This window comes from Corvus hawaiiensis, chromosome 3 (assembly GCF_020740725.1).
Source record: "Corvus hawaiiensis isolate bCorHaw1 chromosome 3, bCorHaw1.pri.cur, whole genome shotgun sequence".
NCBI lineage: Eukaryota > Metazoa > Chordata > Aves > Passeriformes > Corvidae > Corvus > Corvus hawaiiensis.
Genome location: NC_063215.1, coordinates 3,041,160 through 3,326,738, shown reverse-complemented (window position 1 = coordinate 3,326,738; position 285,579 = coordinate 3,041,160). Strand labels below are relative to the sequence as shown.

General features: G+C 48.9%; 3 protein-coding genes and 3 long non-coding RNA genes across 6 annotated transcripts in view; 2 read left to right on the top strand and 4 right to left on the bottom strand.

Annotated features, from left to right (window-relative positions):
- MTMR9 (myotubularin related protein 9) overlaps positions 1-12,031 on the bottom strand; it is a 20,726-nt gene extending 8,695 nt beyond the window's left edge. Inside the window, exons 1-6 of the mRNA XM_048297521.1 lie at positions 11,367-12,031; positions 8,945-9,053; positions 8,493-8,618; positions 3,277-3,450; positions 1,435-1,652; positions 349-510 (exon numbers count right to left, since the gene is read on the bottom strand). Coding sequence (XP_048153478.1) covers positions 349-510; positions 1,435-1,652; positions 3,277-3,450; positions 8,493-8,618; positions 8,945-9,053; positions 11,367-11,551 — 974 coding nt within the window. The 5' untranslated portion in view covers positions 11,552-12,031. The remainder of the gene's footprint in view (positions 1-348; positions 511-1,434; positions 1,653-3,276; positions 3,451-8,492; positions 8,619-8,944; positions 9,054-11,366) is intronic.
- A 23,594-nt stretch (positions 12,032-35,625) lies between these two features.
- LOC125323022 (small basic protein 1-like) lies at positions 35,626-36,223 on the bottom strand. The gene is made up of 2 exons (XM_048297542.1): positions 36,166-36,223; positions 35,626-35,756 (listed from the first exon to the last, which is right to left on the bottom strand). Exons 1-2 carry the CDS (start codon positions 36,221-36,223, stop codon positions 35,626-35,628), a joined length of 189 nt encoding a protein of 62 aa, XP_048153499.1.
- Positions 36,224-74,775: 38,552 nt separating this feature from the next.
- Positions 74,776-250,849, top strand: XKR6 (XK related 6; the record flags this gene model as incomplete). Its single annotated transcript, XM_048298497.1, has 3 exons — positions 74,776-75,470; positions 222,234-222,430; positions 241,393-250,849. Coding segments are annotated over 3 exons (1,857 nt in total), but the record flags the coding sequence as incomplete, so codon positions are not given.
- Positions 119,856-123,337, top strand: LOC125323032. Its single transcript, XR_007202339.1, has 3 exons — positions 119,856-120,720; positions 120,977-121,092; positions 123,088-123,337. It is a non-coding gene; the product is annotated as an uncharacterized LOC125323032 (long non-coding RNA).
- On the bottom strand, positions 137,113-158,460 carry LOC125323035. Its single transcript, XR_007202342.1, has 3 exons — positions 158,449-158,460; positions 142,901-142,906; positions 137,113-137,192 (listed from the first exon to the last, which is right to left on the bottom strand). It is a non-coding gene; the product is annotated as an uncharacterized LOC125323035 (long non-coding RNA).
- Positions 190,415-203,879, bottom strand: LOC125323034. Its single transcript, XR_007202341.1, has 3 exons — positions 203,869-203,879; positions 201,639-201,643; positions 190,415-190,546 (listed from the first exon to the last, which is right to left on the bottom strand). It is a non-coding gene; the product is annotated as an uncharacterized LOC125323034 (long non-coding RNA).
- Positions 250,850-285,579: the final 34,730 nt, after the last annotated feature.

Below are 285,579 nucleotides of genomic sequence, written 5' to 3'. Positions count from 1 at the left end.
TTAAAGAAAGAAAACAACAACTCTGTGTCCCCTTTTCCAGGCCATCAAACACCATTTCAGATGGGCCCATTTTAACCCAAACCTTTAATAAAACTCTCTAAATTAGCTTGGCTGCAACAGACACAGAAATATACCTTAACCACACGATCCAAAACCTTTCCTTAGCTGAGGTTTCCTCCCTCTTCCTGATTTATTGGAGGAACATTCCTTCACCACGAGGAAACAGAATCTTCCATGGGTACAAGTGAACCAGATCACGGCAGGCAGTTATTGATGCTGCCAGAGGTATTTAATGAGCAATCTGCAACCAGTGAATGAGCAACCCAAGACTTTCTGCAGGAGATTTACCTGTCAATGCACTGAGCAGCCAAACAAGCTGCAGTCAGCAGCTCCTTGATGTGAGTGAGCCAGTTGGAAGCTTCCAGTTTACTGAGCCAGCGGTCCATGTTGTGTGACTGGTCATTGCAAGCTTCCACCAGCTTGATGAAGCTCTCCTGCAGGATATTAAACCTTTGGGGAAAGGAAAATATTGTTGAAAGCTCAAGGAGTAGCATAGGAACGAGGACATGGATTATTTAGGGTTTGTATATTGTGCTTATTCATTCTCCTCTCTCTGATGCTGTAAATAATCAGCAACAAAATTAAGTTCACATAAAATCTTTAGAAGCAAAACTAAACACTTCAAGTATTTGCCAGGAAATTCCTTATTGAACTCCTCAAGAGCTGGCCCACAGCTCCAGTAATATTACTGCATGTCTGTGCAGAAGGATTCCCCAAAATTAAGGCTTAAGGGAGGTTGAACAAGGCAAGACTTTTAGTCTGTTTGATTCAGTAACTTGTCTGCAAATGACTGAAGCATATTAGATGTCCAATGAAAAGTACTGGACCACAGAATCATGGAATGATTTGCGTTGGAAAGGACTTTAAAGCTCATCCCGTTCCACCCCCTGCCATGGGCAGGGACACCTTCCACTATCCCAGGTTGCTCCAAGCCCTGTCCAACCTGGCCCTGAGCACTTCCAGGGATGAGGCAGCCACAGCTTCTCTGGCCAAATCCTCTGGACAAGAGGAGTGTGACAACCACAGAACAAATCCTCCCCTGCAGAAGTTTTCTGGCAAGGTACCTGCTCCTTCCTGTGCAAAGGGGAACACAGGAAGGCTGGAGTGTGGCTAAAGATGCTCAGGAAAAGGAACAGCACGGGGATGATGCCTGATGGCTGACACCTGCAGCAGGTTGCCCAGAACAAGGAACCAAACCAAAAATCCCCTTATCATCCACATACCCTGGTTTTGCCATAGAAGGAACACAACCCTGTTGCCAGGAAGCAGAATACACAACTCTTCTTAAAAGAGAAAGGACTTTGTGGAGGTATCACTGCTCTGCCAGTGCGACCCGACACAGCCCAGCTCAGGGGAGAGCCTGATTTCACCCACCTCTCAATATATTTGTGAATTCTCCTCCACTGGGGGTAGTGGACTTCTTGTTCAAAGCCCCCTCCCTTGGCCCTGGCCTGCTGGGCAACATTCAAAGGCCGGGTGTCGATGACGAAGCCGCGCCTGCCCGAGCGGAGCGTGGCGTTAATCAGCTTCTCGTCCTCCTTGCAGCGCCGCCCGTTGGTGCCCGTCAGGGGCTGGCTGCTCCTCAGCATCGCCTGGGGAGACACAAAACCATCAGTGAGGCACTGGAAGTGGAGAGAATTCTGACTGAAAGGCACCATGCACTTGAGCATCAAGCCTTGCCCTGAATACTTCGGTTGCTTTAAGTTCGATCCCTCGCAAGGACTGAAGGTATTTAAAAATGAACCAGAAATCCTTGAATCCAGCAATCATTTGGCTGGGCAAGTTTTAAATTCCAGGCATCATCTTAGAGGCTGTATCCCTTCAGTTATGCCTCAAGTACCATCTCTGTGAACTACCGAGCTGCCTTCCTGCTGATGGCTCCTTCATAAACCCTGGAAGTGTTATAAATCCCTGGAAGTGTTCAAGGCCTGGTTTGATGGGGCCATGAGCAGCCTGATCCAGTAAGAGGCATCCCTGCCCACTGCAGGGAATTGGAACTAGATGGCCTCTAAGGATACTTCCAACCAAAACCATCCAGTGATTCTATGAAACCAACTCTTTCAGGATTGTCATTTTCAAAGTCCCTTCCCAACTCTGTTCTTAAAACGCTTGAATTGTTCGTGAGTTAAAGGTGACATTTTTAACCCATGGATGGATTAATAAACCTCAAGTCCACAGACTGATGAGCTGAGATTTCTCTTTAGTAAATGCCTTTCAATTCAGAAGCACCCGAGCAGCTCAAATCGTAACTAAAATGTGAGGGCAGCCAGTCAGCAACCCCAGCTACAGCTGAGAACTCAGAGGCAGGAGGGCAATGAGAGTGACAGCTTTACTGTCACAACTCCAACACTCCGAGCCAAATACTGTTGTACTCCTCACACCTGAAACATGCACAGTTTGGAGAGATAATTGAGGAAAAATCTTCCTTTGATGGTTTTCTGTTGAGCTGAGAAAAAGCAAAAAGCACAACCGATATGGAGTAGGTGATTGGCTGCTTCTAAAGCAAAGCAAAGAAAACCCCAAGGTACTTCTGAGTCAGACTACACAGTTCAAATTCAAGGCTTACGAATCTTGGTCACAGGAGAAGGCATTAAAGCATTTGAGGAGACTGTATCAAGTTTAAAAGCTGCAGGTTGGCCATCCCAGCACCCTCAGAACTGGTTACATCGGCAAGAGACACAATTACCCAACAGTCTCATACAGTGCATTTCTTAATTACAACGTATCAGTCACTCCATTAGATTCTGGCTTGTCAGGAAGTCTGTGCAAGACCAAGACTTTGTTACTCCTGAACCGAGTTACCCTGCCAGGCTCAGAGAACAGATTGCCCTGCTCCTCCCTGCACAGTCACACAGCAGAAGCAGCGCTGGCTCTGCTGTCACCACGGCTGTGACGAGGACCCATTGCTCACAGACAGGACAATGTGGCTCCTGCCATCCTTTCCATGAAAACTCTTGGCAGGCACAGCCAGTCAGGGTGCCAGCAGTGGCTTTACAGGCCCCATCTTGCTCTTAGTGCTGTAAGCAAGCTCCTGCCATGACATTCCCAAACAAGCAGATTAAGGGCTATTTCTAGGATGGAGATTACTCACTCCATCACCCAGACCCAGCTTCACTGAGGAAGTTGGAAAATAAACCAGGAGCTCTGTTAATTCCAGAGCATAAAACAGATTCCCACACCTCCTTCAAGCACAACCACCCCTCAAGCCCAGCTCACCATCCCATTTTTCTTGTGGTAGTAGCTCAGCACTGGGAAGCGGCCGCCGTGGCGGAACAGGGCAACTTTGCGGAGCGCTTCGTCATCGATGCATTTGGGGACAATGACAACTGGAGGGTAGGAGGGACACACAGAGAATTCCTTGTTGACACAGCTCAGACGCCATTCATTGGTCTGAAAAACACCAGAACACAGCTTTGTCAGAAAACTTGTTGTATGGGAGAGGTAACAGGGAAGAAAGACTTCCATGCACAGGATAAAGCACACACGGAGTCACATTTGTGATCTGTTCCATTTGCACCACAAATTGTCCTTTAAGCATCCATTTACAGGGCTGTTGACCCATTAAGTTTTCCAGCACATCCCTTGCTGCTCCCTGCAATCATCTCCTTGCAGCAGCTCCCAGAAGCTCATTCCTCAGAGTGCAGATGAAGCTTGTAAGCAATGGAACAGTGATCAGGTGCCTCTGGGTCTTGAACAACAGTTCCCCCTCTGGTTTATCCACATCCTCAAACTGCACAAAATAAGCCCACGTGGGCAGAAATGGGTGATTGTGGCTTTAAATTATTTCACAGGCACAGCAGACAGCAAGGGGAAACCCCACAGAGAAATGTATTCTCACAACAAGTTCGTTTAGGTACAGGGAATATGGGCCCAACCTTCCACCTGTACTGAAAGAAGAGTTCACAAGACAAAGATGGCCCAGGAAGGCAAGAATTTCCACCAACTCCAGATGCTGAAGCTGCTTTGAGGTTAAAATTTCAATTTAAACATCTCCAGCTTGGTTCTTTTCTGTGGGCTCAGCTGCAGCTCTTGCTCCAAAAGCACCTTCTGGAAGCAGCCAAGCACCGAGAGCTCGTCATGACCTCCTGCTACGTAACTTCTCCAGCTTCCAACAGCCAAAGCCTTGGGAAAGAAGGGCTGAATGTGACACCTCACAGGCACTTGGCATGAGAATTCCAGCTACCTGATACCCAGGGTCACACACAAGCCTTGGCTCCAGCTCAGGGAAAAAGGTCAACGTGGAGATTCTGCAGCAGGGAGAGACCCCAGAGAGATCCATCAAACCTCTGCTCATCTGAGTTCAAACAAAGTTTGAGGCAGACAAAAAGGCAGAGGGATAAGGCAGGTAGGACAAAGTGAGAGAAGAGCACAGCAGCCAAATTAGGCTGTGACAAAACACATAAAACCTACATCAGCTCAAGTCTGTTGGTTGAATTTGCATGAATTGCACATCTCTGATCAGAATTCCTTTCTTCCAGATCCTTACTATATCTTGCCACACTCCTGATTGCTACCTGCTTATATAAATCCACCTGACTGGCTCACTGGTCCAGTGGAAAACTGGGATCAATTCAGGAATGTTTTCTGGCAATGAAGCCTTTCCATCAGCTGAACAAGGTGATCTGACTCACAACACTGTTTCATCAGCAGCAGCTCCAAGGCATGGGATGTGTGGCCTAGGAGACAGGAAAACTGTCCTTTTTGGTGGCAGCCTAAGAAAGATGCTGGGAAAAAATAAATACCAGCATCAATAGCAGCAATTGCTGCCTTTGTGCATGAACTCAGCTGGACAGTTTTGCACCATCCCTGCCACAACCTTATTTCATTATTCATTAGCCTCCAAACAGCTCCTCTGAACAGCTCCATTTTATAAAAAGCAGAGCTTGTCCCAGATGCCAAGTCAAATTGCCTCTGGCCATCGTGTTATGAACAGAGATGAAAGGTTCTGGGTCACAAAAGGGATGTGGCTGGTCACAGCTCCAGCTTTTAATGCACCAACAATGGGATTTTAATAGGACTTTTGGGGTGTCTATGTTAATTTACATAAGATGTTGTGCAATTTGATTACCATGAAAAAATATGCATGGATCTGGAATACCAAACTGATAAAAGCCTCACTGCCACACATGATGTGGAGAAGGCAAAACCAGAACTCTGTGGAATGTTTGAGACTGGCTGTCACAGGCACCACGGGTATGGAAAGGAATGGAAGAGCAGCACCTGATTCATCTCCCACTGTGGTAATTCAACCCTGCCCACAACCTGCTCTCCTCCCCGTTTACACCAGAGACAGATGATCCCATTATGTCAGCCCGGTGTCATTTCCATGGGAAGGAGGAGGAGCCTGGCAGCACTTGGCACCATTTGTCTTCCCTCCAACAGCTCCTGCTGCAGAGATCCTGTTAACCTCTGCAGTGAGAGCTCCAGACTGCCCCAATCAACTCTCTTCAGCTTAGGCCTGGCTGGAATTTGGAAGCAAAAAGGGCCACAGGTAATTGGAAGAGGGAGGCAGCAGCAGAGGAAGCAGAAGGACTGCAGGGAAAGGGATGAAGGGGGACCTCACCTTCAGCTATCACCAGGTAATTGTGCTGTGTGAAACTCAGGGAGTGCAAAGTGAACCTTGAATCCTCCCAGCAAGACACCTGAGCTTCTAGGAATCAAAAAAAGCTAAGGATAGAAGCAGCAAAAGGATGAGGGCTGAGCAGAAAGGGAGAGAACTCCAAAGAACAAAGAAAGGAGTGATTCTTAAACCCAGGACAGGATCAACTCTTAGATTTCTACTTTTCTTGTCCTGATACTAGTTTATGGAGATATTGATTCCCAAATGCCCAAGCTATCCTTCCTCCTAAAACTTGTAATTGCCAGGAGATTGTTTGTTGTTTTCCACAAAACATTGGGACACAAGTCAAGCTCTGCCAACAGGCCTCAAAAAAAAGTCAAGAACCCAGCGTGGACCTTGGGAGATCCTGCAAAGCAGCAATGCCAGAGGCCATTCCCAAGGAACAAGCCCTGCTGGGATCAGATTGGGCATGGACAAGCAACAGAACAGATGTAAAAGTTGATGCTTGTCTGGAAAGAGCAAAATATGGTTCACAAGTACCACTGTAACCTGAGCCCAAACACAGAAAGTTCTGCTTTTTAAAAGAAGCTCCAATACAAAGATGAAGCACAACTGAATTGTTCAGAACCCTGAGATCTTTCCTGCTAAAAAGGGGAAGAAAACAGAGAAAAAGGGGGAGGGGGAAGGAAAGAAAAGAGAGAAAAAGACAGGGGGAGAAAAAGGGGGGAAAGAAAAAAAGGCGGGGGAAAGAAAAAGAGAAAAAGCGGGGAAAGAAAAAAGGCGGGGCAAAGAAAACAAGAGAAAAAGGGGGGAAAGACAAAAAGGCGGGAAAAAGAGAAAAAAGGGGGAAAGAAAAAAGGCGGGGGAAAGAAAACAAGAGAAAAAGGGGGGAAAGAAAACAAGAGAAAAAGGGGGGAAAGAAAACATGAAAGAAAAAGGAATAAAGGGGGAAAGAAAAGGAGAATGAAGTAAGTGATTTTCTTGGCAACAAAATACCTTTTTGTTAATTATACTGCCAGTGTACAAACTTCTCACGGCCTCTCCACTTCATTTTAGGATAATGAATTTCCAGAGTTAGTTTGCAGTGTCCTGCAGTTGTGGAATTTGGCAGAAGAGAAACCTCTTGGCTCTCCTCTGACTGCTCAGAGAAAATATGAACCCCCTGCATATACTCTGAATTCCACTCAGCCCCTCACTGTGCAGTGAAGAATACAAATTACATATTATATTATCTAAATATTTAATGTATTGACGAACTTTTAAAAATAAATATTAACTTTTACACTTCACTTTGCCATTAGAGAGTGTGTCCATGTCTGAAAACAACTCTCCTGTAGCAGATAAATGTGGAATTAACACAGTACTAGAGCTGTAGGGTGGGTGAAATCCAGTTTTTGACTTGTTACCCTGTTGGGGAGGGTACAGATCCAGATGGATGATTTAGCAGAGGCAGGAACCTTTGGAATTCTACTCATTTGACTTCTGGGAGAAAGATTTAAATCAGCCATTTCCTTGTTCCAGCCTGTCACACAAGGCAGTGTCATCACAGAACAAGACTTATTTGGTCAACAAGACATTTATCTGTTGTTCAGCAGATGTAAATCATTGGAAGCTGGCTTTTGACACCATTTTGTTCAAAATGTGAGGTTTTGGGTGAAAAGCCAAGAATAAATCAACAGCTGCCAGATGTGGAGATTTTAAAGGAATGAATGATTGCCCTGGGAACGTGGTGCTAAAAGGCAATGAGGTTTTTAAATGTAATTCTTACAAAGGAGAGTATGTTCAGAAAGGCAAGAGATTGACAAATGCAGTCTTAAATCCCTGAAAAATAAGGAAGAAAGCAGCACATCAATGGATCCATGTGCTGGATATGATAACAGACAGTTGGTCTGTCTCTGGAAGACAGAGGAAGATAAGACACATGAGAGTGCTTTAATCATGAGACAGAAATAGCAAGGCCTCTGAACCTCTTTAATTTTCTGGTGATTTCATCAACTGAATTTGGTCAAGCTGATCACATTATTCAGTTATTGCTCATAGCCAGGAAGTGATACAGGCTGCAGACAAGCTGGGCTGCAGATAAAAGCAAATTAAAACAAAAAAAAAAATCAATGTTCTTGGATGCTGCACTAATGGCTGTGGGCTCAGAAACCTGAGCTGATGGAGCAAGAGCACAGAGTGGATGTGAAACAAAGGCCTGGAACACAGAGATGCAAATCTAAGGAATTATTAAACCAGGTTCCTGCACCCAAGACAGTTCCCACTCTACCAAATCCAGCCATCCTAAAAGGAAATTTGAAGAAGAGACACAACAGGCAATGCCACAAGAATTGCTACCCTTCAGGTACCAAAACAATATCAATGTACGCAAGAGCACCTGGAGAAAGAGGACTGGAAGTTTCCTGCTTTTTGAACCACCTCAATATTTCCCCAGCATCAACTAAAGGAAAAAGTGCTTCAAACTGGGCATCTTCATTGTCATCCTCCTAAAGAGCAATTTTTTAAAACCAATGTCATTTCAAAGAAGGGTTTGACAAAGATTCATCTCACTCCACTCCAGATCAAAGTTAAGTACAACAAAGCCAGGCCAAAGGATTTCAATTTGTTCTTCCAATTAGAGAACCATCCCCAAAGGCCAAAAACATTTCCTACCTTTGTGATTTCCTGAGAAAGGCCTCAAACCCCCACTAGTACAAGGTGAAACAGCAAACAAAGGTCTGATGTTACAGAGGGAATATTTCAACAAGGCTCACTTCTCACCCAGGCACCAGATGGATTTTTAACCATCCAGGATTTCCAGTCCAGCCACTGCTGGGTGAAAGAGTTCACAGAATATCTGAGTGCCTGGGCAAATCCCTCAAATCCCACTCACCATTGAACTGAGGAGCTCAAACTCTTGTTCCAGCAGAAAAGAGGACCATCCATCTTCCAGGACCTCAAACATGGGCCGGTAGAAGAACGGATACATGAGGGTGACTGAATCCAGGGTGGAAAGCGCCTGTGTGGGCAAGAGAAATCATGGAATCACAGGTGGGAGTTGGAAGGGACCTTAAAGTTCATCCCATTCCACCCCCTGCCATGGGCAGGGACACCTTCCACTATCCCAGGGTGCTCCAAGCCCCGTCCAACCTGGCCTTGGACACTTCCAGGGATGGGGAGTCCAAAACCTCTGGTAAATACCCCACAACCCCATGTGAAATATTCCAGATTCTCCTTTGCCTTCCAAAACATGAATGAAAACCTTCCTAACTGGAAAAAAAAAAGCTGTGAAGGCTGAGGTGAGCTCAAGACCTGCAGGTTTTCTGACTGATGGTAACTCCTCACCTCGATGGAGCTGGCGATGTTCAGACACTCCTCCATCCCTGGGATGTCCAGCTGGATAATCCTCAGATCTTTGCATTTTATGATGATGGTGCCCAAGGAGCCCACGAACCTACAGCAAGACAGGAAGTGAGTCCCATAAAAACAGGATCCTCTAAGGCAAGAGAAGTGCCACAGCTCTTTCTACAAGGCAAAATCCCATTAGTGGCAGTTTGCCTGCAGCAGCACCTTACAAGAAAATAAAGAAACAAACCCGTTAAATCATAAATCACATTATTAAAACTCATTATTTGCCATTTGCAAGTTTGGTTTTATGTCCATTTATTCCATCCTTTGGCTGTGGCAGGGAGTGGAGGTATTACATGACAAATATTACACCAGTGGGAGGGTGGGGAGGCCCTGGCACAGGGTGCCCAGAGAAGCTTTGGCTGCTCCAGCCTTGGAAGTGCTCAAGGCCAGGTTGGACGTGGCTTGGAGCACTCTGGGATAGTGGAAGGTGTCCCTACTCATGGAATGAGATGAGCTTTAAGGTCCCTTCCAACCCAAACCCTTCTGGGATTTATGATTTAACAGGAAAGTTTGGTGTCTGACACCTGCAGCACCACGATTTGCTCTGGAGACCTCAGGGCAGTGAAGGTCTTATCCCCCAGAAAAGTCTCTGTTCACAAAGCAGCTCAGAGCCCTCATCAGCCATATTTCAGTCACTTAAAGAGCTACAAAAGTTCAAGGAGCAGAGTTTGATCCTCTGATACTTAGGGAAAACACCACTTTGTATAAAAAACCTTCATAGAATTAAATGGGACAAGAGATTTTCTGCACCTGGCACAACGTTGTGCACTAAGAACCTGAAGCAGCACCAAACTGGATCTTCCTAAAATCTACATTGATTTGGGGGTCTTGTTATCCTCTCCAGCGTGGAGAAATTCCTGTTATCCCTTTACATGCCAAGTTTCACTGCAGTTACACTCACACAAAACAACTTTCAGGGTCTGCTCTGGCAAATAAGGGCTGAGAGTATCTGCACACAGAGTAAAGCTGTTGTAAATCACATCCTGAGCCAGCAGTGCACTACTCCCTCCTCAGAGCTCCATGTTCCTTGATTATTTGGGATTAACTTACACCAGAACTGCTGCTAAACTCATTAAAAAATTTAAAACAGAAAGAAAGGCTTGTAAATATTAATTTTCAAAATGGGGTTATGGCTGGTTTAGTACAAGGAGTAACAGGGGTGAGGCCAAACCACTCTGAGGACTGAGCATGGGAAGAAATTCCCTGGGGTTTCCACCCCTCTGCTCCTTTCCTCTCTCAGAAACACTCAGGGAAATCAGGAACAAACTTAATCAGCACCCAGCAACTCCCCCATTCCAGACTCTACTTTTTTTAATTTCTGCTGCCTGAATGTTCCAGTCTTGCTGGCAGAAAGGGATTCTGTTCTACCAGATTTCCTTAGCAGGCATTAAAAACAGAGGAAGGATTTTGTAATTAATACAAAAATGAAGTATTACCAACAAGCTGAAAAAAGGACCAAGGAGAGGGAGCAGAAGACAATGACCAGGTGAGGTGGGGCAGACCTTGATGAGGGACAATGGTACAGGTAAGGCACAAATGAGGGGGAAAAGGATAAATCTCTGAAGTCTCTGTAATAAAAAGGGGATGGGCAAGAAAAAATATGGAGCTCTGCAGCTAGGACTCAGCTTTACCACAAAAAGCACATTGTTACAGGGTTATTGATCCCATAAGCAGCTGCAGAAGGGAGGGACGATGCTGTCAAGCAGCAGGAGACTGATTTGGAGCTGAGCAAGTCCAGAGACCACTTGTGCCAGCAGTTTTGGTGGGTGACACAAAGCAAACCCCTGCAGCAGTGCTCTGATTTCCATCTCTCTGCACAGCAGGAAGCTGCACCGTTTATAAAGGGCTGCAGGGGCAGATGAACCCACTGAACAACGAACACAGAACAAAAGGGGTGAAAAGGCTCTGACTCTGTGGCAAAAATTCAACCTTTGAGATGTAACATCAAACACGAACATCCAAACAAAAGCAGAACCCTGCCCTGGGCGCTGAGAGAATCACTGAGGTTGGAAAAGGATCAGTGAGTCCGAGCTGTGCCCGACCCCACCTTGTCCCCAGCCCAGAGCTCTGAGTGCCACCTCCAGTCCTTCCCTGGACACCTCCAGGGGTAGGCACTCCAAACCTCCCTGGCATTCCGATGCTTCATCGCCCTTTCTGTGCAGAAATTCCTCCTGATGCCCAACCCGAGCCTCCCGTGGCACAGCTTAAGGCAACGTCCATGCCCAGAGCATCCTTCCTGCTCCCCACGCCTGGATTTGGGACAGCTGAGGTGCCTGCCAGCCAGCCTTTCCAACCGCTTCCCAACCCCGAGGCAAGGCATTAGGGATGGGCAGGCAGGGAGAAAGGGGAGCATCACCTTTTCTCGATAGAGTCGATGTTGGAGTGCAGCAGCCACAGCTCCTCGGCGTTGTCGTGCCGCCGGGACGAGAAGATGAGGTGGTGGCCGGTCAGACACAGCGTCCCCTCCACGGCCGGGTGGAACGGGCGGTGCAGCGCCACGTTATCGGCTCGGGGGGTCTTGATCAGCTCGGCGAACTCCATGCTGGAGGGGAAGGCGGGGGAAACCCACTGCGAAAAATCTCACTGGGAAAAACTCACTGGGAAAAACTCACTGGGAAAAACTCACTGGGAAAAACGGGGGGGAGCCTCGGGAACAGCGGCAGGGCCGGGGTGGGAAAGCCGGGGAGGGTCTGTGCGGTCCCACCCGGGCAGGCGGGGACATAACCTGGGGGTGGCGGCGGCTCTCTGGGCACGGAGAGCGATGCGGCCAGCGGGAGAGACCCTCACAGGGCCCCCCCTTCTCCCTCAGGGCCCGACCGGGGCTGTGGGGAGGAGGCTGCAGAGGGGAGCGGATGGGGCGGCTCGAGGAGACCCTCGGTGCTGACAGGGGGAGGGTCAGGGCGGTGGGGGAACCCCAGGACCCCCGGGCCCCTCAAGATTCCCGGGATTCCCAGGAGCCGCCGGCGGAGCGGGATGGGCCGGAAGCGCCTCCCGGGAGCCTCTCGGGTCACGTGACGGGAATCGGAGCCAATCCGCGGCCGCCATCCTCAGGGAGCCGGGGAAGTGGTTAAATGGTCCGGCGTGCGGCATGGCCCCGCCATAAACGTTCCGGGGCTGTTAAGGGTAATGGGCGGGGCTAGAGGCGGGGCCCGCGGAAGGGGGCGGGGCCTGGAGGGGAGCCAATGGGAAAGGGACCTGCGGGGGGCGGGGCCTGGAGGGGAGCCAATGGGAAAGGGACCCGCGGGGGCGGGGCTTGAGGGGGCGGGGCCTGGGCGGGGCTCCCGTAAAGGGGCGGGACTGGATCGGGCTGGGATCGGGAATGGAGCGGGAAGGGAAGGGGCAGGGGGAATGGAGTGGGCTGGGATTGGGAACGGAGCGGGAAGGGAACGGGCAGGGACTGAGAATGGAGCAGGCAGGGATCGGGAGTGGAGCGGGCAGGAATCGGGAATGGAGCGGGAATGGGAACGGACAGGGGGAATGGAGTGGGCGGGGATTGGGAACGGAGCGGGAAGGGAACGGACAGGGATTGGGAATGGAGCGGGAGTGAGAATAGAGAGGGAATGGAGCGGGTAGAGAGAGGGAATGGAGCGGGAATGGGAACGGACGGGGGGAATAGAGTGGGCGGGGATTGGGAAGGGAGCGGACGGGGGAATGGGGCGGCCACGGATTGAGAACAGAGCGGGGACGCAGCGGGCAGGGACTGAGAATGGAGCGGGCAGGGATCGGGAGTGGAGCAGGCAGGGATCGGGAGTGGAGCGGAGCGGGCAGGGATCGGGAGTGGAGCGGGCAGGGATCGGGAGTGGAGCGGGAGCGGGCAGGGATCGGGATCGGGAATGGAGCGGGAGCGGGCAGGGATCGGGAATGGAGCGGGAGCTGGCAGGGATCGGGAATGGAGCGGGAGCGGGCAGGGTGTCCAAGCCGCAGCCCCGGGGCGGGCAGGGAGCTGGGCTGAGGTCGGTCGTCACCGAGGCCATGGGCAGCCGCAGTTTGGGTCCAAACCCGCGGGAATTGAGCCCTGCTGACCCCAGCCCAGCGCCGTCCTGCTCCTGCAAAAAATGGGGGAAAGTCCAAAAAATTCAGCCTGGCCTCACCGCACGTGAAATCCCGCTCAGGTTCTTCTCCAAAGCCACCCAGCTGTGGCACTGCCAACATCCCACAGCCGGTGGTGAGGCTGCAGGGTCAGGGGTGCATAAGCTCGAGTGCTTTTCCATGGTTTATTCCTGTAAATACATCTCTGTCAGGAAGGCCAGAGAGCTTGGGCACTACTAAAACCCAAACCTTGCCACTAAATCTATTAGCAGAGGTGAGAGCAGGGATGTGGATCCCTGGAAGTGTCCAAGGCCAGGCTGGACAGGGCTTGGAGCAACCTGGGATAATGGAAGGTGTCCCTGCCCATGGCAGGGGGTGGGATGGGATGGGCTTTAAGGTCCCTTCCAACCGAAATTATCCTGTGATTCCAAACGAGATTCAAGGCTGGTGATGCTGAAATCCAGCATTTACCCCGAGAGTATCTGTGAGAGTGAGAAGGGCTGTCCACAAACCCCTGTGCTCCCAGGAAAAGTTCTAGGGAGTGGGAAGAAGATGAAGGACTCTCCAGATTTTCAGGGGAAAAAAAATAAAAAATCCAGATTTTTCCTGAAGAGGGGCTGTGGTGTCTGCACTGGGCACTGCTGCTCCCCCAGAGGGGTTGCTGGAAGGGAGGGTGGATCCAGCCCCTGATCCAGATCTCACAGATCTCGCTCACCCGGAGAGGCTCCGACTCCTCAGCCTCCACTGCTTTATCTCTGGAGAAGAACAAAGCCAGAGCGTGCAAATCGGGTCATCAGGCATTCCTGGGGCTCCCTCTGCAGGGGATGGATGGCTGCTGGTGCCGTCCTGCCCGGGATTCCTTCAGGTTCGAGGTTGTTGAGCCCCTGCCTGATGGAATCAGCCTGGCACTGTCCGTGCGGATGTCAGCGGGCAGGGATGGGTGACAGCCTGTTCTGGGCAATTACCCCTGAGAGGGATTGCGGAGGTGTTTGGGTTTGGCGACCTGAATTTTTATCCTCGCCCCTGGTGCTGAGTTCAGCCGGAGTTTGTCCAGTTTGTTGCCCGTGTGTCTCGTTAACGCTGCAGGTTTGGTGATTCCGGTGTCTGGGAATGATCTGAAATTCTAATTAGTGACATTTTAATCTCGTAGATAGGTGCAAAGATTCATAATAAGGACGATTAATTCTCCTCTTATGGGGGTTTGCACTGATCCACATCATCAAAGGGAAAAGAGGGGTCTCTCCCAGGGCTGGATTTGCTGAGGTTTGGGAGTCCTGGGTGAAACTTAAAACACAAACACGTCTCTGTTGCTGCCCTCAGTGCTGCCATGGGCTGGGAGCAGCACAGGACTCACCCCCTCTGCATTTTCCTGCAGGGACTGGGAAGCCTTTGGTGGGAACCCAGAGCTAAACACACATTCCCATCTCCAGGGCACGAGCAGGGCTGTGAAAGGGCTGCTCGCCTGGGCAGCTGCTCCTGCCCGAGGAGGAAAAGCTGTCTCCCTGTTCCTTCCCATGCTCAGCAGTGGGAACTCCTCAGGGAGGGCCGGTGCTTTGGGGAGCTCCTTCTCTCCTGGGGTCTCCTGGGGTCGCTGGCACAGGGTGCCCAGAGCAGCTGTGGCTGCCCCTGGATCCCTGGAAGTGTCCAAGGCCAGGTTGGACGGGGCCTGGAGCAGCCTGGGATAGTGGAAGGTGTCCCTGCCCACCCAGACCATTCCCTGATTCTGTGATTCCACACAGCTCCCTTGGAATGAACTTTATGGGTGTTAACCCCCCTGAGCCTCACAGGAGGCACTGCCTGGGCTCTCACGTGTTCACCTCTCCCATCCCCACGGCCCCACAGCCCCCCACCCTCGTGAAGCACCCTCAGACCCCACAGACTGAGGCACAGCTGCTCTGTGGGGTGGCCTCCATCCCCCTGGAGGTGCTGTGGGGACTGGTATTTGTTAAAGGGTATTTGCAGCACAGCCATGGAATCAGAGAATAGAAGCACAGAAGGGTTTGGGTTGGAAAAGCCCTCGGAGATCATCCAGTCCAACCATCCCCCAGCACTGCCACGGCCACCATTGACCCATGTCCCCAAGTGCCACATCCACACGGCTTTTAAATCCCTCCAGGGATGGGGACTCCACTGTTTTCCTGGGCTGTGACAGTGACTGATCACTCTTTTGGTGAAAAAATTGCTCCTCAACCTCCCCTGGTGTGTCTTGATAGTTTGGGTGGGAAGGGACCTTAAAGCTCATCCAGTGCCACCCCCTGCCATGGGCAGGGACACCTCCCACTAGCCCAGGCTGCTCCAAGCCCCATCCAACCTGGCCTTGGACACTTCCAGGGATCCAGGGGCAGCCACAGCTGGAGTGGGTGCCGAACAAGAGGAGGCTGGGACTGGGATGGGATTAATTCCCTGCCTTTTTCTGTCCTCGTGCCTTGTGCTTTAGGAAAAATAAGGTTTGTACTCAAAAGACTTTGGTTTGAACGTTACCTCTCCTGGAGGAACCCCCAAACGCGGCAGGGAGACCCGTCCTGCCTTGTTTTTAGCCCTGTGAAATAAGGAGCGGCAACGCTTGGAGCTGCTCCCTGTGCTGTGACACTGCCTGGCACAGCTCAGCTCTGATACCGGTCGGCAAACAGTGCCCCAGCCTCGGGAACAATGGGAGGTGTACGGAACGCCGGGAAGGGAACAACTCACCTCTTGTGCAATGAAACAACCCTGCCTGGCCAGCCTTATCTCTGTGTCCTGCACAAATCATCCTGTCCTGCATTCCCAACCCCACAGCTGCCACTCCCCACTCAAGGGCAAAGATCCCAACCCACGGGCTGGGCCGTGAGCACCAACAATTTTAGGATAATCTCGTGGCTGGGGGTACAGACTTGCCCCGAGTGAGGGAGAGAAGGCTGGAGCACAATTGGGATGATAAGGAGCAGCTGAGGGAGCTGGGAAAGGGGCTCGGCCTGGAGAAAAGGAGGCTCAGAGGGGACCTTGTGGCTCTGCACAACTCCCTGACAGGAGGGGACAGCCGGGGGGGGGAGTTTGGATCTTCTCCCAAGTAAAAACAATGAGGGGAAACAGCCTCAAGTTGTTCCAGGGGAGGTTTAGATTGGATATTAGGGAAAATTTCTTCACTGAAAGGGTTGTCCAGCCTTGGAACAGGGCAGTGCTGGAGTCCCCAACCCTGGAGGGGTTTCAAAGCCATGTGGGTGTGGCACTGGGGACATGGGTCAGTGGTGGCCTTGGCAGTGCTGCAGGGGCGCTTGGACTCACTGATCTCAGAGGGCTTTTCTAACCTAAATATTCTATGATCCACAGGTTGTAGAGGTATTTGTGAGGATGGACTTGGGTTGTGATAACAGATAACGGGTCAAGGAAGGCTCTCCAGCTGCCTGCAGCAGGTGGCTCCAGGCACCATCTGCTTTTCCTTGCTCTGACAAAGCCTCCTAAGAAACTCCACGAGCGGGAGAAGCACAGACAGAAAGTGTCCAAGCAGAAGGAAAAGCAGAGCTAAACCAGTGCCCTCAGCCAAAGGCCCAGGGATTGCTCCTGCCAGAGCCCTAAATGCCCGGCCATCTGCTCCCCTCTGCCCTGGAATGTGGCCTGGAGAGCTTTGCCAAGAAGCTTGTCTGCCCTCAGCAGGAGCCAGGGCTCTTCCCATGTCTTCCTCTCCTGCCTGGAGAGCAGGATCATGAACTGTCTGGGTCTGTTCCTGAAAACCCCCGAGGCACGGGGCAGGCCCTGGGGAGCAGATGTTCCTCTCCCTGCTCTGGAGCCACCTTTGAGACCACATGTCCTGAATCTGGAGCGATTCCCATGATTTTGGGCTTTCCAGAGAGCAAGTTCCCCTCCACCACGTGTGCACTGACACCAGCAGGGTTTTGCCTGTGGAATCCAAGCAGTAATGGGCTGCAGGACAGCAGATCACCCTCCATATGCTGCAGCCCCGTGACCATTTGCCTCTTGGACAAGCACTGGTGTTTTTTAGGGCTCTCTCTGGGCTTGTTTTCACTCCTGTGATCCCATTATCCCAACACCCCGCCGCTTCACACTGTGATATTTTCCCAGGAAGAGCAGCAAGCACAAGGTAAAGGAGGTTTGGGGCTGAGAATCACCTGTGGGTGCAGTGACCACATGCACAGGGATAAATCCAAAGCAGCCACGAGGCCAGCTGGCAGGGCCAAGCTATACAGGGGATAGGGAGATCTCCTGGCTTCCCAAAAAAGGGATCCACAGTGGGCAGCTTGCTGGGCACCTGAGCTCCTGAGCCCTGCCTTGGAGCCAGTTTGCCCAGACCAAAAGTCTGCCAGGGGCTGGGGGAAATTTTATGTCTGAGCCTGGTCCTGACATTGCTTCATTCCCTGGTGTGGATGTAGCCAGGGGTCTGGAGGAGAAAGAGGCAGAGAGAAAAACCCTTCCATGAAGAAGCAGACAAATCATCCTATTTATACTAAATTTGCTAAAATAGCAGGGAAGGCAGCTGGGGCTGATTTAGATGTCGTTTTCCATTTTATATCCACGGGAATGTCTGAGCTCACAGTGTGTCCTGGGAGCTGCCATCCACAGTTCCTCACTAAACCCCACCAGCAGGGTCCATCCTCCTGGCAGCTGGAAGGAGGGAGCCTGCAGGTGTGGGAGAGCTTCCCAGCCAGCATTCCTGACACCCCAGCACGGCCAGATCGGGGATTTGGCAAGCAGAGAGTGAGTGGGCAGTCTGAAGTGAGGCTGCAGGAGGCAGGAGGGTGGAGGATGAGGCAGACAGACAGATGGACCCCACACTGCACACACGAGTGTTCCTCAGGGCTGAGATTCCATCACAAACTATTTTTAGCAGATTTTGGGTTTTTTCCCCCCAGGGAATAACGAGTTTCTGGTGAAACTTTTTCGTTTTGCTGTTAGAAATCATGGGACAACTCATAATGCTCCCCAGGAAAAGGACTTGGAGGTGCTGGTGGGTGAGAGCTGGACACCTGGAGAAGAGAAGGATCCAAAGAGACCTCAGAGCCCCTTCCAGTGCCTAAAGGAGCTCCAGGAGAGCTGGAGAGGGACTTGGGACAAGGCATGGAGGGACAGGACACAGGGAATGGCTTCCCACTGCCAAAGGGCAGGGATAGATGGGATATTGGGAAGGAATTGTTGGCTGTGAGGGTGAGGAGGCCCTGGCCCAGGGTGCCCAGAGAAGCTGTGGCTGCCCCTGGGTCCCTGGAAGTGTCCAAGGCCAGGCTGGACAGGGCTTGGAGCACCCTGGGCTAGTGGGAGGTGTCCCTGCCCATGGCAGAGGGGTGGAATGAGATGAGGTTTCTCTCTCCACCCAAACCATTCTGGAATTCTAAATTTAACATTTTTCTGTAAAGCTTTTTGTCTTTTTTTTTTTTTTCCCTTTTTTTTTTTTTTTTTTCCCCTTTTTCCCTTTATGAAAATCCTTTCTTGCCGTGGAAATCTCCAGGCGCTCAGCAGGGACAAAGCTCCAGGTCTCTGTGCTCCTGGAGTACACAGAGTACACAGCCTGGTGCCAGGCTTCTTGGGAATCATTCTGAGTGAGTGAGAACAATTGCTCAGGTACAGACAGTCCCCAAAACCCTCCCTGTATCAGGACCTGAGTGTGAAGGGTGGGATATCTGATAGATCATCTCTGCTTGGCTGTTTCACATTTCCATGGGGAAAATTCCAACCTTTTCACAGACTCAACAAATACTGAATTCTGAGGAAACGCTCAGGCCACTGCACAGGGGTCTGATAAATATTCAATGTATTGATGTGCCATGGTCTGATTTTTTAGGTGGGTGGTTTTGAGGGATTGTCTCTGGGCATGATTTAACATTCAGGGGCTCTGAGACCCCTGGAGGGAGAAAAAAAGAAAGAAAGATAATTTGGTGACAGAGGAGGGAGAATTCTGTGGTTACAAAGGATTTCCATTGGACAGGAGTTTGACATAAGGGGCATTAATGAAATTATCTTCACCTGCACTTGCGTTTAAGTTGAAAGATAATTAAACAGGTATTTATACAGTGACTACAGGTTGCAGTAGAGACAATCATGATTTCTCTGCAGACTACCAGGAGCCGTTGTTATCAGCCTCCCATGGCAGAGTGTTGGAACTGGATGATCATCGAGGTCCTTTCCAACCCAAACCATTCCATGTGTCTCTGATCCTGTCATTCAAGAACAGGGTTGTTCTGCCACCCGTTTCTGAAAGGGAAATGGGAATAATGTGAGGTGATAAATTGTTTATGAGCTGATTCTTTCTTATCACTCTTTAGAAGCTGTGGTGCTTTGCAAACATCATTTGGGCTGCTTTTTCCTGACACTTGGCTCAGGTTCTCTCTGTCCTGGGAGCTGCATATGCTGGGGTAAGTCTTTACAACTCCAAGACTGGGTTCTTGGGGTCTGACCCAGTTTGGGAAATTGCCAGATCATTCCAGAGAAAGCTGAATCCTGAATTGCCTCTTGAAGAGCATAAATCAATACATCTTCAAAACCAAACCCTCCTGGACTTGATAGAGCTTAGAAAATTTTGTTTGAGTGGGCAGGGAGACTTGAACTTCATAGAATCACAGAATGGCTTGGGTTGGAAGGGACCCTAAAGCTCATCTGGTTCCACCCCCTGCCATGGGCAGGGACACCTTCCACTATCTCAGGCTGCTCCAAGCCCGTCCAGCCTGGCCTCACCACCAGGGAAAACGGTTTTAAATGGAGCTGGAACGACCCTCTGGTGTTGTGAGTTCAGCAGTGACAGCTGAGGTTGTGCTGAGTATTTAAGATCAAGTACGAACAGGCTGAGTTAGGATTTGTTAGGCTGAGTCTCCGGAGAAGCTTGAGGTATGAACCATTGTTATTGGGGGGAAAAAGGGTTCTCAGTGTGGGAGTAAATGTCCTCTCTGTTGGATGCAGAGAAGTGAAAATCTTTTCTTCCAGAATCCAATTAACAATCCCAGTTAATAAAGAACAAGTGGCCAGAGTACCAGTGACGAAGAGATGAGAGCCAGGACAGCCCAGCAGAGTCAGAGCTGCTCCCACCAGCTGCAGTGCCTTTTGTTCCACTGCCTGTTGCAGGCACTGGGATAAATTTAGAGCTGTGACTTGTCATTCTGGAAATCAAACAGGACACGGAGAAAGCGAGAGCTGGAAAAACATCCAGCTGTGCTGGAACTCAGCAGCAGTGCTGGAAAGTCTCTTTAACTGTGAGATCAGAGACAAAGAAGAGCTGCTGTTGCAGTCCTGTGGCTTTTTTTTAATGGAATCACAGAATCATTAAGGTTAAAAAAGCCCTTTAAGATCATCGAGTCCAAACATTGACCCAGCCCCACATGTTCACCACCAAACCCAGTGCCCAGGTGGCCTCCCAGTGTCTGAAGGGAGCCTACAGGGAACAGGGAGAGGGACAATTTACAGGTGCCTGGAGTGACAGGGCAAGAGGGAATGGCATCAAACTGAAAGCAAGTGGGTTTGGATTGGAAGTTAGGAAAAATTCTTCCCTGTGAGGAAGGTGAGGCCCTGGCACAGGGTGCCCAGAGAAGCTGGGGCTGCCCCTGGATCCCTGGGAGTGTCCAAGGCCAGGTTTGGACAGGGCTTGGAGCAACGTGAGACAGTGGAAGGTGTCCCTGCCCATGGCAGGGGGTTGGACTAGATGTTCTGTAAGGTCCCTTCCAACCCAAACCATCCTATAAATCGATTCTCTGATTCTATAAAGAAACTTTACTTACTAGAAGTGAGATTCAATAATAATAGAAGTGGTGATGTCTTCATTGCCTGGAGATTTTCAGCTCATGACTGGATATTCCTCACCAGGGAAAATTTTCACCACAAACCCAACTCCACGGCTTCCAAAGTGCAGGAGTTCTGATCCTATTTATTCCTCTTTCGTCCTGGAACCCTGAGAGCTGCTGCGATCTGGAGCTGCCCTGAGGAGCGCCCACACTCCAGTTTAAACCGTGCCATGTTCCCAAAGGGTTGGCACAGCCCCAGCAGCTGCTGTGCCCCAGGACAGCCAGCAGGTTCACCAAATCTCAGGTGCAAGTTCAGGATTTGCCACAGACCAAGGACCACTCCCAATGGACATTTTGGGTAGAATCCCACTGTTTTGGAAGCTGGGAGCAGTTTAATCCCATGGGGATGGCCAAAGCTGGCCGTGCTTGTGCCATCTTCCTGCTGCACAGCACAGGGCTCACCTGACAGACATGCCAAGGACTCGGCTTCAAATTTTTAGCTGGAAAGAGGCAGAGGAGAGTGAAGAGATCCCAGTTCCTTTGCTGTTTCCCTGTCTGAGCCATTCACCCCCTTGTCTTTCCCTCTTCTGGGTTGAACAAACTGAGATCAGTGGGAAAGGGAGGTCCCTGGGGCACCACAACTGCAAGGTGATGAACAAGGGAAAATAATCCCAGATTTGCATCAGGATGATGGACTATACTTTTATTGTTGCCATATTTGAAAATATTTCGTGTGCTGGTGCAGGGTTCAGTTTGTGTGGATGGCACAAGGAGCACGGGGGTCACTGTGTGCACCAGGGAAGGAAATGAGCCTGATGAAAACATCTGTGCAAAGCCCCAGATCTGCCTGGGGACAAATGGTTCTAGAATTTCTGGGATTAAAAAGAAAAACGAAATTACATCAAGGCTGGATCACATCCCATTCACAAATACAGTCAAAATTTTTGTGAAGGAACATGTAAGATCCTTCTTCTCCTCTGCTGGATTTTCTCCAGCTCTGCTCTTTCTCCCGTGGTGCAAAGGGCTCCAGCATCTCCCAGCACTGGGTTTTTTTGGGTGTTCCTAAGATGATTCAGACTCATCCTTCCTGCTCCTTGTGCCTTAACTCAGAGGAGGAGATTTTAGTTTTTGGTTTTGCATCCAGAAGAGAAGAATCCAGAAGAGATGAGACAACACCAGCAACGAATGGTGGTGTTTGTTTGAATTAGAACGTGAATAGCTGGAATGAGGGATTCCCTGGTGAACATTTATAGGAACAAACATATTCAATATCTACAAAATAAACTCTGCATCTTGAAAAAACCCACCCAGTTTCTTATAAAAACAAAAAAAAAACCCCAAAAAACGCAACACTCCTATAAGGGTAATGATTTATTTTCCTTCAGAATTCCAGTAAATGGAATTATTCCTTCTAAAAGGCTATGAATGGTCAACAGCAGAAATGAGCAGCGTTATTTCCCTGCAGTGGTCATGGAAAACAGGAAAATATAAAGTGGAAAGCGAAAGGAAAAAGCAGAGAATGAAGAAGAGAGCTAAGAGGGTGTGAGCATGTAGTTACCACAACTGGATATGGACAATAGCTGGATGGAGGCATGAAAAAGAGAGAAACAATGGAGAAATCTGGAAAGGGTCTAAAGGAGTGACAGGGAGGACACTTTCTCCAGGGTCATCTTCAGCAATTTGACCATACAGAGCTTCTGGCCAGTGGAGTTTGTATTCAAGGATGTCCCAACAAGAAGGCTCTGGAGGTGGCAATTCCTAATTTTGTTCTTCCAGGTCTCTCCATGCTCCCCAGCTCCCCAGCTGCTGTGTTACCTGGGTGGGCAGGGAGGAAAACAAGGGAAAAGCAGAACAGCGTAGAAAACAGAATCATGGAATCACCGTGGTTGGAAAATCCCTCAAAATCACCGACTCCAGTTGTTCCTCAGCGCTGCCAAGCCCACCACGAAACCACGTCCACAACTGCCACATCCACATGTTTTCTGAACACTTCCAGGGGTGGTGATTCCCCCATTTCCTTGGGCAGCCCATTCCAATGCCTGACCGCCCTTTCAGTGAAGGCATTTTTCCTAATATTCAATCTGATGCCTGAAGGGCCAGGGGAGCCCTTGCTGTGCAGGGAGCACGGAACAATGCTCATGAAACAACAAAGACAGAGACATTTGTGCCTGGAGATGGACTCAGGCCATCTCCAAAGGGCTGTTGTTTGCTCTGCAGGCTGTGCAGTGTCACCCTGACCCGCTGGTCCCTCTCACAAAGGCACCTGGCAGCCAGGCCCGTGCTCCGTGGCCACGTGGGGGCCGTTCCCGCTGCCCAGATCCGGCTGTTGGGCACGGCCGTGCTCCAGCAGCGCCAGCTGGGGCTGCCCACAGCACAGCTGCTCCCAGGGCAGCAGGAATTCTGTCTGGGATCGTTTCTGATAAGCTCTGGGTGCTGTCTGCAAGGCACGGACACAATGGACACGATGGGGTATCAGATCCATGATGGGAATGGTTTTATGGAGTATCCAACCCTGACTGGAGCTCTGGCACTGAGGATCCTCAAGAGCCTCTCCCAGCTGGGATTCTCTACAACATTTTCATCATATTCATTTTTCTGGGTGCTTTGTCTCAATTTTGAGTTTGTTTCTTTTTTTCCAGTATTGATCACGGCCTAGAGGAAATGAAGGAAAAAGTGGTTTATGAGCAGGAGTTCATAAATTTCCAGTTACCATGGCGATGGTAGAAGGACATCTTGGAAGGCTCCAAGTTCCAAGTCCCGAACTATCCAGGGTCTCCACTAAAAATTGTGTAATGGAATAAAGCTGCTCCCTACTGAATCTGCAAATAGGCTGAAAGGGACTGCTCTGTTCTGGAGAGCACTGGGGATTGGGTTTTCTTTTTTGGAAGAGACAGGAAGAGTTGGTGGAGAAGCTGGAATAAGCAATGCAGGGATTCTGCAGAAGTGTGGGGCTGCAGTGGGCACCAAGGTGCACACACTGGGACCATGTCATCCTGCTCTCTTCTGGAAAAGGCAGGAATTATTCTTTCTATAAAAATAACCCCCAGGTTTATCACATGTCAGGCACTTCAGTTAATTCATTTATTGCTCTGAATAAGAATTCCAGGTGGTGCTGTTTGCTGCTGAGGGCACCAGGCTTCAAGGGGAGGTGGAAAAGTTGGAGAGAGCTCAGGGCTGAGACAGTTAGAGGCCCAAGAAATTGTGATCTGTAACAAAAGTCTGGAAGAATTGAGATTGTGATCACAGAACCACTGAATGGTTTAGGTTGGAAGGGATCTTAAAGACCATCCTGTTCTAACCCCTGCCATGGGACACCACCGACTATCCCAGGGTGCTTCAAACCCTGTCCAGCCTGGCCTTGGACACTTCCAGGGATCCAGGGGCAGCCACAGCTTCTCTGGGCAACCTGTGCCAGGGCCTCCCCACCCTCACAGCCAATCTCTAAAGTCTGATCTCTAATCTCTAATCTCTCCCTATTCTCTTTCAGTTTAAGCCATTCCCTGTGTCCTGTCCCTCCATCCCTTGTCCCAAGTCCCTCTCCAACTCTCCTGGAGCACCTTTAGGCCCTGGAAGGGGCTCTGAGGTCTCCCTGGATCCTTCTCTTCTCCAGGTGAACACCCCCAGCTCTCCCAGCCTGGCTCCAGAGCAGAGGGGCTGCAGCCCTCAGAGCACCTTTGTGGCATCCCTGGACACGGGGGTTCCAGGCATTTTTGATAACACACAGCATCCCCACAGCTGCAGCTTTGCTGGCAGCTGAAGAGTTCCATGCCCCACTCCCTGGCCCTGATGTCAGTGGTCACACCCTGCTGACATCCACAATATGAAACCCTCTCCCACTCCAAGCGGGGTGACCAGGTCCCAGTCCCACTGGAAACCAGGCCTGTCACATGGAGACACAGGAGGTGCAGTGGGAAATGTGTTTGCAGATGTGTAAAGTGGCCTCGGAAAAAAAACAAGGCCAGGGTTGTGCTAAAAATTTACCAACTGTGCCAGGACAGTTGATTTGTTAAGAAGTCACTCACAGAAGGGTAAAACACGACATGGAATCACAGGATCACAGAATCATCTGGGTTTGGAAAAGACCTCTAACTAAGATCACCGAGTCCAACCATTCCCCAGCACTGCCAAGGCCACCACTGACCCACATCCCCAAGTGCCACATCCACACGGCTTTGAAACCCCCCAGGGATGGGCGCTCCAGCACTGCCCTGGGCAGCTGTGCCAGGGCTGGACAACCCTTTCCATGAAGAAATTGTTCCTGTTATCCAATCTATACCTCCCCTGATGTGACTTGAGGCCATTTCCTCTCATCCTGTCCCTGTTCCCTGGGAGCAGAACCCGACTCCCCCGGCTGCCCCCTCCTGTCAGGGAGTTGTGCAGAGCCACAAGGTCCCCCCTGAGCCTCCTTTGCTCCAGGCTGAGCCCCTTTCCCAGCTCCCTCAGCCTCTCCTGGGGCTCCAGCCCCTTCTCCAGCTCTGTTGCTGTCTGTGGAGCAGGTCCTGGTCCAGCCAGGTGTCCTCAGTGTGACAGTGACAGACAGCTGATGCTGAGAAGGGTGGAAGAGCACAGCCACACACAGCAACACTTCTTTGGAAACCCACCCAACTCCAGCAGTCTGATGTTTGGGGTTGCTGAGTTGGATTTGGATGGATATCATTGTGCTGAATGCCCCTCAATGGATTTTATGGATTTCATGGAAGCACAGAACAATGCTGGGTGGGAGGCAGCTCTGGAGGTGGCCTGGTCCAGCCTGCCCAGCTGCTCAGAGCAATCTTCAAAGTCAGATTGGCTGCCCCAGTGACCTTCTGAAGACATTTGCAACTCCCTGTTCCACAGTATCTATGGAACCATGGAATCATTAAGGTTGGAAAAGCCCTCTGAGATCATCGAGTCCAACCATTCCCCCACCACTGAGCCATGTCCCCAGGTGCCACATCCACACAGCTTTTAAATCCCTCCAGGAACGGTGACTCCATCACCTCCCTCACCACCATTTCAGCAAACAAATCTTTCCTAATATCCCATCTAATCCCCCCCTGGTGCAACTTGAGGCTGTTTCCTCTCACGCTGTCAGTGGCACAGGGAGTTGCACCACTGTGGGCAGTGGGAAAGAAGAATTCCTTTGTTCAGTGAGTCAGACTCCCGAGTGTCACCTGCTTCCCTGGTTATGGGAAGGGAAAACCAGACTTCTCTCTTTTGTAGGGCACTTCTTTAGCAGTGCTGTCACACATTCCCACATACTCATCTCCCCCTGCAGTGGAAGTTCCCGGTCTAATTACTGCCTTGCTGCCTGGGAACGAGTCCCCAGCTCTCACCATCCTCCCTGACATCCTTTGTACCCCTTTTCCTGCTCTGCATGTGCACAGACAGGGACACCAGCACAGTTTGCAGCATGAAGTACCCTCAAAACTATCACAAAACCACCCCAATTTCTATCAGCACCCATTTCCAAAAACCCAAGCACTCAGTTTTCCTGCTTCTGGACACTGGGGTTGTTTTTTTTTCTGAGTGCTCTTTGGGAATATATAATTCCTGGACAGTGAAAATCAGTTTGCCATCACTGAGCCAGTCTCGTTTGCCGCTCAGTACTGAGATCCTTCTGCCTCCAGACTCCTTGCAGTCAGTTTTCATTTGCCTGCTCTGAATAACCTTCTGTTGGCACCAGAGCACTCCTGGCAGCCAGGATCAGGCCATGTCCACCCCGGAATTTAAACACACTCGAGGCCCCAGAGCTGTCTGGAGGGTTTGTGAGGAAGAGGGGCTGATCAAAGTGTCTGCAAGTGGTCAGCTCTTCCTGGGAAAAGGCTCTCAGCTCCAGGGCTCTGGCCCTTCAGAGGGGTGAGAGGGGACAGCAGAACAGGCTGCAGGGAATGTGGTGTTAGCTGAATTTACCAGAGGGATTTGCAGTCGTGGTTCCCAAGAGGGTGACACATGGACACCGGGTCCTCTCAGCGTGTCCAGCCCATGTGGGGACAGCTCCAGACAACGGAGACAGAGCTGTCAGTGCATCCTGGCCACATCCCAGCCCTGTTGCATCCCTGCCAAAGGTTGGGAAAGGCCTGTGATACTGATCTCGTTCCCTGCGAGGTCCCTCTGCCCCAGCACATCGGTTCCATCTGCTCCCCGTCCGCTCCTGTCACACTCCGTGGTTTTCCTTTGAATCGGGGCTGATACCAGGTCTGGTATCATGCAAAAGGGTGGAGGGGTCGGTGGCTGTGCCAAGCAGTGACCCATGAGGGCAGCAGGACCTCCCCCAGACCCTCTTCTCTGCCCTATAAATCCGAGGATCCCCAGCCTCGCCACTCACGGCGCCCAGCTCCGGCTCCCTCTGACCCTCCAGCTCCAGCCTCGCTGAGATCCCAGCTCAGCTCCAGCCATGAGGTTCCTCTACCTTGTCTTCGCTGTCTTCCTCCTGGTCTCCCTGGCTGCCCCAGGTAAGAGGGTGGATTGTGTGGGAATGTGAGCTGGATGAGGGGGAAAAGCGGGGTGAGGAGGGTCAGTGTGCACCACAGGCACTTTGAGCAAACGTGGGCCCTCCTGGCTTTGGAGCTGTGACTTTGTTGCCCACATAAACGTCCCTAATCCTTCGGCTGTGCATCTGTGTTTCCTCCCAAGCCAAACACCTCTATGGCTCTATGATCCCATGACTCTATGGCTTTAGGATTCTCTGATTTCATGACTATGATTTCGGGATTCTATTATGTCAGGATTCTATGATTCTGTGGCATGACTTGGCTACCCCAGGTTGTTTTATATGGGGATACTTTTATACAAATGAGTCTTTACCAAAAAAAAAAAATCACTTTAAAGTAATGTAAGAGGCACTTTTAGGATGTTTTGGATGTTTTTGACACCTAAGTTAAGGTGAGCTGGGCCCTGGTGTAATTATTTCAGTCATGAAGTACCAAGCGACTGCTGGATGTCCTTTTCAGAGACACCAGCTTTCTGGAAGTTTCCTCTACTTGATGCCACCTTTTGTGCCAAACCAGTTCTGGCAACACCTTCAGGGTCAAGCTCCCTCACCTTTTTGATGTGCAGTGCTCAGACATCCCTTCTGTTCTGGGTGTCACCTCCCTTTCCGATGGCTGAAAGGGAGATTTGGGGCTCAGAAAGGTTCCAAATCCAATATCCCTTCACTCTGGACATTATTTCCCAGCTATTTCAGGCCAGCAGCTTCTCACGCTGGTGCCTGGCACTCAGTGAAGTCTTGCCCTGAGGAACATCTTTATGAGCTTTGCTTTTGGGGTGGTTTGAGATGCTCTCCCATCTTTCCCAAAGTGCTACAGGGTCATCCAGTGGCCCCCTAGGGAGAGAGGTGCACAAGGAGCTGCTCTGTGCCCTTCAAGGTCCCTTCCAGCTTTGGGTCTGGGCTTAGGGAGGAGTGTTGGACACGTGGGGGGACAGAGCAGGACCTCCCTATGAGCAGGGCCTGATCCTGCTGACCACTGCAACTGGGAGGGGGTGGGAGGGTATGGAAATGGGGATGGGGAAATGGGGAACAGAGGTGGGGAAATGGGGAAATGGGGAATGGGGAACAGGGAAATGGGGAAATGGGGATGGGGAAATGGGGAAATGGGGAAATGGGGAAATGGGGAAATGAGGAACAGAGATGGGGAAATGGGGAAATGGGGAACAGAGAAATGGGGAAATGGGAAAATAGGGATGGAGAAATGGGGAACAGAGACGGGGAAATGGGGAACGGGGAAATGGGGAACAGGGAAATGGGGAAATGGGAAAATGGGGATGGGGAAATGGGGAACAGGGATGGGTAAATGGGGAACAGAGGTGGGGAAATGGGGAAATGGGGAAATGGGGAACAGAGATGGGAAAGTGGGGAAATGGGGATGGGGAAATGGGGATGGGGAAATGGGGAACAGAGATGGGGAAATGGGGAACAGAAATGAGGAAATGGGGAAATGGAAAACAGAGATGGGGAAATGGGGAAATGGGGAACAGAGATGGGGAAATGGGGAAATGGGGAACAGAGATGGGGAAAAGAGGAAATGGGGAAATGGGGAAATGGAGAACAGAGATGGGGAAATGGGGAAATGGGGAACAGAGATGGGGAAATGGGGAAATGGGGAACAGAGATGGGGAAATGGGAAACATAGATGGGGAAAAGAGGAAATGGGGAAATGGGGAACAGAGATGGGGAAATGGGGAACAGAAATGAGGAACAACCACTCTCCCTCTGCTCTTCCAGGCTGTGGGAAGGTAATGAAGACCTGTGCTCCGTTGGGGTACTGCTCCCCAAAGTGTCGTGTGACGGACATGAAATACACCTCTGCTGACTGCAAGTACTCGTGCTGCGTCCCACCCACCTGGAAGGGGAAATAGGAGCTGGAAAGGAAACATCTGGGGAAGAGGAGGCACCACGGTGGCCTTGGGAGCAGATTCCCAGCTGTCTGATCCAGCTGCCATCCCCTCCTCTTAAAAAATAAAACAAAACAAAAAAGGAGATGTCTTTTGTTGTGTGCTCGTGATCCTGTTTAAAGCATTAGGACAGGCTCCCCAAGCCCAGCCCCAAAGGCCTGTTGGCATCACCTCTCGTTGTTCTTTTTCACAGATTTCATAATCAAAGTGTTAAAGAGATGGAGTTTTCCCCTCTGTTTCCCACAGGGAATTCTGGCAGCGCTGGGTGGCAAAGGAACAACACCCTCCCAGGTGTCCCTTTCCCCACTGAGCCTCACAGCAAATGCCATGGGTGGGAGGGAGCCTGGTTCAGTCCTGGGGCTCAAAAAAATCAGTGCTCAGTGGAGATCCTGGCAGAAGGGCTGTTACCACAGCTGGGGAATGAGAGGGAAGGATGGGGGCAGGGTCCCACACTCCCTTCAGCATCCTCCTCCTTTAGAAGGGGAAAAAAGAGCCACAGGGTTGGAAAAACCCAAGAATTGTAAGGAAACATGATGAAATAAAGCAGGGATTGGTGAAAGAGGAAAATGCAGATAGAGGGACCTAAAAGGGAGCATGGAGACACCACCCAGTGATGACCAGAAGGTGCTCAGAGAGCTCCTGAAAATGGGATTAACCCACACTGGCCACAGGGCAGATTCCACCTCCTTGTCCTCCGGGAAATACATGGAGTAAAGCCAAGACCATTTCCCAGCACCTCTGCTGGCTTTGGATGGGGAATGGATACTGGGAAAGGTGAAGAGAAACACAGAACCAAGGTCTCTGCAGCAGGTGAAGAAAGGGGCTGAAAGCTGACAGTTTGGGTTTCCCACGTGGTCGTTCCTAAGAAGGGCACAATTTGGGGAATGGAGCACATGTCTGGCAGCAGCAGCTCTGACCTCCCGGCGATCCTGCTGTTGTCACAATCCCTTCTCACCAACTCTGGAGGAATTTTAGAATTGTAGAATTAGGGCACTGTTCAAAATCTCTTTTAGGATGTTCTCTAGGCCATTGATCCGGGACTGGGTTTGGTGTGTTTGAGCCCACGTGTTTGAATGAATTTTGTGTCTTGCTACCCTGAAGTCATGGCAGAAATTTTGGCAGAGGGACCTTCCTCAGTCATCACCTGTGTTTCCCTTCTAATACATTTTCTTTGACCACTGACTTAAAAAAAAAAATTGTAAAAAAAAATTAAAAAATCCTTAAGGTTTGGGGTTCACAGGGGTCCAAATAAATCTGGGAAAGAAACTATATTTTCCGGTGGGAAAGCAGAAATACCCTCATATTTATAGACTTCAGTAGAATCACAGAATTGTTAAGGTTGGAAAAGCCTCTCTGAGATCATCGAGTCCAACCCTTCCCCAGCACTGCCAAGGCCACCACTGACCCATGTCCCCCAGCACCACATCCACATGGCTTTCAAATCCCTCCAGGGATGGGGACTCCAGCACTGCCCTGGGCAGCTGTGCCAGGGCTGGACAACCCTTTCCATGAAGAAATTGTTGCCAATATCCAATTTAAACCTCCCTTGGCACAGCTTGAGGCTGTTCCCTCTCATCCTGTCCCTTTTCCCTGGGAGCAGAGCCCGACCCCCCGACCCCCCCTTTGTCTTTCCTATCTGGCATAAACAGAGTAACTTGAGAAACGACCACAAAATCACAGAATATCCTGAGCTGGAAGGGACCCACAAGTGTCACCCAGTCCAAGTCCTGGCCCTGCACAGGACACCCCCAAAAATCCCACCAGGTGCCTGAGATGTGATGAATATCAGTTAAAACAGCCCCAAAAATTGCAGCTCCAAAAGAAAGGGTGTTCTGCTGAATCCTGCTTCTGGAAGCTGCAGGTCCTGGCACTGGGTGCCCAGAGAAGCTGTGGCTGCCCCTGGATCCCTGGAAGTGTCCAAGGCCAGGTTGTACTGGGCTTGGAGCAACCTGGGCTAGTGGGAGGTGTCCCTGCCCACGGCAGGGGGTGGCACTGGATGATCTTTAAGGTCCCTTCCAACCCAAACCATTCTGGGATTCCATGACAATTGATTGGATCCTGGTTGTAAGATTCTTTCCCCCCTGTTTTCCTCTCTGTCTTATTTTCAGCGAAATAAGATTTCAACAGAAACATTTTTAAAGGAACAAGCCAAGCAGAGAAGCAAAAAAACCCAACTCTCTTTCCCCATAAATGTGGAGTTCCCATCTTGCCTGGTGCTATGCAGTTTAAAGATGTGCCTTTCCTTGTAGTGACAGTCAGTGCATCTGCCCTGGGAAAGAGAGGAACGCCAGGCAGGAGGGGAACGTCTGGCCCAGTGACTCCTGTTAATGTGCCCATCTGCTTCCCTGTCACTGCCACCCACACACAGCCACACACAGGGAGCAGGGCAGAGCCTGCATTGCCTCTTTTTAAACACTGGGACCTTCCTGATGAGTGCAGTTTGTGTAAACAGCAAAGAAATGGCCCAGCAGGGCTTTTTCCAGTTGCTCCTCCCTTGGTGAGACGGAGGCTGGAGGCTCAGCAGATCCCAGGTTTCGCTCTCTGAGTGGTTGCACAGTGCCTCCAGCTCTTCCCTCTCCTCTCCCAGGGATATTCACTGTCGTGGGAACAGCACATGGGAAAATAAAATAAAAAAAATTAAAAGGAGAGACCCAAAATGTCTGGCTGGAATTCCCAAGGTTTATCAAGCAGCTCAGTGTGATGGTGCTGCTCCCTGTTCTCTCTCGCTCCTGCACTCCCAATGTCTGCAATCAAATAACCAACGTGGAGCCATCCACTTGACATTGAAAATGACTTGAATTTTCCCTCACAACATCCACCTGCACTGGATTTCACCAGACAGGGAGTCACAGCCCCAAACTAGCCAGGTCCTTCCTCAGTCCTCACCTTTATTACCCTCAATAATGAATTAACAACAAATTTTGCCATCTTTCCATCCCATCCCATCCCATCCCATCCCATCCCATCCCATCCCATCCCATCCCATCCCATCCCATCCCATCCCATCCCCTTTCCAGATATTTTTATGACCAAATTTCCTGCTGTAGCCCCACCAGTGACTCCCCTCAATGCTCTTCTCAACCCCCTCTCCTGCATCTCAGCCCCAAAGTGCTGGGCCTTGTCCTTTGGTTTTAGGGCAGGATTTTCCCGGTTTTCTCCCTTGTTGTTCCATTTAAAACTGGTTCAATCCTGGCTTGCAATCCCACAGGACACTTTAAGATTTGTTTCTCCTATAAAACTGGCACCTCCCATCTTTGCACAGCAAAACTTTCTTGAGCAATAGACCATGGAATGATGGAATGTTTTGGGTTGGAAGGAACTTAAGGATGATCCAGTGCCACCCCCAGCCACACCTTCCACTATCCCAGGTTGCTCCAAGTCCTATCCAACCTGGCCTTGGACACTTCCAGGGATCCAGGGGCAGCCACAGCTTCTCTGGGCACCCTGTGCCAGGGCCTCCCCACCCTCACAGCCAACAATTCCTTCCCAATATCCCATCCATCCCTGCCCTCTGGCAGTGGGAAGCCATTCCCTGTGTCCTGTCCCTCCATCCCTTGTCCCAAGTCCCTCTCCAGCTCTCCTGGAGCCCCTTTAGGCTCTGGAAGGGGCTCTGAGGTCTCCCTGGATCCTTTTCTTCTCCAGGCCACAGAGGTCACGCGGTGCAGTCAGAAGTGGCTGTTTGATCCTTGAATTCCCTTCAGACTTTTTTTGAGGGGAAAGATGTGGGTGCTGGTGATTTGTTGCTGCTTTTTTCTCTCTTCCACTGCATTTACATTTAAGATGAGCCCCTTGATGAGTCCCCACAAAGGAGGTTTCAGCATCAAGGCCTCCCTTTTTTCTTGCCAGGTGAGCACAGATGTAAATGTTTCATTCAGCTCCTGTGGAGTGGCCTGCTCTTTAATTAACTTTATTTCCCTGACCACGCTCTTTGTCAGGCTTCACGTTCCTGATGTGTTTGGAAAAAGAAAAGAAGACTTGAAGAGGCTTCCTCACGTTTTGCAAGCTCTTCCTGCAATTCTCTGCTGAGCTGCCCTATTGTGTTCATACTTTGTCAGGCCCAGTTTATTATCTTTTCTATTTTCCATGTGTGGACACGATTTCAGCTTTTCCTTTCCAACAACCTCCCTCATCCCACTCTTCTGCTGTGACCTTTTCCTTTTGCTCTTTCTCAGGGCTCTTTTTTTAATACCTGTCATACATTTTCCCCGAGTCTCCCTCTTAGTGGCCTTAAATATCTCTTCAGGTGCTTGCAAAGAATCTCTTTGCAAGCATTTAACTCTTTTAGCTGCACCCTTGGTCTCCTTTTCAACAATTCCCCCATTTTTATATCCCTTCCTGATTGAAATTGAGTGCAGAAGCAGTGGCCTTTCCATCCCCTCTGGCCTCTGTGAAGGTCTGGAGTGTGAGTTCTGTGGGATCTGAGTTGCAGGGGCTCTCCCAGGGGATGACTTTGAACCAAGCCCAGTGACTGATGTTTTCTACCTGTGAAGTATAAGAAACCCCTATAATCCAGTAATTCATTGGTATAACATAGAGATATTCAACTATTTCTCCTATAAAAGGTCCTTCCCAGGATATAAATCTGCTCCTTGGCATAGTTAGAATTTATAGTATCGTGGAATCATAGAATAGTTTGGGTTGTAAGTGACATTTATAGCTCATCTCATCCCACCCCCTGCCATGGGCAGGGACAACTTCCACTACCCCAGGTTGCTCCAAACCCCATTCTGGAGTTCATTCTTTTACACATGGCTTTTCTTTTCGCTCTCCTCTCACAGTTCCCAAGGAAAAAAATAAGAAAAAAACAGCAAAGGAGGGGGATTTTTTTGTTGTTGTTCAATGTTTCGCTCTGCAATTTTTATCCTTTAACCAAACTTTCAGCCTTGTGTGCCTGTGAAGTGTCACCAGCTCAGGGCTGGTTTAGGAGAATTTCCTGGTTTTCATGTCCTCTTGTCTGGGCTCAGGTGGATCTTGACAAAGTTTGTGGCTCTTGATGGGCCATCCTGTGTCAAATGTGATTTTTGTGTGCTCCCAGCCCTCAGCCTCTGTAAATTGAGTGTTAACCCCCTCACTCTCAGCATCTCACCCACTTTGGGAAGAGACTCATTCCTCTTGTCTATATCCTAAGAAATCCCACAGCCTTACCAGGTTTCCTGTATCCCTGGTCAGGGTTTAAACTGATAAAGTGTTTCAGGTTATCAGATTTCACGTTTATCCTCAGGATAAAAGTTTTATCCTTTTTTATTTTTTTTTTTTTTTCTGTTATTCTTTTATTTCTGTCTGCCCCAAATTTTCCAGGGACACTCATTCAGACCAGCGTGGTCACAAAACCCATGGAACACCTCATGTTGAGTGTTCAGACACACCAGCAGCCCCCGCGTGTCCTGGAAAATGGGAGTTTTGGACAAATATATAAATTATCCTGAGGAAGAAATTACTTTTACCTCCAGCTCCATGTGCCAAGATCTCTGCTGGACACAGAGGATGCTGCTGAGGAGAGGAGACACAGCCCTTCCTCCTGCAGAAACTGGGAGACATCCCACAAGAGGGAGAGGTCTGTACCCCCTCCCTTCTCTTGCAGCACCCTCCCGTCCCACAAACACCAGTGCAAAGCCTTTTCCTGCGTTTGCAAGGCCCCAGGGCTGGAAAGTTCCTTTGTTTCCTGGAGGGTTTCAGAGAAACAGAGCTGATTTCTGCCCTGTGACCCTTTAGGACACAAATATCTCAGCCTCCAGTATTGCTGGAGTGTTTGTGGGGTGTTCTGAGCCACCCCACACCGGATCAGCCCATGTCCCCTGCAGAACACCTGGAGTGATTGGGTTATCCCACAGCGGAGGGAGTAGGGAAGGGACACTGAAGAAATCCTCATCTGCTCTCCTGTTACTGGTGACCCCCATGGAATAACCTGGTCACAGACTCTGCCGAGAAGGCACTTGGTGAGGGTGTCCAGGACAACCACGGGACCCCAAAGCCTCAGTGGCTGCACTGGTTGCTCTGTGGGCACCCCAGGAATGGGATTTTGGGGTGCAAGGGGAAGGTGGTGCTGTTTGCCTCCTGTTTCTACCTCTCCGTGGGACTGAGAACCCCAGTGCAGAGGCTGAACGGGACTCCTGGGGCTGATGGTGTCCCCTACAAACAAACTGGGGTTCAACTTGTGGAGGAGGGTGGCACTGGATTATGCAATGAGCCCTCTCCCAGCCTTTGCCACCCCTCTGCTTTGAAAATCCCAAAGCCTTTGCTTTTTCCGGGTGGCATTGTGGTGTCAGGAGTCTGGGGCTGCCAGGAGCAGCTGGGGCTGTCAGGGCTGTGTCGTGACCGCTCTCCAGGGAGCTCTGGCTGCCAACCTCCCCCGGCTGTCCCCTCCCGGGAGGCGAATGAACCTCACAGCACACAGAAATCATCTTCATCTGCCCATCTTTACTTCAAGGCGCTGCGCAGCGCCTCGGCCACACCCTGGGAGCAGCGCCGGCAGCTCCACGGCGAGCGCTGCTCTTCCTCCAGGGCCGGACTCCTCCAGGGTCATTTCCCCTTTTTGGGAGAGGGGATGCAGCAGTGCAGCTCCTCGCAGTAGGGGCTGAAGGACCACTCATCGGTTTCGCCGCACGCGTGGGCGCAGTACCCGTCACAAAAACCCTTGGGCTGCCCGTGCCCTGCCGCGGGAGGAGACAGAGAGGGGTTAGAGAGAAAATCCTGGGTACGTGGGAAGGCAGAGCCCCAGGAATTGTCTCCTTGCTGGCTCCGGGGTGGTACAGACGCTCTGGGTATCTTTGGGGCTAGACCCGCATAGGACTGGACGCGTTTTCTGTCCCCACTGAGCTGGGGGACAACTGGGCACTTACAAACCATCCCCCCACGCACTGGATCCCTCTGCATGAGCGTGAGAGATGGGATTTGCAGTGTGGAATTCCTCCCATCCCAAACCCATTGTGCCTGCTAGGCTGGGCAAATCACCAGGGACCTGATCCCCTGGGATGAACCCCCTCCCTCCCCCCGAGGCACAGAGGCTGGAGGGGACACAGGTGGCCCCGCTTTGTCCCCCTCCACACGTTCCTGTCTTACCTCGGGTGGCCAGGGAGAACAGCAGGAGCACAGCAAAGACCACGCAGAGCACCCTCATGGCTGGAGGCCAGGGGGGATCTTGGCACACCGAGAGAAAAGCGTGTCCGAGGTGTCCGAGGGCGGAGGTTTTATAGAGGGACTCCGGCCACGAGCGGCACGGCCAGAGGAGAACCTGGGGCAAAACCATCTCCAAAGGGCTGTTGTTTGCTCTGCAGGCTGTGCAGTGTCACCCTGACCCGCTGGTCCCTCTCACAAAGGCACCTGGCAGCCAGGCCCGTGCTCCGTGGGCACGTGGGGGCCGTTCCCGCTGCCCAGATCCGGCTGTTGGGCACGGCCGTGCTCCAGCAGCGCCAGCTGGGGCTGCCCACAGCACAGCTGCTCCCAGGGCAGCAGGAATTCCATCTGGGATCGTTTCTGATAAGCTCTGGGTGCTGTCTGCAAGGCACGGACACAATGGACACGATGGGGTATCAGATCCATGATGGGAATGGTTTAATGGAGTATCCAACCCTGACCGGAGCTCTGGCACTGGGGATCAAAGAGCCATGGAACAGAATCCCAGAATGGTTTGGGTTGGAAGGGATCTTAAAGCTCTTCCAGATCCACCCCCTGCCCTGGGCAGGGACACCTTTCATGATCCCAAGTTGCTCCAAGCCCTGTCCATCCTGGCCTTGGACAATTCCAGGGATCCAGGGGCAGCCACAGCTTCTCTGGGCACCCTGTGCCAGGGCCTCACCACTCTCACAGCCAGGAATTCCTTCCCAATATCCCATCTAAATCTTCCCTCCTTCAGCTTTAGGACATTTCCCCTTGTCCTGTCCCCCAGGCCTTTGTCCCAAGTCCCTCTCCAGCTCTCCTGGAGCCCCTTTAGGCCCTGGAAGGGGCTCTGAGCTCTCCCTGGATCCTTCTCTTCTCCAGGTGAACACCCCCAGCTCTCCCAGCCTGGCTCCAGAGCAGAGGGGCTCCAGCTCTGTGATCAGTTTTGTGGGTCTCCTCGAGACTCAGTCCAACAGGTCCACATCCTTCTCCTTGAATCAAAGAATCATTAAGGTGGGAAAAACTTCTGAGATCCTTGAGTGCAGTTGTTAACCTGGCACCTCTGTGTTCACCACTAAACCATGACCCCTTGTGTCATACCCACATCCCTTTGGGACACTTCCAGGGATGGGGACACCACCACTGCCCTGGGCAGTTGTGCCAGGGCCTGATCACTTTTTCAGAGAAGAAACTTCCCCTAATATCCAAACTAAACCTCCCTGGGCACAGCTTGAGGCCATTTCCTCTCAACCTGTCCCTGTTCCCTGGGAGCAGAGCCCGACTTCCCCTGGCTGCCCCCTCTTGTCAGGGAGTTGTGCAGAGCCACAAGGTCCCCCCTGAGCCTCCTTTGCTCCAGGCTGAGCCCCTTTCCCAGCTCCCTCAGCCTCTCCTGGTGCTCCAGCCCCTTCCCCAGCTCCGTTCCCTTCCCTGGACATGCTCCAGCCCCTCAAGGTCTCTCCTGTCAGGAGGGTCCCAGAGCTGCTCCCAGCACTGGAGGTGCCCCAGCAGAGCCAGCACAGGGGACAGGCACTGCTCTTGTCCTGCTTGGTGACCCCAGAGCTGGCACAGCCCAGGTGCCACTGGCCCCTTGCCCACCTGGGCACACCTGGCTCATGCCCAGCCGCTGTCACCAGCACCCCCAGGGCCTTTTCCAGCTTTCCAGTGGCTGTTCCCCAGCCTGTGGAGCTGCAGGGGTTGGTGTGACCACATGCAGGACCCAGCAGTTGGCCTTGTTAAACCTCACACCAATCAGCCCCTTCATCCAGTCTGTCCACATCCCTCTGCACAGCCTTCCCGCCTTCCAGCAGATCTTGATCTGCAAATTTCAGAGTATCCCCTCACCCAGATCATTGCTGCCAATATTAAACAGGGCTGGTCCCAGGGCTGGAGGCAGCTCTGCAGGCAGGGTCTCACCTGAGCAGGGCAGAGGAGCAGAATCCCCCCCTCCCCTGATGCCCATGGGAGGGTTCTGGGCTGGGTCATGTCCAGCTCTCACTCCCCCAGCACCCCCAATTCCTTCTCCCAGGGCTGCTCCATCTGCTCATCCCCAGCCTGAATTGGTCCTGGAGGCTGCCCCAACCCATGGGCAGGACCCTGCACTTGGCCTGATTTTCATCCCTTTGATTTGGCCCAAGCCCATTTGGGTCTTTTGCCTGAAATCTTTCCAAAAGGACCATGTTCCCAATTAAAAGGGATGTAGGCAAATATGTAAATGAAGCTCAGGAAATGAATTGCCACACCACATCTGATCAGAAGTCTGTTGTGGTTCCAGTGCTATCCTGCCTAATAATTTTCATGGTTGTCTGGCAAGAATGCTTCAAAAATTCCCAAATTAGATGTTGAAAAGGACTGCAAAGCATTAGGGGACAGGATTAGCATTCCAGTGGATCTCCTCATGCTAAAAGCATAATGAAAAAACATAATTAAGTAACAGGGAAAGCTACCTTGTCTATACAGACAAGGATAATGAGCAGGAGAACACAGAACAAGGAGTTTCTGGCTGTGGGCAGTTCTGCAGGGATCATTTGTGTGGCAGTAGATCACAGGCAGGCACCGAAGAGCCGAGTCAGGGTGTTGGGAAAGCAGCACCAATTGTCCTGCAAGTGCAAACAAAGGCTGAGCCCGGCAAACACAGCCTGTACCCACAGCACAGCCCTTGGGAAGCGCTTCCATCCAGCTGTGGGCTCCACGCTCCAGGGAAGCAGGGAAGCGGCTCAGGGGGGCTCAGAAAACGGCTCGAGGTCACCAAGCAGGGCCAGGGCAGTGCCCGTCCCCTGTGCTGGCTCTGCTGGGGCACCTCCAGTGCTGGGGCAGCTCTGGGACCCTCCTGACAGGAGAGACCTGGAGTGGCTGGAGCGTGTCCAGAGAAGGGAACAGAGCTGGGGAAGGGGCTGGAGCAGCAGGAGAGGCTGAGGGAGCTGGGAAAGGGGTTCAGCCTGGAGCAAAGGAGGCTCAGGGGGGACCTTGTGGCTCTGCACAAGTCCCTGACAAGAGGGGGCAGCTGGGGGTGGGTCGGGCTCTGCTCCCAGGGAACAGGGACAGGATGACAGGAAACGGCCTCAGGCTGGGCCAGGGAGGTTTAGTTTGGATATTAGGAACAATTCATCCACCCAAGTGTGGTCAGGCACTGGAAATGGCTGCCCAGGGTATCCCCATCCCTGGAGGGATTTAAAAGCCCTGTGGATGTGGCACTTGGGAACATGGCTCAGTGGTGGCCTTGGCAGTGCTGGGGGAATGCTTGGACTCGATCTTAGAGGTCTTTTCCCACCTAAATGGTTCTGTGATTCCGTGATGAAGATGTGACCTGCCAGAAAAAAAAAAAAAAAAGAATCAAGTGGAATAGTGATGATCAGGAAAGAGAAGACACGGAAAACATGGCAGCCCTCAAATCCGGAAAAGGGGATCCATTGGATGAGGAATGGTCTGCCCTTGGTGGCCAGGATGAGAAGTCAGTGACGTGAACTTTGGCTAATTCCTCAAGGAGATTTTACACCTTTTTAAATTTGCACCTGCTACATTAATTTATAAATTGCTTTTCCAATACATTTGTCCCTCCAGTGCATTTTTACTTCTTGCATTTCTTGTTCAAGTTCCACATTTCAGCTGTGCTCAGTGTGAAAGAGGACTTCTTTTTTTACCTTTATGATAAATACATGATTTACCTTCATATCCCACCTATTCTTGGGTTAGGGAAATTGAAAAAACTGTAGCTCTGTCCTCCTTCGGCCTCTAAAATGTTTGCAGCTTGTCATACACCTCCATTGAGTGTTTCTACCCTGAGCTGATGAGTTCCAGTATATTTAATTTTATGAAAACAAGTCCCCAGCTTTGCCAGCTTTCTTTAACTTCTTCTTTCCCTACCAAGGGCTGCCAGGGATGGGGAGATGAGCAGTGCACATCCCACGGGCTGATGCAGGACTCCCAAACCTCGTTCCTAACTGGCTTTAGGTAACTCAGACCCACCATCTGCACAGAGATTATAGATTTTTCCAAATTCTCACTGACGCAGCCTTTGTCATTTTGCTGCCCTGTTGTGTTGTAAGATTGATCTGCTGCCCTCTGAGGATTCGGGTTAGATGATATTGGGTAATTCTGCAGCAGCTTCTTGTCCCTTCAGCCTCTCTCTCTCCCTGGCTGTTTATCAAGTTATTAAACAGCCCAGTGAGCTGGGGTTGGAAAAGCTCCCTCGCAGAGCTCGGCTCTTGTTTGAACCCCCAGGACTGTCTGGAGGGTCTGTGGGGACGAGGGGATGATCAAAGTGTCTCCTCCAGGCTCCCTGAAGCTGCCAGCCCCAGAGCTCCCACCCATCCATCCATCTGAGGGGACAACCAAAGGCACCTCCCTAAATTTATCAGGGAGATTTTGCAGACACAGTTCAGAGGTGGGAACAGGGATCCTTTCCAGGCCATCAGTCCCACATGGTGATCAGCCTGGACAATGCAGGGAGAGTTATCAGTGCATCGAGGCCCTGTTGCATCCCTCTGCATCCCTGCCAGAGGCTGGGAAAGGCCTGGAATTCTCTGATACCGATCTTGTTCTCCCCTCCTCACTGCACCCGCAGATCTCCATCAGGTCCCTCTGACCCACAGCCCCGTCCTAAGGGCTCAGATATCGACATCCGCTATTCCTTTGTGTTCCCATCAGCGCTGGGGTCCTATCTGATGTTGGGCAACCGCATCTGGGGCAGGCAGGAGGTGGCTGCCAGCACACTTGGGGAGTTCTTGTGCCATCGCTGCACGCCCAGCCCCGAACAGCACGACTTGGATGAATTCCCGTGTGTCCCCAGCATCCTCTGCTCCGCAGGGAAATTCTCTATAAAAACCCAGCAGCTCCAGCCTGCCTGCACATCACCTCCTCCCTCCGAGGTCTGCGGCTTTCCTCTCTCCAGCCTTGCTGAGATCCCAGCTCAACTCCAGCCATGAAGTTCCTCTACCTGGTCTTCACTCTTTTCCTCCTCTTCTCCCTGGCCACTCCAGGTAAGATGGGAAATGGGGTGGGATGAGCTTTATGCTCGTTGGGATTCTTTTGAAATAACTTTAGCTCAGTTCTTACCCTCTGAGATGGCTGCTATAACCTGGGCAGGTATTTCAATGACTTCTTTCAAGGGACAATAATATGAGAACTACCTCGTTTGTGTAGGAATAATTGTAGGATTTTGTATAGGAATAATTGAGGTTAAAACTTTAGTGTCCAGTTTGGGAGAGAGCCCAGGACAGACAATTCTAAACAAGAGTCTGGATGTGGTCACTTCTCCTGGGGATTTGGAGAGTTTCATAGTGCTGGGGGGGAGTTTTCTGGCAGCTCAGTGTCTGTCAAAGCTCAGTCCCGGGTGTGTTTAATGGCTTAAGCTGAAAAAGGGTAGATTTAGTCTGGATATGAGGAAGAAATTCTCCCCTGTGAGGGTGGGGAGGCCCTGGCCCAGGTTGCCCAGAGAAGCTGTGGCTGCCCCTGGATCCCTGAAATGTCCAAGGCCAGGCTGGATGGGGCTTGGATCAACCTGGGATCAGGGAAGGTGTCCCTGCCCGTGGCAGGGGGATGAGAACAAGGTGATTTTTAAGGTCTCTTCCAACCTAAACCATTCATTGATTCCATGATTCTGTGTTTGGTTTACTGATGTGACACAGCTGTTGCTGCTATTCTCTTCTTCTGAGACTCTAAAGCTCTCTGGTCCCTCTCCAGGAATCAAGAGGGGTTTTGGGGCTGAGGTCTCCCAAAGGGGCATTAGAAACCCCCCTCAGATATCAATTCTCACCCACCTGGGGCAAGTCTTTCCCTTGGTCCACTTTTACCCTTTTAATGGTGAATATTTGGTGCCAGGCTGTTGTGTGGCCAATTTTAAGACCTTGGCAGCATCCTTGATGTGGCTTTTGCTGCTTTGCTCTGAGAACACTGATCCTTTCAGGAGTGGGACAAAGGAGGGAAACACCCATGGGCACAGTGGAACATCTTTATGAGCTTTGCTTTTGGGTTGTCTCTCAGGAGGGAAATGGATCTGCTTCCCTTGGGAGCATCTTTTCCAAAGATGAGGGGAGGGAGGTGCACAAGGAGCTGCTCTGTGCCCTTCAAGGTCCCTTCCAGCTTTGGGGCTGGGCTTAGGGAGGAGTGTTGGACACGTGGGGGGACGGAGCAGGACCTCCCTATGAGCAAGGCCTGATCCTGCTGACCACTGCAATTGGGAGGGGGTGGGAGGGTATGGAAATGGGGAATGGGGAAATGGGGAACAGAGGTGGGGAAATGGGGAAATGGGGAAATAGGGAACGGGGAAATGGGGATGGGGAAATGGGGAACAGAGGTGGAGAAATGGGGAAATGAGGAACAGAGATGGGAAAATGGGGAAATGGGGAACAGAGATGGGGAAATGGGGAACAGAGATGGGGAAAAGAGGAAATGGGGAAATGGGGAAATGGGGAACAGAAATGGGGAAATGGGGAACAGGGATGGGGAAAAGAGGAAATGGGGAAATGGGGAAATGGGGAACAGAAATGGGGAAATGGGGAACAGAGATGGGGAAATGGGGAACAGAAATGAGGAACAACCACTCTCCCTCTGCTCTTCCAGGCTGTGGGAAGGTAATGAAGACCTGTGCTCCGTTGGGGTACTGCTCCCCAAAGTGTCGTGTGACGGACATGAAATACACCTCTGCTGACTGCAAGTACTCGTGCTGTGTCCCACCCACCTGGAAGGGGAAATAGGAGCTGGAAAGGAAACATCTGGGGAAGAGGAGGCACCACGGTGGCCTTGGGAGCAGATTCCCAGCTGTCTGACCCAGCTGCCATCCCCTCCTCTTAAAAAATAAAACAAAGAAAAAAAAGGAGATGTAACTATGGCGTGTGTGGTGTGGTCACTGGTGTCCCCATGGCCCCATTAAAGCGTTCAAACAGGTTCCCCAAGCCCAGCCCAAAAGCTCAGCAGCACCAAAAAAAGCCTAAACATCCACTGACAATGAGCTGCAAAACTTCAGGGGTCTGACGGGGTGGGGATTTGGGAATAAGGTGCTATTTTTCCTCATGACTTTGCCATGGCCCTTAACACAGCCCTGTGGAGACAGGAGAGAATCTTTCAGCTCCTTGCTGCTTTTTCAGGTCAGAGGTTATCTGCAGATGTCTTTAAAAATGTGTGTGGCTCAGCCATGTGTCCTCCAAGCATAAGACAGCCCCCTTCCCATGAAAAGTTCAGCAAGTGGGAAACAGAGAAGCAACAAGGCCCTCACAGATCCCATGCAATGGATTGGGCAGGGAGAGATCCCTCAGCAATTGCCATCATGGGCAACCACAGACTCCACGGGGGGAAATGAATATAATTTATGAAAATCAAAGTCAGGGGAGGGAAATGAGGAAGGAAAAAAACCTTAAAATTCCTTCCTCCCTGCCCAATGCTTCTCCCCAATCTGGGTGTCGCTCCCGAATTCTCTCCCTCCTCCCCTCAGCAGGGGAAATGGAGGCTGTGGTCAGTTGTCTCTGCTGCTCCTCCTTCCTCAGGGGTTGGACTCCTCACCCTCTTCCCCTGCTCCAGTGAGGGTCCTTTCTGTGGGGTCAGTCCCTCAGGAACAGGCTGCTCCATGTGAATCCCCCATGGAGTCACAAGTCCTTCCAGGACCCTGCTCCAGCATAGGCTCCTCTCTCCACAGGTACACAGGTCCTGCCAGGACCCTGCTCCAGCATAGGCTCCTCTCTCCACAGGTACACAGGTCCTGCCAGGACCCTGCTCCAGTGTGGATTTCCCATGGGGTCACAGCCTCCTGCAGGCGTCCCTCTGCTCCAGTGTGGGGTCTCCAGGGGCTGCAGGTGGATCTCTGCTCCCCCATGGGCTGCAGGGGCACAGCTGCTTCTCCCTGGGCTGGGAATCCCAGCTCTGGTGCCTGGAGCAGCTCCTGCCCCTCCTCCTGCACTGAGCCTGGAGCAGGGCTGTTCTCACATATTCTCACTCCTCTATCCAGATGCTGTTTTGCATTTTTCCCCCTCTTTTCTTACTTCTGTTATCCCAGAGGTGCTGCCACTGTCGCTGATGGGCTCAGCCTTATCCAGTGGCAGGTCTATCCTGAAGCAAATTGGAATTTGTAGAGGAGTCAGGGACCAGAAGAGCCATAGGGACTGAGGGATCATTTCCCATCTAGAGAAAGGACAGCTAGAGGGGTGCATTGGGAAAATTTGGGGCAGTTTAATCCTCTGCTTTATCTTCTCCTCTACTTCTCTAAGCAATGGTTGCACTCAGTGCAGAGAGAGAGAACAACTGCAAATCCACAGGGCTTGGGATCTGTTCAGCATCTCAGAGCTGTGATATCCAGCTGGAGGTGGAAGGAACCCCTTGTTCCCAGTCCCTTCACATGGACACCCTTGGAGCAGGAGCTTTTCCAGCTTTTGCTCCCCAGGGCAGGCAGCCCCAGCCTGCTGTCAGGCCATTCCAGAGGGAACAGCATCGTGCAGTGCCAACATTGTTCAGGCTCAAACATTCATTCCTTGCCAGGAACACAACCTGCAGTGTCTCTGCTTGGGTTCAGCCTCTTTTTGGACTGGAGGTGCTGAAGGAATTTCTTTGCTTCTCCGCAAGGGAGAGGGAAATGTGGGAAGGAACACATCAGTCACGATCTGACATAAATGTAAGTGCCAGGACTTCTTTTTCCTCTGCCAGTAACCTGCTCTACTGAAAAGTATCCTCACCCTGTCCTGTCCTGTCCCTGTCCCTGCCCATGGCAGGGGCTTGGAAATAGATGATCTTTAAGGTCCCTTCCAACCCAAACCATTCTGTGATTCCGTGACTCTTCCCAGCCTGTGGGAAGGACACTTTGGGTGGGCAGTAGAGGCCTGAGCCTCTCTGGCCGTTCCTGCCCTTGGCATTTTGCTATGTTCTGTTAATTTATGTGTAATGTTTACCTTCAGGCAGCCAGAGTATTCTTTTGATAGGAAAGACATTTCAGCTCGGTAACAACTTGCATGTCCATTGCCACAGCATGGGACTCTGGCAGAGGGTCTGGATCTTGACAGGCAGCTGGGAATGCCCAGGGTGGGATTGGCTGGGGTAGGACCAGTCCTCTCAGGCTTCTGTTTTGAAAGGGCTCTCAAACTCATTGTTTTAACCAATCACCACAAACATTCCTGCAAGCCAGCACCAGGTCCCCTGAACAGGGGGACAGTCCCAATTGCTGCGTTAAAAGTTTTGGCAGCCAGACTGAGAGGAGCCAGCTCCCACGGGAGGGATGCCTGCACAGGGCACACGAGAGGCCTTCAAAGAGCCAAATGGGCACAGAGTGGACGTCTCATTGTCAGATGGCCACTGGGTTGGAGTGACATAAGGTCCCATTAAGCCGCAAACAATGTGTCCTTGGACACCAGCAAAGTCACGCTCCTCTTAACGCTGTCCTCTCTGTCAGGAAATGTCTATAAATATCAGGGTCTCCAGCCTTTCTCTTAGCAAGATCTCCCTGCAAGGCTGCATCCCAGAGCTGCTGCAATCCTGGTGGATATCCAGCCATGAGGGTCATCTACGTTGTCTTTGCTGTTTTCCTAATGGCCTTGATGGCCACCCCAGGTAAGGTGGAAAATTGTGTGGAGCAGAAATGAGAGGTAAGAGTGAGCCACAAAGGAATTAAGGTGAAAGTGTTCCAGGAAGTGTCCAAGGCCAGGCTGGATGGGACTTGGAGCAACCTGGGAAAGTGGGAGGCATCCCTGCCCATGGCAAGGGGGTGGCACTGGATGATCTTTAAGGTCCCTTCCAAATCAAACCATTCTGGGATTGTATGAAAAAAAATTTCCCAGGGAAGTTGGTGTGGATGGTGGGTCCTGCATGGAGAATTATGGAGGGCTTGGCTCACGAGACTTTCGGAGCAGAGTTCAGCTTCGGAATCACCCCATCCTAAGACATCCAACACCTGGGGATCTCCATGGGAACTGGGTCCCATCATGGTCACTGGACCACGCTGATGACCATGAGGAGTTAGTCAATGTAGATGTAGATCTTTCCTTCTTTCCACAGCCAAGAGCCAGCCCAAGAGGAGCTGCAGAGGGCACTGCTCCAGGACCTGTGGCAAAGGGGAGAGGGAGGAGTACACGGAGGACTGTGGCAGGATGCACTGCTGCCTGACACACAGGAAAAGGAAGTAGAGAGGAGGATGGAAAGTGATGTTTGCAGTGGTTTCTTCTTGTTTGGAAGAAACTTCGTTTCTTCTTTGTTTTGTTCTTTTTTTGTTTTTTTGTTTTGTTGTTTTGTTTTTTTTTTTCTTGATGGAAATGGATTTTGGTCCTTTCAATAAAAAAGACCAGCTCTCACCCTGACATGTGCTGTGTGGTTCGTTGTCTTCTGAACAGTTGGGTGCAGAGGTCCAGGAAAAATCTGGTCAGTCTTGCCAGAGAGGTCCTTATCCATGGAGATGATGTGGTCAAATGCAAATACTGCCAGTTGAAGCCATTCCCCCTGTGTCCTGTCCCTCCATGCCTTGCCCCAAGTCCCTCTCCAGCTCTCCTGGAGCCCCTTTAGGCACTGGAAGGGGCTCTGAGGTCTCTCAGGAGCCTTCTCTTCTCCAGGTGAACACCCCCAGCTCTCCCAGCCTGGCTCCAGAGCAGAGGGGCTCCAGTCCTCACTCCCCGAACTGCCAATAATTTGGAAATGACCATGGCTGTGTGAGCAGCTCCATGTGGTGCCACAGGAACACTTGGAAGGCACAGGGTCCTTGGGATTGAGCTGCTGGAGGGTGAAGCAGGAGGGGAGAGGCACAATCTGTCACATCTCAGATACAGATTGGGCTCAGCCAGGGTTAGGGCAGCCTAAAATCTGCACTGTGGCTTCTGAATCTTCAAATTGCCACCAGTAATTAAGTTTTGTCCCTTTATGTGCCATTCAGCCCTGTTTTGGAGTTGGCCTGATGGGGTAAACAGCCCATGGCATCCATGCTGAGTGACAAGGAGTCTTCCCAAGAACACAACATGGGGAAAATGCCCTCCAGCTGCTCCTTCTCAGCTGAGGCAGCATCTCTGGGCATCACTGGGGACATGTGAAGGAGAAAAATCTGGTGAACATGGAAGTGATCCCTGACCCACTGGTGAGAGCAGAGCTGCAGCTGGCACAGGGTGCCCAGAGAAGCTGTGGCTGTTCCTGGATCCCTGGCAGTGTCCAAGGCCAGGTTGGACAGGGCTCAGAGCAACTTGAGATAGTGGAAGGTGTCCCTGCCATGGCAGGGGGTGGAACTGGATGATCCTTAAGGTGCCTTCCAACCCAAAAAATTCTGTGATTCTGTGATCTCGGGCTCTTCTTTGCTCACCATTTCCTTGGAAAAGAAAGCATAAAAGAACCCAGATCAGCTTCATGGCTTGCTGATCTCAGCTCCCATTTGTCACTGTGACCTTCCTCCTAATGTCTGCAGGAGGAGCAGTTGGAAATCCCTGCTGGAGGGACTGTGCTGCCACTACACCTCAGTCCTGGGGGAGACTGGGTGGGTTTCCTGGAGAGGAGCTCACCATGGCTCAGGGAATTGTCTTCTGCAGATTTTTAAGGCCAGTTTTTCCTTCCATTCCCATCAACATCCTCAGCTGTGTCTGACTCCAGTGTCAGGGTGACTCCAATGTCACCCCCAACAGCACCTGCAAGTTGTCCTAAGCCCAAAGGAAAGGGCTCCCCTGCCTCTCTTTGAGAGGGTGGAAACAATGCTTCGCTCAGTTTTAATGCACAGCAAAGGGGAAGGATTTAAAAACTCAAATTAAAAAATGGATCACCACAGTTTTATCTGAGAAAAACAGAGACTACACTGTGGGTAGTGACAATTTCATCTTTTAGGGAGGTTGGGGTGGACAGGGATGAACGGAGCCTATTGAAGATCTAACTTGGTGCAGGTGTCAGTCCAAGTGCCAGGTGGGGACAACAGCAAAGGTGATCACCAGTAAGGAACAGGGATGGTGGAGGGATGGGGGGTTACTCACACACCAGTGATAGTCTGGACACGGCCAGGTAATGCCAGCTGGCCTCAGGCCCAGCAAACAGGCCCTGGCACTGTTTAATGGACTGGAATAGACATCTCCAGTGTGTCCAAGGCCATGGGAACAGAGACTTCATTCTCTAGGACTGGTGGGGGAACAGAGCTGAGGGTGTTGGTTTGTATTTGTAGTTTGGTATCTGTAGTTTTCCACAGGCTGCAAATATAATGTGGAGAGAAGGGCAAACTGATAAAAGGGATGCTTGGAAAAGAATGGGATTTATATTTGTTCCCATCTTCCACTTCCAAGGTCTGGAGAGTTGCACGAGATGGGTGCATGAAGGGAAACCTCATTTCCAGTCCTGACGAGCTCCTGCAATGAAAACTGAGGCAGAGTAAAATCTTTGGGAAGGAAGATGGGAATCTTGTGAGGGTGGGGAGGCCCTGGCACAGGTTCACAGAGAAGCTGGGGCTGCCTCATGATCCCTGGAAGTGTCCAAGGCCAGGCTGGACAGGGCTTGGAGCAACCTGGGATAGTGGAAGGTGTCCCTGCCCACGGCAGGGGGTGGAACGAGATGGTTTTTAAGGTCTATTCCAACCCAACCACTCTGTGACTCCGTGATTTCTTGAGGGGATGCACTGGAATTTTGTGGGTGGGTGACCAGTGTCCCTCTCACACAGCAAAGGCACCAGGAGACAGAACTCATCCCACCATCTCATTGTGTCCTCTGCAGGGAAGAACAATTTGGGAATAGAGATCACAGAGAGCTGAGAGCCCAGGCCAGTGTATTACTGGCTCCTACCCTTCCCCCTGGAGCTCCCAATCCAAACACGCCCTCCCACAGAAGCTGCTCCAGGCACCATGGATAGCGAGGAATGCCACGGGAACAGCCCAGGATGCCAGCGAGAAGGCAACTTGGGTGATGTACAACCAAAAGAAAACCCAGATTCCTTCTCCAGGCAGGAACCAGCACCAGGAAAATCCCGGCAGCACGGCTGGAAAGGCGGCTTTTAGCAGCTCTCTGCAGCTCCAGAGCCCCGTGTCCCACGGGCTGCGCCAGCCGCCGGGTCAGTGCTCAAGGTGAAACGCGTGCTCGTGGTCAGAGCCCAGGAGAAGATTTAGGGAAGGCTGCCATCTCTTGGATAACTGCAAAATGACGGCACCTGCCTGGGAAATGCTGCTCACGCACCCGAGGGATGCCGGCTCCAGCCTTGCCCGTGGAGAAGTGCAGGCTGAAGTTATTCCCGCTCTGCTCGTGCCCCCCGCAGGCCGATCCACGTCTTTATTTAGGGCAAACTGGGATCAGATCTGGGAATGAGCTGATTTTCCGTCTGGCTTTCCGTGCCCTTCGGCGGTGGCTGCCTCTGCGAGGCCGGGGCTGCACATCCGGAGAGTTTTATTTGACCCACCTTCAACCTGGCTGCCTCAGGTCCTGCAGGGCACACACTGTGGAACAGGCGCCTCTAGACTTGGGACAGCCTTTCTGGGGTCTCTTTGCCCATCCCTGCTGCACTCAGGTGATTCCAGGGGCTCCTTTCAGCTTTCCACAGGAACCCTTTTGGTATTTGCAGTGGCCACACCTGCTCTGCCAAGCCCGGAGGTGCAAACCCTGCCCTCCTCTGGTTCCCTGTCCCCAGGGTCCCCTCCACCGCCCTCTCTCCCAGATCCAGCTGCATCCCAGCACCTGCCTGCCTGGTGGCCCACTTTCCTGCAGATTAAACATTTGTCTAATGGCCATAAGCTGCTTAAACATGTCTTGGGCAAAGCCCCTTTGTGAGTATCCCGAGAATAAATGGCTTCCAGCTGGGACCACTGCTATGCCCCCACTCCAAAGCATTTCTTAAGGCTGCCTCCTCTGTTTTCCTTCCCTTTTGTGCCTCCAGTCTGCTCATCTCCTTTCCAGGAGTGAGGACTTTACCCCATCGTGGACAAAGGGAAATGGCCTGTGTTACATGGCCAAAGAAAATCCCCAGTCCTGCTTCCCTGTTCTGCCCTGCTCCATCTCTCCAGGGTATCCCAAAGCACACCCCTCCCTCCAATCCCATGCGTGTTCACCCAGCCAGCCAACACCACAATGTTTAGGATTTGCCAATGCCTGAGTGTGCAGCACTTTCTAATTAGCCTGACAAAAGCCAAATAAAATCAGAGCCAACACATCCAGTGCTTCCAGGGTTTTCCACCCCCACATGCCTGTCAGCTCTGCATGTCCACTGTTTGTCCTCCCTGCCACCTCTGACCAAGCTGTGACCTTTAACCTAGAGCTAAAAAAGCATGAAATACAAATAAAGTGACTGTCCTAAAGCTGTTTTTATTTTTGGCAGGCAGGGGAAGAGGATCAAGCTGACCAAGACTGGGAATATTTGCTCCAAACAGTAAGAATTGTGATTTTTTTTTTTCAAAAGGAACTTTTTATCAGTTTTTGCCTCCTGAGGATGTATGACATAGACCCCTCTGCTGCATCCCTGTTTTCTTATTTAAAAACAAATGCTGACTCTAAAATCCCAGTAATCTTCCCATGCTCTGAACACCCAGCACATAAATAACAGAAAGGACCCAAGCACTTGGAACAAGGCAAGGAATTCCAGCAACACCCTGTGCCCTAAAATCAAGGGGGATTCATCCAGGGCTTATGCTGCTAGAGGAGGTGATGCTAAGCTGGGGCTCCTAAGCCATGGCTCCTTGGATATTAGAGAAGGAAAGAGTGTGGGGGAGGTGGCTGGGATGGAGAAATAGGGAAAGGCTTAGCAATGCCAGGTTTTAGAGTATCTTGGGGGCTGGTGACTGTGATTCCCCTTGGGAAAGAGTGCTCTGGTAGGAGGGAAGGACTCGTGGGCTGCATGGAAAGGTGAAAGAGGCAAAGTGATGCTATTGCCCCAAAAAATGTTCTGCTTTTCAGCTGCAATGTGGGGTCCCCCCCTGGTGTTGGGAACCCCAAAGTTTTGGGGGCCAGTCCTTCAGCTCTCAGCATCCACGGTGCTGCAAGGGCTGGGAGAGAGCAGGAAAGGTCCTTGGGAAGCAGCACAGTGGCACAAGGGAGAAGTGGAGGAGGGAAGGGAAGCGGGATGGCCGCAAGGGTGGGAGGGATGTGGACAGGAGGAGTTCCAGGAGCAGAACACGAGCAGAGGATGGGAAGGGAATGGTTACATTGACCAAGGTGATGTGGTGGTTTCACCAGTACCCCTGGATTTGGCACAGGGAAGGGCTGGGGAGGCTCTGGAGCTGTGGCTTGAAGAGGGGAAAAATGGATGGAGGAATTGTGTCAGGGAATAAAGGCAATTGGTGCAGTGCCTGTATGACCAAGAGGATTTAGAGACAGTCCTGGGAGACCACCTGGTCTGGTCTGGGTGTCACTGGAAGGGAAAAGTCACACCCCACAGGTCTTGGGGCCACTCCCAGCCCAACAGGTGGCCAAACAGCCCTTCTGGAATCCTTGGAAGGGCTCTTGCAGCATTTTCACCTTGAGCTTGTCTTGGATCACCCACCAGTCACACACCCAGCTCCTGCTATTCCCCTGGAGAGTGGATTCAGGCCTTCAGTCCTTATATGTGATTAATGACCCCAGGGATAATTACTGTGTAGGACCAGAGCACCTCAGAGCACCCAGGCTCTCTCCAGAGATTTACAAACCTCTCAAGAGATTTACAATTTAAACACGGTCTCGTGCATGCCCCAAAGCCAAGACAGAGTGGCTAGTTGGGCTGGATCTGCTATTAAACTTTCTCAGTCTTCAAAACAGGATGATCCCTCCAGATGGTCCATTGGGAATGGTCCCTTATCCATGTTAACTCCTGAGTTTCCCAGGTTATTCCAGCCAGTGTTCCACCTGAGCTGAAGCAAGCAGTTCAGCAGTAGGGGTGATTTTCTGTGCCCCAAATTATTTCATTCCCAGTTGTAGCCATACCGCCAGGGATTTTAATTCCAGTAGGGTGGGGTCAGTGGCCACATGGCCACAAGGACCAGGAGCAGAGCAAAGATCTTCACCAGCAGTATCAGCTCATAAAATATGAGGCAGAATTGTAACTCATGCAAAGATAAGAATCCTCTTTTTCGCTTTAAAAGTGAAAATGCTGGAACTGAGTAATTACTCCAGGCCTGGCTATCCAGTCAGAAAGCATCAGGCATTTCTGAGCAGTGCTGGATGAGGGACCGACGGGGCTGGCTGGCATTTCATCCCAGCTTCCTTTCACTTGAGCAATCCGCTCCGGAGACTCTTGCTTTAGTCACTTTTACGGCTCCTTGCACTCAAGGCTGCAGCAGCATGTGCTGGAAGAGATGCTAAATGTTATTTTGTGGCATTGTTTTCCCTAAAAGTAATGTTTTTTCCTTCTCCCTGAATAGGTCTTTCTTCTGATACCTGGTGCATTTTCACTGAGAAATGCAACCTCTGGCCAAATTGTACTCAGAATCCCTGAGTTTCTTCTTGTCTTTCAACTTCCTCTGAAGTTTAAAGGGGTGAACTCATCATCTTCCCTCTTCTGCTGGGTCTCAGATGGCGTCAACCCTTGAAATTACCTTCCTTGCCTTTTGCCATCAGAGGGACCTGGGCAGGATGGAGAGGTGGGTCCATTTGAACCTCACCAAGTTCAACAAGGCCAACTGCAAGGTCCTACACTTTGGTCTGGGCAATCCCAAGCACAAGAACAGGCTGGGAGGAGAATGGGACTTCTGGGAAGAAGGACTTGGGGGTGCTGCTGGATGAGACCTGGACATGACACAGCCATGATCATGTCCTGGGCTGATCCAATAGCGTGGGCAGCAGGGGAGAGAGGGTTCTTCCCCTCTGCCCCTCTCTGGTGAGACTCCACCTGCAGAGCTGCCTCCAGATCTGGGGTCCAACAGCAGAAGGACATGGAGCTGCTGCAGAGAGTCCAGAGGAGGCCCCGGAGATGCTCCAAGGCTGGAGCTCCTCTGCTCTGGAGGCGGGCTGGGAGAGCTGGGGGTGTTCACCTGGAGAAGGCTCCAAGGAGAGACCTTTACAGAGACTAAAGGGGCCCCAGGAGAGCTGGAGAGGGACTTGGGACAAGGGATGGAGGGACAGGACAAGGGAGAAGGGCTTCCCAGTGCCAGAGGGCAGGGATAGATGGGATATTGGGAGGGAATTGTTGGCTGTGAGGGTGGTGAGGCCCTGGCACAGGGTGCCCAGAGAAGCTGTGGCTGCCCCTGGATCCCTGGAATTGTCCAAGGCCAGGTTGGATGGGGCTTGGAGCAACCTGGCATAGTGGAAGGTGTCCCTGCCCATGGCAGGGGGTGGAACTGGATGATGTTTAAGGTCGCTTCCAGCCCAAACCATTGTGGGATTCCAAGATTATTTGTATATTTTCCCAAACATACCTGAGATCTTTGCCCAGAGAAGCCAAAGGATGCGTTGGACATTTCATGGGTGATCCTCACCTGTGCTCCAGGGTGCCAGAACACCCTGAGGAGCTGCACAAGTTTATCTTGTTTCAGGAAAGAAAACGGTCAAAAATTCAAAAATGTCTTGTAAAGACAACAGAAGAGTTTGAGGATACTCAAACGAAAAAAGAGGAGGAAACAACAGACCCGAAATTCTCTTTCCATTTTTCCCTGCCCTGTATAATACAAGTCACTGGATGTCACTCGGTGAAGATGAAGTTCAATGGAGGAGCAGGAATTCAGAGGTCCCTCCGTTATGTAAAGCCAATTTATGGACTTCACTGCCAAAGAAGGTCACGGAGTCAACTGCTGTGACTGGATAATTGCATGACCATGAACATTTGCAGCTCTGCATGCGAAGATCCTGTAATAAAGGTAATCAAATCTCATGCTCCAGCGCATAAGTGGATCTTCGGCAGCAGCCGGGGAAGAGCTTTTCCACCCGCACACCCAGAACTGTGCAGTCACTTTGGAGCCCAATGGAGGCAACCTCGGGAGCCTCAGGTTTTGGCCATCGCCAGAGGCAGGAAGGAGGGTTTGATGAGCTGGTGGTCTAAGTGGGAATGGCAATTCCTGTGCAGGAGCTGGGGAGATCACGGAAGGGGCCGGGTGTGATTGGTGTGCTACAGCGAGTCACTGCGCACTAGGAAATCCACGGCTCAGGAGATCGCCCCCAACAGCAAACCCTGGCCTGGAAAAGCACCACAGGGCACTTATGCAATCGAGTCTGAAATACCCTGGGAGACTGCAGGTGACACTTTGCCCAGTTCAGGAGTGAGGAGTGATGAAGGAGTCCTCAGAGATGCCCAGAGATGGTGTGGAGTCCCCATCCCTGGAAGTGTTCCAGGCCAGGTTGGACAGGGGTTGGAGCAACTTGGTCTATGAAAGGTGTCCCTTCCCACGGCAGGGGGGTGGAATGAGATGGTTTTTCAGGTCCTTCCAACCCAAACCATTCTGTGATTCTATAATTCCATCCTCAGCAAACACTGAAACACTGACCTCCATCCCATGACGAGCTGTTGGTTTCCATGTCAATGAAAAGTCCAGCCACAGTGCTATCACTGCTTGTGGTATCCTGTGCAGGGCCAGGAGTTGGATTTAATGGTCCTTGTGGGTCCCTTCCAGCTCAGGATATTCTATGATTCTACTGCAAACCAGAGAGGAAACATAACACTCTGGTGGGTGCATTTATGGGGGTCAAGGATTGGGATCTACATGTATTTATGTGGATAAATCAGGGAAATCAGATGCGACTGTGCAGTCCCACCCTAGCTAAGATTTCCAACATATGCAAGAGAAAAAGATAAAATTGCAATTAGAATCCTAGAATGGGTTGGGTTGGAAGGACCTTAAAGATCATCTTCTTCCAACCCCCTGCCATGGGCAGGGACACCTTCCACTAGCCCAGGGTGATCCAAGCCCTGTCCAGCCTGGCCTTGGACACTTCCAGGGATCCAGGGGCAGCCACAGCTTCTCTGGGCACCCTGTGCCAGGGCCTCCCCACTCTCACAGAGAACAATTTTTTTTTTTTTTTTAATATTTGGAGGGAAGAAGAAGGCACAGAAAAGATCCATCTTGGAGAAAAGGGCATCCAGCTATAATGCAAAAACTGCTCAGACAAAAATGCCCAATGTGGGGATGTGGGGGACCCCAAATTAGTGCCCTTCAAACCTAAACATCCAAGCAGCTGCATCTTTGATTACAGGGCCCAAGCTCTGCATCAGGAGGCTGTGAAAGCTGTGATTTCTGCGGGTCAGCACAGGCTGGAGCAGAAATGGATGTTTCCCAGCAAGCAGAGAGCTGTGAAATATCCTATTGAAAGCCAGCGCCGGGGATCCGCTCCCATCTGATCCACCGCAATTTCGCACAGTGGTGGAGGTTTTCACACGTAGCAATAAAGAGTGATTTTGGGAGGCAAATAGCTGAAAGAGCAGAAGCACCTGGAAATGAAGGTATCACCTCTGGTCATGATTGCAGCTCCCTGACATCGGGAGCCAGCACCGGCACAGGATTTCCCAGCGGGGCCCAGCTGCCAGACTGTTACTCTGCCTTCACACTGTCAAACGCACCCGGATCCGCAATTCCCCGAGCTCTGGGGGAAAGGACGCAGGGATCCGTGGAAAACAGGCTTTGCTGCAGTGCTGTGAGAGCCATCGATCATCTCTGTCCACAAAGCCAACACAGCCCACTCGGGGAGAGTGTTTTGGGGCCACATCCAGGCTCTGAAAAAAGGAGACTTCCGGGGAAATAGGTGCAGAGGAGGCCACAAAGATGATCTGAGGGCTGCAGCACCTCTCCTAGGAAAACAGGAGGAAAAAGCAGGGGTTGTTCAGTCTGGAAAAGGAGACGTTATTGTGACCTTCCAGTAATTAAAGGGAACTTACAAAAAAAGAGGGAGAGGGACTTTTGGCAAGGGCATGGAGTGATAGGACTAGTGGAGAGGCTTCAAACTGACAGACAGAAGAGTTAGGAAGAAACTGTTCGCCAAGAGGGTGGTGAGGCCCTGGCAAAGGGCGCCCAGAGAAGCTGTGGCTGCCCCTGGATCCCTGGAAGTGTCCAAGGCCAGGCTGGACAGGGCTTGGAGCAGCCTGGGCTAGTGGGAGGTGTCCCTGTCCATGGCAGGGAGTGGGAATGGGATGATCTTTAAGGCCCGCTCTATCCCAAACCATTCCATGATTCTGTTTCCCAGCAGTGATGACCCCAAAGGAGTTTGTGGCACAACTCACCTGTTGAGACCCGAGCTGTGATAGAGGGCTTTAGATGGGAAACTCAGCGATTAATACATCCCCATCTGGCAGGAAAAATCCAAGGAGTGGATTGACTGAGAAGCCAATGCACAGCCTGGATGGATGAATGAACAACAGAGATAGAAAATACGTTGAAAATGCTGAGATCCCTCCTAAAGTTGGATGGCTCTCATGGCTTCAACCCTCAGGTGAGTTCCAGCTCCCAAGTCACCCTCTACCATCACCCTCATTAAGCAATTCAAGGTAGACTTGACGGCTCAGGAGGAAGCTGTGAGGTCCTTCCGCACACATTTTCCCTTGCAAAAACAGTGTCAGCTTGTGTGTCCTATGGTGACAGGGGTGTCTCCTTGCACTGCCCTCTCTGTACCTAGGAAGTTGTCCTTTGCAGGGGAAGATCCTGATTCAGCAAAACGTTACACCCAAAATCAACCTGAAGGCCACCTGTGCTCCTTGAAACAAGTGGCACTGAGAGCTGGTTTGAATATTCTGCCACACAGACATGTCTCAGGATTGAGACACGATAAGGGATAAGGATTTAAATGTTTTGTTTAACCAAGAAGTGATAAAAGAGCTGCTGCCAAGGAGGTGGAAGCAGCAGCGTATATGATATGAGCAATCCAAGGGTGTTGGATTCCCTGTGAGAAACTTGGAGCAAGGAACGGGCTGTGTGCTTGTCCCTGGAGTGTCACCAGACTACCCCAGCTCCTGAAAACAGGGGTTTGCTGCCTCTCACCCTGCTGGCCTGACCACCTGCCATCAAATTCTCCAGGCAGCTGGTAGCTGCAGCCACACTGAGGAGGGGAACTTGCTCACGGGACTGGAACCGGTGGCTTCTCCCTGGAATGTTAATTAATGAACAGCCACGCTCCAGGCGTGCTGCATCCTCACAGCACCTGGTGCAGCAGTGACTTGAAAAAGTAATGAGTGCCATTCTCCTGGAGAGATTTCTTGGGGGGATTTCTGACCTGTCCTAAGCAGGATCAGCAGGATCATAGAATCCTAGAATGGCTTGGATTGGAATGGATTTAAAAGCTTATCTAGTCTGACCCGCTGCCACGGGCAGGGACACCTTCCACCATCCCAGGTTGCTCCAAGCCCTGTCCAACCTGGCCTTGGACACTTCCAAGGATCCAGGGGCAGCCACAGCTTCTCTGGGCACCCTGTGCCAGGGCCTCCCCACCCTCACAGCCAACAATTCCTTCCTGATCTCTAAACTAAACCTCTCCTAATTTAAAACCATTCCCTCTGCCATTCCCAGGACTGTTCTTCTTGTTCAGGTCTATGAATTAAGTCTCTATTGAATCACAGAATCATGGAATGTTTTCTTTTGGAGGGGGCCTTAAAGAACATCCAGTTCCAACCCCTCGCCATGGGCAGGAACACCTTCCACTAAATCAGGTCACTTGGATCCCTACCCAGCCAGGTATTGAACATCTCCAGGGATGGGGAGTCCACAGCCTCTCTGGGCAACAAGACAGGGATGAAAACATCTCAGAGGAATGGGAATTCTTTCCTCTCTCAAGGTGAAATATCACAGGAGCTGCAGAGCTACTAGTCAAGGCTGCACAATCTCTGCTGGAGGTGGAAGGACAATTAAGAACTTTTTGGGTCAAGGTTGGTCTCATTCAACAGGCCCAGTTTTGCAGTCTTCACCTGGACAGTTGTCCCATTGCAAGTACAGTGATCTGTAAGATTTGGATCAAGAGTTATTGTTTGCTGCTGTTTCAGCTTCTTTTTCCTTTTTTTTTTTAAATCGCCTTTCCATTCTGCCCTAAAAATGCCAGAGCTTGTTATCCTCTCCGAGACTCAACCTGAGCATTTGTGCCACACACTCCCTCGTGCCCCTTCTGATCAGCATAACCAGCAGAGAACTGAGTCCCTCACACTTCTCCTTGCTGTCTTCCAGTTTTGCTTGACCTCCATGGGATTCCCTCTGTCCTGCAGTGCCCATTCCCTGATCAGAGCACGAGGTGGGTTTCTCTGGTTCTGGCTAGGCTTCCCATGGGAGATGCCACAAGGAGCACTTTGTGACACTTCCCAAAGACCAAACTCACCATTCCTGGCTCTCTGGCAACCCAAGCAGCAAGACTCGAAGTGCCACCTAATCAAAACATCTGTCTCTGAGCACGGCTCTTTTCACTCTGTCTGGTCTGGGTTGCCTTTCACTAATTTCACTCCTCTAAAAGTTAAATTTCTGTTCAGTCAGCAGAAAAAAGATGGGCACCTCCAGACCAGAGTGTGGTTCCTCCTGTCCCACAGTACATGCCTAAAACAGGGAGAGGAATTACCTTCCAGTTGTTCTGACATCCCCTCCAAATCCTCCAGAGAAACTCTGAGTGATCAGCTTGAACAAGAAAGATGTCCAACTTCTAGATGGCTAAAACAAGGAGAGATGAATTCCCACACCTGGCTTCGTGTTTAGGAACCTCACAGGGAAGAACAATTCTTCCACTGCTTTATTAAGCAATCTTCAAGCTTATTTATCTCTTCCTTCCAGTCTCTTTAAATGCCACTGAAGTTGCTGTCATCACAAATCAGAGTCACCAGAACTGCCTTTCAAAGCAAAACTCCAAACTGAGAAGAAAAGACATCGCTATGAAGCAAACCCCGACGGGTTGTGTATTGCAGGGACAGGAGCATGGGGGCTGCTCCAGCCTCTCCTCACCGTGGGCCAACTGGTCCTGTGCATCCTCCCAGGGAGCAGGGTGCCCCAGGAGCATTACAGCAGATGGACTGCTTCAAATTTTTGGGCTTCAGGAGGAATTTCTTTACAAAAAAGGTTGTTAAAAATTGGGACAGGCTGCCCAGGGAGGTGGTGGAGTCACCTTCCCTGGAGGTGTTCAAGGAACAGCTGAAAGTGACACTGAATGCTCTGGTTCAGTTGACAAGGTGGTCAAAGGTTGGATTTGATGATCTTTGAGGTCTTTCCCAACTTGCATGATCTTGTGAAATCAAGGATTCACCTCATATTTTCTCCCCACTGCTGGCCATTAGCAAGGTCCTATAAGAAAAGTAACATCAGGGAAAACACTTAGTTATCCTTAGTAATTCCACTTTCCATCATTTTCACCCCAAAGGACAACTTGAATTCATTGCCTCAAACGGGCTTTTCTTCCTAGTTCATATTCCGGAACAAACCAGCAGTTGTTTCCTATTCCCAGCCCTCGAGTCCTCCAGGATTTTACAGGCTGTGCAGGAGATGTCCCAAGTCCCTCTGGAGAGGTTTGTCACTGTCCAGCCTCGGCAGCCACGTGTCCCAGAGCTCATCACGCCCCAGCAGTTCTCATGCAGTGACTTCTTCCCAAGCTCTGGCATCAGTGGGGATCAACTGGTGCTCCCCAGTGGCGGCTGATCAGCTGCTAAATGGAGATTTGCTCCAGGAGAAATGTGCACCAACCCCAGGGTGATGCTGCAGGATGTGGTTTGAGTCCCCAGTGATTCCAGGCTGGACAGCGAGATTTGGGAATGGTGATTTATAAAAGAGCTGGAAGAAGCGAAGCAGAAAAGAGCTGAGGGAATAAAAGGGGTTTTTATGTTTTTCTGGTTTCTTGAGGAAACAAGTCTGGGGAGATCACACCCTCAGAGTTCTCATCTCTGATTTTCTGTGTCTTTATCATTCCTACCTGATCCAACAACTTCTTCATCCCTCCAACAGTTTCTACTAGACCCCAAGGAGACAAAAGACATCCTATCAATGTCTTCTCCCAGGTAAAGCTGCAGATGACAAGCACAGCTGCCAAAGAAGGTAATTTTTAAAGCCACTCCTTGTTCAAACATTGTTGATTTCACTTTACTTGGGGATGGGCTTTGAGGACGAGGCTTTGAGCAAACTCGGCTGGAGGAAGGTGTCCCTGCTCATGGAACCAGATGATCTTTAAGGTCCCTTCCAACCCAAACCATTCTGTGATTCTATAATTTGTTTGGATTCTTTTTTTTTTTTCCCAATGAGTGTTTTTGTTTGATTAAAACCAAGCTGCATCCCCAATATACATCTATACATTTTAATTATCATCATACAACATTGCTCTGCTCATGGGTTCTGTGTAATGAACTTAATGACATTCCCAAAGTATTTGCCATGTGCTGGTTAATTGCAACTCTTAACCAGGAAAAGAGGACTTGGGAAAGGGTGAGAGAATGGACACATTCATACCTGAAAAAGCTATTTGAAAATAAGCTTCAATGGCTATTCAGGTTTTTGAGCAGAAAACTCACTCTGTAAGTGCCACAGTTGAACACAATAAAATTGAAATTCATTTTCAGCATCAAAGAAACACTGCTATAAATCCTACTGTGAACTCAAAGGTAGCAATGCCAGGTGTCTGGGTAGCAGGGATGCTCAGAGGGCTTTCCAGATGTCTCTATCAAGAGCATCCCTGGGAGAAGGACTTGGGGGTGCTAATGAGAGGCTGGACATGCTCTGGCCCTGAAACCCCTGTGCTGGGCTGATCCCACAGCGTGGGCAGCAGGAGAGGGGGGGATTCTGCCCCTCTGCCCCACTCAGGTGAGACCCCACCTGGGTTTCCAGCACAGGAAGGACATGGATTGGAGTGAGTTCAGAGAAAGCCACCAGAATGACCAGAGGATGGGGCATCTCTTCTAAGAGGAAAGGTTGAGGGAGTACGGATTGTTCAGCCTGCAAAAGAGAAGGCTTTGGGGTGACCTAATTGTGGCCTTCCAGTGCCTAAAAGGAGCCAACAGGAAAGTTGGAGAAACACCATTTACAAGGGCCTGGAGTAAGAGGACAGGGTTTCACGCTGACAGAGAGTAGGGTTAGAATGGATATTGGGAAGAAACTGTGAGGGTGGGGAGGCCCTGGCACAGGGTGCCCAGAGAAGCTGTGGCTGCCCCTGGATCCTTGGAAGTGTCCAAGGCCAAGTTGGACAGGGCTTGGAGCAACCTGGGCTAGTGGGAGGTGTCCCTGTCCATGGCAGGGGGTTGGAATGAGGTGGTTTTCAAGGTCTGTTCCAACCCAACCCATTCTATGATTCCATGGTTCTATGAACTCACGTTGTATCATGAACAACCCATGAAAAAACTTTGTTGTCCTTGGTAGCACGGTCCAGGCTTGGTCTTTGCTGCTTTACCCTGGATTTGGAGTAGGGTTTTCTTCTCCTAAGGTCAACAACAGGTGCTTCTCCCCAGAGCAGGAAACAAAGTCCAGTTTCTTTCCTGAAGCAGAATTCCCTTCTCCACAGGCACTTGAGGAGCAGCTCTGCCAACACAGCGACCAACTCTCCTTGGCAAAGGTAAATCTCCCCCACCAGTGCATCGCTGCTGTCTGAAGGTGGCCTGACAAATCCATTGACATGACATAAGGAGAGATTTAGGAGAGGTTTGGGAGCATAATAAATGAATCCCCCATCGAGGCGACTCTACGTTCCTTGGATCTAGCAAGCAATCACAATAAGCCCTTTGGATTACTTGAGACAAATGCCTGTCTGCACAACAAATCACCGCAGATTGCTTATGACAGCCAAATGAGACATCCTTTCAGAACATCACCAGCAACTCTCACAGCTCTGGAGCACATTATACAGCAGGAGTTAAGAAATCTTAAGAAACCACATCACCTCTTTTGGGTCTTCTTTCACAGGATAAGGACAAGTGACTTCTAACCTGCTCTTCCAGGCCAGCTTGGCCAAATTGTTTGCTACAAGGCATTAGAGCTTTTGTGTTGTCTTTGACATTCCAGGTTACTAAAGGATTATATCCATAGACTGTGGTAATCCCTGAATATTTAGAAAATACACACACGGCTCTCCAAACACCAGACATCTGCCCCGTGGCACTGCACATCTGCCATTCCCGTGGATTTTTGAACAATTTCCTTTGATGAGCAGGTTTATTCCAATGGAAATCGACAAATGAGAATGGCTCCCATTCCCTCTCCACGGCTGTGCCGAGCCTGCAGTTTTGTAGCTTAACATTTTTATCCAAGACAAAACATGCAGTCAGGCTCTTTGGACATCACACAAACACACATAAATGTTGAAAGATAAATAGGTTGGATGCACACATGCACACACACACACACTCTCTCTCACTGAAATCTCTGCTAAAAATCTGCCGCTGAAACGAATACATATTTTTTAAATCAACATTTTTTAGAGACACTGACTGCATCTTCAGAGCAGAGAACACATTATTTTGTAGGCGTTTTCAGCAGCATAATACCAACCCCTATTTTTAACTATTGACTAATTACCAGTAGATCTTAATTACATGGTGTGTGGAGGCACTAATAAGTTTACAAATCTGCCAACAACATTAAACACATATGTCTTTGCAAGCATTAGCCTCTCCCTCTTATTTTTTAAAACCTTTTCTCTTTCCCCCCCCTCTAATTTGGCAGCAGAAGATCCTGGAAAAGGCTGTAATTGTGGCTGATTAGAAGGCGAGCATCTAAACACCCTTGTGGAAAAAAGAATGGCTCAAAGCACGAGGAGGAATGAAAAGAGAAGCCAGCAGAGCCTGGAGAATTTGGATTTTCAGCAGGGTGAGAGAAGGGTTGCCTTTGGAGGCGTTAACTTTTGTCTTCTCTGCAAGATTCGTGGAGCCATGTGCAGGTTTATTTAATAACTTTGTTTAGGAAACAGTGGCTTGGAGCAATCTGGTCTATAGGAGGTGTCCCTGCCCATAGCACGGAGTTGGAATGAGATGATCTTCAAGGTCCTTTCCAACCAAACCATTTTGTGATTCTATGATACAATCTTTGAGAAGAAGGATGGTGTTATTTTATACATTTAGGTTTAATATTCTTAAGCAAAATGTAACTCGACAGGAGCTGCCCCTGTGTTCTGCTTTGCTGGGTTATGGCACAGTGCAGCCAAATCCATCCCAGAGGGATTTTCTGACAGGGTTTGTCCCTCCGTTCAAGAATTTTGACAGAGTTTTTGCATGCTCAGCTCCTCAGAAATGTTTTACACAGCAACTGACTCCAACATTGACCAAAACACCTTTCAGACCCAGACCCCACAAAGCTGCCCACCCCTGCAGGCTCTTTCAACAGCCTTGAGGGGAGCGAAGTTTGAGACTTGGGATGCTCCTCTTGTGCAGGGTCTGTCACAGGGGCAGAGGGCTGTAGGTCTGCAATGCTCCCATTAAATCCACTTCTGGCTGAAGTTTGCCCAGTTCCAGAGAGAGGATGCATGGAGATCCAGGAGGCAAAGAGGTCACTGCAGTCAACTGACCCTCTGGAAGCCACAAACTTCCATCGTCTCCTTAAAACTTGGTCAAGAGGGAATGGTTTTAAACTGCCAGAGGGCAGGGATGGATGGGATATTGGGAAGGAGTTCTTCCCTGTGAGGGTGGGGAGGCCCTCGCTCAGGGTGCCCAGAGAAGCTGTGGCTGCCCCTGGATCCCTGGAAGTGTCCAAGGCCAGGCTGGACAGGGCTTGGATCAACCTGGGATGGTGGAAGGTGTCCCTGCCCATGGCAGGGGTGGAAGGGGATGATCTTTATGTTCCCATCCAACCCAAATCATTCTGGGATTTTATGGTTGAACTCAAGTGCTCTCAACTACAGAACTGAACATGTAAAAGTCTGATGGCAAAGACTTCCACGTGTTCTTCCATCAGTTGAGTTTCTGACAAAAAGGAGCATCACCCTAAAATCACCCTCAGCAGAAGCCTCTGCACACCCAACAGAACTTACCCCAAGAGGTGATCACTTGCAGAAGGTTTGATGTTGCTTTAGAAGCTATTTAGAGGCTATTCAAAATATCAAAGTGTTATTAGAAAAAAATAAATTACAGTGGAATTGTATAGGCTGATTTTTAATAAAAATAATTCCAGTAATTTGACAAGAAGCAAAATTAATCTTCTCTTTCCAAGTGCAAGTACAACCAAAGGGTGAAGAATGTCCACATTCTTGGAATAAACACTGGGGATGCTTTTAGTCTGTGTCCACGCTGCTGCTGATCTCCCGAATGATTTGCCATGGAATCACTGGATAAACTTGAGTTTTATGACTCCATAAATGAGAGCAGGTGTCTCCTTTGCACATCCATATTTCTAAATGCAGAAGGGTATTTCTGTCTGGGATGATTCAGTGTTTATATTTACACGGTGGAGGAGAGGAGATTATTGTCATTTGCATTGATGAAGGAGGTAGTTGTCACCTTCCAGTTTTTCCATATTGAATCTTTGTTAGCAAATAACATGTCTTGAGTAAAATGAGAGCAGGAGATAATTTAAATGGGCACCACACTTAGCCCTGGCAATGAAATTACAAAAGTGAATCAACATGAAAGCAGAATAAATTTTTTTTTCTCAACAATTTAGGTAATTATGGACAAGGCAGGCATCAGTTTTCCCTGCAAAGAAACATAACCAGTTACTCTGGTGTCTTAGGGCAAAACTTCAGTTCGTTAATTAACAGATTCAGAAATATTGTGTGCGATGGCAGATGGAAGAAATGATAAGAGCACTTGGCAAAGCTGGAAATGCTGGTGATTGCACAGATCAGAAAGCACAGAGTGTGCCTGAACCAGGACTTCAGAATAGCCAGACTTAATTCTGAGATGCTGTCTGAAACAGCCACGTGATAATTTTTGCCATAGAGATGAGAGACTTTCAGCATCCATTTCAAGCTGGGCAAATCTAATCCGAGTTATTAAATGACCTGTGCAAAGCCAAATTAATCAAAAGCATTTAAAAACAGAGAAGGGGAATTGGTGATGCTTTTAATATGGTGGGAGAATAAAAGGAAGAAAGAAATAGAGTGTTTGTTATCCTACAAAAAAATAGTTTTGCTCCATTATGGAATAAAGGGTGTTTATGCCCCATCTCCTTACACTTAATGCCAAGTGGCAGAGGCAGGTGAATGGATCTCCCTAAAACAGGTAAAAATTCCATGTTGCTGCCTGAAACCAGAGCTCCAAAAGGAGCTGAGTCAGGAGAGGACAAAGTCATGGGATGGGAAGATCCCTGGCAGGGGATTGGAATTAGACGATTTTTAAGGTTCCTTCCAACCCAAACCATTCTGGGACTCTATGTTCCTGCTCAGGACCAAAGTGGTACAAATGGTGGTTGAAGTGGAGCCAAGGCGGGGGGAGAAGATTTACTGAGTGCAAAAGGACACAAAAATGAGAATCCCATGTGGTTCATGGGGAGAAGAGAAGGGCTGCAAAGGTGTCACCAACACAGAATTAAAGAATATCCAGAGATGGAAGGAACGCACGAGGTTCATAAAAATCCAACTCCTGGCCCTGCACAGGACAGCTCCAAGGTTCATGCCATAAACAATAGGAATAAAATGGAAATTCTGTCCTCAGGATGGAAAAGGAGAAGAAAAGCATGGAGACCTGGTGTGCACAGAGCTTTAGGTCCATGGAAGATCTCAGAAGGTCAGTAGGGAATCAGGGGAAGGTGATTTCTCTGCAGTACCTTGTCTAGAGGAAGGACCAAGAAGAGAAGAAGGAAAGACACCGAGATGTAGCAGCCCACATTGGAAAGAGGCAATGCTTGGGCCAATGCTTCAGCCAGAGGGAGATGCAAGAAGCTGCAGTCACCAGTCACCTTTTCCTTGACTTTCTTCTGGGGGGAATGTTCGGATTTGTGCACCATCCTGTCTTTATTTGGTTTGATATAAATGGCCATGCATTTAATTAATAATTCTGCCATTTAATTGGCAATTCTGTGGTGACAGTGTTAAATACAAGGAAATATTCTGTTATATTCATAGGTTTGGGGGAGGTTGACAGCATCATGAGACCCCACTTGAGGTGCTGCATCCAGCTCTGGGGCCTCCAACATAAGAAGGACATGGACCTGTTGGACTAAGTCCAAAGGATGCCCCGGAGATGCTCCAAGGGCTGGAGCCCCTCTGCTCTGGAGCTAGGCTGGGAGAGCTGGGGGTGTTCACCTGGAGAAGAGAAGGATCCAGGGAGACCTCAGAGCCCCTTCCAGAGCCTAAAGGGGCTCCATGAGAGCTGGAGAGGGACTTGGGACAAGGCATGGAGGGACAGGACAAGGGAGAATGGCTTTAAATTGTCAGAGGGCAGGGTTAGATGGGATATTGGGAGGAAATTCTTTCCTGTGAGGGTGGTGAGGCCCTGGCACAGGGTGCCCAGAGAAGCTGTGGCTGCCTCATCCCTGGAAGTGTCCAAGGCCAGGTTGGACAGGGCTTGGAGCAACCTGGGATAGTGGAAGGTGTCCCTGCCCATCACCGGGGGTAGAACAAGATGAACTTTAAGGTCCCTTCCCACCCAAACCACTCTGGGATTCAATGATTATCGGTTATAAAAAGTAAGCATCAGGAACTGTGGGAAGGGGAATCATTTTACAGGGAACATACCTTACCTTAGTTAAGCCCAGTTCCACTTCTTCCCACAGTTCATGGCTCTACATTGGCTTTTCCAATGACCCAGAAGAACAGAAAAACTGGATGTTACACACACTTCCCACTGGCACAGGGGCCAACCTTCACATTGTTTGGAAGTGGAAGCATTGCCTGATAAGTTTATTTCTCACTGAGCTCTGAAGAGCAGCATGGCACACTGACAACAGCAGCCAGCTACTCTATGAGATACATCCCTACCCTTCAGAGCCAATTAAATCACTGGAATCCCATGGGGGGAAGTAGGAAATGCTGTGTAGTCGCTTTTCCTAAATCCCAGCTTGGAAAAGCACTGAGCAAGTCCATCAAACTGGAGGCCTGAGCTGTTAATGCTTTTCCAAGGGGAGAAACACAGTTCCCTGCACTGCTCACCACCTTCTCTGGCTGATGAAGTCATGTTGCTCCTTCCTGCTGGGTAACCAGTTCCTCGAGGAGCGGGACTGAGGGGATTATCCCATGTTTGGTTTAATGGGAAAGCTGCAAGCACTTCCAGAAAAGGCAGGCAGAATGGAAATCTTGCAGTCACCCTCTCCTGCCCAGCCCCAGTCCCCGGGTGGCCCCAGAACCACACATCCGACGTCACCGGTTCAGCCGATGCCATCGAAAAGGTGTCCCACGAAGGCATTTTTGGGGAAGCAGAGAGAGCAGACAGGTTCCCTTTGATGCACAGTAATAAATGAAAACAGCTGCAGCTCTCAGGAGATTAAAGGAAGCCTGAGGAGAGCTGAATAAACCCTGCCACCACAGGTAAGATCTCGATAACAGGAACGATGAAGTTCGCTAATGCACACATCTCAAGACCATACAAATTGTTAAATTTGTCAGGAGGTGTAAAGTGATTTAAATGTAACATTTCTGTCCAATAAACACAAGTTTGGGATTCATGTAATTCCATATTTAGTGGGGAATTGTTATTCAGTTTTTATCATGCAACACCTGAGGACCTGAACATGTTTCAGGGACTTGTAAGGACCTTGAAGGTGAAGCACCTGGTCCAGCTGTGAGAACAAACCACGTTCAGTTGTTTAAAGGCCAGGCTGGATGAGGCTCTGAACAACCTGGTCTAGTGGGAGATTCCCAACCCATGGCAGGGAGTGGATCAAGATGGTCTTTAAGGTCCCTTCCAACCCAAAGCATTCTGTGATTCCATGATTTTATGATCAGTAAGGACTAACACTATTGACAGTCACTGGTAACACTTAACAGTCAATTGCATTTCTAAAATGAAAACTCAAAAATGAAGCCCTCATAGAGAAGGGATGGAACTGCAAAGCTTCACCAAACATTCCTCACCCTCTCTTAGGGGCAGCTCTTATGATGGCTGTGAACTGGCTTTTCAATACAGAACATCTGGAACATTCTGCACCTTTCCTAGAGAGTCCAGTGTCACAAAGCGGAGGGTGAGAGCTGGACATGCCCTGGCCATGTTCTCTCACAGCCCAGAAACTCCCCATACCCTGGGCTGATCCCCCAGCATGGGCAGCAGAGGACGGGGGGATTCTGCTCCTGTGCCCCAGTCAGGTGAGACCCCACCTGCAGAGCTGCCTCCAGATCTGGGGTGCAACAGCAGAAGGACGTGGAGCTGCTGGAGAGAGTCCAGAGGAGGCCCTGGAGATGCTCCAAGGGCTGGAGCCCCTCTGCTCTGGAGATGGGATGGGAGAGCTGGGGGTGTTCACCTGGAGAAGAGAAGGATCCAGGGAGACCTCAGAGCCCCTTCCAGAGCCTAAAGGGGCTCCAGAAGAGCTGGAGAGGGACTTGGGACAAGGGATGGAGGGACAGGACAGGGGGGAATGGTTTTAAACTGCCAGAGAGCAGGGATGGATGGGATATTGGGAAGGAATTCTCCCCTGTGAGGGTGGTGAGGCCCTGGCACAGGGTGCCCAGAGAAGCTGTGGCTGTCCCTGGATCCCTGGAAGTGTCCAAGGCCAGGTTGGACAGGGCTTGGAGCAACCTGGGCTAGTGGAAGATGTCCCTGCCCATGGCAGGGGGTTGGAGCTGGATGATCTTTAAGAGATCACTTCCAACCCAAACCATTCCGTGATTCCACGATTCTACGACGGTGCTGCCAGAGGGAGACAAGTGGCAGCAAAAGCAGCATCCTGTTGATCCCTCCCGGTATATACACATAGCATTCAAAAAGATTAATAGAAATTAACAAAGTTAATCAACAGAAGGACTGGCCTAAGTGGGACTTCTAAGTCAAGCTCACACAATAACTACTGAGTTTACCAACACATCCAACTTTTCCTCCTGTGGAGACACGAACATCGTGGCAACGGAAGCTGGAGCTTTTTCTGCCTCATGCATGAATAACAAAGCCACCTGCTATATTCCAGCAGTGGATGCTTTATTGTTAGTGATGATGCATGAGGCAGAAATAATGCAGTTTGATTTTTAGAGACAATACCAAGTTGAGCTTGCAAGGCTGTCAGCCCACACTCGTTTGACTTGGGAACTGAGCAAACAACATGGAAGTAATTGATGGAAACTAATGACACAATAAGATGTCATTTTTTTCTGACCTACTTTGCTTAAAGTAAATCTCCATTAATTGTAATTATCTGTACTCCACGTACACCAAACACTCAGCTGGATCCATCCCCCCAGTTATTTAAATGAGGTAGTTCCAGATTTACACAACTCTGATTCTGGCTTACATACCTCTCTATATTTAGTGTTTGTTCCCCTGATCTGAATAAATGCCTGGAAGATGGAAGACCACACAGCTCAATTAGGGTATTGATCAGGATGAAAAAAGCCTTTAACCAAGCAGCACAAGGAGGTTGTGATCCCATGCTGGGGTGCTGCTGGAGGACCGAACACGCCTCCCTTTCCCGGCACCTCCCTGGTGCTCCTGGGGAACAGAAGGAAAATGAAACCCAAGGCAGAGACAGATCAGCTCTGAGTGGTGAGAGGGAAAAACCCTGGCTATACTTGTTTTATAAATACTTGCAGATCTCAGGGTCACCCAGAGTTTACCCAGACCTCCGGACACAAGCGCCTCTAGCGTGATGGAAGCGTGGGATGCTGCTGAGAGCTGAGAAAAGCTTTCTCCTCTCAAAAATGTGAGTTGAAGGATCTCAACATGGGTGTGATTGACACTCACAACTTCCAAAAAATCCCTAAAAATACAGAGTGTTGGCTAATAAAAGAAACAGGCTCTGAGTAATGACTTCTGGCTCTCTGTGAGGGCCAGGACTACAAGGAAACAGGAGCTCTTGTGGACTGAAGGGGCAAAGCATCACCCCCATGTCCTTGGCCAAAGCAACCCCACAGCAGTGGCTGTGGAAAACAGGGGAATCAGGGGGCTGTGGGGAGATATGGGACATGGGTACATCTCTGCTGTGTGCTAAGTGAGGGAGCAGGAGCTGGAGAACATCATGGGATAATCAGGAATTAAGATGTAAGTGGTGGAGATATCACTTCTGGCCACCCACGGAGTCATGTAGCCATGACTCATCCCCTGGTGCAGGAAGGAACGTAGCGTACCGTGCATCAAAATGGACAGGATCTTTCCAAGGGGAGATGAGCCGGGATGGAAGACCTTTAAAGGGCTTTCATCCCAGCTGTTTATGGCTCCACACTGGCATGCCTTTTCCTTGAGAAAATCAGGAAGTTTTGTGTTAAATAAGTTACTTTTTAATTTCAGTCTCTGATACTCCTACTGGAAAGATCTTCCGATTTCCAGGCTAAAAATATTCATGGCCAGTTCCTACTCATTTGCTTTTCCACCGCTGCCCTTCAGTGTCCCAACGCCTTTGCCCAAATTTACTTTCCAGGATATATTTATAGGCAGGAAAACATATTCCTTCTCCAGCCTCATTTTTTAGCTAAACAAGCCAAATTCTTTCAGTCCACAGGAGAAAGACAGACTGTTCTGAGCTCTGATCAACACCTGGCTCTTCCCTGTAGCTGGAATTCACCCTTCTTGGGCACAGGTGGTCACAACTGCACCGAGGAGTTCGGGGGCAGTGCCAGCAGGGTATTGTCATCGTGTCATCCTTTGCTCAAGCAGCTGCTTCTCTCACTCCGTGTGCCAACGCTGAAATCCTCAACTGCTGCCTTCTCCCACCAGAATGTCTCATCAAACAAGTTTGGGTTGGTTTTCTATCAAAACAGATGACTCGTCTGCCCCCTTATTGGTTCACCTACACTTCTATTTAAGTAATAAGACCAAATAGTTTGTTTACTTCTCTGTTGTTTTGGTTTTTGGGGTTTTTTTTTAATCTCTTTCTAATCATATGTAGCAAATCTGCTACACAGAAAAGTTTGAAGGAATGAGGGATGCTTCCATTTATATCTCCTCATTCTGCAAATCAGAAGTCGAAGCTTAATCTGGGTGCTTCTCACCCAAAAATATGGGTCCCAGAGACCTCATTTGTTACTGCTGTGAGAATTATCATCCATATTTAGGTCTGAAAGTATCTATCAGGAGAGGGATTTGATGTTATATATATATATATATATTTATACACGTCTTATGCACATGAAGTAATTTTGGTCGAAGGCTGGTTTTGCTCTTATTTATTTCCATATTCTGGCAATAGCTGAAGTTGGCAGAAAATAAGGGAATATCTGCAATATTTGAATTCGTTATGATTGGGATCTGAGGGATCCTGTTGTCTCTAATGTATAATAATATATCCACTATATACTATTACAAATAGTACCAGTTTTCTCCCTTTGGAGAACTTTGTACCAGGGTTTCACTCCCACTGGCTTAAATTTTCCCACATCCAGGTGTGCATCATGCCCAAAGGATCATGCCCAAAGCTTTGCTTTCTGCTCCCTTTCTTCTGTTTCCTCTGCTATAGGAGGATCCAAACATTTCAAAACCAGCAGCGTTTTTCAGACTCCACAGAACTTTCCAGCTCTTCTGACATCACCCAGAAACACCAAATACACCTTTCCCAGACAGCCTGTTTAATACATGAAAGCCCTCCCACTTTTTCTTCTAGATTTAATTAATTTTTCCTTCTTGCAAAAGTTTTTTACCTGCACTTCATCTGCATTTTTCTACCTTCTTGGAGTTGTTTCCTTTTTTTCCTTTTTGAAATTTAGACTCTGCAAAGCAGCAACTTTTGCAGCCAGTTCTAGAGTCCTGACACTCTCAGCCCGGATATTTTGACACAGTTTAAAGGAAAAAAAAAGGGAAAAATGGTAGAATTCAAACTCCCACAGAAAGAGGTAGAAGCAGCTGCTGGAGAAGGAGCATCTGGAAGGAGCTTTCTTATTAAAAAGGGGGAAAAAACACATGGAAAAGAAGAGAGATTGTAACCTACAGAGGACAGCACAAGGCAGCTCAGAAAAGATGGGTATGATGAATGAACAGACATGTAACATGGAATTGGTGGGAAAGGACCTGGAATTTGGCTTTCCCACTTTGCCAGTGGGTCCCTCAGTGAAACAGCTGCCTGGGGTGCAGCTCAGCTCCAGGCAGATCCCAAAAACAGAGCTGGGAGCTGCTTCCTCAGCCTGGCAGAGGTTTCTCCAGCACAGAGCTGAGCCTTGGAGAGTCTGCCTGACTCCATGAGTACAGGGTGGGCAAAGTGTCCCCCAAAGTGGGTAAGGGAATGACAAAGAGCAGAGGAGGGGATGTAGAATCCCAGTGTTAGAAGGAAAAGGACAGGAAGACACCGAGATGGGGGATTTGAGAAAGCAACAAGATGGTGTGAGGTCGGGGTGCCAAGGTGTGCTTGGAGAACGCTGTTATCAACAGAGAATGAATCCCAGAAAGGTTTGGGTTGGAAGGGACCTTAAAACTCATCCAGTTCTACCCCCTGACATGGGCACGGACACTTTCCACTATCCCAGGCTGTTCCAAGCCCTATCCAACCTGACTTTGAACATTTCCAGGGATGGGGAAGCCACAGCTTCTCTGTTCCAGTGCTCCACCACCCTTTGAGTACAGGAGAGGGATTTGTGGGATGGGGTGGGACAGAAGCCTCCCTTCCTCAGCACAGCCATGGAAAGGGAAAAGGCCAAAAGAAACCCAGAGGAGGTCCCGGATCTGCCAGGGACCAGGGAGCTGCTGGAGGTGGGAAGGGGGAAAGCAGCCTGGCTGAGGGTGAACTGAGTGGAGTGGTGATCCTGGGATTTGAGGGTGAGCAGGTGACAGGGACAGGGCAGTTGACACCGGACTGTGGAGCTGATTTGGGAGCAGGATGGGGTCAGCACAAGGGGGTCCAGCTGAGGATGGTCTGGGGAATGCTGGTGTCAGCACTTGGGGGTTGGGGGAAGAAGCACAATGGAATTTTTTGAGTGTCCAGAGGACGGCCAGGAAGAGGGTGAAGGGTCTCAGGGGCCATATGAGGAGTGAGTGATGTCACTGGGTTTGCTCAGCTGGAGGGGACTGAGGTCAGACCTCGTTGGGGGCTGCAGCTTCCTCACAAGGGGCAGCTCCGATCTCTGCTCCCTGTGACCAGGGACAGGACCCAGGGAACGGCTGGAGCTGTGTCAGGGAGGTGTAGGTAGGATATCAGGAACAGGTTCTTCCCGCAGGGGTGGTAGGGCACTGAACAGGCTCCCCAGGGAATGGGCACTGCCCCAGGGCTGCCAGAGCTCCAGGAGCATTTGGACAACGCTCTCAGGGATGCACAGGGTGGGATTGTTGGGGTGTCTGTGCAGGGCCAGGAGATGGATTTGTAGCTCCTTTGCAAACCAGAATATTCTATAATTCAGTGTAGATTTCGTGATTTAAACATGGTTAAAGAGACAGAACACTTCTGCTATGCGGAAAGGCTGAGAGAACTGGGGTTGTTCAGCCTGGGTAAGAGAAGCCTGGGGAGATCTTAGGGCTTAAGTCTTAAGTGGCTGCAGAGGAGGGTCAGGTTGGACAGCAGGAAGAATTTCTTCACAGAAGGGTGATTAGACATTGGAACAGGCTGTCCACAGAGGTTGTGGAGTCACCATCCCTGGAGGTGTCCAAGGAACGACCGGACGTGGAAGTCAGTGCTCTGGTCTGGTTGACAAGGTGGTGTTTGCTCATAGGCTGGACTCAATGACTTCAGAAGAGTTTTTCAACCTAATTGACTTTGTGGTTCTGTGGAATGGCCTCAAGTTATACCAGGGGAGATTTAGATTGGATATGAGGAAAAAAATTCTTCATGGAAAGGGTGGTCAGGCAATGGAACAGGCTGCCCAAGACAACCCGATGGTGGAATCCCCATCCCTGAAGGTCTTCAAAACATGTGTAGGTGTAAACTTGGGGATACAATTTAGGGGGGATCATAGCAGTGCTGGGTTAACAGTTGGACTCGGTGATGCCAGAGGTCTTTTCCAAACTAATTCTGTGATTCTGTAAAGGGGCTCCAAGAAAGCTGGAGAGGGACTTTGGACAAGTGTATGGAGTGACAGGTCAGGGGGAATGGCTTTAAGTTGAAAAGAGGACAAAGCTAGACGAGACTTTAGGAAGAAATTCTTCCCTGTGAAGGTGTTCAGATCTGTGAGGGCACAGGTTGTCCAGAGAATCACAGAATAAGCTGAGTTGAAAGGAACCCACAAGGATCATCTAGCCCAGCTCCTGGCCCTGCACAGGACCATCCCCATCAATCCCACCCTGTGCCTGAGAGCATTGTCCAACCGCTTCTTGAGCTCTGTCAGGTTTGGTGCTGTGTCCATTCCCTGAGCTCTTCCAGTGCTCAACCATCCTCTGGGGAAAGAAGAACCTTTCCCCAATATCCAACCTAACCCTCCCCTGACACAACTCCAGGCCATTCCCTCGGCTCCTGTCCCGGGTCACCACAGAGCAGAGCCCGGCGCCTGCCCCTCCTCTTCCCCTCACGAAGAAGTTGCAGACCGCGCTGAGGTCCCCCCTTAGCCTCCCCTTCTCCAGGCCTCATCCCTGCGAGTTCCCCGGGCCAGGTCGGACGGGGCTGGGAGCATCCCGCTCCGGTGCAAGGTGTCCCTACCCGCGGCGGGGGCTGTGGAAGGCGCCGCTCCCTCCCGCCCGCCCCGGCCCCGCCGCGCTCCCGCCGCCGGTCGCTGTCGCCGCCAGGCGGCCCCGGCCCGTCCCGCGCGCCGCGGAAGCGCCGCCCCCGGAAGCGGCGGGCGGGGGGAGCGGGCACGGGGGGGGCAGAGCGAGCGAGCGCCCGGCGAACGGGCCGGGGACGCGGCGGCGGCGGCAGCAAGATGGCGGCCAAGTCGGATGGCGGCGGCGGCGGCGGCGGCGGCGGCGGCGGCGGCGGCGGCGGCGGCAGCGGCGGCGGCAGCGGCTTCGCCCAGCTGCACAACCTGGACGAGGCGGCGGCGGCCACGGGCGGCGGCGTCGGGGCAGCGGCGGCCGAGGTGGCGGAGGAGCCGGGCGCAAGCAGCTCCTTGCACATCTGCCACTGCTGCAACACGTCGTCTTGCTACTGGGGCTGCCGGAGCGCCTGCCTGCGGAACCTCTTCGGGCGGGCCGCCGCCACCGCCGCCGCCGAGCCGCTGGCCCCGCGCCCCCCCGCCGCCGCCGCCGAGGGGCCGCCGGAGGGCGGCGAGGCGGCCGAGCGGCCGTGGCTGGACTGCCTGTGGATCGTGCTGGCGCTGCTGGTGCTGCTGGGGGACGTGGGCACGGACCTGTGGCTGGCGCTGCACCACTACGGCCGGCGGGACTACTTGTGGTGCGGCCTCACCCTGGCCTTCGTGCTGCTGCCCTCGGTGCTGGTGCAGATCCTGAGCTTCCGCTGGTTCGTGCAGGACTACACGGGCGGCGGGCTGGGCGCCGTGCAGGGGCTCAGCAGCCGCGGGCCGCCCATGATGGGGGGGACCGCGGGCCGGCGCGGGGGACCCGCCGCCGGGGTAGGAGGAGCCGGCGGCACCGTCACCCCCGGGGCGCAGCGCCTCTGCAGGATCTCCGTCTGGGTCTGGCAGTCCGTCATCCACCTGCTGCAGATGGGGCAGGTCTGGAGGTAAGGGGCGGCCGGGGAATCCGCCGGGCCCCCGGCGGGGCGGGCGGGCGGCGCGCTGGGTCGGGGACCGCGGCCGCGGAGGGGCGGGAGCGGCGGCTGCGAGCGCTCGGTGCGAGGGGGACGCGGGGCAGCATCATCCCCTGGTCCAAGGGGGATGTGGGGCAGTGTCACCTCCTGGCTTGAGATGGACGGGGGACAGTGTCACCTCCTGGTTTGAGAGGGACGGGGGCAGTGTCGCCTCGTGGTCCAAGGTGGACGTGGGTCAGTGTCCCCTGTGGTCCGGGGTGGTCAGTGTCCGCTGGCCGAGGAGGGGCAGGTGTGGGTGGTTGTCAGCACCTGGTTTGAGGTGGATGTGGGTCGCTGTCAGCTCGTGGTCCAAGATGTGCATGGGTCAGTGTCACCTCCTGGTTTGAAATGGGTCACTGTGCCCTGGATGAGGTGGGGAGCTCTCAGCTTGTGGAACAAGGCGGACGTGGGTCAGTGTCACCTCGTGGTTCAAGGTGGACGTGGGTCAGTGTCACCTTATGGTTCAAGGTGGACGTGGATCAGTGTCACCTCCTGGTTTGAGGTGGATCAGTGTCATCTCATGGTTTAATGTTGGTCAGGGTCACCTCATGGTTTGAGGTGGGTCAGTGTCCCCTGGAAAAGGTGGGGCAGATGGGGGCCAGTGTCACCTCGATGGGCTGAGGTGAGTCACTGTCCCCTAGCTGAGGTGGACCAGATGGCCATTGCTGTTACCTCGCGGTTTGAGGCAGACGTGGGGCAGTGTCACTTCATGGCTTGAGGTGGATCGCTCTCCCCTGGGTGAGGTGGGACTGATGGGGGTCAGTGTCACCTCGTAGTCTGAGGTGGTCATAGTCAGTGTGGTGCCCCCCACATTGAGAAGAAGGGGGGATTTGGGGGTTACTCCAACTTTGGGTGAGGAGAGACCCAGAGGGAGGAGAGATTCCCACAAAATGAGCCTGGGGGGCTGAGGTGGGGGACGTGGGGGTCGTTGTCACCTCATGATCTGGGGTGGACCTTTGCCAGTGCTCCCCACGGTGGAGGAGGTGTCAAGGCCCTCTGTGTGCTGAGGGGACATTTGAGAGGAAGAGAAGTTACCCCAAAATGTGTCTGTGGGGCTGAGGTGGGAGGAGTGGGGTTGGTTGGTCCAAGCAAGACACGGGATGGTGCTCCCCACGTGGAGATTTGGGGTCACTCCTTCTTCACTGAGAAGAGCCCCAAAGGGAGCAGAGATGTCCCCCTCAAATGAGCGTGTGGGGCTGGGGAGAGGGGAATAGGGCTGCTGTCACCTCATAGCTTGGAGGGGACACGGTTCTGTGCCCCTCATGGTGTGGGATGGAATGGATTCTAGCTCTGTGGGAATGTAAATGGTGCCGCTCAGGGATGGGGTGGGCTCTTGCTGCTCCACAGATATGGGGCAGGATGGGCAGGGGATCATGGAGCTGCTCTTCCCTTCAGGACAGGCCCGGGGCTGGGGGTGACCCTCGCAGTGGCTGCACTGCAGAGGGAGGTCCTGTGGCCCTGGGGGGGACTCACCCCACCGCCCCCCTCCTGGAGCCAGGGGGCAGCCAGGAAAAGACCCCATGGAATATGCAGGGGCTGCTCCGGAGAGGGTCTGTGGGGGGATGGCCCCGTGGCTGCCAAGCGCTGGGACGTGCTGTTTCCAGAGGGTTGACGTCCTGGCATGGATCCCGTCGGGGTGAGGGGGTGAGGGTCTCATCCATCCCCGAGAGCCTCTCCCCAGCCAGCGGAGCAGGAGCGGGAGCTGCCGGCTCGCTGACTCCCCCCATATCGAAGGAGCGGGTGGTGGGAATGGAAAAACGCAGCGTGATGCCTCGGCTGTGGCTTTGGAGAAAGGAGAAACCTCCTCGGTGGGGACGGCGGCGATGGGGCTGCCGGTGTGAGGCTGAAGGTCAGGGATAAGGGACCATTCCCTGCCAGAGGGAGAGGTCCTGGGGTGGAGGAGACGCTGGCCGGAGGACGGGTCTGAGAAGTGACCTCGAGCTCGGCAGGAGTAAAAAAGCATCCTCCAGCGCGAGCTGGAAATTACGTTATCCTCCCCAAAAAGAGAGGTGGGAGGAGGCAGGGAGGGATTCTCCAGGATGAAAGCCTGTGGATGCAAACACTGCCACAGAGATGTCGGGCTTACGGAAAGAGGTGGTGTAAGGACAGCTGTAAAGACCCGGTGTGGCCCAGCATCCTCTAAGTTGGGGCGCGGGTTGGTAGCGTGGAAGGGGTGTGAGATTTGGGGTGGGGGCAGAGGGACGACTCTGGGTGGTGTCATGGGGCAGTGGATGCACCCCCTCCACCCCATGGATGGGTCAGGCTGTAGGGAAGAGGCTCCACATGGGGGTCGGTTGGCATTTGTAGCTTTTAAAATAATCCTTAGGGATCAAAGATTTTTATTTTCCCAATTTTTTTTTGAAGAAGCCGCGGGGGTGGAGGGGAGGGGATCTGCGTGGGAAGGGTGCGTGAGATGTGTACGTAGGAAATAAGCCCATGCAATCGTGCAGTGCAACAGCAAATACATATTTCTTCTGCATCTTCAATGTCATTTGTGCAGCGTTCAAAACGCATTTGTTCTCAACTTCTGCTTGGGGGTTTATTCTATTTTTATGGGTTTTTTACAGCTGAGATTTGGGCTGGGGGGTGGCGGGAGGGGGATGTCTGCGGGTGGTGCGTGCGAGGATGATGAATTGGCCCGCGACCCTTTCTGCTGCTTCCCCTGGTACTCCCAACTGCTGATCCCATCAGCAAAAGCAGTTCTCAATGCAGATGCTCCTCTGGCAAGTTGAATTTTTCCTTTCTTGGAGCCAGGCAGAAGAAATGATGGTGTTTTAGCTGTGCACAAACACCCCATGCCATGGCACACTCGAGTGAGCACGTGGGGAGGGGGATGCCAAAGTGATGCTGGCTGGGACAGAGGGGGTGCATGTGGGGTGCTGATTTTTGGGTAATAGGAAGAAGCAAAGCTCCAGTTGCCCTGACTTTTCCCTGCTATGCTAATGCAGAGGAAAACATTTTCTTCTGAGGTTGTACAGGGCTGGGAATGCCAAAGGGGACTGACAAGGAGAGCTGCAGCCCGGATCACGTTAGGTGAAATCAGGGAGCTTTCTCTCCTGTTGATCTCTAATCCCACCAGCGCTCAGCTCCTGCTCTTTAAGGCATGCTGGACAGCGGGGAGCCAACTCCCAATACCTGAGCAGAGCCAGAATTAACTTCCTGGGATCTGTGGAGCAGCCTCCACGAGGGTGTCTTTTTGCATTCCCACTACAGCTACTGCCAGCACCATTAAAATTAATCTCGGATGCGGTGATGGGACTAATACTGGAGCGCGCTGCTTTGGCCACCTTTGCCTGCGGCGCAGTCGCTGCTTGCTGGGGAGACGTTTAGACATGGGGATGGAGGAGGAAAACCTAGGACAGTGTAAGTTCAGTGCCTAATGCTCCGAGCCTGCTTTCTTGCAGGATCATGGATCCGCGCTGCCGGTGCATGGAGCGTAATCGGGATCGTACCTTACGTAGGGGATGTCGTGGGTGTTGCTCAGCAGCTGGGAGTGAATTTGTGGAGAATTGGAGGGGGCAGGTTGGAGTAGTACAGGAATTCTCATCCTGAATACGTTAGGTAAATCTGCGTTTGGATTTTGAGGGTTGACACAATTCCTATGGCGGCTTCTTCTCGTAAATACTGGGAAGACTCGCCAATAAGATGGTGAATAAATAGCATTTTATGGCAGAAATATAAATATACATCGGGATCCTATTTTAGCAAGGCTGTGTCTTCATTTTGTCAGGATTGTGGGAGAAGGAGCTTGTTTTGGAGCAGTCTGGATGGGGGCTTTGTCTGCTGTTTGTGTCGTATTCAGAGGGTGGATCGTGACCAGGCAGGAGAGCTGAGGGGGCAGTGCGAGTGTTGAGCGGGGGCTTAGTGATATTCCTGGGGTTTTTGTGGTTTTTTTTAGTTCAGCTGGGATCTGAAGGATGTGTTAATACTGTCTGTCTATAGTGGCTGTTGGAAAAATAGTAAAAACATATGCGTGTGTGTATGCATATACATATCTTTTGAATTCTTGCTGGAAGTAATCTGATCTCAAACAGATTCGAGTAGTCTGATCTCCAATGCCATTCCCACCAATAAAACTCAGCTCCTGGGGTTTTTACCTTCAAAAATCTACAATATTCACCTTTCCTCTCAAATCTTAGCTTGTCTTGAAGACTTGAACAGTTCATCCAGACTATCCAAAAAGTGAAGGATGCCAGTTGGGGCACGTTATGGTCATTATAGAGGTGCTGCAGTGCAAGCTGCCAAGGGCTGTTCCTTGAGGAGGGATGCTGTGGTTTTGCTGCAAACAGGATGAAGTCAGGGCTGTTGCTTTTGCTGGAGCTGTTCAGCCGCGTAAATTTGGGAGAAGTCGTTTTGGTATCTCGAGTAGTTGCACAGGTTGTATGAGTGACAGGAGTGAACTTCCCTGTCTGATGTACCTTTCCATAACCTCTGCTGGAAGTGGGTTACTGGGTCACGAATGCTGCCCTGGAATACGGGGTTTAGAGTGGAAAGTCCGATCCCTTGCGTTGCGCCGTGCTATTAAAGCAAACATTATTGGATTCCATTGGATTAACGGGATGTGGAGCTGAGCTGAGCTGAATGCTGACCAGCTGGAAGTCTCTCTGTGTCTGTTAAACTGTCAGTGACGGTGAGTTTTGGGACATGAATGTGCTCTGTTTATGGAGTTTGTTATTAAGACAGATTTAAATACAGATCTAGGAGAAAAACATTCTGTACAAGAAACCCCAGCAAAACACAACAACCCTTGTCACTGTTGTGACATTAAAAATTGTCTTGTGTGTGTACATGGTGAGAAATTCCTAACATTTAGGCAGAGAGTTGGCATCTTTTTTATTAGTGGAAAGACCAAATCTGTGAGCTGTTCATCTTTGGAGGTGGAAGGATGAATCAATGGGTTTAAATGGAATATATGGCATTTAATGACTTTGCGTTGAGTGGGTTCAGGCTCTCCTAAAATACTTTGTCTGGGATGAACTTTGTGAGTTAGAGACGCATTATTTTGGGTAGTTTAGAAATACAGGCAGCTATGACTCTGAGGTTCTCTGCCCAAATCCCTCAAAGCGGGAGCCATCTGCTTGTCAAACAGCAGATGAACAAGAAGCCGCTGACCTAATGCTGCCTCCTTGTCTTGGTTTGGGATGTTCAGCTCTGTAGAGCCTTTCGGTAAATTTACTGCCTTCCCTGGCACGCTGGACTATTTTTTTCAGCTTTTTCTGGTTAGCTTGTCTGGCAGCTGAGTTTTTCCTTTTAGCCAAGTTTTAACAGCTTGCTTTTATAGTATGGGGTTTTGTCAGCTTTTGACAAGTTGGCAGAAGGAAGACATTCTGGAATAGATGATAAATATGTTCTCCCTACAAGAGCAGGTCTGGGGTATAACTTTTTATATTTTTTTTCCAGTGAGGTTGTTCTCCCTTCCAAAAAACCTTACCCATTCCGCCCCCATTTCTACAGGATCTCCGTAAGGAAGTGCTGGGCTATGGGTGTAGAGGTCCAACGACATCTACAGAGCAAGTAGGTTGTGAGAGAGTGGAAATAATATTAGTAATCATAATAATGAGGGGAAAAAGGGCTTTATCCTTTGAGTGGGGTCTCCATGGGTGGCACGTGGTGGTGATGCTCCGTGTCTTGTTGAGTGGTTCCCACTAGAGGGGGTCCAACCACAGATGTTGGAGCGGATCTGCTGGGCCAGCCTTGGGAGGGCAGAGATTTCTCCAAAGCTTTCCTTGGGAGAAACGATGTCCTGCCCTGACCTGCTGGGAACTCCCCTTCCCATTCGACCCGGCGTTTCTGCAGAGACAGCATGGCTTGGGCAGGTGGGAGAGTGGGATTTGGAGGAGAAACTGGAGTTCAGTTTGCTCTTGGAGCTGTTGAGAAAGAGCCATGTGGTGTCATGTGGCCAGGCAGTGACAGCAGCTCATCACCCCCCTGCCCTGGTTTTTGGGGAGGAGGAAAGGGAAGCAGAACTACTTGGGTGACCTGACTTAGTTCTTACTGGAACCAGCACAGAGTTTCCATGGATTTCAGGGTGAAGACACCATTGCAAGGTATTCTTGGGACAGCATCTCCAGGAGTCCAAAAACTGAAAGGGATCCCAACTGCTTTGAAGTTGGGTTGCAGGCTGCTTTTCTAAATGTTCCCACCCATGTGGTCTTTGACCACAACATCCCTTTTCAGTTGTTCAAGCTGAACTCCAGGAAAAACAGCCGGTTTGGGTTTTTTCCCACTCTCCCTATGGCTTTATCTCTAATGCCAGTGGCAACCTGGCAGTGCCTTTCCTGGTGGAGGGGAGGCAGGGTGCCAAGGGAAGGAGGAAAGATGGCTCACCATTTTTTGTGTATTAAAATTCCAGGCTCTGTATTTTCCACCTTTCCAGACACTTCCATTTCGCTCTCAGCTGCACTGAGCCAGCTTTATTCCTTGCAGTGGTTCTCCTCTCCGAACAAATGTAGGTTATTCAGGGAGCATTTCTTTTAATGAAAAGGATGGAGGGAGAAGTGATGGTGATAAAGCATCTCTTTGGAGGAGAGCTGCTTGTGCTGCCTTGAGACTGCAAGGAGCAGAAATGGGACGTCAAACGTGTAATTTTGCTTGGGGAACGAAGGTGAGCCTGTGGAGAAGTCTGGATCCCTCACACAGCTTCACTCTCTACTCATTTTGCTTTATTTCCCTTGAATCCTGACTTGATTTTTAGCACCTGACTGTAGTGAAAATCAGCAGTAGCACAAGGCAGTGTTTTAACACCTGGAAGCTTTTAGGCAGGAGGAATTGTGAGTCGGAGTAAGGCTTTGCTAGAGAGAAAATTAAATTGTAATTAAAGGCGTAAGCAAAGAACATGTGCCAAATATTGTCACTTCATTGACCCACCTTCTTCTGATGTGCTGGGATTCAGAATGACAGCCAAGTCTACTGTGATGCTTTAGGGCACTGAGATGCTTTTCCAAACAGGATCCCAAGAAAATGGGGAAAGATCTTTCCAGGGGAGGAGGATATTTAGAAAATCCTCTAACCTAGCAACAGTCTGATGGAGGGAGGAACACCTTGCGTTTTTAGCTCTGTGGAGCAGAACTGCTTGATATTTGCAGGGCAGAACATTAGGCACATCCCATATCCTTGGGCTGCAGTGTCAAGGATGCTCCCAAAATCTTCTGGATTGTGGGACTGAGCATTTGGCTGTGTCCCGGGAGCAGCCCGTTGCATCTCTCCATAGATGGATTTTTACTTCTATATTTTTTTGCCATTCTCTCCACTTGGGATTCACATTTCCTACCACCCTGTATTCCAGTTTCAGCCTGTGTTTGGTTATATGGAACTGCTGTAGCAGAGGAACCATGTTTACAGTGGAGGAGTCTCAGGAGTTGCTATTTGTCCATCCCTGGATGCATTTCACCAATGGACTTCTGTTATTTCAGTATAAATGGGTGTTTTATTCCTTACTTCCATGTCTTGAACTACAAACAAAATCAAATCTTGGCCACGCAACAAAAAAATAGAGCGAAAGGCCATCTCAAATGTGTCCCCAAAACTATAATGGGACCTGAAGACTGTGCTGCTCCTCATGTCTCCTTTCTTTGGAAATCTGTGAGAGCTCAGGTTCGCCTATGAAATATTCACAGTCTGTCCTTAAGTGACTTCAGCTGCACAGAAGATCTTTTGCAGAATTGGCAGCTTTGTTGAAACCTTCTGCCTTCAAGCCCAGAGCCTTTACTGTGACCTCCTCTTCCTCTGCTCCACTCTGAGTTGGTTTTCCTGCAGCAGGATTTTGGCATCCTGAAGCAATATACCTGTATTATCATAGAACTGAATCACATCACAGAATGGTTTGGGTTGGAAGGGACATTAAAGGCCATCCCATTCCAGCCCCTGCCATGGGCAGGGACACCTTCCACTAGCCCAGGTTGATCCAAGCCCTGTCTAACCTGGCCTTGGACACTTCCAGGGATGCAGGGGCAGCCACAGCTTCTCTGGGCACCCTGTGCCAGATCCTCCCCACCCTCACAGGGAAGAATTTCTTCCCAATACTTAACCTAAATCTCTCCTCTTGGTTTAAAACCTGTCCTGTTTGTCCAAACACTATCTGTCCATGTAAAAAGTCACTCTCCCTCTTTTTTATACACTCTCTTTAAGTACTCCCCTTTGTAGAGGATGGGTTGAGGGAATAGACATCTTCTCCCTGTCCCAAAACCCCGTGGGAAGTAGGACTAAGACAGGAATCTATCCTAAATGCTGCCTCAGTGCTCTGTAGATGGTCTGTGAATGGGCACTAGGAAAACTAAGCCTGTTGTGAACAGGTTTAAATGGACACTGCAGAGGGCTGAAATCTCTGTCAGCTGCTGAGCTACATCACCTTTTCTACCTTCACAGGTCTGCTTGATGTGGGAGAAGTTTCCCATAAAACCCCCACCACTTTGGCAGAACTCTTATTAAAAACTCCTCAGGAGCCACGATGCAAAAGGCTCTGGCAGCTGGAGCTGCCTTTATCACTTTCCTAATTAAACCTGTGGGAAGAACCCAAACCCTAGTGAGGGAGGATCATGTCCAGCTGCCAGAACCTCCCTCAGCTCAGGGGGCTCCATGGGGTTTTCTGTAGGGGAAGGGAGCAGGATCATGTTTTGCTTCTCTGATGGACACCGGACTTCACAACTCTCCACAAAAATCCAGGAGAGATGAGCTTCTTTCAGTGGGGTGGCTCAAGATAATCTCCTAAAGCAGGGACATGTCAAGTGTCCCTGTGAGTTTAAAGAGTTCCAGTCTCTGCGAAAATCACAATTCTCCCATTTTCTCATGTTAAAAAAGATCAGTTTAACTCCCCATACTTGGATCCCCCACACAGGCAGCCCTGGATGACAGGACTGGCAGGAATACATTCCCTGATCTACCAAACACAGAAGACAGCAGTAAAGCACCAGGAGTGGTTTTGAGTTTGGGATTGGAATTCATCCCAGTTATGTCTAAGCGAGGGAAAAAAGAGCAACGGAGGCCGATGTTGTTGAAGTAAAAATTGTAGAGTGGTATAAGCAGAAGGCATTTAAATAATGTAAACAGTCTGGCATGGGAGGAAGGATGGGAGGCATTCCAGAAACAAAAGGAAAATAGTTTTAAAACATGGCTAAAAATACAGCAACTCTTGAATTCCAGAGATTATCTCAATTAGCACTTTTTCAATATATCTTTACAACAGAATTGTAGGAGTTCACAAAAGATAATGGAGGCTATGAGATACAGAGAAGTGATATTAATTTGTTTAATTAAAAGGATGAAGGGCTCCCTAAAATAAGATTCACTTATCTTCTGTCACAGGGAAGAGCGAGGTTATATTGGGAAAACTGCAGCTCATGGCACTGTAGTGTGGAGAAGGCATGGAGAGAGCCAGGGCTGGGAGGAAAAGCCCCTTCTTCAGCCTCAGCAGTTCCTTGCTCAGTGACTTTCAACAGCAAATCCCTTCCCATGGGATTTATGTGCTATTAGAGCAAAATGGGATGATTTTACATTTCCAAGAGGATTTTGTTTGATGTTCAGAGAGCAGGAATTGGACGTTTTCGTCCAACAGAAAATCAAATACTCAGACATCAGAGCTTTGAGGGGCAGGCAAACATGGTTTAAACTGGGAATCTGTGTGTGTGGAGCTGTGCATGGATGTCCTCTGGCTCCAGAGGTGTGTGGCATATGTCAGAATTTATGTGCAGCCTCAGCATTGCATGCCCATCCCTTGGAATGGGGGAGAAGCATGCATGGATATCCAGCTGGAAGTGTAAGGGGAGACCATAGGGGCCAGGGAGGAGAGAAGACCCTCATGCAGATAGAAATTAAATTAACCCCCCTGGATGTATATTAATATGTTAAGTAGCACTAAGCTCTGTATCCCAGCTCAGCAATATTTCGAGGCACATTATTGCTTTAATGGAGGGATAAAATAGAACCTGCAATTACAGTAATTTTTTCTAATTGAATATTTTGCTTTATTCTTTCCCTTTCAAAGCATGACTGTAAGTACCAGCCTTCATAAAGCTTTGGAAATATTTATACTTTCCCTCTCTGGCAATGGGTGTAAATATGCTTTTTCTTGGGCAGGCTGTTTGGGTCCCTCGTGGATGAGCAGCAGAACAGCTCTGGAGAGAGGTGGGCAATGTACCTTCCCCTGCTCCTTTTAATCATACAGTCCTGGGATGGTTTGGGTTGGAAGGGATCCTAAGGATCATCTCATCCCACCCCCTGCCATGGGCAGGGACACCTTCCACTATCCCAGGCTGCTCCAAGTCCCATCCAGCCTGGCCTTAGACACTTCCAGGGATCCAGGGGCAGCCACAGCTTCTCTGGGCAACCTGGGCCAGGGCCTCACCACCCTAATTTATTCCTAATACACAATCTAACCCTACTCTCTTTCAGTTTAAAGCTGGGAAACACTTGTTTCCCATCAGTGGAAAGGGGGGAATATGATGTTACAGTCTCAGTGCTTTCTGTCATTCTACATGGGCTTGATGTGAATGTCAGGTGTCTTTTTGATTAATTTCTTGTCCGTGCAGGGGTAGTGGAGAAGTGGACAACAGTTGTTGTTCCCAGGCCATGTTCTGTGGAAGCAGATGAGATCCTCCACCTAAACTGACTTTGGGGAGGAGGACAGGTAAAGCTCCTTCAGGATCCTGCTGGAGCAAGATGTAGATGGCAGGTAGAGGCAAAAGCTGAAGGGCAGAGTCCCTGCCCAAAACCAGCCAGGTGAGGCGGCAGTGCTGACAACAGGGACACCAGGGGATTAAACTCGAAACGCTGATGGTATAATTGGGTGTCAGTTGAGTTTTTTGAAGTAGCCATTTTCAGTGGCAGCTCTTCAAACCGAAGTTCCTCCCTCCAGCTCAAGCCTCAAGCAGGCAGCAAAATGCAGCTAAATTAACATAATAATTGTGCTGTGCATTCCGTGTGCTGAATCTCGGGGTTTTAAGAGGGAGATTTGCTGATACTCCCTCCATGTGATGGGATGCTATCAGTTGGAGGCTGTTGCAGTAGCTGTCTCCTCGTCTAAAGGGGACTTTTGATCCAATAAACTGCTTATCTCGTGTAGTTGTCCTTTCATCTAGCGTGGGTGGTGTGTGACGGCTGATGGAAGGCGCAGTATTGTGGCTCATTTATGAATATTAATTAGAAATGGAAATAATTTGGAACAGTGTGCACCGACGACTCTCCGAGCACCGCCAGCTGCAGAAATCCATCAGTTCCTCCCTCGTGGAAGACTCAGGAATGCAGGGAAGGCGCTCACGTTGGGGTGTGAAGTCACCACACAGAGTCTGTCACGCCGACACGTCGGCGATGCAGCGAGAGGTTGTCTCGGGGCTTTATTCCCAGCGTTCGTTACAGCTGGGCTGGGGAAGGAACGGTTTCCTTGGGAAAAGCTGCAGCAGTGCCTTGCCAAGTCATGTGCATCCGACCCGGAGCCGGAGCTGGAGGTTGAGGCTGTGCCTGGGCACGTGGCTGTGCCGAAAGGCAGCGCGATAAGGCTTCGGCGCCCTTGTTCTAGTGAAGGACATGCTTTGCTCCTGAATGCTTAATCTCACCTTAGTCCTTGTCACTCCAGGCCCGTTGTCACACGCTGACGTAAATGCATCGTGCCACTGACGCCGGGAAAGGCTCCAGCCCCCAATGTGATGCAGCTTTCTTTGGGATGATACCAGAGCCCTTCAGAGAATCTCAGAACAGTTTGGGCTGGAAGGGACCTTAAAGATCGTCTCGTTCCAACCCCTTGCCATGGACAGGGACACGTTTCCTCTTTTGTGGTTCCATCTCAAAATCCAGCCATGTGTGCTGATCAAGGATAGAGCCCTCTTCATCTCATTTGCCCAGAACTCATCCTCAGGGGCCACGTCTCCTCTTGGGAGCTTGATAGTGGCAGGGTTTGTCCTCTGGCCCTGAGATGGGCTGGCACAGCGTGGCTGTTTGTGTCATGTTAAGCTTTCTTGGCTTTTGGGAGAGGGTGGTTGCCTCCAGGATGCCAGCTGGGAATGGTTCTGGTGGTGCTGCTGGAGGTGAGGGCTTGTAGGTCCCAGGGATGATCCCCTGTGGTGGTTGAGCCTTGAAGGAAACAGCCTATTAGACAAGGAGAGCCCGGAAGGATGCAACACATCACAAGGAAAATATTCCCTTTACTTAGGTTAATTTTTATTTTCTTATGAGAGTATGGGCTTGTTTTTCCAAACTAATGAAGGTGTATCCGGCCTATCAGAGTCTCCAGCAAAATCCACTTCTAGCTTTTGGACATGGCCATCAAGTTTACCTGTTTGGGACTAAATTTATTTTATGACTCCTGTGTGTGCACCAGGAGTGGAGCCCAGATCTCTTCATTGGATTAGATTGTCTTTATCACCTTTGGGAGAGTTACATTCAGGGGGCCACTTTAGAATTGATGCTTAGGGGTGAATCCCAGGTGAAGAGAACGGAGAAATGCCAAGACATGTCGCAAATCATGGAATGACAGAGTGCTTTGGGTTGGAAGGGACCTTAAAGCTCATCCAGTTCCAATCTCCTGCCATGGGCAGTGACACCTTCCACTATCCCAGGTTGCTCCAAGCCCCATCCCGCCTGGGTTTGAACACTTCCAGGGAATTCAGCTGAGTCCCAAACACTCGTGTCCTTGTGGACTCATCCTGCTCAGATGCTGGTGGAGGAGGACGTGGTTTGTTGCTCCTGCAGTTTTCCAGAGTGCTTTGCTCTGCAGGGAGACCCAGTGGGGTTAAACTGGGATCATCCTTGGGAGCTCAAATGTGCAGCGAGCCAAAAACGTGCACTTCTGGGGTCACCCATCATAGCCCAGACCCATCCCAAGTCTAATTTGTGGGTTAATTTATTTTTAAAGTGAGCCAAGTAATTAACTGCTTTCCTTTAAAACTCCTCGGAGCCCTTCAAACCAGTGCTTTAAAAATGGGCTGATTATTCCGCTTTCTTCAAAGCACGGGGTATTAGGAAAAGTCAGCTCCTGCAGGCACGATCCTCTGGCAGCCCAAGGCACTCCAGGGGTGCTGTGCCATGTCACACACACTCAGTGTCACAAATCACTCGCCTGTGAGTGTCACTTGCTCTAAGTGGGGCATGACGGCTGTCACAGGGCCGGCTCCGCCATCCGCACCTTCCCTTTGGAATTTGTTCCCTTCCCCCGGCGTGGCTGGGGTTGGGTTCTTTGAACCAGCACAGGCTTTGCTTTTCAATCGTGAGCTTTAGATCTGGGATAATAAAACATCAAAGTAAACCAGATTGTTGTGGATAGAGGAAAAAAAAGAAAAAAATCAGGACACTCAGTAGGACTTCGGGGAGTAATAAATTTGTTCTATATTTAATCTCGTATTTATCGCAGTGTCAGTATGAGACCACTTCATTTTACTACTTTAACTGTAGCTAAGAATAACTGAATCCTTGAAATATTGAGAAAGTGGCTAGTACCTGGTGGTAGCTGATGGGATCCAGCTTTAATAGTTACTGATTGGCTTCAAAAAGCTCCCAGTAATATCACATCGGAGCTACTGTATGTTGGAAGTTCAAATCCTATCAGTTATTTAAGATTAGAAGTAATTGCAGATTTGCAGCTTAATCATCCCTCAGTAGGTGAAGCCAGCCAGGACTTCAGGTATCATTTATAATTTTGCAAAAAATTAATGGTTGATCTGCCTTGGTTTTATTGTGGGAAAATCTTGGCATCCCTAAATTCAGATATTCTCCAGCATTTCCTTGGCTTGCTGTAAAATTAGTGTGGCTTCTCTGATGGGGATGCAAAGCCCTGTTTAAAATCTGTTTGTTAGGCAGTGAACACAAGGGACAAATGACCCCTGTAGGGTTGGTCTTAGTGCTTGGTCCTTTCTCATAGTGCCCCATGTCTCAGAAAGTGCTGAAAAACCCCACATATCCTCATAGGAAAAGAAAAATTGTCCCTAAGTAAGGGGAATATCTTCCATCCAGAAATTCAGGAGAGCAAAAAATCAGATTAAACACTGCTCTTGAGTACTAAAACTCTGCCTGGGTAACCTGACATTTACCTGTGCTTCAGCAGTGCTTCAAAACAGCACCTTTAATGATGCTTTATTACCATTTTCGTTCTTAGTCTTTGTTTTACTGCTCTGGAGTTTAATAATCCCATTTATCAAAACATTTGGGGTTTTGCTGTTTCTTTTCCCCCTGGTATGGCTTGTTGCACAATTAGAGCTTCGTTGAAGGCTCTCATTATTTTTCTTGGTTGTGATCAAGCTCTGCCTGCAACGAACCACTGAATTTTCTGTTTGAGCGCACAGATCTCCCTGTAATTCCCTGCTGCTCCTTTCACCAGGCACCGGCTCTTTGCCATTCCTGGGAAGTGACCAATTTTTTAGCACTGAGGGCAAATTAGTTCTAGCTCTTTTATTTTTCTTGTTGATATTTAGGTGTGTTCTCAGAGGGAAAAAAATGACAATTTTTCCAATTTCCTGCAGTTGTCAGAAGCTGAGTAACTGCAGCAGGGAGTTTGAATTCAGGGGTTAAGTTGAATTTCTGGTGACTTTGGCAACTTCTTTGCCTGGGACTGGATTATTTCCCCCTTTTTTTCAGGGGATTAGGGGATTTATTTGTGAAGCAGCACTCCTAACAAAGGTGTCTGAGACACTGGGAAGGTCACATCTTCATTTACTTCGAATGAATTCCTTCTGCCATCCTGAAGCTGTGTTTTGGGGGAAATAGTGAGGAAATCACACTTTTATTTTGGAATATTTATTTTGGAATAATTCTGCTGAAGAATTTTAAGTAGGAATTGATGAATGAGGATGTACTCATTGAAAAATCGCTATTTAGAGCCGATTCCCACATGGAATACCAGTGGGATTATCTGGAACAGAAAGCTCTTTGAGGTCCTGACTGCTTGAGGAGCCAGGCTGGGATCGAGGAATTGTGCCTGGTTGGAACCCAGTGCTGGCTCCTTGTGTGCTGCTGTGGGGGCTCATAAAAGACCACAGCCCTAATTAGGAATGAAAATGCACATAGTTATGATTTGTAATTTCCCTTCCAACCCAAACCATTCCATGATTCCATGGTCTTTAGACTGGATATTTTGCCTAGCACTGTTCCTTACGGTCAGCGAAAGGGTCCTTGTCTTGCTCCCACTTTCCACTGGCTATAGTGTTAATTAGTTGTATGAATTAACTGAGGACTAAGCTTCATTAGGCTGCCATTATCAGTGCATTTGTATTCTTCCTGTCCTAAACCCTCAGTGAGAACATCTGTTAGTCACTCAGAATAGAAGTCTGCATTCTTAGGAGCAATTTTGCCATCATAAAACTGGAGATTTTTACCGATCAGACACCTTTAAAGATACTTAATTCTCTTCCAGTCCCTTTTCCAAGAGGAAAGCTTTCAGTAGGACACTAAATCTGTGTTAACTCTAAGTGCAAGTTTGTGTTCATGTTTGTGAGGCAGGTGGGACTCTCTGATATCTGTCAAGAGCTTTGAGGTGAGGAGTGTCCCATCCTCTCTTGGCATTGCCTCTCATCTGTTTTCTGCTCTTTACCCAGTTTCCTTCTGTGGGAGTGTGTTCAACTTTTCATAGAATTCTTGGGTAATGGAATCATTTAGGTTGGAAAAGACCTTCAAGACCATCAAGTCCAAGCTGTGACCAATCCCCACCTTGTCACCCAGTCCAGAGCACTGAGTGCCACGTCCAGTCCTTCCTTGGACACCTCCAGGGATAGGGACTCCACCACCTCCTTGGGCAGCCCATTAAAATGCCTGACCATCCCTTTAGGGAAGAAATTCTTCCTGATGTCCAGCCTGAACCTCCCCTGGTGCAGCTTGAGGCCATTTCCTTTTGTCCTGCCACTTGTTATGTGGGAGAAGAAACCAACCCCCACCTGTCCACAACCTCCTGTCAGGTAGTTCAGGTTTCAGAGTTTCCTTTGATCCACGCTGATTTTCTTGGATCGCCTAAGAAAGTTGATACCTGTCCCCGGCTGACTCTCCCTGCCCTTCAAGCATCATCTGCTGGGGTTACCTCAGAAAGTTTCGAGTTTTGGAGCTTGGGTACCTTTGGCTTTTTAATAAAAGACAAGGTTTGTAATAGAAATGCAACTTAAAAGCCTCACAAACTAAAACTGGTTTTACTGAAAGTGCTGTTACTGGATTTCAGAAAAGCTTCTTCACAGGAGCAGGGAATGACCAAGAAAATTCACCATCCCAGGCATAAAATTTGCTCTCACATCCTTTGCCCAATGATTCCAGCGATAACACTGAAATTATTTGTCCATTAAAGGATATTTATTACACTTCCTAACCGTAGGAATAGAATTAGAAGAAGGAATTCCTGCTTTAAATGAGGCTGTTTACCCACTTCTGTGGTGTAGCCGTTACTTTCCCCCATGCACTTTCCCATTCAGCCACAGCAGCGAAGTGTCGGATCCATCTGAAACCTCTGGATTCAGTCAGCAGAGTCAGCTTTTGTCAGTTTATGATCTCACGCTCTTTTTTCCCCCCTACAGGAGTTCTGTTACCTGATAAAGTTGTCTTTCTTTGGGTCAAACCAGTGGGATTATCTAAATGAGGCTGTTTGCTCCGCCGTCCTTCCTGACCCGGCTCTGCTCTGCCTTTGATGGGAGCCCTTCCTGGGGTGTCCTGCAGTTGTTCCATCGTGCCTTTGGTGAATTAAAGAAGTAACTCCATGTCCTGAACGGTTCAGGATGAGAGGGATAACCAGCTTTTGTGCACAGCTCCCTGTGATCCGTAATAACTGCTGGAATTGAAGGAACCACAAAGCAGCAGCAATGTTTGGTGTTTTTAAAGTAGTTCTGATTTAAGCATAAAATACCTTTTTTTTTTTTTTTTTGTACTCTACCAGTTACTGAAAACAGTTCACAATGCTTGAAAGCCTTTCTGGCAGTATAGGAAAGTACCTTCAGAGATCTCAGGCCAAAGCACCGTGCAGCTCATTATCTTCTTTCTGATGGTGAACAGAAAAGAGCACAGCTGGCCCAGGAAAAGGTGTTGGATCCGGGCAGGTACATCCTGATTTTCCTCCAGATTTTTGTGCCATCATCCAGAATTTGTGGCTTTAAAAGTTCCTGAGCAGGAGGTGGTGTGTGTTTAATATCCCATGATGGATTCTTTAGTCCTGTGAGGGGTTTTGGAGCTCGGCAAAATTTTCTTTAGCGTTTTTGTTTTTTTAATTTTGCTTTGCTTGGTGTCTCCTTGCTGTTTTTGTTAGGGAGATTCCCACATAAGGATCTTCTAGTGGGAGGTTCCCTGTTTGTGTCGGGGGGTTGGATCTGGATGATTTTCAAGGTCCCTTTCAACCCAAACCATTCTGTGATGCTGTGAATTCTGAGGGCTTGAAACTGTTTTCCTGCAAGTACTAAGAGTGGGACAATTACAGCTGTTTTATTTGGGGCTTTTTTCTTGTTTGTTTGTTTTGTTTTCATGCAGATTCCTCTGTGGAATAGGGATTACGTGAGATTTACACATAGTAAGTTACCCTGAAGAACTGAAACCAGTGGGGTGATGTTCTGCCCCTTGCAGAGAGAGAAAAAGCTGTGCAACAAAAACCTTTCCATAGATTAGTTATGGATACTCTTATTTTTAAGTGAAGCAAGGTACTGAATATTCCAGAGTCAGTTTTCCAGCTCCAGTGTGGTGTCAGTGTTGAAAGTTGGATTCAAAGATATTTTTATTGGGTAATTACCTTTTGTGTGTATTGGACTTTGGGAATATGTATAGAGAAAATACTCTTGTGTGTCAGAATTTTTAGTGTGAATGTGTTATTCTCAGTCACAGGGTGTTTTAGGGAGAAGGATTTTATAGAATCATAGGATCCTGGGATGGTTTGGGTTGGAGAGGACCTTAAAGCTCCTCTAGTTCCAACCCCCTGCCATGGGCAGGGACACCTTTCTGGAAGGTAAAACTGCATTTTAAAAATGCCTGTGCTCTCTACAGCCAGTGCACAGAGAGCTGAGCACCTGTGAAGAGGAGGGAATCCCAAGGAAAGCAGGACCCCCCTCAGATCAAATCCCATGTCCCACATGGGATGCTCATGCTGATGAACAGAGCTGATTTTACACCAGGAACAGCTTCAGCAGCAAAGTTCCTCTCTGAGATGAGTCATTAGCTGTGGTTTCTCTCCTTTTTCTCATCTTTTACCAGCTGGAGTGACTCCCCACAGGCTCTGGGGAGAATTGGACCCCACAGATTTCTCTGCAGCAGGTTGTGATTCCAGCTCTGAGATGTACAGCGCGATTTGAAGAAAAATCCTGGAAGGGGGCAAGCACTGAGAGGGGAGAGTGGGCGTTGCAATGAGATAAGTTGGCTAAATATTTCCTGGGAGGGTAGCAAGGGGTGTAATAATGACTGATCTCAGAGGAGATGGTTTAAAAAGAACAGCTCGTGTCTGATTTCAGCCTCTGGATAATGTGGTTTGGCTCATGGCAGTGCAGGAGAGGCTCAGCGAGAAGGTGAAGAGCTGGTGGATGAATTGAGGAATATTATCATTGCTTCAACAAGAGGCAGCATGAAATCTTGTGTGAAGTTCTCCTGAGTGTGTAAGAGCAGGAGCCAGAAGGAAAAAGCAGCTGAATTCAAGATCATGAGAGTTTTTTGTGATTCTGCATTGTGGGAAGGAAAATTCCAAGTAGCTGCAACCTGTTCATGTCATGCAGTTAATGGCATTTCCCATTACATTAAAAATGGATCTTTAGGATTGTTCACAGAGGTTACTCAGTGCATAAAACTTGGATGTCTCCTCATGCAATCCCAGAATGGTTTGGGTTGGAGGGGATCTTAAAGCTCATCCCATCCCACCCCCTGCCATGGGCAGGGACCCCTTCCACTATCCCAGGTTGCTCCAAGCCCTGTCCAATCTGGCCTTGGACACTTCCAGGGATCCAGGGGCAGCCCCAGCTTCTCTGGGCACCCTGTGCCAGGGCCTCCCCACCCTGACAGGGAAGACTTTTTTCCTATCATCTAACTTAAATCTCCCCTCTTCTAGTTTAAAACCATTCTTGTATCTCACCTGAAAAGTGAAACCATGAGCTGCAGATGCCTTCCCAGCCCTTTGGAGCACACCCTGTGCTGCTAATCCACCTCCTTTGCCTGAGCACTGAGCAGATCCCAGGGAGACTTTCCATCTCCAGCAGGATTGCAGGCCACAGACCTGGCGTTCTCCGGGATGTGAGCAGAGTGTAATATTGATTGGAATGCTTACTGTAGTTATTTATTGCCTTCATTAGCAGGGAAGAGATGAGAGACTATCACAGTGTATTAAGTTGTCCCAGAGACACCTGGATAGTAAATTATAAATAAACAGTCAACAGTGGAGTAGAACTGGTGGAAAGCTGGGATGGTCAATGTAAGGATCTACCAGCCAGGCTTTTTAAATCACTAATGTGCAGATTCAGTGTGGTTATTGCTTCCTGTGGCTGGTAATGCTGTTTTAAGGGACTTAAGTGACTGGAGACGTGGTTTGACTGAGCTGATGGAGGTCTGTCTTGAGATGTCTCTTCTCTTTTGCACAGCCCTGAGACTTTGGATAGGTGTTTCATCAGAGATGAACCCCCAAAACACCTATTTTGCTGTAAACATACATTTTGAAGGAAGGAAAGATTGAACTAAAATGATAATATCCCTGGATTGATGATTGGTTGGACAGACATTCCTTTACCTAAGGGAGTTCACATTCCCAGTTGGGCACTGGCTCTATTTTTTGGGAGTAATTTTGGGGTGGAAAGTTCAACACCCAGGGTTGTAGGAGCAATCCCAGGCTTATATTAATCCCCAACTCCCTGTGTTTGTGCATACATAATACCTGAGTGTGACAAACACTGGTTAAGACCTTGCGCACCTAATAATGACATTTCTTGGCGTTTCCTCCTCGATTTGGGAAGAATCCTCTTTATGTTGGAGGCACGGGGAGTTCAGAGCATCGTAGGTTTTATCTTCCATCCCGCTGGATGAGGGACGGAGCTGAGGATTTCTTCCTGCTGGAGATTGCTAGTGGCGTGAAGCACTTCAGGCAGCCTGAAAAGCCTGAGTGTTTCCTGCAGAAGAGTGTTGTGTTCTCCTGGTGCCAAATGGGTCAAAATCTCTGCCGTGGTGGTGGCAAACTGTGGAGCTGGCAGGGGAAGGAATAAATCAGGGAACATTCTGGGGAGATGATCGTTAACCAGCATTCATGTGTAAAACGGCGTCTAGACATTCAAACACTGCTAATAGCCTTTGATTAACCATTTTTGTTTTGTTCTTGCTCAGTGTGTTAATCACTGTGATTAAAATGCTTAGCCACCATGGAGCTAGGCGTTGGATAAATTAGGAAGTAAGCAAATCCAAACAGATGGGGCAGGGAAAATTAGTGTCTCTGGCAGGGCCAGCGTTAGACAAGGCAGGGCTAAGGAAGATTTAGGGGGAGACCCTAAATAATCTGAGGGAAACAAATCTGCCTCTGCAGTGGGCCTGCCAGATCTCCCCACCTTCCTGCTCCTGTAAAGCTTTGCCTCCTCAAAGCTTTTGCCTTTTTCCTCTGCCTCTGGAACCCACCGCTGTCCTCACCTGGCCTGGCAGGTCCCAGGATGCCACAGCCAGGTTTGGAATCCACTCTCTCCTTTGCACAAGGACGTCCCAACATCTTTGTGGGGTGGGTCCTGTGTCCCCTGCTGCAAATCCCTGCAGGCAGGACCTGGGGAGAGGGATCAGCCACTTAATTCTGGCTCAAGAACGGCCCACTTTCTACTTATTAGGGATTTTTTCCTTTTTTCACAGCAATAGCAAAAGAATGTTGGTGATGTTTAACCCCTCCACCACCAAACGTGTGTGAGCACCATCTTTCAGTGGGACAATGACTAATTTAAACTGCTGGGCTTAGGGTTAAGTCCTTGTCTGCTGCAGATTTTCAAGGAAGAATGAGGGCTGGAAAGGGTGGGAAAGGCACCTTGCACTGCTTGTAAGATCAGAAGCCTTGTTAGGTGTCGAGATGCATCAAAATCAGCACCCAGTCATGTCAGCTCTAAAGAGAAATCACAGATAAAACAGGTGAGCACAGGGGTTTCTCTGGTAGGCTTGGACAAAGCTGAAATTACCTGAAGCAGGGATCATCCGTGGAGGTGATGGGGAGACCACACTCACAGCCCTCTCTGTTCTTCCTTCCCCTTAATCTTGTTTTCTGTGTAACTTGTTTTTTGGTGGAGCTGTGAAAAAAAATTAAATGGGTAGTTTTGGTGACAGCAGGTTTTGGCCTATTATGTGCTAGGATCTGTAGCTAGGATTTCCAATTTCCCTTCTAATCAAAAGGCTTCCTAAACCTTTCAGAAGTGCTCTCCTGGGATGACTGCACTCACAGAAAGGCAAAGTGCTTTGTTTCTGCTGGTGTCAGTCTCTTCAAAGGTACCTGAAACACAGCACAGCCACCAGCCCAGTCCTGCTCCTCTCAGAGCATCTCAGGGCTGGGGATATCCAGTGCACGGCCCTTCCTTTTCCAAATGCTCCAGCCCTGAGTTCGTGGTGATCCTGGGATAGTACGGTGTGAAAAGTTGGGAAGTCTTGGAGTTTCCTCACTTGTGAGGAATGCTGAATTTAATCTGAACCAGTGTTCGATCAGTGCCTGTGTGGGACTTCTCAGGTTAAGTTGAATTTTGTTCTTGTACTTTTGTTGTGCCCAGACGGATTTTTACTCATAATCACAAAATCACGAAGTGGACAGAGTCCCTGGCAGAAATCACATGTTTAATAATCTCTGAGGGTACATTCCTGGCTCCTGGTACTCATTTAACACCCCAAGCAATACTAAAACTCCTTTAAAAGTCAGTTCTCTGTTTGTTTGGGGGGTTTTTTGTCTGTTTGTTTGAGTTTTTTGCTTGTTTCTGCTTTTGTTTTAATTTCCTGGATTCAGTGCTTTCCCTCCTGTCCTTATAAGATCATCCAAGGGAGGTTTAGGTTGGATATTAGGAAAAGGTTCCTCCCCCAGAAGGTGGTTGGGCATGGAACAGGCTCCCCAGGGAATGGCCACAGCTCAAGAAATGTTGGGACAACACTCTCAGCCTCAGGGTGGGATTGTTGGGGTGTCTGTGCAAGGCCAGGAGTTGGACTCTGTGATCCTGATGGGTCCCTTCCAACTCAGCATATTTTATTATTCTACCTCTTTTTAAATATTTCTGATTTCCTTCAGGACTAATCACAACAGTTTTCAAGCCTCATAAAAAACTTCGTTGCCTGTGCCTCCTTCTTTACTTTCTTGCTTTCATCTCCTTTTTTTTCCCCCCTCGGGTCATATGCCTATATGCAGGAAAGCACAGATAGAGCTAAATAAAAATGTCTTTTATACCTGAAATATATAAGAAGCCCTCAGACTCAACACTGTGTCTAAATATACCTAAAAACGTTGGGCTTATTCAGCGCTCCTCTAAGGCGATTGAGACATGTGAGTCTCCAGCTGAGTGTGTTAAGCTCTGCAGTGACCACACTTCCAAATATTTTATTTGCAGCGTGTTAAGGTTTTTTCAGCAAGTGCTCTATTGTTATTGCCAGGAAAATGCTGACATATATTTTATGTAGCACATCAGATGGGATCCAGACTCGCTTTGCAGAGCTGAGTAGCATTGCTACGGCCAATTGTTCGACACAGCATTTTGCTGCGTCTCCTGACATGCTTAATAAAGATATTCTCATGATTCTGGAGGCAGCCTGAATGCCATTAACTGCTGGCTTTCTGAGGAAGCACAAACGCAGCTCCTAATGCCAGTCTCTGCAGGTTTGGCTCAGCAGCCATCAGGTACCACTCCAGAGCACGGGAAAATTGAAATAAAAAGCACCTGGGCTGGTTGGCGTCATCTGAGCTGCTGCTTTGTATCCTGCAGATTGACCTCGTCCATGGATTAGGGTAAGGCAGAGCTGGGGGTGTTTTCCCAGGGATGGGGATGGAGGTGGTTGAATCTTTCGGCACACAGAAGACCTGGCAAAGGATGTAAGGAAAACGTCTCTGTCAGGCTGTGTCAGGGTCCCTGTGATATCCATGTGTTGTCTTGGCAGAGTCCAGAGCCTGTAGATGTGCTGACCTTGCAGCCAGAACAGGAATTTGTTATGCCAGTAGAGCTGGGCCTTGTCATCACTGGTTTATCTTGGATTTAGTGTTTTTTTCATTTATAATCCACAGTGGATATGTGGGGTGCGAGGAAAATGGGAAACCTGCAGAGGTGTTGTACCTGGAGGTAAATCCTACAGGGACGGAGCACCTCTCCCACAAGGATGGGATGAGAGGATTGGGATTGTTCATCCTGGAGAAGAGAAGGCTCAAGGGTGACTTATTGACCCCTCAGCACCTGAGGGGCCCCCACAAGAAAGATGGAGAGAGGCTATTTACCACGGCCTGGAGGGACAGGATACAGGGGAATGGTTTGAAAATAAAAGAGGGTAGGTTTAGAATGGATATTAGGAAAAAAATCTCCCTTTGAGGGTGGTGAGGCCCTGGCACAGGGTGCTCAGAGAAGCTGTGGCTGCCCCTGGATCCCTGGGAAGTGTCCAAGGCGAGGCTGGGCGGGGCTTGGATCAACCTGGGCTAGTGGAATGAGAGGATCTGTAAAGGTCCTTTCCAATCCAAACCCTTCTGTAATTCCATGATTGATTCTCTGGTACCTGCTTTTCCATGTGGTTTTGATGTGCTGGGAGAAAAGTGGTTGTGTTCTAAGGGATGGCGTTGATTGACACAGGGTGACTCAGGATGTCTCTGATCACTTAGGAAAGTGCTGAACATCCCTGTGGGAAGGGAGCAGGCTCACAGCACATCCCTCCCACAGAGGGAGTATCTGTTCCTCAGGCACATCCAGTTTTTTCCAACTTTTTTGTTTTTCTGCTCTGTGTGTAAAGCCGGGGAATTCTGACTTGAAGGAAACAAAAATGTTCGTGTTTAGCTTTTGCCACTGAAGACTACAGGGAGAGGAAAGAGGACTCTTCTCTCATGATAGAGGTGTTCTTTTTGGCAGTGTGAGCTTTAAAGAAAGCCAGAAGCACAGGAGGAGGATGGAGGCCAAGAGGAGGAGGTGGGATCTTCAGTGCTCCCTTCACAGATCCCAAGGATGCCCCAGTTTGGTGGAGAAACTGAAGCAGAGGGTGGCAGAGAGTTGATTTGCTGTTCTCCATGGATCTGAGCAGCTTCTGAGCTGCTTAAAATAAGCACTTGGAAGGTATCGTGTTCCTGTGGAGGTAAACGGTGAAGGAATCACAAGTTGGAGTGTGGGGAAGGATATGTGACAGAGCTGATCCCAAGATTTGGGGCAGAGAGGGAGCTGGAATGGGAAAGTCCTGAAAGTGTCTGTACTGCGGCAGAGAAGCCAGAAGAAGAGAGTGTTGTGGTCAAGGGAAATAAAAAGATGTCTAAAGTGTGCCAGTTTTATTGAGTTCTCCTCAAATTCTGCACAGCAAGGTGGCTAAGAAGAAATAGTGATATTTATGAAGAAGAAGAAATGGAGGTTGTGTTTATGCTACTCCTTAAAAAACTTTAGAGAAAACATGATTAGTGTTTTCCATAGTGATCTTTAGCTTCTTTTCTTGATATCCTGAATTATGAAATCAGAGCATTTGAATCACGAAAAAGCACAGCATAAAGCACTGGATAATTAAGCTCTTCTGAATTTTAGATTCAGATTGAATATTAGGAAGGAATTCTTTCCTTTGAGGGTGGGGAAACACTGGCAAAGGTTTGCTCAGAGAAGCTGTGGCTGCCCCTGGATCCCTGGAAGTGTCCAAGGCCAGGTTGGATGGGGCTTGGAGCAACCTGGGATAGTGGAACCCATGGCAGGGTTTTGAATGGGATGAGCTTTAAGGTCCCTTCCTATCCAAACCATTCTGTGATTCTGTGAAATTATTTGATGCTTATTGTGGTGTTTTATGTGTGTGCAGGAGACACACAGCCTGTCCCTGTGGTAACTTCCAAATCTCACCCATTTCAGCCAGAGTTTTCAGTGCAGATTTTTCAGATCACAAATGGTTGCTGAGTCCCTGAAGACAGAGGGGAGAGAAAATCCTGTTACAGGTCCCATGGAGTAGAAGCTGCCTCATGTTTGTGAGAGTCCATCAGTGAGTTGACCAGGACACACCAGTTACTCCAGTCGAAGAGGTGGGGATTGGTCAGAGGTTGGACTCTGATCTTGGAGTTCTTTTCCAACCTAAACGATTCTGTGATTATTTTTCACCGAGTTCATCACCCCTCTGCTCCTATCTCTGTCCATCTCCAAGGTCATTCCTCTTTTGCAAGTAAATCTTTGGGAGAAATGATGCCATGGTCTGATCCCAGGGCTCTGGTTTTCCTCCTGCAGCTGCCGATCCCAGCTCAGACTCCCGGCACTACGGGAGGGGGTGTGATAGATCTCCACGTGTTCCCTGGATCTATGGGAGCTCCGTGTGTTGGCCTGGTTACGGAAATTTTGTTCGATTGTGTTGGTTTAACTCAGTGGGAGGTTATTTGAGAAGGAAATGAAAGGCTTAATGAACAGTGAATGCTTGAAGAGGTGTTAAGAGGAAATTCCAGGCGTATAAGCTTTAGGTTCTTTTGTTTTAGGGGGTTTTTTTTTGGCTGTCTTTTCAGCCAGACGGGTTTTGAGCAGTGCAGGAGTAGGTCTGCAAGCACAGAGGAGAGGATAACTCCTGGAGGAGTGAGAGAATCCCAGGGAAGAGACTTTTGTGCAGAGAGGACTTGGGAGTCAGAAGAGTTTCGGATAGAAGGAGAGGAGATACAAGGAAGGCATTTTTTATGATGAGGGTGGTGAAACACTGGATCCCTCAAAAAATTCAGGGTCAGATTGGACAGAGCCCTGAGCAGGTTTATGTCCCTGCCCATGGCAGGGAGGTTGGACACAGAGATCTTTCAAGTTCCCTTCCAACTCAGCCCATTCCATGATTCTGTGCAGAGTTTTACCTGCCTCAGTTGCTGCAGAGGGGGATTTGTGTCAGAACTGTCTGGTAGCGGGACGGGACTTTACAACAGGCAGGTTGTTCTCACCGCGGGGAGAAGATATTCTATAAATCAGTTTTATCAGTGAGAAGGGTTTCTGCAGGCCAGAATTCAGCAGGACAGGTCACAGCCTGGGCTGTCACATCCCTGACCTGTGCTGGAGAGGGGAGAACTGCGGGCAGGTGGGGACAGCCAGCTGGGAATGAGAGCGTTCAGAGAGACACATAATGCTCTGTGTCACGATGTTGGGGACAAGCTCTTACACAGACAGAAATAATTAGGAAGCCTGGTCATCTTAAGTGAAAAAGGAAGAGGTTTATTCCCTTTAGAAACTCTTTTTGTGTCTTCCACTCTGCTTGTATTCTTAATTATCTGGACATTGGAACTATTTTGAATGTATTTTTCTAGAAAGGAGTATTTATATAGAAAAAATCTGTTTGTATAAATGGACGAGTGTGAAGTACTGCAGAAAAAGAGGATGAGATTGGCTGTTCTGAAATCCAAACTTTCCTGTTGAAAGCGATCACATCAATTTCATTGGAAGTCTGATAGCTGTGAAGTAATGAGAGGGAGATTTGATTGCTGAAACAAATGTAATTTTCACAGCATTAAGATCTGGCCAAATCTTCAGTCTGAGGCAGTGAATTTCGTTCTTATTGGACAACTCTGGTCTTCCCCATTTTGCTATAGACACAGACTTGCTACTATTTAGGCCAAGTAGGTGCAAGGATATCTCACCTACTTCTCACTGACGTGTAATTTCTGTCCAAGTTACAACAAAGCAGCTGCTTCCAAAACCCGTAATAGTTATGCTGCTGATTTCTGCGTGCTTGGGATCAATATACTGGAAGTAGTGTAAAACTGGAGGACTCCACTCTGCTTTAAGATATTTGAGAACTGATCTACGCAACGTGGCAGAGGCTGAAAGTGGAAGGCTTTGTTGGAGGAGGTGTTAAAATGAGGTGTTGACATCTTTCTCCACATTTCACGCAGTTCACTTCTCAAAAACGGTCTCTTCTTAATTATCCGTTGGATTTATTCATCTTTCCCAAAGTTTTTTCACATGATTAGTGAAAGGTGGTTGCATGTGCCTATCTTCTGTTCTCAGCAGGATGCTGGATTGCCCTTGCACTGAGCATCCTTCTGTATCCCTCATATAATTCTCCAGTTCTTGAGTATTCCCTGTTTAACATTTCTGCCTGGGTACGTGTGGGTTTTACAATTACTATCCCAGCTGAAGTATACTGGGAGATCAGATAATTTATAAAAAGGAGGGTAAAAGTCTCCTTTTGTGAAAATAGATCTTGTGAAACCATGTCTGTAACCTTTAAAGTGAGCAGGAGTACTTCTGGGGAGATGGATTCTGTGAAATTACACTGTTAAGAGACAGAGGGGAGTCTCTCTCTTGGCTTCAGGGCACTAAAACTCAGCCCCTGGTCTTGCCGCCGTCTAAGAGAGAACCTGATGGGTCAAGAGCCAGCGCATAATTTCAAGCCCTTGGTGCGACAGAGTTGGGCTGGGTTTAGTACAGGATTGTTTTGCCAGGGACTGAACTGAAGCGCTCAGATGGACCCTGAGGGTGGGCATTGGTCCAGCATCTTGTGACAACCCTGAAGTGGTGACTTAGAACCCAAGGGAAGCAGCCAGACCATCTCCAGAGGAGAAGGCAGACCCTGGTTCAGTGCTGGTCACACTGCAGAGTCTCCAGAGTGGTTTTGCCAGGGCGAGGTTTGGCACAGGAGCAGCATCACCTGGGACCAGCCTTCCTTCATGCGGTGTTGGCATTTCCCTTCTGTGCCAGCTGCTGCCTCAGGTCCTGCCCCCAAAGTTCCCAACCTGGGACAAGCAGCAGTGAGCGAGGCGGGGGTACAACGGTGCTGCTTTGTCAGCAGAGCAGATTTGGGTGAGGTTCAGCCACGGCAGCTATTCCAGGGCAGAGCAGGCAGGAAATACCAAACCTTGCATTGCTTGAGGAGAGATGTTTTCGCTCTGCTCACCCAGGAGTTTATCAAGAGGAATCACAGAATGTCCTGAGCTACAAGGGACTCACCAGGAGTCCAATTCCTGGCCCTAAACAGATACCCCAACAATCCCACCCAGTGCCTGAGAGCATTGTCCAAACACTCCTTGAGCTCTGGCAGCCTTGGGGCTTTTTGAAGTTGCAGAGGAAAAGTCTTGATGTGATTTGATGATTCCAAATGGGTTAAAAAGCATTTGTGCCTTAGCACAGGAGCAAGTCCAGAACAAATTCCTCCAGCTCCTCTTCAGGCTGCAGGGCAGTGTCTGGCAATTGTCCTCCACCGAGGGAAGTGGAAGGAGTGGGTTAATGGACTGGTCCCTTTGCCATCTCCTGAAGAGTTTTTGTGCCTTACAAAGGCAGCACATCTTCCAAGGGGGGTGACTGGTCTGATATTGTAGGATCACAGGCAGGGACACCTTCCACTAGCCCAGCTTGCTCCAAGCCCCATCCAGCCTGGCCTTGGACACTTCCAGGGATCCAGGGGCAGCCACAGCTTCTCTGGGCAACCTGGGCCAGGGCCTCACCACCCTCACAGCCAGGAACTTCTTCCTACAATATCTAATCTAAATCTCCTCCCTTTCAGTTTGTTTATCTGATGGATTAATGCCCCAATGAAATGCATCAATTAGACTGAAAAGTGTTCCTATATCACCTCGTCCCCGATGTCATTTAGGTGAAGAATTGATGGGAGCAATAATAGGAGGAGTTTTTAGGCCGAAGTGTTGAAAAGCATAGTTTGTACTGAGATCGGGGAAAAAATTGCAGGAATTGAGGTAAATCGTTCTATGAAGAGAAAGAACGACCAGTAGAGCTTTCTAGTCTCGTGTGTTGGTACATTTTCCATTATTCCAGTAAAGTTCCCAGCTCAACCCAACTCACCAGCTGATGTCCAGGTTCTTCTGTTACCCTTGGCTGTGGGAATTCACAGCTACATTTCTCCTCGGGGGACAAAAACCAAAGCAAGGCAGCTCTGTGCTGGTGACAGCATGAACGTGCTCATTGAAAGCTTCATTTAATGTTTATAAACATCAGGGATGACAGAAATGTTGTAACTTCAGCATTTAGCAATTTTTTTTTTTTTTTAATGAAATGCAGTTAAGGCACTTTGAGGCTGCTGAAACAGCGCAGCAAACATTTGTAAGTTTGTAGGAAATCTGTGTCACGCTTCTCAAGTCTATAGCTGTGGGTAGGAGGAGAAGTGTCAACTTATCTCCAGGAACTAAAACATCCTGATTGTATCACATAGAATCAACCTCTCCAATCCATTCCTGCGCGGAGAAACCCAGTCACACAAAATCGGCCAGTTTTGAAGGAGGACTTTGAAGCTTTGTGACCACTGGCATTTGTGTCAAGCCAGGGTTATTTACAGGCTGCTGTGAAGGGGTTTAGCTAATCACTGGCAGCATTATCCAGTTTTTCATGCTTGGAGAGAAGAGCTATCAGAGCCCTGAGTTTTGAGTGGGGTTGAAGAGGTTTTTCACTTTGAGGCATCGTGTTATGACCTCTGCTAGAGGCAGAACGAGGTAGTGGGTTCATTTTGCATTAAGTATGCAAAAAAAAGTAATATTCAGGAGGTAGAAGCAGAGTCTGGCTACAAGGGTGGAGGTTAAAACACAATCCAGGCATGTTGGATTTGTGTGAGGAAAGCCAGAACTCACCTAGGGTTGATGCTTGCAAGGGGATGTCAGGAACAGCAAGATGTTTTTAAAGGTTGTGTGGATGTGGCACTTGGGGATATGGGTTAGTGGTGGGCTTGGCAGTGCTGGGGGCGTGGTTGGACTTGATAATCTTGGAGGGCTTTTCCAGCCTAAATGTTTCCATGATCCTCTACTCGTGTGCTTTGGCCTCTGCCATGAGCAAAGGGCTTTGAGACACAGAGGAACATCAGCAGGGGGAATAAGGGTTGGGTCAGGAATCACCTGCAAGTCCATGAGACCTGATGGGTTCCATGGGGCACTGAGAGGTGGCTGGTGTCAAAGCAAGGCCACTCTGAAAATTCATGGAGATGATGGGAAAATGGTAAAATATTGCCCTCATCTTCCTAAGACTACACAAGGATAATCCAAGGAACTACAGGGCAGTCAGCTCCATTTTGACCCCTGAAGGAATCGTGGGGTGAGTCCTCTTGAACAAATTTCTGGGCATGTGCAGGGAAAGAAGGAGTTCGCCAGGAGCAGAGCCCAACCTCCCCTGGCTGCCCCCTTCTGTCAGGGAGTTGTGCAGAGCCACAAGGTCCCCCCTGAGCCTCCTTTTCTCCAGGCTGAGCCCCTTTCCCAGCTCCCTCAGCCTCTCCTGCTGCTCCAGCCCCTTCCCCAGCTCTGTTCTCAGCACAGGGGAAGCCACCAGCATCTCAGGCTCTTTAAACAGGAGCCCAACCACAAGAGAGAAGTGACCTGACCCCCTTTGCTGGTCATACACAAAATCTCACATCCAGTTTTGTGCCTCACAAGAAGAACTTCTCTGAACCAGAGGGGATTCACCAGCAGGCCGACAGCATGGCATGTTTTGAGACAAACAGCACTTATATATGCTGTAATATATTTATATTTTCAATAAGATCTTTCTTGCTGTGATAAAAAATGAGGTAGATAAGGTGTCTCTGTGTATCATGATGTTCTCATGAGTGGAGCACATGCAGGGTGCAAAGCCAGAGTAAGAACTGAGCCTGTAGACAACTCCCCCTTCCCAAAATGATCCGAGGGGATTTTTCACTGCGGAGTTCAGGCTGAGAACAAGAAGCATGTGTTCTCCCCAAGCAGAGCTGGCTCTGTTGGCAAAACTGTTACCAAACGTCTCACAAAACTACGCAGTGGATTGAACTTCCCAGGTTTTACATTTGTAAGGAGAGGCAGTCAAGTATTTTTTTTTTCTTCCCCACTAGCAACAGATTGCACCGAATCCGAATTAGGTGGCTGCCATCTGCTTTCACACAGGCTTGGAAAACAGGCCAGCCCTCCTCAGCATGGGTGGGGAAGGTGCTGGGGAGTGTTTACAACTCTGTGTTTACAGGATTTGGGATTAATGTGCTGTTTTCTTTTTCTGAGATAGAGTAAAATTAAATTAGGCTTTGAGCAAAACACTGAGCACCGCTCTCTTTCAGCACCGCAGTGTAATTTAGAAAAATGAGCTGCTCAGATCATTCTCTACTGAAATATTCTGACCTCACCCAATCCAGTTTGGTAGCATCAGCCTGGGATGTGTATTTTGACATTTTCTCTGCTTTCAGTGCCCCATAACAGACTCAGCTGATACATTCTGGAGTCTCAGTGATGAAGCAGAATCGCTCAGATTTTTTGGGGGAAAAAGGAAAGCAAGGTTTTATGGACTGTGAGGTTGGATAACTGTGATTTTCGGAGCAGGACGTCCATGACATCATCCCTGGAAGTGTTAAAAAAATGTGTAGATGTGGCAGTTGAGGACATGGTTTAGTGGTGAACATGGTGGCGTGGTGCATGGTTGGACATGGTGATCTCAGAGGGCTTTTCCAGCCAGGCACTGTGATTCCATGATTTTATGATTCTGTGACTCAGATATCCCAGAGCCAATAAATCACAGGGTTACTTGACCTTGCCTCTCATCAGGGCAGGCTGTGTCTGAGCCACGCAGGTACATCTTCTGATTTTACTCTTATTTGTTTAAAAAAGTGACAATATGGAAAAATTATATTAACACTGAAGTCAGGGTCATCCAGGTCCTGGAGCAAAAACACCTTTGGGAAGACACCAGGGCTTGTGCCAGGCTTCTCCTACCCTGGTGTCCTGCATCCCTGGCAGCTCCTCATTGTTGGGCTTCTGGAGGTGACACTGAGCTACCAGGGATGAATTTTTGGGTGGTGACCTTTTTCAGTGCAAACAACTGAAGGGGTCACTCACTGCAGAGTGCCTTGGGAAGCCAGGGAAAAAACAGGCCTGAATTCCAGCGGTGTGACCCACGATGGATAAGGATACTCCTGTGAGGAGCAGTTCCTCGCCTGGTTATTCCACTTGGCTTGGCTGATTTAACCGATTTCCCCTGATTTAATGCACAGGGGCTTGGTTTAAGCTTTTCTCAGCTGTGGGAATGAATCAAAGAGCTCCATGGCTGCAGGTGGGCTGGAGAGAGATTTTGGTACCAGCAAAGGTGCAGACACAGTAAAAGAAATTTTTGGATGTTTCATTTATTGGGCATTTCCGTGCCTGGTTTTAGTGTCTGACGTGACACTGCCGTTCCCAGGTGCTGTTCAGAGGAGAGCTGAGCAGCTCCAGCACACACTGAAAGCAGCATTTGCACAAGGCACATCTGTACTTGGGTTTGCTTTCGTTTTTAACTTGAAATCTTCAGCTGGATTGGCCTTTCCACTACAGCTCATTTACGCTGCTGTTGGAGGAGTATAATTTATCCTCATATTTACACTGCCAGGGTGGTTTTAAGTGGGAAGTGAGAATCAGACCTTCAATTTTCTGGTGGTTTCTTTGTGTTTTGATGACAGATGAACAGCTGGAGATGCAGTAGCCTTTAACCAACCCCCGGAGCATCCCTTCATTGCTGTTAATTCACAGCAGAGACCTGTTGCGAGTAAGTCATGGGAGGATAAAGCAAAGCAAAGCTCGTTGTGTCTCAGAGCTGCTTTGTTCCTTCATTTGATAATTACAGTTTTGGTTTTAATTGTTTAAGCCGTTGTGTTCTGCGTTGTGTCACCCTGGGATTGTGCACTGCTGTGGGTGGGACAGCTCAGGAACAGAGAGAGGGATTCCTGCTCAGAGCGCACTCAGATTTACTTGTGTGACCTTTGGACACAGAGTGGGGTTGATAAATCTCTGCTGACAAGCAGAGAGGCATCACCACTTGGAATTTGCAAATGTGGAACAGCAGCAATTAGGGAAGAGGGAGTTTGTATTGCCAGAGCTAGGAATTTATTTGAGGGAAGATGGATTCGGTGTGAGGTGTTGATGAAGAAGGTTTTGTTTTTGCCCAGTTCCTGAAAAGCGCTTTTTAATAAATTGTTGATCTTTGGAGACCTGTAAGAAATACCACGGGTTGCCTTTTATCAGCCTATAATGTGCTTTCATCACTCCAGAGAAGGATGTGAGAGTGATACTGAGTTGGTCCCTGGAGAAAGGCAGGAGACACCGCTGACAGCTCCGGAGTTACAGCTGCAGCGAGTCTGCGTTGAAATGGAGCTTAAATTTCCTCGTTAGCACAAATATCCCTCTAACCTTATCACCAAAGTGCTGCTGCTCCTTTCTCACACACAGAATTACTCTTCTGTAATGCTACAAGTAATTTACCTCGGTAATACTGAGTCAAAAACAATTCCTGTCTGAGCTGTTATGATTTATTGCTTCTTGAGGCTCTTAAGGTTGAAATGGCTTATCCAGCCTTGAAACTCCAAAATGCCTAAATATTATACTCTGCATTTACTACGAGGCAAACTCTGTGTGGATTTGATGGCATTGAGATACTCGAGATGCTGAGTGGCCATTTTGCAAACATTTTCTGAGAATAACATCAAAAAGTAACCAGATGTTAAAAGTGTTGTAACCTGTGCTGCATTTCTTGGAATCACAGAATGGTTTGGGTTGGAAGGGACCTTAAAGCTCATTTAGTTCCGACCTCCTGCCATGGGCAGGGACACCTTTCACTATCCCATGTTATTCCAAGCCCCTGTCAGCTCAGGACACCCTGTGCTTTGCCCACCCTGTGACCTGCCAGCTCTAGGGTTCGCCACTGTGCACCCATATTTTATTTTAATATTTCAATTTCTATGGCTGAGTGGAGCTGAACTGGAGTTTGCCTCTGAGGCCAGTTTGTTCCCCTCCTCCTTCCAGTACCCAGCTTTAAAAACTGCTGACGGTTGTTTTAAGGGCTGATTTTTGGGTCGGGCCTTTCAGAAGCACAGCAGGGGGAGGATATTGTTGGAAGCCGGGAGAACAGAAGGGTTGCTGTGACTCCAGTCTGGAGGAAAGGGTGCTCCACTGCTGGGGAATAACACTCTCACTTTGAGGTACTTCTCCTGGCCCTCCTGTGAAGGAACTCCAGCCCGCTCCGGCAGCGCTCCAGCCTTCCGGATGAGGGGTATTATTGGGAGAAAAACGGGAGAAGCTTTGTAAGCAGGGCTGAGGCCAAAAGTCATAGAATCACAGAATGGTTGGTGTTGGAAGGGAGCTTAAAGATCATCTAATTCCAACCCCCTGTGGTGGGCAGGGACACCTTCCACTAGCCCAGGCTGCTCCAAGCCCCGTCCAACCTGGCCTTGGACACTTCCAGGGATCCAGGGGCAGCCCCAGCTTCTCTGGGCACCCTGTGCCAGATCCTCCCCACCCTCACAGGGAACAATTCCTTCCCAATATCCCATCTAACCCTGCACCCTTCCAGCATAAAACCATTCCCTGTGTCCTGTCCCTCCATCCCTTGCCCCAAGTCCCTCTCCTGGAGCCCATTTAGGCACTGGAAGGGGCTCTGAGGTCTCCCTGGATGTTTCTCTTCTCCAGGTGAGCACCTCCAGCTCTCCCAGCCTGTCACAGAGGAGCCCCAGCCCTCTGAAGTGACTCACTTAAATGGTCACTGGAAAACCCAGGATGCTGGGGGAGCAAATGAAGGGCAGAACTTTTGTCAGGTGCTTTTGGACCCGCTGTGGATACACAGAAGCAGGGGGTTTTTTTTCCACCCAGGTGTAAGAGCAGGAGGTGTGTGAGCACAGATCATTTAGGTGAGCGCATTACAAACACTCCCCTAATTTAGCACATGCTAAAGTAGCCTGAGCCCACTAAATGCATGGTATTGCTGAGAGTCTTTATGTTTGAGCACACTGCAAAAGCAGTGGGTTCTCTTGTGGAAGAGCCTGAACAAAGGAGGGCAGTTACGTGCTCAGAGTTGCTCCAAGCAGCGAACAAAAATACCTTGGAGGAGCAGTGAATGGCGTGCCTGGGAAAAGGAGGGCAAGTGCTCTGCCTTTGTGGTCTGCAGCCCTGTCCTCACGAGGTCGGGTCAGGCAAGAGCTGCTGGCGCACAGAGGCACCTCAGGTACAGCTTTTTAGAAGGGCACAAAGTGAAAAATGAGCGAGGAGAATGATTCACCCGGCTCTACCTGGCAAGCAGGACCAGGGCCCTCTGTGTGAGGACAGAGGCATCTTTGGGTTTGATTTTGGCAACCACAAAAAGGTAAAACAACATCTGGTTGGTGGCTTTGGAGGTCAAAGCCAGCATGCCTGAGCGTGGCCTCACTCCACATCTCACAGCACACAGGCTCTGCTTGTGTTCTGTTGGGGGATTTCCCTGCATCCCACAGAAAACTTGAATATTCTGAGACCCTGGACCGCTTCCATCCCTTGGCATCGTAACATTGCAACAAGCACCAATTTTCTTGGTTTTCTCCCGTGCAATTGAAGAGTTGAAATCTGTGATGAATATATTAACATTCATTGAATTATAGAACAGATATTTAGCATTTTTCCTGAAGGATCCTAAAATGCTTTGCAGACACTTTAGTGTATCACTACACAAATGCAGCCGCTTTTGCTTCATGCTTAGATTTAATTCGAGATGAAGGGAGAGAATTTGCTCTGTTGTATCACAGAATCACAGAATGGTTTGGGTTGGAAGGGGCCTTAAAACTCATCTCATTCCACCTCCTGCCATGGCCAACGAACTTTCCACTCTCCCAGGGTGCTCCAAACCCCATCCAACCTGGCCTGGGACACTTCCAGGGATCCAGGGACAGCCACAGCTTCTCTGGGCACCCCCAGGGCCTCCCCACCCTCACAGGGCAGAATTTTTCCATAATATTCCATCTAAACCTACACTCTTCACAGTGTTTTTTACAGAAGGACATGTGATGAGTATGAGCAGAGAATTTTGTTGCATAAACCCAGCTTACAAGTGCACCCAGTGCCCCTCTTACACTTCTGGTGGCCTCAGGCACAGAGGTGACATCTCATGAGCTTGGCTGTATCCTTGGTCCAGCTGCACCATTGGAATTTGGAGGTGCAAGACCAGGTCCACATCTCTTTTTGAACCAGCTGGGTGCCCCACTTTGCATTGCTGTGGATTTGCATCCTCCTTTTCTCCTGAAATGAAAAACCCTCCAAATATTCAGGGTGAAAGGTGATAAAATATTCATCTATTCTGCGGCTCGTTAAGGCAGGGGAATTGAGTGTGGGCGCTTCCTCCACTCTCACAGCTCTGTCTCACTCCTGAGCCAAGATTCATTGCCATGGGAAGTGCTTTGTGCTCTTCCCTCATGGATGTCGGGGGTGTGAAGAGTCCCTGGCGCTCAGCTCTCCTGGATAGCAGCTCCTGCCTTCCTTCACCTCTTCCCAGGCCTGGCTTTGCCCACTGCTGCTCCTGTTGCTCCAGCCCTGAGCAGGGATTGTTAATCAAGGCCGTAATCAACCTCTTGCAGGTCTGTGTCCCAAACTGGTGCTCCCTGGTTTCCTCTTCCTGGGTTTTTTTCCCTCTCTTTAGCAAAGCTGCACCCATTTGAAAGTTCCATCTTCCCCTATTTTTTGAGATCTATTTGTGCATTTTTTTTCTCTTTTGTAATCAAAACAATCTCCAAGCCCTGCTAGGATCAGGATCTCTCTGGGTGATTTCAAATGCACTGTGAGACAGATTTGGACCTGAAGAAACTTAACTTGTAATTTGCACTCAGTGGAAACCCTTCACATTAAAGAAACTGCTTACAGTATCCATACTGGATGTTAAAGAGGCTGGATTCCAGGCTGGAAAGTGTCAAAACTCACTTTTAGAGGCTTGGAGCTGCTGAAATTGCTCTCTGAGTCCACAGCCATCAGGCGGGTGGCAGTTCTGGAGAGCCTGGCACAGGCTGCCTGGAGAAGCTGTGGCTGCCCCTGGATCCCTGGAAGTGTCCAAGGCCAGGCTGGACAGGGCTTGGAGCAACGTGGGGTAGTGGAAGGTGTCCCTGTCCATGGCAGGGGTTGAACTGGATGGGCTTTTAAGGTCCCTTCCAACCCAAACTATTCTGTCATTCCGTGATTGGTGGCAGAGTGAGCTCCTGGCTGCAATTAAAGGTGGGTGAGACTTAAAAATAACCAGAGGCAGAAGGGCAAAATTCAAGTTTGTGATACCCCAGGAGGTTTGAGATAACCCCTAAGTTTCCTGGTGGGTGCCGTGTCTCCTGCAGCTCATATGGAATGGTTGCAGAAGTGTCCAGGGAGAAGGCCATAAAGGAGCTGGAGCATGGTGCCAGCACCTTGGAGCTGCTCTGCTTCTAGGCTAATAATTCACTAATTTTTGGTATCAAATGCCACTTATTTTGCAGGCTGCTGCACTTCATGAAAGCTGCCATTGAGCAATCCCAGTTTTCTTCACAGCTCCCAAATTTTGTAAACACTGTCACTACAAAAGGCAGAGCTACTGGAAAGGTTTCTTCCCAAAGTCATTGTGTGGGAGTTAATTAAGATTTAACTCTTGACTTGGGCTCATCTCATCTGGGCTGATCTTGTCCGAGTGTGAGACAGGGGCTCAGATCCTGATGGGGTGGTGCTGATGTGTCAGTTGAGAGCAGAAATTCTGCTTCAATGTCCTGTGCCTGGGACATAGTGACTTTCAAGAGGGTTTTAAGTGTTCACAGCCCTTACTGAGCTTTTTTTGGGGACAGTTTGGACGCTTTCATGTCACCGTTTCATTGAAGAGCATTGTAATTATTAACATCCAGTTCAGACACCTAAAGGAAGCGTTGCTTTGAGGCTAGAATTTGTGGAGACAGATGGGTGAACTGCTGAAGATAATCAGAGGTCAGCTGGTTAAGCCTTATTTTTTGAATAGCCTTGTTGGGGTTAGAGAGTGCTTTCTTAAAGCGTATTTACTGCATAATCTGTGCAGATGAGTGTAAGAGAGCCTTTGAAGGAATTAGTGAAATTCAGCTGAGACTGCTTTGCATTCAGGCAGTAGAGAGCTGCTGAAAAGCCCGAATGTCTGAGGGATCCTCCTCTGGTGACCCTAAAAACACATTTAAACCTCCTTTTCCACCTGCAGACTGATCTATGACCTCACCATGCCCTGACAAAGTGGAGTTCTCATGAAATGTGCTCCACGTTTTAAGAGGGGGGAGTTAAAATCACTTTTGGTCCGGAAGAGTGATAGGAAAATGCTGACACTCCTCACTTTTTGAAGGAAAAATCCATATTGCCACAGCCTTGTGTGAACAAATGTGGTGTCTGGGCCGGATGGACAGAGTTAGCTGGGCAGTGATGAGTCTGCTCACAGGAAGAATCTTCATCAAAACGTGAAGTGATGGAAGCTGGAGAAATCAGGCTGGAAAAATAGCTATTTATTGGAAGTGTTCCCACAGCTGATGCTGGGATCATGATCCTCTTAATGTGCCGGTGACGTGGAGTGCAGTGTCCCAGCAGGGCAGCACTTAGAGTCTGTCTGTCTGGAAAATCCTGTGGCATCTGTGACAGAGCCACTGAGGTGCTGATTTACTCCTTACCTCTGCTGGGTAGGAGCAAATGGCAAATTATTTGGGGCTTGGTGCAGTAGCTTGTGCTGCACTGAGGAAAATCCTCCTTCAGGAAGAGGTTTCAGGTTTTTAGGTGTCAGGACAGGCTTAGAAGGAGCAATTTCAGCAGCTGCTGCTGCCTTCGAGGCTTTCTCTCTAAGGTGATGTGGGAGAAGGTGTTTTTCATTCTTCACCTGTGGAATACTCATAACACTTAAGGAAGAATTTAAACGATCCTGGTGCAGTTTGGGACAGCTGTGTGGATCTGTGCAAGGGGCTGAATCATCTCCTGAAGAAAGCAAATGAACAGGAAGGATTTAACTTGGCTTTCCTCTAAAAGTGGTGCTGCCAGAGGTGCTCAGAAGCGGTGGATGCAGCGGGATCTGTTGGAAGCAGACAGACCTGCATAGCAGCTGTCCTATGACTCGGGGGAAGCTGCACAGTTGTCCCCATCACTGGCTTCAGAGCAAATCTGACAGTCCTGCTGATGTTTATTTTCCCAACATAAAGATGGACACATCTCTGTGGAGCCGGGCTGGGAGAGCTGGGGGTGTTCAGCCTGGAAAGAGAAGGATCCGGAGAGACCTCAGAGCCCCTTCCAGGGCCTAAAGAGGCTCCAGGAGAGCTGGAGAGGGACTTGGGACAAGGCATGGAGGGACAGGACAGGGGGGAATGGCTTAAACTGAAAGACAGTAGGTTTAGATTAGCGATTTTAGGAAGGAATTCTTCCCTGTGAGGATGGGGAGGCCCTGGCCAGGTTGCCCAGAGAAGCTGTGGCTGCCCCTGGATCCCTGGAAGTGTCCCAGGCCAGGCTGGATGGGGCCTGGAGCAAGCTGGGCTAGTGGGAGGTGTCCCTGCCCATGGCAGGGGGTGGGACTGGATGAGCTTTAAGGTCCCTTCCTGTCCAAACCATTCTGTGATTCCCTAATTCCAGATGTGACAGGAATGATTTGGGCACCACTTCATGAACATTCACATCTGTTTTAACTTCCAAGAGCGGTGTCCCTGCTGAGCACTCCTGAAAAGCTTCAGGAAGCAGAAGCAGAGACTTTGTGCTCAGCCAGAGGAGGACAGAGCACTCTGCATCCATCATCTCTATGCTTTGTCTCAGGGTTTCTGGGCCACTTGTGGCCCTGATTGGTTTCCCCTGCTGCCAGATTTAAACTCTCCAGCCTCTGGAGCAGTGGATAATCTGGCCTGTGTGTGGAGTTACGAGGTCAGGAGGAAACCAGAGCTGCCAGCAGGATCTGAGCAGTTTTTAGCCAGGGATCCTCCAACCTCGGAGTGTTGTCCTGTTGCAGGAGGTGCATTCCTGTTTTCCCTGGCATCATTTCAGGGACACAAACTGGAGTGGGAGTGGTGAGTTGGTGTCATTGACAGGCACATTTGCAGAGCATTCCTGTTCTCATAGAGCATCCTGAAGGCTGTGTTTTCCTCTATGTTCTCCAGACAGATTTTATTCTGAATATGAGTGACCAAAAAATGACACAAACGCCAAGTGCTGGTTTGTGTTTACTGTTTGTTATCCTGAAATTCCTTGCTGGGATACTGGTGCTGGATCCCTCTCTGAAAAATGCTCTTAATACCAAGAGTGAGCAGCTAATTTTGTCCTTTTTAAGCTTAATTTAGAATTTCAAAGGGCTCTCCCTTGACCTCACGAGTTTAGGGGAAGCTCTATAGATGAGTGTTTGCCTGTTTCTCCTGTCATTGTTCCCAACTCAAGTTTATCAGCAGTCTTTCTCAGATTTTCCTTAAAAGCACCAATGCCCTAGTGTATAATATTCTAGTTAAATCCAGCTGTATTAATGCCTTATCTGATTTCTCATGCACAGTTTTGGTACCTAGAAGAGAACAGGAAGATGACCTCCCCCTAAAAGGAGTGGTCGTGCCATGAGAAGAAATAGGAGTACGGATTACACTTACAATTTCACTTCTGAAACACCAATCTGTGTTGATGGAATTGGTCTGTTACTGCTCCCCAAGGCACACTTTGAACTTAATGGAGCCACTGGACATAAATAAATGCTTTATGCAGTTTAGCTGGAAGTGTGGATCCTCACCTTTCCCCTTTTCCCTCCTCTGTCTCTGTTCCTGCCTCCTGCCTGGCACTGTAATGATTTGAAGGGGTTTGTATCTATTTCCACGTGGCTGCCTTGGAGATCTTTTCAACCAACTTCCCTCTGGACTCTCTACAACCATTAAAAGATGTTTGAAATTACTCAACCTCAACAGTGCTTGAAATTGAGCCATGTTCTGTTGTGTCAACAAAGTGCTGCAAGTGCTGATTGTAGAGGCTGGAATAAAGGTTTCCAGCTCTGGTGCTGCTGCCCACAAAATTCCCTTATTAAGTGATGTTTCCCCACCTGGGAGCTCAGATGTGCTGCTCCACTTGCTTATTTGTCCATCTTCCTTTATTTTATTTAGATTCTATAATCAATGAACAGGTTGAAACAGTTCTGCTGCAAGACTTCCACCCCTGCCATGGGCAGGGACACCTCCCACCATCCCAGGTTGCTCCAAGCCCCATCCAATTTGGCCTTGGACACTTCCAGGGATCCAGGGGGAGCCACAGCTTCCCTGGGCACCCTGTGCCAGGGCCTCCTCACCCTCACAGGGGAGAATTTCCTCCTAATGTCCCATTGAAATCTCTTCTCTGTCTCCCCATTTGTCCTATCACTTACCAGCCCATGTAAAAAGTCTCTCTCATTTCTTCCCTGCTTGTTTTCCTTTGTGTGCTTGGATGTACTCAGAAATGATTTGGGGAAGGATTGAGGGCTTTGTGAGTTATTGGAAATTTGTGATATTACTTGGGAGTCTGAATAATTTCACGGTGCCCTACTTGGCAGTGCTGTGTTTTTACTAGAGCAGAATGTTTCAGAGGGGGAAGAGTATTTTAGTTTCACTCTTGTGTTGCCCATGAAATACATGGAGAAGGAACAGTGAAGTGTAATTTGTCCAGTTTTGGTCTCACATGGTATCTTCCCAGACCTCTGCTCTGGAGCCAGGCTGGGAGAGCTGAGGGTGTTCACCTGGAGAAGAGAAGGCTCCAGAGAGCGCTCAGAGCCCCTTCCAGGCCCTAAAGGGGCTCCAGGAGAGCTGGAGAGGGACTTGGGACAAGGCATGGAGGGACAGGACACAGGGAGAATGGCTTCCCGGTGCCAGAGGGCAGGGATAGATGGGATATTGGGAAGGGAGTCCTGGCTGTGAGGGTGGGGAGGCCCTGGCACAGGGTGCCCAGAGAAGCTGTGGCTGTCCATCACCAGAACTGTTCAGGCTGGATGAGGCTTGGAGCAACCTGGGCTAGTGGAAGGTGTCCCTGTCCATGGCAGGGGGGTGGAATGATGTGATCTTTAGGGTCCCTTCCAACCCAAACCACTCCATGATGCTTCTGTAATCGTTGATAGGCTGGTTGCTGTCCAGGTCATGAGGACAAATGAGTCAAACTGAAAATCTTTATTTTGGGAACGCTGCATTTCAGTGGGTGCAGCACAGTTTGTGTCTTCTCTGGCTCAGGGTTTCCTCTTTCCTTCAGTAGCTGTGATATTTTGCAGTAAATATCTGGTCACAGCCCACTGTCATCTGGTGTCTGAGGACATCCTCTAAGCAGAGGTGAGGACTGAGTTTATTTTTCAGTTCAGAGAGTGTCTCTGCACTCGGTGAGCGATGAGCTCTGCTGGTGCTGGATCAGACATCGAAAAAATTCTCTCTCCGCTGGTCCAACCTCTCAGTGAAAGCAGCTGATTTCCCTCCGTGTCTGAGGTTAAAATAAGCACAATATTTCAAGGGCCTGTGATTTCACAGTCACATCCTATGATAGCATTGAAGCTGCAGATTCCAGAGGGGGTGATTTTGTTGTCTTCCAGTTGGGATATCCCAGGAGCAGTGCTTTGAGTGCCAGACCTAAGGAAGCCTGGTGTCCTGGGGCTTGTGTCACAGTCAGCTGCTCCGGGGCCCAGGGGGGATTGCAGAGAATTGGTGGAAGGTTTGTGTGCCTTTTACAGGGCTCTGTTCTGTGCAGATCCTCTGGTGCCCGAGAAGGGAGAGGTTCACACTGTTGTATCCCCAGGGATGAGTGTAGAGGAGGATCCAGCACCCCCATTCAGCATCAGGGTGAACTTTCATGGCATTTTAAGCCTTTTTGTTCAATGGGAATTCAGGGCCTAGAAATTTAAGTCGTATGAGCGATGGCTAAGGGAGCTGGTGGGGCTCAGCCTGGAGAAATGGAGGCTCAGGGGGACTTTCTTGCAGAGGGAGGAGACACCCCAAAGGTTCCTGTTTCTCCTAACACTTTGTTGAGAGAGGAGAGAGACTGGAAATCCCAGAGGATGTGTGGATGTGGGAAGCTGAATGAAAGCGATGTCTAAGGAGGACTGAAAAAAGTGGGTTTCAAGTGAGAACGTGGGAAGGGATGCTGGCTTGGCTTTGTGAGGAGGTTGTAAGTCTTAAATACTCGAGTTCCCAGAAGATGTTTGAGGATAAAACAATAAGGGAAAAGAACAGCATCACAAATACCTGGTACCACTGGCCTCTGAGCACAGGCCCAGTGTCCCAGGGGAGATGATTCCTGCTGAACAGGGGGAGGGAAGTTTTCAAAAGCTTTGGGAATGGTAAAAAAATTCATTAAAATATTTGCTGAAGGACAATAAGACTCTTCTAATAATTGCAGGGATTCAGGAGAAACTTCTAAATGCAGCTTTGAACGTCACCAGAAATATTTAGGAGAGCAAGTCCCAGACCCCTGGAGGTTTGGGCATATAGAGTGTTGGCTGTGCTCCAGACTCTGGATGGAGATTCCTACAGGGGTGTGTGTGCATCCCTGCCTATTTCGAAAATTATCCACATTTTTGATGTGACTGTCACTGTCTAAAAACAGGATGTAAGGAGCTTGAGGAGCTTAGGTACCTTCTGCTGTGTGACAGTGTCTCTTCCTGGTATGAGGATCATGGAATCACAGAATATCCTGAGTTCAGGGGGATCCATCAGGATCATCGATCCGACTCCTGGCCCTGCACAGACACCTGCACATCCCTGAGAGCGTTGCCCAAGCTCTCCTGGAGCTCTGGCAGCCTTGGGGCCGTGCCCATTCCCCGGGGAGCTGCTCCAATGTCCAGCCTCCCTCCGAGGGGAGAAGGGAGGCTCAGTGGTACCCACAGCTGTGACTCCGTGGCTTCCAAAGAGCTTTGAACGCTCCCAGCAGCTGAGTTCCCCCTCTCCCTGTGCCATCCCCGCTTGGAACGTGGCATTCATCTGAAGTATTCATTAAGATGGGGAATTATTTGCATATTATTAGCATTATTACATGGAAATAAAGCTGCTGCTGGTTCTTCCCTCCCTCCATGTATCTTTCATCACCCGCCTTTATAAGGCTTTGAATCCTGTTTGTTGTGTGACAAACTGGGCTGATAAATCTCGTTACTCACTTCAATGGCTGCAAGACTCACTGCACATTACTGAATTTGGTGAATTATGTAATAAATGCATAATTAAAACTAAACCCAGAGCCTCTCGTGGAACCTCAGAAAACGCCGTTCGTGATGAATTACAGAGAAACGTACATGGGTATTAAAATTTAAGCCTAATTATTTGGATTTATTTTCAATCAATATTTTATGCGCTACCTATAAGTTCCTGCAGACCCACAGCAAATCTGTTGTTGTGGCTTTGCTGGAAAGCACAGAAAGTGTCTGTGTATGTTTGTAGAGTGAGATGTTTGTTTTCATGGGGCTTCATATCTTAATATTTGATTACAGAAAAGAAAACTCCCCTGAGCACAATGTGCCCAGAGTTTTTTTCAGCCACAGGAAGTGCCTACAAGGAGTTGGGTTTTGCCCAAGTCTTTCCCCACTTAATCACATTTGAATATTGCCCTGGGAAGCCGTGGCTGCCCCATCCCTGGAATTGTTCAAGGCCAGATTGGATGGGGTTTGGAACAACCTGGGATATAGTGAAAGGTGTCCCTGCCCATGGCAGGGCATTGGAACAAAATGACCTTTAAGGTCCCTTCCAACCCAAACCATTCTGAGTGATTGTGGTTTACTGGAGGAGAATCACAATAATAGGAAATAATTTACTCAAACAAAGCACTGCTTGGTTGTTCACTCATCAGATTGGTGTTAAAATAAACTGAAAACCTTTCCCCCAGTGAATTTCTGCCCTCCTGGTTTTTGCTTCAAGGCAGCCACTCTGAGATTTAAACTTGAGATATGCTAAAAACTTCTTTTCTCTGTGCTTAAAAAGGGCTTTAGAGATATTTTCCTTGGAAAGAGAAGCAATGTTTTTAAGGCAAACAGCTTGCAAGTTTAATTTTGAAAGGTTTGTCTCTTAAGTAGCAAATTGAATAGAAGGGATTTGATTCCCCTAAGTCCCCAATTCTAGAGAAAGCAGCTTGAGATCTCAGTAAGAGAATTAACACACGGGTTAAACTTACAATAAGAAGCAGGACTTGGAAAATGCCTATTCAGATGCCGTTAAGGAAAAGGAAATAATAGGATTAGTTCTTGTCGTGTCAGTGTGGATTCCTCAAACTGGGGGCTGTGCTGACACGCAGCCCGGCTGTGCTGCTGGTCTGGCCGTGAAACTGGGGACAATGACAATAAAGATGACTTTTCTTGGAGGCAAATTCCTTTGAATGTTTAAGCCGGTGCTTGTTTGCACACACACAGGGCAGGTAATTCAGGATGACAAAGAAGCCCCTAATAATCCCCCTCCCTCCCCAGATCTGCTGTTTGTGGCTGAGGTGATGGTAATTGCAGCTGGGTACGTGGTAGAAAAAAAGCAGGAAATACACCGTGGCAGCGTGTTTCCAGTTCCTGTAAGCAGATTTTTGTTCATTTCTATCATCTGTTGCAAACATAATGTGGTTTTTACCTGTTATTTTCATCCCTTTATTCCAATGTATATTGTTTAACGTATATGCATTATACCCATCGTTTAAGATAAAGCATTTTTGTCCTTTTATTTATTTATTTTCACCGTTCATGATAATTCAGAATCCTGCAAAAAAAGTGTTATTTTCAGTTTCTTGTGTTTTCCATTCCATAATCATCCATGTGCGTCTTTGTTTTTAGCTTAAACCAAAGAGAACGAAGCGTTAAGGCAGAATTGGGGTTATTTTGACATCTCCTGATTCCATCATAGAAGGAGCTGTAGGAGACCAGCGCTCTGGAAAACTCCCAACAAAATGGTAATGAGTCAAGAAAGGCTTCTGTTGTGCTGTCCCTCTCCTGTTTTTGTCTTCAGACACAACTTCTGCTGCTTTGCAAAGCTTCTCTTTCCTTTTCCGTGGGGTTTCCTCTAGCAAATAGTCCTGGGTATCCTGTAATTCCCCCCAAAAGTACTTTGGGAGCAGCGGGGAGTTTAGGCAGCATTTTACCAAGCCGAAAACTGCGTGGGAAGCTGTGGCTGCCCCTGGAAGTGTCTAAGGCCAGGTTGGACGGGGCTTGGAGCAGCCTGGGCTAGTGGGAGGTGTCCCTGCGCATGGCAGGGGGTGGCACTGAATGATCTTTAATGTCCTTTCCCACCCAAACCATTCTGTGGTTCTATAATTTTGTGTTTCTATGATTCCATGACTAAGAATGGAATAAAGTTTTGTGTAGACAGATAATTGGCTAATGTACCAAATTTCTCAGTAAATAATAACCAGATAATTTATAATGTCTATATAATAATATCACCAGTGGAGGAAACAAGGTGGGCACGTGCTCAGGCTGCTATTTCCCGTCCTGTATCAGAGCATTCCCAAGCACTCCTCAAGCTGGAACTTAAGGGAGCAAAAAAAAAAAAAAAAAAAAAGGCAAACAGCTTTAACAGCTTGGTCTCTGACAGAGAGTATTTGCTGTGTTTTGGCACAGGATTTATTTAGAGGGTGTGTGTGAAGCTTGGAGAGAGCTCTCTGCACATTTTGCAGTGGCAGCCGCTGACGCCGCCTCGAGTTGCAGCCAAAGCTGGGCTGGTTTCAGCTCCATGAGTGTTTTAGCTCAGTGTTACTCCATACTGGAGTCATCTTGTAAAGCTGAGTGATCTCACAGATCTGGAGATCAGCAATGTATTATCTTACTTAGCTTGCAATTCAAGATTTTAAGGAATTATTTTAGAAAAGCTGCACTGAATGCATATGTGTATATGCATGTAATGGTATCAGGTTACTGTGCCATATATTTTTCTTATCCTTGGACTGTTCTTGCATTAAATCCTTCATTCTGCTCTCCTCTGAGCTGTTCCTTTCTTACTCACTAACAGGAGTTGCTCTCCTCTAACAAAAAGTGCTTATCCCTATTATATGTCTTTTAAAATGTGTCCATTTAAATTAATATTTAACAGAGCAGAGACATGTCTGTGGTATAATGTCTCCACTTATGGCTAATCGTTATTTGAGGTGATTGAACCTCTTTGTACTTAATTTCTTGTGCTTTTTATCCAGCAGAATCATTTGTAGATTGCAGTGTAAGAGCTGATTTACACCTCAAAGTAGACTGTTTCTCCTGGAGCACTGGGTTTATCAGTTACCAGCATCTTTTTAGCAGCACAAATGGTGCACTGAGCATGGAAGGATCTCACCCCAAGTTAGAAATCCCAATTCCTCTCCCAGTTTAAGGTGTAGTTACCAATCTCTTGGCACCCCCTGTACAATTATTTTCTTAAAGGTGTTGGAATGGGTAATTTACACTGCTGGGAATTTTTATTCCAGCCAACTTCATTTATCCATTCCTTCACCAAAAGGGTGCTCAGGCCCTGGCACAGCTGCCCATGGTGGAATCATCATCCCTGGAGGGATTTAAAAGCCATGTGGATGTGGCACTCGGGGACATGGGTCAGTGGTGGCCTTGGCAAAGCTGGGGGAACTCAGTGACCTGAAAGATTTTTCCAGCCTTAATGATTCAGTGATTCCAAGTGAGGTGCCCAGTCAGAGCTGCTGGTCTTGGCCCCCTCTCAGTCACTGACACTGCTGTGTGTCCTCTCCTAGAAATCCTGTCCTTTTGGCTCTTGCTTTGACTGGATACCCACCTCAGACACTGAACCTTTGGTGGGATGAGCTCCCCCACCCCATCAGGGATCCCTGAACATCCTCTTTTTATTTCACCCCTTAAGCTTTAATTGATTGATAATGGTTTAGTTAATACTTGAGCATTACTATTTCTTTAATTTTATTCTTTTTGTTTTGTTTTGTTCTGTTTTTTAGGTCTGAAAGGTTTTTATGGGTGGTGAGATGTTCCAGTGCTTGGATCAATCTGTTTCATTTAATGTGCGAAGGAGTGGATTATTTTTTTTTTTGCTGTTGTTTGGTTGGGTTATTTTAAGTTTCTGGAATTTTACGTCAGCAGAGCTGATCCAGGTATAGAAACTGAGAGTCATGAAATCACAAAATGGTTTGGGTTGGAGGGGACCTTAAAACCCATCTCGTTCCACCCCCTGCCATGGGCAGGAGCTCCTTCCACTATTCCACATTGCTCCAAGCCCCGTCCAACCTGGCCTTGGACACTTGCAGGGATGAATGAGATGATTTTTAAGGTCCCTTCCAACCCAGGCCATCCTATGATTCCCTGATTTTCTAAAAGCTCATCAGAAATAACTCCGCTCTGAGGATTTTTAACGTGCTCAGTTCTCCCTCAGCCACTGCCGGACCCTCTGACAGAGCGAGGCTTTAACTCCCAGCCTGCTGCGTCTCCCGAGTTCAGACATCTCCTCAGAAGATTAAGCAAGTTTGAGAAATTAGCTTTGATCCCTTTCTGCCAGCGTAGGATTATTCCACATCACCCTGGGTTTGAAGTTCACGCCTAATCCAGTTTTCCACGGCTCGGGGGACCGGGCTGCTCCCGGCTCCGTCTGCGCCGCGGCCCCGCGCTGCAGACTCTGATTTAGTGGCACTTCCTTGATACTGAGATTCAATTTGCATTCCCGTTGCTGCATCCCATTCCATCCTGTGCCATCCCATAACGGTGCTGCTGCTTCGTGGGATCTGCCCTCCCGAGGCAGATGGGTCGTTACCCTGCTTGTGCTGGTTTGGGTGCTCACTACGTACATTAATATGCATTAATGGATATTTAAACCACGCCCTTGCAAGCAGCTCTGATGTCTTGTGTGGGGATTTTCAAGCTGTAGAAACACATTTACACACAAATAGGGTTTGGAGTGTCCAGCCTGGATCGTTGTGCACTGAAACAACTGGTGTGAAACGAGATTCCAGGAGCCACCTGTGCAGAACTGATGCTCATCATGGCAAAGAGGAGGGTCCTGTCCCTGTTTTCCAGAGGTTTAATGCTCAGTCCTGAGGGGGGTTTTTATCACACTACATTTTATTTATGATATTTGTAACCTTGTAAGTTTTCTTCCTAATAAATGTGTATTTTCAGGATGAAAAAATCCTTGTCTGTGATCCTTTGAAATGCTTTTTTACAGGCATTCAGCATCCTGAACATTTTCTCCTCACACACACTGGGCATGGGGGGGGGTAACAGAGCAGCAGAGCATTCCAGCCAGGAGCTATTTGAAGTCCCCAAAGGATGCATTTAAAAGTGACAGCATGTTTTGCTGGACTCACAAAAGCTTGGTTTAGCACCTGCATCACTCCCAGGGACCTTTCAGGAAGTGCCTCCTGGAGCAGAAAGCACTGGATAGGTCAGAAATGTGGTTTATACACCAAAAATGGGATTTATAGGTAAGAGTTACAATTTCAAGATTCTGAGGGTGGCTGTATTTTAGTGGGAAGCTTGAGAGATCCCAGAATGGAATCCTCTGCTCTGCTCCTGCCCTGTGCCTTCCTTTCATACACACCTTGTAGTAATATTTCTTTTTTTTTTAAGGAATGCAGTATTTATAGAAGGGAGAGAGTTTTTAATGCACTTGTAGCCTGGATGAGAGAGAATATCCCTGTTTTTCCATGTTGAGTTGCTTGGATAGCCCCTGCTCCTGCTGTTCCCTTCACTGGCAACAGCTCACTCAGAACTCAAATCCATCCCAGTGATATTTAATCATGGAGTCACAGAATGGTTTGGGTTGGAAGGGACCTTGAAAATCATCTCATTCCAACGCCCTGCCATGGACAGGGAACCATCCTCCTCCCCCAAAGCTGTCCTTGGCAGAAGAGCACCGTTAATCCTGATGGGAGCCAGCAATTCCAGGGATTTCTCATCACCCCTGCAGCAAAGGTGTGTTTGGAATTATCCTCCCACATCCTAGCAAGGCTTTGACCAGACCAGGAGCACCCCCTACAAAAAAAGAAGATGTTTTTAAGCACATGAGCTCTGGAAGGTCGCAAGGCTGTCAGAGTGACTTATCTGCTCTCCTCTGGAAATGGCATTTCTGGAAGGCTGTGGCGGATGCTGCTCTGGCAGTCTGGGCTGAATCCTGCAGAAGGGCTTCAGGAGATCCATCAGATGCCCTACTTAATTTAAAATGTTTGCAGTTTCTTTTTTTTATTTTTGTTTTGTTTTCACTGTAGCAAAATTATTTTTACAACCCTTCGGGTATTACCTGCTTTTATAAATCTTTCTATAATTAAATTTACAAATCCACCCGTGAGCTGGTGATGTGTAAAACCTTGCAAACAGGACCCTTTGTGTGTTAACCTATATTTATGCTACTTTATTTCTTCTGGCAGTAATCATCCTGGCTCTAGGCCTAGGATTAATCTATAATATGCTGAACATGCTTGAATTTTCTCCCCCCCTCTCTGTGGCAAAGTCGTTTTATGCAGAGCAGGGCAATTTTAAAACTGCTTCCTATGAAGTGGTTTCACTGTTACCTCTCTTGAGTGATTCACAGGAGGAGACATGGGAGAGGTGAATTGATCCTGGGCCGTGGATATGGGAAGCAGGAATGATTCAGCCTCTGGCAGTTTGGTGCTGGGCTGATTCCGAGCCTGGTGACGCAGCTTTGGCTGCCTGGCCAAGGGACTGTCACTGTCACTGCCCTGCAGGACGGGAGGGGACAGGCTGGAACAGGGCTGGAGGTGTTTTAAGAGCAGGGCAGGGGCTCCAAACCTGGTCTGGTGTGGCTGGAACTTCCATGCAATGGACAACAGGCAGGTGAACAAGAGCCAGGTGTGCCCAGGTGGCCAAAAAGGCCAATGGCCACTGGGTTGTACCAGGAAAAGTGTGTCCAGCAGGACCAGGGCAGTGCCCATCCCCTGCGCTGGGGCACCTCCAGTGCTGGGGGCAGCTCTGGGACCCTCCTGACAGGAGAGACCTTGAGGGGCTGGAGCATGTCCAGGGAAGGGAACGGAGCTGGGGAAGGGGCTGGAGCACCAGGAGAGGCTGAGGGAGCTGGGAAAGGGGCTCAGCCTGGAGCAAAGGAGGCTCAGGGGGGACCTTGTGGCTCTGCACAAGTCCCTGACAGGAGGGGGCAGCCGGGGGGGGATTGGGCTCTGCTCCCAGGGAACAGGGACAGGATGAGGGAAAATGGCCTCAAGCTGTGCCAGGGGAGGTTTAGATTGGATATTAGGAATAATTTCTTCATGGAAAGGGTTGTCCAGCCCTGGCACAGCTGCCCAGGGCAGTGCTGGAGTCCCCATCCCTGGAGGGATTTAAAAGCCATGTGGATGTTGCATTTGGGGACAAGGCTCAGCGGTGGCCTTGGCAGTGCTGGGGGATGGTTGGACTCGATGATCATCTATGATTCCCATGGTTTTAGAACTGTTTGTCTTGAGGCCAAGGTGCTGCAAGATCCTTAAAGGAACCATGGAGGGTTTTGCACCCACCTTAAAATACCTCAGTGGAACATTTATTCGTCCTTTTACCGTGTAACAGTTCAGGGACATCAAAGAGAGGCACCAACACTTTCTGGAGACAAGAAAATGGTGTTTTCTGGGTGTTGTGTGGAACACGAGCACAGCCCTGGGCGTGGGCAATCCACAAATGTCCTACAGCTGGGGAAGGAAGTTCTGGTTCCCCCATCCCTAAAAACATTCCGGAATAGGTTGGATGGGGCTCTGAGCAGCCTCATCTCGTTGAAGATGTCAGCGCTCACTGCAGGGGGTTGGAAGGCCTTTAAAGGTCCTTTCCAACCTGAAATATTCCCTGTCACATGTTCTGTCCTCCTCCTCCTCCTCCTGAGCTGGCAGGTTCTGACCAGACCTGCTCCATCCCTTTCTCCACCCCACCCTTCTGTCCACTGGGTGGGTGGGTGAGGAAGGAGGTTGGGAGAGACTCGTTGTTTCAGGGCTGCTGGTGCAGCATCATCCTCTGGGGGTGTCCTCATGGCTGAGCTGTCCTTGGGGACTGTCCCCTTGGACGCAGGAGCCATGTCCCAGCAGTGGTGGCCTCAACAAGTTCGTGACTGGAAGCTTCAGCCTTCCTGGATTCCGGGATCGATGCATCCCCGGACTCTCTGCTGCTGTGTCAGGAGAGCTGCCGTGGGCTGGAGCAAACGTTGCCCACTGGGAATTTTTTCCTTAGAAAACCTTTCTGGAGTCATTGATTTGCAGCGTGTCTGAGCCAAATTTAAGCGTGGAGCCACAGAGATCTGAATTTAGCTGTGCTGGCTGTTTTCCCTGGGAGGAGGGATCACAGGGATGGATTTGATTGCCTTGGAAAATTAGTGTTGATTTCAGTGAAGAATATTTTATTACAGTGTTTGCGTTGGCATTGTCTTCATAGGATAATGGCTGAGAGTTTCCTGTGTTTCCTGTGCTTGTGTGTATTTAATGATTGAATCTATTCCTTCTGAATACTGGCTTGGACTAAAAAAGAAAAAAAAAAAGGGCTCGCTGCCTACTCTTAATATCCCATCATAAAATAAAATCACTAATCCCAAAGGTGGAGTTGCAATTAAAAAGAAAGAAAACTGGCATTGAAAAGTATTGAAACTGAATAATCTGGTCAAAAATAGACACTGCCTGTGGTGCTTGCTTCACTTACTGAAGATGCTGGGGCTGTAGTGCCTTGAAAAACTGGGATGCTCTTACAGGATCCCAGAATGGTTTGGGTTGGAAGAGACCTTAAAGCTCCTCTCATTCCACCCTCTGCCGTGGGCAGGGACACCTTCCACTATCCCAGGTTGCTCCAAGCTCCCTGGGGAGCCTGTTCAGTGCCCAAACACCCTCTGGGGAAGAACATTTTCCTGATATCCAGCCCAGCCTTCCCCTGACGGCTCCATCCACGTCCTGTTCCTGCCCACAGAGAGCAGAGATTGGGGCTGCCCCTAATTAGAAGTGGAGGATCCAGTGTGGAGATTCCTTTCCCTGTTCTGTTTTACAAGTATAAAATGACAAGTTGACCAAGATATTGGCCTTTAAACCTTGTTTTTCCCTGCGTGGGCTCTCAAAGCTTCCCCTCAAGTTCCCTCCAATCCCCTCAGGCAACATCTCCACACCGGGAAGGTTTTCCTGCCCTGAGGGTCCAAACATTTGCTGCACATGTGGGGCCCAGGAGAGCCAGGGAGGCTGTTCAACACCATCAGGCAGCTCAATCCACCTCAGTTTGGGATCTGGTTTGCTAAGATCAGGGCAGGTGAGAGTTGTTGCTGCAGGTTGTGTGTCTGAGCCTCCCATATTCCTGCTGGCTGCTTCCAGTGGAGGTGAGGAGCTCCAGGACAGGGCAGGAGTGCTCCAAGCTCCCCATCTGGGGGCTTTAAACTGCCTGGAAGTTTTCCCTTGTCCCCCTTCCTGGGTATCACTCCAAGCCACGGGAAGTTTTGGATCAAGAGGAATTACCTTCAGACAGTAATGAAAGAGGCTGTGCTCATAAATGCAGCACTGGAGCTGTTAAACCAGGCTGTGTCTGGCACTGGGGGATGAGTGCAATCTAATAAAGGTATTACAAGCACTTGAGTTTGGGCAATTAAAATGATCATGATGTACTGGAGCTAACGAGGCTGAGGTGAGGCTTTATGGGGGCCAGGGTGTGCATCCAGGTCTGCCCTGGCACAGAGAAGCCGTGGCTGCCCCTGGATCCTTGGAAGTGTCCCAGGCCAGGTTGGACAAGGCTTGGAGCAACCTGGGACAGTGGAAGGTGTCCCTGCCCATGGCAGGGGGTGGAACTGGATGAGCTTTAATACCCCTTCCAACCCAAACCATTGTGGGATTCTTGTCTGCAGAGCTTCTGGCCTGCAGGGGAAGAGAAATAGAGGGGCTGAGAGGAGGGGAGAGTTCAGCATCACTTAAAGGTTATTGCACATTTTGTGTAGGACCTGAGCCCCGATTCAAGGAGCCACAGACTGGTCTGGGTGGGAAGGAACCCTAAAGCCTCCAGTCCAACCCCCTGCACGGGCAGGGACACCTTCCACTCTCCCAGGTTGCCCCGGGGAGGATTCCTTCCTTTACAGCAGCATTTTCCTGGGGCAGGAGGAGCAGTCAGGCTGTGTTCCCTCTGAGCAGCTCCCCTTTATGGAGGAATCCCTGTGACCCACCACTGTCATTTCCTGCCTTCAGAGCTCTCCGTGGGCAGCACAAGGGCTCCTTTATGGCATTGTGTTTACCAAAGCTGCCTGGAGGAGGTTATTTAAACTGCAGTGGTTTGAACCGTGCTCTTGACATAATTTTTCTCCATCTGTTGCTTAAATATCAGCCTCTTCTCTGAACTGAATGACTCTCATGGTTACTCAGATGCTTTCAAGGTGCAGTTGTTCCCTCTGTGAGCACCTGTGATGTTTGGAGCTGCCCAGTCTGATTGCTACAGAAATCCAGCATGTTCCAGGCTCTCTGTGGGAATCACAGCAGTTACAGGAGCACATGGAGACACTGGGGTCAGGCTGGATCTTCTGTATGAAATGATTTAAATTAGATATTAGGAATAATTTTTTCCCTGTGAGGGTGGGGAGGCCCTGGCACAGGGTGCCCAGAGAAGCTGCGGCTGCCCCTGGATCCCTGGAAGTGTCCAAGGCCAGGTTGGACGGGGCTTGGATCAACCTGGGCTAGTGGAAGGTGTCCCTGCCCATGGCAGGGGGTTGGAACAAGATGATCCTTAAGGTCCATTCCAACCCAAACCATTTTATGATTCTGTGAGAAATAAGTTGCTTTGCAAACTCCAAATGTGATTATTACACAAATCTTCATTTGATGCAGGAACAGTCCCATTGTGGAGTTCTGTGGCTACAAAAATGTGCTTTTTGTTTTCAAAAGGAAAAAGCCAAACCTGGGGAGAAATCCCCAGGAGCAGCAGCTTTCAGAGTGTCCTGCATCTCTATTTCTTTGTGTGTAGGCAGGAAGATTTCTGTCCACTCAAAAAAAGCCAGGCTTTTTCAAATAAATAAATAACCACCAATTCCTGGGGTGAAATTCTCAAAGGCTTTGAAGAGACCCAGCACTACTGGCCAGGGTGGCAGGAGGGAAAAGTTCCTGGTGCCACCTTGTGCAGCCACTTTGAATCCCAGTTCCACAGCTCCAGCCAAGGAGATAAAGACATGAGGGGGTGTGGGACCTGAAACTGGTGAGAAAAACCAACGTGGGCTCTTGCTGCTGAGAGCGGAGAGTTGGGATGCTCAGCATCTTGCAGCAGAGCTCCAAAGTGCTCCTCACAGCTTGGAAACACCTCAGATTCCTTCACTGGAGCACAGAACCAGAGAATTGTTAAGGTTGGAAAAGTCCTCCAAGATCACTGAGTCCAACCATACCCCAGCACTGCCAAGGCCACCACTGAGCCACATCCACACAGCTTTGAAATCCCTTCAGGGATGGGGGCTCCAGCACTGCCCTGGGCAGCTGTGCCAGGGCTGGACAACCCTTTCCATGAAGAATTTTTTCCCTCATATCCAATCTAAACCTCCCCTGGCACAGCTTGAGGCCATTTCCTCTCATCCTGTCCCTGTTCCCTGGGAACAGATCCTGACCCCCACCTGGCTGCCCCTCCTGTCAGGGAGTTGTGCAGAGCCACAAGGTCCCCCCTGAGCCTCCTTTTCTCCAGGCTGAGCCCCTTTCCCAGCAGTGCTGGATGAGGTGTTGGATTATGTTTGGATTTCGCAGCCTCCAGCTCAGTTTGCAGGAGTTCCCAGCCGGTGCCCCAGAGCCAGTGCCGGAGCAAGTGCAGCTGCCAGCGAGCTGCCAGGTGGATTTTGGTCCCTATGGTGCCTTCACTTCCAGGATTTCCTGATTCTGAGGCCTCTGGGGATGATCTCACTCGCTAATGCAATTTGAGAGCCATCACTCAGCAAAAGCCTGTGGGAATCCAGCACAGACTCGCTTCCACCTTTGCTGATCCCACTGCTTTTGCTGCAAGGAGAGCTGCTGTGCTCAGGTGTTTGTCCCCGTCTCTGCCCTGCACCAAACGTTTGTTCTCCTTGGGGAAATCCCATCACGCGTGAAGAGCCCCCGGCTGCCCTCACCACCAGCACGCCATCCACACCTCTGTCCTGCTGTGACCCCAGCAAGTGCTACAGTCCCAAACGAGGCATCTCCACGGCACAGGCACGACAGGCAGGCCAGGGAGCAGCTGAGGAGACTTCCCAGAGCGGGAGCTGGGTGTGGATTGAGGGGTCGAGTAAGGCTAGGGAAGAGGCTCGGCCGGGCTGGGATTGTGTTCAGCTCCTCCTACGCCCACACGTGGGAGGCTGCTCCAGGGAAAAGCCACCGCAGCCTCCGCTGGCTGCCTGAAGATTTCTCCATGAGCTGCAGTGGGAGCCTGGAGAAGAGGCTTGGATGTGCATACTTGTGTTTTGGTGGGCTGGGAATTAGATCTGCTCCCTGTGGTGAAACCCCATCCACAGAACATTATCCATGCCCTGAGGAGCTGTGGCTGCCTCATCCCTGGAAGTGTTTGAGGCCAGGTCGGACGGAGCTTGGAGCAACCTGGGATAGTGGAAGGTGTCCCTGCCCATGGCAGGGGGTTGAAACTAAATGATTTATAAAGTCCTTTCCAACTCAAGCCATCCCATGGTTCCGTGATGGATTTAGATGGCAGAGCAATGAGGTTTCCAGTGCAAAGCCAGGAACATCCCATGAAAGCCACGCACAACCCATTACCTGTGCAGGCTCTCCAGGGTTTTGGGAGCCTCTCAGTGAGGGAGAGACATGGGGGAAGCGAGTCCCAGGTGGGAGTGTGTTTTTGTACCAACACTGAATTCAAAAGGAGCCGTGAGTGCAGAGACAGCTGAGCGACGGTGCAGCCTCCGCGTTCCTTTCACGCCAGGGATTGTTTCCGCTCAAAGGGCTGCTTTGCATTTTTATTTAATGTGAATTTCCCCTCTAACGGTGTCACTCGTGACGCTCGGGTGCAGCGTGGGATTCTTCACATCTGAGTACAGAAAGCCAGACTGGGCATTGTGCTTTCCTGAGTTGGAAATTCCTGCCCTCCTAGTTTTTCCCACATTCCTGGGAGAATCAGCACTGAATAGAGGATAAAATACTTCCCCGGGTCCTGGGACATACGGATCTGGAATTGAGCTACCCACTAACCTCCTGCTACGTTTTTGGGGACAAGATCTGTTGCCTGCCAGATGTTTGTGCTCTGTTTGGCACAGCAGGGCAGTCTGGGTGCTATTTCTGTAGCTGTGTGAAATAACTCTGTCTACAGGGTTTGGAGGTAGGAGGGGAAGGTCTGTCAGGGCCCTTTTAAGTGTGACGTGGTGGTTTATCCGTGTTCATGCTCACGTAACTCAGGAGATGTTGTGATTCCACAGCCTCGTGTGGCTTCGTCCACCCCCAGAGCTGCCTCTCTCTTGTGTCAGGGCAGAGCTCAGGCAGGCCGAGAGAGCTGGGGGTGTTCACCTGGAGAAGAGAAGGATCCAGGGAGACCTCAGAGCCCCTTCCAGTGCCTAAAGGGGCTCCAGGAGAGCTGGAGAGGGACTTGGGACAAGGGATGGAGGGACAGGACACAGGGAATGGCTTCCCACTGCCAGAGGGCAGGGATAGATGGGATATTGGGAAGGAATTCTTCCCTGTGAGGATGGGGAGGGACTGGGCTGGAATTCCCAGAGAAGCTGTGGCTGTCCCTGGATCCCTGGCAGTGCCCAAGGCCAGGTTGGACAGGGTTTGGAGCACCCTGGGGTAGTGGGAGGTGTCCCTGCCTATGGCAGGGATTTGGAACTAAATGATTTATAAGGTCCCTTCCAAACCAAACCATTCTGTAATTCCATGATTTTTCTTAAATAAACTGTTCTCCATCACAGGGATACATTTGCCTTCTCTTAAATAATAAGATTTATTTTAAATGGATATAATACATGAAATGTGTGCTGCATCTCAGCATCACTTCCGCATTTTAGGTGGAAACTTTGAAACACTGAAGAATTCCTGTTTGTTGACCCTGGCTGTGTTTTGTGCCACCCATTCCCTCCAACCCTTTTCCATTTCCCTGTTTGTGGAGTTCCAAAGTCCAGAGGTTGATATTGGGCAAGCAACTGCCCTGCACCCTAGAGAACCTTATCTTACTTAAAACCCACAGGCCTGGGTTCCATCAAGCAGAGTCCTAAATGAAAAAACTTCATTAGGTGAAACCTTCATTAGGTGACGCCTCTGGGGGCGAACACACCTTTAGTAGAGAAAGGGACTGGCAGAAATTTTCTCCTCCCATCCTGAGGCAGGTATCCCACACCAATTCCAGCCACGACTTCCTGCTCCCTTGTCCCACTTCACAGCTGGCCTCCAAACGGGAATAACAATGCCTGTGGTGGCTCAGGGCCTGTCACTGTCCCCAGCCTCCTTTGGAGGGTGGATATCCAAAAGCTCTTGAAGTGGCGGCTTTGTATCGGCTGCTGTTCCCTCTCTGCTGGCAGCTGCCCTGTCACACAGGCTGGGCAAACAAAGCCGGGACAGCCCGGTGGTGGAAGGGCTCAAAAGCCTCTTTTGTTTGCTTCTCACCCTTGAAAGGCAAAACGATGTCGTGGAGAAGAGGTGGAGGCACAAGAAAGCTCCTTGTGACCTTGGCACCCGAGTGTGGGAAGTTCATTGCATAACCCGCCTTGCCACACCCCCAAACCCTGCAGAGTGGTGGTGTGGTGACCAAAAGGAGGGCTTGAAGAGTGCAGAGCATCTCTCAGAGGTTTTCCAGCTCTGCTGGATGCTTGTGCATCACCTCTGTGAGGTGTCCAGCACAGAATCCACAGCACTTGTGCAAATGAGTTATAATGTCTTAAAAAAATAAGATGTGCACAAGGAGTTTTGGGGGAAGAAAACTTCAAAGACAGGTTGGACAAGGCTTGGAGCAACCTGGGATAGTGGAAAGTGTCCCTGCCCATCGGAACTGGATGATCTTTGAGGTCCCTTCCAACCCAAACCATTCAGGGATTCTATGAAGTCTTGGGGTAAGGTTGGCAAGGATTGGCTCAATCAAAGAGAAAACTCCAATAAGGTGTTGAGTTTTCCAGCTGGTGGTTGCAATGGGGATGAGGCCCCAAATGAAGAAATGGTGTTTTAAACCTCCTATACAAGGATTTCTGCAGGGAGGATAATAATGGCACAAGCTCAACCAAGAACAAGGCACTCTGAGGCAAATGAACTCCCACGGATAGCAGAGAACAAGGAAAGAAAACGAAGGGGAGAAAAAAAAACCAAAACCCAGCTGGGTTGGAGCAGAACTGACTCCTGGAAATACTCCAGGCTTTGGAAATTGGTAGGCTTCTGGTTCTTGATGGATCCCTCATGGAGCTTAACAAAGACTGGAATATAAAGATATGTTAATACCTTTTCTTTGGGAGTCATTTTGCCTCTGTTGTGGTCTACAGGACTGTGCCCTCAAGGCTAAAAATAGGGATAATTGATGTAATCCTGAACGGAGGGAACACACCAGCTGAGTGCACAGATTATACACCTGTCCCCTCGGCACCTGCAGGCCAGGGGGGGACATGCAAAGATGATTTGGTTTTCAGTGCTTCCCCCTGATCATCACAAGTGATGGAACAGCAGTGGGTGGTGTGAGTGGGCAGTGGAAGGATCAGTTTGGGAACCCAGAGGTGCTTTGGGGATGGATTTCAGGAAGCCGATGCCTTCTCTGGAGGCCAGCCCACAGTTCTGGGCTGCTGTGGGCAATAACCATCCACAAGGGATGGAGGTGACTTCTCTGTCTGGATTTAAGGTGTCTTGAACCATCTACTGCTGTTTTCTCATTAGAGGTACAGCCAATGCAAGGCTGAAACGCCCTCTGAGTTACCAAACGAAAGGCTGGGATCACATCCTTTCCAAGAGGTGTCCAGCTCTCAGGTGTATCTCCACATTATTCTGTGTCCTCACAGCCTCCATCTGCACCAGGGGAGGTTCAGGTTGGACATCAGGAGGAATTTCTTCATGGAAAGGGTGGTCAGACATTGGAAGGAGCTACCCAGGGAGATGGTGGAGTCCCCATCCCTGGAGGTGTCCGGGGAAGGACTGGAGGTGGCACTCAGTGCTCTGGGCTGGTGACAAGGTGGGAATCAGTCACAGGTTGGACTCTGTGGTCTGAGAGGTCTTTTCCAAGCTAAATAATTCTGGGATTCTGTGAAAGAGGCTGTCTCCACCAATATCCTCAGAGTAGGGGTGTCCTTTGTTGCCTGAGAGCCACTGGAATGCCCTTAAATTCTGTGCTCAGGCTTTTACTGAAGACAGGATTATTTTTTCTCTTTAATCTGTGCCAATGGGATCAGGATGTGGATGTTGTGATGTAGAAACAACTGTTTGCAAAGAGCCTTCATGGAGGAAGAGGAGCTCTTTAGGGTCCTGCTGGTCACCAGTGCCTGCTTTCAGCTGGGATCTTGGGTACCATGGAGCATGTGCAGAGATGTGTCATGCATGGAGTGACAGGATGAGGGGGAATGGCTTCCAACTGAGAGGAGATTTGGATGGGATATTGGGAAGGAATTCTTCCCTGTGAGGGTGGGCAGGCCCTGGCACAGGTTGCCCAGAGAATCTGGGGCTGCCCCTGGATCCCTGGAAGTGCCCAAGACCAGGCTGGATGGGGCTTGGAGCAACCTGGAATAGTGGGAGGTGTCCTGGGAACACAAAAATGAGCATCAGGAGCACTCCTGGATGCAAAGGGGCCACTGTGCCGTGCCTGACCCATGCTCTGGCTGGGAGGCAGAGCAGCACTGACCCTTCCAGCCACAAGGCTGGAGATTTTAAAGCTCTTCTGGGGAGAGTCGTCATGCCCGGAGTAACTGTGTCTTCATTATGTCTGCTAGATGCTGCTGAAAAATTAATAACACACTTAAGGGGCCTTGGTTAGGGAGCCTGCTCTGGGCAGGGAGTGAACGTCCCCACTGATGGGGCCTGGGAACCTGGAGAGCCAAGTGGTGCCTGCTCTTTATTCCCTTTTATTTAGCATCCATATTTAATGCTGTGCCTCTTTCAATGGCTCTGCAAATACGAACGAATTAATTGGGGAGTTACTGCAGTGCACATAACGAGGAGAGCCCGGCTAATTAGTCAGGGTGGGGTGTGGATGGAGCTCTGTTCAACAAGTGCTCCTGTTCATTCCCTCCTTCCAGGCTAAGTTCTGGTTTCAGCTGCCCTTCACTGATGGGGGAAATCCAAGATTCAGCAAAAATGCCTTCTGAAGGGTTTATCTCAGAAAGGAAAAGCAGAACCTCTATGCTCTAGAAACAGGAATTACACTGATGTGTTTGTTTAATTTATGGATTTAACTCACTTTAAACTTTTCTTTCTCTCTCTCTTTTTTTTTTTTTTTTTTTTTTTTGGGCTGGATTCTCTAGATATCATTAAAAACATACCTGGCTGGGAATGTATCTCTAATTAATTGCTTTGCAGCAAATGAGACCATTTAGACCATTTCAACAAATCCTCCACGCACATTTTAGATCTTAATCCGGTGGTAATGCATTGGGCAGTGCATCACAGTGAGCAAGGTAACTCCACCCCTGCTGGAATAAGGCTTATTCCACAGAAGTGCTTAATGAATTTGGAATTTCTGCTCTCTCTGTTACTGCCATTACTGTGAAGTGTGTTTCTGTTTTGCATCCATGCCCAAGGGACAGTTTTCCAAGAGTCTTCCCCTGCTGGGTCGCTCCTCACTTCTCCACCTTATCCATCCAAAATCTCCCTTTAGTATTAGTGGGAACTTTGTGGAGCGGGAAATGAATGCAGGAGGAAATTAGGTTGCTTTCGCTCGGTTTTCCTGAATTTCTGGCCAATAACTCCCTCCAGTCATACAAAAATTGACCCAAATTCTAGGAATTGTCAGAGGTGGGGGCTGAGTTGCCAAGATGGGGGGAAAATTCTCAGGAAGGCCTGTGGAGTGTTTATTCCTCACTGCCTTCAGGAAGAACTTTCCTGTGCAGTGACTGAGCACTGGAACAGGCTGCCCAGAGAAGGTGTGGAGTCTCCAGATATTCCAGAACCATCTGGATGCAACCCTGTGCCCTGTGCTCTGGGATGACCCTGCTGGAGCAGGGGGGTTGGACCAGTGACCCACTGTGCTCCCTTCCAACCTTTACCATCCTTTATCCCCTGGCTTTGCTCTTCCCTAGCTGAAAGGGCCATTTTCCATGACTTTTCTGTATAGTCATCTAACCTGGAGGGTGTTCATGCCCCAAATCCCAGCTGACACCTCTAAACCCAGGGCAAACAAATCTCTGGTCCCATTCTTCTCCTTCCTGCTTCATCTCCCCTCCTGCCATGCCAGCAGCAGGAATTCCTGTCTGACTCTGCCCTTTTTGCCCTGAAGACACCACCAACCTCCTCTCTGGGTGTATTCCCACTGAACACCTCCACTGACCCCAGAGACACTTCTTTCCCAGCTCTCATCCCAGTCCTTCCATCCCCTCTGGGATGCTGCCTCATCTTGCTGCCTGCAGGGTGATGCTGATGCTCTGTATCCTGCCGGGAACGCTGTGGGGTTGGGTTCATCCTGGGCTCTGAGACGTTTCCACACAGCCCCTGTGGAGGCTGGGGGGATGCTCTACTGGAATCTTGAAAGATGCTATCCTGGAGGCTGGGAAGATGTCCTGGAGGCTGGAAAGATGCTGTCCTGGAGGCTGGGAAGATGCTCTTCTGGAATCTTGGAAGATGCTGTCCTGGAGGCTGGGAAGATGCTGTCCTGGAGGCTGGGAAGATGCTCTGCTGGAATCTGGGAAGATGCTGTCCTGGAGGCTGGGAAGATGTACTGGAGGCTGGGGAGATGCTGTCCTGGAGGCTGAGAAGATGCTGTCCTGGAGGCTGGGAAGATGCTCTGCTGGAATCTGGGAAGATGCTGTCCTGGAGGCTGGGAAGATGCTCTGCTGGAATCTGGGAAGATGCTGTCCTGGAGGCTGGGGAGATGCTGTCCTGGAGGCTGGGAAGATGCTGTCCTGGAATCTGGGAAGATGCTGTCCTGGAGGCTGGGGGGATGCTCTGCTGGAGGCAAACGTGGCCAGCACACATCAGCTGCTCCACGGCCGCCGCTTCATTCCGGCATCGGGCTCGGATAGTCCCCTGTGCCTTTAAACGTGATGCACATCAAAGCCAAGCCGAGCAGAGGAATTCCCTCTTCCCACCTCCCAGCCCGCGCTCCCTCCTTTTTTCGTTTGAATTTTCGGGACTGGAGAGCGGACTGCAGCTGACACAGATTTGTAGCCGTCTCCTTGACGACAGAGACGGGCAAGTTGTATGTGGAGCGTGTTCATTGTTAAGTTTCTAATTTCAGTGAGGTCACTGGATGGTTTTTCTCCTCCTTTGTTTTTTTCCCCTCAGCTCTGCGATACCCTGTAGAAGGAGGAGAGCTGTCAGTGCCCCAGCTTCTCCCTTGCTATCCTCGGAGCAAAAGCACGGGGAACCACCCCCCAGTTATTAGCACTTTCTTGTTTTTAGCCCCTTCTGCCCATCCCTCTGGGTATTCAGCTCACCCCGGCAATTCCCACTCTCCCTGAGTTCCCTCAGTGCTTTCTGGGATCTCTGCTACCTCCTTCTCTTTCAGCACTGCTGCACAGCCAGTGGGATGCTGTGCAAAGGTGAAGGCACAGGGTGTTGGTGACCACTTACACACCATTAAAGCCACCAAATCCTGTCCAAGGATGCAGCATTATCCATGTCTTGCCTGGAGGAGAGGCGGGACACAGCCAGTGGTTTGACAGAGCTGGTGGCATCACTGGTGTTTGAAAGGTTTGGGACCTGCCAGTTTGACTTCGTCCATCAGGGGAGGTTTAGATTGTGTATTAGGAAAAATTTCTTCACAGAAGAGGTTGCCAAGCACTGAACAGGCTGCTCAGGGAAGTGGTGGAGTCACCATTGCTGGAAGTGTTCAAAAATCTTGTGGATGGAGGACATTGAAGGACACAGTGGTGGTGTGGGGTTGGTGGTTGGACTTGATGACCTTAAAGGTCTTTTCCGACCTTAAAGATTCCGTGATTCTGAGATTCTTTTCTCATCTTGAGAAGAAAAACACACCTGCACACAGACTAGGGTATTTTTAAAAAACTTGGTGTAGAATGAGGTGGAATTTGGTATTCCAGGTTAGGATTAATGCTGCTTCCCCTGGAAGTCATCCTCTGATGGGATGGGGGAGAAAGTGTCCCTTGTGCAGATGCTCTGGTGCTCAAGTGACCTTGTTTGTGTTTCCCCATGACTGCAAGGTCTCCCTCCCTCCTCCCAGAAGAAATGATGGAATTCACACAGCCAAGAATTTGGGAAAGCTGATGGCAGAGCAGCTTGGGAAGAGAAGGCTGTGGGGACACCTGAATTCAGTACTTGGAGGGGGCTTATAAAAAAGAGGGAAAGACATTTTACATGGGCAGAGAGTGACAGGACAAGGGGGAATGGCTTCAAACTGTCAGAGGGGAGTTTTAGGTGAGATTTTAGGAAGAAAATCCCCCCTGTGAGGGTGGGGAGGCCCTGGCCCAGGTTGCCCAGAGAAGCTGTGGCTGCCCCTGCATCCCTGGAAGTGTCCAAGACCAGGTTGGACAGGACTTGGAGCAACCTGGGCTAGTGGAAGATGTCCCTGCCCATGGGGGTAGAACAAGATGATCTTTAAGGTTCCTTCCAACCCAGTCCAGGATTTTAGGATGTCAGGTTGCTGGTCACAATTTTCCCAGTTCAGCCAATCTTCATGAACAAGGTCAGATCCTATCAGGGACTCAGTGTGCTCGGGCTGTTCTCAGTGCCTTGGGTTAAGCTGAGTACAGCAGCCAGTGTTTCTTGCCTTTAAAACTGAAAAAAAACCCCCAAACCACTGGGATGTTTTTCAAACAAACACCACTTCGTGGTATCAGTGATGTCCCTTTTCCTTGGCTGCAGATGGAAAGCAGGACATTTGAACTGCAGTGCCCTGTGCTACTCCTGATGCCCGCTGTCAGCAGGTCAGTTTGAGCCTGGCTGGAAGCCCCTGGGTGTGTTAATTGAATTAATCTCCTTCCTATAAAGCACTGAGCTCTTAAGGTCAGTGTGCAGTGGAACACAGGGCCATAATTGAGGTACTCGCTCACTCATGTGCACGCTGGAAGAAAGACTGCTCTGATTGATTCCTCCAGGAAGGATCTGCCTGACATTTCAGGCCCAGATGGTTTGCTTGGGATGATCTTCATGCTTTCTAGCTCAGTTTCTGTCGTCTGACTCATTTCCTCTCCTTGTAGCTCCCTTGAAAATGTGGGTTTGAAAATGAAGTATAATTTTTCTTCTTACTGGTGATGAAGACTCACATCAGTTCCTCACGTCATCTCTGTGTGGAGGGGTGGGTTTTGTGCAGACCAGCCTGCTCTGATTTACCCTAGGAAGCAATTTATCCTTCCTTTTTCAGTGTTTGCCCATTTTCCTTTGCTTCTGCACCTTTCAAACAAAGAGAGAGTTGTTCCCAGGACTTTTCGTAGTGCAGAGGAAGAAACAGTTGACCAGAAGAGATAAAATCCCACCAGGGCAATGAGGAGTAAATTTCCTCGCTGATGTTCTGGTTGGGACTGTGCAGGATTTGAAAGATTTTGGGTGGATTAACCCGAACAGCAGCACTTGGATGTTCCAGCCTATCATGGTTCCTTCTGCCTTTGAAGAAAAAACGTTGTCTCTGGACAGGATGGGTGTGATTTCAGGAGAGGGAATGATGTCACAAGAAGAGCAGGAAGGGTGTGGGCATCTGTAGGAAAACTGGCAGTGGTCTAGCGAGGGAAAGGACTCATTCTGCTCCAAAGAGTGAGGAGGAATTGCTCAGCCATTGCAGGAAAAACAAACCCACGTTGTGGACGTGGTTTCCAGGAGCTCTGGAAATGGCAGATCCCAAGGGATAACAGAGATCACCGCACTCTTGTCTCTGGAGCGGCTCAGAGCTGAGGGTGGATAAAACCTGACTTTCCACCAGCAGAAAGCCACGGATCTTGTCCATTTTCTCCTAGTTTGTCCTTTTCTCACTACTTGTAGCCTACAAAAAGGTCATTTTATAAGGACAAATCCCATCCCCAGCCTTAGAGAAGGGCTGTTATTACTCTGAAAACAATAAAATCAGATAATGCCAGACTTTGCAGGAGTCCCTCTGTACAGAGAACTCAAGAGGATTTGCTGTCTCCCTGGGAAAGAAATTACAGGCTGGGGGTTAACTCTTCTGCTTGAGTCATTTTCCAGAGTTGATTTTGGCTTTGCTGTAGGATATATTGTCAGATTTTTTGTGTTTGCCTGCCGACATTTTAATAAAAATATTTTATTTCATGCCTATAGTACTTAAAAAATAATTGGGAGGGAAGGAAAAGGGATAGCTTTTCATCAAGTATCTCATTTTCCTAAGGATCTTTGCTTGGGAAATACATTTTTTTTCTGAGAAAGTCTATGTGCTCCAGGAGCTGAGGATGAGCACGGCTTCACCAGGAGAGAGAAGTGGAAATGCAGAGGAATTGCACAAGTTCTGACTCGCTCAGAACAAAGAGCAGGAGGTTCCAGCGCTGCTCCAAAGTGGAATCACCAGCACATGCCCCATCCCAGGAAAGCTGCTGAAACCAAGCACTTTCCCAGAGGCTGCTGCTCCTCCTTTTGCTCTTTGGGATCTTCTTGCAGGAGCTGGCACATCCTGTGCTGCAAAAAGCATTTGTATTACAAATTAAATTGGAATTACTGGTTAGAGATGGGAGGTCTTGCACAAAGACCTGATTTATTGGGAATTCACATCAATGGGATTATTTCTGCCGGCCCCACAATGCTTAGGTTGGCCTCCAGAACTGGCCTTGGGGCTGCCATGTCCTGGGTGTGCAGAGGGGAGCAGAAAGATGTCAGATAAGCCTGGCTGGCTTTGAGGAGCGAGGTGTGGAGAAGGTGGAGTTGGGAACATGGACTTGATGGACTCACTGAGGTTATTCCTGCCAAGTTGCAGGGGCTTGGCTTGGAAACAGCAGGAAACACAAAGAAAAACCCAAATGTGGACTGATCACAGGGTGGAAAATGTAGCCTGGAAGTGGAGGAAGGAGGGGGGATCAGGAGTGTCTCTAGACCAGCTTGATCCCATCCAATCTGGGAGACCTTGCTGGAGCATGGCCCCTATTTCTGGTGTTCCTGGCACACCCAGGGTGAGCCCAGGCTGGACTGGGCAGAGTTCAGAGGCAGGTCCAGAGGAGGGGGTTGGGCTAGGTTGGGCTAGGACCCTTAAGGTTCCCTTCCCACCCAAACTTTTCCGTGACTCTATGATCTATTTCCAAATCATCCCAAATTCATCAGCTGGGGGGAATTGTAGAAGGAGTTTGGGGCAGCAGCTGGAAGCATCCTGTGTCATGGAGCCACCAGCAAGGAGACCTCTGTGTCTTGACCCTGAGGGTTGAGGTGTCCCTGGGCTGGGCCATGGCAAGGAGACCTGGCACTGGTTGATGCCAAGGGTTGAAACTGATGAACCCAGGGGTCAAATGGCTTTTTCAGATCACACCCTGGGATGGCCAAAACCACACCAGGACAGCTGCCACCTCCTTGGCAGTGCTGGGTTAACAGTTGGACTCGATTTTGGAGGATTGTTCCAACCTAAATAATTCTGTAATTCTATACCAACCCATACAAGCATTTCCTTTCTGGGTTCTCCTCCCGAGGCAGATTCACCACTCTGCCAGTGGAGCCATTCCCTGTTCCCTGTCCCCAAGCACCACATCCACACTTCTTTAAAATCCCTCCAGGGATGGTGATTCCACCACTGCTCTGGGCAGCTGTGCTAGCGTCCACAACCTTTTCTGTGAAGAAATTGTTCCACATAAACCTCCCCTGGCTCAACCTGAGGCTGTTTCCTCTTGTCCTGTTGCTTGTTACTTGGGAGAAGAGACTGACGCCCTTTGGTCACCAAAGAAATGATCTCCTCCAGTCCCTTGGCTTATAACCCTCCTTCTGCCACAGCTGGACTGGGGGAAACCACAGGAACTTGCAGCAGGTTTTGAGGTAGCTTGGATGGGGGTGATCCATCCCATCACTTAGGAGTCGATGGTTTCTCAATGCTCACAGGGCAGTGCCCTCTGCTTTAGAAACACCTCCATGCCTGACTTCCTGGCTGTCTCTGGGGACACTTCCCACCTGCTTTTGCTTTTCCCAACACTTCAGGGTTGGCAGCGCTTCCCTGCCAGGAAAAGATCGCGTGCAGAAAGCACCCGGCGCCTTCCTGCATGGGCTGTTTGTCTGTCCCTGAGCTCCTTACAGCAGCTGCTGTTGCAAGTTTGGATTCCTAACGTTTTGCCAGGATGCATTGGAGCTTTTTTAGCACCTCAGAGTTAAGGGAATGTGTTTGTGCAATTTCCATGTTGCCCTGTGTGTGTTCACCTAATACGGGGTGGGCACGTGCTCCCAGCTCTTGGAAACATCCCCTGAAACCACAGCCTGCGAGGGGGTGGTGCTGGAGGCTGAAATTTGATTTGGGAGGAGGAGATGCTGTCTGGCTTCTGCACAAGGAAATCCAACCCTTTCCAACCTGAGGATCAGTTCAAACACTTGCCAGTCCGCTAAATGCACTAAGTGCTAATTTGGTGGGTTTTTTCATCTGCTTCGTGCACCTAAAATAGGATCCCTCCTCTGGCTATCCTTGGGAAGCCTTCAAGGAGGTTAAAAATACAAGTGTGAAAGCTGTAATGATAAATGTCCCCTCGGGGTTGACTCAAAGCCTTTCAGATGTGCTGAGGAGCCAGGGCACAGGAGCAGAGCTGGAGCACTCGCCAAGGGGAAGGATGTGAACGAGAAGTTGTGTGGTGATGGACCCAGAGAAGTCATGGAAACATAGAATGGTTTGGGTTGGAAGGGACCTTAAAGCCCCTCTCATTCCACCCCCCTGCCATGGGTTCTGCTTGGAGCCTTGTAGGACAAGCACTGGATCATCCGTGCACAGCGTTATTTCGTGGGAAGGAACACAACGAAGTCAAAACACATAAAGTTGGCCCAGGCCAGCTCGAACAGTTCCTAGCCACCCTCAGGGGGTTGGGAGAAGCCTAAGATCCAGAGACTGGATATTAGGGGAAAAAAATCTTCACTAAAAAGGTGCTCAGGGACTGGAACTGCCTGGCGAAACAGTGCAATCACCATCCCTTGGAAATGTTCAGAAGCACGTGGATGGGGCACGTGGGGACAAGGTTTGATGGTGAATATGGTGGTGCTGAAGGACTGGTTGGACTCCATGATCTTGGAGGACTTGTCCAACCGAAACAATTCTGTGATTCTGTGATACCTGTGGTCAGCTGACTCTGAGGTTTGAAGTAAGAAATAGCCCAAGAAGGGGGTTTCAGAAGGGCACCCATCTTCATTTAAACACAGCAGGAAACAAGGCTTTTCAATGTTGCTTGCCAAATTGTGCCAGTGGTGTATTCTTTTCCATGTGGAAAATATTCATCCCTTGAATCTTTTAAATTGAGGAAGTTTTTGATACCTGGGCAGTGGTTGTTGTTCCCTCTGGGTGCACTCAGAGCCCTCTGCTCACCCTCCTCTTCCAGGCAGGCTGGCATGGATTCAGACTTCCAGGAAATCATGATGTTGGAGTTGTCCTGTGCAAGGCCAGGAGTAGGACTTGGTGATCCTTGAGCATCCCTTCCATTCTGATTTTATCCTATAAAGCCAAATCCTCACTAAACCTCTACATCTCTTGGTATTAAGGACATTAACATCATCATTTTGCAAAGACCCCAAGCAAAATGGGTTGTTCTGCAGCTAAATTAACTTTTTTCCCCCGTCACATTTCTACGGGATTGAATCATTTATTCCTGCAGGAATATGTTTGTGGTGCAAGTTGGAGTCGGGCAAAGCCTGGTTCAGTGTGATGGTTCCTACTGTTAAAACTGTTGAAAGAAAAATCTATTTTACAGCATCGTAGATGATAAATAGCTGGGTGCTCAAGGCTGAAACTCAAGCCTGGTTTTAACTGGGTTTGCCAACAGGAGAAGGAGGAATGATCCAGGTAACAAGTGGTAGAGCAAGAGGAAATGCCCTCAAGTTGTGCTGTGGGAGACTTAAGTTGGATATTAGGAACAATTTCTTCACCAAAAAGGCGGCCAGGCATTGGAACAGGCTGCCCAGGGCAGGGGTGAGTCCCAACCTCTGGAGGTGTTCAGGATGAGTGGATGTGGCACGTGGGGACATGGTTTAGTGGCGAACGTGGTGGTGCTGGTTGATGGTTGGACTCGATGATCTCAGAGCTCTTTTGCAACCTTAATGATTCCATGATTGGCTCAAATGGAAATCCACGTTTCGGATCTCTCTCCTTTTCCTATTTCGTGCCTCTGGGATAATTAGGGTTTGCAGTGAAGAGGCACAGACTGGGTCTCCTCCTGCACCAGCATCCTGCTCCTGGAGCAGCCTAACAGAGCCAGGCTTTCAGAAACCCTCCAGCTCTGCCACAGATCCAGCCCTGGGCCCTGCAAGAAAGATGAGGACAAACCTTTCATTAGGGCCTGCAGTGGTAGGACAAGGGGTGGTGGTTTAAAACTAAGAGAGGGGATAATTATAATAAATATAAAGAAGAATTTTTTTATGATGAGGGTGATAAAACACTGGCACTGGTTTCCCAGAGAAGCTGTGGCTGCCCCTGGATCCCTGGAAGTGTCCAAGGCCAGTTTGGACACGGCTTGGAGCACCCTGGGCTAGTGGAAGGCGTCCCTGCCCATGTCATAGGGGTGGAATTGGATGAGCTTTAATGTCCCTTCCAACCCAAACCATTGTTGGATTTCCTGACTCCCCCTATTTTGCAGTACTTGTGTCTGTCATTTCTTTGAGGGTTGGGATGGCTCAGAGTGCAAACAAACCCTGCCCACATGAGGCTACTTTCACCTTCAGCATCCTGTAGGAAGCAGGAGTGCCAGTTCATCAGATTTTTCCTGGGAAACTGTGGGCAGGGAGGTGGGCACATGGAGGATGTATCCAGATGGGGAGGGTCTGTCTGTACCAGAAAATTAATCCTAGGACTTGGACTCTGGGGCAGAGTTACCCACAAATTCCAGGGTCCTGCACTGTTTGGCCTGGCCATGCTGCCCAGGTGTTGGGTCCTGGCAGGTACAATCTGTGTGTGCAGGCCCAGAGCTCCCCAGAGCCACAACAAACAAACCAACCAGCACAGGAGTACGAGGCTGAATCCTCCTCTGGGATCATCCCTGCCACTAAATCCACACCATGATCCCAAACACGGGCTGGGCCCAGACCAACCACCCCTCTCCCAGACAATATCTGGGCGCGCCTGAGGGTTTAGCAGGGATATTTTCCAGCAGGCTCTGTGCCAGCCTGCTTTGGAGGACGGGAGAGTTTGTCCATATGGATGTGAGCTGTGCCATGCTGCTTTGCCCTCGGAGAACTGGCCCTGACCCATTTTATTTCCTAGCAGGGATGTGGGACCGGAGGCGTTGGATTTGTCAGGCTCCGCAAGCAGAGCTGCCCTTTGCCAGGTGTCTGGAAATTTTAGGGGCTGTTAATGGGAGAATTAAACCCCACTGGCTGCCCTCCCTTCCCAGGAAACCCGTGATGTAATCCAACATCCAGTGTTTTCTGTGCATCCAAGCAGAAACAACCTCAGATCCAGAGCATTTGCAGTCAAAACAAAGGAGAAACTGAGGCACAGGACTTGTTTGACCTACTAAGATCCCACAGGATCCAGATGCTGGATCCATACTCGGGAAATCATCACCAGAAAGGTGCTGTTTGGGTGTGGGTGACCGGTTTGGGCAGTGCAGATCAAGGCAAAAGCACTGACAGGAACCAGGGTGCTGCAAAAATATGCCAGGGCTCAGAAGGGCTCATCCCATCCGAGATCATCCTAATACCAGGCACAGGGGGGATTGCTGGAGTGTCCTGTGCAGGGCCAGGAGCTGGACACGATGATCCTTGGGGGTCCCTTCCAACTCCGGATATTCTATGGTTCTATGATCCCGCCAGTTCTTCATGGAACTCATTGCTGAAACGGGGAAGTAGATTCCGGAGGTTTACGTTACTGGAAAACTCATTAGAATAAGGGAAATTTGAAAAAAACCCAAAACTTACTGTCCAACTCCAGAGATGGAATCATGGAATTATTTAGATTGGAAACGACCTTTAAGATCACTGAGTGCAACTGCTCCCCCAGCACTGCCAAGGCCACCACTGAGCCACGTCCCCAAGTGCCACATCCACACAGCTTTTAAATCCCCCCAGGGATGGAGACTCCAGCACTGCCCTGGGCAGCTGTGCCAGGGCTGGACAACCCTTTCCATGAAGAAATTGTTGTCAATATCCAATTTAAATCTCCCCTGGCACAGCTTGAGGCTGTTCCCTCTCATCCTGTCCCTGTTCCCTGGGAGCAGAGCCCGACCCCCCCTGGCTGCCCCCTCCTGTCAGGGAGTTGTGCAGAGCCACAAGGTCCCCCCTGAGCCTCCTTTTCTCCAGGCTGAGCCCCTTTCCCAGCTCCCTCAGCCGCTTCTGGTGCTCCAGCCCCTTCCCCAGCTCGTTCCCTTCTCTGATAGTACCAAATGTGGAGACTGCTGGAGGCTGGGAAAGTTGATGGAAATTCTCATCCCAACTCTTGTCCTTTCCTTGGGAATCTGTTACTGACCATTGTTGGAGCCAGGAAATGGATGAGTCTGACCTGGCAGAGCAGTTTGTGAGATCTTACAGGATCTGATCCAACTTTAATTCAAGGGAGTTTGGGTTTGTGACCCCACTTGGGACATCTCATGAATGTTTGAATTATGGGATAGCACAGCAACTTCCAGTGCACAGCACGGAAAAAGCTGGGCAGGGACTAGGGAGGAGAAGTGTTTGGGCTCCAAGGGACTTAAATATCCCAGAGACAACACCACAGCTGCTGTGTGGCTTCAGAGCCATGCTGGAAACTCCACCTGGCCACCAAGGTGATGTGGGACACACCCAGGGAGATGCAGCCTTCACCACAGGGAGCTTGGCTCATACCTGATGTGTTGAATAAAAAATAAATAAATAAAATAAAATAAAATCATCACTTTCTTCAGACTTTCCAGCTTTCTGTGTTATCCAGAATGGCTCTTTTAAGTTGGGGATGGATTCCCTGGATGCTTCCAGGATGTATTTGGTGCTCATCTGCATGAGGGGGATGAGCAGCCCTGCTGAATGAATAAAGAGCAGAGCTTTGCTGCTCCAAGTGACGTTGATTTTAATGCAAAATGGCACAAAGTGGAGCAGGAGGAGTCCACCGGCTTTCCAGAAAAGCTTCACCTGGTGGGAGCAGAGGCAGGAGCTGACCTTGAAGGAAACTCAGCTCAGATTTGGGACATCTGTGAGCCACGGGAAAGGCCGCTCAGCATAATGGGAATGGTTTGCAGCGGGGTGTGCACCTGGAAGCACAACTGGATGGGGCTGGTTCAGTGGCTGAACAACCCTCTGAGAGGCAGCTGCTGCTGTGCAAAATGAGTCCCTGGGCTCACATTTCCACTGATTTCTTCCTGCAGAGAGAGAGGCTATGGAGCTTCACTCTAGCAGGAGGCATCGGGCTTTTTTTTGTGCGTATCTCGGTGAGAAGACAAAGCACAGGATCCTCTCTCCCCTCTGAGTGGAGGCTGCTGTCACTTCTGTGAGCTTCTGTCCCTACAATCATCCTCCCCTGTCCTGCACCTGCCTCACAGCTGCCCAAATCATCTGCACCCTCCCTGTGTGTGCCACATGACAGGGATAAACCGGCACAGGGATATTTTCTTCCATCAATCCAGGAGTGTGGCTCCCTCCACCCATCAAAGAGGCATTTTTATTCCCTTGCTCCACGTCACTCCTAAACTGCTCCCAGCCAGAAACTCTCTGCTTGAAGCGGTGTTTGATTTAACCAGAGGCAACTTAACACCGTAGTCATCAGTCAGTTCCTGACACTATCAAGGCCTGGGAGATAAAGGAGCGAATTAAAAGGGAAGGGAATAAAAAAAAAGAGAGAGAGAGAGAATAATAATAATGAAAAAAAAAAAAAATCCTGTCCTCTAAGATCTGATTTCGTGTTAAATGTTTTCATCTTTGGAGTGAGCAGTAACAGCTGATCAGCAGTGTCTGCTCTATTGACTCCCTGGTAACGTGCAGTGGTTCAAAGGGACAGGGAACACCGGCTCCTGCAGGAGATGAAGGGCTGGCAGCTGTCTGGATCTGGCTCTCATGCAGCCTTGCAGCTGACCATGGGCTGCAGGACAGGCCTGGCTGCCTCTCTGGTGTTGTCAGAGATTAAAAATTGCTGTGCTTGCACGGGGTCTTCTTCCTTGGGCTCCTCAGTGAGAGAAAACTACTGGATAGGGCAGCGTGAGGGGGAAAAGGCTGGCAGGGCTTCCCTCAAGAGGTGTGCCGGGCTTCTGGTGGGACTGTTGGCCAGGGAGAAGATCCCTGGCATGTGGCCGGGATTTTACACGGCCTGGAATGGGCAGTGGCTGCAGACAGGTCAGCCAGGGCTCCCGAGGAGTTTGCCAGGGCTTTCTGCAGGCAGGAGTTGGGATGGAGCTGTGCCATCTGCCTTAGCATTTCTGAGTGTCCCCACCACTATTTTTATAGTCTCACTTGGACACCTGCTCATGCCCGAGCTGGAATACAAACCAGGCTTTCCATGGATGTAAAGAAACACAAATTGAGTGACCTCGGTGGGGCAGCTTTGATTTACAACACTTGTGGTTGCCCTGGGCACCAACATCACGGCCACGTGTTGATCCACAGCTGTGGAAATGCTCGGATTGAAGAGGAAACGGCCTCAAGATGTGCCAGGGGATGTTTAGATGGGATACTGGGAAAAAATTCTTCACTGAAAGGGTGGTCAGGTGTTGGAACAAGGCTGCTCAGGGCAGTGCTGGAGTCCCCATCCCTGGAGGGATTTAAAAGCCATGTGGACGTGGCACTTGGGGACACGGGTCAGTGGTGGATGTGGCACTTGGGGACATGGGTCACTGGTGGATGTGGCACTTGGGGACATGGGTCAGTGGTGGATCTTGGACTCAGATCTCAGAGGTCTTTTCCAACTTCATCGATCCTGTAATTCCATGATCTCATTCCCACACGTTGCCATGTGTGCCCAGCACTGGCCAGGTTGGAAGAAGTCAAGAGAATCCCTTTAGATGTTCCTTGACTGATGTCTGGCACCTGAAATTTCCTTCTCCTGGGACTCTTTGACTATGCTGGATGAGTTTCCAACACAGCAAACACCTGGTTTCTGATTTTATAGAATCCCAGAAACTGAATTTGGGAGAGTTGGTTGCAGTTAAGTCTTAGCCAACTCTTAACTCTGCACTGCTCCCCATTCCTGAAGTCCTATCCCATGAATTCCATAATCAGAGAAAGCTCTTTCCTCCAGTTGCCTTCAGGACATCACTGCTGGGTTGCTAAAATTCCTGTTGCCCCCAAACCCTTTTTAGGGTGGAATGGGATGGAAAGGTGGCCCCTGGAGACCCAGCTTAGGTTCTCTGAAGGGCATCACATGAGATGTGCCTGTGTCAGAAGCTCAGGGCCCCTGATTTCGGGAACAGAGGCAGCCTCAGCTGTGTGTGCAGATTCCCAAAATGCAGTTGATCCTCCTGCACCTGCTCTTCCAGCAGTGGAGGAAATGGAAGCAGGAATCAGTTAGCGATGCATCTTTAAAGCTTTGTTTGCATCATTAGGCACTTAGGAGCAATGACCTGGCATCTGAGGGGTCAGGATGCTTCATTATCCCTGCTGGGATTAAACACACCTCTGGAAAAGTGTTTGGCAGCTTTTTGATTAACATTTCTGTGTAAGATGGATGTGAAATTCCAAACAATGCTGTCTGATAGGTGTTCAGGCTCTTCTGCAGTGAGGATATAGCACTGTCCAAAGGGGGAAGAAGGGAAAAGGAGTTGGTCTCACCTGGAATTTACTCCATCAGTCACTCTGGGCATCCAGACTTAAAAGGGGGCTTATAAAAAAGATGGAGAGGGACTTTTTACACAGACAGTTAGTGACAGGATGACAGGAATCTGTTTTAAACCAAAAGAGGATAGATTTAGCTTGGATATTAGGAAGAAATTCTTCCCTGTCAGGGTGGGGAGGCCTTGGCACAGGGTGCCCAGAGAAGCTGTGGCTGCCCCTGGCTCCCTGGCAGTGTCCAAGGCCAGGCTGGATGGGGCTTGGAGCAACCTGGGATGGTGGAAGGTGTTGACAGGGGGTGAAATGAGATGATCTTTCAAGTCCCTTCCAATCCAAAACATTCTGTGGTTCTGTGATTCTGTGACATGGTCCTTGGCAAACAATGAAGCCAAAGCTGGAGCTGAATGTTTATGGGGCTTTTTTTAAGATCAGCCTCATATTCAGGAAAGCTCGGGATCCCTCTAGGAATGGCAGCTGGCTCAGGGGTCGGCCCACTTTGCAGCTCCTTGCAGGCACTGTTTTTTCCTGCCTTGTGCCTCTCAGTATTTCCTTGTTGGGAACAGCTTTTGGGTTTGTTCCTCTCCTACCACACATTTTCACCCAGCCCCAGCCTGCTCCCTAATAAACCCAGTGTGCTGGCAGCCAGTTGCCTGATCCTGCTGAAGAAGTGCCTCTGTTTCCACTCACACGGGCAACTTGATTTGTAAACAGACACTCAAGTGGGTGTTTTTAGCGGTATAGCAGATGGTCAATACAGCTGCCTCCTCTCCCTACTCTGCATTCCCTCCCCTCCTCTACAATTACACTTCCTTGCCATTTTTCTCTGTAATGTGGATTCGGTTTAAAAAAAAAGAAAAATTAAAAGAAAGAGATTACAAGAGGGAGAAAATTGCTCAGTGAATTTCAAGAGGGGAAAAAAAGTTGATGGCAACCTCAAATGTTACCTTAAAAGCACTGTGAGAGCTACCCACACATCCTCACTTCGCTTGACTTTTCCCTGCTTGAGTAGCTCTGGATCTCAATGGGACTGCTCGTGTGGGAGGAGCACAACGCTGGGACCGACTTCCCTCACGCACAGGAACTCGTGACTGATGCTACACCTGAAGTGTTCCTTTTCCTCCCTGCTTGGTGGAGTCAGGCTCTAGTGCTTAAGGAGCTGCTTCTCTGAACTCTGCAGCGGGGCTCGGAGGTAGCGTCGGGATGGGGGAATGGTGAGGATCCCTCTCCAAGGGTTTGCTGGCTGTGGCCCAGGAGCAGGGTCGGGGTCTCTGCAGGTGTTTTGGCCTTGCTGATGCACGTCTGCCTTGTTTAAGACTCGTGTTTTCCAAATTCACCTCGCTGCCTTCTGTGGGATCAATAATCAGCCCCAAGTGGGGGGGTGGGATTGAGCCCCTTCCCTCCCAGGCACTGCCCCCCAGACCAACATCCCTCTCTTCAGAAAGCTCTGCTTAAACTCCTTAAATCTGCCCTTTGCTTGCTTTCAAGCTGTCATCTCTGCTTTCCCACCCAGCATGGCCCCAGTGCGTGGTTGACACCTCCAGGAATCAGCTCTTAACCTTTACAGACACATTAAAGCACTGGCGTGAGACTAATCCAGCACTAGTCTGGGGGCTGCACTGCTTTAAGCCACTGGTGCAGCTTTGAAAGCAAACCAGCCATCACCTCTCTCTTACAAGAGGCTTGGCTGGGGATCAAAGTCCAGGTGGGGTCATACTGAAGAGTCTTTTTGTCCTTGACAGGTTGTCACTCCCTGCAGTCCATCCCTAAAACCTGGAGATGCTATCAGAGGAAACTGGAGGGATGTGTCCCAGCCTGTCCCAGCCTGGCTCCTCCGTGTGCCTTCTGAGAGAGGATTGTGGCTCAGTTCTTATCCCCGTGGCTTAAAATATGCTGGTCTTGGCTGTCAGGTCTCCTGGCCTGACTCTTGAAACCCACTGAGGGTTTCCTGCCTCTTCAGCCCTTTTCCAAGCAGATTGCACTGAGGCACAAGTCATTCCCTGGCCAGGGCAGGGGTGCATTTCCCATCCCTGCAGGGATTTAAAAGTCCTGTGGATGTGGCACTTGGGGACATGGGTCAGTGGTGGGCTTGGCAGTGCTGGGGTAATGGTTGGACTTGATGATCCTTAAGGGTTTTTCCAACCTTAATGACTTGATGATTCTATGAATCTCCTGAGAAAGCTGTCTAGGAATTTCTAAAGGCAAACTTTCATTTCCCTGCTGGAATATACCAGTTCAGCCAAAAAATGAAAAAAAATTCCATTTCTAGGAGGGTGCTTATTCCAGTAATCTCTCCAGCAGGAATGATCCCTCTGAACTACTACTCTGGTGATCAGGGAATTATTTAGGGGTTACTATTTACAGGTTTTCCCCCTGTGATTGCTGTCCCCATGGGTGTGATATGCTCCAGTATCCCATCAAATCACAGAATGGTTCGGGTTGAAAGGGACCTTAAAGACAACCTAGTTTCAACTCCCTGGCTGCCTTTCCATCTCCAGCAGCGATTAGGAAAAAGCTGTGAGAAACCTAAGTAATTTCCAACATTGGAAGCATCCGTGGGTGCACAAAAGGATGTGGATGCACGAGGGATTGCACAAGGAATATTTGCATCCCACGACACCCAGGGACTGCCCCTGCCTTGTCCTTACCTGTCCTGCTGATGAGGTCTTGCTGGTGTTTAAGACTGGAGCTTGGCTCTAGATCCAACTGGGAAAACTGCGCTGCTTGGGTTCGTGGTGCCACTGGAGGGATTTGTCCAGAAGGACATGACATTTCCTAGGAATGGGGCTTTCCTGAAGGGTCTCCTCCTCTTCCCGCTCCCAAGGTGAGTTTCTGGCCCAGGACTCTGCTGCCTTGCTGTTTCCTGGCCGGAGCCTCGTTGTGCAGGGACGGCTGCGGCTCCTTCCCGTGGCCCTGGCCTCCATCCATGGCTATAGGAGGACTCTGTGCAATGGCCAGATCCGCCTGTGCTTCTGTTCCCTGGACCTGAGCCCAGCCCTTTTCCCTCCCCGTCCCTCTTTTCCATGAATGAAGTGGAGGGATTTGGCCGGGAGCCCGAACCCTCCGGGCTTTTATCAATGGGATCAACGGCTTGTCAGATCCGTGAGGATGAGTCACGGCGGGATCCCGTTACTGCTGGTTAATACCTTGTGTGGTGCAGGTCAACCTGCACGTCAGGGGTCTGCGTGGAAGGGGCTTGCTTGGAGCCTCTGGAACACTTCCATGGATGCACTCACACATGGAGTGACAGGATAAGGGAGAATGGCTTCAGACTGACAGAGAGGAGGTTTAGATGGGATATTGGGAAGGAATTGTTCCATGTGAGGGTGGGGAGGCCCTGGCACAGGGTGCCCAGAGAAGCTGTGGCTGCCCCTGGATCCCTGGAAGTGTCCAAGGCCAGGTTGGACGGGCAGCCATGCAGGGAATGTGGTCCTTTCTTGGAGGAGGACACAAGGACGTGGGCTCACACAGGGAAGGTCCAAAAAGAGGATGCAGCTGAGCTCTGTGTGGTGCTACAGCTTTTCCATGGATGTCTCAGAGATGGGTTGGGATGATGGGCACAGCAGGGAGGGGACATGGTCACCAGCAGCAGGGAGTGGTTGCTGAGCCACCAGCCAGGGTTCCTGTCCCATCAGTAGCTCGCACTGGTGTGATCAAACAGCTCTTTTCCCCATGCCCTGAAGTTCACTGGCTCCAACTAAGGATTGCCAATCTCAGGTTCTCCAGGATGCATGTCAGGCCCTCAGAAAGTAAATAAAATTATGATCTTAAAGGTCTTTTCCAACCTAAATGATTCTATGATTCCATGATCCTAAATCCAGGCAAGTAGAGAAAGTCATCAGCATTCCGTTTTTTAATCATTTCCCCCCGCCCCCCCCCCCCCAGGTGTTAGAGCCTGGAGAAAAATTTTCAAGTCAAACCTCACTCAGAGACATTTTAAATGCTTCTCTTTGCCTGAGAGGTGCAAATTTCTGTTTCCAAAGTTTTCCTGTTTAGTTTTGTGCAGTCTTTCACCACAGCTTTACATTTATTTCCTAAGGAAACCAGACGTACGTAGGGACAGACAGTGGACCCCTCAAAACTTTTAACACTGACTTTTCAGAGGATAAATCCTACAACTTTCACACAACCAGGCAGATGGACAGAGAACAGGAACCTCAGTATCCTCAGTGAAAGAAAAAGCAACCCTGGAGCATATTCCCTCTTAAATTCCTGCCAAACCACCCATTAGGGAGGCTTTTTGAGTGCCACAGCCTTGGGTAGATCTTTCATTGGAGTTTGTGCTCTACTGGACACTGGAGAATCCACCATCCCTCGGAAACCAACCTTGCTTTGCTCTTCTACTCACAGAGCAATTTGATTTCTTATCTGCCTTGTAGTGTGGAGAGAGATCTGGGTGTGATTTCATGTTGGAGCATGTAAAGGAAAATTTGGGAGACAAATGGGAAAAGCAGGGATTTTTGAACCCTGGGATACTGCAAGAACTGGGACTTGAGCCTCAATCCTCCACATCTTCAGCCACCAGGCTCATCCTGGGCTGGCCTGAGCTTCCTCCTCATTTAATACCTGAGGAGGCTGATTTCCATGAGCCCACCTCCCCTTTGCCACAGGAACATTTACACAGGGCTGAAAAACCTTTTCTTCCTTCACATCCATGAATTCCCATCACCCCTCAAACAACTTCCATCAGTCTGCACCCCATCCCTGCCCCAAACCCCCAAGAAGTGGGATGGTGGAGGTCCTGAACTTCCACCTTGTCCCTCCAAATGTCCCTTGAGCTCTTGGGAATGACCCAGCCCAGTGATTGCACTTCCAGCTCCTAATCCAGAGCATCTGTTTCCCTTCCCCGGGTGCAGTGGGATTGCTGGAGCTTCCCTCAGCCCTTTCAGCCAGCACCAGCCTCCCCTCCCTGCCAGCCCCATTCCCTCCCACTCCTGCTTTCCCCCGGTGCCTGCTTAGACCCATTAAGTTTTTAATCTGCCTTGTGTTTACAGTCTCCACTTGCTGCTGCTCCATTCTTATTTTCTCCTGTTTAATTCCCGCTCCCCACTGGTGATTCAGCAGCAGGAAGGCAAAGAGTCCCTCTAGGCTTTAGGGTTTTGCCTTTGGGGGGTTTTTTTGAGTGTTTCCTGAAAGGTTCACCCTGGCTGGGGTCTCATGTGTTGCCTGTGGGGCTGGACCTGTGTCCCCACAGCAGAAATGGGCTGATGGGTGGCACAGGAAGACTTTCCTGGGAAGGTCTCATCCCAGTTGTCCCACTGGTGTCTTCTCCTGGCTGAAGATCCATGGCAGGAACGTGGTCAAAGTTTCCAAGAGTGGAGGCTGCAATCACCTGCCAACCACTCTGCTCAGAGGTCTCATTTTGGCCAGGTCTGAGAGGGCTTGGGAGGGGCAGAAGGGCCCCATGACCCCGTGTCCCACAGGGGTGCAGGAGGTACAGGATCCTTGAGGTGCAAATCCTTGCTGGATCAGGAGCTGGAAGAGTGTTTGCAGTTTGGGCAGCCCCAGGACAAGACCTCAGGACCTCAGAGAAGAGGCTCTGGATAATTTACATATACAGATGTTGCTTTTTCCTAGTTTTTCCCCAGGTGCCACATGCCACCTGAGATGCCCTCAGGCTGTGCCTTGACTGCCTCTCCAGGAGGTCAAATGTGCTCAGTTCAGGGTTGAACCGAATAAAACTCTGCCCATGTTTTCATTTCAGTGGGAGAAACCTCCTCCATGCCACCCAAATTGCTTTGCTTTTCCCCTCCCCCAGCTCAGCACCCACACTGGAATGCCGTGTGTCCCACCATCCACATAGATGAGATGACCAAAGGACTCATCATTCCTGGCTGGTCAGCAGGAAACTGAGTCACAGGCAGGTGACAGCAGAGACCAGCATCCTACAGGCCTGTTTTGTTGGATTAAACTGTGCAAGGGGCTGTGCCAACAGGTGACAGCAGGAATGGTGCAATCCCTGTCCCTGTTTCCTTCACTGGTGCAGACAAAGCCTTTCTGTCCCATCCCTACCTCTGCTGCAGCCTCTGTGTTTCAGGTATCTTTCTTTCCAACAACTCCCAGCCCTGCCCAGGCATTTACCCAGCAGAAATATGACTTTTAATTACTATTTTTTATTACTTCCTTTTCATAATTGCACTGGAGGGTCTCTGCTGTTCTGCTTTAATCTGCATCCTGAGAAATCACTTTCTCAGGCATGATCCACTGGATGGGAAAGGGAAATAAGGATTTCAAAGCGCAGCCATGGGCTTGTTGGCAGTAGAGAAATGTGGGATCCACTATAGTTTTATCACAGAATGGTTTAGGTGGGAAGGGACTTTAAAGTCCATCTCATTCCACCCCCTGCCATGGGCAGGGACACCTTCTACTATCCCACATTGATCCAAGCCCCATCCAACCTGGCCTTGGACACTTCCAGGGATCCAGGGGCAGCCACAGCTTCTCTGGGCACCCTGTGCCAGGGCCTCCCCACCCTCACAGCCAAGAATTTCTTCCTAAGATCTAATCTAAATCTCTCCTCTTTTACTTTAAAAACCATTCCCCCATGTCCTTTCCCTGTCTGCCTGAGGATCTCCTCCCAAAAACTCTGATAAAGTCCTGCAGACCCCCCTGTCCTGACTGTTCCCCACCCAGCTGCTGATGTTTCCACAATATCCAGTACTTTGGTGCACACAGGGGCATTAATTGGATTGAAATAGCAGTGTTAAGAATTTTAACACCCTTTAACATCCCCTCCCTCCACCCCATCACTTCTTAGTGTCCCTGTCATTATCATCGAGCAGGATCTGGGGTTCATTGCCTGCCATCCATGGAGTGGGGTCGTTCAACAGGAAAGCCTTCAGACAATGCCAGCATTTATTCCTCAACATGAACCAGTGGAAGCCAAGCGGATTTTTCATAGGGCCAGGGCTGCTCAGGGCGGGGATGAGGAACAACTTGAGAGTGGAAGAGTTTGTGGGTTTGGTTTTTAAAAGCTGCTCAGCCCTCAGGCCTGGTGCACTGGGGGAAAGAGGAGATTTAGGTGCTGTAGACACTGAAGGGGTGGCTGTCCCTGCTTTCAGAGGGAAGTGATACAGGACAAGTTCATGGACACCTCAGCTCTGGGATGTGGGTGAGGTCTGGTGCTTAGACCAAAGTATCTGAAAGAGGAGACTGAGGCCACCAAAGAACCTTCTGTCAGCAGTGGAGACACCTCCAGTCATCCCACCCATGAGAGGTGTCCAAGACGCACAGGAACAGCCACCTCTGGAGGTGCCCATGGCTGTAGGTGACATCTCAGGTGACCAAGTGCCAGGGGCTCCTGGCACAGTGGCATTATCCAGACAGCAAAGCCAGTTCTTTACAAAAAGCCACAAGATCCAATCCTCAATCCCTGTCCTGTCCTGGGCATCCCACAGAGAGTTGTCCAGAGAAGCTGTGGCTGCCTCGTCCTTGGAAATGTTCAAGGCTGGGTTGGACGGGGCTTGGAGCAGCCAGGGACAGTGGAAGGTGTGACTGGAACCCCCTTCCAACCCAAACCATTCTGTGATCCTGTGATAACCCAGCATGACCTGCATGGAACCGGGACAAAGAGCCAGCCCGGCACCTCCTGGGGTGGATGTTCCCACCGTAAGGACACGGGGCTGGGAGAGTGGGAGCTGTGTGTGAATCACAAAGCTCCACCACACAACCAGCTCCAAACCCTGCAAGAGAGGCTCCTTCTCACAGCAGAACCCCCGAGCCATCAGATTTCTTCTAGACTAAAGCAGCGTGTAATATATAATTGATAATGGTTATTCCTGGTGCACTCCTTGTAATGAAATTTTAATGCTGGGGACAGCTCAGTGTGTGCGTGTGTGTGTGTAATGTGGAGCCGGGTCCTCGTGCTGTTAAACACAGCTCCTCAGCCTTTGTTCTGGCAGCTGGAATCTCAGCTGGCTCCTCAATGTCAAGGAGGACAACCCCACATTCAGCTGGTGCCAGAATTCCCCCCAAAAGCAAGAGTTCAGAGCGTGGAGCGGGCGCTGTTCCCAAGAATTAAAATATGACTCCACATGATACCCAAGAGCTGCCCCTGCCACTCCCTTCCTGGGAATTTGGCTGCCTGTAAATAACATTTCCATCACCTTTTAGTCCCATCAGGAAGAACTTCCGTTGGAAGCAGCAGGATCTCACCCCACAGAAAGCTGCCTTTCAGTGAGCAGAGCTGCCTTTCTCTTGTCGGTGATAAAAGGGTCTGGAAAACAAATTCCAGCAGTGACTGCAATGCATTTCCCTTCTTTTTCAGGAGGGGTAATTAACTCCCTCTCCCATAGTCTGAGGTTCACACTGGGCTGTGTTTTCCCCTCCACTGGTTTATTTCCAGAGGCCAGGGAAGGCAGCAGTGTATGGAACTCCCTCCTTGCTCATGGCCAGTCCGAAGTCCTGGAAAGCAGAGAGGTCTTGCCTCGAGATGTGGTTTGCCCAGATTCATGGGAATGAGGAAAATAATTCACCATTCCCTTCTCTTTTCTGCCCATTGTGATATTTGTGAGGGTGTAAGATTAGAACCAAAAGGAACAACCTATCAGCTGAACAATCTGATCTGGTTAGAGATGTCCCTGCTCATTCCAGGGGTTTGGACTGGGTGACCTTTAAAGGTCCCTTCCAACCCAGGCTGTTCCACAATTCTCTGGTCAGTGTCGGCTCTGTGGAGCAACTAGTCCTGGGTCCTTTTTGGGATTTATATTGTGGGACAATTTGGAACAGCACTGGGATGTGGAGAAGATCTGCAAGAGTTTGGATGCTTTTTTGATTGCTTTCCTGTGCTCCAGGTTACAGAGATACCAAGTTTACCAACCATTATCAACACAACTAAACCAGTTGTGATTATTTTGGGCATTTGGGTTGGATATCAGGAAAAGGTTCTTCCCCCAGAGGGTGCTGGGGCACTGAACAGCCTCCCCAGGGAATGGTCACAGCACCAAGGCTGCCAGAGCTCCAGGAGTGTTTGGACACCGCTCTCAGGGATGCACAGGGTGGGGTTGTTGGGGTGTCTGTGCAGGGCCAGGAGCTGGACTGAATGATCCTGGTGAGTCCCTTCCAGCTCAGGACATTCTGTGATTTTATGATTCCGTGTGGTTCCTGCCCTTTATTCCCACCCTGTGGCCGCTGTCCTGGGCACAGCCCTTGCTCACTGCAAACACTCCCACCTCTACAAGGTGGCTTCACGTCCTTGGTGGCTGTTCAGACAAAATAACCAGTGTTTGAGTCCATCCCCTGGGGCAGAGGACGAGCAGCTGAGAGGGTTCAGTCACTGATGGAAGTCGCTGCTGCTGCTCTGGGCACTTGATGTGACATCACCGGGGCGTGGATGAATTAAGAGCACTGCCAGATGGACTCAGGTTTGCCCAGGCCTGCCAGGGCTGAGTGATTGATTATTGTAAGTGGTAAATGGAACAAAGCTGGGACATAAGGGCTGGGGTTGAACCTTCTCCACCTTTACATTTCCACCACCATCCCAGACCCTTTCCAGCCCTGGACAGCTCAGACTTACCCAAACCATCCCTGGCTCAGCTCAGGAGTTGGCATGGGCTGGGGACCATCCCCAACAGGTGGTTGGGATGCAGCCACTGTTCTCAGGAGGGTGGGAAGGATTAATGGTGTGAGCATGGCCAGGTCTCGGGGATGGAGATCAGGCTCCAGCATGGATTTATTGTGGAGGTGTAACCTCAGCATCAGGCTGAGAGAGCTGGGGGTGTTCACCTGGAGAAGAGAAGGATCCAGGGAGACCTCAGAGCCCCTTCCAGTGCCTAAAGGGGCTCCAGGAGAGCTGGAGAGGGACTTGGGACAAGGGATGGAGGGACAGGACACAGGGAATGGCTTCCCAGTGCCAGAAGGCAGGGATAGATGGGATATTGGGAAGGAATTGTTCCCTGTGAGGGTGGGGAGGGACTGGGCTGGAATTCCCAGAGAAGCCGTGGCTGCCCCTGGATCCCTGGAAGTGTCCAAGGCCAGGTTGGATGGGGCTTGGAGCACCCTGGGGTAGTGGAAGGTGTCCCTGCCCATGGCAGGGGGTGGAACGAGTTGAGCTTTAAGGTCCCTTCCCACCCAAACCATTCTGGGGCTCTTTGATTCCATGATCAGCTCTGACCCTGAGCACCTTGAGGATTTTCCCCTTTGCCTTTCCTGCATCCCAACCACTCTCAGCGCCCACCTCTTGCAATGACCGTTCCCAGGAGCTGGATCAAAGGGACAATCCCCGTTCCAGGATCCAACTGCAGTTTGGAGCTTCCTCCAGGCACCCAGCTGGAGGGTGTTGGCTTGGTGGTGAGCCCGCTGAACCCCACGTGGGATGCACAGGCACCACGGGCTGTGCGTGGTGCTGGGGTGGGTGAGCGCCGCAAAGGAGACGCTGGTGTGAGCCAAGCGTTGTCACGGAAACCGGAGAGTTGGCGCGGAGGCGGAGAGGGGATGCCGAGAGTGCGGAGGATTCGGAGAGGCGGGGGAGGGCTGAGGGGCTCTCCCATCATCCCTCCATGCAGAGATTTCCCCAAGGAAGAGACATCTCCCTGCTGCTTTCAGGAGCTTGCTGGCTCGGCTGCTCCTCGCTGGAGCCGATGGATTTGTCTGCACTGTTCCCTCTCTGAGTCAAACCCTTCCTCCCTGTACCACCAAAGAAAGAGAGGAGGAATAAAAAGGAGCGGGAAAGAGAGGAAGGAAAGAAAAGGAAGAATAAAAAGGAGCAGGAAACTGAGGAAAGCAAGAGGATCCAGAGGTGTATGGAGGAGTAACGCTGAATTCCCACTGCGCCCATCCCTGTGATTCCTGCGTGGCACTGGAAGGCACCAGTGTAGCATCATCCATCACCCCCTGAGTGCTCCAAGGCAAACACAGCCACCCCTTCCTCTGTCTTCCCCAAACAACAGGCTGGTCCCCTCCTTGCTCCTCCTCAGGGAGCTCTGAGAGGTGGAGGTGATGCAGGACCACGGCCATGGCAGGCAGGGCACAGTCCTGGGGTGGGTGTGGGGGTCTCCATCGCTTTTCCATCCTTCTCTGTGGCTCTGTTGACCATTGGAATGTTTGGTTTGCCCCAAGGAGACCCCAGGGAGGTCACCAAAGGCCGTGTCTGGCTGTGGTCCAGGGGTGACAGTGGCACGGAGCAGAGGTTCACGCATGGACGTCGGGGCGTGCAGAGGGAATTCTACATTGCATCCATGGTGTGACCCTGGGAACAGGACTCTGGGGCATCCTCAGGGCTCTGCTCACTCCCAGGTTCAGGCCTGGGCTGGTATGAGCTGTGGCAAGGACTGTTTCAGCAGTTTGGGATGGGGTGGTCAGGTCCTACAGGGGTGGCAGTAACTCAGGGCTGGCTCTTTCCACATGGCTGAGGTGGAGGACCAGGCTCCTCAGCGAGATCCCACCTCATGGCCAAGCTTCTCCAGACCTTCCCATACCTACATCGCTTTGCTGAGGATGTTCCCATCGCTTTCCATGCATTTTAGGGGCAGGGCACTGATGCAAGAGGGTCTGTGAGGAGAAGGAGGTAAAATGAGGGAATTGCATTTCCTAGGAGAGTGGATGAGACCACCATGAGGAAATGAAGTTCCGTGATCTTATTCCTTAACTGTGGAAGTCCTCACAGCAGGGGCTGGGTGACAAGAAGGTGCCTTGAGCAGTGGGACATTTACTGCTGCTCCACAAAGAGCAGCACAAGGCCTGATTTGGGGGTTCAGCTCAGAATTTTGGCCAACTCAAGGAATGAATCCCATCTGGGTTTGGGATGGGTGTTCCCTGTGAGGGTGGGGAGGCCCTGGCACAGGGTGCCCAGAGAAGCTGTGGCTGCCCCTGGATCCCTGGAAGTGTCCAAGGCCAGGTTGGACAGAGCTTGGAGCACCCTGGGCTAGTGGAAGGTGTCCCTGCCCATGGCAGGGGGTGGAACCAGCTGATTTTTAAGGTCCCTTCCCACCCAAACCATTCTGGGATTTCAGGGTGTCAGGAGTCAAGAGTGCAGCCAAGAGAGAGCCACAGCAGCCCCAGCTTGGAAAACACATCCATGGCTGAAAACATCCCTCCTCTGGGACCTCCAATCAGTCTCTAAACACAGTGGAAATCACAGGCATATTTACTCAGTCCAGTTTTAATCCTGCACTGAACCTGATGGTGGTGATGGACATTACGGCTCATTGGACATGGCTGATTATTATTATTATTATTATTATTATTATTATTATTATTATTTTGCCAGCTGCAGGGTGTGTGACTGGCTCTTGCAGCACTCTGCCTCTTCTCTGATGACTCCTGGGAACTTGCTCCAATTTAGTCCAGGAGACCAGGAATTACTCCTTAGGAGGATCCTATTGTTATTTTTGTTAGAGGACTGGGCTTGTTCTGCCTATTCTTTCTTCTTTTTATTTTCTTTTTTTTTTTTTTCCATACCTTTTTACAGGCAGGGAAAAACCCTTAAAAATTCTGGGTCTGGGTATTTGTGGATATGTATATTTATATATATATATAATTTATATATTATATCTGTGCATCTCCCTCACTGGTGCAGCCCCTTGCAGATAGCCGTCCTTTAACATCCCATCCCATCCCATCCCATCCCATCCCATCCCATCCCATCCCATCCCATCCCATCCCATCCCATCCCATCCCATCCCATCTTCTCCTCAGCTTCACTCACCCAAACTCACCCACTGAACACACAAAGAAAGAAATACTTATTTATCAGTGTATTTAAAGCTAAATGCTGTGCTGAGCTGGAGACAAAAGGGGTGGGAAGGGGAAAAAGATGCAAACTGAAGAAATGGGAATGAGGAAATCAACGTAAAGACCAAATCTGAGTCATCTGTGGACTGCAAATCCCTTGGTGATGGAACTTGATTAATGCCCCTATTTGAGCTGCTTTGTGGTTTAGGGAAGAATTATGAGGTCACATTTTTAAACTTCAGGTCTCTTGTCACTGTTTCTGGTTGGGTTTTTTTTAGATCGTGTTGTTTTTTTAGAAAATTCTGAAAAAAACAAATTAAAAAAAAAAATTCTCCCTCCCTCAAAAACTTGAAACCTCCTGCCCCAAGCATTTTCTCAGCTTTGATTTTTGATTTGCAGTTGGTTCTTTTATCAGAAACAAGTCTTGGACATGCCACAGACTTCAGTGTCACCTGCCCAGTTTGGGGACTGCTTCTAAATTGAGGAAACTGAGGCACAGAGGGAGGCACCTCTTGGAGCTCAGAGCTTTAGAGCACTTGATGGAAAAAAAATGGGATTCAAATCCAAGTCTGCAAGCAAAAAGTACCAAAATCAGTCAATTTTCAGGCTTTACAAGGAAGTGTATTTTTATTGCAATGATCAGTATTTGGGAATTGTCTGGATGGGGAGAAAACACAAAATCCCAGGGAAAGTTTCCCCCCAAAGCATAACTGGAGGTTAATTTGTGTCCAGGAGGCTCCTTATGTAAGTGTTTGTGTAAATATATATATATATTTAAACCCCAGATCCTGTTGTGCTCTGTATAAACATCATTTTTTGGAAGTCAGCTGAGCTTTTAATCTTTCGGGCTTCTGAAGAAATGTTCTGTTTAGGGAACAGCACCAAAACCCCAAGCTCCTGACCACTTGTTAGCGCTCAGCAGAAGGAAACCTTGTGCCTCGGGGGCTCTGGGGACTCGGTGCTTTTGAAGGTGAAGTCGCAGGGAAATCCTTGCAGCAGGAACCGCAGCTCCTGCCTCATCACACCGATTAAAAAAGAAAATAGAGAGAGAGGGGAAGAGCTTTCAGTGATCCTGTGGCCTGGGAGCGGGGATGGGATGCGGGGGTGGGATGCGGGGGTGGGATGCGGGGGTGTGTGTGGAGGGGGTGCAGGGGATTTTGTGCGGTGTCTCCGTGCCCAGCACATCCCTTTAGGATGAGGAAGGGACAGGGACGCGGAGCTCAGCTCGAGGGGGGTCCCCGAGCGGGGATGCGGGTGCCCAACTCGGATGAAGCATCCTGGCACCCCCTCGGCTGCCCGTGCCCAGCCGCTGCTGCAGTGAGGACAGGAATTCTGTGCGTGCAAAGCCCCGCCGCTCCGGCGGCGACAGCTCCTGAAATGACCCCAGCGCCGCAGGACCGATCCCTTTATCCGTAGCCGCGGTGCGCCAGAGGAGGGGATGGAGCGAGGAGAGCCATGGAGGGGGGAGGAGGAGGAGGAGAGGGAAGCTGGGAACTGATTACGTGGGAGGCATTTTGTCCGGCAGCAGCAGCAGCAGAGGCAGAGGCAGCAGCAGCGAGGATGCAGATGAAAGGATCATCCCGCCGGGGGGAAAAAGGCGATGCCGAGGATGGCCCAGGTGTTCCCAGGATGGGCTGGCACGGATGCACCCAGCTCCAAACCCCCCGTCTCCGGGCACCCCTCGGCCCCGGTGGGGCTGTGCGGCTGCCGGGGCCGGGATTAAGATGGATAGATTGGTAGGAAGCGTTCGGTGTGACCGGAATAGAAAGCACGGTGGCTTCGTGCTGACTTGAGGGCACGGATCCAGAAAATAGCACTGCTCGGGAGATGATTACTTTACTATTGGAGCTTGTCCTTAAAATAGCAAGCTGGCTCCTCGCTGCCCCTCCTTCCCCTGTGCCTGTGCACAGTCCTAGTGGTGGCTGTGAGATTCCTAGGGTGGCTTCCCTCTCAGTTTATTCCTTATTTATTTCCTTGTTATCCATGTCGCATCATACTTCATAAAAACGTCCTTGAAGGCCTCTTGGTCTGTGCTTCACTCACAGCGGGGCCAAGCTCAGCTCTGACCATTGCATTTGCAGCAGGGGAAGGATTAGGAGGAGCTCCCCGGGGAAAATCAATCAGGGCAGCCATGGGTTGACAAACGCAGCGTGGGTGACCCCACACCCGGGGTGATGGTGGGATGTCACCCAGGAGCGTCTCTGGGAACACCACAGCCCTTCCCTGGGCATCTCCTCCTGGCTGGGTGCTGCTGTGACCCTGGAGCAGGGTTCTGCAAGGCCATGCTGCAGGGCTGCGTGGGAAATGCAGGAACACTCCCACGTTGTCCCTGCAGCCTGGCTCCGGCCACTGGGGTTTTATTTCACACAGGGAGCAGCAAGGAGGAGAACAAAGCCAAAACCAGAGCAGGGAGCAACCCAGGGCAGCCACTGATCCCTTGGAGCCTTCAGCACAGGAAGAGCCTTGTGCTGTCACCACGGGGGTGACGTGTCCCTGCCACATCCCACGGGTGCATTTACGTCTTCTTCTCTGGCGCAGGCAGAGCCACCCGTGGCAAAGGAGTCATCGGTGCCAAGGGATGGAAGGGGAAGCAGCAAAGCTCCTTCCACGGGCTCAGCCAGGGGACCACGAGTTGGAGACCTCAGCGAGGGGTCTGAGCTCATTTCAGGGCTAAACTTAGTTCAGAGAGTCCCAGCAGCCACTCGGGAACGCTGCCATGTTGGGATGGATGCCCTGGAGCAGCATTTTGTAGGCCAGGCCACCCGGATATTATTGTTAATGTTAAAAATATTCTCTGCTGAGCAATAGAGGCTTTTGGTCCTCTCAGGTTGTCTCCATGTGGATGCCTCCTGTCTTCCCATTCTTACATAAAGCACTGAGTCCTTGGAAAGGGAAGGGGAATGAGATTTATGGAACTGAGGATGTCCCAGACTGGGGTCGCAAGCAGAGAAGGGAAGAGCAGTGGGGCATCCGGGGCAAAGCAGGGAGAGCCACAGGGAGTCTGTACCAGTGAATGCAGCAGTGCTGGGACCCTGACATGGGGTCTGCATTCCACTGCCTGCATTGCTCCTTGTCCTGGCACTGATGGGCCAAGAACAACCAGCACTGACCCACACAATTCCCAGGCATGGGGCAGGGACTGGGACTGTTCTCACAGAGTAGTCAGGATACGGCCACCCCGCTTCAGAGGAGGATCCAGAGGATGCCACTAAAGATGCTCTGAGGGCTGGAGCCCCTCAGCTCTGGAGCCAGGCTGGGAGAGCTGGGGGTGTTCACCTGGAGAAGAGAAGGATCCAGGGAGACCTCAGAGCCCCTTCCAGTGCCTAAAGGGGCTCCAGGAGAGCTGGAGAGGAACTTGGGACAAGGACATGGAATGACAAGGGGAAATGGCTTCAAACTGACAGTATCAACATCTGACCACATCATCTCCTTCCAAAAGAACTTATCTGACGAGAATTACCAGATGCTTCCTGGTTCTCGGCCGTATCTGAGAATGATTTGGGTTGAAAGAGACCTTAAAGTCCTTTTCATTCCAACCCCCCTGCCATGGGCAGGGACACCTTCCACTAGCCCAGGCTGATCCAAGTCCTGTCCATCCTGGCCTTGGATTCCAGGGATCCGGGGGCAGCCACAGCTTCCCTGGGCACCCTGTGCCAGGGCCTCCCCACCCTCACAGGAAACAATTTCTTCCTAGTATCTTATCTCAATATCCTCTCTTTTAGTTTAAAACCATTTCCTCTTGTCCTGCCACTGACTGCCTTTGTAAAAAGTTCCTTTCTCTCTTTTTCATAAGCCCCTTTAGGCACTGGAAGGGGCTCTGAGGTCTCCCTGGATCCTTCTGTTCTCCAGGTGAACACCCCCAGCTCTCCCAGCCTGGCTCCAGAGCAGAGGGGCTCCAGCCCCTGAAGCATCTCCGTGGTCTTCTCTGAACCCACTTAAAAACATATCTTAAAAAATGAAATAAATATATATTCATTTCTATAGAAATGTTGTAGTTTTTATATTTATGTGTTTACTTATTTAAAATGATGCCAACAGCTGCATGGACACGCTCACGTGTGCTTCAGCTGGCCTTTCTTTTGCTTAATTAATGGTGACGACTCTTGGAGCGTGCTTGGCATTCACCAAAAAAATGTCATAAAGGAGCTGGTTATTTCTTCTTTTTCTTCTCAGTAATAATGGATAAACCAATTTTGAACAAGCTTTACAAACTTGGAGGAGCGCTTTGGACACCAGGGTAGGGTCTCTTGCAAACAGCTGTGGCAAAGGTTCATGTTTGGTTTGAAGGGTGAAAGATCTGTGGACAAGCCCACATGGGAACATCTCTGTTCTCCTGGTAAATAATAAAAGCAACCCCAAAAAACCCCCAGAAAAACAATTTCTCTGTGCTCGGTGTTTTATCTCATCTTCTGGCAGGGACACACTGAGAGAGGGGACAGGACAGGTGTGGGGAAGGGGCACAGAGTCCATGCCAGGGGGACAGCAGATCCCAAGACGTTAGGGAGGGTTTGGAGAACGAGAGACAGAGGAATGACCTTTTCCAGCCGTGTGGGGATGTCCAGGGAAAAGAGAGGAGGGAGGAACATGGAGGGGAAACGACGAGGTAAAGACAATCCAGAACCAACATCGAACTAATCGCCTTAAAAGAGATTTCTGGGGCCATTCTGGTAATTTGGGGATTTATGTTTTTTTGTGACTGCCCGTTCTGGGATTAGATCTCAGGAGAGCAAGGACTGGAAATATTTTTCAAGCTATTTGTGACTCAGCAGCTGCGAAGCGCTGATTACTGGCAGCAGCTGACGTCCGAAAAGCATCTAAGTCTTTATTATATTATCCAAAAGGGCACAGCCTTTTTTTTTTTATCACCCCAGCTTCAGAACAGCGAGTTCCCAAACCTTCAAGGAGGACTGGGGACACAGGGCAGGAGGCGGCGCTGAAGGAAAATTTTAATCTCTTTCCTAAAAGCTCTTCAAATTTTCCATTTTTTGATGCTTCCAACCACTTGTGTTGCCTTGGGATGTTCCCCTTGGATTTAGGCAAGATGAGCGATGCCAAACCAGCCAGTCTGGTGTCCAGCTGTGCCCAGCTGCAGTTGGCAGATGAAGCTTGTGGTGTTTCTAGGGAACTTCTGTGTTCCCATTGGGAGAGGGCTGTGCTTTCCCACATGTGCCTGGAAGGTTGATTTCCTTCAGGAAATCGTCATGGAGGGAGACATGGAGCTCCTGGAGAGGGTTCAGTGGAGGACTACAGAGATGATGAAGGGCCTGGAGCATCTCCCTGCCCAGGAAAGGCTGAGGGAGCTGGGGCTGCTCAGCCTCAGAGGAGGCACAGCTGAGAGGGGCCCTCATCCCTGTCTGTTTCTGTCTGCAGGGAGGGCTCAGAGCAGGGCCCGGGCTCTGCTCCGGGGCCCAGCAATGGCACCAGAGGAACGGGCAGGAACTGATGCCCAGGAAGTTCCACCTGGACATGAGGAAGAACTTTTTCTTTGGGAAGTGACCAAACCCTGAACAGAGACCAGAGAGGATCTGGAGTCTCCATCACTGGGGATATTCCAGAACCATCTGAACACAGCCCTGAATAACCTGTTCTAGGGGACCCTGCTTGAGCAGGGGGGTCGGTCTAGAGGACCTGCAGTGGTCCCAGTGGTCCTGCAGTGGTCACAATCCTCCCGTGATTCTGTGATCCAGAGCAGCCCTGAGCAAATTGGTCACTGCTCTGTGCCTCAGTTTCCCAGTGCTCACAGACCCAGCAGGTCACATCAACCCCATGAGTGCACTCTGGCACAGACACACAGCATTAGACATTAATTAGTGGTTATTTATCAAGCCACAAGAGTCCATCAGGCTGCTCTGGTCTTGGCAAAACCTTTTTTTAACAGCAATTCAAGTCCAGCTCTGAAATGCACAGCCAGGTGTGGTGAGTTGGTGGCCACAGCAGCATGTTGGGCGCTGCTGTGTCAGCTCGGGGACGAGGAGAGAGATCTGGATCCCCCTTCTCCTGGCTGTAGCCCATGCCTCAAAGCAGGTCAGGCCACTCTCGTGACTGTTCATCCCGTTTCCCTCAGCCTTTTCAGCTCCTGTTCGTCATCCCGAGACAAACTCCCCCGCAGCTTTCCCCTCTGTTGCAATTACACCCTCGCTTCCTCTGTCAGTCTCCCAGCTCAGCGTGCCCAGCAAAGCCGGTAGCCAGGAAGTTCCCGGGATGCTGCGAGTCCAAGCAGCCGATCCGTGTCAGCAAATGAGCGGCGGGATCGGGCCGGAGGCACAGCCGGGATCTGTCGGGCGAGCGGAGGCAGCAGCACGTCAGCAACTTGTACCCAAATCTCCATATGGATGGGCAGCATCCCTGCGAGTTCCGTCACAGGCACCGAGCTTCCCGCTGCCTGCTGGGCCAAGGGTCCTGCCAAAGCCGTGGAGGAGGGAAAAACATCCCAGCCGTCGCATCCGACAGGCACAGAGGGGGCAGGAGTTTGGGATAATGGCTCGGGAGCCCCTTTGCTCCTTGTTTGTTGTTGCCGGCGATGGACAGGAGTTGGGGATAGAATGAGATGAGTGAAGGGGAGGAGGTTTCAGAATACAGGAGGGCACTTTGTGCTGGACATGAGCAGACCAGAGAGGTCCATTTTGGCTCAAATTGTGTGATGTTGGGCACATCTGGGTGGGGAATGTGGACAAAGCACTAAAAATGAGAAATCCTAGGTGAAGAATCTCAGAATCCTAGAATGGGTGAGAAGGGACATTAAAGCTCACCTTGTTCCACCCCCTGCCATGGGCAGGGACACCTCCCACTAGCCCAGGTTGCTCCAAGCCCCATCCAGCCTGGCCTTGGACACTTCCAGGGATCCAGGGGCAGCCACAGCTTCTCTGGGCACCCTGTGCCATGTTCCTGCTGGTGAATCTGTGGGAAGATCCTGACCGGTGTTGGCACCATCCCATTTCTTTGTGGGGCCTCTGCTCAGACCTTGGTGCGGTGATGATGACTAAGAAGAGGCAGTGCCAACCCTCTGGAACCTGCACTGATTCCCCCCTGTGATTCCTCCTCCAGCCCCATCACCTGGGAGCAGCCAACAGGCCCTGTGGAATCACCTGCTCATCCCTCATGGAGTGGCCTTTACAAAGGCAGGGACAGCACCCCAGTGACCATTTCCTGGTGTTTGTATATCCAGTGGGTAGGAGTGGGATGAGTGATCCCGACAAGAAGGCCGGTGAGATGCCTGGGAGAATAATTCCCTGAACAAGCCAGAGCCAAGGCTCATTCTGCTCTGTGCACTCGTTGCTTTTATGATTCCTCTTTTCTTTCTTCCAATGTGAGCACAGGAAGCTGTTTCAGGATAAATCCCAGCCCATTCATACACATATGCCACCCACGAGGATGAGTTATGTTCTCTTTCCTCCCCCTGCTCTGCTTTCAGCCCTGCCCCTGCCTCTCACTTTGCTTCCCTCTGGGCAAAGAGCTTCTCCGAAATCTGTAATTACCAAAGGTGTGGGGAGGAATTGGAATATCCAGTCTTTGTGTTCATCCCAAATGGATGTAAGAAGTTGACCTTTAGGATACGTGTGTGGAATTGAATTTCTTAAGTAGTTTCCTTCAGAAATAATACTAGCAAAATTTAGATATTAAATATATATTTTGTGTGTGTGTGTGTGTGTGCAGCTGTGTGGATCCAGATCCAGATACTGATATGGACATGTTTGACTGGAAAACTGCCCAGCAGGGAAAGACCTGGTGGTGCTGGTCAACAGTGCCTGACCATGAGCCCAGGTGGGCAAGAAGCCAAAGGCCCCTGGGCTGTGCCAGCTCTGGGGTGGCAGCAGGGCCAGGGCAGTGCCCGTCCCCTGTGCTGGCTCTGCTGGGGCACCTCCAGTGCTGGGGGCAGCTCTGGGACCCTCCCAAGAAAAGAGACCTTGAGAGGCTGGAGCGTGTCCAGGGAAGGGAACGGAGCTGGGGAAGGGCCTGGAGCAGCAGGAGCGGCTGAGGGAGCTGGGAAAGGGGCTCAGCCTGGAGCAAAGGAGGCTCAGGGGGGACCTTGTGGCTCTGCACAACTCCCTGACAGGAGGGGGCAGCTGGGGGGGTCGGGCTCTGCTCCCACGGAACAGGGACAGGATGAGAGGAAACGGCCTCAAGTTGTGCCCAGGGAGTGTCAGGTTGGACATCAGGAGGAATTTTTCCTTGGAAAGGGTTGCCAAACATTGGAAGGGGCTGCCCAGGGTGGTAGAGTCCCTATCCCTGGGGGTGTTCATGTCTGGACATGGCACTCAGCGCTCTGGGCTGGGTGACAAGGTGGGGATCAGTCACAGGTTGGACTCGATGGTCTCAGAGGTCTTTTCCAACCTAAATGATCCTTTGAGGCTGGGTATGGGGACATGGAGGTTTGCAGAGCTCCCCGCCCCTCATTGCATCAACAGCTCTCCAGAGAACTGCTCGAAAAAATCAATCAAGTAACAAAATATTGAAATGAAATGAAAAATACATCTGTTTCCCAGTAAATCACAACTTAATGAATTGTCTCCTTTTCCTCCCCACCCTTTTTCTTTTTTCCTTCTTTTCTTTCTTCCTTTCTCTTAAAACCACAAACATCGGCAAAGTTGTTTGAGACGGAGCATGTTTCCAAAGCTGTGTAAATCTGCAGGAATTCATGAAGACCCACTGAATTTATTGAAAGTTATAAAGTTTTTAAATCTACAAATGTCTGACATCTTTAAAGACTTACTAATTAATGCAAACCATTAAATACTGTTAAAACTCATGTCGCGTTTATGGAGTGTTTGAGCTTCATTTAATATGCAGATCAGGTAATTCATCTTTTTAAGCTCCATCACTCTTTTTCTTCCCAAAAAAAAGATGGGGTTAACATGAAGGAGGAAAATACAAAGTTTGCAGAGTTCATCGGGTGGGAGAATTCACAGCCAAATTAAGATTTCCCTGTTTCCAGGAATTTTCAGCAAAGACTGATGAATTTCTGCTGTCCTCAGCTTTGCGGCAGTGCCTGGTGGGGTTTTTTAAGGTCACAGCCTTGTCCTGGGTTGTTGTCCTTCAACCACTGGGGGCTGAGGTGGGATGGTGAGAGGAGGTTGAAAAAAGCAAGTCCGTGTATTCATGGCAGCCACCTGCAGGTGTGAAGTTTCCCAAGGAGAACAAGGAGGATTTTGGAGTCTCCGGGTGGAAAATTCCTTTTAGGTTGCAGGACAGTGGTTGCTCTGAGAAGGGATTGAAGGGGTCGACAAAGACATCTGGAAATCTGCTGGAAATCCAGCACAGAGGATCCTGGGAGCAGAAGCTGGTGTCCCACAGGGATGTCCTTGCTGGTACACCACCATGGGTGCCAAGCAGGGCATCCCCATGCACGCTTGGGGTGTGCCAGATTTGCACCCAGAGCTGTGCGTAGAGGGGCAGGGGGAAAACAGAGAAAATACAGACTGAGGGCCTGAAGATGACTTCATTTTTCCAGAAACCCCATGAAAAAAATGGTATGCATGTTGGGAAAAAAAAGAAAAATGCTTTTTTGTGGTCTCCACACCATCAGCCACTGTTGGGGTTGTAAACTTGAGGCTTATGCTGGGCAGAGCCTGTCACCTGCTTCCCAAGGGGATGTACACAATTCCCAGGGCTGATCCCAAAAGCTTTGGCAGGTGAGGAGACACCTCTGGCTGCAGAACTGTGGATGAGGAGCATCCACATCCATCTCCTTGCAGAAATGATTGCTTCTGGAGACCTTCTCCTCAGTCCCTTCTCCTGGGTGGCACTTGCCACGCTGGCTCAGCTCTGCTGTGACCACCACTGAGTCTCACCATTGCTGCGTTCCAGGAGCTCCAAGCTCCACCAGGAAGCTGTGGAAGAGTCATCCCATCCCCACTCAGTTTGGTTGATATTGGCTGGAGGTTTTCAGTTGTCCTTCTCCAGACAAGTTCCTCCACCCAAAATCTCCCCCATCGTGCGGCTCTTCCCACCTTAGGAAGGGATGGATCTCTTGATGTCTCTGTCATGGCCTCTAGCAAGGTTCCTGAAACTTCCCAGGATAAAAGGGTCATTTCTATCAGCCAACACACCCACAATCCAAGGTTTTCATGACAAGAAAGCTTTTTGGATTTAAGTTTAACACTCTTAAGCTGCTGCACAGGAGGTGCTGTAATTTGCACCCAGAGCTAAACAAGGCTTTAAATGGGACAAGAGGGGAATGGCTTCCCACTGCCAGAGGGCAGGGATAGATGGGATATTGGGAAGGAATTGTTCCTTGTGAGGGTGTCAGGCCCTGGCACAGAGAAGCTGTGGCTGCCCCTGGATCCCTGGGAGTGTCCAAAGCCAGGTTGGACAGGGCTTGGAGCAACCTGGGATAGTGGAAGGTGTTGGGGTTGGAACTGGATGATCTTTAAGGTCCCTTCCCACCCAAACCATTCTGGAATTCTATGATCTGTACTTGGCTGAACTCTGATAAGGTGGGGACTAAGATCTGAGTAAGGTTTTAGACAAATAATCCTGGTGACTTCCAGGCCAAGATCAAGCCCCAAGTGTAGGAAGGACTTTGCACGCTGGGCACCCCGTTCACATGATGCCTTGTTTTGGTTTTAAAATCAAGAGTTAAACACGATTAGAAGGGAAAAAGGGATTTTACCTTGGTATTTATTTTAAGGATCCTTAGGTGCACTACTCCCAGGTCGAATGCACCTTAATTCACACCACAATGCACACCCCCAAAAGATCAGGTATAACATTACAGGCCTTACTAATTAGCATATCTATCAGAAATTCCCCAATGAGAGGCTCAAATGAGCCCCCCTCCCCAAGGAGCCTTCCCCTGGATGGTTCTATCTCAGTTTACAGAATGTGTTCTGGAGAGGACCTTGGGGTCTGGGGTACACTGATCCCCCCAACTACGAAGCCTCTAAGATGCTGAGTCTCCTAACTTAACAAACAAGTCCAAGAATGTAGGCAAAAAGCACTAAGAATACAGAAGTTGTAAAAAGGTATAAAAAGGATGTAAAAGAAAAGGCAAAAAATCATCATGGCATCACACAGAGCTGGCCTTGAGTGATCAGGGGTTGGAATGAGGTGAGGACAAACTATTTGTGGGACCATTTCATTGCCATAAAATTACAGGATGGTTTGGGTTGGAAAGGACCTTAAAGATTCTCCAGTTCCAGCCCTCCTGGCACGGGCAGGGAACCTATTTCCTGATTGGCAGATCAAGAGACAGACAAGGAAAAAAATAATTTGCTTTTGAGACAAATTAGAGATGATGGCCATAAGCTTCATCTATCCAAGGACTTATTCTGGACTCTGCACTTGACATTAGTGGTTCGTAATTAATTCCCTGTGTTGATGCTCCTATTCCAGAATCAGACACGCCTTATTCCAAATTAGTTCAATCCACCCGGGACCCCGCCACAAAACCAGGTTAAGAAATTAGCACAAAGCAGCTGAGCTTTGGTAACCAACTGGATAGGGAGGAGAATCCATGGAAAATGCAAAGGAATTCAGCTTCATTTTAGGTCTCAGAGAGGAGGAAAAATTCACATAAGAATACCTGCCTCGGACTAAAAAAACACACACGTGAGCAATAGCCAAGTCTCGGCAGATGGGTGGTTGTATTTTAAATTGCAGTAATGTGATTTAGTGTGAGAGCCCCCAGCACCGCTGGGAAATAGCAATTCTACTCTAAACTCTCTTCCTGCGGTAACCAGAGTGATTTTTTCCCCCCTGAAAATAAATCTGCACAGAAGATTTCATAGATGAGTGTCCTGACTGGGACAAGGAGTTGGGAGAGCTCTGGTCTGGGTACAGTGCTGATAGTTATCAGTTTTTCTATGACTCTGTGTATAATTTTAACTAATCATTAATTTAGTGTTTCTTTATTTTTACTGTTGGGGTTTTTTTTCCAAAGCTGAAGAACTTTTAAATTTGAAACAAGCAAGAAACTTCAGCCGAGGTACCATGGACACCAAGAACCAACAGAACTGGAAAACACAAAAACACAAAACACAAAAAGCAGAAGGAAACCCAAACAACAAAAACCAAAACAAACACACACAACAAAGGAGCCTGTTTAGTAATGATGTTGCATGATTGATATAACCAGAGATTCAGAGTGGTTTGGGTTGGAAAAGGACCTTCAAGATCATCCAGTTCCACCCCCTGCCATGGGCAGGGACACCTCCCACTAGCCCAGGGTGCTCCAAGCCCCATCCAACCTGGCCTTGGACACTTCCAGGGATCCAGGGGCAGCCACAGCTTCTCTGGGCACCCTGGGCCAGGGCCTCCCCACCCTCACAGGGAAGAATTCCTTCCCAATATCCCATCTATCCCTGCCCTCTGGCACTGGGAAGCCATTCCCTGTGTCCTGTCCCTCCATCCCTTGTCCCAAGTCCCTCTCCAGCTCTCCTGGAGCCCCTTTAGGCACTGGAAGGGGCTCTGAGGTCTCCCTGGATCCTTCTCTTCTCCAGGTGAACACTGCCAGCTCTCCCAGCCTGGCTCCAGAGCAGAGGGGCTCCAGCCCTTGGAGCATCTCTGTGACCTCCTCTGGACCCTTTCCAACAGTTCCATGCATTTTCCTTGTGGAAGCTGCCTTAGCCAAGGACTCTGGGGTGTCTGAGCTCTGATGGGGATGGTCCATATCTGGGGATTTGTTTGGGTCAGTGATAATTCACCTCTTGTGTGTGGGCATCATTCCAGAGACCAAAGTGTGGGGCGCACAGGTTGGGTATCTGAGGGATAACTGAATATTTTCTGGGGAATATTTAACTTGCAAACCCAAAATGTCAGTGCTGCACCCCTCTTTTCTCTGATGCTGCATCAGATGTGCTGATGAGTGAGGTGACAGCTTGGACCTGGGCAGAGAGACCTCGTACTCTCCATCATCTGGAGTCTCCCAGCCCCCTGTGGGGAGGGGGTCGTCCCTTTCATGTTGCTTTCTTCAGCTTGATGGGATTATGATATTGTTTGTTGGGAAAAGTCCCCACTGGCATGAATTAAACAAAATTCCTGCCTGAGTGCAGGAAGGGGCTTTTTGAACATTCCCAAAGGAGATGGAAAGCAGAGTCCTGATTTATTAATGGAGGAAGGAGAGATCCCATCAGTGACTAATCTGGGCTGCTGGAGCACGGAACCCCCTGCTCTGCCCCAGAGGTTTCCAGCTCTGGAGCAGCATAAAGAAAATCACTCTGCTTTTAGGAAAAAAAAAATATAAAGGTGGAAAAAAAGAGAGAGAAAATTCTTGAAAGTGCCTGAAAGTGGCTTGAGATATCAACTGCTCCATCACTTCCGTGAGCCACCTGCAGATTCCAGCTGTATTGACGGATTAGTCAGTGCCAGGGTGTGATTTGGGGCCAGTAGCATTGGCTCAGGTGGTTCCCAGGAGCTCTTTTGGAATTAGCACAGGGCAGGGATACTGCTGGGGTGATGCCTTAAAGGTGGGAGATCCAAGAGGAAAATGCTTCTTTGTGGTTTGAAGCCCGATCCAGGTTTTGCTGTAAGAAATGGCAGGAGCTGCGCTACCCAGGGAGCTCTGGAGCAGCGGGAAGGCACCAGGAATAGGGAAATATAAAATATATGAAGTTAGGGAGGGGAACTCTGTGTAAATCATCTGTCTGCTGCCCCTGTGATGTGACCAAGGGAGACAGCGCAGGTCCCCAGGGAGGCTGGCACTAACGAGGCCCGGGGTGAATTCCTGGAGTTCAGCAGGGTCAGACCTTCTGCACAGCTGCCCTTTGGCTGGGGGACTCAGTCCCCCGGGATCGGGCTGACCAGGGATCACTGTCACTTCTGGAACAGACGATGGTGAGGCCCTTCTCTTCACATTAACTTCCTCTTGATGTGCTCCCGGGGGGAATGATTATGGTGATGATGTTAATGTGTAGACACTGGCCAGGCTTTCCCAGCCAGGTCTGCTCATTGTGGGAGGAGGTGTCGGTGGATGGAGCATCCACAGCTCTTCCCCCAGGAACTGCAAATTTAGCTGGCTGTGATGGGAACCCACCTCTCAGGGATGCTCTTCCTTGAGGGTCTCTGGGTACCTCGGAGCATGAGGGGCTTGTGGACAGGAGAGGTGGTCTGACTGTGATCCTGCTCACAGTGCCACTCACTGGTTTTCCCTTGTATTTTTTATATTTCTCCTTCCCTGGAGATTTTTAAAATCCATCTAAATACAATCCTGAGAAGTGTGGCCCCTCTCCCAGCGTGTGTTCTGAAGGGCAGCACATGTGACTTCACAAGGCCTTGTCTTAGTGGACAATAAGTGGACAAAACTTGAACAGCATCTCCATTTTGACCATCCTAAGGCAGAGCAGCTTCCAGAAGAAGTGGCAGGTGTGCAGTGTGTTCAACTGCTTCTGTCCAGGGAAAACTCAACAGCAGGGAACCACAGAATCACAGGATGGTTTGGGTTGGGAAGGACCTTAAAGATCATCTTGCTCCAACAACACCTTCCTCTATCCTAGGTTGCTCCAAGCCCCATCCAACCCGGCCTTGGACACTTCCAGGGATCCAGGGGCAGCCACAGCTTCTCTGGGCACCCTTTGCTAGGGCCTTCCCACCCTCACAGGGAACAATTCCTTCCTAACATCTAACCTAAATCTCTCTTCCTTTAGTTTAAAACCATTCCCCCTTGTCCTATCACTATCTTCCTGTGTAAGAAGTCCCTTTCCCTCTTTTTCATAACCCTCTTGAAGCACTGGAAGTGGCCCTAAGCTCTCCCTGGAGCCTTCTCTTCTCCAGGCTGGACATGCCCAGCTCCCTCAGCCTTTTCCTCAGGAAAGTCAATATGACAACCACTCTTCACCCATGGCAGAGGGAAATTGTCATTAACTGCCTAATTATGGGGTTTGCTCCTTGTGACTCCCAGCTCCAGCAGCAGCAGCCCAGAGTCCCATCAGCCACATGGAATGTGGGAAGTGGGATGGGCAGTAGCTGTAAATAAAGGACCTTAAATGAAATCTGTCACAGCTGTGAGGCCACAGCTGCAGGTGAAGGACCAAGAAATATCTACGAGAGCTCAGTAAAACAGACAGAAGGTTCTTTATGAGCGTCTCACAAAGTGCAGTGAGAATGTCTTTGGTTTTGCAGGGGCCGTGCCAAAAGCCCATGATAATGTGTGTGGTAATAGTTTGTATAAAAATCTTTTAAAAATAAGGATTAATAGAACTTAAGCTTTCAGGGCTGGATTTTGCAGAGCTGGGTTATCTCAGCTCCCACTGAAGTCAACAGGGATTACACCCCCAAAATCAGTGAAGGAGCAGAGCTGCTGATTCTGAGAGTTTAGGAAATGCTCATCCCTCACATACTTTTGGCTAAGCAGGCAAATAAATAAATATCTTCACCAAAAATAAAAAGAGCCATATCCCCAAAAGCCCAGCTCCTCCCATCCTTCCTTGTGGGGAGAGAGCAGAGGATGATTTCCATAATCCTCCCCTAAACCTGGAGGAGCATTAATGATACCAATGGATTTACATCTCTCATCAAGGAGAGCACCTGGATCCCTGTTTCTCGGGAATGTAATGTCAAGGGATGCTTCTCCACCACATCTCCCCCTCCCACAGCAAAACCAGGGGATGAAAACAATCCAGCTTCTGCCTTCTGTTCCTCCTGGATCTCTCAAAATGCTTTTGCAGCCCTCCCAGCTCCAGGTGAGCCAAGGGGACGGGTGGGGGACAGGAGGGCATGGAAGAAGGGAGTAACATGATCCTTTCAGACAGTTCCAACAGGCAGAGCAGGAGCCTCGGAGCGTGAAGATGCCTTGGCTGGAGCAAAAAGAGGCATTCAGGGCATGACACAAGTAGGTCATCCTGCCTCCCACTCCTTGCATCGTGGCAGGAGCAGAGTGGAGAGGGAAGGAGCCTCATCCACCTTCTCCTGCCCGCAGGGATTGTGGAGATGCCGCTTCCACCTGGAGCATGAACAGACCCAGGGCCAGCACTTGCTCTGCCCTGAGCGCCAGCACAGCAAAAGGCTTTAATGCTCCTAAAATGGAACCATTTCAGCCCTAAACTCACCCTGTGCAGGGCAGCCAGGGTGAACACAGCTCTGCTGCCTCGGGCAGGAAAGCAGCCTTAGGATACTTCATCCGTCTGCAGCTTAGCTTCCTCTGCTCCGTGTGGGCTAGTACACCTCTCCTTTTCATGTTGGTCATAGTTTTATCTTCCCATTTGCACATTTTTCCTGGCTTGGAGAGGCCAGAGGTTGCTACAGCAAACCTGGCTGGTTTGGCTTTCTCTTGCCTGCTCCTGGGGACTGTCCATGCTCTGTGGCCACATTGCAAGGGACCAGCCTCCAGGGGAAGGAGAGTTTCTTGGCCTTTCTGCTGAGCTGTTGCCTAATTCCCCATGGAAAGCAAGTTTGTGGAATTTCTCTGCATTTTGTCTTTGCTGTCAAACTATTGACCGTCTTTCCAAGTAGGGCTGCCTGACCTTTGCTTTGCAAGGGATTCCTGGAGCCCACATTCCCCTCTGGATTTGGACTGCATGGCTTTGACTGGACACAACCTGCTCCACTCCAGGTGTTTCCTGGAGTCAAGGAGTATTTCAGTTTGGAAAGGCCCTCAGGAGATTGTTCAGTCAACCCCCCCATTTTTTCTTTCACTCAGAATCACCAAATAGGTGTGCTTTGGGAATTGCCATCGGCACCACTCCTGCTCTCTTCCTGTGTGACTTTGTCCCCAACAATGCAGGGATGAAAAATATCCTTACATATGTGTTTTCCTTACATATGGCCTAGTGGAGGGTTCCCTTCCCGTGGCAGGGAGTTTGGAATGAGATGATCTCCAAGGTCCCTTCCAACTATAGCCACTCTGTGCCTCTGTGATCGTTACCATCCATGTTCATCTCTGCAGTTGGCCTCTGTTCTTCTGCCCATGCCTGTATGGATTGATTCCCTGGCAGTCTCCTGGCTGCCTTAATCTCTCCATGCTGCCTCTTCAGATTCCCTTCCTGGCTGCTGGGTTGTTTCCCTGTTAATTAAGGCTTTCCATGCTGCCCGTCTGGCCATGCTGCCTCCTGCCACCATGTTCCGTGTAATAGCTGCTGGAATGCAGCAGGGAGGGGCTCCAGAACTAAAAGACCTATTTATTGAGTGAACTACTTAGAGAAATGCTGAAGCCTGGGAGGCAGCACCAAGGCCTGAGGAGCCACTTCACCTCCATGTCCTGTTTTAGCACAGTGTGGTAATTCCTCTCCTGTCTGGTCACCCTGCAAGTCAAAAGCACCAACACTTGTATTTTGGTAACATCTGAGAGTTTGCATCCTTAATATAATAACAATATATAGATTACAATATTATTTAAATAATAGATTACAATACTATTTAAATTAATATCTTCATCCTCCTGGCACTCAGAGACTTACTGAAGGTGGGACAATGTTGCTGGTCCTTCGTTCCCACCCAGGGAACCCTTGGAGACAAATGGCCACAGCACCACCATTCCCAAACCAGTTAATTCATTTTGCTTGATTCAGCCACACGGGAAGTTTGGCAGGACATCATCTTTTGCAATGGTTTAGCCCCTTCTTTCCCCACCAACCCCCTGTTTGTGTGCTTCTCCCTCTGGTCACACCTTGCCTGTCACCAAGGGGAATCCCAAGGCAAGCAGGGACAGCGAAATTCCCCATTTGTGTACAGCGCCGTGGATTGATTTAGTCTGGCTCACTAAATAAACACCAGAGACATCCCCTGGCCTAAAATGCTGCTTAATTTATCAAGTTCAATCACAACAAGGTCCCAGCTGCTGAATTGGCAAAATTCAGCCTGGAAGTCAATGCAGGACCAGAGCCTTGCAAGCAACACGGGGACACAAACAGGATCAGTCATTTCTCTGCTGAAGAGACAAGATATTTTTCAGTCTGCCTCTGAAGGCAGCTGGGAATTTGCTTCCCAAGGGTATAACTTGGTCACCAAGGGGTGTAGATGGTCTGTGAGTTTGGGGTTAGTGAAGGGAGAGGGAGGAGTTTTGACCCAAAAAGTGGCAGCAAAGCAGAGGGCACCTGGATGATTGTGGCAGTCCCTGGAGGTTGTAGCAGAAGGAGGCTTTGGGGCTTTGCACAGTGGTCTGATCACACTTGGGCCACCCCCTGCTGCCCTCCATGGGGTAAAACTGTGGCCACCCATGGCCTGAAACTCTTACCTGTGGCCAGAGTGCCCAGCAAGGCTGACTTCAGACTCTTTTTTAGGGGATGGAAGAGATTTGTCCTAAATAGGAACAGCCACGAGCTGGGTTAAGTTTCCTTTCCTAGCTGGTCTCAGTGAAAACAGCATATATTTGTGTTATCAATCAACATATTTGTGTTATCAATCTACCATTGGCCGATCTCACTGACCAATGTCCTTTCCAAATCCACTCTTTTGAGTAATACATTAAATCTTTAGGACACTGTCCAGACAATCCAAATGAGCTTTATTAGCTAACTGCCAATAATCCTGTGCTTTTCACAGAAGCAGGAAATCCAGACAGGCCTTTCCTGGAAATCACACACAGGATCACAGAATATCCTGAGCTGGAAGGGACCCACAAGGATCGAGTCCAGCGCTTCCTGTTCTCACTGATTTCCTTAGATCAGAGTTCCCTGGGTCGCAGCGTGTGACCTGCCCTGAAAATGTCATTCCCATTGGATGCTTCCAGATTTCCTTCAACCTTTATTGACACTGGGACAGCCACCCCAGAGAATGAGCCATCACCTCCACCCAGCTGAGTCCTGCCTGTGGCATCAGCTGCCTCAAAGACTTGGGAATCCACCTTAGGATCTCTTTGCAGACATTTGCAAACACTTCCAATTCCATATTGGGCTGTATTTCTGTGAAGTGATGGTTCAAAAGCCAGGCATGACCTCATTTATAGCCACTGCCACCACTCACTGAATATTATCAGATTTAAACCTGCCACCTGTGGTCAGTGGTGACTTCTGGGGACTCACCCCTACTCTGTGCCCAACCAACTCTCCCGGGTGGTTCTGTGGCTTTTCTTGTGATCCCCTTGGCTTTTCCCAAACACTCCTTGGACTTATCAGTTATTGGCTGCCTCGTGAGCCTGGATTTGAGTTATTTGGGATGCCCAGTCCTGGGAACACCATAATTGCCGTGCCTGTCAGTCACGGCGTGCGCAGGGGCGGCTGCCACCGCTCCACTCCTGCTCCCTGAGAGCCTCTGCTTTGCAGCCCCATTAATGACCGTAATTATTTCCCTGAGCATAAATTGTTCCTAATAACCGCAGTCATTTTTAGCGTGAGAGCACAGCAAATGATGCATCCATGGCACAGGATGAAGCCAAGGAACAGACCTTTCAAACCCTGTGGAATGTCAGGCACACATTATTTACGGGGCTGGGTTGTTCCTGTTGTTGGTTTGGAGGTTCAAAGTTTGCCACTTCTCCCTGGCCCTTTTTGGCTGTGGTCAAGGGTGGTCTTGGTGTGTGTTTCATTGCCCCACTGCTCAAAATTAGGTATTTTGCTCCAGTGGGAGAGACTCAATAGGTCTCTTTCGACTGCTGGTCACTGAGGGATTTGTAAAGTTATTGGATATTTCAAGAGAATCTTGAAAATCAAATTTGTCTCAAATAACTCAGCACTCCAAGCTGTAGATTATAGGTAGCCTCCTTCTTCAAAACCTACAAAGTTTTGTTTTTTCATGCCCATCGCTCCATTTAATCACCAGTATTTTAGTCTCTGCTTTGGGGCTCTGTCAGGAGTATCTGCAGCTCAGAGAGAATGGAAGTCTTGGGTGTAATTTTCTTAGAAGACTTCATCACACATGGCTAACTCATTTGTAGCCTTAATTAGATCTTGATCCTGGATGACTATTGAAAGATCTATAAGTTGATATTAGATTATTGGAGTAGTTAATTGTGCCCCGGGCACAGGCACCAAGGGTTGCCTCTGCAAAGCACTGAAGGCAGAAACACCCATGGTACTGCTACAGCATCCAGGTTAGGGACAGGGCTGAGTGACAGCCAGTGACTTCTGCTCCTGGGATGTCATCACCACTCAGGATTTGCAGTTTTTCCTCAAGCTCCAGCATCCTGAAATCATATTGTTATTGGAGAGTCTTTGCTTCCATTAAAGAGGTGTTTCTGTCTGTCACGCTTGTTAGGAAAAGCAATTCGAGTGGTGCCTGTGAGCTCAAAATTCAAATAAAAAATCTATGGCATTATTCCTAATGCCATCCACTTGGAGAGGGAAAGGTTTCCCAGGAGCTGGGGTTTGAGGAGCTGCAGTTTCTGTGCAGGACTGGATGTCCCAGGGAAGCAGGGGGCTGTGTCTCAGAGGAGCTTTCTGGGTCTGAGTGACTCGCAGACAGCACAGCCCCGAGGCTCCTGGTGCTGTCACAAGAGGTCTCATTTGTGGGAGTGGATGCCCCCTTCCAGCCCCACTGCTGACTGGGAGGGTTGTGACTGTGGTGACTGCGCTGGGCCTGGCTCGGGAGCGGGCAGAGGTGGTCCATGTGTGTGTCCATGTGTAGGTGCCTGCCCCAGGCCTGGGATGGGGTTTGCCAAGTGCTTGTGTACCTTAGGAAGAGATTCCCAGATGTATTTCCTGGCTCTGAGGCCAATAGGTGCAATCTGGCCGTGCCTTGTCTGCCATGTTTCCCATCCCTCATGTCCTTGCATCCTTCCCAAAACAGTGTTCCTATCCACTCTGCCAACTGGGGACTGTCCCCGCTCCACGCCACTTCCCAAACCAACCTCAGGAATCATTTTTGGGCTTTGCTTCTTGTTGGGGGCCAAAACACTGCTAGGAACAGTTGCCCATAGGAGCTGTGGCTGCCCCTGGATCCCTGGCAGTGTCCAAGGCCAGGTTGGATGGGGCTTGGAGCAACCTGGGATAGTGGAAGGTGTCCCTGCCCAGGGCAGGGGGCTGGGACTAGGTGATCTTTAATGTCCCTTCCAACCCAAACCATTCCATGATACCATGGACATTTTAACAAGCCAGACCACCAAACTGCAGTGCCACTTTTCTTGGCACTATTCCAGGGAGATCTTTGCTGGCTCTGTAGCCCAGCCTACCCAGCTGAGTGATGGACAGGCTGGAGAAGGGGTTTACATCCATCAGGATGATTAGGAAAGGCAGAGACTGCACAAAGGAGGACAACAGGCTGCTGACCTAACTCCTACTCCTTCCCAACACAACTTTCCAGGAACTGGGGTTGAAAGGCTGGTCTGGGGCGACGTTCAGGTCATGACCATGGGCTCAGACTAACCCTCCCTTAGCTGACAGCACAGAAACACCCTGAGGGAGTGCAGAGGCTCACCTGAGCACCCCAACGCGGAGGAGCCCTGCTCGCCTTGCTTTACCCAGGAGTACCTCTGTCCCTCGGGACGTGCCCAGCGTTATCCCTGCCCGGAGGGAGCTCCAGCTGCTCGGCTTTGCCCCGGGACACAGCCAGGCAAGGAGGCTGCAAGCAGCTGCACCACCTGCTCCTCGAACAGGGCTCGTTCCCTGCGCTGATTCACTGCAGGCAGGGCTAAATCCCGATGTGAGGCAGGAGGTGGGACTGATCCCATGGATTTCCTCAGCCCGACGAGTGTTAATTTGATCCACGCTGCTGTGGCAGGGGGAAAACATGGGGGCGGTGCGGCTGAACACTGAGATTCTGAAAAGGGTGATGGAGAATTTAATGGATCTTGGCGGCTTAATGCTCCATTTTTCTTGTGATTCCCCCTCGTTCCTTATCTCTCGTATTTACATAAATTATGTGGACTCCAGGGAAGCTGCAAGGCATGGAAATTTAATCAACCTGAGTCTCAGGAGCCTGGTCACTGTGCAGCAAAAGGAGGGAAAGGGGGTGGAAAATAAATAAAAAAAAAATTTAAAAAATAAAAAGAAAAAAAGAAAGAAAGAAATCATCAGAGCACAGGATGTGTCAAAAGGGACTGTTAATAACACCAGCCCTGAGCCACATCTGGCAAGGAGCTGGATTTCAGGAGCAGGGAAGCAGGGATGACATCACCTTTTGCTGCACACAGGTTTTCTTCCAAGCAGGAGGGATCTGGAAGGTGAACAACAGCCAGGGAGGCACTTCCACCCCTCTCAACCCTGCACCGCAGCTCTTCTCGCTCTGGGGTGCTGGTCGGGACATCCTGGCGTGGGATCTCCTCTTGTAATACCCTTTCCCTGGGGCCGGGCTCTTTCCCCCCTCCCAGTTCTTCAGCAGTGCTGCTGGAGGAGGGATTGGATAAAAGGGCTTGGAAAGAAGTCGTTGCAGGATTGCCCAGCTCCTCCTCGCAGGATGACATAATGCCTGCTGTGGTCTCTGAACTCCTGGTTTGCTGCTGGGCTGCAGCATGGAGAGAGGCAAACCCACAGCTTGCTTAAGGCTGAATTCAAGCACGGATGGAAATCCAGGAGTAAACCCAGAGAAAGAGGGATCCATCCCTGATTTTAAGTGCTCCTGCTCTCTCCCTGTTCAGCAGGCAGACCCTCCCCTTCCCAGTGCAGCTCACCCTCTGCTTTTGGATACTGGAAAAAAAAAAGTTCCTTTGTTTCAGGGTGATTTTCCCATTTTCCTTTGAGCTGACTGCTGACATGGGAGATTGAAACACTTGATTTGTGAAATGTCAGTCTAAAACTCTTGCACTTTGCTACTCTTCCTTTGATGCCATTTTATTTCTAATGCAAAACTGATACCAAAATTCACACTTCGCTTCCCTTTTTCAGTTAAGCCATTTTTTCAGTCAAGTGCTGTTGGATACTGTATGAGGAGAGATTTTGATGAGATATTGGGAAGGAATTGCTCCCCGTGAAGGTGGGGAGGGACTGGCACAGGGTGCTCAGCGAAGCTGTGGCTGCCCCTGGATCCCTGGAAGTGCCCAAGGCTGGGTCAGACAGGGCTTGGAGCAACCTGGGTTAGTGGAAGGTGTCCCTGCTCATGGCAGGGGGTGACACTGGATATTCTTCAAGACCCCTTCCAACCCAAACCCAAATCTCACAGCAGTCTGGGATTCCATGACTGCTTCTCCAATATGTTGGGGTGTTCAGAGGGAACAACAGGAAAGGCTTTTTCACAGGACATTGTGCAGCACTGGAAGAGGCACTCAGGGAAGTGGGGGAATCTCCATCTTTGTGGAGCCTCCAGAGTCTTGGAGGCTCTGGAATCATGGATGTTGCCAAGCCCTGGCTGACCTGATCAGGTGGTGGACACAGATGGTCAGACAGAGACCTCCAGATTTCTCAATGCTTCTCTGGTTCTCTGCAACCCCAGCCAGACAGGAGACCTGCCGGGCTGCTTTTCCACCTGAATATTGCATGACACAAAGCCAAGCATGTGACAGAAAACCTTTGCAGTCCCCTTATCAACCAAAGCTGGTGTCTGAGCAAAGGCAGATGCGATGATTCAGTTGTGGGCATTTCAGGCCACCTCACACGCTGTTATTGATCCTGCCCTTCCCCTGCCTGCTTCCCCCCTCTGCCAGCAGGATCAGCCCAAGGAATACTTTGGAAAAGCCCCATTACATTCCTTCCTCTTCCTTTGCTGCTGACAGTGTGGGAAATCACCCTGGCTGTCAGTGTTGAGGACAGCTTTTATCAGATGCCAGGCTCGTCACAGCTCACCTTACGCGTGGTGACACTGCAGGATCCATCTGACAGCCAAATGCTCCTGCACTGGGGGGACAAGGCCAGGGTGTGAGCCATTAGATCCAGGGATCTTCCTGGCCAGGGTGTGGAAGGGGAGCATCCTTTCCTCTCTTGCACATGAGCTGGACTGATTGGTGCCAAACTGCTCAGGGAATTGGGTGTGGAGACCAAAGCACTGCTCCAAAGTCCATGGAAGCGGGACTGGAGCTTCCATGGAACCAGTGAAGGGGTGTTTTGGCAGTTCATTGTGTTTAATGAGCCAGCTGAGGAAGGGTTGAGGAAACCTTATCATTGGTCTAGAGTGGAAGGCCTTTTTCTCCCCGTTTGTTTTCTCCTGAAAAAAAATCCCTCTTTGAGGTCGTTACAACTCTCCATCCCACTGGATTTGTGTGGATTGAGCCTACAGAGAGTTGGTCCATCACTGACAGCAGAGCAGAAGCTCCACAGTGACACCACGGCACGAGTGGTCAGGCATTGGAACGGGCTGCCTAGGGAAGTCATGGAATCCCCATCCCTGGAATGTTCAGCAGGTGCCACATGAGGACATGGCTTGGTGGTGAACACAGCAGTGCTGGGTTAATGGCTGAGCTCAAAGAAAAACAAGGTAAGAGTCACCTAAGCAGAAGAAAACCTCCAAAATGGAGACATTTCTGAGAGCTCCCTTGACCTCCTTTACAGTTAATGGAAGGAAACCTGTGCCTAAAGGAGCACAAATGTATCCCAGAGATGGTCACAGAAAGGACCTGGGACAAGCACCTCAGACCCAGGCACGCATTTTACTCACCTAAGGTTCAGCTCAGCTCTTTGCATTATTCATTTCTCGCTGCTTTTTCAGCTTTAGCATTTTGCTATTTAAAGGTGCCTTGCAATAAAGGGACCTTAAATCTCATCCTGTTCCACCTCCTGCCATGGGTAGGGCCACCTTCCACCAGACCAAGTTGTTCCAAGCCCCATCCAACCTGGCCAAGATGTGTCCAGCATCACATTGGCTTGGTCCCTTAGCCTGATAAGCAATGGCAACCAAGTTCATCTGGTGGCCCTTTCAACCAGGAGCCAAGCTTGGACCCCAGATCATTCCTGACATGTGATTTCACTGGCACAACGCACCAAAGTCTGGGCTCTTCCAAATGTTTGCAGTGATTTATCTCCTGCAATATAAAGAACAGCTTTGTACTGTAGTTTTCTTCAAAAGTTTAATTAAAAAGTTCTCTTCCTTTCTTTCCTTTCTGTGCGCTGGAAAATGTACAAGGAGAAAGGAGGTGGATAAAAATAAAATAGAAGCGAAATTTAAGCATGCAAATGTTGATTAAAAAATATCAACCCACTCTCCTGTGAAATGCTAACAATGGTTCCCATGGCTCCTGTATCCCGAGTCAGAACAGGCCCAGTGGGTGAACTTTTGATTTCTGAAAGCACAGTCACCTCTGCAATGGGCACCACTGGTTACTCACCCTCAGCAAGGCAGTGTCTGCTCCACGGAGGAGATAAAACCACCCAGTGAGCTCCAGTGTTTGCAGAGGGGTGTCAGTCAAATTCCAGCTCGGAACAAGCTCCACATCTTCAAACAGCGTGGGAAGGCAGTAATGGGAACAAATCACCAGCAGGGACTGTGGGTATTTTTTCCTCCATTATTTGTGTGGATAAGTCAAACCTGGATAGCTCTGGAAGCCAAATCCAGGGATCCGATGGCATTCTCAAGTGAAATTCCCCATCCCAGGTGCTAAGGGAAATCACTCCAAAGCTCATTCCTGACCTGTTACACCACCTCCCACTCTGTGCATCCTCCAGGAAACAAATACACCCTTAAACAGTCATTTATTAAGTATCTAATTGTCACTCTCACTTTGCCCACTTCACAGTGATATTTAGCACTTCCACCAACCTGTGGGAGTTTCACAGTGTTTATTTTGGCTGGGTTGAAGAGCAGTGGCAGCCTCAGTGTGTTTCTCCAGAGCTTGCTCCTTTACCACCTCCTCCTCCTCTCTTCCCAGCAGCTCAGCAGATTTCCACTCACAATCCATATGAGCACTAGAAAGACATTCACTTCCCATAAAGATTCCCTAATCCATTTGGTAGCCAGCCTTGCAAGGCAGGGAGCAAGATCAGGACAGTGGGAAGAGTTGTAGGTTTTTTATAAGATCTTGGACCAGCTGCACCACTCCTTGACGAAGAGATCACAGCAGGTGGCTTTGATGTCCCCAACCACCATCAGGTGGCCCCAAAACACATCAGGTGGGTGATGCCCTTTGCAAGCAGGATGTGGCATGGGGACAAATCATCCCACACAGTTTCTCTCTGACCAATTCTGTGGCTAAGACTGCTTCAGCTGGGGCAGATTTTGAGGTTGCCCTGGAAAAGCCATGGCAAAACCATCCCTGTCCAGGATTTCAGGGCACTGGGTACCTTTCCTGCAGTCACAAGCAGCACAGGCTGCCCTGCAGATGTTAATGCAACTTTTGGGTGGAATTTGATGGGAAACTTGAAAAAAGTCATGTTTGGGACTGAAAAAAACAACAGTTGTGCTGGGCCAGGTTTAAAGTTGACCAAGAGCAGGTTGAGTAACAGCAGGAGGGTGCAAGAACAAGGCAAGCACACAGAGATGCATCCCGGGATGCTCCTGAGATGGATGTTCTGCTGTTGATTTAATAACAGAATGTTCCTTGGTGGTTGAGTTTCTCTGATTTTTTTTTCTAAATCCTTGGCATTGTAAGAAGGAGTTGCCCAGTTTAGCTGTGCTTTGCAGAAAAAAAGGAGCCTTCCTTTTGCAAGGTTTGAACTGTCACACAACCATCCCATATGGAGCTCCTGGCTCTTGTTAGGAAATCCTTCATTGCAGGGCACTCTGGGCCTTACAGCTCTTCACCTTGTATGACATCAGCTCCCCTTTTCTGGACTGAAGAATCTTGGTCTCTGTGATATATTTGCCTGGAGTCCTCAGCATCAGAAGGATGTGGAACTGCTGGAGAGAGTCCAGAGGATGCCATGAAAATGCTGCCAGGGCTGGAGCCCCTCTGCTCTGGAGCCAGGCTGGGAGAGCTGGGGGTGTTCACCTGGAGAAGGGAAGGATCCAAGGAGACCTCAGAGCTCCTTCCAGTGCCTAAAGGGGCTCCAGGAGAGCTGGAGAGGGACTTGGGACAAGGCATGGAGGGACAGGACACAGGGAATGGCTTCCCAGTGCCAGAGGGCAGGGATGGATGGGATATTGGGAAGGAATTCTTCCCTGTGAGAGTGGTGAGGCCCTGGCACAGGTTACCCAGAGAAGCTGTGGCTGCCTCATCCCTGGCAGTGTCCAAGGCCAGGTTGGATGGGGCTTGGACCAATCTGGGATAGCGGAAGGTTTCCCTGCCCATGGCAGGGGGTGGAACAAGATGATTTTTAAGGTCCCTTCCAACCCAAACCATTCTCTGAATGTATAGAACCTGTTCCACCATTCTTTTCTGAACCTTTTCTTGCTCTGCATCTCCTTTGGGAGATGAGTGAGGGCCACAAGCACACTGCAGACAGCATCCTAGACAGTGCAGCAGCAGCAGCATGATTCCCTGTTCACTTCCTTCCCTCCCCAGCCCTCCCTTTTATCCAATCTTGCCCTTCCTGACCCATTCTGAGCTGCAGGAGCTGCGGTGGCTGCAGGGCTGGCAGCAGCACATTGCAGCCGTCTGGCTGCAGAGGATGTGGAGCAGTGAGAAGGTTCCCAGCCCTCCCTGCGATGCTTTTCCCCCCTCTCCACCCTGCCTGGCTGCAATTGCTCTGCCTCCTCTGGCACAGATGGCTGGAGGTTTTCCTGAAGCTCAAATCCCAGTGTAAGGACTCCCAGGCCCCCGTGCCCCTGCGTGAAGCTCAGGGAGCTCTTGGCCACCGTGGCCATTGGGCAGCAGCGGCTCCTCATCCCCCTCTTCCCAGTGAGCGAGAGTGGGTTTCGTTACAAACAGGTTGGTGGATTTAATTAGGAGCAGAAAAACATTTTGATTTATGCTTCCTACCCGCCTTACCTCCTCCCCTGCCTCTCTGCCTCTCCAGCTTCACGCTTGTCAGAGCAGATATTTTTAATATATATATATTTATCACAAGCCGCTCCTTCAGCGCTACAGGCAAAGCTTTTAGCAGGGGAGAAGATGCCCGGCTTACAAGTAGCTCTCCAATTACTATTGCTTGCTTTAGTGATTTTCTAGGAGAGGCAAAGGGCTGGATCCTGGCTGTTTCCCTTTCTCCACAGCAGGATATTCACCGCTTCCTGCAGCGTCATCCCCCAGCTCTCCTGGGTGGCACAGCCACATCTGCGTGGTGGAGAACGTTTCCTCTTTGCCCTGGTTTGCATTTGGTCCAGGGAGGAGATTTCTGGCTGCTTTTCCCCCTCCCAAACACCAAGGCATCCATAAAATACCCCACCCAGGCCTGTTAGTCTTGAGATTACCAAGAGCTGAACTAAATCCCAGGGCTGGGGTGGCAGGAGGGGAACATCTCCGCAACCACAGTTTGTCAGATCCACGTCTGAGCTCAGATTCATGAATTGATACGAACGAGATTCCTTTCTCTCAGCTTGGGATCCATGTGTGGCTCTGTCCATAATCCAATGAGTCACTTCAATGCTCTTTTTAGGTCAAATTTAAAGCTACGCCTCCTCCCAGAGCAAAGACTGGGGGATGGGAGTGGCGGAGAAGGGGATGCAGGGACGGGATGTGGGGATGGGGCGGCTGAGAGCTGATCCCATCACACATCCACGGCAGGAGAGGCTCCTCCATCCCTCCCTCCCAAGCATCCAGGAGTGGAGATACGATCTCTGCTGCCGTGGCTCCGGGGAGACTCTGCCCAGACCCGCCGTCTGCAGCTCGGGAGGGAAACCAGAGAAAGGCACTGAGGGAAATGCCAGAAACTGAGCAAAGTTCAGCTCATGTAACATCTCCAGGAATGTCGGGACGGGGAAAGGACAGGGGGAGCTTGGCCATGGTCTCTTGGTGCCTCCACGTGGAGCAGCAACCTGATAGAGCAACTTATCTTTAGCTGCTTCCTTGCATCATCCATGAGCAAACCCTTTGCCTTTCCAATGACAATAATCCTGTCTGTGTGAAGCTACAGATGCCTTTAATATTTTATTTTATTTTATTTTATTTTATTTTTATTTATTTTATTTATTTTATTTTATTTTACTTTATTTTTCTTTATTTTATTTTACTTTATTTTATTTTGTGTTATTTTATGATTTCTTGTGCCGTGATAATGTCACACAGCAATGGGTCACTACGAATGGCAGGCGTTCAATGTGAAGTTTAAAAAATGAAATGCAATCAGGAAGAACAGTTTTGCCGAGAAGTGACATTCCCTACATTTCTAAAAAGAGCTTTCCCAAATCATTCCAAGTCTTTTACACAAAACCATCAAAATACTCATTTATTTGTTCCAGTTTGACCTCAAAACTGAATTCCCATCTTTACATCAGACAGCAATTCCTGGTTTCACCTCTCTGCCAGCAGGAGATTGTTTGTATAGATGTAGAAATGAATAAATAAACCACGTATATGGTCATATATATGATATATGTAAACATATATGGTTTATTTATATAAACATATAGCTCATAAATCAGATTTTATTATTTATATATGCCATATACCTCTCTATATACAGGTATAGGCACCTCAAATGAATAAATAAGCCATAGATTAATATAGGTTTGCACATATATATGAGCCCATATCTATGTTTAAGGTATGTATTTGTATACATGGTGTGTTTGTTCACTATGTATTTTCCCTTGGAATTCATTGTCCTGTATGGTGCTTATAAATGTAGAAAAAAAAATCAAAACTGTTGTAGCGGGTTGAGTTTGAAACCGGGCAGAAACACCAATTAAATGTAGTGGTTTTGATTCAAAATATTCATTATTTACTTATTTTCCTTCTGTGAGATAAGAATTAGGAGAAAAGCAAAGCAGGCCACAAACCTTGAACAGTTGCAGTACAATGAAAGAGCTTTATTACTAACAGAATTAAAAGTAAAGAGAAAACAACAAAACAAAATTAAAGTAAATTCACCCCCCCCCTTCTTTCCAGCACTTCTCTCCTTTTATCCAGCTCACACAAGGGATAACAGAACATGGGATGTTAGTCAGTGTTGCAGTTCTTGAAAAGTCTCTCTCTTATGCTTAAGGAAAAAAGGGTTTTCCTTCAGTTGCACGTGGTTCCCAAACTGCCACCAATAGCAGACCCGCCCGGAAACAAACAGTCTGCTGTGTGTAGAACATCTCTCCCATGAAGAATTTCACAGTTCTTTCACACTACAGAACATGGGCCATCACATGGGGTTATTCATCTTTTTAAGGATAAGTTATTTTGGCCTGCACACAGAGGCTTTCCTTCGCCACAAGTCTCTAACAGCCTCTTACTACTTCTATATAGCCTGGCATAGGCACTCTTCACAAACTTCATAGGCACACGTTGATTCTCCACCCCCCCCCCATGTTCTTCAAATGGATTAAAGAGACAAACAGTTTGTGGTATTACAGTTTCTTACCACGGCATGCAAGAAGGTTTCTTTTAAGCTGCGCGCCAGAATCGCGGCACCGCCCTCTTTTCTCCTGTCGCCATGCTCAGCTCCGTCCCACGGGACTCACTTCTCTTTCTCTCTGACTCTGCAGCCGCCATGTTGAAGAGTGTTCTTGTTCAGGCTTTACGGTGGGGAAAGCCTCGCTCCCTCTGTGCTGCTGGCTGCGTGGTGTCCTCTTCAGTTCAGCACGGAGTGTGCTGGCTGCAGACAGGAGGCTCTGCCGGCTCCCGCTGGCTCCGCCGGCTCCGCATGGAGAGGAGAGGGACCCGCCTGTCCCCAGAAGCCGCGCTGGATGGTTTTAGCTGTGAGCAGTCCATGGCTGGTTTTAGCTGCCTGCGGCTCTGGGACAGTCCCCCTCAGTGACCCAGGGTCCGTGCCGCAGCGATGGGAAAGGGGGAAAGGGGCAGTGGCCCCGGCCCGGCCCAGCGGGGCCGGGAGGCTCGGAGCCCCCCCACCTTCCAGCAGGCGAGCTCCGACCAAAAGGGGAAGTCCCGCCTTTCCGTGCGGTTTAAATATGTAAATTGTGAGAAGCGTAATTGGTCTTAAAGACTGTCCATCAACTCAGGGTCAACCCAACACAACTGTTTAAAAATTAATTCCAGAATCATTACATAAAATGATTTGTGGGCAAAATCCTGGGAAAGATGAAAGTGGTGCAAGGGTCTGGTGTGGGAAAGAGGATTTGGGTGAATATGGAGGCAATTTCTGAGCAGGAGAATGGCTGGACCAGAAGTGTGGGGTTCACCCCGCTTGGTACTTCGGCAATGGAGAGATTTCCAAACGAGGTATTTAATATAAATTAATTCCTAATTTGTCTCAGCCTGAGGCAGGGCTCCGGGAGCTGGACATGACCCATCCCAAACCCCCCGTGCCCTGGGCTGATCCCCCAGCGTGGGCAGCAGGGGAGGGGGGATTCTGTCCCTCTGCCCAGCTCGGGTGAGACCCCACCTGCAGAGCTGCCCAGCCCCGGGGCCCAGCACAGAAAGGACGTGGAGGTGTTAATTAGGGGGATGGAGCAGCTCTGCTGTGAGGAAAGGCTGGGAGAATTGGGATTGTTCAGCCTGGAGAAGGCTTTGGGATGACCTAATTGTGGTCTTCCAGTTCCTGAAGGCAGCCTACAAGAAAGATGGGGAGAGACCATTTACAAAGGGCCTGGAGGGACAGGACACGGGGAATGGCTTCCCACTGCCAGAGGGCAGGGATAGATGGAATATTGGGAAGGAATTCTTCCCTGTGAGGGTGGGGAGGCCCTGGCACAGTGTAGGTTACGGGGGTTCTGGGGTCCAGTCGGGACGGCCGGACGTAGACGGTGACGGATGGAGACGAGAGATCTCTATAGGCAGGTCTTGGGACACAGCCGGTTTATTGTAAAGGGCGTGGGTATTGGGGCACTGCTCAGAGCTGGTAGACTCAGCTCTGAGCAGGCCCAAGAGAGCAAGAGAGTGAACGGGTGAGAGAGAGAGAGAGAGAGAGTAGGAGCATGAGTGGAAGTGGAAGAGAGAGAATGAGAATGAGAATGAGAATGAGAATGAGTAGAAGAGAGAGAGTGAGAGAATGTCTGAAGTCCTGGTTACAATACAATAAATCATCTTCTGCACTGAATATTCTAATTGTCACTAACCAATCTAATACAAGATACAAATCCTATAGCATTTACATACAGCCTATAAGAGTTCTTATATTACCATAGAGTGTTACATCTTAACTTCTAAAAACTACTCTTTGGACCCCTTCTGCTGAGCTAGTAGGGTCTGCTCTGACCCTTGGACCTGTTTGCAAGCAGAGGGTATTGTTCCATCAAGAGGGGATTACTTCGGTCGGCCACACCATTGTTTTCTAGTTGTTCAGTAACTAAGACCTGGTATTTCAAAAGTGGCTTTCATTTCGATGTTGCCTGTAGTTTTCATATTCCCAAAATCTTTTGTCAGGCAATCATATTTCCAAGGCTTTCCTGTTTCATCTTCCCCAACAGCACAGGGTGCTCAGAGAAGCTGTGGCTGCCCCACGGTCCCTGGAAGTGTCCAAGGCCAGGTTGGATGGGGCTTGGAGCAACCTGGGATAGAGGAAGGTGTCCCAGCTCATCCTTCCTCTCCCCATCCCAGAGAGCGATTCCTCCGGAGGATGGCTTTGTGGGAGGCTGGCGGTGTGACCTGAGTCACCCTCTGCACTTGCCCCTTGCTCTGCCTGGGCTACAGAGGATTCTCAGCTGACATCAGACACCTGCTGTTGGAGTCAGGAATAACCTGGAGCCCTGAGCATCCGCTCCCCACAAACCCCGAGGTGCTGCCAATATCTCATGGAGACCTGCAATCCCCAAACCATGACAAAAACATGGACCAGGAGGAGAAGCCAAGGGGATCTCCTCGTCCCACCAGGTGTGGCTGCACCACAGCATTGCCACCATCCACCCATCAAAAGTGTTTCACACAGACTTCCTTATCCCTGGGTCCTCACCCAGCCTCTCCTCCTGCCTCTGTGACCCAACCTTCACCTTCAGAGGTGGTGACACCATGCTGGAGCTCTGTCAGGCTCTGGGAACCAGGGGTGAAGCCACACCAGCTGCAGGTGGCACTCCCAGCATGTCTGCGAAGGGGCTCCTTCCCACGAAGTCGGTCAGGAAATCTTCCCCTCACCGAATGATGAGCTTAAAAGTCTTTGACAGCGTCCCTCGAAGGCACTGTCAGCCGTGATTGTCTTGGACGTAGCACCCCAGGCACAGGCAGCCTCTTGCTGATTTGGGATGGGAGAGGATGGGGCAAGGAAGGTTTAATTTATTACTGCTTTTCCTTCTCCACCTGCCTGCCCATCCAACTCCATAGTGGCATGGCACGAGCAATCCCACAGGACTTGCTGTGCACCCAGAAGTCTGGGAGACACCCTGCCAGCTGCCAGGAGGCTCTGCAGAGCTCTCAGTGCATCACTGTGTCCTCACCCACGGGGTGGGGGTCCCTGCGCATCTGCAAAATGCTCATTAATACAAGGGAGGCAATTCCCAGTGGCTCTGTTTGCTGTGTCCTGAAGGGAGATGCCCATTTGTCAAAAGGAAATGCTTTAAGTGGGAAAACACCAGTGTGGGGAGAGGAAATCAGGAGTTGTCAGCATGGATTCACTGACGGGAAATCATGCTTGGCCAACCCAATTGCCTTCTGCGGTGAGACAACCACCTGGATGGATGAGGGGAGAGAAGTGGGGCTTGTGCACCTGGACTTCAGCAAGGCTATAGACTCTGTCTTCCATCATATCTGTTGGATAAACGCAGGAAATGTGGACTGGAAGAGTGGATGAGCGGGACTGAGAACTGTATCATAAATGTGGTGCTTAGGGACATGGTTTAGGGCTGGACCTGGCTGTCTTAACTTACTGGTTGGACTCAGATATTGGAGGTCTTTTCCAACTTTAATGATTCTGGGATTCCATGAACTGGCTGAAGGGCAGAGCCCTGAGGGCCATGATCAGTGGCACAGGGTCTGATTGGAGGCCTGTCACTTGTGGTGTCCCCCAGGGTTCAACACTGGGCCCAGAATGGTTTAACTTGCTCATTAATGACTTAGATGAAGGGATAAGTGCCTCCTCAAAAAGTTCATTGATGACACAAAGCTGGGAGGAGTGGCTGATCCCTTCAGAAGAACCTCAGTGGATTGGGGACATGGGCAGAGAACTGTCTGAAATTCAGCAAAGGGAAATGCAGGTCGTGCATCTGGGGAGGACCAACCCCAGGCACCAGCACAGGCTGGGGGTGACCTGCTGGAGCAGCTCTGCAGGGAAGGATCTGGGTGTCCTGATAGACAACTGGCTGTCCATGGGCCAGCAGTGCCCTGGGGGCCAAGAAAGCCAAAAGGATCCAGGGGCACACCAGGGAGAGCATTCCCAGCAGGTCAGGGAGTGATCCTGCCTCTCTTCTCAGCCCTGTGAGGCACATCTGGGGTGCTGTGTTCAGGTCTGGGCTCCTCAGGACAGCAGGGACACAGCTCCTGTAGCAGGTCCAGCAACAAAGTTGATGAAGGGCCTGGAGCATCTCCCTGCCCAGGAAAGGCTGAGGGAGCTGGGGCTGCTCAGCCTCAGAGGAGATGCTGAGAGGGACCCTCAGCCCTGGGTGTCCCTGTCTGCAGGGAGGGCTCAGAGCAGGGCCCGGGCTCTGCTCCGGGGCCCAGCAATGGCACCAGAGGAACGGGCAGGAACTGATCCCAGGAAGTTCCACTGGACATGAGGAAGAACTTTCCTGTGCAGAGACCGAGCCCTGAACAGATTGTCCAGAGAGGGTGGGGAGTCTCCCTCATGGGGGATATTCCAGACCTGTCTGGACACAGCCCTGTGCTCTGGGATGGCCCTGCTGGAGCAGGAAGGTTTGACCACATGGCCCTCTGTGGTCCCTTCCTACCTGACTCACTCTGTGATTCTGGGATTCATGGGAAATGTTTTATTTTGAGACAAAGATGGTCTTCTGTCTCCATATTCCATCTTCTGAAGTAGCTAAGCATGTCCATCAGGGATGAGGTGCATCTCCCATGCCTTGGCATGTACAGGGAAGAGGGAGACCAAGAGCTGGAAGGCAGATTTGCGGGTGTAGGTGTAGCCTTTCTGTCCCAATTTTACCTTCTTGCCCTTGTTTTACAAGGAGTCCCAAGCTGAGAAAGACAAACCAGACCCTTTATCCCATTCAGGATCTCCAGACCTTTGAGGAGGTTCTTGTTAAGCCCACGCTCAACATCCACCCTGGCTTGTCCATTCATTTTTCGTGCCCTGCACTCTTGGTGTTAATCCCAAAGTCATTTTACACTTAAAATTCACACGTCCACCCCAAAAGGCCTCAGAAAAAATGAGGGGAGATAGATGAAGAGATCAGAGGGGCTTCCTGCAACTGGGCTCTTCAGGAGCCACCCATCATCCATCCCCATCCATCCTCCATCTCCGTCCTTTGGATCCACCCACGCACGCCAGTTTTGATGAGGAATTTTTGGAGCCTGGCAGAAGAGCGTCTTTCCTGTGAAAGCCACAGAACATCAGGTTCCATCTCCCGAGCCGGCTCTCAAACACAGAGCCAAACCATCCCCAGCTCTCCCTGCGCTCATTAACGTGCAACTGGGAGAGAGGCAGGAACTTCCTAATGACTCGCGGCTCCAGAGCGGTGCCGGCGCTTTTGTTATTCCTCGTGTCGGAGCTGGTTCCACCTTTGATTCCGCTGGTGCTGGGAGGGGACTGCTGACAGCAAAGGCTGAAAGCAGGAATCATCAGGAGAGGAGATGAAGGCCCAGCCTAACACCTTTTATTTCTTGTCCTGTGCATTTAAAGAGCTGGGCTGGATAATCTGGAGGTTTGGATGGCAGGAAACACCTGGTTTTTGAATGGCTGTAGCAATTTAAATGGGGGAACTCAGAGACAGTTGGGTTTTGGGTTTTTTTTCATCATCTCTTTTGCATGGTTTTTATTGAAGCGGTGGTCATGGGAAGAGCTGGAGTTAACTGGTATATGCTGTAATTCCTGCTCACCGCTGGGAAAACAGGCGGAAAACCATCAGGAAATCAGGCCCATAACTCCAGGGGCAATGGAGCAGTTTATTTGCCACGGGAGATACAAATCTGGATTTCACAACAGCATCACCAGGGGGTTTGAGCATCACTTCCCAAAAGCAGGAGGGTGAACAGGGTCCTCTGCTGCACTTTGTAATGAGTTGGTAAAGCCAGCTGAGACAGTAGAACACCTGAGTTCAGATCCTCTCCAAAATGATTTGCAGGGCCACAGGCTGGAGTGAGCTTTATTTATCACCTTCATATCCCCCCCCAGCACTGGTTGTGGAGCTGGTGACCATCCTGCACACACAGGGGTGAGGCTTTCACCATGCTGGCTCCTCCAAAGGGTACATCCAAAGGGTACAGCCCATCCTGCAGCTGTCCAAGGCCAAGCTGGACAGAGCCCTGAGCAAAATGGGTTGAAGATGTCACTGCCCATAGCAGGGTGTAGCACTGGATGTCCTTTAAGGGCCCCTTCTAACCTTAAATTCTCCTATGATTCTACCAAAGTAAGTATTTCAATTGTCGCACCATTACATTATTATATCATTGCAAACCAACCAAACCTCACAGGCACTACCATTTATTGCACTGTTGTTTTTGCAGGCGATAGGTGATGTACTAAAGTGTTAATTTCCTATAGCAAAAGTTATAATGGGAAACCAAAGTAAAATTGATTTTAAATTACCATGGCAAGCTTGCAGAAACACTCCCATTATTCAGAGGAGTGGGTGAAGGCACTGCAGTTTTCACTGCTGGAAGGAAAATACCTTATTTATTATCAGGGGCTCTTGAGTGGCGTTGCCAGGCTTTGGTGACACCATCGTGGTGGAATCCTGTTATTAGGGAACATTTTCTTGGCTGAGAACAACCCGGTCCATGAAGAAAAGCCATGTTACTGGTGGTTATTTATTGTTTTCTCTTGAAATGGTTCTGGCGGGGATGGTGCTGTGTCAGTCACCAAGTAGCTCCCTGACTTGGGTGGGGGTAACAGCAGGAATTGCAGGCATGACTTTGCCTCCTGGGGACTTGTCCTTGATATTCCTAAAAGCAAGGATCACCCCTTCCTGCATGGACAGCTGCCCTCAGTTGGTGCTTCCCGAAAAACACCATTTTTCACTCGAAGGCTGCTGTCCTAAATTAACTTTCACCGAGGGAGGCCAGGGGAGAGCGAGGGGGGCAGATTGCAAAGCCCAAACACAAAAATCTGCTTGAGCCAAGGTGAGGTTTTTTGATGCTGGGATTGATCAGAAGCAAAATGCAAAATAATCACTCTAATTGTGATGAAAACTAGACCCAAGGACCCTTCTAAAGCCCTAGTAATGAGTTGTGGGGTCACATCCTGAAGGCTTTACCCTTCTCCAGGGACTGTCTGGGGATGAGCAGGCTCTCAGTGTTTGGGGACAGGATCCTGTGCAGGAGACTAAGGCTTTGTAGAGGCAGCAGCTCTCTCAGACTGCCTTGAGCTCATGGCACCGGAGATGGTTTCCCGTGGAACGCTGAGAATATGAAATGTTTACAATAAATCGACATAAGGCGTTATTACATCCTGTCCTTCCTGTTTGATGAGAGCACAGCTCTGGAGGAGCTGCCCTGCTGTCTGTACCCCATTCACTGCAGGCTCTGGATGTGCCCACTCAGTTTTGAAGGCTTGGAGCATTCCGGAGCATGGATGTGGCCAGATTCTGCCTGTTGGCCTCAGGGCCAGACACTGACCCTGAAATTCTCAGTTAATTACTTTGTCTGAGGTCCCAGAGACTGGAACAAAGCTTGATGCTACAAACAATTCCTTTTCTTGGCCCAATAAATGACACGAGCCCTAAAAGTGCTCGTTCCTCACCTGATGCTTCTGCTCTTAAATATCATGTAAGGAAAGTGCCTGTTTGCACTCGGGAGCACGTGGGGACTCCAGCACTGGACACAAATAGTTCATGGGAATATTTGCTCCCTCAAGCAGAAGGATGAGATCAGACAGATCATTTGAATTCCCTGTTGCCGTGGCTGCGTCCGAGGGTTCACACGCAGATGTTGAGAGCAGCCGCAGCAGTAATGTATTTATTGATATCTAAACTATTCCTAATCCAGCCTGGATTCTAGGGAAAGGGAGAACGGGAGGCATTTACACAAAAAGATGGATCTATGACCAAATGGAGGCAGGGTGATCTCAGAAATATGGGGTTTACTGTGCAAGACACTATGGGCAATTTACTCTGATTTCCTAAATCACAGCTATGCTTGTCTGAGGAGTGGAGTCCTGGTGGATACGGCTTCAGAGCAGAAACCAGTGTCGTGACATGTCCAGGGAAGGGAACGGAGCTGGGAAAGGGCTGGAGCACCAGGAGAGGCTGAGGGAGCTGGGAAAGGGGCTCAGCCTGGAGAAAAGGAGGCTCAGGGAGGATCTTCTGGCTCTGCACAACTCCCTGACAGGAGGGGGCAGCCGGGGGGGGACGGGCTCTGCTCCCAGAGAACAGGGACAGGATGAGAGGGAAATGGCCTCAAATTGCTCCAGGGAAGGTTTAGATTGGATATTAGGAAAAAATTCTTCACTGAAAGGGTTGTCAGGCGTTGGTACAGGCTGCCCAGGGAAGTTTTGATGTCACCATCCCTGGATGGATTTAAAAGCAGTGTAGATGTGGCAACTGGGGACATGGGTCAGTGGTGAACACATGGTGCTGGGTTGATGGTTGGAATCAATGATCTTAGAGGTATTTTCCAACCTAAACGATTCCATGACTGCATGACAACCAAATGTCTGGAATGGACCAGGGATGGACAACAAGCACCTAAATGAGACACAGGGCTGGATGTGATAAATCAAGAACCTAAATTTACTGATTGTTTTCAATTGAAATCAAACCCTGCCACACCTAATCCTAAACTCTTCAGATTTGGGGGTTCTGCTGAATGGTAAAAGTCTCCTTTGCATCACTGCTATGGTTCAAATCCACCCCCGAGAGTTAAGGAGCTTTGGTAGGCTAGGTAATGGTACAGGAAATTATGTCAGAAGCAGAATCTCAAAAATCATGGATCCACAGGTTTTTCATGTTGGTAAAGACCTCCAAGATCACCGAGTCAAACCTGTGACTGATCCCCACCTCATCACCCAGCCCAGAGCACTGAGTGTCCAGGAGTTCCTTGGACACCTCCAGGGATAGGGACTCCAGACCTCCTTGGGCAGCCCCTTCCAATGCCTGACCTACCTTTCCATGAGAAAATTCCTCCTGATGTCCAACCTGAACCTCCCCTGGTACAGCCTGAGCCCATGACAAATGCAGCAGCAGCCTCTGTATAAGTGGATAAAGGGAATTTCTTTTTCCTCATGTCTCAGGTGTGTGGACATGGAGTGTTGCAGGGCAGGTGTGCACAGACAGGTGGGACAATCTCACTGTGCTTTGAGATGTCCTGACAAGACTCAGAAATTACCAACAAGTCTCAGCACAGTTTTATGCCCTACAGAGCAAGCTTGCTGAGGGTTGCTCTTTCACACAGGTGTCCCCTGAAACTCACTCTTTCAGGCAAATTTCCTCTAAGGAAACGTGATTTCAGTTTCCCCTTCCTAGATTAGATATTAAGAGAAATTTCCTTAGAGGAAGGGTCGTAAAGCATTGGTACAGGCTTCCCAAGGAAGTGGTGGAGTCACCACCCCTGGAAGTGCTCAAAAATTGTGTGAATGTGGCACTTGAGGATGTGGTTTAGTGGTGAGCGTGGTGGTGGGGCTGGGCTAACAGTTAGACTTGACAACCTTACAGGTCTTCTCCAACCTTAATGATTCCTCAATTCTGTGATTCCTGCCAGTCTGTAAAAGTACCTGGAGTGGTTTTTCAGCCTCAGCCCTGATCCTTCCAACAGGGTTTGGAGGGGACTGGTCTGAGTGAACAAAACCCAGTTGGGATGGTGATGACACTGGGGGTGTCAGAAGGGGCTTTTCTCCTCCCTCCCAGCCAGGGCAAGAATGCCTTTGTGAGGGGCTGTGGTTTTTGGCAGGGTTCCTGACCTCACCTGACCCATCAGCAAAATTCTCAGCTCACCCAGATTCCTGGTGTGCTCCTTCCCTGATGGCTGAGATGAGGCAGCATTGGTGGGAAACCAAGAGTCAGGTTTTGGCTCCTCCACAAGCTCCCTGTGTGACTGCAGGCGATTTATTGCATCTCTCAGTGCCTCGGTCCCCTGCTGTTAATAATGCATCCTTTCTTTTGCTGTGGTTCTGTCCTTGTCAGTTTAGATTGTAAATCCTTTAGGGCAAGAGCTGTCTCTTACTCTGTGTGTGCTCTGGACTCGGCACAATCCAACTCTGATCTCAGCAGAAGCCTTTTAACGTTGCTATCACATAAATATCAGTGATACTTGGGATCCAGGGCTCCTGGGTTCCGTGCCTGGGTCTCTCAACCCCGCACTACAGCCAGGGATGGGTTTATTTTACCTATTGCTAAAACAAAGAATGTTTGAAAGAGTGATCAGAAGGTTGAGGAGAACAGGATCTGTTTATTAATAACTTTAATGTGGGGTTGATGGGGTGCAAGAGTTGAAAAAACAGTTGGGAATGAAGGATATGATTATTAAGGATTAGATTTGGCTTCCTGATAAAAGGTCCTAAAGGAAACAATGGAAGGGGTTGCACTTGCTCATAGAACTGCTCCCACACCAGAGCAAAGGATTTGTGGGAAGTGTCTTGGCTCCACTCCGTGACTGTTATCCTGCTCCTTCACACTTCCCAGCCTTCTCCATTTGCTCCCATAACAAGCAAAGCCGTCCAGGGAGATTTATTGTGTCCATGTTCTGCTCTTTGCTGCTACAAACCCACCAAGGGAGCTCCCAGATCCCCTTTGGGTGCTGTCCCCTTCTCTAAGCACTGAGCAGTGACATCTTTGAGCTGGTGACAGAGGGACTAGCAGCCCTGGAGGCTGCAAGAACAGAAGGTCCGGGTAGCTGTGGCTTGCAGGGACATGCAGACTGTGCTGTCAGTCTCACAGCAAGGGATTCTTCCAGCTGGTTTGGGCAGCAGGGGCAAGATCCCCATAGGAAACAGATGGATGGAGCAATGAATAGAGTGAGGAAGAGGAGGAGATGTCTCTTCCTTGTCCGCAGCAGGGTGGAGTTGTCCTGCCTGGTTCTGTAGAGATTCCCCTTTTGAACTGAGACCCAGGAGCTCCAAAACATTCAAGATGCTCTGGGGGGCTCAGTGCACCCTCAGATGTGGGTCTAGAAAAGCAGAGGTCTTCTTCATGACCTGTATCCCACCTGCCAGCAGTCCATGGATATCTTTGATATCCTCTGAAACAGTGCCAGATGCCTGTGAGTCTTGCCCCTGGTCTCCAGCTACTTCAGAGATGCCTTGGAGAAGCCAGTAGGGGATGCTGGAGCATTTCCAAAGGATGGAAACAGAGATGGGGAAGGGGCTGGAGCACCAGGAGCAGCTGAGGGAGCTGGGAAAGGGGCTCAGCCTGGAGAAAAGGAGGCTCAGGGGGGACCTTGTGGCTCTGCACAATTCTCTGACAGGAGGGGGCAGCCGGGGTGGGGGAGGAAGTCAGGCTCTGCTCCCAGGGAACAGGGACAGGAGGAGGAGAAAATGGCCTCAAGCTGAGCCATGGAAGGATTAGGTTGGATATTAGGAACAATTCATTCACTGAAAGGGCTGTCCAGCCCTGGCACAGCTGCCCAGGGCAGGGGTGGATTCACCTTCCCTGGATGGATTTAGGAGATGTGTGGATGTGGCACTTGGGGACATGGGTCAGTGGTAGACTTGACCCTGGTCGTTCAACAGTTGGACTTCACGATCCTTAAGAACTTTTCCAAGCTCAGTGACTCCATGATTCTGCGATTATGCACAGGATCGATCTCCACTCCTCTGTGTGGGGAAGGACATGGAAACTATGGGGTAGGCTCTGTTCTAGACAAGAACTACTCACGGCATGTGTCACCTTCCCAAAGCTGTGCATTTGCTCCACAGGGGGGAAAAAAAAGCCAAATTAAGAGATGACGGAAACAAAAAATATCCCAGCCAGCTCTGGGAGCTCCCGTTCCAGCTGCAAGATGGGAATGAATTCCATTTTAGCATGAACTTTTCTCCCCACAGGAAAATTACCTTCCTACTTGTTAGCGTGGCACTGCCACAGCCTCCATGTCCCCCAAATCTTTTCCATGGGGTAAGTACAAGTGGTTCCTCAAAATGACTTCTCCAAATGACAGCAAGGAGGTGAGAGGCATCTGATAGGGAAGTGATGCCAAAGAGATGGGAGACAGCTGGTATCAGCCATCAGCTCTCAGTCAGTTGTCTGGACCATTCTGTAGTCAAGGAGAGGAGACAGGAAATCTGTAGGAGGTGTTGCAGACACTTATCTGAAGATGGGATGAGTGGCTTTCTGGAAATCTCTCTCTCTGTTGATAAATGAGAGAATAGAGATGACGAGTGTGGATCAGTTTTCCCACTTTTGAACAGCTGAAGTGAGGAAGGAAATCCCATTTGAGGAGACTCGGGTCAACTGCAGTGGCTCCGGAAAGATTTCCAGTCACACGAGCTTGAGCTTCACAAAAAAAGCTGTGACCAACTGGAGCATTCTGGGCCACCCCAGGGGCTTGGGGTATCAAAGGGGGCAAACATATGACACAAAATATTCCATACATGCCAGGGAAAAAGGCTGCACGAGGACAGCACAGGGAAAGGGATTCGATCTCAAAGCTACTTTAAAAGGTGCAGGCTCAGTGTCCTGCTTTTGGCTGTCACCTCAAGTGGCAGGACACGCAGGCAGGGGGGTGGGAGGTAGAGACTTTAATTCCCTCCGGAGCCTGGAGATGACTCAAGCCTGCAGCATCCTCTTTCCAGCAGAGTGTCCTCATGAGACCACGCTGGAAACCCGGCCCGCTGGCACCCGGCCATCCCGCGCGGCCAAGGGAGCTTTTCCGGTGGCAGGGAATCGAGCCCTGGCAAAATCCTCTCCAGGCCACCCTTGGAGGCAGCAGACAAGAGCCTTCTGACACGCTGCCGTGTCCCAGGAGGTGTTCCAGGGTTGGATATCCTGCCCAGCAGCCCCAACACAGGAACCTGAGAGCTTTGTCTCCTCAGTCGGCTCGGGGGGGTTGATGGGTTTGTCTGGGATGTTCGATGGCCAAGGTCAAGTCTTGTCTTCATGTGTAGCAAAGAAGGGGTTGGAACCCACAGGAAGAGGTGTGAAACCACAGGAAGGGATTTGAACCCACATGAAGGGGTTTGAACCCACAGGAAGGGATTTGAACCAATAAAAAGGGTTTTGGACACACAAGGATGGATTTGAACCCACATTAAGGGGTTTGAACCCACAGGAAGGGGTTTGAACCCACAGGAAGGGATTTGAACCAATAAAAAGGGATTTGGACACACAAGGAGGGATTTGAACCCACAAGGATGGATTTGAACATACAAGAAAGGATTTGAACCTACAAGAAAGGGTTTGAACCTACAGGAAGGGGTCTGAAACTACAACAAGGGATTTGAACCCTGAAGAAGGGATTTGAGCCTACAGGAAGGGGTTTGAACCCACAGGAAGGGATCTGAACCCACAGGAAGGGATTTGTACCAATAAAAAGGGATTTGAACACACAAGGAGGGATTTGTACCTACAGGAAGGATTTGAACCCACAAGAAAGGGTTTGGACCTACAAGAAAGGGTTTAAACCTACAAGAAAGGATTTGAGCCTACAGGAAGGGGTTTGAAACTACAAGAAGGAATTTGAACCCTCAAGAAGGGGTTTGAACACACAACGAGGGATTTGAACACACGAGAAGGGGTTTTAATCTACAAGAAATTATTTGAATCTACAGGAAGCAGATTTGAACCCACAAGAAAGGATTTGAACATACAGGAAGGGGTTTGAACCCACAGGACGGGATTTGAAACAATAAAAAAAGGGATTTGAACACACAAAGAGGGATCTAAACCCACAAGAAAGGGTTTTATCCTACAAGAAAGTGTTTGAATCCACAAGAAAAGGTTTGAATCCACAAGAAGGAGTTTGAACCTGAAAAAAGGGCTCTGAACCCACCTGGACACTCCCCTAGGTGGTAGGAGAGAGCACACAGGGACTGTTCCTAGTTGGGTGTTGAGGTCTGGGCCAACATGTGGGATGGTCTGTTGGAGGCAGGGAAGGATGGAAGATGAAATGATGAATCTTTTGGTGGTCTAGGACAGTCACTGGTGTTGAGCAGGTCTTCCTGCCATGGCTTACCTGCTTAGGGAGCTCAACAACTTGATGTTTTAGGGCTCAAATAATGAAGTTTTAGACTAGGATTTGAAGGATTCGTGTCCTGGGCTGACACACTCAGAGTCAGCTGCAAGTTTTTAACTGGTCAGGCCCCGGCTGTGGAGGCAAAGGGCAACCTGAGCCAGACTGGGAGTTTGTAATGCAGGAGTTGTGACAAGTCCCAGCTCCCTGTGGATGCTCTACAATCCCAGGTTTATGGGCAGGACATCTCTGGGAGCTCGTTCCAGCCAGGTCTGTTGGCAGGTCTTTCCAAATCTCTGCAAACACAGGAGGACACAAATGTCACATCCCACGATATTTGAGGTCCTGACTTCTGTGGAGGGCCAGGCAGGACTTCTAGGGGCAGGAGGGCTGACAGGCAGTGCCAGGCTGCACCTGGACACTGCTGCAGGGCTCCTTGGAACATGTCCCTCCCCTGCAGAGCTGTCCCCTGAGCCTTGGCCAAGAGCCACCAGCAGCAGGGTGCAGGACAGGTCACTTGAAGATGGGGAAGAGAAGGGTCCCAAAAGCAGGAGATGGGCTGTGGCACTTCAGATCAGCTACATGGACCTGCCTGGGGAGAAGTGGGTGGTGGGAGGGGGTTTCCCAGGGAGGAGCTAGGGGAAGCAGGGAAAGGGCATTTTGGGTTAGGAGTGAGACCCTCACTGCATCCCAGAGTGGTTTGGGGTGGGAGGGCCCTTAAAGATCATCCAGTCCCACCCCCTGCCATGAGCAGGAACACCTTCCACTGTCCCAAATTGCTCCAAACTCCATCCATCCTGGTCCTGAACACTTCCAGGGATGGGGAATCCACAACTTCTCTGGGCAACTTCTCAGCTGACCCCAGTGACACCGGAGTTTTTCTTCAACCCACAACTGCAACCCTCCCAAGTCCAGTTCCTTCAGCTCCTCAACAACCAAAACATCTGCTCTGCTCCTGCTTAAGAGCAGATCCCTGGAGTGTGGAAATCTCCTCCAGGTCCATCCCAACAAGCATCTCCACTACCTTTCCCAGACAGTTCTGCAACCTCCAACCCACAGCCTGAGCTTTCCCAACCACACCGGCCACACACCTTCCTTCTGGGGAGGAACATTGCCTGGGATCCTTGCCTCACTGCACTGGTTTAAATCATCCATTCCAGAGGCAAGATCTGAGGAGATCAGGAGAAAAACAGTGGAAGCCAAGGTCAGGGCTTTGGAGGCAGCACACAATTCCAGCAGGGAAAGGCTGCGTGTTTGCACTTCGGAGAGGCATTTGGGCAGTAAATGACAGAGGCGCTGAATTATTCCGCGGGAGAGGGAGGAGGTGTGAGCACAGGAGGGGAAAATCCATCCATTCATTACAGAAATCAATAGCCCCCACGTGTCACTGAAGCTGGCCTGCCCCCAGAGAAGTGCAAGATGGAAGAGACCTCCACTGCTTTGCTGAGGGGAGCAGAAACTCTGCCCGAGCTCAGCCAGGGGAAGGTGCCGAGGGAGATTATTCAGTGGTGGCTCCTGAGTCACATCTGGATCAATGCGTTCAGCAATTTATTGGTGCTTCTGGGATAGATCTCGTGCAAGCAGCTACGACAGTCAATGTTAATGCAAACATCCTCCACGCAGGGCAGGGCAGCTGCCTGGGCTGGAGCAGGAGTGTGAGAGGCATCCAAATGGGCTGGGGAAGCATTTGGAGCAGCAGGAGGTCGAAAGGACATGTGTGAAATGAAAAGCTTTATTTCCTTTGGATGAAGCGCTCCCAAAAGGAGCCCATCCATCAGGGACAGGGAGAAAAGGACCTCCCCAGTGGTACTTGGATTTGGTGGTCATTGCAGGTCCCTTACAAATGAAATTATTCTATTCTATTCCATCCTATCCCATCCCATCCCATTCCAAATTAAACCCCACTAACCACCACTCGCTCAGGGGAAGTCACTTAACCTCTCCACCTCCATTTCTCCACCTAACTGTGCATGAACATCCCTCCCTTGGGCTGAGCTGCAGGATTCCACACCTCGCCTCCCAGATGCTGCTTGCTGGTAGAAAGCTCCTGTGACCTCATTTGTGTCACTTGGATAAACTGGCTGCTGGCACGAGAAGACTCAGCTGCACCCGGAGGGTGGTGGAGCGAGGACGTGGTCAGGTGGCTTCACTTTTATTAAGCTTCAAGCAGAAAGCTCCATTTAAATTAGTAGGAGAGGAGGGAAAAGATAATAATGCTGTGATACTGGGTAGTGCTGTGCCTGGGCTGGTTCCTCTTTTGAACTTGGCCACTAGAAGGTGGTCCTCTTTGCAATATTGTTTAGAACCAGTCTTAACTCAGAGTTACCTCTTAAATGAAACAACTGCAAGCGCAGCCACCCACAGGCTCCTGCGTAGCTTGACTTGCTGCATTGTATTATATATATCCTCACTGGGAGCCCCCAGCAGCTGGGAGAAATCCTGCAAACAGGCAAAGCTGCTGGCAGACCCCTGGTTAATCACAGGGCTGGGAGGAGACTTGGAAAACAACGGTGAGTGAAGCAGGGAAGGATGCTCAGGTGAACTTCCTAAGGGATGTTTCTGCAGGGATCAGCAGGATATGCCGATGGAAGAGTTCCTGTACCTTCTAAAAAGGCTGTGTCTCCTCTCCTGCTGGCTGAACACATCCTGGTGGCCTTTGCAAAGCCTCCATGAGGGGATGGCGTGGCTTGTCTGAGTCTCCTGTCTCTCCAAAGCCCTGGGAGGCTGTGCTGGGCCAGCAGTGAGTGTGTCTTTGAGAGGTGCTGTTGTACTCGTGGCCCCCTCAAAGAACAGGGAATGTGCACGCTCCAGAACCCGCCAGTACATTTCCTCTGGCCAGGAATAGCTGATGAGTAATACAAAGCAGCAGAGGTAATAAATATTAAAGAGCTGGAAAATGTTAAAGTGCATGGACAGCGGAGCTGACAGGCGCTGTGGGTGTGAAGCGCAGGGATCAGGCTTTGGTCCTCATCCCTCCGAGAAAAAAGTGTAGGAATAAGAGTTGCAATTATTTTTTGTTAATTATGCGCTGAAAGGCATCGCGCATTTGAGCAGGCTGGTGAGCTCATCCCTGGCCCCATTCCCTTTGTGTGTCCCAGCCATGGTTTTCCTGGTGTGATGTGTCTGGAGCAGCGGAGACGCAGCCAGCGGGAGGAAGGAGATGCGACACCAAGGGTCTGAGGAGCCCGTGTGGTGATGAGGTTTTGTTTCCCAGGAGATTGCGTGGCTAAAGGATTGCAAATCTGGATTAAGTTAAGATCATTAAGAATCTTAACTTTCCCTTCCCTGGAATTGTCCAAGGCCAGGTTGGATGGGGCTTGGAGCAGCCTGGGATAGTGGAAGGTGTCCCAGTCTGTGGAAGGGGGTGGAATGAGATGAGGTTTAAATTCCCTTCCAACCCAAACCCTTCTGTGAGTCTCTAATTCTGTGGTGGGTGCATTGAAGGCGACACATGGCAGTTCATGAATGGCATCTGTCCCATCACCAGAGGTCACTGGAGTTGAGGAATCAACGTTCTGCAAACTCTGAACTGCTCCCTGCCCCTCTCAGCCCATAGTGTGGCTGTTCCTCAGCCAGGGCTGACGGTGGTGGCACTCAGATGCCATTTCTGTGCTGGAATTTTCTTCCACTCCCTGCTCCTCCCACCACACATAATGCTATAAGGTCCATGGGGCACCTTCCACCCTCCCCCAATTCTTCCTTCACTTTGCAAGAGCCAAAATGCCCATGAAGACCTTTCTCCCCCTTGTTCTGGTCCCCGTCAGGATCCGTGCTGAGGTGCAGCTGGCTGGGACTGACTGTGGTGGGACAACAAGGGTTAAACTCTTTCCTGGCAGGCTGGGAGGACACCGTGTGATTTCTCCGAGCCCGGAGAGGAAGGCAGGCCCTCACTAATGTATGCGCAGCTTCTGTGGAACTAAAAATAGCCATGATCTGAGGCTGTTCTTCCAGGATTTCACAGGCGCTCACCCAATTTTTAGCTCCTTCTCCTCAAAGGGATGGCAAAGCGAAGGCGACAGTCGCAGCCCTCGTGCGAAGCCGCCGCGTCGGGAGCTTTGCTCCAGGGATGCCTCTGACCCCTGCGGCACAGAGGAACCGGGGATGTGCTGCTGAAGGCACAGTCCGGGCTCTGTGGCGGTCCCTGGCAAGGCTGGGGTGGGCTCAGGCATCCCTGGTAGCTGCTGAGCAGCATCCCGAGGATTTTCTGGGAGCCCTGATGCCCTGCTCTGGATGCAAACGGCGGGCAGAGCACGCTGCAGCTGGCAGCGAGCCACAGCTCTGACCCTGGCAGCTCTGCAGCAGGCAGCAGCTTCTTTTCAGCTGCACCAGCTCTTCAAGAACCAGCTTCTCTTTTCCTAAGCAGAATCCTTTCCCCCTAAACCCTTCCTGGCTGCTGTTTCTCTGGCATGCTGTTTGAAAATCCTGGAGCATCCACCTCCTCAGCTCCACAAAGCCGCTCTCCATGGAGGGTTAGGAGAGGCTTTGCTGCATGAAAAAGTCTCGTCTGGTGATTTCAGGTCCTGCTGAAGCATCAGTCACCCTGATGGCCGGGGAGAGAGTAAATACTGTAAATTCAGGGAATGCTCTCCTAGAATCCATATCTCTTCCCTGATCTCCCAGCGACAGATGTGACCCCCTTGTCTTTTCCAGCAGCCAGAGTGTGGGGATGGAAATGTCTCCCTCTGAGTGAGGGAAAAAATTCCCAGTTCTGTTACTGTGATCCTGGGGTCCACGTTGGTTTTTGAGGGTTCAGACCAGAGACAATCTGCAGTGTCGGTTTGGATCTCTGGATCCACTACCCCAAACTGGTTTGTTACACCCCTCAGGAAGTGGGAAACCCCTAGAAGAGAAAACCACAAGTTCTCCATGTCCAAGGGACTCACTGACAGGAAAAGTCACGACTTTGCCCTCTCCTGCTCTGCATTCTCCACCAAGGGATCTCCGTGAGGAGATGAAGATGTGTCCCTGCCATTGACTGGTATCCCAGAGTAATGCCAACTTCTCCTCTCCTGAGATATCCTGTGGCTCTGGTGAGTCCACGATGCCAAATCACTTCTCAAGACCATCTGGGTTAAAACGCTGTAACGCGACCCATCCTGTTCAAAGGGTGACAGGGCTATTCCCATGTGCCTCTGAGCATCATGAGCTTGAACACTCACATTTTTGGAGTCCGCAGGCATTTATTTGGGATTTTCTTTGGCATTTCAGGGAATTTCCCTGAAATTTCTCTTGCTCGGAGCCAAGACAAGTCAATCCAAACCCCTCGGCATACTTTCAAGGCTTTCAGCTGTTCCTGCAGGACTTGCTGGATTGGGACCAGTTTTATTTCCACGAGAAGAGCCCCGATGCTAAACCTTATTTTCACAAACACACTTGAAGCAAAAATTCAGTCTGAGTCCAACTTCCTGGTCCCTGTGTAAAGCTGTTTAACAGCTTTGATTTAAAACAGAAGGCTTTGCCAGAGGCGATAGCACCGAGTGTTGGAGTATCCTTTAAGCAAATAAGCGTGTGCAAAACAGGGAAGGGACTGGGGTTTAAGTATTCATAGGTCACTTAGGCAGGGAATCCGTGATAAAAGAGAGCATTTGGCTCAGTGCTAGGACCATCCCACGAGTGATAGATGCTGTGACATGTCTCTGCAGCACCCATCACTTGGATACCCTCTCCAGCAGCCCCCGCTACTCTGCCTCCTGCTTCATGCAGCATGGAGATGGTTCCCACATTAAAATCACAAGGAAAGGGCATTCATGCTGTGGTCCTGGAAAGGTCTTGGGATTTGTTGTCCTGTTTTAGAGCTCTACGTCTCGCAAGATAATTGACAAGTGAAAACACAAACATGATTTCTACGAGCCTGGGTCGAGACAATAGTGGCTCCTGCTTCAAAGCTATTCTCTGATTCTGTATTGATTTACTGAGCAGAGATCTGGAAATGGGGATTCTGCAACCTGGATATCCAGGGGAAGCCTGCAGCCATGGGGATGCAGCAAGGAGAGGCTGCCTGGCTGCTTCCAAGATTGGGGTTGTGGTGAATACGTCAACAACACATTCAGGACTATTTTTGCAAATAAAGAAACACTGGGCAGGCTCTGGCTAAGCACTGATAGTTCAGTAACAGCCAGGCTGGGGAAAGATTGACAAATCAGTGCCGAAAAGTGGGGCTGTTTAGGGCTAACACTTCCTTATGGTTTGTTTCTCTTCTTCTGGTTGTGATCTTTCAGCCTGTGAGTCAGAGAAAATTACTCTGCAGCTGGGGAAGGAGAGCAGTCACAGAGACAAACCCCAGAAACATCCCCCAGATGGAGCAACACGAGCAGCTCCTGCACCTTTGGCCTGTGGAGTTTTATCTGCAGTGATGCCCTTGCCCCACTTTCCTGCCCTGTACAGCTGCTGGAGGTTGTGACCCCAGTGTCTGTCAGCAGGATGAAATCACACCTGCAGCCCTGCCTCTGCTCCCACAGTCCCAAATATCCACTTAAACCTTCAGCAAAAAGGGATTTGAACCAAGACCAGGAGTGCTGCCCCAGAGGAGGGGGTGTAGGTTTATGTCCCCTTTGCCTGGCACGGCCACCAAAGCAATAATTTCAGAGGAGCCAGGGACATTGCTCTGGAATTATCAGTCACAGCACCCTGTTTCGTGTATCAGAACCCCCAAATTATCAGCCATGAGTTAAATCAGCCTGAAAATGCCAAAGCTGTGGGAGCCAGATCCTAAAAATCCTACAGTGTCATGATTTTATTATCTCTCTCCAACTATTTGATGGAATTGACTCTTTCCAAGGAGGGGAAGATTTGTAGACTTTCTTCAAGTAGTGGAAGTGAGCTTGGGCTGAAAATCATTTCACCATCCCTGTGAATGTTCAAAAAACCTGTGGATGTGGGACTTGAGGACATGGTTTGGTGATGACCATGGTGCTGGGCTGATGGTTGAACTCAGTGATTCAAGAGGTCTTTTCTAAGCTGAATGATTCCATGATTCTGAAGTGATTTGGGTTAAATGTTGGAATAGGATGCCCAGAGGGGCTCTGGAATCTCCATCCTTGGGGATTTTCAAAACCCAGCTGCACCAGACCAACCTTCTCTAACTTCAAAGTTATCCCCACTTGGATGGGAGCCTTGGTCCACAGACCTCTAAAATTTCCTTCCAGCCAAAATTCTTCTATGATTCCACGATATGATCCTTCCCAACATAAGTTTTATAAATCAGATGCATCTTTTGAGGCTGGTGTGCAGTAAAGCCATCTGTGCTTTAAAACAGCTTCAGACTGGTTTAGAATACGAAGTTGTAACAGTTTATCCTGTGCAGCAGAAGACTGGGACAATCATTCCTTCAAATACAAATTGCAGTTGAACACTTGGCAAAAAGCGAGAGTTTCTAATACAAATTATTAATTCTTTAATAGGAGCTGATAGAAACAAGTAGATAAGACTTAGATCAGAAACTGCAGGGCAGAAGGACTAAACCCCTTGATGAACCCACTTCTTATTGCATTTTATTCCTTTTTAGTTATAAACCATATGAGAAAATCCCCAAAAGTTGTCAGAAAGCACTGAGAACTCCTGTTCTGAACATCAGGGCCGTCATGAAGGTCATCAAAATGATGATTTAAGTGTGTGTGGTCAGGATGACCTGTAAGGAGGCTGGATTAGAGTTTGTGCAGAAAGAAGGATCCATTTTTTATTTTTGAGGTGGGAAGTGATCTTTCCCAGGTCAGCACGGTTTCGGCCCAACACAACCAGCAGGGCTGTAAATAAGTCCTGTACACCTTTCAAGGCTCAGGCCAGACGAGGAACAATTCCCTAGAGATAATTGGGATGTATCTCCTTGCTCTGGAGGAGTTTGATGCTGTGGGAGCAGCCAGACAAAGCTGTGGAATATCAGCACCCGAATGGGACCTCATAATTCCTATTTGATACTCGAACTAGGAACAGTAATAATCCATCTGTGAGTCCTTATCACTGGCATGTGACATTATAACAAAGAAAACAACTAATAAATGTTGATATTGAGCACGTTAATGGTGGTGTCAACTTTGAGTTTGTTTTTTTTTAATAGACAGCGTTTCACTTTCATGCTCCCCTGTCCCTTCAGTGCTGTGTCTCCTATTCCTTTTATATCAGTTAGAATGAAAATAATTCATTAAAATTAAAAAAGCGGGCCAAAGCCGCAGCTGGGGTAAATTGCCGGAGCCCTGTGGATGCCAGCTCACTCCAGCTGAGATCTGGCCTCACGTAACCTCATTGTAAGGGGATGTTCAGGCAGCCTCTGCTCCGAGCCTTCCAGCCCAGCAGTTACACATGTCCTCGTTTCCTCCCCTCCGAGGAGTGGGATTTTAATCAGGGAACACCCTCCAGTGCATGAGGCCCCTTGCAAGAGGACGAGGTGACAGGAGGGTGAGCCCTCAGCTGAATGGCACCCCCCATTCCCAGCCTCTTCCTCCAGGAGGGAGCACCAGGGAGAAGGTGGGTGCCATGAGGTGGTGCCCATCCCTATGGTGTGTGTTGCTGCCACGTCACCAAGGTCACATGCACGCTCCTGTAGTGCCAGGATGTATTTCTGAACATGAGCCAGCAGAGTGACAGGTTGCCAAGAAGTCCAAGGGCTCCCTGGATGGAATATCCAGCATTGGTGTGGCCAGCTGGACCAGGGCAGTGCCCATCCCCTCTGTTGGCACTGTGGGGACACCTCCAGACGTGGGGACAGTTCTGAGACCCTCCTGACAGGAGAGACCTGGAGGGGCTGGAGCGTGTCCAGAGAAGGGAACGGAGCTGGGGAAGGGGCTGGAGCAGCAGGAGCGGCTGAGGGAGCTGGGAAAGGGGCTCAGCCTGGAGAAAAGGAGGCTCAGGGGGACCTTGTGGCTCTGCATAACTCCCTGACAGGAGGGGGCAGCCAGGGGGGTCGGGCTCCCAGGGAACAGGGACAGGAGGAGCGGGAATGGCCTCAAGCTGTGCCACATTGTGGCATCACCATCACACTGGGGAACAACCACCCATGGGAGTGTTCAAGAAGTGTGGATATGGCATTTGCGGACATGGTTTAGGGTCGAACACGGTGGTGCTGGGTTGCTGGCTGGATTTTATCTTAGAGATGTTTCCCAGCCTCAACGATTCTGTGATTCTGTGGTTGGGTCTGGCTGAGATGGAGTTTGTTTTCCCCACAACAGCCCCCACACTGCTGTGCTTTGCATTTGGAGCTGGGAAGGTGTTGGTAACACCCCAATGTTTTGGCTACCACACAGCAGTGCTCCCACAGCATCAGAGCTGTTTCTCCAACATTCCACCCCACCACAAGGCTGGGCATGAGCAAAATCCATTTTCCATATACCTGTCCTAATAAACCAGGTAATTTCAAGGCCTTCTCATGGGCATTGCAGCTTCACCACTCCCGTGCAGGGCCAGGGGTTGGACTCAATGATCCTTGTGGGTCCCTCCCAGCTCGGGATATTCTGTGATTCCACACCAAATTCTGAGTGTAATCATTAGATTGGTCCAGGCATATTCGGACTCTCCCAAGTCATCATAACCTGTGCAGGCTTCAGTAATCTGTAAGGGCCAGGGGTCATTCCAAGTGCTGAATATGGAGGAGGTTTCCTGGTTTTGGAGGCTGAGAGAGTTCATTTCTTGTGTCTTGGTCCACTGGCCTCTGGAAAAGTGATCAGACTGTTATAGCCTGAGATTCCTGCCCTTGGTCAGCTTGTGGCTGTGTGGGACAGGCCACCAGGACCCTTCTGTCCTCAAAGCACAGCCCAGGGCCTGTCCTGATGCGCCTTTCTGTGCTCCCACGACCCTTTTACACATCCACAACCTCCTCCCCTCAACCAGCCTGTTGCCAGAGTCGTCCTCCTAAGTTTCCTGGTGCCTCTGGGAGCCACCTCTGTGAATCCAACCATGCCAAGGCCCAGGCATGACCCTGCAATAGTTCACCCTGTAAAATCATCAACAAAATCCCTGGAAATTTTGGCCAGGGCTAACTAAATGGACGTAGCCACAAGGAGTCAAGCCTTGCCAGCTGGCCGTGGACTGCTTCATTTCATGACACAAACCCAGAGTCTCAGCCTCCAGAATCCAATCCCTGTCATCCACATGGAGCAGCTTTTTCCACGCGCTCAGGGTGGGTTGTGCTTTTTCAGCAGGAACATCTCCTCTTCTCCCTCCCAGTGAGCTCCTGCAGCTCTTTCCAAAGGTTATTTGACCACATCTGGTGGATTTGGCTCCTTAAAAAGGCGCTTTGGTGCAGGGACAGCAGTGACTTTGACCCGAGCAGTTCGTGTGCTGCTGTGACATACGTAGTAAATAAGCGTGAGGGTAATTATACCAACAGGAATTCTGGGAACCCTGCCAGGAGGGAGGGGACAGCCAATCCTTTGTGCACTAAAAAAATTTAAAAAAAACATCACCCCAGTCCCCCTCCCAACCTCAAATTAGTTCTATCTCTTGAGGCCATGATGAGACTTAGAACTAAAAATACGCACAAATATACACACTCGTATATAAAAATAGCCAGCATTCCAAAAAAAAAAAAAAAAAAAAGCCCAAAGTTGGGCTCCTGTATCCAAAATTAAGCTCTTAAATAAATAAATTAGCCTGATTTTCAAAAGCACTGAGCAGTGAATGGTTTTCACTGACATAAGAGGAAGCATCGTGTTGCTAAAGATTGAAGATCAGGCCTGAATATGGATTTGAAAGTCTAATTATAGAAGCCTGTTTGCCACCAGCTTGACCGAGAACAACGAATTTCAGGTGAAATGACATTGATTTTTTTTTTCTTCTTTTTTCTGAGTTTGTCTACACTTAACCAGCGTTAGGAAAGGTTGGAAAGGCCCTCAAAGAAGTAAATAAAATACCACAAGGAAACGGATAAACTGGACTAAAACTGTTTACCCCAGTTTTGTACATTCGTGTGAGGAAATAGGGTTAAGAATTATCAATGTTGGAGCTGGGTGAATTCTTAGGTTGATTAATTAAGTGGGTATTTATTAATTGGTGAAAGCCCACAAGGTAGAAATATTACTTTTCCCAGTTATTCTCACAATCCACTGGCATCAAGAAGGAATGGGATTTTAGTCCTCCCTTTCCTCTCTTTGCCAGATTTGGGTCTGAAGGATGCTGAAGACAAAGCACCATATTTTTTCATGGATCAAAGAGAGTAAATAGGGAAATGTATTTACCTTTAGCTGCAAATGGTCCTTGGAGCTGCTTTGCTCACACTGTCCAACATTTGCCAAGGGGTTTCTGAGGTCACAGTGATGCCTTGAGAGGCCTCCTATAAACAGAGACTAGACAGGAGTAAGGGAATAAAGGTAGGTATTTATTTGAAAGGCCTGCAAAGGTACCCCTGGGGAGCCAGAGGCCACTGCCAAGATGGATCCCAAGATGGACAACAGGTCACGAGTTCTTCACACTTTTACAGGTTTGGTTCATTTGCATATCAGGGTTAATTCTCCAATTAAAGCTTCAGTTTAATGGTGTAATTTCTCGTCGGCTTGCCACCCTCTCAAAGGCTTTTGGTTTATACTTTTTGGGCCGAGGATGGTCTGGGTGTCCTTGGAGAGCAGGCCCGGAGAGGCTTCGTAGAGACCCAGCACAAGAGAGCAGAAGTGAACAGGCTGCAAGAAACTTCAGAGTTACACACTGGGCAGTACAGGATTTGAAAAACATAAAAGTTAAAACCTAAGGCATCAACAGTCCCATAGGAGAGGGACAGAATTGTCCTTTGAGGTCAGATTGGGCAGGGCTGGGATTTTTGGTGTGAAGGAATTATGTCCACCCTGGCTAGAGGAGCATCAGCAGGTAGGGTTGTGCTCCATTCATGTGGTGCTTAGAGGCAGGGGACAGCCCTAAAAGATCTGGGGTTTGATGCCAAAAAAACTTTGAGAGCACCTTTTTGGTGCTCTCTGACTCGGTTTTCCCATCCATGGGAGAGGCACAATGCAGGTGACCTTTGCCAACAGTGAGGGAGAACTTGGTGTTTGTGCCATTGCCACTGATGGAGACAGGATCAGGGCATTGTGTCAATCCCATGTATTTGAACGTTTTTCCATGCCTTCTGCCTCCATGGATTGGTGTCATGTCCTCTCTCTGTGGCCAGTAAGAAAAATTAATGCTTAAACTGTGTGGATGGTGGTGAATCCCTAGAGAGTCACCCTAACCCCAGAGACCCAGGAGAAGTCATTGCAGGACATTGTGTCCCTTCTGGCAATTTCTTCTGATTCTTTTTGAGTGGCTCAATGTCATTGTTGCAGTTTGATTCAGCCAACCTGGGGGCTGGGAAAAGTAAAGATGGTCTTAAAAATAACCCAAAAATTTAGAAAGCTGTTGGAAACAGCAATGTGGGAAAGTAGAGGTGTAGGAAATGTGCACTGTGAGAAGGCAATTAGAGAATTTTTTTCTGGAGGAAAGGAGGCTCAGGGGGGACCTTCTTGCCTTCTCCAGCTCCCTGACAGGAGAGTGGAGCCAAGGGGGGATCAGGCTCTGCTCCCAGGGAACAAGGGACAGGATGAAAGGAAACAGTCCCAAGTTGCACCAGGGAAGGAGTAGGTTGGACATCCAGAAGAATTTCTTCAGGGAAAGGGTTGTCAGGCAGTGGAAAGGGCTGCTCAGGGAGGTGGTGGAGTCCTCATCTCTGGAGAGACTTAAAAACCATGTGCATGTGGCACTTGGGGACATGGGTTAGTGGTGGACTTGGCAATGCAGCAGGAATGGTTGAACTCGATGATCTTAGAGGTATTTTCAAACCTTAATCATCTATGATTCTATGGAACTGTGAATTTTTTTAGTCTGGAGAAAAGAAGGGTTTACATGGCAACTATGTGCAAACTGGTGAAAGGCTGCTGCAGGGTGAAAACCAATAAATTCTTCTTGTCCGTGGCTGAGGTAATGAGAAATGAGTGGTTTAACCTTCTGAAGAAAGGTTTAGGTTTTGTGAACCAGCAGGAATGGGAGCTTCTGGGGAAGCGGAAACCATCCAAAATCACAGGACAGATTTGGCGGAAAGAGTTTGGCAGAGGTGATGGTGGGCAGCACCTTATGGGCAGCACCACTCAGCTTTTGGTGGCCCTGTGTCGCTGACATTCTAAAAACCATTGCATTCTCCTTTTCTCTGCTTTCTCCTTGAGCCACGACACTCGCTCTGACTTTGCCGTTCCAGCTAAACTGCATTTATTTAATTCCTGGCATGGGTGAAGGGAAGGCAGGATCCCTGTGCTGTGCTGCAGCTCCTGGGGTTGGGGTCTTCCCATGGAAATGCCAAGTTCAGGTGATGGATTTGGGCGTTGGGAGAGCAGGTGCTCCACGGCCATTTCCATCCCACTCGGGGTCTGCTGTGGATGTCACACCAGTGTCGTATGTGACCGGCGTAGCATTTTCTCGAGTGTCGAGCCCCATCTGGTGGCTTTCCTGCGTCATTTTTTGTGTCCTTGCAGTTCTCTTTCGGGATTTTTCGCCTCCTGTGCCAGTCAGCTGCGAGCGGGCAGGGAGGACAAGATGCTGGAGAAAGGGCAGGGCTCGCAGAGCTGCCTCTGCTTCTCTCCCAGCTCCCCGTCCCTGGGTGTAATTCGGAGCTCCAGAGGCTCTCCAGGCTTACGTCCTTCCCTCCTGCTCTCCCCGGCTGTGCAGTCTCGCCCGAGTGGCAGGGAATGATCTAATCGTTTTGGCCAAACCCCAGTTTGTGCCGTGAGCCCCTCCCAGAGCCTCCAGAAGGCGCTTCATCCCACTGCCGTGCTGGCAGCGGAGCTGGGACAGATGAACAGTCCCGGGAGGGGACATTTTCCACTACTGACTGGCTCGGGTGACCAGCTTTAGGGTCAGCATTAGGTGAAATGGTTCCCATCCCAAAGGAGGTTACAGCCACCGCTCAGGATGAGAAGGAAGAAGATCCAATATTAGGTTGTCAATCCCTGGAAGTGTCCAAGGCCAGGCTGGGTGAGGCTTGGAGCAACCTGGGATAGAGGAAGGTGTCCCTGCCCATGGCAGGGGGTTGGAACAAGATGGTCTTTTAGGTCCCTTCCAACCCAAACCATTCTGTGATATCAACAAGCATTAGAAAGGACCCTGTTAGGGGTCTTTTCTTAAATGCCACAAGTCCTGAGACAGAGGCAATGGTCGAGCTGTGCCTGTCCATGCATGAGACATCTCCTTCTACTCCCTCATTGCCCAAAGTCTCAAAGCTGACCAGTGACAAACTGTGGCCTTTCACATCTGTGCATCACACGTGCTGCAGGTGAAGGTGGGGTCTCATTGCTCCACCTGTGATGAAATTGGGTCAAATCCAAGAATCACAGAATATTCTGAGCTGGAGGAGACCCACAAGGATCATCAAAGTCCAACTCCTGGACAACTTCAAGGATCTTGCAATGTGCCTGAGAGCATTGTCCAAACACTTCCTGAGCTCTGGGACCTATGAAAGAAGCTCCTTACCAGAGTGCTGGAGGGGTTTCGATGGTCTGTCAAGCCACTGCCAAGTATTAGGACCAGTATTTGTTAAGTAGCTTCTCTTCTCGTGATGAAAATTAGGTGAGGGAGTTGTTTCTTGTGCTTCCCAAGCATTCCCAAACATTCCCCAGGCTTCACATTTGGGGGGCATCAGTTAAAGTTTTCCTACCCTTGCAATACAAAACCCACTTCATTATATGGTTTCGTTCTCAGGCAGCATCCAGTTTAAGGTTGGGCTTGATGGTCTTGGAGGTCTTTTCCAACACTGAAGACTGGTCAGACTCTAAAAGTGCTCCTCAGATCTTGCAGGAGAGAGTGGAACTGTGCAGCCCCTGATGTCTCCTCAGAACCCCAGTCCCCCCAAACAGGTTTTGTTACACATCAACAGCTCACACCCAGTTTTCCCTCCTTTTTCCTACAGGTATATCCGAACTATGTACCTGGGGATCCAGAGCCAGAGGCGGAAGGAACACCAGCGGCGTTTCTACTGGGCTATGATGTACGAATATGCAGACGTAAACATGCTGCGCCTCCTGGAAACGTTCCTCGAGAGCGCCCCTCAACTGGTGCTACAGCTCTGCATAATGATCCAAAAGAACCGTGCAGAAACATTACCATGTAAGTGGCCCCCTCTTCCCCATCTTTCCAGCCTCTCCCCTCTGACCCCAGTGCTCAGCAGCTGATGGATGTGTTGCTCACTTCCCACACCCCTGGCTGGGGGCTGCCGCTTCGGGACAAATCTCTGCTGCGTTCGCTGGGTGAAATTTCTGATCGTTCCTCTGAGGAAAAAAAAAAACCTCAGTGTCAAGGAAAAGATGGGATTCAGCTCTTCCACGCCCAGTCCAGGCGAAAGGAATGATGGTGTTGTCAGGAGGAGGCGGGCAGGCTCTGCTGCTGTGGCACCACTTGCTTGTCGCCTGGCACTGGGCAAACACGACCATTCCCTGGCTCAGTTTCCCTCCCTACATAAGTAGGGTGATAAAACTGGCCAGATTTGAGTTTGTGTTGTGAGGACAAATGGTTCAATGCCTATGCAATGCTCTGATGGTGTCAAGTGTGAAAAAGGGGCTTTCTTTAATAGCTGAATGCTGTAGGACCTTTTTGATGAGTGCCCAGGAATTAAGGTCTTGTCATTGGTACCATGGTTCTCACCAAGCCCAGGAAAAGAGAGGCACGAGGCAGTGGAGGGGACTGTGTAGGGACAGAGAGGTAGTGGAGGTTTCAAAGGCAGACAGATGAGATGAGGCTTGGAAGCCACCACAGAAAATATTTTGCCAGTTCTGGTGCCCATCCCTGCTGTGATGTGCTGAGCACGGGGCATCTGTCCCAACTGAGAGGGACATGGCCCTGTCCCAGCCCTGGGATGAGCAGCTCTCCCAGCCCATGGCCATGCTGGCAGCCTGAGGGTGACCAGCCTGAGGGAAAATCGTCCTTTCCAAGGACCAACAGTGGACCTGCTGGGTTATTCAGCCCCTGCTCAGTGCACACACCAGGAGTGACACTCAGCTTCCCAAAGACAGCCTGGTTGGGCCCTGTCATTTCTGAGGAGTTTTTGGAGCTGAGGTGGGAAGTGAAATTTGAATTCTCTTTGGGGTTAAATTTTGCTGGTTTTGCCAAGGTCACCACTGATCTACAGCATCAGGAAGCCTGACCGTTCTCCCTTTCCTCTGTACTTGCAGCATGTCCATCACAGTTGTTTATAGAGGCCTCCCTCCTCCTATTTATGCAGTCTTTTCCTGAAACCTCTCATCACGAGCTCTCCAGGCCTCCAAAGTGCTGACATGATGAATATGCCTTTCTACAACTCCTGCTAGAATGGCTCACATTTGCCAGCCCCCTTTTCCTGCTGCTTCCAACGTTATTAACCCGACTGAAAATGCAGAAATCACAGCCCAGGAGGTTTGCCAGGGCATTCTGCAGATTGTTGGACCCGCCGCAGAAAGCGCCGGGTGAAGTTTGTTGGCCTCTGTTGTGCTGCGAGTCAGACAACGCGGGAGAATAATCCCTCCAGGCTTTCAAATCCGTGGCTCTTCCACTTTGCCACTTCCAGGCGCGGCTGCCTAATCCACTGAACGAGCTGCATCATGTTTCCAGCATCCCCCTCCCCTCCCTTTGCCGGCTTTGCAGTTCCTCCGCTCCTCCAGCGCGCCGAGCCGGCTGCGCTCTCTCTTCCAAGGCAGCGCACGTCCTCCCCTGCCTCCCCGAGCCCTGGAGGGCTCTTTGCCTGCCACGCTCCAGCAGCCGAGCTCGCCGGGTCCCCAGTGCATCCTCTCCCCGCATCCCTCCCCGCCTGTGCCAGGGATGCGGGCACTGATGGATGAGAGCAGCTGAGCTTGCTCAGCGCTCCTTGACTCCGGTGCAAGGTTTCCTAGAGCTCCTCCATGCCCGTTCAGTGCTTCTCTCTTCCTTCTCCTCCTCCTCCTCCTCGCAGCCGGTCCATAATGATATAAAAGCAAATTAAATGCTGAGGGGAGCCATTGTGAAAGGAAGCATCAAAGGTTTTCCCTTAAAGCAGGCAGAAAGCAAAGGGAGATGGATACTGTTAGGAAGGCAGTGTGTTTAAAAATCAAATCAAGTCTCTCCTGGCTCATCGAGTCTGTGGGAGCGTGGCTTGTCACAGGAAGGGACCAGTTCTGCCTTTAAACAGGGACAGCATCCGCTGCATCCCTGAGGGATGCACACTGGAAAAATGGCCCAGGGAAGGGCTTAAAAGCCCGGCTACAGCCCCTGCTGATGTGTCCAGACTTCAGCTGCTTCCATACATCCCCCACAGATTCTTATGGATTCATTTAGTGCCAGACAAGGTCAGTTCACCATTTCCTGTGGCATACATCCCTCCTCCGAGCCCCAGCCCTCCCTGCTCTTTAGATTGTAATTCCAAGCCCAGGCTCCACTTTTCCCCAAATAGGTCAACTTATATTTAAGGAGCTTTAAAAAAGGGAGTTACTGGAATGGCTATCAGGAGGTTTTGCTTTTGTCTCCTAATTCCTGTGTAAGAGACCTGTTGAGGAAAGAAGAGTGAACACACTGGAGGTCTTTACTCAGACCCAGAGCATCTCCAAAGCATTTCTGCTACCCAGCATGGTGGCAGAAAGGGCTGATCTTGGAAGAATGAGTAGAAAGGGATACGACCAGGATAATGCTTAATTTCCTGGGTTTCGATCTACTGAGTGGGTGGAAAAAAGAAAAGCCTCACCATGCCTTGCAAGAACTATTTGACCCTGAGAGGTACCTGTGTGAGAGGGTTGGGTAGGACCTGTGCCTGTTGTTCCTTCAGCACTCAAAGAACGGAGCAGTTTCACCCAAAAGTAAGAATCTCCAGCAGCAGAAGTGCTGGAGCTGTAATTGAGCTCAAGACCCAGCTTCAGTAAAGCTTGGGACAGGACCCCTGGGATTTCATGGGGGTCAGGATTCATTCCTGTATCACATCCCCAGCACAAGGCAGAGCAGATTCCAGCTTAGCTGTCCTTGCCTGAGGAAGAACAGAAAAGAGCACGGAGAGAGAAGAGGTGAGAACTCTGTGTGCTCCATCAGGTGAGAGCCCGAGCTGGAATTCTTTGGCTGGTGGAGCAAATGGATCAACACCAGCTCCTGAATATCCACATGGGAGGAGCTGGTGTTGGTAGGCATGGTCTCTGGGAAGGATTCATCTGCTCCAACCAGAGCTGGGTGAGCCCAAAACAGAGTCAACAGAAGGTGAGGGAAAAAGTATGGATCCAATACATGGATCAGCCCATGTCCAAAGCAGCTCAAGGAGGTGGGATGAGGTGCTCAACCTCCAGCAGCACCTTTCTCCAGGGAATCTGGACAGAAGCTGGGTGATACATTTAGACATATCCTTAGGATTAGGCTAAAGGAGGGGATGGGATGCTGGAGGGGATGCAGCATTGTCCCTCCATCACCCTAACTGTGCCCAAGGTTTAGGAGAGGATGAAAGGGTGTCCATCTCTCAGGCTCTTGGGCAATGATGGCCAGAGGGCTTCCCCTGATTTAAATCATATATTTGAAGGGGGAAACATAACATTAACAACAGAAAAAGCCAGATCCTCATTCCATAATCACTCCCAGCAGATAATCCACTTCATTCCTTGCAGAACAAACCATCCTTAACCCACTCCACCCCTCAGAGGTGCCACTTCCTCCGCGCCGCGTGTGAAGGAGCAGATCAAACCAGCTTAAAGAGACACCCAACCTCTAGGCTGGCAGGGAGGTGAGAGGGATTCCAGTTTTTCTGGCATAAATCTCCTCTTAAAGAGGTTTGCTTTCACTTAATTTTTTTTTTCACGTGGCTTCTTTAAGGCTTAATGAGATTTAGCAGAAGCCCCAACGTCCTTCCACTCATGTCACAAGTTCTTTACACAAGGATTTCTGCCTGCATGAGGCTGCAGTTTTCAGCACAGGGTCTCTCCCTCCAAGAAAAGCCACATCTCTCCACAGATGCTGTGTCCACCTCCTCAATAACCCTGCAGCTGATCTGAAAGAGATTTGCAGCATAAACCTTCCTTTCACAAAGTCCTGCTGGAATCTCTGGAATTTTGGGAGGTGTCTGCACTTTACACAGCCCTCAAAAGTCGGCTGAAGATGCTCCTGTATTTAAGGAAAAGCAACATTAACGTATGGGGGGTCATTTTTTTTTTACGCAGAGTGATACAAATTAGGCATTAAAATGGGTTTCAGATATCTGAGCTACACAAGTGTGCTGGCTGCAGAGTTATCCTAGTGGAGTTTACAAATCATCTTGTCCCTCCCAAAACAAAGTCCTATTTTTTAATCATCTTCTCTCTCTTCTCTACCATGTCTGGGAGCCGTTTATTATAATTTTTGATCCCTTTTTGCAGGGGCAAACTAAAGATGATTTTCCCTGTCACTTAGTTTAGAAGACTCAGCTGGTCAACTGAGTTAGAATGGGACCTTCAGCCTGTAGGTGCTCAAAAATGTGATTTTCAAATGGCATCAACACTGGCCTGAATGTAACTGAAGAGACTAAAATCCCAATGTCTCCAATGAAAGTGGGGAAGAGACTTGTGAGATTTGAAATTTCATCCTTTTCACCACATGAAGGAGCACTAGAAGTTAGTGCAAGACCCTTCATGCTGGTCTGGGCCAAGCAGGTGTGTCCAACAATGCTCAAACAGGAATCCAAACCCCCAAATCCAATCTCTGTGACCTCACAACACAAAATCGTCCCCATTTATGCAGAATCCCATAACCTCATAAATAAATTAGGGTTTGTTCTACACAGGCACCAGACCCCACGGGGATCAGTGCAAAATTCAATACGGAATCTGCAGATTCTGTGTGGGAAAGTCCTATTTCTCCAAAGCAAAAATTCTCTTCCAGACTGATGCATTTTTCCTAAGATCCACCAAGAAAACGGAATTGTGTGACTAAAGAAGTCTTTGCCTTGTAAAGTCCTCAGTAACAGGAGATGGCTTGGGGACAAGATCTACCAGAGTCACACTCTGGGCTTTGGCTCAGGTTCTGAGACAGATCATGAGGAAAAAGAGATGCTAAAACTTTGCCCAAAGGCACATTTTCTTTTTTCCCTTTTTTCTCATGTCATTCCTTGGGGATTAAAAGAAGTGGGAGACATCCATCACCCAGCCCTGTTTTCCTGTGACAGAATGGAAAAGCAGTTGCTCATTGCCATGTGGGAAAGGGACCCCACCAGTCCTGTGCTTGCCGGGCAGGGACGATCTGGGATAATCTGCCTTGAAAATTTGTCCTGACTCCACCACAGTTTCCCTTTAAATGTTCACCAGCAGCCCAAGGAGGCCCAGATAGCTCTGAACTCATAAGCAGCTCACCTGGGAGGCCACTCATATGACTCCAGTGTTCTGCCAGACTGGGGCATATGGCTCTGTTCCTGCCTTCCCCTCCTTCCCACCAAAGCCGGATGACAGGGAGCAATTTGGTGCCCTGCTGGAAACGAGCCGCTGGTGCCTGGCCAATTCCCAGCAGCATCAAAAAGCCATCTCCACAGTTGGCAGTGGCACCGAGGACGCCTTGCTCTGGCATGCTGAGAGCAGGCCAAGCCTGAGGCACGCTGGCATGGGACAGCTTGTCCCATCATCAGCCGTATCGTCCCAGCGCGGTGGGATCCAGGAGCCTTCGGAGCCAGGGACAGCTTTTTTATTTTTTTCCAATGGGATTTGGAGCCAGCCCAAAGAGAGACATCATCCCTTCGCCCATCCCCACCTGCAGCTTCTCTGTCCACCACCTTGCCATGTCTCTGGCTCTTATTTTTGGAGTGCTGATAAAACCCCGTCTGTTCCGTACCACGTGTCACCGTCACACACAGGACACGGCACAGCCAGGAAAGATGAGTCACCATTCACGGGACAGTGCTGGCAGGGGGCCAGTGCTGCCAATTTTAGGCTTTGTCAGGCTGTGGTAATCACTGGGAAGGGGTTACATCATCAGAGCACTACACCAGCATTAGCTCATGCTGTTCCCGGGAGCTGCGGGCCAGCCGGGAAACTGAGGCATGGAGAGAGGTTTGGCTTCTTGTCAAGCAGATTCCAGGCAGGAAATTCGGGGGGTTTTTGGGTAATTCCATGCTGCAGGCTTTCTGGAGATACCTCTCATGGGAAATTTGGGATTAGAGCATAGGAAAAGGTGCTGTTGCTTAATGAAATACATGGGAATTCAATTCTTTTTAGCTTCAGGTTGCTCCTCTGTGGGGTTCTCATCAGGCATCTAGGAGAGCATGGATAAACAGGACCTCTGGGATGTGCAAAAAACCATGGAGAAGATGCCAGACTATTCTGTATTTCTGCCCCTGATGAAGGTGGAGCAGTTCAGGTTGATGCAACTCCAAATCGCTGAGTTTTGAAGGAAAGAATTCTCTCATTTCAGAAGCTATTAATAGTTTTTTAATGATTAGCTTGGGGTGACAGTCCCGAGTCTGGCGTGCAGCAAAATTACTGAGTCAGTAGAAATCTCCTGAAATGAGATGTCCCTAAGTGGCATTTGACCAACCTCATGCTCTCAGTGCTCTCAGAACGTCCACATCTTCACGCAGACAGTCACTGAGGGAGGACGGCCACCAGGCACAGGAGCCCCTGTCTGATGTACATCAAGGTCCCAAAGGCCTTGCGAAAGGTAAAAAGACCCAGGAGATAAGCCAGGACGAGCATGTGTGGACACCAAGTTCTGGCCTGCTACCCATCACTTAGGTCTTTGCAGAGTGTACAAAACGTGGGAAGCAGAGGAAGAAAGAGTTTCCTGCTGTTATCCTTGGAAATCAGTGTCCCTGGTGCCTTCAGCTACCCCACTGCGAGACAGCACCAGCTGCACCACATCCGTTTTTGTCACTTTGTCACTCCCCCTCACAGAAATGCTCTGCCAGGCTCGCCTCATTGATGCCAGCCCTGTGTACTCTCCAGGAATGTTGAGATGCTCCTTCTTTTCCGAAGACCAGTCCCCTCTGCTGGGATTATGCTGAGGCAGTTCCACCAAAGGGCCCCTACACAACATCAAAGGTTTATAAACCATAAGGTTACAAAGCGTGCACTGCTGACTCATCTCTGAGACCTCTTTCTTTGGCCAGTGAGCATGGTCCAAGCTGCGTCCCTTCCTCTTTCCCATCAGGCCAAAATCACTCCCAGAACTGGGATGAAGTTATTTCTCTAATGGCCTGCAGGCTTTCTGTGTCCAGGCCAAGCCATCTGCCAGAGGAGGTTTGCAGGATCCCTGTTTGGTGCTGTCACAGACCCTTTGAAGCGTTGCCTTGATGTTGTCTCATCTCCAAGGAACGGCCCGTGGGAGTTGTTTTTTTAGCAGGAAGTTCCTCCATGAAGCCCTGGCAGGAGATGTTGCTTCCCCAATCTGGGGACAAGTCTGTTGGGTTTCATCCCTGCTGATAAACCAAAACACATCAGAACGTGAGCACAGCCACCAGATCTTGTTCATCCTCTGCTTCAATTATCAGCACCACCCTTGGCACAGTTTTAGCTGCTGGCAGCCAACACCAACCCAAACAATTCCCATGCTTGGCTCAGGTGATGGCAAGAACAATTCCCACCAAGCACTCTGGACCACCCTGTTTTGGAGGCTGGGACAGAACGTAGCAGTCAACAGAATTAGGCTTGGCTTAGTTGCTGCTCTCTGGGCACAGGGTCCAAAGCTGCCTCAGGTCTGTGCTAAGGAAAAAGGGATTCTCATGGTCGCTCTCTGAAGCAGACAGCAGAACTCCTTGGGCTTTCCTTTCCAGCAGGGGAGCAGGTGCTGCTCCCCTCTTTTTCGGAGTATTTTAGCCCCCATTTGCAGGATTACAGCATCCTTTCAACTTGTGGTAGGCAGATTTACATCCTTCCCAATGGCTGCTGTTCTCATCCGAATTAAAACAGCAACAACAAAAAAGGAATGGCAGGATAGAGGTGCTGCAACAGATGTCAAATTGCAGCGTTAAAATGTGCATATATTGAGCATGTTTGCGGAGTCCTGTGGTTTCATGCCAACCATCCCTACGCAGAACATAGAAATGGGTGGGAAAAATTTTATTCTAAATGGAGCCATGTGTTGTTTTTCTTAGCAAAAGGGGTTTTTTCCCCTGTTTCAGTGCATTCCAGTAGTTCCTTGAGGTGTGTTTCTCTTCCAAGGGTTCCTAACGGTAGAATGCAAATATCATTAGGTCTGAAAAACCTCAGTGTAGGAGGCTCCTTCTGATATTTTCAGGACTCAAACTGGAAGCAACTCTGCTGGATCTGATACACTCAGAAATCTTAGCAAAGAATTGGCCACTAGAAGTTGTAACTAAAGTGCCCTTCACAAAGAGCCAGCTGTTGAATGTGCAATATGATTTTTCCTTCAAGAATAACCTCTCTTGGATTTTGCCATCTTATTCTTACCAGCTGAAGTAATCACGTTTGGGGTGGGGGTTTTGTGCCTTTTGGTCTAGAAAGACTGTTTCATGGGACAAAAACTAAGTCCTCAACAGCAAATAGCAATGGAAGTTTCTAGAGAGGGTTGTGTTCCTGTCAGGTTGAACCAGGTTTGTGTGACTGTCCTGCCTTCTAACACTGCCAACAAAGAGGGATTTTGCTCTGCTTGCACGGAGTTGAGTCCTGTCCTTGCTGGAGGTGTTGTCAGAACATCCTGGTGGAGCATTTCCAATGAAAACTCTTGGGGTCTCTGGAGGAGCTTCACATCCTCTCATCTGTGGCTGTTCTTTTTTAGGGGCTCAGGTGGGGTTCTTTTTCAGTGTCATTCTGAGACAGCACTTAAAGGCTTCAAATTAACAGGGATTTAACTCAAAAGTCTTTATAATTACAGTGATGACTGTGCAGAGGGCACCTCGGCCTGAAAAGAGTGGCAATTCATGCAGCTTTTGACAAAAATAGACACGAAGAGCAGTTCTCATGCTCTATTTCCAAACAAGCTAATCTGTGCCCAGGAAATCCTGGCTGCTGCTTTCCCAGCACATTTCTAATGCAGAATTAACCCAGGTGATTGGTGCCTGGAGGGATTTAGACCAAGCTCAGGGCAGACCATCTCTCCTTCATGTCTGTGGGTCATCAGAAGACAGAGATGCACACGGCTGTTGGTTCTGAGTGTCTTTATCAAGTTCAATTCTATCCTTGCCCACACGAGAGCCAGGGATTCATGGGATTCCTGTCCTTTGGAGGATGCATTGGGAAAAGGTGGACTTGGGCATGGTGGGAAAATCCTGGAGAGATTTTGGCACTTGAGTCCTCGCTGCTGGGGTGTGGGTTACTGGTCCATATGAACCCTAATTTAAGTGATAATGGCAGCTCTTCTAATTGGAAACACCATCCATGCAGCCCCACACTGACATCGAAAACACCATCAGTAAGATTAATAAGAATTCTGATTCCAAAAGTCACACAGGAAAGAACTGCTCTGCATGAACACCCTCAAAGTAGCATCTGCTGAAGTGGGGGCTCTTTCAGTTTCTTTCTTTTGCTGAAAGGAAAACAGTGAGTTCTTTCCATTCCATTTTCTTAACATTTAAGGGAAGCTTCAAAACGGAAGAGCCATTTCAAACTAAATAGTGTTGTGTTATAAATAATTTTATATCGTTTATGACACACCAGCAGGAACTCCAAAAGTAAGACTGTGTGTGTCTCTCTACTCTCTGATCTCCTCCAGCTTCTCTAGGACTGAGTCTAATCACCAAACTCACTCCAAATTCCTGAATGGAATTCTTAGAGACCTGCCATGCATTGTTCCCCCTGAAAAATGTGTTTGTGTGTTGTCATTTCCTTGAGCTCCACCATTAGAGTCCCATCAGAGGTTCTGGTGGCTGGATTCCGAGTTTCAGAAGAGGCTGCTCTGCAGAAGGCAGGATTTGTCTCTGGCTCTAGCAATGGACTCACACTGACATTTTCCTCAGGCATAATTTTGGGAACATAGCTGAGATCAGATTCCTGGAACGATTACCCCATCCTGCTAAAATAACATTTTTTTCTGGCAGAAAGCTGTCCCCACATCTGTATTACACTTTACCTAAGCTCTACCTGCCACGCCTGGGCTCCCCAGAGCTGTCCAGACATAGCAGCCACCTGGACTAATTTCCTCTGCCCAGCCTGAAAAATCTGATAATATGAGAGGCTTCCTCTCCAGGAGTTGAGGAGTTGAACCAAAGATCTTCCACATGATTTTTAACATGATGAAAAGGATTACATGACCATAAACAGAGGACTGTGATCAGATTTTGTCTATACCTGTAACACAAACAGTGTTGCAGCCCAAGCACTGGCGCTCAGATGATTGTGCTAAGTTGGTCTCTTTTTGCCGGCCAGCCCTTTCCCAAAGCTTTCCCAGGCATGAGAAAACAAATTCACATAGTCCAGGAACCATTCCCACCAGGCAGATTGGATACAGCTCCTGAGGGAGTTTAACAGGATGGGCATGAGCTGGGCTCGGGGTCAACAAACCTGGTTCTGTTTCTCCTTTGTGGCTCAGATACCACCACCAGGTTCTCTTCCCCTGCCTCCTCCTCCTCTGTGCTGTTTTTTATGAGCTGTTCTGTGGTGACAAGTCACCACACAGGATCAAAGACCCCAGTTAGCCAAGTGAGGTGAGGCTTGTTTGTGGATCTGTGCCTATACAGGGACTGAGATTTCCCCTAAGAGCTGCCAGAAATGTTCCAGCTCTGGAACAGGTGTCAGCAGCTTTTTTCCCTAAATAGGTACAGCCTGAGATACCTGCAGTCAGCATCCTGGGAAAGGGGCAAGGCTGTTATGGTGATGCCATGATGATTTTTTGCCTTTTCTTTTATACCCCTTTTATACCTTTTTATAGCTTTTGTATTCTTAGTGGTTTTTTGGCCTACATTCTTAGACTTGTTTGTCAAGCTAGGAGACTCACCATCTTAGATCAGAGTGCCCCAGACCCCAAGCTCCTCTCCAGAATACATTTTGTAAACTGAGATAGAACCATCCAGGGGAAGGCTCTTTGGGGACAGGGGCTCATTCAAGCCTCTCATTGGGGAATTTTTGATAGATGTGCTAATTAGTAAAACCTATAATGTTATACCTGTTCTTTTGTGTGGGTGCATTGTAGTGTGCATTTCGGTGCATTCCACCTGGATGTAGTGCACCTAAGGATCCTTGAAATAAATATAGAGGTAAAATCCCTTTTCCTTTCTAATTGTGTTTGATTCTTGATTTTAAGACCAGGAAAAGGCATCAATGGAAAGCAAGAAGTGGATTTTCATGCTGATGAGGGCTGTGTACCCACAGGCCTGTTGACACCAGCCTTCTCAGTGATGTAACAGAGGGATGTTGTCGTTCTCCTGCCGCTTGAGGATGTTGGTAACTCTGTCTGGCTGTTCTAGGATGACCTCTGGCTGACCATAGCACCCTTCTCACTTCAGAAGGGCGTCAGGGGGTTGTTTTTCCTGCCTGGCCTTCAGTGGTATAAATAAAAGTGTTATGTCACTTGAGTTTCTGCACATCATGTTGGGTCTGTCAGCTTCTGCTCTGCATCAGCCAGTGTGGGTTATTCTGCTTGTCTAGGAGCCAGGAACAGGTTTCATCAATCCTCCTCTCTCTCCTCTCTTAACCTTGCTGAGACTCAGTGTTCCCCTCTGACCGCTCGTGGGGACTCGGTAGATGCCAAACCACTGCTACCAACTATTCATCTTTCCCACTTCTTCTTTGGTTATTTCAGTTCAAACACCATCCCTGGAAGTGTTCAGGGCCAGGTTGGATGGGACCTGAGCACCCTGATCTAGTGGAAGGTGTCCCTGCCCACAGCAGGGGGTGGAACAAGATGAGAGTTAAGGTCCCTTCCCTCTCAAACCATTCCATGATTCACCAGGTAGAGTCAATGGAGAGACAGAGGCATTTCCAGACAGCTCGTCCCACATCTCAGACAGCATTCCTGGGGTGAAATAAACACTGAGCATGTGATGGACAGGACATCTTCATACAGAGGGTTTCAAAACAGGGGAGAAGCTTTGCCAGTCCTGGTGTGGTGGGTGATGGCCAACATTTTGAACAGGAGACAGACACTTCACGGAGGTTATTCGAGGACAGTCCCAAACAGAGGGTGGATTATCCCAACTCTGCTTGGCCCGGGGTGCTCGTGCCTCCCACAGCAGGATCAGTCTCTGGCTTGCATCCAGGAGGAGATACAAGACTCGATGGCTGCAGGGTCGGAGCTGGTTTGGAGCGCCCGAGTTCACCGAGGACATGAATAGGAGGAGACACGACAGAAGCAGCCGAGATAATGAGAGCACAGATCAGACGAGTGTGGCCGGTCACCTCTTCCTGCAGCAGGGAAAAGGGGGCACTGGGGACAGCTGAAAAGCAGAAGGATGAAAGGGGAGGAAAGCAAAGCCTCTGGAAACATAATCCCTGGTGACCCCATGAATGTTTCCTCAAGGCAGTGCTGAGGCGTGGGCTGGGGGAGGAACTAAGGAGGGATTCAGCATTTCTGGGGTCACCGAGGACATCTCAATTTAGCAAAAGGAAAAGGGTTTAGGAGGCAACATTTCAGGACATGAGCCAGCTTTTGACTGTCAAGGGGCGGGAGGGCAGCTCTCCATGTGAGCCGTTCTGGAGCTGCCTTGGTATGGATTTTCTCGCAGTTAAATGTTTGGGAGCATGGATGTGCATGTGGTCTAATGTGGAAGAGCCCGCCTTGTGCCAGCTTGGGCATGGACTGTCCTGTACAGAAACTCAACACAAGCCTTGTGTGGGATTCCAGTGGGATTTGGTGGTAGAAGACTTACATATTATCCAGACCTACTTGGGAATCTGTCCCTGGAAAGAGTTACTTACCTTCGTTTTCTGCCTTTCTCAGTCACCAGCAGTTTTCTATTTCTTATGGAATGGTGATGCTGTGTCCAGGTGAGCTGGATCCTGGAGAATGGGGATGTGATATTCCTTGGAGGAAGGTCCCAGAGGATCTCTCTAGCAAGGGAGCAGGTGCTGAGGATGTGAAACTCACCCCTTGCCTGATGAAAGCCAAATATTTTCAGAGAAGAGCAAAGGACAGGACACTGGTGTGACATCTCTTCCCAGTCTCCGCAGTGCCAAACTCTGGATTTTCATCCCTGGTCATTCCAGCTCTTAGTAGAGCACAGAGGTGTCACATAAATGTGAGGAGGCCATTCCTGGGTCAGACTTTTGAACTATGTCCACCTTAGGTGGAATAGTTCTCATCTGCCATGCTGGACTGGTGGCAGACTGGAGAAACTGTTTAAGGAAGTGTCCTGAAATTCAGTGAGGAAAATGAATGGCAAAACGGTCTGTGCAGCCCTTCATTATTTATATACTGGCAGTGTTCCATATTTTTCCATGTTCAAAGAGACAAATAAAGAGGGAAAATGAAGGAAAAAATACACAAGTCATTCCCTCCTCTGATGGGGAAGAATAAAGAAAGATCAAGCATCAAAATCCATCAGGAAACAATGAAAATCAGACCTGGGGTCTGATTCTGACCCCTTTTGCTCTGACACAAACAAATTAAATCAGATTAAAAAAAAAAAGGGGGAGTGACTTTCAGGCTCTCTTGTTACAAAAGCAGGATCTGGCTTGATCTCTTTTGTGTATAAATGCATTTTCACTCTGTGTGCATCAAAATGAAAGCCTGTTCCCCGGCTCCTACTGAGCTTCAGGGAGGAACGTGCCACCCAAAGGGGAAAACAGGATAACAGGGTTCACAGCACAGGGGCCTGAGCAGCCAGCCAGGGATGGGGATGAACTGAAATGTGGCACTTGGCATTAAGCAAGAGCTGCCTCTGCACAGGGGCTGAGGGAGGGTTTCGTGTCACGCTCAATATTTGCTGTCCCGCTCACCCGGGAGAAATGTTGGTATGGTCCCATTTTGTTTTAGTAGAGTCTTAAGGAGAATTAATGTCAGAAAAAGAAATAGAGTGCTGTTTAGGCATCATTTTCAACATTAAAGGGACAGGCACCACAGGAAATACTCAGGGAATGTGCTACAGCAACTGCATCCAAATTACGGGCAGCCAACAACCTGCAGCTGGACTTGTGATGAAAACTGCCCCTGCCCCTAATGAAAAACCTCTCTCCTCAGCTGGACAACACTGAGAGTAAGGCCAAAAGGGGTATATTGTTCATTTTAAATATTCATTTGTGTGTGTATGTGTGATTTTTCTATTAGACTGGTTGTAAAACCATGCATAACTGCATAGCAGGAATAGGCCAGAGAGACAGGGATGGCTTTCCCTGCACTGTTTTTGTTCCTGGGCTTTAAAAACAGCAATTGTGATTTAAGAGGAGTCATTGCTTCAATTCTTTTGTGTGAATAGGGTTTTTTTTCCAAAGAGCCTCATTACAAATCTGAGATGACCTTTTCTTTTTCTGGACCATGGATAGGAACCAAAGGATGAAAACCAAACCAGGATGAAATTCAGGGTGTCCCTGTGAGCTTCAGCAGCTTCCCTTGAACTCAGAGTGGTTCAGGCTCCTCTCCTCTGGTATCAGATCACTGCATTATACTCAAGTCCACTCATGTTTTCATGATCCAAAGCAACAGCTCTTGTTTCCCTTTCTCAGAGAATCCATTCCTTGGTCTGACATTCTCAGAAATTTAACTTTTTTACACCTGCCTTATTTCTCACTGCTTTCTCACCTGTCTTCACCATTTCCTGTTGCACAGCCTCTGTGCCACATGTGTTTAGCATTGAAGAGGGATCATGAGCTCCCATGAGAAAGGCAGAATTTGTTTGAGTCTCACCTGGTGTCATTTGATATACCCCGAGTGCCTTCCCTCACTCCAGCTCCCAGCTCAGAAATGTTCTTGTCCTCTGTATGCAAGTTTGTCCCATCTGCCAGCTCCACGCAGAGCTCTGGAATATCCTAAAGCATCTCAAAGGTTGCTGGATTCCCACCTGTGATGGTTGCACTAAGCTTTGCTCCTCCTTTGAGCAAAGAGGCATCATTTAACCATGGACACCCTGGGGTGAGTCTCTACAGTAGGAGCTGAATCCTGTCTGAAATGCCGTGTCAAGCGCACTGTGATGTGAAGGAGATCTACTCCCTGCTTTAGCTTGGATTTTATACGAGATCTTGGGTAAATCTTTCAAATCTTGGTGCTTCATCTGTCAAACGGGACATAATACAGCTTTACCTCGCTGTGCTGAATATAGGTGAGCAGATGTCTCACTGTAAGGACTCACTCCTAAAGGGATCTGGGGGATTATTTCTTGTGCTGTGTCATTCAAGACACAGGAACTCGACTCCTTGATGGTGCTGACTTTGGCCTGTGAGTCACTCATGGCTTCCTAGGGCAGAGAGGTTTGTGGAGAATCCCAGTCCATGCCAGTCTGACTCATTACGGGCAGGTGGGATGCAGATGCCAGAGATGCAGCCACAAGGAATCAGCCCCATAGGAGCTGATTTCCTGCTGGTTTGAGAATGCCCACACACTGTGCAAAGGGGGGATGTTCCACTCCCAAGACCGAAAACAAACTGGGAGGAGTGGGAGTGGGCTTTTTTTGAAGTGACTTCAGTGTTTACCCAACTCCATCCCTTTGATAAACAGACCTTGGAAGGGAGTTGAAACCTACTCGTGCTCCATGAAGGTGCGTCAGTCACCATGTGCACGAGTCAGAATCAAAATAAAAAGCTACTACTCATGTGAGCCAACTTTCCAGGACTTTTTGTTTTAGTTATAACTGAAAAGATCTCTACAGTTGCTTAGAAATTAGGTCTGGAGAAGGTGGGAGGAAAAACAGGGACAGTTTATCCCACAGTCTGTAAGAAGAGTAAATTGCATGAAGATGTCACGGGCTAGAAGTCACAGGGAAAGTTGGGAATGAAAACTCATGGTCAAGATGATAAAAGTGCTGTGTCATTTAGGTCTGTATGAAAGAGCCAGGGAGCAATTTCTGTGGCAACACAGTAAGAAGTAAGAGTGATGTAAAAGTCTTTACATCACTCCACGGTTCCTGCTGACATCCACCTACAGCTCTCCCCCCGTACACCCAGGTCCGTATCCTGCTCATCACCAGGGTGCCAAAATCCACATTCAACACAAGAGTTGTGAATTTTGAAACAACGGCAAAAATATGTCAAAATGTCCAGAGATCCTTCATTGCCTCCCTCAGATCTTGGTGCAGATGAAGAGACAATGAGCTGTTCTGTACGGGGGGACTCATCCCGCCTGACTGCTGGTGCTCGCACGTCCGCTGGCAAGGGATGGAGTCAGACACCTTGGGAGCATGAGTCAACCCCTCCCTGTCCCACACACGGATCTCAGGACAGGCTGAATCACTTTCTGGGGGTGTCTGCCTCTCTCTGCTGGCTGGAGGAGATGTTCAGATGACTGTCAGCAGCCCGGGTGCCGTGCGAGTGACTCAACACACGCACTCTGAGCCAGCTCCGTGCAATTTACTGCAAAGGCTGTGATTAGTGGAGGGTTCTGCCCTTAAAACATTAGGTAAAGCCTTTATGTGCAAACTGGGGGATTGTTTCGGGTGTATTTTGTTCCTCTCTCTTTTCTGGAATAAATGAGCCCAACAGAAACATTTTTAAGCCAGGGTGACACATCTGTCTCCTGTGGGTTGCTGCTGCTTGAGTTTCCCTGTACAGGTACAGCTAATGCTGTACAAGTTTCTAGTAAAACAGCACTAAAATAAGGCAATAAATGACATCTTTTTTCCCTGCTAATCATTGAAAGTTTTTAAACTGAATAGTTAAAAGATAGTGCAGCAAACAGTACCTTACACATAACAAAACTTTGTGGCGTGACTCATCCTTCCAAAACTGTTAATAAACTCTCCCAAAAATGTAATTCACCTTGCAGGTTAAAAATGAATCTAATCTACATCTGCTTGAGTATGAAGCTGTTCATATTTAGGTGTTTCCATCCATTATGGGGAGTCTGAGAGAGCTGGACCTGTTTAGTGTGGAGAAGACTGAGAGGGGATCTCAATAATCCATAGAAATACTTCCTAGGGATGGCAGAGGACGGTGCCAGACTCTTTATAGTGGTGCCCAATGACAGGATGAGGAGCAATGACCTCATGAAATATACCACAAGAAGTTCCACCTCAACATGAGAAAGAACTTCTTTACAATGAGGGTGGCAGAGCACTGGAACAGCTGCCCAGGGAGGGCATGGAGTTCCCTCTCTGGAGATATTCCAAACCCACCTGGAGGTGTTCCTGTGCCACCTGCTCCAGGTGATCCTATCTTGGCAGAGTGATTGGATGATCTCCAGGGCTTCCTTCCAACTCCAACCATTCTGTGAGTCTGTGGTTGGAATCCCCAAGTCCTATGTGCAAGTGTTTCTTAGTGAGGACTTAGAACTTGGGGGAAATTTTGATTTTCTTAAAGCTGGTGGTCTAAAGCTTCTCTCTTGGATAAGGCCACTGCTCTCACTAGTTTGTGGTTTGTTGTTTCTTAAAATTCAGTCTGAGATTCTAAATGCATATGTGAGTCCAGAGGCAAGAGATGCAGAGGGAGACTCGAGAGTTGATGTAAAGGTGTAGTTTCAGTGGACTTTGCAGGCTGTGAGAATTCCAGTGAGGGCAGAGCTTAATCTTTCCTGGCTTCCTTTTCCATCACCTCTCCTCCAGACATGGATAGGTTGGAACAGGGAGAATCTAACCCTGCTACACTGTGGGGTGGACTCCTCAAAAATGAGAAGATAAAATCTATAGAGTGAGGTCTGAAGAGCCAGTGGACCTTATTTGCATTCCCATGGAAGCCAGGTCACTGTAAGCAGAGAGCAAAGAAAACAGGAGAAGAAGAAATTTCGGGTTTTTGAGCATTTTACCTTTTTAACTCTGAGCAGCTGCAGCAAGATGTTCCTTGGATTTTCTTAAAAAAGTAAAAGCCAAATGAGATCTGGAGCTATCTCCCAGTTACACATCAGAGATGGAGGGGCATTTCTTATTGTTTGTTTTGCTTGGAACAAACTTGAAAAGCAGTTTTTCCTTTGGAATTTAAAGGTGATGGTCCCAGATAAATCTTTGGCTAAGGCCCAATCCAGCCATAGCTACCGAATTACTGAGCTTCCCAAACATGGATTTTGGTCCATCATCTGTTTCCTCACCTGCAGAACAGTTGTCCAGTGAGCAGCAGTGGGAGCAATAGGATGCCAGTGGTTCTTTCTTTTCCCAGGAATCTCTCAATAATTTTTATTGTGATGCTTTGCTCCATGAGTTGTTCAATCTACCCTTGTGATAATCAACGGAGTTATATTTTTTAAAAGCCTCCAAAGTGTGGTAGGGCCACTATTTTATCTTCTGGAGGAAATAAATTGTTTAAGTGGTGGTTGGGATGGAGAATAAGACCAGGGCCCTTTGGAATATCATGGGGTGTTCTGCCCCATGCCAGGGTGCAAGGGGACGTGTTGGGAGCTGAAGGTGACCCCAGCGCAGGCTGTGCCCTCCCTGACATAACTGTGGCTTGGATTTGTGGTCCAGCCAGGAGACAAGGCTGGAGGTGAGCTACCTCCAATATAGGTCTTGGGTCCATCCTAGAAACAGAGCAAGGGATTTGCTGGAGAGATCAGATTCTTTGTTTTGGGACTATTTCAAGGGTATTGATGAGTCTTGATGTTTCCTGGATTTATATTTTATCTGCATGGGACAAAAAACATATTTTTCCCAAAGGCAAGTGCGAATGGGGATTCCTGAGTAAGGCAGAATCAATGGGAATGCTGCTTAAATAGAAGTATTTTAGAATAAAAAAGAATCCCTGCGGTTGCAGGGAATACGGGTGTCCTGCTCTTGGCATGGTGCATTCCAAGAGAGATTCCTCTCTCCAAAAAAGTAACTTTCACACTTGGGCTGCAGCATTTAGGTGGGATCTGGATTTCAAACTCTCAAATGTGGATCCAGTTAGGATGAGCACGGAGGCTGTTCCCTATCAGAAGAGCTGGGGTGGGGTGGCCAATCCAGTGGCTCAGGAAGATAAGGACAATGAGTCAGAGAACTCCTGAATACAGCACCATTTCCAATTCCCACACTGATATCTCTGTATTTCTCTCCTCCAGACTGTAAGGACAACCTGACGTGAGTTGAAACTTCAGGCTCCTGAGCCTGCCCCAGATGCAATAATTTAGTGAGCAGATGATGTTTTCCACCAAAGCTCCTGTCTAACTCAGTGGATCTGTGTGTCTTCCGGCAGGTGTGTCCTCTGTGGCCTCCCTGATGTCCCTGGCTTGGGTGCTAGCCTCCTATCACAAGCTTCTTCGGGACTCTAGGGACGACAAGAAGAGTATGAGCTACAGAGGGGCCCTCATCCATGTCTTCTGGCGCCTCTTCACCATCTCATCCCGAGTTATTTCTTTTGCTCTCTTTGCTTCCATCTTCCAGCTCTACTTTGGGATCTTTGTAGTGGTCCATTGGTGTGCCATGGCTTTCTGGATCATCCATGGTGGGACAGATTTCTGCATGTCTAAGTGGGAGGAGATCCTCTTCAACATGGTGGTAGGGATTGTGTACATTTTCTGCTGGTTTAATGTCAAGGAAGGGCGGACTCGATACCGAATGTTTGCGTATTACACGGTGGTCCTGACGGAGAACGCTGCCTTGACGCTCCTTTGGTATTTTTACAGAGATCCTGACACCACTGACCACTATGCCGTGCCAGCACTGTGTTGTGTCTTTCTTAGCTTTGCTGCTGGGATAGCTTTGATGCTGTTATATTATGGTGTGCTGCATCCCATGGGGCCAAGAGCTAAGATCTTTGCCAGCTCCTGTTGCGCCGAGCTGCTCTGGGGCATTCCTTTGCCCCCCGATGTTGAGCCCATGGCACCCCAAACCCCTGGGTACCGGGGGGCCCAGGCTACGCCCACCAGAGCGGTCACGGAGCAACAGGAGGAACTCACAGCTGACACTTGCTTGCCCGTTTTCCAGGTGAGAGCAATGGTACCATCTACTCCATCTGGGCGACCCTACCCCCCCGAGGGGCCTCTCATTAAGATTGACATCCCAAGAAAAAGATATCCTGCCTGGGATGCTCATTTTGTAGACAGGAGGTTAAGAAGAACTATCAACATCCTCCAATACGTCACCCCCACAGCTGTAGGTATTAGGTATAGAGATGGACCTCTCTTATATGAGTTGCTACAATATGAATCTTCACTTTAAAGCTCCTTAAAGCAAAAGTAAAAGAGGGGACCTTATTTTTGTTTACGGTAAACACAGATCATGAAACAAACACAAACCTTCAGATAAGCTTTCTTTCTGGTTGCTGTATGTATAAAAAAAAAAAAAAAGATATTCTCTATGTTTTGTAAGTAAAAACAAAAAGAAAAACTTTTCTTTTGTTTTTTACACACAAGAAACAGTATTTCAACTTCCACACCTAGGATTCACAGGTGGAGAAGGAGGCATCTCCACATCAGTTTTATACCGTACACCAAGTGTAGAACATTATTTATGGGATTGGTGCTGATTGAAAAATAAAAAAAAAAAAACAAACAAACAAACCTACAACTGCCTTATGCCCTTAGGTGCTGAGTTTCATTAAGTACTGTCACCTTTCTCATGCAAAACTCTTTGATGATTATATGCCAGGAAAAAAAAAATAAAAACCAACCATCCAACTGAAATGCAAACCTTAAAATTAAAAAAAAAAAAAAAATTAACAACAACAAAAAGAGAGAAATGTATGAAAAAAACATAAATCCTGTTGCTCTTATTGGATTTAGCAGAAAAAACCCTCCAAATGTCTAAATATAAGAAAGCAAAGATAAGAAAGCAAAGATAAGAAAGCAAAGCCAAGACAACCCCAATGGAGTTTGATTTTTCCAACAGCTGAAAGACAAAATCAGGTCTGTAAGATAATTTGGCAAGGAATTTATAACACCATTGGGCCAAGCCTTGACCGAGTCGTGTTATAAAAATGATCCCACCCTGGAACCGTTTTCCTCATGGAAATGGACCCTGTACAAAGGTGGGATTGTACCAGATCAGTGGGAAAATACAGGATCTGATCTTGTTCCCAGCACCTGCTCGTGATAAAGCCCCACTGTCTCCAGTGGAGCAAATACCAACAGTCTGAGCCCAGAATAAGGCCTGCCACCTTGATTTCTGGAAAACGAGAAATTATCAGAATTATAAACCAAAAACATGATCCGAAATTACATTTCCACATATCTAATAATTATTCCAGTAATAATAAAACTCAGCATGGTAGCAAAAAGCGAGTCAATTTAAAGGCACAATACTTGATCAGTGACTGGCAAAATAATTTGACCTACTGTATCATTTTAAGGCTGTGAAAGGCATACATGTATTATTTGTAATCTCGTGTAAGACCTGTCATGTCTCATTCAGTGCGAGCCTTAAAGTGATTGTAAAGCATCCTTCGTTCCATTTTGGGGATTTTTGGGTTTTGATTTTTTGTTTTGTTTCTGTTTTGTTTTTAAGGAAAACAAAACATGAAAAGTCGGGATTAAAAAAAAACACAAAAACACAAAAACAAACAACAACAAAACAACCAACAAAACTTCTTCAAACGGTAATAACCTGTAAAACTGACTCACGTCTCGAGATGATTTGGTGCTTTGTATTTTTGTTGATGTTGTTGTTGTGATTTAGCTGAGAAAATTCTTCGACTCGGTTACATGTGGGGAACTGCTGATAAAAACTGTCTCGTGTCACCCTCTACTGTAAGTACATGGCGAGAAACAACAACCAGAGGAAATCCAAGAGCGTAGCGAGAGCGCCGTGGTTTAGCTTAGCCTTCCACCGCCAGGAGATGCTGCCACCTCCGATGCTGGCAAAGACCAGACGGTCCTGCCGAGGGCTGTGGGGTTGTCTTGACATTTCCAAATAACCCGCTCGGTGTCTGAACATTTTCATCTCTCTCGGATTCTCTTTCTGTGCTGGAATCTCTTGGGTTCTTTTCGAGTTAAATCACCGGGTTTGCATCTATCCGACACCCTTTTTCCATTTTGAGAGTATTGCTCCTTTAAAGGAATATTCCCATTTCAGGGCATCTTTTCAATCCCACCATGCCTCTACTTGGGAGGGGAAAAACAACAACAACAAAATGAGATATTTTTAAGTGAATGCTGTAGTATTTTCTGTGTGTAATTGCAATTTTTTATTCCAGAAATACTGTAACTGTCTAGGGTGCAAAACTCCCATGCTGACCTATTCTGAAGAGAAGATCAGCATGGGGGGGATATTTTTTAATTATGATTATGATTTTTTTTTAATTTCAGAAATCAGTTGGTTTTTTTAATTATGATAGTATTTAAAGAAACTAGTACCAATTTTATATAACAGTTTAAAGAAGCTGAATGCTTTCTTCGCCTGAATATACCTGAAGAGAAACATTTTTTTCAATCAGTGATCCTTTGCAGTGTTCTGAGAAAACGTTGGGGTTTCTTCAGTTGTTTCATTTTGTTTTGTAAAGGAAACTTTTAACTGGTGTCTGTCCCTTTCAAGGAGGGCAGGACTCCTTCACGCCAAACTATAGACACACAGCAAAGTTTATACAAAGCCAAATTGTCACTGGTACTGTAATTCCCAGTCAAACTCCATTTCAGGCAGATGTTTCTGGGCTCTGATTACAACCAATGTGATGGTCACATTTTCATGCAAAGGGAGGGATTTGGTCTTGTCATCCTCTATCTAACTCCCCAGTCCCTTGTTTGCTGTGCACATAAATACATATATATATATATACACACGAACTGATATATATTTGTGAAAAGCTTTCATTTCCCTTCTCCATTGTCTATGCCCCACAGACAGTCCCTTCCCAAGTGTCCTACTAACATTTCACCCTGTTTCTCCCCGATCAGTGTACTGTCTCCATAAAAAGAGGTAATTGTGAAGTGAACTTGCTGTCCCCACCTACTGAGTCCTAAAAACATGGAGGTGCCCATCCTCCAGTGACAGGCCTGTGTTTTTCATTCCAGAACTTTCTTTTGACTTGCCTTTAATGTTAGTGTAGACTTATGTTGATCCAATTCCCCATGTAAAGGCTCCCCTTGGTCCTTGCGTGAAGAGCTCTCCTCCCCGCATCTGCATTTGCGTGGCAAAAGCATGAGAAAGGAATGGATGGCTAACAGCCCTGCTGTTCCTCGGGGACCATTTTCCAGGAGGTGGCATCTTTGTTTTCAAAAGCATCATAAGAAGGTCCTGCTCCCCAAACTCATCAGCCTTGAGGTCTGGAGATGTGGTGCCCATCACTGGCCCCATTGAACAGCCGGACCCTTCCCACCAGGACGGTGACAACGAGCCAAGGCACAGTCACCAGGTGCCAGGAGGAGGAGGAGACCCTTCAGTGTTGCCTCTCATGAGCAACTCCAGCCTGCCTTCCCTCAGGAACGGGATCTTACTCCACACCACCACACCAACAGCCGTCGCCTCCGCCCCGTGCCAGGAGTGAAGGGGCAAAACACTCTGGAAGTGTCCTTACTTCTCAATACAGTGCTAACTTCTCACAACCAAACCAGCTTAACCAAGGGCTTGACACATCCCTGTTCCAAAGTCCTCCTCCTCTGTGGCTCATAGTGTGGATAACAACAAGGCAGGTGCCTCCACTGCGAGTTAAGACTGTTTCATTACTTGTATAAACTTTCTGCCTCTGCTTCTCCTTTCTTTGAATGATATCCACCGGCATCTTCATTTAGCAAAGGATTTCCAGGGAGAGCCTGTGTCAACCCTGAAGAACTATTTCTTTTTCCAGGACTTCATTACAGCCTTAACATAAAGCACGTGCTCTGCCACTACTCCCAGCATGTTCCTGGTGGACTGTTTGGGGTGGTGACCATTTCCTTTTGGGATTACCTGTGATCTTCTTGCCAAACAGCGCCTTTTGCCAAGACAAAAGCTTGGGGTGGAAAACTACCCCAGCTCCTTATTGGTACTAGTCCCAGTGCTAAGAGTCTCATCCTCTCCTCCTGTTTTACTTTTTTGCCCTTTGATTTTTTTTGTGTGCACTTTTGCAGGATGGTCAGCAACTTGTTTTGGTTTCGCTTGGATTTTAACTCCTCAGCTTTTCCTCAGTACCTTTTTTTATACCATATCCCACCTTCTGGCCAGAAGATACTGCATGAGGAGCTCTTCAAACTGCCATGGAGAAGGTTGAGCCTGTATTTATCCACATCACAAGACCAGTGGGCAACTTCTCTGGCACATTTGTGGTGCTGGATTCAGCCTGGGATCATCTAAACCAGCCAACTTTCCCATGCCAGGGCAATGCTGAGGCACGAGGGCTCCACCATCCCGACTGTTATTGTTCAAACCTCCCCTGGCATGGTTTTGACCCACTCCAAGGAGCCCTGGGCTCAGGCACAGCTTGCCCAGTCTTTGGCACTGGCCAGGGACCGTCCCCAATCAGCAGTTTGGATGCATCTGCTCCATATCAGGGGTGGAAGATTTTAGGAGTCAGTATGGAGCCAGCACTACTCGGCTTCATGGCCAGAATGGATCCTGGAAGTGCTAAACTTCCTGGTAAAGATGTAACTCCGTGCCACAGACCAGGATTCAGGATGTGGTGGAGTACGTCAGCTCCGATCTGGCATTTTTGTCTTTTCTGCCTGATTCAATGGAAAAGTTATTTTTCAGTTCCCTTTGTTCCTTTTTCTGAGGTTGTTTTGCAAACAGCGTCACTTTTACGGCTCGGATGTCAACCCATCCATCCCTCCATCCATGTCAGATGGATGGCATGTTTACTGTGATAGTGTTACACATCCATAGGCAGCTAATTTGGAGACAGGAATCGTTCAGACCAGACCAAATCAACAATGGGAACACAGGAATTACAAGGTCCCTGCCCATGCCCTTGTCATGCTTTGCCACCCAACACGAGGCATTTTTCATCTGCAGCAAATCCAACCCGAACTGCAGAAAAGGAGCTAATGGTGAATAATTACCAGTGAAAAGTACAAGTGAGACACCCATTTAAAGTGTAAATATATATTTTTTCAGTGTTTGGGATTGGAGCTAATTCTGTGCTTCACCCTGTCCTTTTGTGCACCTGCCAAAAGTCAGCAGTCATTTGCATGTATTTTTATTTAAAGCTGACTGGATGAAACAGGGCAAAATTAAATCCAAGCTTTAGTGAATGGTCTGCTAAAAGCTGGCTCACAAGGGGAGCATTGCTATTGACTTTCAGAGTGCAATCACCCCGTGCTCTTCAGATATATTTTTGTACACACAAGATTCACTTCACAATTTATCCCACCCCTGGCCCCTGCATGTCACACCTGTCACATGCACACCTGCAGCATGACTAAACCTCCTGAAGAAAATGTGGTCTGAGGTTAGTCCAGCATGGTTTCATTGAAGCTCAGAGGTGCTTTGAAAAGGAAAACTTACTACTGTGCATTTGCAAAACCTTTTAGTGCCTGCTTGCTGGGCAGCTTGGGCAGGAGACAATTTGGAAGCTGCCAGAGTCAGTGGAAAATTGTGGAGACAGGCTTTCCTAGGATTTTTCCTTCTTTTACTGGGTTTGCTTTTCTCTGGGTTCTGTTCAGATCCAATGTGGTCCTGCAAAAGAAAACCCACCAGAAAATGAAAACCCAAATAACCATGACAAAATAAGGTCTATGCCAATCCCCACAGAAGCTGAGGTGGCTGACGTAGGACGGTAGGGGTGATGTGAACTCCGCTGTGGACCCTTTGCTTGCTGGAGCTTGCATGCTGTTCTTTTGGCAGTTGTCTCAAGCCCTGGGGGCTTTGGGGATGGTGCTTTCCCAGGGTTTTGATTGCTGGTTTTATTTTTCCTTGGAGCTCAGGTGTATTCTGGTGCAGAGAATCTCAGCCTGGTTTGAACGAGGAGAACTTGAGGCTATCCCAAATAGACGTGGGCAAACCTTTCACTGTGTGCAGAACACATTTCCAGACCTTTGGGTACCGCTAGAGATTGTTGCAATCCACTTAATTCTTCATGAGCATGTTCAGAATCGCTTCATTGTTCTGTTGTGTTTGAACTTGGGAATAACGGTGTGGTGACTCTTTCCTGTTGAGGTGTGATGTGAAGAAAGGGAGGAGCCTTCCTGCTGTGCTGGATTTTGCCTGTGTTCAACCCTTGTTCCTTACTTGAAGCTCAGACAGTGGGATAATGAGAAAAATGGGAAAATAAGATGACGGATTGCTGCATATGTTCCATTGGTTCTTCACTGATGAGGAGGGACGCAATTGGTGACAATTAAAATAAATCTGCATAAACCATCTGGACCTCAGTGTATATTCGAACATGCACAGAACCCAACTGGAAAGTGATGTTGTTGATAAAATAATGTGGATATCATTTCCTGTCGTATACTAAAAACCTAAAAAACAAACCAAACAAAACCAAGCCCTGGAAACGGAAAAAAATTATTTGAGAGCATAAACCTTCCTGTGCCCTCCCCATTCCTTTGGGACACATGCAGCAAGGCACTGTTTGAAAGCCAGGCACTTTGTAATCCGTGGAGTTAATTGGATTTGTGCAATGCTGTGTTTGTCAGATGGTCTCTTACAGCGAGCATAGAAAGTGGCCACGGTCTAGAAGTCATTGCAGATTTTTGGGTGACAGTACTCCTGGGTTTCGACCCCAGCTCTGCCACGAAGTTGCTGTGTAACCTTGGGCAAGTCATTTAACCTTTCTGTGCCTACAGTTTACCCATCTGTACATGGGTATAATAATATTTACCTACCTCACAGGGGTGTTGTGAGGCTTAAGTTAATGCGTGTGAGAGGTGCTGGAAGTGCACCGTGAAAATTTCATTCTTGCTGGGTTTGTGCTGTTGTGGGGGATGAGCAGTGAAGGGGTGGGTTACAACATGCAGAAGGAAAACCTGCTGGTGCTTGTCTTGAGAAAGTGATTTGAAGTCTTTTCTCTCCCCAAAAGCAAGGAACGGAGAAAATTGTTGTGCACCAACTGAACAGCCTTGCTTTCCTGGTCAAATATAACAGCACTATTTGCAATATTATTTTCTTACACAACAGGTGACCTTTCCCTTTTCCTTGCTGTTTCTGAAAACTTGAAACTAAAGATGACAAAAGTATTTCTGAACCGAACAGATTACTGATGAATACTTGAATTTCTTTAAAAGTTGCTCTCATCAGCCACGGTTAAATGTGCACTAACCTTTCAATCATCAGCTTCCATCTGAATACAGTGAAAAATTTGCTCACGCTGTTTTGGAATAGCCTGGACCTTATTTGGGAGGCTGGTAATGCTGAGGACTCTTGTAGGCATGGGAAAACTAGTGTCTCAACTGATACACACGTGAAAAAAAATCTTTTTTCTCTTTCTGTTTTTGCCTTTTAAGTTCCTTGACTGCCTAAGACAGCACAATAATTGCAGTTTACTTGTTTGTACAGTAGCTTTTTTTTTTGGTTTTTTGGTTTTTGAACTGTTTCCTTACACAAAGGGCGAAGGTGGGATGTGAAAGGAAAAAATAGACCCAACGCTGCTCCCGCGCAACTCTTCCCGAAGTCCCTGCTTTCCTGGAGAAAAAACCTGCGCCACATCTAGAGAGACCAGGCCAGGCTGCCTTCACCGTCCTCCCACAGGCAAAACTTCCCTTGCCACCTGTGGGAGTTTTGGCTGTTGGTTCCATGTCCATTGAGGTGGATTCATCCCTGGTTGAGCCCCAAACCCCTCGGGTGAAAGCTGGGATAATTTTCTTTAGAATGAGAGAAGGGATCCAGTTCATTGCTCCAAATGTCACCACTGGTCAGATGATTCAGAAGGGGAAAAACATGTGATAGAAAGCCTGGGGTTTAGGGATTTTTTTGTGTTTTTATTGTCTAAGTGTCCTGACCATTATATGATGTCTCTTGTGGGAATGCAATGCCAGGCAGGAGTCCCTGCTCCCTTTTAGAGAAGCTTTGTGAAGTCTGCTCACGCACTCCTTATCTCCTTACTCAGGCAAAACTCCTGGGTTTTGTTGTTGGGTCTCCTTTTCTCTCCTGAGTAAGGACTGTGGAGTTTGGTCTGTTTGGGATCACTGGGAGGTGTTTCAGGTGGCCGTTGTCTTCTCTGGCCCAAGACTTGCTTTGCATGAAGCAAGAAGGAAACTCTGTCTTGATCTGCCACGTACCTTCCCTGTCCCTTCTCCTATCCACCATGAGGAGGGAGTTCAAAATCTTCTGGCTACAGGGGCCAGGCTCTTCCACCTGAATTTCCAGGCAGCTGCACATCTTCCTGCTGGGGCAGAGCAAATTTAGAAGCCCCACTCCTGAAGATGGGCCGTCGCTCATCCGCATCAGCTTTGGGTCTGCTCCTTCCCCGTCCTTCTCCCCAGCCATTTCTTTGCCCTGTTTTAAGCACTCAGCTAGGTGCTTCTGGGTTCTTTTTACTGCTTCTGTTCCAAAAAAATTTAAAAAAAAAGATTGAAGTTGGGAAAAAACAGCAATGTAACTCCTTCGGTGCTATGCTAACTACTTTGTTTGACCCAACCAAATGCTGGCCAACAAACAGATATTCCCTCTTTGTCCTGAAAAGCACCGCACATCTGTGTCTTGAACAGGGATGGACTGAGAGGGCTGAGAGAGGGCAAGTGTGGTTTTGAAAGCAATTGAAGTCTCATGTGTATCTGGTAAAGCAGAAAGATGTAGGTGCAGACTGCTTTCAAAGCTCGTTGTCGCCCACCTTGTGGAATTAAATAGGATATAGCCTATCAGGTATTGAGGGCATTATATATATATATATATATATATATATTAAAAAAAAAAAGTTCTCTTTATTGATAAATCACCCTTTAATTCTCCTGAAGTTGTGCTGTTTAACAGGGAAACCACCTGGCTGTGCTTGCACCCAGTTGTTTTGGTATGACCCACTTCAGCAGTGAGAGTATAAAAGCAGGAAGCGAAAGAATTCCTCCTACTATATAATAAGCCTGAAGTGATGTGGGTGCCGATGAATTTTCAGGATTAAAGGGACTAATCAACATGTATGTCTGAGTCTATATCCCCAGTCCCGTGGAAATATAGGTGAGCATACATGCCATGTTACTGCAGCAGTATATATGTTTTAATATATATGAACACATTGTGAATTCCAAAGGGCTTTTTCGAGATGAGGAAGGTCATTCCTGGTGAGAGGTGCTAGCAATTTGGGATTTGCAAGCAGGGTTGAAATAAACATTCCTTGTAGGGGCTTTTTTTTTTTTTTTTTAATTAAAATACCATCAGAAGCTTAAGGTCCTGAGGAAATGCTGTCCCACCTGATCTTCCACTTAAGAAATTTGGAAGCCAAACTCAGACCAAACATCAGGGCCAAATGCAGCGTCAGGATAAATCAGTAGAGCTCCACTGATGGCTAGGTGCCTCCTTACACTATCTATGCTAAAAATAGTAATTTCTAGTGGTGTTGGGGAGCCCAAAAGGGGCCCTATTGGTCTTTTTCTTCACCTGTGACAATAGATTTTGTGTTTGAGCTTGTAGAGTTTGTCAAAACCCAGGCAAAACCTGGGCAAAAGCAGGAGTATCTTTCCAAGAGGAGCCATCTGAGTGTAGCCTACCCCTGATCTTTATGGGGGCTTTGTAGTCCCTGGCTTTAGCTGAGGAAGAGAAGATTTCTCCTTTCATTTCAGTGCAGTTTCAGCACTGCAATGAGAAGCGCCCTGTCAACACAGGCAGCAAACAAGGCCCTCCTTTGCAGGGACTAAACCCTTCAAATCTGATTTCAAGCCCTTAAAATTCAAATGCCAAACACCACTTGAAGGGAATGATTATTGTTTTGCCTCCAGATGTCATTCCCGTTCATCAATCACAAGGACAAGCAGCTCATATTTTCCTTTCTAGCTGTATTTACCAATAAAACTCGCTGCCAGTGCCAGAACCTCCTCCCCTCAGCCCCAGCTGAACGCCACCTGCACACCGCCCCCGCCTTTCCTCCCCTTCTTCCACTCTAAAAGCAAACACTGTTCCTTCCTAACTAGGGAAGATCCAGGACAAATGCCAGCTGATTACACCTGCAATCTGTTCGCTTGAGGGGTTGGTTTCAGTTTCTGAGGGCGCGCGAGTACACACGGGGACACAACGCCCGCAGGAATTTCAGTAGCCTGAAGCTGAAGCCTCTTGACTTCCACTGCGTGATTCTTGGGGTTGTCCCATGCAAGGCCAAGGAGTTGGACTTCCAGGACCCTTGTGGGTCCCTTCCAACTCAGGATACTCTGTGATTCTATGAGCTGACACCCTAGGAGAAACCAGAGACCAAGTGTTCCCTCAAATTACTTCAGTTTCACACCATTCCCATAGAAACTGTTTTTTTCAATAATTATTGAAATCTGGGTATCAGTCAATAAATTCATGATAGATAAGTAGTAGGGAAAGTGGACTGGTTTGCACTTATCCATAGAGTTCCCAGAACCACTCGAGCAATTAAACAAGCCTTAAATTTGATGTGAATGCGGTTATTTGGAGGAGAGCTGTGATGTGTATTTTCTGAAGGAGCGTCTAAGTAGGTATCACAGCCAAATCCCTTTGTCTCCCATCTTTTCTGTGTAGGGAGAGTGAGAGGGAAAAATTTTACTTTGAACATCAAAGATTTCCATTAGTTACAAAAGATGCCCCCTCCCAAAATGGATCTAAAACTCAAGGGGTTTTTTGTGGAAAATATTTTCCTATCGGAAAAAATTAATGGTTCTGGCTCTGCAAACTTTTACCATTCCAGCCTTTTGTTCCAATGAGGAATGGAAATTAGTTTAAAAAGTGTTTTATTTACTCAGGGAAGGACTATTTCATATCTCGGTCTGGTGGCTCCTGTCACTGGGCCAAGTTCAGACCATTCCACTAAAGCTGATGTGGCCACCCAGTACGAAACTGGTATGAGATAACAGGTGGGGTGAGGTTCCTGCCTGGTTTTCTGTGTGTTCCTTGTTCCACGCTAATAAGGATGTTCTCGGGAATCTGACAGAATGCTCCATGGGGGAGTTGTTCCCCTAAAACCAGGATAATCACGGGAAAGCTCTATATTTTGGAGGCTTTGAATGATTTTCTGGTTGCAAGGAAATGTCATTCCTGTGGTGTGAATATTTTTGGGTTTATTTTGAAAATCATGGTGCCTGAAGATCCATGTTCTCTCTCCATCTCTGCCATGGGCTGTTGTTTGGGAAAGCCAAGGGGATTTTAGGGTTGTGTCTGCTGGCAGGTGTAAGGTGTTCCCTTGGTGCCACTAGCCTGTTTTCCAGGGCATGTGATATGGGAATGGTCAGTCTGTTGCCACCTCCATCCCTGGATCCCTGGAGGTGTTGCAATGTGCATTTAAAGATCTTCGTCAATCCTACTTCTTGCAAAGCTCTTCCGACTGAAAGGAATCCTAAAAATCCACGGAAATCTCTCAAATGAGCTGTCATCCTAGGAGCGTTTTTGATTAGTGAATTTTGACAGTACCGGAAAATTGGCACAGCCACAGAGAATAGCACAATTTAAATACTTCTATTGCAGAAGTGCCACTTTTCCCATAAACATTGAAATTCGACTAATCACTACTGGAACTCGTTCACACTCAAAACCTGGAAAACACTCTTGCACTTGATTACTCAGATAAACCTTACTCAAGGAAATCCAACAAATTCCCCAATCACTACAAAGTGGTAAAAATAAGCTGTTAGAGCAGGACACCAGGGGGCTTGGGGGGTTTTTTGCTCCTTGTTTCATCTGTAACCTGGGAGAGGAAAAGGTTCCCTCACAAGGGTGATGGGAGGATTATTTAGACAATGTTGGTGAAGTGCTTCCAGACCTTAACATCAAAAGTGCTGAGGGACCATGGTGGTGCTGGGCAGAGCAGGACAAATCAACCACGTCACCTTCCCCTTGTCCCCATGTGGCTCAGCACACACAAACAGGCAGGTTGATCTGAAATGTCACAGTAAGATTTTGGGAAGTGTTTTTCTCCTTCCCCTGAAATGTCCCATACTCCCTATGGGGGAAGTCAACTGAGAAACCGGGGATTTAGCACAGTCCTGTTGGGTCATGGAGTTGTTGACAGCAGAGATGGAAAGAGCACGTGGGTCATCAGGTGCATTCCCAAGAGTTCATGCCACAGGCATCCCTGTGTCTTGTTCTCCTACTTTAAATCCTGTCTGGCTGAAAAAATTCCAAAGAAGAATTCTGCTCACCCCAGACCCTCTCAATCAGGTGCATCAGGCAGGAATAATGGCCTAAGCTTTCCTAGTAAAAAGTACATTTTTTGTTAACTAAGCTTGAAACTTACTCATGCCCATGCCTTGAATTTGCCTTACAAACCAAACTCAGCCCATTCTGAACCCAGGTCCTTCATCCAAAGTTGTCCCTCCAGTGCCATTCTGACTCAGTGTGGCTTGCAGGTGAAGATGCCCATCCATCCAAGTTAGGATCAAGGATTTTCAGTTCATCTGGAAGAAGTTGACTCCTTCCTAGGTCACTTCTGCACCTGAGCCAGCCTTCCTGAGATTCTAGAAAGACTGGGATCCAAATTAGATGCCCAAAAGTCAATCTCAATGACCAAGAAAAACTACATCAAGTCCTGCTGCAGGCAACTCTGTTTGTCCCCCACAGCGGTGTCCCAACACCATTCGTGGCTTCTACCAGCAGGCCAAACACACGGTGCTTGGGTGACATGGGGCTGCCCCCAACCCCTGCTCTGAGCTGGCCAGAAGTGGCTGGGGCCAGTCCTGCCCCTCCTCTATGTCCAGTGAGCAAATTTCCACCAAACTCGTCGGCGTTGTCCTTGACTCGGCGTGATGTCGCCAACAGCGGGGGCAGGCTGCTTGTCAGTAGCTGTCGGAAGAGTTCGGGATTTTCAGATGGGATGGGCTGACAGGTGTCAACACGATGCAAAACCTGTGCTCTTAACTTGGCACAGAGTGCCTGCGAGTCTCTTCTTTTTCTTTTTGACCACCAAGCAATGACCTTACGCACAGGGAGCCCGTTGGTGATGGGCAGTGCCTGCTGCAACTTCTCATTTCGCAGGAGGGCTCTGAGGATGTGCTCTGGCCTATTCCCAGCTTTTCCTCTCCTTTCTACATCTTGGAGGGCAACGTGCTTGAGTGTGAGTTTATGAGCAGAAGAAACAGAACAAGGGCCAACGCAAAAGTTTAGTGCAGTGGAAATGTTGATTGAGTAAGGACAGAATGAGAAGCGCAGGCTAAGACCTCGGAAAACCAGATCTTTGAGGGTTTCATTTCTGCCTCAGCCTTGCAGGACTTCTGTCAACCTATCAAAATTGTTGCCTGTGTCCAGGAAAATTTATTCTCTGGGCTCTCAGGGAGTGACAGATTGAGATATTCAGGGCAGGGCTCTGCAGAGGGATGAGATCAGACTCGCTGAGCGCCTTCGACTTCCCCTGGTTTAGTGGGAGCTGAAGGCATCCAGCACATCCTGGGAGGCAGCCCATGGCAGGCTGTGCCCTCTTTGTTTTAGATTATTCCTTGAGTGCTCAAAGTTCAATCCTGCTTTTCTTCTATTGGTGCAGGAGTGTTGAACACGGCACAATGAGGCTGTTTGAATTTAGGAAGGCCCTAAGTGTCCAGAGTGCTACCTAAGAGCTCGCAAAATCAACGTGCCCCTCAAAAGACCAAAGTCTGGTCTCAATTTCACCATCAGCCACCCTGCATAAACCCCAATTTTTTTCTGGGAAAACCCTGTTTTTTCTGTCATCAGCGAGGCCGGAATTCGGCCTGGCCCCACCTGCCCTCATTAACTCCACCAAGCTCTTTATTTTTGTTGATGATGGCAATGTTAGGGCAGCAACATTTCAACTCTCAAAGCCTCGTGGTGCCTTTTCTTGTGGTGCTCACCCTTCACAGGACTTCAGTCAAGGCAACCACTTGCATTCAGCAGCAACGCCAGTACTTCTCCTCTGTATTAGGTGCCAGTGCAGTAACAGACGTTAATGTATACTTCTATAAATATAGATAGATAGATATATTGCTATAGTTATAATTATATATATATAATTGAGGTTCTGATGCCGCTGTCTGGGGAATGGACCATTCCTCTGCAGGATTAACACTGCTCAAGTGAAATCAACAGCTCAACGTCCTGTAAAGCGTTACAACCTTGGCAAGGAGCTTCTCTTTCCCATGGGTTTTTGTTTTCCAGCTTCCTTCTCCCCTCCCGACTCCCAGAAACGCTCTCAGTGAAAGATGCTGTTTCACACCATAGAAATTTCTCAAAATTTCTCCAAATCTCCCCAGCGGATACCACGAGGCCACGTCTTCCCCCTAACATGGAATTGGGAGGTCTCCCCTTGCCGTGGAAGGAGGATGATGGGGTCGGTGGGGCAGCATCCCAGGGGAGCATCCCAGGGCAGCATCCTTGCCTTTCCTTTGCACCTTGTGGCAAGCGGTGTTATTCCCCCAGCCCGAGCAAAACCATCCACTGTCGAGCCTCTCCATCTCAGCTGCCCCAGCAACTTGGTGTATTTTTTTCCTCTGTGGATGCTCGGTTTTCTGTGCTGCTGCCCCAGCCCTCGCTGGCAGGCAGGAGGGAAGCTGGCGAAGGCTTTGCTCACACAAGCAGTTCTGCCTGACTTCAGGGGGGAGAAGGTTTTTTTTTCAAAGGACTGCTGGGTTGGGTCAATCATCCTCTTATTGTTACCTTTGAAGTATTGCTGAAACTAGAGAGAGATGATAGAACAGATGTGGAGTGAAGGTATTTTTTCCTAAAGGGAACAACACCAATAATACTGTAAAAGGTGCTAGAATCAAACCTCATTTTATATACTTTGGTTCTTAGAGATAAAAAAAATAAAACACACAGTATTCTTCCTGTGCAGCCTTACTGTAGATTGTTATAACCAACTCATTATCCAAAAGACAAAAAAAAAAAAGTGGAAAGGTTAAAAAAGGACAAAAATGAAGCGATCCTGTGTAAAGTGTAACAAATATGACTTTCCTATATAAATATAAATGATCAGACGTATATTAAAATGCACTTGAGACAGGCAGCAAGCGTGAAAAGCTTTTGAAGTATCTTTTTTAATGTACAACACCTGTCTTTTTTTGTTTGGCTGGTGCAAGAGGGAATGTGCCAAGTTGCTCTTATTTCCTTTTCATTCCATTTGTGATTTTTGGGAAAAGGACAGAGGGTTGGAAAGAGGATGGGAGATTTAGCTGGGACAGAAACTTGGAATATTCATCTCAATTTTATTTGTTTTGTTTTGTTTCATTGTTAGTTTACAACGTTGGTGGCAGTGTTTGGCCTCACACCCCATTTCTCAAATGCTTTTGAAAGCTTTGCTGCCTGCCCCAGGTGCTGAGCATAACTCTTACCTCAAGAACACCTACTAAAAAAAAGAAAAAAGTCAATTGTTTTTTCCCATCTCTGGAAAATTATTGTAAACAAATAACAGCAACAATAGAAAAAAAAAATTTAAAAAGCAAACAACCAGCAGTGAATGAAGGAATGAAAATTAAAAACAGAAAGAAGTCAAAGCAGAGGTTTGGTGATCAAACCGAGCCATTCTGGTGCTTTTCCCCTTTTTGTGTTGCTAATGATCAAAATTACATGAGATGGGCTTAGACAAGTCTGTGGTCTTAGGATGTAGCAAAAAATGTATTTAAAAAGAGTACGAATTTGCATGGAACAAACTCTGATGGAACCTTTAAAGAATGGCTGTTTCAGTGTCAGATGTTTAATGTTAGCATGTGTGTGTGCTGTAAATACCTTTTCATGTGTGACATGTACAGTTGACTGAGGAAAAAAAAAAGTATGGAACCGAACAAAAAAGAATAATAATCAAATGCTATTTTATCAGATGATGCACTTTTTCACCTTGATGAGAAGCCACTGTTCACAACTATGCAATCTTCCAGTTTCTCTCTCTATCTCCTCTCTCCAACCTCAAATTTCCCAACTATTTTCCATAACTTAAACCGTTTTTTCTTTTGTACAAAGAAACACAAAAAGTTCCAAACTCTGGTTCAAGGTGAGAGTGCTACTGTGACTTTTCTCAAACAATAAGAGCTAACAAACAGACAAACAAAAGGGGTTTGGTTTTGTTTTTAAGAAAAAGGAGGTTCGGACATGACCCTCTTTATGTTCTCTAAGTGAATCAATGTTTTCTACATGTGCCAGGCTTCTGTTGACTGTTTTTTGGGTTTGATTTTCTTTCTTGATTCATTTCTCTCTCTCGGGTTTTAGAATTTTTTTTTTTTATTATTTGTTTCCTTATGTATTTTTTTTTTAATTCTGGTTTTTGTATTGTAGGTATTGGGGATGTGAAGATGAAGGTGAAATTTGGCTTAACTCCAAGTGTTTTAGTACATGTGTGTGCTATATGTACATAGTTTTCTACATAGAAAATTTTACGCGCTTTTTAACGCACTTTACGACTTGTATGTACAAAGTTGTCTATATAGAAAATGTAGTGAGTGTCCCCCGAGCCTCAAAGAAGAGCCTTTTGATTCCATGACTTACCAGGAGTTCAGGTGTTTGAGTATCTCACGTGTGTGTGTGTGTGTGTGTGTATTATATACTATATTATATATTATAGAAATATATAATAGCCTATGTCCACGTGAGGGTGTGTATAATATAGACACACATCCAAACCCAGGATCGTGCCCATCTACACCATCCAAATAGAGGTTTTGTAGTTCTTTAAGCTGTAATAAATAGCCTGGCTCTACTGGGAAAAATTCCCCCTGTCCTTAGGTGAAAGGTAGAAAATTGCCCCGTTATTCACAGTGAATATTCCTGAGGGGGAATCAGTCTTTATAACTTTTCTTTCCCCAACCCAGTTTGCCACAGAGAGAGCGTTGGGGAGGAAACAGGGTCGTCCAGTGATGAGCTCAGGAAACCACGTGGCCACCAGAGGTGGCTGCCCTGTCCCCCGCCCACCACCGGCTCCCCTGCGGCTTCAAGCACTTTGCTCCCACCTCTCTGTGCCTGTCACACGGGGGTTGCCAATGCTGACCAAGCCTTTAAGCACTTTGCACTCACAGTCCTCCTCGGCACATCCCGCGGGGTCCGTCTCCGTGCCGATGGGAGGCGATTCGAACCAGTTTACGGTGAGTTCTTCACCAGCCTGCCCCTTGGCCTCCAGCTCTCTTCTGTTCAGGAAGCTCACTGATGCTTCCTTTGACCTTCATCAGCTCATTTTTATCTTCCTGCTGTGCTTCTCCTTCCTTCCACTCAAGGCTTCCCCATCCCTGGGAGCCATGGCCCACTGTGGTGACACTCTTCAAATCCTTTTATCAGACTGTCCTCAGCCGCAGCTTGGCTGAGGGCAAAATCCTGGATTGCTGCTGTCAACCCATTCTTATCCCATATACTACACACAGACCCCATGGTCTGGATCCTTATGGATGCCTTCCAACTTGAGCTATTCCGTGGTTCAATGATTCTGTGACCTTGAGTTTCTTGGGGTGGGAGAGATGAAACCCCTTTTCCGACTCACTGGACACCTAATTTAGTGAAGCTCTTCCAAGTGACCAAGGAACAGCTGTAGATACCACAAGATCCCTTTCTGAAGCTGGTAAAAGTGGAAGGGAGGAAGGGAATGGATTTATGGCATCTCTTCCACGTATCAGTGGGAACACAAGTGTCCACATCATTCTGTGGTAGCACGGGTGCTTCTTCCAGCCAATCTTTCGCATTTGGATCCTCACCAAGAACTTCATGTGAGTCTTCCTGCTCAAGTTACATCCACATTTACCTGAAAACAACCGTAGTTGAAAGGCTGGATGCCGGCATCTGCAGTCTGTGTTAATGATTATTAATGATTAATTTAATGATTAATCAGTATTTTTCAGAGAGAGTATTTTTCCCCCCTGGCTCACTTTAAGTTTGAATTTCCATCCCTGAAAATGCAGTGCTGAGAGGCCAAGTGGAGTCATCCTCTGCCCCAGTTTCTAGTAAAGTTTTAAGGAAAAAAAATTAGGATACTTTCCTAATTGCTAAATTCAGCGAGCAGAGGAACCTAGAAGGCAAGTTTGACTCAATCTCTAATCCTGCAGCTAAAATCTTTCAAGTTCATACACTCCAGTTCTTAAAGGAAGTATCTTGCAAAGGCTGCTTGTTCCATGACTCACCAAGAAAATCTGTTAGGGGAGGAAATGTAAGGAAGACGCTTGGCAATACATTTTTCCTTTCTGTGTTACCCAGCCCCTTCAAAGCAAAGCAAGGCATCCTTTAGAGTCACAATGAAAGCAGAATTTTGTTTCAGTTCCAAATGGCTTTTTTGGTGACATGAAAACCCAAATCTTTAGCAGTGTCTTTGGGAAAGAGCAGGAGAAATTCACTTTGTGGACAAGCATAAAATCGCTTACAGCTTCCAGACCTTAAGAGAGGGTGTATTTCTCGACATCTGCCCCCTTCCCAGGTGAGAATGATTGCCCAAAGTTCTCTGTCTATGAGCATGGGATTCAATCCTCTAATTTAGCCAGAAGATCTGGGTGTCCCATCAGTTATCAAGGTCCATTCCCTACTCAAGGAAGACAGCCAGGTAGGGAATAGGGATTCATCCCAGTTGATTTCAGGTCTTTTGTGTGGCCTTTATTTGGTTATGTTTAGGGGAGCTGAATCCCATCCAAAGTGGACAGGATTTGCCATGCTTCCAAGACACTTCCCACCATGGCTTTTCATGAAAATTTTGTACTCTGCTAATGAACATTCAAAATTATCTCCTTCAACACAGCTCTGGAATCAGGAATTTGGCTTTGCAGCCCCTGCCAAAGTGGCACATCCACATCAGGCACTCCCCTCCCAGGACTAAGGATATCAGGATGTAATTCAGTGTGGGACCCGCTTAAGAAATGGGGGAACTTGATTTTCTTAAGTGCTACACACTTCCTGTGACTGCCTTCTGGTTGCTGTAGAGGTTCCCAAAAATCTTTTGGAAATGAATGCACAAGCAATAACCTTCTGTGTGTTTTCCTAAAGGATAAGGTCATTCTCCAACAGTGACTTGTTCAATTCACACAGCGACCTGGTAACAGGCGCAGTGGTTTCTCCTCCTGCTTGTTTGCAATTTGTTCTGGTCAATTCTCCTCATTTTCTTTAATCCAGCCATGACATTGTAAATGATAGGAGGATAAAGCTCTCATTGCCACTGTTTGCAGGACAGCTGGGGAATCCTGCTTCTTCCAGGGTGCCACTTCCTACCTTTGCAAGAAGATTAGGAGATGTTTGAGCAGCAGCAAAGGGGCTTCCTAGTCCGGAAAATCCAACTTGCTTTTGTCTGTGTTGGACATAAAGCACTGAGGGTTCCTTACATTCCTGATAATTCATGGCTCCTGAATGATATGAGGGTACCAGGTCCATCCTTTGCTGCATGTGCCACCTCATGGCTGAAGGTGGTCCAATGGCCTAAAGAACTTTTACCAACCATCCCTGTGCTGGAAATACATTGGAAATGTTTTCCTGGATCCAGCCTGGCTTCCCCTGGCTAACATTAAACCCACAGCTTCTCATGTCTGTGTCTTTCCACCTGTGGAAGGAAGCACCAGGTACACGTTGTCCTGGGTTGACAGGCTAAATTTAAAAGCCCAAGGCTATCCCAAATCCCTCCTGGGATATTGTGCTCAGAATTATCCATAGAGTCCCAGTAATCCAGGTGCCTTAACAAGTCTCCTTGTGGGAACGCAGAGCAAGCAGCCAGACCCCACCGGGTGCCAGCACCGGTCCCACCAGTGCCGGTCACTTCAGTGGTACCGATTTTCTTGCCATGTATCTGCTGTTGCCTGAAAAGAGCAGCAGGATCCATCCAGGGGCTGCCCTTCTGCTGAAGCCTTGTTTGGTTGGCCATCATCAACAAGTCCGAGACGATATTCCCGAGCGCACGTTTGTGGATGCAGCCTCCAGCACTCCCGGGCTGTGCTGCTTCCTCTCGGCCATCGAAATGGAAGGGAGAACGGTTTATTTTGCTTTTGCTTATGTTCAGCCCCAGTAGATTCCCCTGCTGGAGAGTCCTCCCTCTTTGCCCTCAGGCACTACCAGTACCCCTAGATCACAGGCTATTTCTCAGAGCTGTTTTATCAACATTAAAAGTCATGAAAAATCAATGGAAAATTTTCCCTTGGAGATGACTGGTTTGTAGGAAATGCTTCTGATTTACTTTCCTCCCCATTCCCCAAAAGGCATCATTCCTAAATGGGCTCTAATATCAATATCAATGTTAGTAGGATCCATTGATCAAGCTGTGAATCAAAGCTCACTGCTGTGGTGGATATACAGATGTTAATGACAGTTGCGTTAAGCCAAATTTAGCAGCTGGATTCTTCAACATCCCTGTGTTTTGTATCTACCTCACTATGATTTCTTTGATTTCTTGTGATTTAGTGTTGTACACAATGTCAGAGGTGATATGTAGATAAAAATATATATATATATATACAAATATATATTTTTTGCTTTGCAATAAAGCTCAAAGCTATAACACGAATATTCATAAAATGTCATAATCTTTATTGTAACGTTCCCTTCTTAGTTGTAAAATCTTGTCTGGATCCTATTTTCCTGTACACTGGAATCGATATTGTGTTCATGAGTGAATGGTTATTATTTCTGTTCTTTTCCACTGAAGTGATGTTTTTGAGATGTGAGATAGACACCAGAATTGTCAAACATGAATTTGCTTTTTTTCTTTTCCCCAAATACAGCCTGTTTGTAACTGGAACCAATCAGCAAAATTGAAAGAAAATTATTTGCAGTCCTGATCTTTCAATTTTGGTTTGTCTGATCTCAACACTGAATTTCGCAGGAGGCGGAGAGGGAGCAGACAAAGAGGGGCTGTTAGGACTGATGAAGGAAAAATACGTTCATCTCTTTCCATTTGAGTGAAGAGAGGCTCCATTCTTCGAAATAATTGGAATGTGGCACTTCCCTGAGCCATGGGACCACATTCATTGAAGAATTGTCCATTCAATGGCAGCCACTGACCCAAAGTCACTAATCCAGGTCCTTTCTGTGGGAGTGGAGAGAGACAAGGAGCTCCCCAGGACAATTCGCCACTTGGCTAAGGCATGTGGGATGCACCTCCTGCAGTATGGCTGGAATTGAGGATTTGAGGATCACCTTGGATACCTCAAGCCAAATTTCCATGGTCAGAGCACAAATCTCCTGGCAAGTGAAAACCCCTCATTTTTTGGTCACGTGCATCATTCCGAGCCACAGAGTTCCTTGTGCTCTGGCAATGGAAGGGGTGAGGAATGTGGGAGCTCCTGGCAAAGTGAGGAAGGCTTTGCGCTGTGCTCACGTGGTGAAAAATGTCCTTGGACCCTGCGACAAGCCAGGAAACACCACAATGACAACATCTGGCGCAGAAATTCTGGCTGAATCTTGTGGTGTGGGGAGGAGAATCACGGAGGGCTGTTGAGATGGACAAGACCTCTCAACTGTTTATTCCCAGGGAAGCCTTTCCAGGAGCATCACAGCTTGATCCTGCTGCCAGAAATGTGAGGACACAAATGTGAGAGCAATCCTTTCCAATGCCCCCACTGCTCCCATAGACTGGAATTAGAAAAAGAAAAACACCTAGCCCCAAATACTGGGACTCATAGTTTGGTTAGGAAATATTTACAGGGATCTCGCTTTACTGGGAGTAAAATGAGGGGAATCCTCTCCATTTCCTTTCCACCAGACTGTGGGGAATGTAACATTTTCCCCCACTGCTTTGTCAAAGCAAACAAAAAATTAGTGACCAGAAAGAACTGGATACGAATGGAGTATGACATATTTTTTTTAAAGAGCAAGGAGAAGAATTATTACTGAACACAAATCCAGCTGTTCTGTTAGGAAATAAAAAATAAAAATATTTTAAAATATAAAAAATTTAAAAAGGAAAAAGAAATTAAGAAAGAAGCAGGAAATGAAACCCAAAGACGAATAGATCTCTGTGGAGAAAATGCTGTTGGGTTTCACTTAAAGCACAAGACAGGACTGCAAAACACAGATTTAGACTGGGTTTCACGAGACCCCTTCTGTGTACTCTTCTCTCTAAAACTGGCACAACTGTTCACTACAAACAGCATTTTTTTTCCTCATTCTGATCTGGTGTCTGTACAAATCTGGCTTGTTCTTTGGTTTGGTTTGATTATTTTTGTTGCCTGTTCCCACCTATTTCTATTTTTATGGTGTAGTATTTTGTCTATCTGGAATGAAATACAGATGTGTTCATGAAGTTGTATAGCAGATGGAATTACAGGTTGGAGTTGAATTGGAAAAAGAAATAATCTAACAATGAGAAAAATATCTATATGAAAAGTATGCTTCCAAAGTGTGTGTTTGAATTTGGGCGTTTTGTCATTCTACTGAGCTTTTTGAAAGGTTTATTTTGAGATAATGAGACTTTATGAAGTTTGAGAGGAGCTTGAGATACCAAAAAGCACAATTTATTGTTAAACTGCTATAATTTGATTGAGGGTCCATTATAGTAGTTCAATCTTTGCCTATTATAATCCCCAAATTTTGACATGAAATACACAATCCTTTCAATCTGTTCATTAATCATCTTGCATTAGGCAGAAGGGAGAGATGCAGCTGCTCCATTTCTGCTCAGAAATCACACGGAATTCCTGGCCTTATTTGTTCTTTATTTGCTTCAGATATAGGATTGGATTTTGTACTTTGTGGTTATTGTCCTCAATCCCTGCTGTGAAGTCAAAAAGGTCTCCTTTTAATTGAGCGGCAAAGAGCCTTTCCAGTAATGGAAGGGACAGCCTGGTTCTTCTCTCATCTGCAGTGAAATGTGCTCTGGGAAGGACCAGGTCATGGAATCACTGGTGGATCTGATTGGGTCACACTGATTGATGTTAACGAGGTTCCTGGTGGATCCCCTCTGCCCTCCAGAGCTGCAGGTGCTGGATGAACCTCATGTCTGAAGCAGCATTAACGATGTCCTTGGATGTTCAGAGGGCTGGTGGTGGTTTGATGAACTGGGGAAGTCTTCAGCATTCCTTTTTCTTCATCTCTTTGAAGGGAGCTCAGGTTTTCTTCCCCTTCTCTCACAGTTATTTCTGCTGGTGCTAATGGGATGCCTTTGGTTTTGGTTGTGGAAGCATTTCCTTGTCACATCTCGTTGGTTTGTTCTGTGGTCATATTGCAATGATTTCCTAATGCCAGCTCTGAGGTTTTAGGTCCTTCTGGAGCATCGGCTTTGCTTTTTTGAGAATCTTCCTGTGTCTCTTCCATTTCTGTGGAGGAGCTTCATGCTCACTGCTGTGTTACCTGCTCCTTTCCAGCTTTCAGGACTTTCATTTCTATAAAGATCCCTTTTCTTTTGGAAGCTGTCTCCTAAGCAAAATTTTCTTCTCATTCCATCTTGCTAAATATGGCAAATCTTTACCAGCTTCCATGGAGCTGACCCAGCTTTTATCCTGGCCTAGAGCAGAGCATCCATCCGTGAGCAGGGTGTGCTGGCTGAGCAGGAATTGCCTCTACATTGCCCATTGCATGACAGATGGGATATAGCAAGTGGATATAACAGCACTGGAAATGTCTTCTGCTGTCTCACCTACTAAAGAGAATGTTTGGGTAAAAGGTTGAGCAGGTTCTGACCATGGAGCTTTTACAGAAACCAAGACTAATTTGATTTGGATCAAGGGTTTCCTGAGATCCTTTAGGCCACAGACCACTGACAGAGGCTGCAGGACTCTGTTTTATTTTCTCTCTGTTATTCCTGAGGCTTGGAGGCACAAGGCCTTGCACAGAGCCAGATTTGGTTCACTCAATACTCAGCTCAAGTCAAGAAGAAGAATTGTGTCCAAGGCATGAGGGTGAAACCATGGTTTGAGGGTCCCTTCATGGCTGTGGAGTTGGCATCAGGACATGCCCAGGATCATGTGAGGAAGGAGAGACCAGTGCACCATCAGAAGATCCTACAAATGATACCAGAGCTTAAAATATAAGGAAAAAGTGCTGCAATTTTAGCCCACTGAAATTCTCCTCCGAAGTACAGGCTCAGTGAAGGAGGCTGAGGACAAAATGCCTGATGGGGCAACTGAATTTTGTCCATTCTCCTGTCAGGAAAAGACACTTGTTCAAACAAGGGTTGGATCATCTTAAGCCTGAGGAGAATTAGCCTGGACTCACCAAAGACGTCATGCCATCAACACACAGTCCTGCCTGACCTGGACTAGATATGCCAGGAGGAGATGTAAGGCTGGTAGAAGCTGAAAGGATGATCCTCCCCCTCCTCAGGGGGCCTGTCCCATCTCCGAGGCTGGCTTGAGTCTCAAATCTGCACCCTGAGTGACTTTTGTGAGGTGTTAATGGCATTGACTGTGAGGACACTCAGCTCTTCCCGGTGCCAGTCCCTCTTTGGATCATTAGCTCAGCACCGATGACATCACTTGGCAGGAAATTTGGTACAGCTCTTCCTGAGCACCAGATGAACGTTTCACTGCCCAGCCAAGTTCAGTCTTCAAGATGAGCGACCAGACTCCTTTGCTGGTGGAACTGCTCAGGGTCCCTTCACCACCATCCAAGCAATGCAGGATGAGGGGCTGAGTAACATTTGGATGGGCTCTGAAGCGGCAAAAGCTCTAAACTTTATAAGACACACAGATTATTCTCCCTCTTCTGTTGCATTCCTTGTCTCCGCTCACGGTAATAACTTACACAGAGCAGGATCTGGCACTCAGTTGTCAAAAGTTTTTCAGTCCTTGGCACAGTTTCGGCTGCAGTCAGTGAATATTGACCCAGAGATTCCCTCATGTGAGGATTTAGCAGCAAGTCTGGAGACAATTTTGGTTGTGGGCACCCTTTTGTGGAGGCTCAGGGACACTGTCACAGGCAGAAAGAACCACTATCCCAATGGTTTTTTTATTTATTATGGATAAAGTCACCACAAACCTTGTCAACTGCTGGTTCAATGTCATGACAAGCGACAGTGCAATAGTCAAGAGGAGGTGATATCAGAGTGAACCTGAAAACAAGTCCCTGATTAATAAGAGAGAGCCAAGGTTTGGGGGAGAGGTCATATCTTTTACAAGAAATATATATTTTATTATTAAAATACCTCCCCCTTCAAACCATGCCTCTTGTATTACCTCAGACTATGCCAGCTCCCAAAACGTGACTGGAAAGTGTTCGGAAACGTCTAAAAATGGATTTTATCCCAGTGTTAACAAACTTTTGTGGCCCTTCTCATCCTTCTGACTTGCAGCCTGTTCTTATCCTATACCAAAGCAAGAGGCTTCAACTTCACAAGGTGCCAAAGGTTTCTTATTAAGTCCCAAAATACCATCCCTGCTTTCTGTGGAAGCTGAGGGGATCAGAATGTTCCAGGAAGAGCCCAGATTTTTTCTGGTCCGTGCCTTCCCTTTGTTATGCTGCCAGCAGAGCCTCAAGGACAGCATATGGCCTTGTTACACTTGCTTTTTAAAAAAATAACGACTCCACAGTGCTGCCTGAGTCCTAATAGTGCTGTGTTTACGTGCATTTCCCTTCGATAAGCAAGATATTTCTGCAGAATTCAGCACCTTCAGAACTGGCTGCATTTTTCTGCAATAATTCCTCATTTTTCAGGCTAGGGGGAGTTTCTCTGGCTATTTTTTTCTGGCTTCCCCCCAGTCCAAGGCTGATTTAAAATGTAATTTTTTGCTTTCTTCCCCAAATCCTTCCCCAGCTCCGATGCTCACTCTAAGAACTCGGCCTCGGGCTTTCTTAAAACTCACAGCCAAGAGCACTGAAAGAATTTGCATCAATGAGGCCTGGGGAGGTGTTTGCAACTTGAGATTGGGTTAAAAGTCCACAGATTTGGCAAATCACATTTGGCTCACAATTCTCTGGATCACTTCTCTGCTGGCTCCATCAGGTCCTGTGTTCAGCGCATCAGATACTTTTGCAATATTAGGGTTTTTTTCTATTAAAAATGTCATATTTTATCAGGAAAAACAAATGTATTTGCATCTTCTTATAACAAAAGCAACATCCATCCACATCAGCCAAATTTTGGTAATTCAAACAGCAGACAGCACCTGTAACCTTTTCTTTGGGCATCTCAGTTCCTTTCTCAGGAAAAGAAGCGCCTGGTTTACACGAAGCAAAAAGAGTTGAAATTAATCTGGTATTAAAAACAATGCCAGGTATTTAAAGAAACAATTCCGTGCTCATTTCTCATTTGCTCTAGTCTGGAAATATTTAAGCAATGATCGAAATCTGGTTGTTTTCACATCCCATGGCTACATTTATAATTTATTTAGCTACTTGAGGAGTTCCAGAAGATAAATCCCTTAAACCTGCAGCCAGATGTCCTTCCCCAGGCATGTCCAGGCTGGGTTATCATGGTACGATTTTGGAATCATTGCTTTTGTAGACACCAAGAAGAACACTGTGAGAATACCCAGCTGTTTTTGTCCTTCAAAATTTTATCTTAGCAGCAACAATGTAAGTTTTTAGTACGTTTTGTTCTCTGTTCTTTATTAAGTTATCTTTCATCTACATCCCCATGACAATTTGTCACCCCTGTACACCCTAGATGGGTGTGTGAGGCAAGATAATGATTCCCTGTCATTCTTCCAGGGCAATTTTATTTCTTCCCCTTGCTCTTTATCCAGAAAAGGTCTCCCACAGAGCTCCAGTCAGTTTTAAAGTTTCTGACTGTCCCCCTAGAAATAGGACTGGTCCTTGAGATTTGTGTTTGTTCCATGATATCCTGGCTACTTTGGGAGGCAAAAAAAGATGTGAAAATGAATAACTTTGCAATGAAGTGAGATTTGACTCACCCAATTTTAGGCATTTACAGCGTGGATGTCCCACCTGTGTAGATTAATGAATGGATGCCACGTTTAGAAAGGAATGTGCCTTTCTGGGATGCAATTCCTGTCATTGCAAAGCAGCTGCCTGCACTTGTCAGGTGAATCATGACCTAGAAATGTCTGCTTCTGTCTTGACTTTAGAAGGAGTCCGAGATACCAACTCAAACACAGGCATCAATCTCTGTTTGTTCAGATAATGAGGCTCCCAGTGTCACAAGATCAAATCAATTTTTAAAGTACGCCCTGCAGACTGCTCACCTGTCAAGGTGATCTCCTGTTTCTTCCAATCTTTATGGAAGGAAAAGAACTTCTCACTTTTAACATTATGACTCAAGTTGATGATATTTAAAAGTTTGATTTCTGTAAAAGATCTCATTGGAACCTTAACGGCCACTTCACACCTCATTTATACAGCAGCACTTCCAAACAACCTCATTTTCATCTTCTTCCCCAGCTCAGGGTTTCAGCAGAGAAGTGTCACCTGCTGAAAATCTTGAGTTGCTCTCAGTCTTGGTCTTCTGTCCAGATTTGGTCACAGCCAATTTTGCTCATTTTGGGAATTCAGACAAACTTGAACAACCATGATCAGCTTGCCAAGCCCCTCCAAAGGGACACTGTAAGGTCCAGCAGCTCCTCTTCCAGATTTTTATTGCAACACATAAAACAATTCAAAGGTTTGAAGTACAACGTCTGGCACCTTATTTTTGAAGAAGGAATCCTTCAGTGTACCCACATCTCTTGCACAAAACTGACATCTTTTCTCTGGCAGAACAAGTGGCAGCATTTGTTTTCACCTTCCAAAGATGTTTTAGAGGATTAATGTCAATGATCTGCTGCTGAGACATTTCCTGTGTTCCAAAAAGCACAGATCCTGCTGATTTCTTTGTGAACATCTCTCTGGAATCTGGACTCTCTGGGATGCTCCAGCAATCATTGCATGACTCAATGAACAAGAGGTGTTCAATTCCCAAAGCCACTGGCCAGGGCTGCACATGAGAGACCCAAGAGGGATGAGAGGAACTGTGCTGACAACACTGGGGAAAAGCAGCTGTGTTGCCTTGGTATGAAATGAAGGAAAAAAAATTTAAGATGGCTGTTACTCCAATGTGGATTAATAAATTCAGGATGGAATAAGCCAGCATTGAAATGTGTTGGTACTTTAAAAAATCCAAACCTCTATGACTGTTTAAGACTGAATATTGCTGGTAAGATTCACTTTATATGACTTAGATAACTAAAAGTTAACTCCCCAAACTCAAACCAGCGCTGCTCAACTTTCTCTTTCATCTTTGGAGAAGAACACTCAACTCTCCTAGCAGAGATATCTAAAGCAGGAGAGATCAATCAGGCTCTGGAAATGCCAATTTCCTTCCACTGACTACAGAAGGAGCCGGGGTGATCCTTTAACACAATGTAGGGATCACAGGCCATTTTCACTACTCGTGCAGCAAAGTCCTTTGTGTAGGAATGAGGTAACATTCCTGCTGTCCTTCTTCCATCTGCAATTCATCAGAGAAGTTCAGACATTAACATCCAAGGGGCAAAATCACTGTAAAAAGTAGAGATCTTCATTGTTTCCTGGAACAACAAAGCCAGCCCCTCACAGTCTCAGAACCCAAAGCTTGACATAGTTTGATAGGAGCAACTTGGCTCATCTGATTTCCACCGCTTCTTTTCTAACTTGAAAGCTTGTGCTTTAAGTGTCCAAGTATTTTCTGGGCAGGCCATAAAGTTTTCACGGAATTCCTGACTTTTCAGCCTTTTGTGGTTAGGCTTGTGCTTCACTGCCTTGTTACTTAGAGTTTGGGAGGAGTGGTGCTTTTCCTTTGACAAGGGTTATTTTTGGTGTTGAATTAGTCTGTTAAAGGGATTCTTGCTCCAGAATAATGATCATAAAGAAATCCCTCCTGCAGTGGGCACCACACAACACCACAGGCCTCCATGCTTGGATCCTTGGCCTAGCACAGGATTGCTCTTCTGCTGGCTCATCAAGCTTCCAGAGGAATGTCTTGTTAATGAAAGCCCAGGGTAGAGGAGCACTGTGATGAAAATGTGTCTAATCCTTGATCCTTTCCTCTTTAAAGGAATGAATTCTTCCTCACCAGGGATTTTGTCAAGCTTCTTACTTTTCCATGAGCTAGGCTGCTGTGAGCTCCCCTGATGCTGGGTAGATCCCACTTGGCAGAGCCAAGCTCTTCTCAAAAAGCAGGTGGTTTTTAAAAATAAGTTAACCCAGGTGCAGGGGCAGGTTTGCTATGGGGAGAAGCTCCTCAGGACAAGGTGCAGGTGTGCTGTGGGAAAGGAGGGATTCCTACATGGAGAGAATTGGCAATGAGGAGCTGAGGGGCAGTGGTGGAGCTGACTGCAGAAATCTGCTGGGAGGATGTAGTGTCTGACAGAACTAAGACATGGTGACTGACACAACCAAGGGCATCCCACTCTTACGTTGGACTCCTGATGCTTCTAAAAGTCCCTCAAGTGTCCAGAATAAAATCTAAAGGGAGGCAGAGATGGAAGAACAGTGATAAAACATTTGTCCTTATCTCCCTTGAGTTCACAGTGTTCATCAAACCTCCTCCAGCCTCTGGCTGGGACTGAATTTTGCTAAGGATTGTGCATGCAATTTTCAAAATATGTTTGGCATTTTTTGTACAAGATATTCCTTTTAAGGAATTCTGCAGCCTTTCCCACCTGAGTACTGCATATTTACTTACCCACCCGTTTGGAATGGGGAGAGAAGTCGAGAGAGGGATTAATCCCACTTAACCTTCTCTCCCTTAAAGTGTCTGGTCTGACTTCTCTGCATCTGCTTCCTCTACCATCAGTGGAAGGAGATGTGCGTCTTTGGAGAGGAATTCCACACCACTTTTCTGGGTCTAACTTTCAGAAGCTTTAACTCAGTTGAAAAACATACTATTTACCTGAGTAAAGGCAACTTGAGAAGGTAAAAATTGCAAAACCATGCACTACCTAACTTCCTGAAATACTGTTGAGGGACAGGAACATTTCTGTTGGAAGCCTGTGTTGGCAGCTGGATCCCTTTTCTTGGAGCTGGGATTTAAACTGCAGCATCAGATTTTCCTGGCTATTTTCTGATTACTGTTTTCTTGCTTTCAGAAAAGCCAGGTTGGTTATGAAGTAAAATCAATGTGTTTGACTAAATTAGCGAGTTACCATGGTGCTCCAGGAACAGGGTGGGATTCTTGGAGCTGTCTTGTGAAGGGCCAGGAGTTGGACTTTGATGATCCTTGTGGGTCCCTCCCAACTCAGGATATTCTGTGATTCTATGATTCTAAAGCTTCTTTAACTCAGAAAAGTCAAAGCTGGGTGCAGTGAGACAGGAGTGGATGTGGCACTTGAGGACAAGGTTTAAGGGTGAACATGGTGCTGGGTTGATGTTTGGACTTGATGATCGTAGAGGTCTTTTCCAAACAGCTTCCAAGGATTATTGCAGGGCTGCAGTCATTTGCATCTCATCCTGATCACTTCAAAAAAGAGCCCCTTCCAAATGCAGCTGTGTCTTGGAGTCACAGACCCTCTGTGGATGATCCTTCTCCTTGGGAACACATCCACCCAAAAAACAGATTGTTGATAACGTTAAATGCACAAACTCAAATCCCAGACGTGGGAAGCTGAACACCACTTTGCCTGGCCAAAGAAACCTGGTGGGTGAACAAGAAGCAGCAGTCTGGACAGCACAGACTCATCCAGGAGCTCGGTGGGGTGGCAGAAAGCCGTGACTCAAACACACACTCACGTCCCTCATTGAACGGTTTTTACATTTCTTTAAACTTTAAACGTCGGGGTTTCAACCAAGTTTTCATGCTTTTTATTAAGGCAAAAGTCCGTGCTTGTGAAATTGTGAACTTGATGTGTTATTTTGTATCTGTTCAAAAAAAAAGAAAAATGTATTTAAAGCTAAAGAGCCGTTATTGTGCGGGGTTTTCTCTCAAACTGGTGCATACACTTTACATCAGGGACCTACTATACATAACAAAAGTCAGTGCTACAGTTACTGTAAAACCAGATACACACCTTTTACTGTAATTATAACTTTTAAAACCTTGCACTGTAATGGTTGCTATTAAAAAAAAAAAAAACTAAAAAAAAAACTCTTGTCAGAACTGATTTTGTATCTTTGATTATATCTGAAATATTAGCATTTTTGTATACTTGCCATGTCAACCACAGCATCCTCCATGGTTGATTTCCAGGTTCCGTTTCCTTTCGGTCTAAGCCAACACATGCATTGCTCCGTGTGGATGGGCAGGGTATGGCCGTGGGGGAGCCGCGTAGGTCCGCACCCCACTCTTGTTCAGAGCTGAGTAGAAGGAAAAGCAAAGACCCCAAAGCATTGGGATGGTTTCAGATCCCGTTCCGAGTTCCAGCTGCCCCAACAGAACGCAGCAAGCGATTCCCGAGTCATTCCTTTATCCTGGCGTTGCTCCGGGCGCGGTGGCCGTCCAGCTCCATCCCACGGCAATGCATCGCGAGTAGGTAGGAAATCCAAACCAACGAGATAACTTTGCAATCACTGAGTTTATCGATTATTTTTTTTCCTTTTTTTTACCTCCCCCTTTTGAACATTTTTTTGAACTAAGATGTATTTGGAATCACAGCATGGTGTTGCAATTCTTTCTATTTTTAAATACTGATACATTCTGTGTGTAAAGTCTTGTTTCTTAGCTAAGAGAATCTTAAATGTGGAGCTGAGTTCGAACCATTTTTTTTCCTTGTTGTACTGTGATTTGGGAATTATTTTGGTATAATCCTTTAATTTGGTAGAAGATTTCCCACACCTTCTCCCTCCTTCCTATCACCATTTCATATTTTTTACAAAACTGAAAAAAACAAACAAACAAAGGAACAAATAATCTTTTTTTCTCTATTTAGGCTGTGTAATGTTGTGTTGTCCAGATTCTGTATAAAAATATGTATATGATGTATCTGATATTTGGCAGTGAACGGCTGCAACTTTAACCAATATAATTAACAAAGAAATGCATAATGTTGGTGTTTTAAAAAGTAAAAAAAAAAAAAAACCTAGTTAAGATGTTTGTGTAAACTTGCATGGTTTAAAATGTACTTAGTGCATTGAGAAATGTTGTTAGGGTCCTAAGTGAAAGGCTGGTTTACTTTTTGATTCTAATGGTGATTGGTTTGTTGATCAGAATATCCCCTATACTGTATGTCTTAGTTTATTTAGCATATTGGTTTCTTTTCTTTCCTCCAGACCTAGCATATTGTATCTATCTCTGTGTGATACTGTTCCTTAAAACCAGGTTGTGGAAACTGCGTTTCGTCCGGCCAAAACGATGTTTCGCATCACGCTCGTGGTTCAGTTGCGTTCCATTTGATTTGCTGTGAAGTCCAGGTTTGACTTTCCCTTGGGATCTTGCGGCACGGAGATGCTCCAGGCAGAGCTGCGGGTGCCGCTGGGGCCAGAAGGATCTGAGGGTGCGGCTCCAGTGGGACACCAGCACCAGGCATGGAGGTCTCTGACCACGGAGGGGTTTGAGGGCAGGATTTGGTCCATCCTTAACCAGCAAAGGCTGGGTTTTTCCTCTCAGCAGCATGTGTTTTATCAGGATCACAGCAGGCATCCCCTGGGCTTTCTCCCAGCTCTCTAATGGATGAATCTGGCTTTTGTGGCAGCTGTTCCACACTGCTGAAGTCACAGGGTACCGGCAGCAGCGGACTGTGGACGACCAGCCCTTGCCACCATGAGAAACACAACAAACCTTCAGCACTCACAATAAGCTCCATGTTCCCTTCCAGAAGCACAAATTCCATGTTCCAGAGGAGCTGGCTCTGCGTCCTGCAGAGCTGATGGATATTGTGAGAGTTAGGACCAAACATCCAAGAGACGACCACGCGGGCAATGGTCATTCATTTTCACATCTCCTGCCCCTACCACACCTCTTCCCAGTTCTCTCCAAGCTTTGTTACTGCTGAACCACCAGAGTGGGGACATTTCCAAGCCTCCAGCAGGAACCATCAAAATTTGCTGGGTTTATTGACCATTAATGGCTCGTGGGACTGCCCTCCCTGTGCTGGCCAATGCCGATGCACACGTTCTTGTCTCTCAATGCCTCAAAAATCCCTGGTGGCCTTTTCCAAGAATAAGACAGAGCTAGACTTGGATATATACAGCTATCCAACTTTTTCAAGTCCTTCATCCCAGAGGGTCTCCAAGGGCTTTTCCAGCATAACACGATCTTACTCGTGCAGCCTGTAAAGTGGCAGAGCACTGTTAGCGACCTGCAGCCACCTCTGGGGTGACCTCGCCAGCTCATGGCCACTCTATGCAACAGTCTGGTGCAAGAGGTGTGGATCACACCCTTGGGGGGACTTGACAAAGGTATAACATGCACAGATCCCAGCTAAACCCATGCTGAGACCAGAGAGGACAGATTGATTCATTTAATTTTCATTTTCTGGGCAGCCCCCCTCTTCTTTTCTGTCCTCACACCACAAGCGGCTCAAGTAACCTAAACTTTTCCAGTTTGCTTTCATCAGCTTTTTCCTTCCTGAAAGCTTTTTAAATATTCTTTTCACACAGGAGGATAGGGAACAAATCTTTCCTTCTCAGCTCCAGAAATAGAACAACTCCATACCTCTCTCTTTGCTTACCTTCCTTCTAGTCATTGACCAGTTAACTTCCAGTCTTCCCTGATCTCCACCACATCTTTTAAACGACAGCTGCACTCTGATTTTGCTGCTTGATGTTCTAACTGGTTTTAATTCGGACAGAAATAAACAGCTTGGCATTAGGCACTGGCAGGAATCCTTGCTTGGCATGCAGATATAGGCACTGTCCCATGGCCAAATCCTACAGCTCGATGGATGCCGGCTTTTGGCCTTGCTGCTGACTGCAAATCCTGTGATTTGTTGCAGGATTGGCCGCATCTCTGAAAAGCTGCTCGTGGCGCTTGTCTCCCCAGCTTGGTAAGCTTTGTTCTTCCTTTGTTCCAGGTCCAGAGTTACTCCAGTCAAACAGTGGAAATGTCCCAGCACTGGCTCTCTGGCGAGAGGAGGAGATCTCCTGGTTGATGTTTCGTGGTGTGCTGCTTGGTGGATCTTTCTCTCTAAAAGGGTTTCAGTTGATCCCGAGTCTGAGGTCTTTATGTAGAAAAGCTGGTGCTGGAATCAAGCTTTGCTTTCAAAGGCTGTGAGCTCAGCTGCTTCAGACCCCTCAGGGTTGTGGAGCATTCTCAGATGGAGAACATCAGCACTCAATCCCTTACAAGAGTTTTTCCCATCAGTTTTGTTTCTGCAAATCCCTCTGGTCTTTCCATCTGGCCTTCTGTATCTCCAACACATCTGGGAGAAGGTGCTGTGCCCTGCTAGGAAAAAGTTTATTCCTGAGAGGTGCCATCTGGATTTATGGACCTGTGGTGTCCCCTTGCCCTTGATCCATCTGCCTTTTCGTGGCCCCACAGATATCAAGAGGATTTGGCTTTTAGAGCACCCTCCTGTAGAGTCAGTCTCCAATGGTCCCTCCTCCTTCCCTGTCCCAAGGCCAGCATGAAAATGTTTCCATTTGATTAATTAACCATAGACCTGATATAAATTACCAGAATCCCACAGAAATAACTCATGGCACAGCTCTCCACCAGCTGTTCATCTTCTAGTTGCCCACCAAGCTTTGGTTTGGTAAACAAGAACATGTTCTGCGATAAGATAAAAATCCTCTTAAAAAATATTACCCTGGATTACAAGCTGGGCACAGTGCTTTGCTCACCCTCACTAGCAACACATCAGAAGAATCTCTCTGTATAGACAGACTTTCCCCTTCCTGCCCTCAGAAGAACAAATCCCATGACCAGCTTTAATTTCCATCCTTGAAACCAAATAAAATAAAATAAAATAAAAACCCCCTCAAGCCCTAAACCCTGAAAATATTCAGCAAAGTCAAGGTGAGGCGGGGATTTTGCAGGCCACGGCTGTGGATTTATGCTGGACTTTCCATGACTGTTTTATTTCCAACGCAATAAAGAATAACCAACTTATTGTAGCAAACCTTGTGCCAGGTGCTATCTCCCAAAACCTTCTGCATGGGACAGTCTCCCTGTTTTTTCTCCGCCTTGCAGCACTTTGAGGAATGTTGGAAGGGAAAACACCCCCTCTGCAGATTGCAAATGGGGAAAACCATGTGGCTTTTATTTCCTTTTCTTTCTCTTTACTTTTTTCTTCATTTTCTCTATCTTAATCCTTTTCTTTATCTTTCTTTCTTTCTTTCTTTTTTCTTTCTTTCTCTCTTTCTCTCTTTCTCTCTTTCTCTCTCTCTTTCTTTTTCTTTTTTTCCTTCTTCCCCTCATTCTCTTTTTCTTTCTTTCTTTTTCTCTTTCTTTCTTTTTTCTCTCTCTCATTCTCTCTTCCTCTGTCTCTTTCTCTCTCTCCTTTATCTCTCATTTTGCTTGATTTCTCTTTTCTTCTTTCTTTTCTTTTTCTTCTGCTTTATTTTTAAAAATATCTTCCTCCATCTTGCTCTCTCAACCTTTCTTTCTTTCTTTCTTTCTTTCTTTCTTTCTTTCTTTCTTTCTTTCTTTCCTTCCTTCCTTCCTTCCTTCCTTCCTTCCTTCCTTCCTTCCTTCCTTCCTTCCTTCCTTCCTCCTCTTTATTTCTTGTGAGATGAGGAGCTTCCACTGGCAGCCACTGGAATCTGTGAAAGAAAATCCCTCTGGTCTTTCCAGCATAGTTCCAAAGCTCGCTTGAGAGGTGCTTGTGAAGAGCCCACAGATGTCCCTTTGGAGCAGCCTTTTGAAAATGCTTTTCTTCATGTCCTCTCTCCACACCTGACATCCCAAATCTCCTGCAATCTCTCTTCCACTGGTCTTATGCCCAGTGTACTTTTTTTTTTGACCTTGAACAAGCCAAATCCTGAAATTCAACAGGAAAATGAACGTTGACCTGTTGTCCCAGGAGCTCCTTTGGTGTCTGTCCCACCTTCCAGCAGACAGACACGTGTCTTCTTCTCCAGAGAGGAAAGCTCCCTGGAGCAGCAGGCTGGCATCCCGGATCCCTGGATCCTTGCCGTGGCTTTTCCTCACCCTTTCTCTCTCCTTTCTCTCTGTGTGACTCCATTTGCCCACCAGGTTCAATATCTACCTCACAGGGCTGTTGTGAGACCCTTGTCTGGGAGGTGGGGTAGGAAAACCCACCATTCATGGATCAGCTCATCAGTGTCCCGAACTCTGTCTTGACACATCCATGTTGGCAAAAATCAGGAGTTTTACTCATTCCTTTCATCTGATGCCAAAATTTGGGGCATTTATATCGACATCCCACAGGCTGGTGTGAGATGTGGAAGAGATCAGATACAGGAATTTCTGCTCTTATTCCTGAAGTACATGAAATTTCCAACACAACTGAGGACAAAGGAGTTTTGTCCCACTGTCCCAGGCCACCACCAACCACCTAATCACCTTTTCCAAAGCAAACTCAGCCTTTGGATTGCAAAACTCACTGAGGAATGGTGCAAGTGCACATTTAGTCTGCGTAAGAGACGCCAGTGCTTTCTGTGCCACAGTCCAGACTGTCCTACAGCACCGCAGGAAATGTTTCCTGGTTGCTATTTGAAAGGATGTGCAGGGAAAAGTAATTTTAAAATCATTTCTCGGCTTCGACAGGAGTTTAGCACCCTCAGCCAGCCTCTCTTTGACTGTACACACTTCAGTCAATGGATTTGGGCTCCAGCAGACAGGATTTAGGACATGTATCCCATGGCACTGAAGAGGAAAACTTCATCACCATCTTAGCCTACCCCATAGTCAGCAAAGAATGCTATTATATCCCAAGTTTTATCTTAATCGTGCTTAGCAAGATGAAAATCATTCTGTTCAAGTGCAGGAATTTCTGCTCGGAATTTCTGCTACTTCCTTCAAGAGCTCCACTGAAGTGGACTTTTGAAAGCTGTAAGAAAATTGGATTAGGGAACAAAAGGGTAAAAATTTAAAGACGAAAGAGCAAAATGCCCTCTCAGGGGTGGAAAAGGAGCCCACAAAAGACCCTTCTTGTGCACCATGTGAATTTGGTTCAGGGAAAACAGTAGGAAAAATTACTTCATTTCAGCCACCCTGGCACATAGAAATTCTTGGAGCAGCTTCGAGTGGGTCCCTCCTGCCAGAAAATAGCGCTCAGAGAACTTCTGCTTTGTTTGCCTTTGAAAACCGAGTCACAAGCTCAAAAATAGAGAAAGGGAGAGCTTTAGCTAAGGTGAACCAAGTCTTCTGCACAGGGGAGTTGGATAGGAAAGAACTGTTCCATCCCTTAAGAATTTCTCCGAATTTATTTTTCCAACCCACATGGAAACCTCAAGGCTAAGAGCAAACATGAAACAAAAATATGCAAAACAATGCATATGCCAACAAAAACAGTTTGGGTATCATGGATGGAGATTGTTTTGATCTTTTCCTGTTTGCATCCTCTTTTTTTTTTTTTAATATATATAAATTATCCTGCATTTTGAAACAAAAGCTTTTCTGAAATGAAAAGAAAACAAACTGAAGGAAAATGTCAAAGAAGACCACCAAGAGCTTCAAATCACATCATTAGTTTCCCAACAGATATGATATTTTCCAACAGGAAATGGCCTGAAGTTGGCATTTCCCAAAAAGTTCTAACTGTGACGCACTGGCTTTTTGTGGAGGGAGAGAAAACAATTTTCCTTCCCAAATCTTGACCCTCTATCACATCTTTACAGGGCTCTCTTTACAATGCGATTCCCTTTGATACGGGAGCCTGCAGCAACATTCAGAGCCCTGCAAACAGCGGGGGCCACGAGATCCTTCCTCACAGGATGGGAACAGCCTGGTTTCCAAGAGGATTTAATCCCCATCAGACTGTGGAGCACCAAGAACAGCACAGGCAACACCTCCTCACGTCCTGCCTGCCCTTCAACCCAGCCAGGATGGAGCTGTCCTTCATTTCTGAGGTGGTGGAGTCTTCTACTGCCTTCAAACCAAGCAAGCAAAGAAAATCCACCCTTTGCTTTGTGTGGTTTCACTGGCCAGCAGCAAAACAACCCAAGCCTTGAGAAGGTTCATCCAAAGGTTGGCAGGAAGGTTCTCTTTAATTCTGTTTTAACAATACCATGTTTCTTTTCCCTTTCTGAGTGAAACTTGAAGAGTTCCTGGAATGCCAAAATTTGGAAGAACTCACCGTTATCCATCAGGGAAGGCCATTCTCCCACACCCAGCCCCCAGCAGGACCCTGCCCGTTGCCCAGAATGATAAGCACATGGTAGAGATCAGAGGGACCACGACAGCCCCTGGCTGCAGTGACAAAGACAAAAAGCACACTTGAGATTAAAGCACACCTCCAAGCCTGCTCCATGATCCTGATAAAACCTGCTGCCCAGGAGGGAATTCCTCACTGCCTCTCCTCCAAGGTCCCAAGCCCACACTCACACTTCCCCCTCTGCCCCTCTCGCTCTGTGATTCCTCATCTCGATGTCACCGCCTCTCCCAGGCCAGGCTTACTCCAGGATATTCTACGGAGCTCAGCTCTTGCTTCACCACCAGCGAGGAAGGAGTCTCTGCAGAAGGTTCCTGTGTGCCAAGGGGGGATTTTCCTGGGATCATGAACACCCCTGAGGGCTGCAGGGGAGCCCAAAATACCTGGTGTCATCAGGGCTGATCTCCAAGCCTGCATTCCCCTTTGGAGAAGAAGCTTATCCTGGCCAACGCTGTTTTCTTAGACCTGGCCTGGAGCTGTGCATCAGATCTGGGCTTGTGCACTTGCCTCTTCCTTGTCCCATTTGTGCGCTTTGGTTTCTGAGCTGTTTTCCTTTTTTTGCACTGTCAGGAGTTTCTTTACCCGTGTTTAATTGTCGTCAGCTGCAAAATGTTTGTTAAGCCTCTCCACCAAGCTCTTTAAATGAACGTCAGTGGCTGTCTTCCCTTGGACAATAATGAATGTATATATCGTAAGTGCAGACTATACAGAAAAGTGGCTAAGTCAAGGATCAGAGGGTTTTGTAAAGCCTGTTTATTTTTTTAAATAAGTTTGAGCATTTATATTTTACCACCATTTACGTGGTTTTGGGGAACCCAGATTGTGTCAAGATCTCATGCCAAAACAAGCCAAAAGTTGTTTGATTTCAACCTTTTCTTCCATGAACCATATTTTAAACGATACTTTGTCATTTTAAATGTTTTATTGAAACATGTACTGATGAAAAAAAAAGAAAAAAAAAAAAACGAACAATGTCATCTTGACAAAAGATTTATACATGAATCAGAAAGTATTTATTTCAATTTTGTACCTTTCCATTTTAATACATTATAATGTATTGACTCAACTGAGATAATATAAACAGTTCATTTTAATAACATGTTTGCAGTGTGCTGTGTCTTCTTATTCTTTCCTTTCTACTTCACATTGAACACAGAGATTACAAAACCAAAAGAAATATTTTAGATCCTGGCAATCCTGAGGTTTTTTTAGACCAGAACACGAGTGTCTCTTGAGCAGAAGCCTCCAGGAGAACCAAATGGGCGCTGGGTCAGACCATGGGATGAGGTCTCCTGAGAGAGCAGAGGATAAGAATGGTCCAGGGTTAGAGTAACCCACATGCAGCTGGAAATCCAATTGCCTGCTGCTGGCTCTGGGTGATGTGACCCCGGGCAGGGAATGGCACCACCATCACCCCGCGTGTCCCGTTTCCATCCTCTGGCAGAGGTGTGGTCCCTGCATTGAGACCCCAGGTGGGCCACTCCCACAGGGACTGAGTGTCTGACACCTGTCCTGGCCCTCCTCATCCACACTCACTCAATCCCTAAGTAAGGATTAGCTCCCTCCTCCCCCAAATTCAACGCCTATTCCCAATTTTCTTCATTCACCTCCTTTGTCCCCTGCTGCTCCTCCAGTCCCTGCCCAGAGAGATGCATAAATCCCTCACACACACAGGCGGCCACATCTCTGCTGCTGCCCAGGAGCTGTGCTTTGGCTTCTCTGCTTTGTCCTTTGTTGGGGCAATCCCAGACATCAGCACAGACTGGGAGAGGAACTCGCTGAGGGCAGCCCTGGCAGAAGGATTTGGGGCTGCTGGTGAGAGCTAGACATGACCCATCCCTGAAACCCCCATGTCCTGGGGCAGCAGGGGAGGGGGGGGATTCTGCCCCTCTGCGCAGCTCAGCTGAGACCCCACCTGCAGAGCTGCCTCCAGATCTTGGATCCAACAGCAGAAGGACGTGGAGCTGCTGGAGAGAGCCCAGAGGAGGACACAAAGCTGCTCTGAGGGCTGGAGCCCCTCTGCTCTGGAGCCAGGCTTGGAGAACTGGAGGTGTTCACCCGGAGAAGAGAAGGATCCAGGGAGACTCCACAGTGGTAATTAAAGGGAGCTTGTAAAAAAGAGGAAGAACAACTTATTACACAGACAGATGGGGATTGGACAAGAAGGAATGGGTGTAAACTAAAAGAGGAGAGATTTAGATTCGATGGGATATTGGGAAGGAATTCCTGTCTGTGAGGGTGGGGAGGCCCTGGCCCAGGGTGCCCAGAGAATCTGGGGCTGCCCCTGGATCCCTGGAAGTGTCCAAGGCCAGGTTGGACGGGGCTTGGAGCACCTGGGATAGTGGGAGGTGTCCCTGCCCCATAGCAGGAGGGTGGAACTGGATAATCTTTGGAGTTCCTTCCAATCCAAACCATTCCATGATTCTCTGATCCAGTTTTCTGGCCTTAGTTTGTGTCTCCGGTTCAGTCCCTCTCCCAACCCACTTCTGAACCAAAATATACATTTGATGACAGCTGACCCCTCAATCCATCGCTCCACAGGGAAAACCCAAGTACTAAGCAGTCTGTGCCAGCAGTCCCCCCTCAGACATGGGTCTGCTGTGCCATGGTAATTCTTGTCCACGGGCACCCAGGACATGCTGCTCATGAGGACAGAAACCTGCTCGTGAGGGCTCTCTGTTGGTGCTGGAGGTTGGTATCATGTGGACAGCAAATCCTTTTGTGACCATGAGGGAAATGCTGATTCCTTCCTGGGATCTCAGGCACCTCTGGCCAGGTTCATGCTCCCAAACTCCAGGGGAGTGGGGGTCACATCCAAACCACCTATTGGGAATAGTCTGTTCCAACTCCCAAGACAAGTCCAAGGATTATTTGGGACGTTTCCAGCTGACCTGGTCCAAAACTGTGCTCAGGAGTGTGCTTGGAAACCAGCACTTGTTTAATTTACTGCTATAGATATAAGCAGTGAGGACCAAAGCACACAACAAGGGAGGGGGGACACTCATTGTACAGCCCCACTGAGTGCTGATAGCTGGTGGCAGCTTTTGGGTATTTTCAGGAAAAACAGATCATATTCTCCATGACTGAAGTGTAAAGCTGTTCCCCTCAGGAAACTGCTGTTCTCTTCACTCCGGAGGGGGCTTTTGTGGCAGTGGAAATATGGACCTGAAATTTCTCCACCTCTGCATCTCAAAGCAGGGTGAATGCCCAGTACAGACTCCAGGAAAGTTCCTCATTGTATTTGCCAGTTTGGTACTGGTTCTGTTGTAAAATACCTGATCCTGGGAGGTGATGGGGAAAGAGGATTTCTGGTACAGTGATGGCCCAAAATCTTGGCAATTTTCTCCAACAGTTATCAGCTTCATCTTCAAAAACTCCCTAAAAGACAAAGATTGTAACATTTTGTGCCACATCTCTCCCAGTCTGCTGCAGGAAGGAGCCCACAGCTCTGAAGGTCCAGCATTTCATTGCACATCAAGGAATACAGAGTAGGAAAGGAGGTGTCCCATACACAACAAGAGTGCAAACCAAACATCCTTGTGCTTCCAGATGCTCTGGACTGGATCTGGAATTCAGGATACTGCCAGAGTTCGACTGGAAGGCAGGTCTGGGAAATATTGAGTGGGGAAGGAAGGAGAAAGGGGTGGGAAGCTGTGCAGCCTCATTGCCACACCTGAGGGACATCAGAGATGAGAGTTCATGGTTATGGAGAGGCATCTGGAAGAAAACCAGGTGAGTGTGGGCACTCCCTGCACACGGTGTCCTTCATTCTGGCCTGACCTTCCCTCTCTGGGGATGTCACAACAAACCCCTGCAGCACAGCAGGCTGGGGCAGAGTGGTTGGAAAGCTGGAAAAGGACCTGGGGGTGCTGGTGACATGAGCCAGGTGTGCCCAGGTGGGCAAGAGGCTGGGTTGTCCCAGCTCTGGGGTGGCAGCACCTGTGCTGGGGCACCTCCAGTGCTGGGACACCTCCAGTGCTGGGGGCAGCTCTGGGACCCTCCCAACAAGGAAAACATTGAGGGGCAGGAGTGTGTCCAGGGAAGGGAATGGAGCTGGGGAAGGATCTGGAGCACCAGGAGCGGCTGAGGGATCAGCCCTGAGATGAAAAATTCTTAGCTCTCCATGCCCTCGACTCCCCAGATGTGTCAGGAGCAGTGAGATTCCTGCACTTTTCCATATAAAATGGCAAGTCTGGGCCACAAATCTCAGGCAAATGCTTTTGTAATGGGGTCTTTGAGGCTGGGACATGGAGGAAAAGGGAGAGTAGGATATAGGGATGAGGCTGCAGAGATCCTGAGATAGTGGGAGAAGCTGAGAAGAAACCTAAGGAAAGACAGAAAGGGAGAGGAACTCCTTAAGGGTGGGAAGGGAGACAGAAATAAATACCAAGGGAAGAATTCCAAGGAATTTTAACCCGCACCAGGGCCAGAGCAGAATAGCAATCCTGGAAAAACCATCCTTCACCTATTAGGGTGGAGAAAAAACAAGTGAAGAAATTACTTTACACAGCAATTACTTCTCTCCTGCTAACACCCATCCCAGGACAACCTTTTGACAAATCAGGCTCCCTGTTCCCTTTCATCAATCTGCCAGCTTCCATTTTAGCACTTTCCCTAATAATCTTCCCTGGTTTGCTGCTAACAAACAACTTCTGGAGAGGACAACTGCAGCTCAGTCCACAACCTGGCTGCTTTTTGTGCTGCTCCCCACCTGCCAGAGAAGCGATCTCCTGCCATGTTACAGCACAAGGTAGGTAGTGGCTGCCTCCACCTAGACCAGATATTCAGTGGGAATTTCCTGGAGACTTTCCCAGTCTTGGGTTTTGTAGGAAAGCCCACGGAGAGGGTCAGCATGGCCACACCCAAGCTGCATGCTGGGACTAGAAAACAAATGAGTAAAACCAAAGAAATGGGTTGAAAACCAAAGAAATGGGTTGAAAAGGAGCGTGGGGTGACACAACAGGAGCAGCTCTCTCCTGGTAGGATAAGTGGACACTGGGGAGGTTCTGAGGATGGGAGCTGAGCATTCCCAAGTGGAGGAAGAAGGGGTTGGATATAATTGAGCAGGGCTGGTGCGGGTGGCATTGTCCTGCCCTGTGGCAGCACCCGCTTCCCGAGGGCCACTGAGAAGGGGGACACTGCTCCAGGGCTTGTTAGGGGTACCCCTCAATAGATTAAACTGATTAAACTACAACTTAACAAATCCTCTGACCACATGTGCATGTGCATTTCACCTGTTTGTGAATCTCTCTCTCTCTCCCTAGAACAAGCTGGGACCCCAGCGCTGCAGTAAAGTGGAGATCTTCTTCCCAAGCCGAGCACTCTCCAAAGTGCTCCAGAGAACCTTAAGCAAACAATGGTATTTACAAGCACTGATAGTGCTGCTGCTGCCTTCAGCTGTGGATTTGGAAGTGTCTGTGGGATAAGTGTGCCACGATAAATTCCCTGGCTCATTGACTCCATGATGGGTGAGCACAGGAAAGCTCCAG

Coding starts and splice junctions, on each gene's coding strand:
- LOC125323022 (XM_048297542.1), bottom strand. CDS start 36,223: ATGAGGGTGCTCTGCGTGGTCTTTGCTGTGCTCCTGCTGTTCTCCCTG. Junction 35,757..36,165: donor GTTCTCCCTGGCCACCCGAG/GTAAGACAGGAA, acceptor CTCCCGCGGCAG/GGCACGGGCAGCCCAAGGGT.